Source organism: Lampetra planeri, chromosome 44 (assembly GCF_965212315.1).
Source record: "Lampetra planeri chromosome 44, kcLamPlan1.2.h2, whole genome shotgun sequence".
Lineage (NCBI taxonomy): Eukaryota > Metazoa > Chordata > Hyperoartia > Petromyzontiformes > Petromyzontidae > Lampetra > Lampetra planeri.
In genome coordinates, this window is record NC_136150.1 from 6,810,671 (window position 1) to 7,093,523 (window position 282,853).

Below are 282,853 nucleotides of genomic sequence, written 5' to 3' on the forward strand. Positions count from 1 at the left end.
GGGTGCCGTGTCGCCACCGCTCCAAAGTGCCGGGCTCAGTTCCCGAAAAGGTTCCCGGCAAGCGGAGTGAAACGTCGGAACATTGTTGCCGAACGACACGCCGCCGTACGAGCCGAGAACACGCCAGGAAAGCCGTGAGTGACTTCGACCTCAGCTGTATCAGCAAACGCGGCCGCCCGCGGTTTTGTTTGCTTTTTGGGAAAGGCTTTGCGCCGCTGAGATTTTTTCTCTGCGTGCCTGCTGTGAAGAACATCGAATGGACGCTTTGCCAAAGATGTACGCTACGCTGTCCGCGGACCGTCGTGACTTTGACGACTTTTGCACGGTCGAGAAACTGAATGGGGAAATTAAAAAATAAATCACGCGGAAAGAACTTCTCTCTGCCTGACTTGCGCATTGAGTGACACGAACATTGGAATTCGTTTAAAGAGAGGGGGAAAAACAACCTTAAGTAAAATAAACTGCTAAATGAAAGAAGCAAGGCTTCGGTATTGGAGCACCTGCCACAATATGAAGCAACATCCATTATTTCTCCCCAGAGAACTGTAAAAGTGGATGCCCTGAACGGTAAAACCTTCCCCCAGTTCATGACTAGTCACATTGCGTACAATTCCTGATGCTGGTTATGCCACTCGAATTATCAGCATTTATTGCTGCTTGTGGGGATGTTTTTCCTTTTCAGAGTACAATTTGGGTCTGGATTAGGTGAACAAGTATTTCCGACTATTACAGCCGGGCCAGACCTTAAAACGTCCAACAAGTTATGACATTTAGATTAAAATACCGTGTATAAAACTGAAGAGACAAGGCCATAATTCGACAATGCAAGCAAACCCCCGTCTATTATTACTACTTTGCTTATTTATCGAGGAAAGGCTCAACGAGCATCATGAGATTTTTCCAGGAGGGTCCTGCCAAGTTGTCGTCGTCAGTGGCAACGTCGCTGTATGCAACACCAGCTGAGTCATTTGCAGGTAATGTTTCAGTATTGGATGTTTAGACAATTCCAGTTTGAGTGTACGTTTTTGTTTCGTATGTTTTTTTGGGGTTTTGCGATGGGAGGAAATCGGAGAACCCGGAGGAATTCCGTGCAGAACAGGGGGAGAACGTACAAACACCCCAAAGAACGGCGACCGAGTCAAGAATCAAACCCGGAACTTTCTTGCTGCCAACTGCGCCACAATGCCACCTTCATAATATCAAGTGTTTACAATAATAAATAATAATAATACATGGGTGGCCCAAAATACATTTTAAAACCCCATGCGATTTGTTCAATATAAATATCATAACCCAGTGCGCCTTGACTTTTGGGCCACCCTGGATCATGAAAGGGAATTGATAAAGGTGCAGCCCTGAAAGTGCTCGCTCACGCCAGAGCTGGCAGGAAAGCCTCCACTAGAGGGAGGCTCTAGAGAGCCCCGCTACAGGGTATTTTGCCTACTCTTCCATGTTGGCCAGGAATCTGGGAAGAGGTGGGTGAACCCACACTTTAACCCACAAATACGTAACCTGCCATTCGACTACCGTGTAACCCATTGATGCTGCTGGCTGGACAGAGGTTGGATAAATTTAAGGAACTTTAAAAAAAATCCAAAAGGTAACCTGCACAGTATATTAAATGTAGAAACATGGCAATAGATGCAAACGCCGTTTAATATTCATCGTGTTAACGATGCAACAAAGGGCCTGTATATCTCAATATTACAATATTTGTATTGCATATGTGGAAAATACAACATGCCTGGAATGTAATACGTTATTATGATGCTTATATTCATCCTTTTAATATATTCATAAAATGCGGTATGCACACACGATAGTACATTTAGCGCATAATTAAGCTATCATTCCAAAATTACAGTGTACTAATGGAAATAAATTCGAAATTATATATATTTTATGTCCATTTATAATACAGTACTGTATATAAAAGCAATTACCTTTTTGTTTAGTGAGCGTTGCAATGTTTAATAAACATCGATATCACTCATTTCTAATATTGCATTCTTACGTGAAATGGATAGTTGTGTTATTTTAATTGCAATAACAAATTGTTGAACAAACTCAGCAACAACCCTGCGGGCCTTCACAGGAAAAAAAACATTAAAAAAATATAAAATTGACGACATTTTGGGCAATGCCCTTCTCTCCTCAACACAAATCAAATTTAAACAAAACTGGAGCCATACATGTTGTTTTTTACGCTTATTTAAATTGCCATCTTGCTTTGTTGATCATATAAGCACATTAAAATGTGTGGGTTACTTTAATGAGAACTATAGAAATACATAGCAGTCTGTGCACAAATTTAATATCTCAAAGGAACACTTTTTTTTTCCTGGAATCTTGCTTTTTTAATATACTGCCATAATTTTAGAATGGGGGGGGGGGGAGGGAATGAGCTGCCTATCAGCTCTTGCATTTTCCTTCAACTAATTTTCAATTCAGAAGGTGTTGATTCCTTATTACCGGGGCCTGTGTGTCAAGATCAGCCCTTATGAGAATTTCTGAGCGGTGTGCTTGCTGTCATTAATATGAATCCACTTTCCCAATAATGTGTATGTCATCGGGTCAGACGATGACAAAAGGTCATGCCCTCTAGTGCTCAGCAATCTCTGTAGATGAACCGATTTGGCTCCTTTAAGGTCACTAGATTACCTCGGAGCAATACAATGCAATGCAATTTTGACTTACCCTATATGATGCATGGGAGAAAATAATGGGATAATGACATAATTTAGGACATATTTTACCTTGCTGCTGATCATTTGGTAATTAAAATATACTTCAAATAAAGTCTCAACTTTAAACCGTGATAATATGTAATTTACTTCGTAACTACGGTGCCGCGATAACATAAAAGGTTGACCTTTTAAACGAGCACACGGAAGAAAATAAAATCGTGATGCTTATTTTTTAGCTTGGGGCATGAGCTCAGCCCAGAGGGTTTGTCTCACAGGTCAAAGATCAGGTCATGAAATGTGTCTGGCAGTGGCTTGGGTTGGTGCACACTTTGGCAATGTTTTATAGTTTCAGTTTTTTTCAGTTTCATTCATTAGGTATATCCCTGTGAGCCATGTGGCAACCGCAACAAACATAAACATGAACAAAGAACATCTTAAAGTGACGACGCGCAACAGAAACATCCAGGAAAAAACATAAAAATTTTCCATAAAAAAATCACCGTTTATCAAAGCTGTGTGCAAAAATCCCAGTGGGATGCAAGTCAAACAATAGCAACCATAAGACAATTTAGATTAAAGTTATCAGGCTAACTCCGTACTTCAACAAACACACATGGCTAAACCAAAACGTTTTCGAAATCACCAAAATAAAGCTATAAAAACAATGTAACCTGTGATCATAGGAACTGCTATTCAAATTTAACAATGAACGATATACAAAACATGTACGACCCATCTTTGCAGCCATAGCTGGCAACATGAGTCACTCCATAACAGCAAGAGTTTCAGCAGGAGTATCAAAAATTTTCAATGCACCTTTAAAGATCAGCACACAATAATCAAAACTCAAGATCATACTTTGCAGCGGACATTTGATTTCAGGCCACTCTGCATAGCAGTGGCAGCGGGGGGTGTACAGTTCCTCAAGAGTAGTTTTTAGTGCAGATCTCAGGTCATGATCCAAGTTGTAGTTTATTGGCGATAACATTCCAGACCCCTATTAGAGCGATCGGCAATGTGGTTAGTGCACCTCTCTATGGACCGGGTGATCTCAGTTCGCGATCAGAATCTTTTCTCCAGGATGAGGAATCTGATGAGCTATGAAGCTCTTTTACACGTATATCCAATATGGGCGGGTCAGAACGTTACAACAAACAATACAAAAACACGATCGGAGTGCAACCTCGAGAATAAGGTAAGCAAGTCACTAAACATTAAAAACATAAAAACATTAATTAATTATGTTTGTCCGATTTATCAAGTTTGGGCAAGGCAGAAAAAACAACAACAACAACAAGGCCCCAGACCACACCAAGATAACACTACAACATTGAACTACTGTATCAATACTACACGGGTAAGGATCAAAGTTTTCAAATCACATTTGCAAATGCGACTGCTGCGTTCAGCGCGAGTCTTTTGCTTCAGGGCATGTTTCGTAGGAAGATTTACGATGTTAAGGCAGCAGGACACAAGGTTGCTAAGGGAGCAGGACACACGGTTGTTAAGGGAGCAGGACACAAGGTTGTTAAGGGAGCATGACACAAGGTTGCTAAGGGAGCAGGACAAGGTTGCTAAGGGAGCAGGACACAAGGTTGCTAAGAGAGCAGGACACAAGGTTGTTAAGGGAGCAGGACACAAGGTTGCTAAGGGAGCAGGACACAAGGTTGCTAAGGGTGCAGGACACAAGGTTGCTAAGGGAGCAGGACACACGGTTGCTAAGGGAGCAGGACACAAGGTTGCTAAGGGAGCATGACACAAGGTTGTTAAGGGTGCAGGACACAAAGTTGCTAAGGGAGCAGGACACAAGGTTGCTAAGGGTGCAGGACACAAGGTTGCTAAGGGAGCAGGACACAAGGTTGCTAAGGGAGCAGGACACAAGGTTGCTAAGGGAGCATGACACAAGGTTGCTAAGGGTGCAGGACACAAGGTTGCTAAGGGAGCAGGACACAAGGTTGCTAAGAGAGCAGGACACAAGGTTGCTAAGGGAGCAGGACACAAGGTTGCTAAGGGAGCATGACACAAGGTTGCTAAGGAAGCAGGACACGAGGTTGCTAAGGGAGCAGGACACAAGGTTGATAAGGGAGCAGGACACAAGGTTGTTGCAATAACGTTGGTGCTTCAAGTTGTAAAACAACAACGAGCCAGGGACAACATCATTTGGCGGGGCGATGTCTGAACCGGTCCCGGGGCCTCCTCGCTTCCCAGGAATCGTGCGGAGTGGCGGGAGCGGGGGGGGATGGTGGGCAGCGGGTTGCAGAACGTTGCGAGAAGCTGAAAGTTGATAGCTGGAGGCAAAGCAGCGGTGTTGGTCGTAGAAGCTGTCCCCGTGAAAAGATAAGTATCACTGCAGCGAAATCGTTAATAGCTCGCACTCGACGTTCCCAATCTTTGCTGTTTCTCTCTCTGTCTGTGTGCTCAATCCACGCTTTCGCTCTCCCCTCTCTCTTTTTTCTTTTTTTTAAACTTTCTTTCAATTTATTTTCTTTTGTTTTTTTTTTATTTTTTACGATCAGTGGAAACAAGAAGATGCTCGGTGTAGTCGGCACTTTGCTTCGTTCATCATTTCGTAAAAAAATGTTTTTACTTTGCTTTATGTAAACCCCCCACCTCTCGCTCACTCTCTCGGTCACTCTCTCGCTCTCTCTTCTTGCCCTCCCCCCCCCGACCCTTCACTGGAATAAACTTCCAGAATTGGTGAACAAAACAAACGAAGAGACTGCATTGCGGTGTGACACGCGGGGTTATCACGTGCGGCTAGATCGGATTCGCCACGTTCATCATTATTTCGGCGTGTTTTTTCACGTCTGCGCGATGGCGTAGGTTCTAAACGCGTGCGATTTGTAACAACACACACGTGGGACGCAGGCGCGCGAGCAATTTGTGCCTTCTCAACTTTGTCCGTGTTCGGATTGCAATTGCCAGAGCTAGTGTGCTGGGGGGTTCTCCAGAACAACAATGTTACGATGAAATTGACCCCCCCCCCCCCCCCCAAGTGAAGAATGCAACAAAAGCAATCGGCATGCTATTACGTACTCCTCGCGCGTGTGTTCTGTGTTGTGAACTGCAAATCTAATGGAGCTAACTCGTGTAAATAAATAAAGTAGAGGACCCGAGTGTCTCCTATTCCAGCAGATGGCATACTTTGCTAGTGTTCGTGGATATTGTTCAGTGGCAAGGGGATCGAACCAACATTTATCCGTGGACAGCTCACCACCACCAGTCGTCGGCTATCCCCTCGGCTGTCCAATCTCCACGTGCTCTCTTGGTGGCCTTGTGCCCTGCGATGGAAATTCGACATTCTTAGCGTGACAGAACGTATATTCTAGATTTTAAGTTTTCGTGACTGCAAGGATCCATACTCTTTGTTTTTTTCGGTAAAGTCACGTAGGTAAAAAATAAAATAAATTAAAACGAAAACAACTGTCGCCCCCTGCATCACAAAGCTTCAGTTTGAACTCCAGGTTACCTCCCAGCCCGCACCCCGCCCCCACACTCGGCTTAACTTAGCTTTCGTATCTACTTCCGCCCCCTGCATCACAAAGCTTCAGTTTGAACTCCAGGATACCTCCCAGCCCACACCCCGCCCCCAAACTGACCATGCCCCCTCCCCACCCTCCTTCCCCCGCAACTATATAATTCCTCTTCACAGCTATCTCTTAAACACAGTTAAGCGGTTGTGCTTTCGCTACGTTGGCCCCATCTGAAGACGAACGCTTGTGTTGCGCCCGAAACGTCGTGATTTAATTTAGTTGTTTTCATTATTTTTATTTTTTTTATTTTTTTACCTAGGTGACTTTACCGAAAAAAACAAAGAGTATAGAAAGTATATTAATTGGATGACGTATTGTAATTTAGACGGACGACCAGGATCATACATTGACGACATAGAGAGGCAAGCAACAGCACATTGGTATTGCTTTTGACGATGTACATCTCTGAAGAGCTCCCTCTAGACGGTGATTTGACCTGCTCTTCTATGCTCGACCGATATCTTGGACGAGGTGGGAGTGTCCACCTTTTACCCAACCACACGCTACCTACTGATCAACTCAATGCCGTATTCGTTTAAACTGCTGAGTGGACAAAGGTGTGGAAGGATGTAATAAACTTGTACCGTTGCTTAAATTAAATACAGGACAAACAAATGTTGTTTTATACACTTTCTTATTGGTTCGCTATATACTGGTGCAAGAGATCATACTTCCAGCCACTATGTACACAACAAAAAAGTCGAAGTTGTTTTCTGCTCCAAGGAGTGTGGCGTGAACAATGCTCATATTCTGTTTACAAGAGATGAACATTCGCTCTGATTCCTGTTGGATTCAAGGGCTGAGGCTAAGCCCCCTACCGGGACTTGAACTATTCACCTTTTGATTGTGAGCCACGCGCTCAAACCACAGCACCGCCTGGCAAAAAACATCTACACCGCTGTCAATCTCCCAGTCACTTTATTGCTTGTGTCTGCAAAGTATAAACTCTGAAAGACCAAGCTTTACTGCGCTTGCAGAAGCCATAACCACGGCCGGTGTTCCATCTGTGTGTGGCTGATGCCATGTTGATTCGTGTTGAGCTATAGCCATTGGGTTACACAAGACAGCCTTCGCATCAGCTAACTCGGTGGATAAAAAATTACCCCCATGTACGTGCGGGTTTTCTCCACGCATCCATTTTCCTCACACATCATTCCGATAAAAAAATGTTTTACATAGAGAAATCATGCTTATTTACCTGGGAAAGCAAGTCTCGTGAATCGTTATCAGGAGGGTCCTGTCGTATATTCAAAGCAGGGGGACAAATAGAGTAATCTTCCAATTGAGTAATCTGCGGGATATTTGAAAAAGAAAATTGGACCATAACGCTGGCACACAATGCCCCAACTCTTGCGAATTATATCACAGGATCTTTAAAGTCCACTGTGAAGCAAACAGCACGTGCGTGGTATTTTTTTATGTGAATACACCCGCAGTATTAATCGGGGCGGCCTCTGAATTCGAACTGTGAACCTCTACAACAAGTGGCGGGGGGGGGCAGCAACTTCCTTAACTTATTTTTAGCAGAGGCCTGCTTGGGATTATTGGTATTTCCGTTTTGATACATTTTCTTGCACGTGGAAGGACAGCGGATTGGCCAGGAGACCAACAACAACAACATGCACCATTTGGGATTAATACCTTTAATATTTAACCACGTATCGATAGCTCAATTTTGATGTGCAATTTTATGAAGGGGACTTTGTGTTATCTTGGTGTGGTCTGGGACTGTTCTTGCTGTTGTTTTGCTGCTTTGTCCAAGCTTGTGGATTTGTAATAAAGGACTCGATCACTGGGTCTGTCTCCGTTGTCCTTTATTTGGGTTCTTACACTTGTCCCACACGGCCCTCGCTCAGAGCCTCTCTGCTTGGCAGCTCCACAGCTGCCTTCGCTCCCGTAGCCTCCTCGCCTCTGCAGCTCCGCTGCAGGTCCCCTGTGCAGTCCTCCGGCTGCCCTCACTGCAGCTCCACCGCTGCTCCTCGTTCCTCCGTGCTCGGTCACAGCTGGCTGACGGTGCCGAGTCTTATTCTGCGTGTGTGGCGATCTCGCCACTCTCCAACCTCCGCCCTGCGTGGCCTCACTCTAACTCTATCTCCCACACTCTCCCGTCTCTTCCGGTATCTCTCCCTTAAGACCTCACCCCTCTCTCACACGTGACCTAACTCCTCCCCCCCATGACGTCATATCCGCGAGGCCGTTTACGCCCGCATTACAGATTGGTGTACTTATGCAATTTTAACTTTTTACTTTTATCTATTTACGTATTTATTTTTTGTGATTTGCTTTCCTTTCCGGATCGTTTGTTGGACTGTTTGTTGCGTTTAACGTTCTGACCCGCCCCTCCTGGACATCTGTGAGAAAAGAGCTTCATAGCTCATCGGATTTCTCCATTCTGAAAAACAAAAATCTGATACCAACAAGCCACACCACAGATAGGGGTATAAAAGACAATCTTGATGTGAAGCTTGCGTCACTGCAGGGATCCATACTCTTTGGTTCTTTCGGTAAAGTCACGCAGGGTCTGTCCATAAATGACGTCACACGATTTTAGACGATTTTTGCCCCCCCCCCCCTCGTCACACATCGTCACAAATGTCCGACCCCCCCCCCCCCATCGAGGTGCGTGACGTCATTTATGGACGGTCCCATAGGTGACTTGCCCTTCTCCCTCCTATTGCCAACTCATCACCATGCCGGTGGACTGTCACTCACTTCAAATCCATCTCTGTGCGATCCATCCTTTAGGATGTTGGATTGTAGGCATGAGCCCCCATAATCATCACGATTAGAAATTACCTATCGACCGCCGGACAAAGGCATCATCCAAGCCACGATCAATTTATATTAATTTGTACTCTTTGGTTCTTTCGGTAAAGTCACGTAAGTGGACCCACTTCAGCAATTGTTTCTTGCTGTGGTTGTCCCACCTGATGACGGGCGCTTGTGTTGCGCCCGCAACGTCGTGATTTAATGTATATAATTTTATACCTACGTGACTTTACCGAAAGAACCAAAGAGTATGGATCTCTGCAGTCACGAAAACTTCAAATCTCGATTGTATTCATTTGTCTTTACTGCCACGTGCTTGATTGTGGAGACCCGTGGTGTAGCGGCTCGGGTGCCGCTTTACGAACCCGGCGACCCGGGTTCGATTCACGCTCACGGCCAACATCCGTGACGGTTATTTGAAACGATCCTGGGCCTCCCCGAGGTCGACTCAGCATCAAATGAGTCCCTGGTGCGATGTGTAAACATCGCCACTAGGGAGACAAAGACGGCCGGGCGTGGTGCTGGCCCACCCACCTCCTCGTGTGCCGTGCCGGCCTTCATAGGTGCTCGCTAACAGCACTTGCCCCTACAGTCTGTTAAGGCTACACGGGGGATCTTTGTCGTTGTGTGTGTGTGTGTGGTCAAATATCCACAGCTGCGCACAGCCTGCTAGGAACTTTCACGTTTTTCTGCGGTGACTTAGAGATACATTTAATTACGGAGGCATGTAAGCGTAACACAATTCTGTAAGTGAACCGCATCAATGCCGTAATGTTTACATTTTGAAAATATTTCTTTGGAGGGGCGGTGGGGGAAAACCTTTGGAAAGGTTGACGGCTTGCATTAGTTTTTGCCAAACATTGTTTTGGGAAACAAAACAAGGAACGCTTCTTTGCGGACTTCACAGGAATTAATACAAATATCCTACGCAACGTTCAACATCGCCACTCCTTTTCCACAATTGCGTCAGGTGGTGTTAAGCTCTATATTTTGTTATCTTTATCAAGAAGCTTTCGTTATTTTATCCTATGCAGAAGGACAATGAGTGCTTGGGTGAAGTTTTTTATTTAAATAATTTCTGATGTCTTCATTAGTAAAGTGACACTCAAACCAGAATTATTATTGCTGACACCGTGACGTCAGCAACCCCCTCCTCCCCCCCCCAGAGTGCCGGGCCCGGGGCAGTCGCCCCGATTCGTCATACTCTAGGAACGGCTCTGCTTTTTCAGCGAGTCAAACAACAAATAAAATAAAATCCAGATTGACAACTCTAAGCTTTTTGTGTGTCCATTATACGTGTGTGTGTGTCCTGTATTCATTATCAGACTGTGTCCTCTATTTCAGATGATTCGATGAGATTGTTTAATACTTTCACACGTTATCTTTAGGCCTTTATTTCGTGACGACAATTTTCAGAATATGTCCTTGCCTGCCTCCTCTGCTAATTCATATTCTGTTACTTTATGCTGTTCCATTTTTGAAAACATACATATTATATACAATTTCGAAATGACTAATCGTGTACACAATTTTCAGAATTGTGAAAAGTATACAATTAACAGGCAGGCGTCAGAAACCAATATGATTCGTAGCTGATATTTGGCTCGATTCGTGTGAGCCTAACATTTATTAGAGAAATGTTACAATTTGTGTTACGGTGGCTGTTTGACCATACTTCATCGAGACACATATCACTGTCTCGTGCAATGCCTTAAAATTATGTTGCATTTGGAGATTTTATATAGAGAGAGAAAAAAAATGGAAAAGGTAGCGATAAAGGTGCAGCCCCGCAATTACTTGTTCATTCCACTGCTGGCATTGGGGTCACCAACGGAGGACGCGCTCGAGAGCTCCTTCACATGGTATTTTGGTCACAACTCTTCCATGCTTGGCCATTACGGTTTCGGAAGAATGGGGCACTTACCCGCCTGTGCTCACCCACCCGTTTACAGTGGATCAGCAGGCATTGTGTGGTGGGATGGGGTGTGGGTACTCCAAAATTGTATTGTCTTATTAAGTAGCGCATCATAAGACGAATGCATTAAGCTACGATGAATAAATGCATCCGGTTAAAAGGCATGTAAGAGTGACATCGCTTGCTTGATTTGTCCTAATGGGTATTTCATTTCATGTGCTCCCTATGGAACATTGTAATGAGGTTTGCTTGATAAACACGTACAGACAATACATGCAAAATTGCATTCCAACTGATTCATTCAAAGAGGCTGCTGAGAAGTTAAATAATAATATTTTTTTTTTCAAATCAAAAACCGCACTTATTCGAAATGTCTGAAAGGCTATATTTTGTTCATTGCATGAAAAATGTAAAAAAATGTAAGTATTTTAATTAAATTCCTGAAAAATATTTTTTATAACATGTTTTCCAATTACTTAAATATTTAATCTATGCATTTCCACATTTTTTATGCATTTTGTTACATTTATGAACAATACCATGAAGGCACATTACTGCCTTTGTTATTTTATTAAGCTTAACGATACAAATCCTAAATAATAATAAAAACTGTATATATATGCCCTCAAAATACATTTCCACTACTAATTAACTTCAATGTTTGAATGCACAGTAACAAAATACTAAATTTCAACTTAATGTCAATGAGTTTACATTTTAAAATATTTAAATTGTGGAAAACACCGTTCATTATTTCCATCTTTACTTTGACTGTTCGTGCCTAGTGCATGATTTTTTTCCAATGTCTAACGGCGATTTGAACAATTTCACCCGGCAATAATTTATTTCCCTTGTCCAATTATGTCTTGGATTGGGGCCAATGAAATCACAGCACACGGGGGTCAGAACTAAAATGACAGATTCACAATGGGAATATATTGCGTGGCATTCTTGATGACTGGCACTGACAAACAAAATGGATTATGGGAAAATTGGAATGTCAATCAGCAAGGAATGAAATGCGTACATCACTCACGTGCCACTTTAGTTGTCAGACGTATTGATCCAAACCAAATGTAACTTAAACTGGTTCTTTAAGAAATAAGGTTTTAGCTTTTGACTCAAAGGATGAGAACACTGGCGTACATTTCTTGGTGAGGATAACTGGTATATATGTATGTAACTGATGAAAGCATACATTGATATGGACAATTATAATTATCAGTGTACTCGTTTAACAGTATATCTTATGTATCACAAGTTCCAGTATATAATACATTATTGCATTGGGTCGAGAATGGAGTTAATAGCGTATTACATTGTTTGACATGCTGATAATTATTAATGTTGATCACATCTGTATCTGCAACGACAAACACACACACCTTAGCGTGAGCCAACGTCAGCATTTGTGAATTCACCACACTAGAATTTGATTTGTAACATATGTTCGCACTGGGCTCATGTGTGGAATTAACCAAACGTGAGGTGGCACATGGTCAAATTAATTAGACGCGTAGTCGACAACATCACCAATTTTCAACGTAAATGGGTAACAGCTGCCAATTTTAACGCAATAGATGTACTCGTTTAAGATCGGCCGTTATCTAAATAATTGCGGTAATGAGTCATTAGCACGATCGTTTGCTTTTTTATTGTGTAATTATTAATTGTTGAAATTGAATGCTGCGGTTTACGTGTGCGGAAGAGTCAATTACAATGCATAAGATGTGATTAGATATCATTATCGTTGCTAAATTAGATATTATTGCGAGCAGTGTTCTTTCTGCCCGTTTTTTTAATATAAATGCTTAAATGCAATGGACTGAGCGTCACTTGTTGCTAAATGCCCTTCTGCAAATAAAACAAATGGAAATATCGGAAATGTTCTCACTTTGCAAATCTAAGCCGACATGACAATGGCACTTGTAGAGAATTGAAATAAAGCATTCTAGAATACAGTAATTTAAAGTCTATTTTCAGAGCGTGTGATTGCTTGTGTACTATGATGTAGGTGTGTATGTTGAACCTCTGTCGCACCGTATGTAGCTAACCGTGCTAATTTTAGGGGTGTGAGAATAGTGCATTTTTATTTTCATTATATATAGTTCGACTTGGCACAGACTACTATCACGCTTAAATCTCCTGCCACCGTGAGGTTATTCATTTATATAACAATTAATGTTATTCTGCAAGGTTACGTGTAATCACGAGGGTGTTTGGTTGTTGTTGATGTACTAAGTTATAATTATCATCACCAATTAGACACGTTGGTATGCTATGTCCATTTAGGCTTCTCTTGTATTTATCGTCGTTATTTTGTCACGATAAATTCATCGGATGTGCACATTTAATAGTAACAGCTGATAATGTTGCAGCTGATTTTCTTTTCGACGTTAATTCAACGAATCACAAGTCATCATTATTGTAGATTAAAACCGCCAACTATTCTATGAATTTTGATTTAAAGTTTTTGTGACTGCAGGGATTCATCTTCTTGGTTCTTTCGGTAAAGTCACGTAGAAGGGGATTATTTTATTACGTTTATTTTTATTATTTTATTATTTCCCTTCTACGTGACTTAACCGAAAGAACCAAGAAGAACTATTATATAGTGCATAGCGATGTGAGGTGAATTATTTATTAGTCGAGTTTTACTACTCGGCTACTGAAATTACCTGCTGCTGTTAGCTGAATGTTAATACGACAAAGAGGTCCCTTATTTAGGGTAAATAACAAAAAGCAAGGCTTTTCCTGCCTGATCGCAGATGGTAAAGATCCTGTGACGTGCTTCGCAAGACTACGCTGGTTTCATGGTGTAGTTAAGTGTCCATGAAAAGAGATCCACACAAAATGAACGTCAGTTCAACACGTGGTAGGCTTTTGTGACCAATATTATTCACTTTAGAGGTTTTATGGCGGTTAGATCGCGTAAATATATAAATGTTTCGTTAAACCCGCCACCACCCGGCACAGACAATTAGTAAGGTTTGTCACGTATACAGAACATGCCAATTCGTTACTCGTACGGCACACCGGTGTGTTGGAGAGTAAACCCACAACATATTCCATCACACAAGGATTGTGGTTTCTTTAAGGTGCGGTATATGTGTAATAAACGACTGGACCACGATGTCTGGCTCAGTGTCCTTTATTATTCGGTTCGTGCTGTACACCCACACGGCTGTCTTTACTCTGTAGCTTCTCCACGGTGCTGACTCCAATGTCGGCCCGATCCACAACAGCAGCTCCGCTGCTGTTTCTCTCACACAGCCCCCCTTGGCTGTACTCTCTGCTGCTCTTCTCCCTCCGCAGCTCTCACAGCTTCTTGCTCTCTCTCTCTCTCTCTCCGCAGCTCCTCCTGGCAGCCACACCGCTGCCTCTAACACGCAGCCCTCCTGGCTGTCTCCTCCCCAGCTGCACACCACTCCGCAGCTTCCTCTTATCTTCGGGGTTGGCTCCCGATCGCCGTCGGCGCCCCCCCTCTCCACACTTGCCCGCGTGGCCTCACTCTTTTCCGCTCACACCCCGACTACCTTCCCCTTCCGGTTTACCCGCTTAAAGCCCCGAACCTTACCCCCACGTCACATGACTCCACCCCCCGTGACGTCACCTCCGGAAGGTCGCTTACGCCCGCATTACATATGTATTGGAAAGCCGTTGAAAAGCGGCACGGCATGCGTGCCTTTGCTGCTTATCAGTAAACCACGATTATACACAGAGCACAATTGCCTGATATAGGTCATATTTGAATTAACGAAACTACTGACAGTCGACAGACGAAGCAATGTCACAGGAATATGCGCGCGAACATATTTCATCCGGTGTGGAATAATTGAGTAAAGGAAATAACATATTGTCCATAATTAGGCAACGTCTACTTTCCACACCCTGCCTGCATGCGAACTGAGTCTGCACATGCGGGTTCCCTTCATGAAATATGTCATAATTGGAACCCGTTACTATTTAAATGAGACGAACGCCAACGTGTATTCGTTTGCATGATGAAGGGGGGGGGGGGAAACAAGCTAACCATCAGCAGTTGCAATTTTATTCATAACTGAAACATTTTGCTAAGTTGACTTAGACTATGACACCTCCATGCAATGATTGACTTTGGAATAGATAAATGTTCTCTCGGGGTATTTAATGTCCGCTTATGAAGTGATATAGTGGAAACTGAGTGTATAGCGCGTTGAAATATAATGGCAACCAACGTATTCTGTGTAGCCATGAACGTCGTTATGTCTGCTAAATCGTAACGTGTATTCTGCAAGCCGGCCTCCCTTGATGTTACGTTATTTTTGCACTTTGTGTTGGGTCCATTCAGCCAGTTATCATGCTGATGCAGATTACCAAAGTGAACTCAGAACCGGCGAATGCAAGCGTGAGAATCCTGCTACCCCAAGGGTATTTTTTTGGCCGAATAATTGAACGTTGCAGGCGCCACAAAAACACAATGGGAATCCTCCACATGACTAAAAGTCACTGGCCAGCGAGCAATGAAATAAATTCACGACGAATTAACTTCACCAAATGCATTATCTGCGTCGCTAAATTGTCTCTGGCATTAAAGCGCACGAGCGCGTGTATGCAGGATCTTGTTAGCACACGGCTATGAATTTCTCAGAATAATTGCGCACAAAGAAAACACACACACACGCACAGTGGGTGCACAAAGGAGGAGAGCCCCGCATCGCCTTAAAGATCTATGGGACAAGCGCCGTTAGCGGGCACCAATTACATTATGTGAACACCTGTTACATTACGCGAGCATCTGTTACATTATGCGAACACCTGTTACATTACGCGAACACCTGTTGCATTATGCGAGCACCTGTTACATTATGCGAAGACCTGTTACATTATGCGAACACCTGTTACATTATGCGAACACCTGTTACATTATGTGAACACCTGTTGCATTATGCGAGCACCTGTTACATTATGCGAACACCTGTTACATTATGCGAACACCTGTTACATTATGTGAACACCTGTTACATTATGCGAACACCTGTTACATTATGTGAACATCTGTCACATTACGCGAACACCTGTTACATTATGCCAACACCTGTTATATTATGCGAACACCTGTTACATTATGCGAACACCTGTTACATTATGCGAACACCTGTTACATTATGCGAACACCTGTTACATTATGCGAGCACCTGTTACATTATGCAAACACGTGTTACATTATGCGAACACCTGTTACATTATGTGAACACCTGTTACATTATGTGAACACCTGTTATATCAAGCGAACACCTGCTACATTAAGCGAACACCTGCTACATTATGCGAACACCTGTTACATTATGCAAACACCTGTTACATTATGCGAGCACCTGTTACATTATGTGAGCACCTGTTACATTACGCGAGCACCTGTTGCATTACACGAACACCTATTACATTACGCGAACACCTGTTACATTATGCGAACACCTGTTACATTAAGGGAACACCTGCTACATTAAGCGAACACCTGCTACATTACGCGAACACCTGTTACATTATGCGAACACCTGTTAAATTATGCGAACACCTGTTACATTATGCGAACACCTGTTACATTATGCGAACACCTGTTACATTATGCGAACACCTGTTACATTATGCGAGCACTTGTTATATTATGCGAGCATATGTTACATTACACGAGCACCTGTTACATTACGAGAAAACCTGTTACATTATGCAAACACCTGTTACATTATGCACGACGTACGTGGTGATGGTTGGATGAGCACCACGATTGACTGCCATTGCCTCCTCAGTGCTGATGATTATACACAAGAACAGATGCTCATTTAAGGCTGAGTTAACCTAGGGGAGGACGACAACCGGTTCAGATGTCACTCACCACCGATGTAACCAATGAACCGGAAACAAACCCATGTCGTTGCAGCATCCATAAAGGTCAGTATGCGTAATATCAAAAACATTTATTGAAGGTCAGTCGGGGCAAAATAATGAAATAAAGAGAATACGTCAATAGCAGGATGCAGCGATTTCACAAAAATATTGAATTTGATATGAAAATAAACATTTCAATGTGCCCAAAGACTAACAGGTTCGATAAATGCACATTACCCGTCATAACCTACCACTGGGAGAACATGCCAGCAATTATATTGAGAGACACAAACTGGAAATGAGTTGATCAAAGATACGACAACCGATGGACGAGATCGGTGACAGAGTAGGAAGAGCTCAAGGGAGGGATCTCTCCCAAAAGACGTTCACCACCACAGAGATGGAGCTTTTGCAATCGGCTGATGTGCAACTTTTTCTTGCTGTGGTTTCCCCACCTGATGACGATTGCTTGTGTTGCAATCGAAACGTCGCGATTTATTTTATTTTATACCTACGTGACTTTACAGAAAGAACCAACGAGTATGGATTCCTGCGGTCACGAAAGCTTCAAATCTAGATTCTTTTTACTTTTTTAGTCATCCTCATCGCGTTTCCTGTCCAACCTCTGCCCGGCTCTTTGCGCCCCCAATATTCTGCACAGGGCCACCGCTTCTGGTGTCGGCGTTGCCAAATCACGAGGAGTAGCGTTGTGGTGCTTGCGGGCCTCCTCAGCAGATGATACCGTGGATTGCTTCTCCCGACAAACATCGTGGTCGGTTGTTGTGTCGAAGCCCCCGCATCTGCCGTGAGATAGATCGTGGCTTCACGGGACCTTGGGATGAAGTGCCGATGACTACAGGGAAGGGGGGTGGGGGGGGAAGAGTGCATTTATCCAGCAGTGGATAGAATATGGTTGGCTATAATGTCCTGACAAGATTTAGACACCTTTTAACATTTAAAAAGGCATGGCGTGTTGAAGCCGTGTTAAAAAAAATACCGGATGTTATTTGCAAACGAATGTCGTCAACAGGCAAAATCGATGCCTTTAAACGTGCTTACAACATGTGTCGCTCACGGCAGAACTGTGCTTATGTGAGGTGTGCTCATATGCAGATTCCACAGCATTAAGCAACATTTGAATACCGTGTTTGGGGGCGAGGGGAACATATGACCAATGCATCGTGATGAAAGTAAATGAACACATGTTGTATTTTGCACTTCCCGTCGATTAACGGTAATTGGATTTATGGGCGAAGCAGTCACACATTCTGCAGATGTTGCAGCCGATGTCTCTTGAAGTCAAAGGTCAACACGGCGGCAGTGGGAGGCCCTACCGCGTTCAAAGCTTGTTCGTCTGCTCGTCACGTGGTCAGCAGGCTTGTGACGTGTTACACGGTGTGACTTTTTTTTTAAATGTGCCGTTAAGTGTCAAGGGACGTGGATTGACACGTTTTTTTTCTTCTTCTTCCACAAAGCCATGCTGAGATCTAACGCCTTCTCATTAACCCCCGACACATTAGTCATGCACATATTGTATCCCACAGAGAAACGGATCGCTGTTGTTGCGTAGTATTTTAACCCGGCATTAGCAATTCCATCATGAGGTGAAAATCTTAACATGGTTATAAAGTAGTGTAGTCACGAATGTTCAGTAATGGTAGATGTCAGCTCTGCTCACTATTGGGCAATTCGTGACAGTATTCCCTCGTTATTCACGAGGGTTACGTTCCAAAGATGCTTGTGAAAATCAAATCTCTCGGGTAGTGATATTTAATTAATTACCTTAAAGAAATACGTAAATACGCCATCAAGTGCGTGAAAGTTATCACAATAACACACCACTGTATCTTATCACTTCATCTCATCACTTTATCTCGTCACTTTCTCTCTAATGAAGTCGTGCAGAGTTCAAGATGTGATTCGCAGAGAGTCAAAATCGCGCACAGCAAGTTCGCGAAAAACGAAGGCATCCTGGAATTCATGTTTATAGTTAATTCATTACAATCCTGAGAAATTACATTAGAAGCCCTTTGTCATTTCACTTATGGAAGAAAGCCTCTCAATCAATCCCTATGTTATACTGGTAGGAACCTCCTGGTTACACCAGCCCACAGGGAATTATTGTGTCCGTCGTGCAGGGAGGGGCTGGGTGGGGAGGGAGGGACTAGGTGGGGAGGGGAGGGTGGGGAGGGGCTGGGTCGGGAGGGTGGGGCTGGGTGGGGAGGGTGGGGAGGGGCTGGGTGGGGAGAGTGGGGCTGGGTGGGGGGTGGGAGGGGTGGGGCTGGGTGGGGAGGGGCTGGTCACCCCGTGGTGCCCTTATAAAACTCAACGTTTAACCTACTCACGCCGGATTGTGCCCGCCCTCACAGTCGGGCATATTTGCGGAATACACCACGCCGCCATTGACCCTGGCTATTGACCGAGCAACCCAACGTTCCTACCAGCTCCCCCCGCAGGACAATGTGTTATGTATGTTGGACTTCTTTCGCACACTACGTAGCCAACCGTGCTAATTGGAAGGTGCAATGTTGGTCACGTGGGTCGCATTATTACTTAACATTCTTCACCACACTGGTCAGTGTGGGTTGTTGAAGGGATGGGGGTGATATACGAACCGGTTCGAACCGGCTGGGGCCAGGAATCGAACTCGGGTCACACAGCGCTATCCACGGCGCCACCACTCCACCCCTGAAAACTACATATGTGAGCGTAAGCGTGGCTCATCCCTCCAGCTTTAGTTAAATTATTTAACGTCCTTGCATGTTAAGGCAGAGTAACATGAAAAAAGTGCCTGTTTAAAGGATTTGTTGTACCTAATGAGTGAGTTCCTGCGAAAGTTATGCTTTCAACGTGCACGAAGAATATTAAACATACAGCTGCAGCCGCAAGGATTATCGCGACCTCTTGCATTTAACAAAAAAAATGTCTTGGAAAATGTTGACATTTTTAATTTGTTATTCATAGTTTGATGTACAATACTTGAGTGTACTGTTGCATTTGTCTTGCCACAGCTATCAACTTGAAAAATGTCGCATAAACTATTCTGCAAACACTATTCAGCAAATAGTGTATGCTAGTCATAAAATGCTATTTTCATTTAATCTTAAATTAGACAAGACCATACGTTGAATTAAAATCATAATGAGGAGGTATATGGCTTGCAATGAACCATAGCTTTCCACAATATTGAATTCAAATCGCAATTTATCATTCAGAAATGCTGCGATTCTCTTGCGATGTACACCTGGGCTTGATAATAAGTGTGTTTTGCACTTCTACCATGACGAATGATTTTAAATGGACAAAAGCTCTCCACTTGCAGTCGCTCATCGCACTGCGGCGATGAGCGACGGTGTGGCGACCGTCTTCCACTCGCGTGCATCTCCTTCACGACCGTCAAAGACCTCGGGGTGCTGTCAAGATCGACACGAAGGGGTGGAGCCCTTCCGTGACAGACGCCTCAGGAGCATCGGCTGCATCTTCCGGCCAAACAAAATCTGCAACACGGAGGTGTACAAGTTCAAGTTAATTTATTAGGTATAGCCCTGTGAGCCATTCGGCTCTTGAATCGGGTGCAACCGCAACAAACAAAAAACAAAAACATGAGCAAGAAAACATCTTAAAGTGAATATGTGACTATGTGCAAACAAAAAATCCAAGAAAAGACAGCAAAATATTGCAGAAAAAACACCGTACACCAACGCTGTGTGCAAAAATCCCAGTGGGATGCAAGTCAAACAACAACAACAACCACCAGACCATCAGTCTTGCTCCGTACTAAAACAAACAAACATGGCCAAACCAGTACACTTTTCGAAATGACCAAAATAAAGCAATGAAACAGTGATCATAGGAACTGTGACGGAATTTTCACAATAAACGACAAACAACATGTACTACCAAAAACCCTGCAGCCATAAGAACAGGGGTCGTCCTAATTTCTCACAAGACATCGAGAGACGGCGACTCAGATGACGCGGCCGTGTTCTCAGAGCGGACCAGGGGAGCGTTTTCCAAAACTTGCTCCGAAGATGGAAACCACCGGGCAAAAGGAAAGCTGGGAGACCCGAGACCACGTGGGGCAACAACGTGAAGGACGAGCTGGTGGCAGCGATCCACCTCTCTTGGGGCGAAGCGTGGAGGGAACTCATTGCGGCCTCATGTCCCATAGGGGATGAAGAGGATTAACTCACAAAATACCTCGGTTGTTAGTTGTGCCATATTACTTCAGGGCACTGAACTCGTTCTCTCCAACACTGAGGCGGCTGTCGTTGTTTTGTTGCTGCTGTGCAAAATAGCCAGGGAACTGGCAAAATGGATCATTAAATGAACGATCGGGAGGAAACCGGAGCACCTGGGGAACGCCCGAGTGAGCGAGGGGGCAACACTCTATCCCGCACGGACGGAACAGATGGGCGTTCACAATTTTTCTCTACTGCCTCCTCCTGGCAAGCCAGGGTACGCCATTTCGCCCCCCCCCCTCACACACACACGGGACGGAGAGTTCCACGTAATTTTTTGCGTGATTCACCAACCCTTACTGCCTCCACGTTGCTGGGTTGCAGGGATACGTGGACCATTTTTTGTCGGGTAATTGGTGTCGTGAAAACGGGGCAGCGGAACTTTTAGTTCCATTCGCCATCACAGCTGTCGGAATCGTACTCACGGTCGTGTATTATTATTTAAAAAACTCGGCTGCTTTGACAAGGCTACCACGTGCGCAAGCAATCGGAATGTTTTTTTCTTTTCTTCCAACGGAGCTGTTGTTTCTCATACATGGCTATACTCAGTAAGTCCCTTTAAAATCCCCTGTAGGATTTAAAAAATAAAAAATAAATCTAAAAGGATTCCGTAAGAATTCCTTTCATGTCTGCAAATGTTTCAGGAAAGATATACATGGGACTTCCTTTAAAACATTTTTTATAGGATTTCCGCCGACTTTGTTGGTGGGATCCTTATATCATTAACAGGATTCGTGAAGAATAATTGCATATATCGTGCTAGTTCTTTGTTTGCATTATTCACTTCACACGATCTGATATAATGTGTTGAAAATGAAGACATGCATACACTGTGTGGTTTTGAAGAAAAAGATCAACAACAAAAAAACAGCAGGGTGCTAAAACCCAGATACAAAAAAAACACAATAATACCTCGTCTTTCCTTAGCAAAGAAAACCCCAAAACTTTTTGGAGTATTTTCCATATACATTTGTACAAGTTATGCTGAAAGCCGGTGGATGCTGTCCCTTAAACTGGCACATTTCATCTGATGAATGGCTCATAACACTCAACGATTCTCTCTCTCCCCCCCCGTCATCTCCTGTTAGCCTCCACATTTTACTTTTAAATGTCAATACGGAGGTTGTGAACATTCCTTTTCAAGCTGTGCTTGGGACTGAATACGAATCTCTGGAGAATTAGCGGATGTCACCCCCCTACTCCCACCCAGCACGTAATATTGGTGTTACCCTTTCGCTTTGAAGCTCTGCAAAAATATTCTTATCCAAACACTCACGTAACAAAACAAAAAAACTACACGAGCTTTAAGAAAGTCAGGTCCACTCAGCCCTATTCATGGCACTGCGTGCACGACAGCATTGCGACCTTCATTTTGGGCCGGATACGGTAAACATTAAATGCCAGCAGTATGCATTGTTCATTAATCACAATGGTGAATACATCACTAATTTAGAAAATGTTTCATCATATGCAACCCAATATTTAAGTTGTATTATTGTAATTTTTTGTTAACTAGTAGTCTGCACGTCCTTTGGATATGACCTTCTCTCCCTGAGAACGTTACGTCCTGCCAGCCAATCAGCCAGACAGCAAAACTTTTTGCGAATATAATATTTTACTTTTCTAGAAATACCCGAACATTAAAGTGAATATTTTCTAGAATAAAGGTATGATATCATTGATCTCCAAGGAAATAATAATTGACACAAATGGACATTCAAGAATGTATATTTTATGTGTACAGCATTTTTCAAAAAAATGCCAATATAGAGCAGTTGACCCTCTAACTGACCTTCCTATTCGCTTTGATTAGTGACACTGACAATGTCCTCTTGTTTATACATTTAATGATAACATTTTTTTTGTCTCTTTTGCTTTGTCTCTAAATCGATGCAAATTAAAGCAAATCTAATTTGCCTTTGGGTCAGATTGCCTTTTCGGCACAGGCAGTTCTCAGTTCGCTAATGGTGTTTCTACCCAATGTTCCATCACCTATTGAATCATAACAACCAACCAACAGGGCCAAATTGGTTTTCGGACAACTCATGGATTCAACAAATAATGTAATATTACTCTAATTTTCCGAGTCAAAATCTTCACTCAAAAGTGTGTGTGTGGGTAGTGGAAATTCCACATTCCTGTTTGAGAGGGCATTAAATTAGCAGGATGACCTTCACAATGGAGTGGTAGTTATTTAATATACCCCATATATATGATGGATTCATCTTACTACCTTTTGAGATTTGAATGTGTATACCGATTTACCATTGCATTGCATGGTTATATTGGATGGCAGCGTCTTGGGGAAGCGTCGTGAGAATTGTATTTTATTATGTTTTATTTTTATTATTTTATTATTTCCCTTCTACGTGACTTTACCGAAAGAACCAAGAAGACTGTTGGTGGTTTGTTATGCCGCTCGTATGCAACGGATAAATTGCAATGGACATTAGGACAGGAACAATTTCTCAATAGGTCTTCATCACGAGACAAAGGATTGCACATCTTGCTTTTCTGGAGGACATTCAAACACTTTCATGGCTTTCGGAGGACAATGGAACGTTTAACTTTATTGAGCATGAGGCTCACAACAATGCAAAGGATTCATCCGTGGAGAGCCTCACAGAGTGTCGAGATTGTTTTTTAGGAGGGTCATACATCAGGGTGTTTTGGCCACGTCCATGAATGAGTACACAGTCCTGTTCTCCTACTACGCCGCGTGTTTTAACAACGCGTATTGGATATAACGCGATGAATGTATTAGGGAACACAATTTTTATCACGCGGGTGTGAATTGGATATAACGCCGTCGAATGAACGCAAATGCGTCGCGCGTGTAGGACTAAGCGGTTCTACGGCTGCCTCGGCGTTGCATCCTCACACAAGGCGGGATGCTGCTGGATTCTTCTCGATGCTACTCACGGGCCTAAGTCTTTGTTTGGCTTGCGTACGCATCGCATGTGTTATCGCGGACTTTGCTTTACCCTATATATAAGACATTATTTAGTATAACGCGACTTTTCCACAACACGGTGTTCTTCAGGAATGCAACTACCGCGTTATATGGGTGAAGAGACTATTCAATAAGCGGGAGAACACCAGAGTATACGGAGAAAACGCCACACATCAATGGGGATAACACTCAACACTGCTGTTTAAGGTGCACCTCACAAGCCCTGGTAGACTCTGGAGGTCACCCATCCAAAATTAGTAACCAGGTTTAACTTGGCTTAGCTTTTGTGATCTGACGGGATGGGGCTAAATGTGGTCAACCACCACTAACTCTCCGTGTGTGTGTGCTGTATAGATTGTGCAGATTTAAAAAAAATCGCAAGAAGGATTGAGTTTCAAGTTTTTAGAAAGTAAAAATGTACTTTTCTTTAATATGTATGTTCCACAAAGGAGGGTTTTGTCCAAATCTAAACGGATTTGTGAGAAAATGTAATAATGCACAGGTGTTAGATATACCACCTGGCACATTTTCATAGGATATTGTCTATTCGAATTATTCACTTACAAAAACTTTATTGAGATGAAATAATTTAAAACATATATAATGAATAAGCATTACTAGTCATAAAATAGTTTTTTTTTAATTGCCACGATTAAATAATGAACAGAAGTAATAATCTTATTTAATTTTCGTAACAGCTGTTAAGAAGCAATATACTCACTATTTTAAAAATCCATACCTTTTAATATCTCACAATTAATTAATGATTGGAAAGATGGGGAGTTTAAAGTTAATGTGAAGCAATTTTCGGGGAGAAAATTAGCTCATAACAATGTGCTGCCAGGGAAATTATATCCAAATGTAGTGAGATAGAATGGGTTACTACGGCGCGTAGCGCCGGTTGCTGGAAAAGAAGAGATATTTGAGGATACAGCAGCCGGTCTGCCAGTAGGGCACGTGATAGGCCGGGGTAACGGATGTAGGGTCAAAGTGACAGAGGGGACACGTGGGGCAGAGCCCAGAACCTTCTGGTAGGTTCCAGAAGAGGGCGCGGCCGAGGGCGGAGCCAGGCCACGCTGTGAAGGATCAAAAAGGAGGCCCCGACGCTGAGTCGTGGCTGCTGCGGTTTGGGAATTGAGCCCGTCGTCCACGAAGTCTTCGTCCTCCTCGTCGGTGTTGGGACAGGCAGTGTGCCGGCTGTCCTGACCCATATATAGTTATTCCCCGTACTATGGAAAGTATCGAATAAACGTGTATGCCTCCGACTATTAGTGCCTCCGAAATAACTCACTACACATATATAACTCAGAAGCATGCAGTACTGTATTTATACTGTACTGTATTGTGAGGTTTAAAACAATACTGCGTGAGCCTTCGGTACTTTTTTTTCGCGATATAGATAATTTCACTCTCTTTTAATCCAGAGCAACTCTAAAAGGTAAACAGGCAAAGGTGCAGCCCTGCAATTGTTTTCTTAAGACCCCTCCATGTGAAAGGGCCTCCAACTTGAGATAATTCAATTCAGGTCTTCTAGAGGGTGTTTACCCTACTCTTTCATACCGGCTCGATATTTTGGCAGAGTTGAGAGTGACCACACTTTACCCCACCATGGGACCTGCCGGTCGACTGTGTAGCTCAATGTTACGTGTATGTATTCTGAATACTGTAGGAATACTGATATGGTACTTATCAAAAACAAACTGCGTGCTCTGTACAATTTGTCACTGCTCGTATTCGTAACTTGTTTTATATATAAGCGTAATTTCATCAACAGCTGTCTCATAAATACATCTTAATGGCTCTCATATTGTTATATATATGGGTTTTACAGGCTTGATTTTTACCGAGTGAATATTACATGGCGTTTACTTTCTGTGAAATTCCATCTTAAAAAAAAAACCCGTGAAACTTCAAATCAACTTGTCAGAGGAAAAAAAACCTTAATTTTTGCAAGATGCGTTTCATTTTAATAATTAACTTGTCAATCTTTTTGAATAATATACAGTATTGCAACAATATATTATTTCATTTCTGCCATGTGTTGCACGCACATTTTCCAGCTGGTCTAACTCAGGGTGAGATGCAGCTTGACAAGAATGAAACGAATATGGTTTCTCTTCAATTTACAAATCCAGTTTGTTTTCAATCGTATATAGTCATATATTGTCTTCATTTATCAGTAATGTACCTCTTTGTCAGAATTGAACAGCGTATTTTGGAATGAGTTGTCCCTGCCATGGAAATATGGAATTCCCACTGCTGCCTTAGGTTTACCAACAACAATGCAATAATAATAATTCCCTTTAATTAATAATTATCTGCAGATAGTCGATTGGCATGTCAAGTGGGTGTGGTTAAGTATGGATACAGAATCGGAATCTTTGTTTGGACCTCAGTAGGAATCCGATGAGCTATGAAGAAGATTATTTCACGGACGTTCAGTCCATGGGCGGAGTGCAAATTCGAGGAAAAGATTAGCAAATCACTAAATAATAAAATATCAATGCATAATTTATCTAAGTCCGGTGGATCAAGCTTGGGCAAGGCAGCCTGGAATAGAGTTGGACAAATAGCCTCTCTATAGGGGATTTCTAGAGGGGATCTCTAGAGGGATCTCTAGAGGGGTTCTCTAGAGGGGATCTCTATAGGGGATCTCTATAGGGGATCTCTAGAGGGATTCTCTAGAGGGGATCTCTATAGGGAATCTCTAGAGGGGATCTCTAGACGGGTTCTCTATAGGGGATTTCTATAGGGGATCTCTATCGGGGATCTCTATAGGGGATCTCTAGAGGGGATTTCTATAGGGGTTCTCTATAGGGGATATCTATAGGGGATCTCTATAGGGGTTCTCTAGAGGGGTTCTCTATAGGGGATCTCTAGATGGGATCTCTAGAGGGGTTCTCTATAGGGGATCTCTATAGGGCATCTCTATAGGGGATCTCTATAGGGGATCTCTAGAGGGGTTCTCTATAGGGGATCTCTAGGGGATCTCTATAGGGGATCTCTAGAAGGGTTCTCTAGAGGGGTTCTCTATAGGGGATCTCTATAGGGGTTCTCTATAGGAGATCTCTAGAGGGGATCTCTATAGGGGATCTCTATAGGGGATCTCTATTGGGGATCTCTATAGGGGATCTCTAGAAGGGTTCTCTAGGGGTGCCCTCTGGATCTTCCCCCAGTAGAGGCCCCTTCTGCCAGCAGTCTTGGAGGTTTGTTTCCTGATGGTTCGACATTGGAATATTTTTTTGCCAACGCCATCAACGCAGCAGTTGGCTCCACTAACTCGTTAAGAAGAGATTTAACTTTGCCTCGGGCACCCTCACTGAATTCCCACTGCGGTATTAACACTGCACAACAATTGTAACATATTTTTTTGACCAACATAATTTTTAATATATATTGGTCATATACGCAAGCTATAACTGAGCACTCCGCTGAGTTCGTGTCGCGGGTCTCTAAGTTCGACTTCCTCATCGTACGTTTCGCTCCGATGGTAGCAATGCTTGGCACGGTGGAAATGGAATCGTTCGACGTCCAAGTCCTTGCAATCTGCAGAGAGCTGTCCGATCGCTGGCAATGAAACCTAGGCACGAGCCTTCTCAAGCCACTCGAAAGTAACCATTACAGTCTAAAATAAACGCGTCCTTGTTTTGACCGAGTTGAGTGTTAAGCAATTAAACGTTTTAGCCTTTCCGTACATATTGCGCACGATTTCCAGCTGGTCTTCTTCCGTGGAGATTTTGTATTAACAAAAAAAAAGAAATTGGCAACAGCGGTCGAGAGAAAAATAAATGAGGGGCTGGTGCAGAAGCTAACTAATCAAAAAAATGCTTAATAGGGTCCGGGTTTCAAAAGTTGATTCAGTTGTGGAGCATCACACGGACAAAGTCCTACAGAGCCAGGATGCTGTCAGGAATTCTCCCGGAACATTCCTGTGGATGGGGGGGCATTTGGCGAGAGGTTTGAGGTGGAGGAGACGTGGAGGGGAGGGTGTGTTTAGGAAGACAGCTGTATGTTTTGGCACGCCGTTCTTTCCAGATGTTGTCTCAAAAAGGTCTCCATTGGGAGATCTGTTTTAAAGACAGAAATTTTAATTAAATAAGAGGATACCCCCCCCCCCATCCCACCACCACCCTCCCCAAAAAAGATTGGTACAAAGATCTTCGAAATTGTATAATGATAGCCTTAGCAGTAGTTTCGTCTGGGTGAAATGTAATGGTAACAACATTTTCAGACGTGATGTCTGGATGACGTAACTTCTAAGAGTCTTCTGCAAATTACCTTTAGTGTATTATTATTGCGGTTAAGCACCATGTAAAAATACATATACTTCTTGAGTCAAGATGACGATTGCTTGTGTTGCGATCGAAACGTCGTGACATTTTTATTATGTTTTATTCACTTTATTTTCATTTTTATTATTTTATTGTTATAATTTTTTATTCACTTTATATTTATTATTTCATTGTTATTATTTTTTCTGTCTACGTGACTTGACCGAAGGAACCATAGAATATGAATTCCTGCAGTCACGAACGTTTTAAGTAAAAATTTAACAGAAGGCGTCTTAGGCACGGCAATATTTGTATGTTGAGAGTCAGAGAGCTGCACTTTGCTGGAGAGAAAGATCAGTTGGTGCGGGCAGTGATTGTGCCAAAGTAAGATATAGCGGCGATTCTGTCGGTGTATAAGTTCCCCTTTCAACAAGCTGTGTTGCCTACTTCATTATATTTTCTCATTAATGGCTAATGAACTCCGAATTAAGATGGTGCAACACGAGTGCTGGAGTTTCTTCCAAGCCTTGCTTTATTCATTGAGAGTTCTGCACAAATCGTCGATTGAGACAGCACTGCAGGTGAAACTAGGGTAAAGGGCACCCATATGCAATCGTATACATTATACAGTAGACTCTCGATTATCCGTGATAGGGAGGATGGCCATGGATAATTAGAAATCGCGGATGATCCAAAAATATAACCATTTTCCACGGATTTCCATGCCAAAAACAAATGATCGACCGATCGATGCGCGTGCTCAGTGATGACACTTTCCTGCTACCGCGCAGAAGACTCGGCCCACTAAGTGGACAGCAGAGGCACGCCAATCAACATCAATCAAACTCCACCCACTGTTGTAAAGATATGCAACTACTGTACTGTAGAGGCGAACACGTGAATTTTGGAGTAACCGGAGCAACATATTTGGTCGGTTTAAGCACGTGACTTGTAAAAAACATTTCCAAGAATAACTATTTATAACTGTTTTTAGATTATTAATTTGGGCTTAAGGGAAAATCCATGAGTCATTAATGATTGTCAAAATCTCAGGTGCATGGTTCATTTGCAAATAGGATAAACCACATGCAGATAATGAAGAGTCGACTATATATATTAACAGCATAGTTGACAACAAAACACATCTCGATGTTTCGTCTTATAGACGAACCAGATTCACCCACAGCATTTGGCCATGTTAAGTCATTATTTTCTAAGTTGTCAGAACGTTTTGTACACACAGTGCCCTTGAAATAATCAGTGGGTTCTCATTTGTAATTACCTGTTTAATAATAGTGTGCACGGTGTGTTTACAAAGTGCACTAGAAATGTGAAGGTTTCTGAAGTCAGTATAACCATGTCGACCTTAACATTATTTCAAATTAAGCACAATGTAATATATACGGTATTAACACACATTTAGATGTCTATCCATCTGCAGACAAACCAGATTCACATCGACCAGCAGCATGTGTATGACTACTCAAACTCGTGGCAATCTATCATATACAAAGAGGGCACTTACCATTGACCTCCGTTAAGCCAGAAATATGTAGCAAACCTGAGTGCTGATGAGCCACAGAAGGGTGAAACCAGTCCATAGCTTGTGTATTTAACAACAAATATTGCTGGGTAACATTAGTCTGAAAGGTCAACACGCTTATAGATTAGATATGGTTAATCTGTCTCTGGATATACAGAATGGAAAGTTAATTTCAGTTTTTGATTTGTTGCAAAGAATAACTCACCATTGCACTCGTTACGGTTTTATGCGGGCTTTTATTTACCCACCCACCAAATTACTACATCGGTAGAGTTTTTCTTGAAAATTTAAAGAATTTGCTTTGCCGGTATTATAACTCCATTGTTGAATGAAGACCACACCACTCCGAGTAATTTTTGGTGGTAAAGGATGTACTGTATACTGTACTTAGTTTCCGATGTTATCTGGCAAGGTGAATCAGCGGTAGAGCGAGCTTACAATCGGAAGTTCGCGAGTTCCAATCCTTTTCGGGGGTTGACTCAGGCTCATCTTCTTGGTTCTTTCGGTAAAGTCACGTAGAAGGGAAGTAATAAAATAATAAAAATAAAACATAATAAAACAATTCTCTCTAGTGAGATTTGTGAGAATTGTTTTATTATGTTTTATTTTTATTATTTTATTACTTCCCTTCTACGTGACTTTACCGAAAGAACCAAGAAGATGAATCCCTGCAGTCACGAAAGCTTTAAATCGAAATTTGACTCAGGCTCATCATCACTCTGGGGGTCGATAAAATTGAGTGCCACTTTGTGGGGAAGTCAATCGTGGTATTTCCACGACCGGCTCCGGGTTGTAAACAGCAGATAAGCACATCATGTCAGTGCTCCGTTGAAAAGGGAAATCACTTTTTGCGTTGCTGATTTTTGGTTCGAAGAGTATCGTAATAAACGTGGCATGTGTACTTCCACCTGCACGCCACTGTCACAATGCAAGCGTGGCACATTCTTGTGACCGCGCGTTAATTCAAATCACCTTTAATGCCAGCTCTACTTAAAGCGTTCCATTGTTGAGGCCCCCACAGTGCGTTTTTTAAGTGGTTTTCAATGCACCAGAGGCCGCTGTATGGATTTAGGATTTTCTAAGGTCGTGACCCCCATTCTGACGCATGACATGCAGAGAGCAGCGGCTGTTTAAAGGTAGCTGAGGCATTCACAACTTCCACCATGCCCCATGGTGAAAGCAATGGTATCGTACCCGTTCTGCATATTCCAAAAGGCTCCGCAAGGATTCTATTGCACTATTATTTTAGTCTTTTGGGGGGATTTTTTCACTGTTTTTGCCGGTTCTGCTACTAGCCACCGAAAGATAAGCTGTATTCCATTTCTGGAAACCATATGCTGATAGAAGGCTGATATGACCCAGTAGGAAAGAGCTCCAAAAATTCGATGCCACCAGTTTGAATTGTCTTGCCATACATAGGCAATGAACTACAACTCCGTTCATTGATACTGAACTGGATATACGGAAATTCTGAATTGCAATAAAAGTGGCCTTTTTGTTTGCTGAAGTTATTTTCTTTCACTGTAATTCAGTGTTGTTTTTAGTTAATGACACTGACTGACCTGTAATGGAAAACGTTTAGTAAAACTCAAAGTGCTAACTCTTAGATTACTTTTAAGAGCTCAGGAGTCTGCAAATAAAACAAGTACTACAGTACTTATTGAAACGTACAACCCTTAGTCTATCTCTGACTGAGGGCCAGTTTACAGCTGGAGATTTCTTTGCCACAAACAAACTTTAGACAAATACGAATTTGGCGTACTATGTTCCTTTATACATTCAAATTACAGTCCAGACCTGCCTTTGATATAACAAGCAAATTCCTCGGACGAAGCTAAGACTAACACGTGTAAGAATGTCTAGTTTAATGTGGTGTACTGTGTTCCCTCGTTATTCACGAACTTGCTATCCGCGATAATGGCTATCCGCGAATCGCATCTGAAACTCTACACGACTACATCGAGAGAGAGAAAGAAAGTGATTAGATAAAGTGATGAGAGATAATTTGATGAAAGAAAACATGTTGAGAGATAAAGTGATTGCGATAAAGTGATGAGAGAGAATGTGATGAGATAAAGTGATGAGATAATGTTCACGTATTTAATATCCTATTTTTTAAAGGTAATTCATTAAAAAGATCGATTTTCGTAGGCCGATATCATTATCCGCTAAATTTGCTATTCACGGGAATCTCTGCCACGTGTACCTCGTGAATAACGAGGGAGTGCTGTACTATAGCGTATAGATTTGGTGAGGGAGAGGAAAGTAGAATTAACTATGGAATGCCCTCCCACCAGTGGTTAAACAGGCAAGGTCACTGGCCATGTTAGATCTTCTCTAAAGCCTCACCTGTTTCGCCTGGCCTACGCTCCCCTTGTATGAGCAATTAACTCTGGACTTTGTAGTATTTATATTTCCTAACTTTGTGTGTGGTGCACTGAGATCCCTGGATAAATTGCGGCTTCTAAATGTCAATTGTTATGATTAACATTGCCACGCTGAGCTATAAAATTGGCCACCTGAGTTGCTTCGTCCGGCTAGCGTCAGGCGAGACTGATATCATAAACTGTCCTGTGCCCTCCTCTCTGTCACCAACCCACACAGACCAGTCTGGTGAAGCACAGTCAAAGAACTTCCATGGATGACAGCCACGGTGTGTAGAGGCCTTCATTCAGCAGCTGGACTGTGAAAAAATAAGGAGTGAAAATTATTACTACTCTATCTTATATACGACTATATTGTCGAGGTGTAGTAATATTTACACTGGAGCTGCCATCGTCAGAGTTGCCGCAACGTGTTTATTTAACTGGGGCGTGAACCCAGGATCTTTAGAAACACCCCGTGGTTATCTAGACACCGGAATTAACCTTTTAAGTCGTCTACTTGCCCCCCCATTTCATCACCACCACTGTTGACATCTCAAAGAGAATGCTGGTTAAGATGCAGGTGCAGTCCCGCAATTACGGCACTGCTGGTAGAAGAATGCCAATGCAGCCGGTATGGACGTAATGTAACAAATCACACGTAGAATTATGAATGCAGTTAATGATGACGATGGATTTGCCCCATAAAGTCGTGTGACTGCACAGTAGGCTACGCGCACAAGTGGAGTAATCAATTCAGGGTACAGGGCACCTATTCAGATTCGGATGGTAGCTGTCCAGGGATTGAGCAGTGAGGTGTTGTATAACGTTGGGGACGATTGGTGTGCATCTGGTCAAAATTACAGATGCACGAATGCTTCTCGGAACACTTTGAAATAAAGAACTGCCGTTCCGCAAACCTTATGGTGTCCCTCGGTGGTGGAGTCACTCGACCCTCGAGAGGAGGGAGGGACACAATGCAGAGTATCCACTCATCGCCTCCAAACTCGTCTATTTTAATTTAACACGTAGGCTTTCGCGACCAATATTATTCATAATATAGGGTTTTGGGTCAGATCGCGTTATTTATAAATGTGTCGCAACCCTCCACCACCCGACACGGTCAAACAGTAAAAAATGTGTCATGTTTTCAAAGGACAAATTTAATTATCAGCGAAACGTCGTACTCAAATTTTAAAATACTGTTGATTCTCTCTTCAGCACACCGGTGGGCTAAAGAAGTCAATTATTTTGTCCTTTGAAAACGTGACACATTTTTTACTGATTGGCCGTGTCGGGTGGTGGAGGGTTACGACACATTTATAAATAACGCAATCGTCTATTTTAGTTGTCTTTATTAACCGGCCTGTCCCCTCGTTACGATCACAGGAGGAGAGGGATAGGGCGAGCCGGTTGCACCCACTCAAGTGAACTCAAGAGATTTGAAGTTTTCGTGGTTCTTTCGGTAAAGTCACGTAGGTAGAAAAGAAAATAAATGAAATCACGACGTTTCGATTGCAACACAAGCAATCATCATCAAGTGGGAAACCCACAGCAAGAATAATTGTTTGCTCAAGTGGGAGAGAGAGTTGCCGTGGTAAGAGGTTATACAGGTAAAACCCTAACTGCTTTGTAGTCTATCATATCTTCCAGGTACTACTACACCACGCAGCGCTCGCCCTCCCCCTCCCCCTACCCCACACCCCCACCCCTCCCTCTCCCCCCTTGCTCCTCCCCCTTTCTGACCTATATAACCTCTTACCACGACCCATATAAAGGGTGCTACGGCCTACTCTTCCACGCTTTGCCAGATGTTTTCGGGAGAGGCGGGAGTGTCGCCACACTTTGCCCCACCTCATGGGACCTGTCGATTTACTGACCGTGGCGGTTTACCCATTTATACCGTTGGCTGGAGAGAGACGAGGTGATGGGATTTAAGAAACCTGTCCCGCTGTTACATCTGCCGCATCTGTGGTTTGCGAGTTCAGCGTGGTTTTACTGGTCACAGCATCCCTTAAATAGGAGCACTGCTAATATAAGAGAAACACGGTATATATGTGATTGATTGAGCCTTCGTGGCAGTTGGTAATAGCAGTGCAACAGGAACATCTCACAACACAGCCTCATCACTTCAATGTTGTCACTAACAAAAGATATTGAGTTGAGAATGTTTAATTATCTCTACAGTACAGTATATATAATATACACACATCATAAGTGGAAACAAACGTTACCTGTGTGAATGGGGGAAAAATAGAACTACAGTACAGTACTCACGTTTAACCGGCCCTTGAAAAGGAAATTTATTTAATGACCGGGCACTATTTGTCAAAAGTCAAGCCAAGAATGGCATTTGCATGCTCATTAGTGCTGATGCCGAGTGCTATAGAGTCATAGAAATACAGGCACGGTGTCGGATATATGTGAAGAGATTATGTCCATTTCTGCAGTTATCAAAACCACTTTTATTTTTACACGATTTCTGTCAATGGCATTTCTGTGTAAAAAAATCTTACAAATTTGTGGCGATACTTTCTTGTAGATGTTATTCTGTTTTTTTCGTAAAGTTAAGTGAAGCATACACACACATGTACGTGTAGTCTTTGCTTGTGGTCTGAAATATATAAATGGCAGCTTGGCTGTGACGTGAAAGTATTTGATTTTGAAAATCGTAACCCTTAATTTTAATTCTACAAATTGAAAGAAAAACAAATCCATCCCCTATTACTATAATTACTTGGAGAGAAAAAATTTTTGGCACATTTTCTATAACCTAACATACAATTACATTTTAGGATGGCACGTGACCAGAATGCTGTACAAATGTTGAATTCAACGTTTTATCTTCATTGTACGAAGAACACACGAAGCCCTTAAACAGCCACCTCGTTGGGTTAACCACTGAACCCACTGCTGCACGAAGGGCCCCCGATGCCGTATCAGCTAGAAGGTTTATTTGACCATACTTCACCATGGTGGTCAGTTATGGTTGGTGAAGGTTGGGGCGGAGGTAGTGGGAGTGCAGCGGTAGGGGGGGCACGCGACTGATTCAGATGCCGCTGACCGCCAGTTGTTTTCGTGACTCGGATTCGAACTTAGTTCGTCGGATTCGTGGGTTAGCAGTGTTGCAATCCGCTGCGCGACCACTCCTCCCCATAGGCCTAATAGACAAAAGCTATTTTTTTTATGCAGGTGCAACAATGAGTACATTGGTTGGACTTAACTATAACAATATCTTCATTTTTTGCTGGACGCATACCGACGGTGTAATTTTAACCTTGCGCGCTTGTCGTAGACGAATTAATCTTGTGGTAAACGGGCGAGTGCTCGCTGCGAAATGCGCCTTCAGCTGGGCAAAAAACTACAACCGAGGCTCCTGTGCCGAGAGGGTGTGTGTCGCGCACATGTGCAGCTCACGGTACTGAAAGGCAAAAGGAGCACATACTTCGCGTGGCCCTTTTTTTCTCTCTCGATGGGATGTTTTGAAGGCCTTGCAAGGACGTATTGCGGCGTAAACCATTATATTTATTTAGAATCGGCAGTGCCAAATGTTTTTTTTGTTAAATACAAAGCTGCGCCAATCTAATGCTAGGCCTACGTGCATCTGTTCTGTTTACGCGTTAATTATGCAATGGGACCATATTGACGCGTACAAATTGCATGCGGTTGGCCTCGTTATCATTATTATCACATGTGGAGGGAGCTGTGGTTCAGCGGTTAGTGCACTCAGCCATCTGAGTTTGATTACTCACATCATTGGAAAGTGATATCTGAACTGGTGCTGGGCCGGCATGGTGAAGTATGGTCAAACACCCAGCACAGCCGACATCACAGGAAGAGTGCTTAGTCCAGCATTTGGATAGAAGTTATCCGACGGTGATGATGATGACGATGGTAACATTGTTGGTTTGTGTACAGATTTTGTCTATCATTTAGCTTTTTCACTTAAGAACCAAAAAGTAATGCAATTATGATTCATATGCCACAATTTAGCAAAAACAATAACCAAAAAAAAATTCCAGCTTGCACATTTGTTTTAGAGAGGGCGCGTGACTTCCAGAGTGGGCAAACACAACGGAGGGACCCACCACCCCAACACCGTCTGCAAAGTTGCAAAGATAAAGTTATCGAGTGAAGACCAGCGAATGTGTCGAGCAAGTAGTGCCATGTCTGTTTTACCGTGCTAAAGAGACGGAATCGAGGATTACACGACAACTCGTCGTTGCGCCAATCGCGCAAAATGTACGGCAACAAAGAGCTGGTAGCAGTAGCTCGAGGTAGCCGATTGTGCCAGCCAAGTCCCGCATCTCATTCGGCCAAATCATCTTGACAAACCTCCTTGTATTCATTCTATTCACATGTCGCCACTATTCTAGGTTGAATAGGCAGCCGTGTGAAACCCATGATTACGAATGAACAGCGCCCAACTTGCCGGAACCTATTTAACCGGTTCAAAAAGGGTTGAATGTGATGGCCTAGAAGCTGGACGCTTCAAGTACGGAGCACATATTTGGGTCTCTTCCCACTTGGCTTAACCCTATTCAACGCGTGCCAACATCTCTAAACATGCAACGTAAACTTTCCAACAGATTTTAGTATTCATTAAGCTTAAAACTAGCACTGTCTGCGTGCGTCTGCCAATTCAATGTGTGTTTTAACGCGACGCGGACGAAACACAAACACACACACACGCGCACACAATGTATCTCCCGGCGAATAGATATTAACATCGGGTTCTGGCAGCGAGCAGTCAACATATTGCCCCGGTGTCACGGTTAATTGTGTTACAGTGGCGTGCGTTGTCCCTTTAACGCGTGTCCCATTACCAGGCTGGCGGGCCAGTGCGCGGGGCACATCTGCACGGCGTTGGCATTTTGGAAGTCACATTATCCTCGAACAGATGCAGTGCCCGTCACGACTCGTGACCTTGGGATGATGGGAGAATGAGAGAGCCATGTTGGAACCTTATGTCACCCACCGCGGCGATGGCACCGAGCACGAACGCTTTATCCTTGGATGGTGCGCAGCCGAGACAATGAAGGATAAGGCCCCTTGCCTGTTAAATATAATAACGCTGCCGTGCAAGTTGGCAGCGACAACTGAACTGCTGCCTACAGACGGCATTGGACGACGGTGAAATGTTGCGGCTACGAGTAATAGCACTGGTCTGCGATTATTTTTTTTTAGACGTCGTCTGCTTCAGAGATGAAATGTGCTGTTTATTATGGATTTTGACGTGCTGAATTCAAACATGACAATTCAAACAACTGATTGGCCACTTTTCCCAAGATATTTAGGTTTTTTACATTTTACGTCTATGTATATTGTGTAGATAGTAGAGTTTTACTCGTAAATTGTATACTTGGGTTTGTTCATGTGTTTATGGTTGCTAAACAGCTTGGGTCTGCACTGCGATTATAATCGCGATGCAGACCCAAGCAGTTTTTTCCCCCCATCTGAAACAACAACAAGAACAGCATTCGAAATATGAAAATCTACAAAACACATTTGCCCCTGTTCGATGTTGATCTTTAACGCCGCGTTTAAACGTTCTCCGAACGCCGTCGTGCACTGGTCGGGCGAACGCTGAAATTAAATGCAGCAATGCCGCTGACCGAACGTCAGTTTGCAACGGAGCTCATAAAAACACCAAAGTGTGCACCTGCCTTCAGTATGCCAGGGATGTGCACGGGATCCACTGAGGGCACGAAGCCCTCGCCTCATCAAACGGAACATTGGCAAACTCTGCTTTCACAGTGCTTGCACAGGTGCCAATTCAAAGGGAGCGAATGTAAGGCCCGGACCGGATGGGTAGGGACAGTTCGGAGGGGCTAAACCCCACACATTCCCTCCCCCCTCCCCCACTTTATCACGAGCCTGAGAGAAAAGCATGAAAGAAACGCAGGCCAATATGCACCGAGATCGTTAGTAATGTCGTGACAAGTCAAGTCAGAAGGGCAGGCGTCTCCTGGTTCAAAGGAGTATTAGGGCAGTGTTCTTGTCTGTCTTCTGAGCCTGTGGTCGAAATTCCACATTCCCATGGTGAACGCGAGTCTCCCCATAATACTATTGACGTGAGGACATTGCCTTAGATATATACATATCAGATTACCTACTAAAAACAAAAGTGCTATTTTATTACGTGCAAAGATTAGGTGTTAATGGTAGCAGTTATTGTTTTCATCATCATCATCAGCCATGAACAATTCATTGCTGGATTAAGACCATCCAAAGCCGTGGCCATCTGAGCACCTTGCTTATGGGTCGAGTTCAATGCTCCATCGCCATGGTGGGCGTGCTGTAGGGTGTATACTCTCTTACAGTGCACCGCACTGCAATCCGAATGGGCAGAGTCAAACCCTGGCCTTGCAATACCATTACATTGGCAGTTACTTTCGTGGTGCAGACTCTTTGGTTCTTTCGGTAATGTCACGTAGGTAGAAAAATAAAATAAGTAAAAAAATAATATATCTATATATTATTTAGTGGCTTTACTGAAAGAACCAAAGAGTATGGATTCCTGCAGTCACGAAAGCTTCAAATCAAGATTTTCGTGGTGCAGTCTGGGTCTCCACCAGGTCCACTGAGACCAAAATTAATATCAAGTGTGGTGTGTCGACATCATAGTAAGGGAGACAAAAGTGGCCGGGTCTGGCGCCCTCCCCAACACTGCACTCCTGCGCTAGCCAGCATTAAGAGGCACCGTATTTACTGGACATTCTTTGCCATGGTAGTTTCACATTGCTGAGTGGCACTTGCGAACGATGGAACACACTGCAGTCGAAATACGTGAACGCAAATAGATAAGTCAACAAGCGATTACTACACGAATAGCCCAAAAAGGTGTTTTCGCAGCTTTGCGATGCGATTTTTTTTGTTAAACGTTTTGATGGCAAAGCTCTTTGTGCACGTGTGTCATTTCGAAAAGAAGGGTTGTGCATCGTTAGCCAAAAGTTTTCTGGAAAATCTTGAACCAAAAACACATTCCTGTGGAGGGAGCTGGTAGGAACGTTGGGTTGCTCGGTCAATGGCCAGGGTCAACGGCGACGTGGTGTATTCCGCAAATATGCCCGACTGTGAGGGCGGGCACAAGCCGGCGTGAGTAGGTTAAACGTTGAGTTTTATAAGGGTACCACGGGGTGACCAGCCACTTTCCACCCAGCCCCACCCCTCCCACCCCCCACCCAGCCCCACCCTCCCCACCCAGCCCCTCCCCACCCTCCCCACCCAGCCCCTCCAAACCGTCACCTCCCCACCCAGCCCCTCCCTGCACGACGGACGGACGGACACAATAATCCCCTGTGGGCTGGTGTAACCAGGAGGTTCCTACCAGTAAAAGGATTTGTAGTTGCGCATTGTGGATTTTGTTTGCTCTGATAGATGTTTGGTTATAATGTGGACCGGTTGGTCATTGTTGGATGCTCCCGTGGTGTTAATGGTTAGCAGACCGGACCTTCGATTCTCATCTCCCGGGTGCAGCGGTCGAAGCAATGGCGCGAGGTGCATAGCCAACGTTAGTTGTACAGGTGTAGACTTAAAAGTCACGTACTGCTGTGGATCGGTGCTGCCTTGAGAACAGAGTAAAATCTAGATCTTTTACAAAGTTAAAGTTACTGCAACCCAAAATCGTTGGCTTACGTTACATTCTATCCGACACGCATACATGTTCCCACATTTTGCAAGATTGATGGTCAGCATGGAAGAGTAGGCCAAACACACTCTAGAGGGGTTTTCTTGAGCTCCCCTTAGTGGAGAGCCTACGCATGAGTAGTGACAAAATCAAGAAAATGCAGGTCTGCACCTGCAATTTAACTACATTTTTAGCTGTAAATTGACGGTATTGGCAAAGTGCAATCAACATTCATTTGCTGCGATCGCTCACACCGAGGCCTTTAAAGTTCGTCCGTCCTATGATGTGCCCGTCTGAGATCCTATTTAGCGTTAAGAATGTGTTAGCCGAAAACGCAAATTCGACACTCTCTTTCAAAAGCAAAACACGGGATATGTAATTGTATTGTCTTCGTGTACGTTGAAAAGTTTACATTTCAATACCAAAGTGGCAACTCTTCAATGCCTAAATACTTTTTGTAAATTAAAGCAGATACTCCGCAATACACGTTTTTTTGGGTTATATTACGTAAATATATACATCTGTCGTGAAACCCGCCACTTACCCAACACTGCCAATTAGTAAGGTTTGTCAGGTAAACAGAACATCCCAATTATGGATGATATTGGTCGCGACAGCCTACCTGTTAAACGCAAGCAGATACTCTATTACAAAAAATATGATTACAATACCGTAGTCTCTTAGAGTGGCCGTCTAAGCAACTTGCATATGTAACAAAAACAAATGGAATTTAATATTGATATATAACGCTGCATAATCAATGTCCAGTCATACAATGTCCATACCGTACTTATTATAAATGTGGTATACGATATAATGGATTTTGCCTGCAGGCATATTTACTAAAATTATTAACTTCTGGGGAGTGTGAAAACTGTTTTCATTTGTCTTGAAAACTCCATTTGGGATTCATTAGAAACGTGTCACATTATCAGGGTGTCTCAGATTGTTCGTGTGAAAGAAGGGGGGAAATGTGATGTGTGTTAACTAAAAGTATGCTTTGGATTAGAAGTCCAATTGCATTACCACATCTGCACCGATATCCGAATGTGTTTTTGGTTGATTATTTTTTTTCTGGTTTATCAGATACGCGTTTGGATTTTTTGGGATAAATTAACTTTGCATTGCCCATTTTGGGAGCCTAAAATAACTCTGGCTGTAACTTACCGGCCCAGAATATTGGAACATTAATTCCGTGTAAAAAATGTTAACGCTGTGATATTGTTAAATAAATGGTAGTTTTAGTGCAAAATTATTTCCAATTAATGCGCATGCAATTTGTGAGTCTTAAAATATATATATATATACGGGATCCCGTGAATCTCTGCATCAATTTGAAAATGATAACATCTAATTGGGTGGGGAGAGGTGGTGTATTGGTCGGGCACTGTGCTACAAACCTTACGATTCCTGGCTTAGTGAGTTTGATTCATTGTCACGACTAACATCAGTGGCGAGTGATAGATCAACACTGGTCCTGGATCCACCCTCCCCCTCTCAGCAATACACACTGACCAGCGTGGGGAAGTATGGTTCACTATTTACACGGTATGGGGAGGCCTTCATCCAACAGTGGATTGCTGGATGAAGGCCTTCATCCAGGTGCCACGGTAGCGAGATGTTAACTACCTCACCTGGTATACAGGAGGTTGTGAGTTCGATCCCGACCCCAACGCCTGTATATTTGGAGTTTGGATGTTATCCTTGCGGTCACGTGGATTTTTCTCCGGGTCTTCCAGTTTTCCCTCCACGTTCAGAAACTACACGCGTTTAGAGTGTTTGGCTGCTAGAAATTTCTACGTGATGAGCCACTTCGTTGAGCTATCATTTTTGATAGCCATGTCGCTTCTGAAAAAGAGCTATATAGCTTAGTGTGCCTTGCCTGTTAAAATAAAAAATATAGTTTCGTTTATAGGATTGAAAAGGGCTGCATTTTATTAAGCTCATAAAATCGTTAACTTTTTTCATTTACATATTTTACGGCAGGCCGTATGGTTGATGATCGTTAGAAATATACACAATGTACAAAACGTTTCATGCATTTAAATCTATATTTAAAAGTGCATAGCTCTAGTGGCTTCCTAATAGCAGAGGGCAGAGCGTTCCAGACGGTCGCAGAAACGCATCTGAAAGCACGCGATGTGCTGACCGTCTTTGTTCTATAGCTAGCCAACAGCTGCTGCTGCGAGGATGACTGGAGTTTGCGTGATGGTTTATAAGAAATCAGCAAGGTATTGTGGTTCATTTGGTCATTTGTGGCAATCACTTTGTGTGTAATGAGTGCAACCTTATAAAATACACTCTGATGATATTTAAAAGTGATGCCTTGGAAATGAATGTAAAAATAAATGTCGCTTAGAATTATTATTTTTCAGAGAACTCAATTAAAGTCCCTGAGAAGGGCCAAAATACGTGACCCTTAAAACAAATCCATGAAACAACAAAGATTAGGATGTTTTCCAAGTAAATTCTTAGCTAAAATGTAAGCTTTATTCTTGGAATTCACAGTGATTAATTTGTTCCCCTAAAAAGAAATGTTGGCCCACGATTTACATGACTTCAATGGCCTATTGAATATCAAAGCGTCTGGTATTTCAGCTCCGTGAAAATATTTTGCAGCTGCCTTTGCGATGTTGGCGCTAATTGCCCGATTGTTTAATGTCTTTCGCGGGCAACCACAGACTACATAGTCCACCATCCAGTCGTGGCAATTCTGCGGAGAATGTCCACAGTTACTGCACAAGCCGTCGAAAATAACAGTAACCGAGGAACATAGGCAAGTTAAATATCACCTTTTCTAGTATTAATATTGAATTAATGCAAGTTAGTTGTTGAACTAATGGCATTGCTGTTAATGGGACCAGCATTACTGCACGGGTCCTCTTTCAAGTGACTTTCTGCTCGCGGTGGTTGTGTTGTCAATGTACAGCCCTTTGTCAACCCAACTGATGAATGAAGACACGTTTAACACGTGGTAGGCTTTCGCGACTAATTTTATTTGTAATAGAGGTGGACTTTTTTGGGGTTAGATCCCGTCAATATAAATGTGTTGTTCAACCCGACGCAGCCACTTTGTTGTGTTTACGTGGCAAACCTTACCAATTGGATGTGTCGACTGGTGGTGGGATTAACGACACATTTATATTTACACGATCTCACCCGAAAAAAAAATGTTTTGACTGAAGACCTGTCTACACCATGTATGTCATTGGGGTTTAATTGATTATACCCCGAGTTGCCACTTTTTTTGCACAAACCAAAACCCATGTATCTCAGTCAGCCTAAGTCTATCAAAACTGTGCCATATACTCCAATAAGTTCAACACAATGCCAGTACCAGATCTTGGCACAAACAAATAACTTCCTGCCACCCAAACACAGATACAAATTCACGATTGTCCAGGTAAGACCTGGACAGCTGGCAACCCGAGCCATACTTCGCCACGCTGGTGAGAGCAGGTTGGTGAGGGGAGGCACATGACCGGTTCGGACCTCACTCAACACTCGCGTTCGCTTTTTTAAAACATTATACAAGTAACTATCATTTTAAACATATAGACAAGAGAACCTTGCCCAATTGTGGCTTTATTGAACGCGTGTTATGGCTGTACACGGTTCACTGAACGAGATCTGATTTTCAGAACACTGGGGTGATGTTTCGGCTCTGTGCGGTTTGACGCGGCTAAGATGCCCATCCCTCCGAGTCGGGAGGTGTGAATGGATCGTCATCTCTGACTAAAATGAATAATAATAACAAACATCTTTGCATGTATGTATGTTGAACGTTTTTTGCACACACCATACGTATCCAACCGTGCAACATCGGCGATTGGCGAATTTTTTCATTACTTAAGTATGATTTATTACATTTCCACTGCACAGGAGTTGCCAGATGTTGCCTACCACCACTCCCACACACTTTCCGTGATCTGCGATGTTCCAACGGTTATCCAGAACCAACCAAAAAAACCGGAGCTTAACCTCGAGTGACCCGCATCTTTTGTGAAGAGTACAAGAAAAACACATGTGTTAGAGAACAAACAAGAATCCATGGCAAATTGATGTGAGCAGGGGAAGGCTCTGGCAGGAATGACATATGATGGCCAAACCTCGCGGCATTCTGCCATCAAAGAGTGGCGGAGGTACACACGCAGACGGGGTTGACCAAAGGGGAGATAAAGCTATGAAATGGTGGCTCACGTGGTGGGATTAAGGTGGACCGCATCTGCACAGGGCAACGCGGGCTCATTGCAGTCGTGGCTTGAGAGTGGACGCACCACAGGCACGGAGCGCACCATTGGGACGGATTGCGTTTTGTTGAAGGCTGGCCACATTAAATGGTCGTAAAAAAAACTCGACTGCGAGGCATCGCACGGAGAGTACTGCAGCTTCGGTTGCAGACGTGCCTTCGTTCATTGCGCCCATTAATTTAGCGTAACCCGATATTGATAATGATCTTGCGGCTTTATTAACCTTTTGACTCGCATGCTTTAAGTGCGGTTTCACCAGATTCAAGCCACCGATATGAGGGTAGTTGTGAATGCTTTCGAGTAAACCGTTGGAACAAGATCCACGGGTGTTACTTAGACAAATAACCGGACATTATGACCATGGCCTTAAAAACAAGTAATTAGTGTGGTCGCTTAAAATCCGAGTCGTAAATGAAGCTGAGCGTTTTTTGATGTATTCGACAAAATCTATTTTCAAAATAGTGTGCGATGTTGTTAATAATAACAACAATAATTGACATCTCTGTATCATTTCACTCCTGTGGTGTAATGGTAGGTACACTGGAGTTAGAATGACGGGTCGTCCGGTTTTCCCGTCCACATTTAGAATCAACATGCATTGAGAGAATATGGCTGCTATACATTACCACGCGATAAGCCACTTCATTGCGCTATCGTTCGTGGCCAGATAGCTTCTGAAAAAGAGCTGTATAGCTAAGTGTGTTCGACTTGGTAACATAAAAACTGATAGTTATTCGGTCGCCTGTTTGATCTCATGACGGGCAAGAATAGCTATTACCCACTGCTTCTGTCCACCCAGCAGTCTAAATGTGTACTTCACAGCCTATCTGTAGGGGGGGGGAAAGTCTGGTCAGGCCAGTGTGGGGTGCCACGATGGCGAAATGTTTACTCCCTCGCCTGGTATGCAGGAGTATTGTGGTTTCGATCCCTACCCTGACGTCTGTACATTTAGAGTTTGCGTGTCTCTCTCTCTCACCGCGGTCGCGTGTATTTTTTTTTCTTCGGGTCCTCCGGTTTTTCCCTCCACATTTAGAAACACGCGTTCAGAGTGTTTGGTTGCTATACATTCTTGCTTCGTTGAGCCATCATTTGTGGCCAGGTCGCTTCTGTGAGCCTTAACTGGGAAAAAAAAATAGCTGAGTCAGTTTCGTTAGATTAGTGAGTTTCCTTAGCACACATCCCCGCTGGAGGGGGCTCTCTATGGCTCCGCAGAGTCAAGGTCTTTCCACAAGCAGTGGCGTGAGCAAGACATTGGGGAGCGAAAGTTTCACCCCCTTTCCTGGCTGCTTCCTGTCACTGCTCTGACTCTCACTCGCCAGCGGTTGCTTCCAGGTTTCATCAGCGGGCGATGAAGCAAGGCCTAAATGCGTCCACTGCCTTCACGTGGGGATCTGTCTAAGGCACGTCAATAAAGTATCTTGTTTGCTGTACAGTTGCTCATCAAACCCAAAATGGGCACAAATCACATCTCGTCATGCAGAATCGCCACGACTGCTGCATGTCCTCTATTCCAACTCAGCCGCCGTCCAAAATCAACCTCTCAGCAGGAGCAACGGAGGCTGGAATTCAAATATCAACCGACGCGTCAGATATGTCACGATCACAAACACGTTCAGTCGTTTGTTCACACTGTCATAATTCACACACCTGGCACACTATTGCGGCTTTATTCTCTGATACGTTTCAATTGTTGTTACACACTCAAAAGACTGTGCAAGTTGTCCAAGGGATCTGCAATATTTTATCATGGAGAGTGTTTGCCTGCTATACATTTCCACGTGACAAGCCACTTCGTTGAGCTATCATTTAGGGGCTAGATCGCTTCTGAAAAAAGAGCTGTATCGTCAGTGGGCCTTACCCGGTAAAACAATAAAAACATTTCATATAATAGTAAAATCCGAAGAGAAATGGGTGGAAGTCATGACCCACTAACTAAACGACGTTCATGAAAGTCATACTCACTTAAGTATTTTAACTATTGTAATACATCATTATTATAAGTCTCTGTAGGCGTTGAAATACTTGGGTTACAATAACACGTAGGATACAGAATTATTAAAAGTTTATCTTCATGTATTGAAACACCGTCATATATTTTTCCTAACTAAATTTCTTTATTCAGTGTATTTTATTTGTTTTTTTCAAACATGTTTCTTGTCAAACCAAACACATAATGTTGTCAATCTAACGCTAAATTTACCATGAATATGTGTAATCAGCACCTGTTTTTGCAGCAATAGTAATCTAAGGTGCACAATAGAAAAGTGTGCCCTACAACAACCACAATCTAAATGTACATATAGCATCTTACATGCCACCGGTTACACTATTGTTACGTACGTATACGAATATAGGCAAAGTGATGTACTATGCAGTGTGCTGACGTTCCGCTTCACTCTGTTATTCATGTAAGTGGTTAAAGTGGAGCCCTGGAACTACTTTCTCATGCCACTGTTGGCAGAAGGGCCTCCACACCAGAGGGAGCTCTAGACATTCCCTCTAGACATTCCCTCTCGACATTCCCTCTAGAGATTCCCTCTAGAGCAGTGGTTCTTAACTCTTTTTTCTGCAGCCTTGCACCCTTTTCGGTTCTCAATCGTAAAAAAAAAGTACAATGTTAATAAATACATAGAGGGTTTCATGAAACAAAGTAGTAGTAATATTCTTGGTTCTTTCGGAAAAGTCACGTAGAAGGGAAATAATAAAATAAAATTATATATTGTTGTATATATTTTATTATTTCCCTTCTACGTGACTTTATCGAAAGAACCAAGAATATGAATCCCTGCAGTCACGAAAAGCTTTAAATCAAAATTTAAAGTAGTAGTAACTCGCGTGCTCGTGCTTAAATGTGTGTTTCGATTATTTACCTTAAAAAAAAAATCTGCTCATGTCTCGCCACAACCCAGAAATGGGGCATCTTGCACCCCAAGGGTGGTGCGTGCCCTCCAGCTTAAGAATCACTGTTCTGAAGGATGCTTAGGCCTACTCCTCCACACCGACCAGACGTCTTGGAAGACGTGGACGCACCCGCACTTTACCCTGTCGCGAATTCATGAGGACTGCTCGGTGGATAGAGGCGGGGAGGTTAAGAAAAAGCAAATTGTCTCAAGTCGAACCGGCGACCTCTGGATTTTCAGTCCAGTGCTAACATATTCTTAGGTTTTTTCGGTAAAGTCACGTAGGTAAAAAATTAAAATTAATAAAAGTAAAAAAAAATATTCAGGGCCTACCTTGGCTCCTCCCACCCTCAACCAGTATATATACAAGGACTATTTTCTTGGAATTTCTCTCACTTGATACAGCTATCGTGGTTCCACCTGAAGACGGAAGCTTGTGTTGCATCCGAAACGTCGTGATTTTTATTTTATTTTACTTTTATTAATTTTAATTTTTTACCTACGTGACTTTACCGAAAAAACCTAAGAATATGAATCCTTGCAGTCACGAAAGCTTCAAATCTAGAACCAGTGCTAACAGTTACACCACAACAGAATTCCTCTTATTCCACGAAGCGCCATTTACTAAAGTTGTACCCATCATTGTAAAAAAAAACATATCCTACTTACTAACAGGATATATATTAAAAAAATGATGCATCCTTTACATTGTGTTGAATGCATTCAGGATGCAGTGAAAACATTTGAGGTCAAATTATCCTACACATGAAGGATTACAAACAATTCAGAGATGGTGCTAATCGGCTGGCGACTGTGAAACCAATACAATTAATCACAGCACACAACGTAGCCTTTTCACAATTTATCTTTTGGAGAGCAGTTGGAAATGAACCATATTCAAATTAAAACGTGACAATTTGGATTTGATTATTTTCTTTGCTCTCCCAAACGTTTTAATGGCAATCCATTGCTACTGCACATCAATACTCTGACAACATCGCCAACTGCAAACCAATAGCAGTGCACAAAAAGCAGTGGACATTAATCGAGAATGCAAAGCAGGGAAATTGGACGCACGCTAATGGCACATCCAACCGCAATATAATTGTAGATGCTGGTTAGAGAGCACACGAACATTTAATAACTTGCATACGATATGTAAATCTGGGCAGTGTGACGTAACGTAACATTCCAAGTAGAATTGCATCTTGATTTGAAGCTGTCGTGACTGCAGGAATCCATACCCTTTGGTTCTTTGGGTAAAGTCACGAAGGTAGAAAAATTAAATAAATCACGACGTTTCGGGCGCTACACAAGCGTCCGTCATCAGTAGACCACGCTTGCGTTCCGCCCGAAACGTCGTGATTTATTTTATTTTATACCTACGTGACTTTACCGAAAGAACCAAAGAGCATAGAATTACATCGTTTAAAGTTGGCCAATGTGATGTACGTGAACAACTTCGCTTAATCGCCATCGTCGTTGCAAGCCATGGCCTACACGCTTCGAGAAGAAGACATTCCTACACCACCAACTTGCATAGCCTGTTGTGGATTCACTCTTCAACACACCGGTGGGCAAAAGTAGTGAACTATTTGTCTTTTGTCAACATGACACTTTTTTTTACTGATTGGCCGTGTCGGGTGGTGGAGGGTTACGACACATTTATAAATAGCGCGATCTAACCCAAAACGTTCATTGGCAGTGTTCAAACAAATACAAAGTCCCCCCGGATAGCCTGACCAGACTGTTGGGGCAAGTGCTGTTAGCGTGCACCCAATGAAGGCCGGCACGGCACACGAGGGGGTGGGATGGCCAACACCACGCCCGGCCGCCTTTGTCTCCCCAGTGGTGATGTTTACACACCGCACCAGGTACTCATTTGAGACTGAGTCGACTTACGGGGAGGCCCAGGACCGGTTCAAATATTCGTCACTGGGTGTTGGCCTTGAGCGGGAATCGAACTCGGGTCGCCAGTTGCGTAGCGCAGCGTAGCGCTAACCGCTACACCACCGCTCACCTCAACAGATACAATCACTGTTGGAGGGACACAACTGGAATAGGCCGAGTTATTGAAGGCACACCCAGATCAAAATGATGACATAAAGAGACAAGAGGATGGAGTGCTTTCAGTAAAATATATATGACAATGAAAAGAAACATACCATTGCATGTTAATTACCTCCTTTGACATGCAGAAAATAAATGCGTACGCTGGGAAATGAAACAACACTTGTACAATAGCAATGCGTACATCTTAATTTTCACGGTATAATTCAAGGCTGAAAAATATGACGAACTAATGGCATTGTCAACTGTAAAATAGATGGAAAGTATGCATTATATATTGGATATCATACAATGCTAGGCAAAATGACAAATACAAAATATAAGAAAAATCAATGTGCATGCACATCAGTACAGTAAGGTGTTAATTGTAAATCACATCCAATAAAAAACAATAACGCTGAATTTTTTTACTTAATTTTTTTTATTTACAGTATTTCATACAAATGTACAAAATTTATTATTCATGAGTTTAACAATGCTTTCCTTTTTTTGGTTTACTATAACACAAGTTATAACACTGACCACATGTTCAATACAAATTAAGTTCTGAGATACGAAGAAATCAGCTTATGAACGGATCTCAAGAACGTTAGCCCCGTTCGGAAGTCGAAGACTGCATGCACACTGAATCTGAGTTGCAAAGAACAAGCAGAGCGCACGTTATACGAATCCACGAAAAATAAAGATACTGGATGAATATGGAAAATAAGAGAACATGGAACGATTGAAGACGTCATAGAAAGCCATGGGGATATGAAAGCAGCCCTCGAAAAAACCCTCTTACCACCAAATGAAAACTAAGCTGTGTACTCAAATGCGAAGTTATATCAAGGGCTTAATTTCTCATGGAGTATTTCCCGGCGCTTACCAACTCCCAACCCCGCGACGAAAATATTTCCCCACACCTCGAGAAGAGCTCTGGCTGAACTGAATCTGGTTTATAACCAACACAAAGGTGGCACAGCGATATCGCGCGCACCTGAGTTCAGATGCTGGTTGGGCAGTTGACTCAACCCATTCGTCAGGATGCATACGAGAACCACGTTGCAGGGAAATCAATCGCGGTTGTCCGAAGAACATTACTCGGCCCCGCCATACGGAATGTGGAATGTCCACCGACCGGCCTGGATAAAGCGGGGAGGGGGAGGTGGGTTGCTTCAAACGCCCGACGAGCACGCATCGATGCTCGTCGTTTGATCGGGCTGAGCTGACGAAGAGCTCACTTCGAAACTTCGCCCACCGTATTCTTAGCGCGAGAGAGCAGCGCTGCAAGTAGGAGCGTGCGGGCAACACACGCTAAGTGTGCGGTGCGGGCAAGCCTCAATGCACGGCTCACCCCCCCCCACCCACTCCCCACCCTCTCGTGTGTCAAGCGGCAGGCGGTACCACGGCCGCCTGCTCCCACCCCCTGGCTCACTCACGAGCAAGCGGCCTCCAGAGGACACGCCGCAGTGGATGGAGGGGAGGAGTGGAGTTGAGACGTGGGTGGGTGGCTTCTTGTGTGAGTGGGTGGGGTGGGGTGGGTAAGGATTCGCGCAGCGAGCTCGGGAAGTTGCGAGTGCGAGTTGGCCGGGACACAACAACAACAACAAATCGTCAAACGGAGAAATCGCCGCCGCCGCCGCCGGACTCATCGGCACTTGCATAGGCAGACAAGACAGCCGCAGCAGCAGCAACAACAACAGCAGCAGCAGTAGCCCCGATACAGCCACCCACTCCTCCTCCTCCAATGCCGGCTGAAGAGCGCCCTCGGCCCGTCCGGCCGTGAGAAAAGTTGCGCAAACTCTTGCGGGCTGTCAAGTGTGAAGTTCCATCTTCGGCCCCCGTCGCCGCCGCCGCCGCCTCTTCTTCTTCGTCTTCGTCATCCTCCTCCGCTGGGGTAGAGGTGTCTCCCTCCCTCCCTCCTCCCTCCCTCCATCCTCCCTCTACTCATCCTCCCCGCTCGCCATGGCGAGGAGAGCGCGGGGAGACTGTGGCCAGCGCCGCGGAGTGCGTTGGACGATGGTGCCGCCGCTGCTGCTGTTGCTGCTGCTGGTGGTGCTGGTGACGATGGGGGTGGTGGTGGGGGTGGTGCACGCGTGCCCGGAGTCGTGCCGCTGCAGGGACGCGCACGCGGACTGCGCTGCTGGGGGGCTGCCGCTCTCAGTGACGAAGCTCATGCAGCAGCTCCCGGCGGGGACAGAGCACGTGTGAGTGGGGGGGGGGCAGGTTGGTGGGGGGGCAGGTTGGTGGTGGTGGGGGGGGGGCTGCCACACGTGTACACACACTTGCCATGTGGACTCTGGTAGCAGCATCATTCGTGTTGTATACTCTGCTGGAAAGATCCCAATCAGACTACTGTATGTGTGTGTTTACACTGCAGGAGAAATCCGATGAGCTATGAAGCTCTTTCTCACATGTCCAGTAGGGACGGGTCAAGGCGTTACAACAGCAAACAGTTCAAAAAGCACGAGAGGAGTGAAAAGTCTAGGAAAGGTAAACACACCACTTTTTTTAAAAGTGCATGAAACTATATTTTTTATCTTACCAGGTAAAGCTCACTGAACTATTCGCTTCTTCTTGCAAGAAGCGACTTGCCTACAGATGATAACTCAACCAAGTTGGGAGGGGTGGGGGGCAACTCTATCGTGGGGGGTTTATGGGGAGGTGGGAGGGGGGGGCTATGTACGCATGTTGATGTACATGATTACACACAGGTGCTTAGAAGGTGGGGGGGGTGTCCAAGGTGGTTGGATCTATGCTTGGCCAGTGTGGTCAATGCTCGCCACGATATCGATTAAGATGCGTCCCTACCTATACTGCGCTTGTGTGTCCACCGCTCCACGTGAACTCTGTAAAACACTATTGCTCACTCCACATTATGTTGACGGTTGGAGTACACCATAGTCTGGGGTCGAACGATTAATCGATTTCAAATCGAAACGCGCAATTTGAAACAATGCGATTAGCAATCGTAAAAGGCAGCGATTTTAAAAGTCCTATTACTTTGTTATTGGAATTGTTTTTTTTGTATTATTATTATAATTTTATTTAACTTAACAATTGTTCTATGCTTGATTGTTCCATTTCAATTAAAACCTTATAATAAATACATGTTGGAAGCAATTCATACCTTTTAAGTTCTCATCCATGCATTAGAATATATAGAGCAGTTAATATTTTGATGGTATCATGTGGTAATGCTCCATCACATGTTTTAAATCTATTACACACTGAATATTGAACTGAAGCTTGACTTAAACAAATTTAATCGCAAATCAAATCTCAATCGGAATATCTGTCAGAAAAATCGCTATTCGATATTTACCCCAAATCGTTCAGCCCTAGACTCTACTACAACATGCGCCTGCTCTTAAGAAGAGTACGTTGATACAGCACGTGTGCGCATATCATCATCATCATCGTTCGCTGTGATCTGTCTGCTTACCGATCCAGTGACCAGTGATACACACGTGGTGTGTTAAACGGTTGGGGCTATCCGTTGGCAGAAACACGACACCATATCAGTGGGGGGGCTCTTGTATATACCTCGGACAATTATTGAACGCGGATCAATGGAAATGCAATGCACGGGTGCATTGACTGACCAAAGTATACATACGCTTTCTAGTCCGACACTCTGCCACTGTATTAATTAGCAGAGGTGTGGACTCGAGTCATGTGACTTGGACTCGAGTCAGACTCGAGTCATGAATTTGATGACTTGCGACTCGACTTGGACTTGCATAACAATGACTTTGTCCCACCTATGAGATGTGGACTCGAGTCATGTGACTTGGACTCGAGTCAGACTCGAGTCATGAATTTGATGACTTGCGACTCGACTTGGACTTGCAAAACAATGACTTTGTCCCACCTCTGTTAATTAGTCGTACACAATGCCTGTCATGAGATCGTGAACGCGTGCACTACATATACCGCGTACACAAATCATGTTTGTGATTCGCATGCATAACTGCTCACATACGGAATTCACACCCACACACCTATTAAAATACAACAATATACTGTGCTATTCGGTGATTCTGCATCGGCGGTATAGTGCACTAGCACATATATAACAAAGCAAGCATAACACGAAGGCTTTCGCGACTAATATAGTAGCCATAAGCGGGGGGGTTTTGGGTCAGATCGCGTCAATATAAATGCGTCGTTAAACCCGCCACAAATTTGGCCGTCGCCTGATGATGCCGCTTGCAATCACTGGTGAAACGTCGTACTCGAATTGTAAATATCGTGGGTTTATTCTACAACACAACCGGTGTGCTGTACTCGTAACGAATTAGCGTGTTTGGTTTACGTGACAAACCGTGCTAATTGGCTGTGTCGGGTGGTGGCGGGTTTAACGACACATTTATATTTACACAATCTTGCCCCCCCCCAACACAACCTCTTATGGATAACCAATGTTTGTTTTGTGATCAAGGCATTTATCTGTTGAGTTAACTCGCAACTGACTTAGGAGCTGTAAGCAAGAGATGGTAACTTCTCACACTCGCTCGAGTTGGAGCCCACTTGGACTTGTTTTTATTAGCGGCATGCATTTTTAGATTTATACGAGTGCAGTGCACACACACACACACATAGTTTAACAATGCATAAACCTATTTTAGGTATCCACTGTATGTTGAACTTCTTTCACACCGTACGTAGCCAATCGCACAAATCATAGGTGCGGGGGAAGGACAACAAACTCGTAGCATTGATACATATTCACATTCATAACTTAAAATAGACATTTCTTATGACACAGTAATAGAATACACACATGATAATGTATATATATGTCTTTAATGTTACGCACACTCAGACAACAACAATACTTGATGAAGAAAATGCCCAGGGACTTCCTAATACTCTGACAAATTCACTCAAACACTTGTTATTAACGGAGCTTAAACACACACATTGGATACAGCACGGATTATTGAAGCCATCAGCTAGCAGCAATCGGAGCAACAAAGCAGCAATTCATATTATCACGTGGCAGCTGTTCGGGTGAGAGATGGGAACCCAGACTCATGATCGAGATAGGATATTAAAGTTATTGAAAGAATGTAATGCAGATATCGAGAAGGGCAAAAAAAACATCCATTTAGGCCCAGGAATCGGACATCTTTCGTCTTTAAAAGAGAAATTTCCAGCAGATGTCACACTTTAAGGAGTAAACTGCACGTTATGGACCAGATGATATACACACTGGATATATATATTCATCATTACTGAGGACGTCATCAGAGAAGTGGGGTTAACTGGTGAAACACAGCTCTCAGGCTGGTTTACAACATGTTTTACACGCCTGAAATGCCTCAAAATTACGGAACGATGTCACATTAATTCTTCTGTTCCAAAAAAAGTATTTCAAAACCAACACAGTATCAGCATAATAGTGCGACACACAAGCACGTGTTGTATGATTAGTACCATTAACGATAACTCACCATCAGATACCCATAATAGCATTCTTAATAGGAGTAATCAATGAGAGGTCATAGGATCATTGTAGTGCTTAAACAAGAAATTGTGTTTTTATTATTGATTGCAGGAATCAAAATAACATCTAAATAATTAATAACAGGAATACAAAGATACATCCCCATGTAGCCTTAATTAGACTATTGGGTCAAGTGCTATTTTGGAGCGCACATGAATGCCAGTGCTGATGTTTATACATTGCACCAGGTACTCATTTAAGACTGAGTTGACCTAGGGGAGGCCCAGGACCGGTTTAAAGATTTGCCACTGTTATTGGACAATGAGTGGGAATTGAACTCGGGTCTGCAGGTTCATAGCACTACGTTATAATCCAAGCCTAATGAAAAATAATCCGAAAATGCTTTTACTAATACATCACTACATTAGTAATAACTGTAAAGCATTGGGGAAAAAAACTAATTTGAGAAAGAGTAATATCTTATTAATACGATATTTGAAAACTTAAAAAAATGTGTAATAAATACGTAATTGAGCCAAAAGTATCAGTCATAGAGTATAATGAAGTCATAAATCACTTTATATGACGATCATAGTTCAAATATTTACTTTAATTCTAGTTAGCCTCTTAAGAACATTATAACAATAATATGGACGCAGTGCAGGCTAACGCATTATGAGATACCACGTTTGCTAAATTCGTTAATTTTTGCATTTACCGATAACCTAATGCAAAGAGCGCTCAAAACGGTTACCGGTTTGCCGCACGTACAGAAATATCTAGATCAATAAAACGCACACATGTACACATGTTTTAATCGAAGACGGAAGGGAGATGCAGCAGTGTTAACGGTCAAATAGCTCATCGAACTTACGATCCAGATGTCGCTGGTTCGATTCCATCTCCTGGCAACGACCTCCAAATGTATCTGTGAGAATGTATTATTGTACTTTACAATTTGTTTCTATTGTATGTACTCTCAGGGGTTCATGTAATAATAATAATTCATATTTATAATGCGAATTTCATCCAAGGATCCCAATGTTTGTTGAAGTTCTTTCGCACCGCGCCGTACGTAGCCAACCAAATGCAGCGGCCACTTGTACATTTAATCCATCGTTATGAAAGGGAATCCATACTTGAATCTAGACGTTGACCGTGGCACGTGACAATTCATAGAATCGCCAGAGGGGAGGAGGTGCAGATCGTTTGAAACCCTTAATCGGTGCACCCCGATCTCGCATCTACACGTGTGGCAAGCAAGGTCACGGCAGGTTGATTCGCTGATCAGGTACCTTGAGTGGGACAAAGACAAAGGTCCCCTGTATAGCCTTAACAGGCTGTTGGGACAAGTGCTGTTAGCGAGCACCTATGAAGGCCAGAACGGCACACGAGGAGGTGGGTGGCCAAGCACCACGCCCGGCCGCCTTTGTCTCTCCAGTGGCGATGTTTTTCCGCACCGCACCAGGTTCTCATTTGAGGCTGAGTCGACCTAGGGGAGTCCCATGACCGGTTCAGATAATCGTCACTGGTGTTTGCCGCGAGCGGGAATCGAACTCGGGTCGCTAACCGCTACACTACCGCTGGGACACACACACAGACGTGTGTTGTAAATCAAGCCTCTTTCTCAGTCTGCACTGTTTTCTCAGTTGGAGATGCATGGGTTGCCGGTGTTGCTATTGCTCCGTTTGCCGATTGCTCTAGAGCAGTGGTCCTTAACTTTGACTGCAGCCTGCACCCCCTTGGTTCTCAATCGTAAAACAAAAAAAGTAGCGTGTTAATACAGAGGGTTTGATGAAACAAAGTAGTTGTACTTACGTGCCCGTCCTTCATTTGTGTTTTCGATTATTTGCCTTCTAAAAAAATCTGGACATGTCTCGCACCCCCCAGGGGATGCGTGCACCCCAGGTTAAGAACAACTGGGATAGAGGCCTTTCCGTGTTTGGGCTCCCCGTTTGCTCTCTTTGCTGTGGACAGATCTTACAATTAAATGCCACGGCAGAGCCCATGGTTATGTTGCTGCACGCGTGTGCTGTGGCAAGCGTGAAGTTCGCCACCGAAACCTTTTTGAGAAACCACCTCCCCACGTGATGAAAAAAAAGGCACGCACGTACACAAGAGACAGTTCCCGTGGTGTCTTTCACCTCCCAAAGTGTGACCTTCATGCGATGGTCTTCTGGGTTTTATACGGGGCCATTTAGTAAAATGCGAACGTCCAACAACGATTGTGGCGATTATTTGTTAAAACGTCAGGTTTAAAAATAAATAACTAAATGCAGTTCTTGATTTGAAGCTTTCGTGACTGCAGGAATCCATACTCTTTGGTTCATTCGGTAAAGTCACTACGTGCAGTTTTCTTGTTCTTAATTACAAAGTATTAAAATGATGCTTAAGAAATTTAAAGCAAATGCACGAATAATAGTAATACGGCATATGTAAACAAATTAACAGATCTGTTAAGGGGCCTTTAACAGATGCACGAGTATGTCGGAGAAGATATCTTGAGCTTTAGCTTGCATTTAATAAGCGAGTTGGATAATTAAGTACGCTATCGACAGTGAGACGAAAGTTGTCCTCGACACAGTGAGAGATGACACTTTGCTGGTGCAAGTGGTATGCAATTGGGTTCCTGAGCACCATCGTGGAGAGGTAATTGGTTGTTTTTATTGATATAGCTATTATCAAGCTATTACTTATGTAGGTGGATCTACCAACGTGCAAATAACGTTGAAAAAAAATAGGCAGACGATGATTTCGTCGGCCAGGTGGCTCTGCTGTTGAGCAAGCTGCTCGCAACTGGGAAAGTTGCAAGGTCAAACCCCGGGTGGTGATCCACTCATTGAACATCCCTCCGGAGTGAATACAATCAGAACCACGCAGTGGGGAGGTGGACGGTGGTTGTCCTATGGATAGACTCACCCTCACTATAAGGTCGTGGAATGTCCATCACGGGACGAGCACGCTCTCAATGATCATTTGACTTAGGTAGTAGGTGGGGCGCTGTGGTGTTGAGATGTTAACTACCTCGCCTGGTTTACAGGTATACAGGATGTCGTGGGTTCGATCCCGACTCTGACGCCTGCTGTATATTTGGAGTTTGCATGTCTTCTGTATATTTGGAGTTTGCGTGTCTTTCTCACCCCGTGGTCGCGTGGATTTTTCTCCGGGTCCTCCGGTTTTTCCTCTCCACGTTTAGAATCAACATCACGCGTTTAGAGTATCTGGCTGCTATAAGTTTCCACATGAGCTGTCATTTGTGATAGCCAGGTCGCGTCTGAAAAAAAGAGCTCTATATAGTTCAGTGGGCCTTACCTGCTAAAATAAAATAAAACATGTTTGTTAGTTTTAATATGTGATTAGAGTCTTCAGAAATTGGTTAGCAGCTGAGCAAATCGTACGTGTGGGTAAGGAATGATAGTTTTAGACCAGTGGCGCAAAACAAGAGAATACAACTTGCATCGCATTGGACATTTGCTGTACAGTGCTCCGAGTCAGCTGGTCAGCGATGGGGGGGTGGGTACAATCGTCGTAGATGAGCTCAGACAGCCAAGTCGGAGTGAGGCCACGGAGGATATTGAAGACAATGGGGGGCTTAAGCAGGTGATGCACATTTGTATGGAAGGCCAGGTCTCGGGGATTGGTATAATCTGTGGGGTGCCTTTTGCAGCTCCGAATCAGGAATCCAACTGCAGTGTTTGTGGACCACTGAACTTTGGCAATCCATGGATTGAAGGAGATTTCGATTTTCGATCAAGCTAATTACATCACTGGGTTGGTGACATGAACCCAAGGCTCTTCAAGGGTCTCGCTTCGCGGCTTTCGACAATATCATTGGCAAAGTAAAGAGCACACGCCTCGTGATTATTTTCGATAAGCGGTGAACATCCAAAAAAGCCAACAATGATTTGTAATGCGTCATTACATTGATGTGTAATGCGTCATTACAAATAGTTTTGGGTGTGTGTGCTGCTCTTAAAACGCGGGTTACAAAACGTATGGTTTGACGTTGTTCACCGAGATATTTTTTTGTTCTCCGACATCTAGGAAAATGGCTCTTTTTAAATATTTTATATTAAGTTCACTTGCTTGCGCGCTTACGACTGTGCAAATATTTCGGTCGTTTTTTAACCCACTTCCCGTGATCCAATCGAGCTGACATTTTGCACACAGACTCGTTGTGCGTGACAATTTATTTTCGTGAAAATTGTTTTTAAAAAAATTCCACTTTTTAGGAATTTTTTTTTTCATATTTAATTTAAAATACCAATGTGATAAAAATGAAACTCTTACTCAAGAAAAACAGAAATGAATAATAAAATAAAACCGATGCCACGCATATAAAGGATTTATAGTGAAAAACTTTGTTTTTACGGGTTAATTTTTTGTTATTTCGGTTGCAGACCCCTTGGTTCCAGCAACTCGGATACACACGCACAAAATGTCGCGCATGACTCTCAGCCTGCATTGGCAGCGTACTGTGAGCTCCCACGACGGGGCTTAATACGCGACTCGTGTCTTTAAAGATTATACACCTTGGGAGTATTTTTGGCAATGTGGACTTGCAACCATTGTGTGTGTGCGCGCGCGCGTGTGTGTGTGCAGAACAATGGTTATTGTTTAAGGCAATCGTTTAATTGTCGACGCATTCTTATACTTATTTTATTTTCGTTACCGTCATCCCTTGCGGTCACAATTTGGCGTGAGTACACGTCAAGCGTTTGTGGATTTGGGTTCAGCAGGTAAATATAAAAGGTGGCCCTGTGTCTTGAGCTGCGGTTCTTAAACTTTACTGCAGCCTTGCACCCCTTTGGTGCTCAATCGTTAAAATGTGTTTGTTTATGTTAATAACTACATCGGGTTTGATGAAACAAAGTAAAGTTGTACTTACGTGCCCTTGCTTCATTTGTCTTTTAAATTATGTACCTTCTAAAGAAATCTAGGGGTTAATTAATTGGGGCGGGTGGGGGGAGGGTCATAAGACATCTGGACCACGCCGTATCGCAGAGTTTCCCGAACTCCAGTCCACGTGACCTACCACGTTTTGTCTTTCCGCATTTACCAATTTACCCCTCCCCGTTCAAATACAAACGAACCCGTTCCGCGCCGCCGCACGCGCCCGATGATTGTCAAACTCGTCCCACGTGTCGCGCCAATGCACTTCACGCTCGCTGCCCGCATGAATAGAGCCGCTTGGCATTGAGGATCGAGATTATTTTAGCGTGCATGTGGGCACACGTGCTGCGCTTTGTGCGCGTGTACACACGTGTTCCACGGAACGCAGACAGCCTTAATTGCCATAAACAGCTGGATAAGCCCAGACTCTTTGCGTGTGCTGCACTCTATTTAATTGTTTAGGCAATGAAGGGCCACAATACACAAGCACCAATTGGCTTTTAATTGTTGTGGCTTTTCCGAGGCTAATTAACTTGGATTAGCACCCAAAGATATCAAGTGTTTTTGCGCTTTAATTCTGTGGTTATTAAATGCTTGACCTGCTTGACCCGTCCACGTAACATCTGTGCCATGACAACCACGCCACAGTGTTTGAATGTTGTAACCTCGTGTAACTGGAGCTTAAAAAGAACCACTTCAGTATATATATATTTTTTCAGTGAAAGCAAGAGTTGTGTGGCTTTCAATTAGAGGGCATTGACTGACAAAATAAAGTAGTAACTCTTATGTCATTCACCAGATGTGTTTGGATACGCACCACAATGGCGACTCGATAACGATAAGATGTGACTTTTTACATCTAAATATTGTGCACAGCTTTAATGGTTACTCCACCTGGGAGAGCATGTGTGGGTGGTACACAATAATAATTATGGGTAAATCGGAGTTGGCTGGGTGATTCATGGATCTATTGCACATTACTGAGCCACCTTCGTTCAAGTCGCATTTTGACATCCTGGGCTCCCATCTCAGATGAAAGCCTTGTTCCCTTAGTGCAGTGACTTTAATAAGGCAGGTAGGTGAATTTACAGCATGCCTGTCGCGGTTTTGCAGAGCCTCTCCCATGGGGTTTCTGGTTGTGCCGTGTGTTGTTTCGACACGGTGTCCGACGTTTCGCTTCCAGAAATGTTTAGTTTTAATACATAGAAATTATGTACGTGTTGTACGGTATTCATATAGAATAGAAAGAGGGCTGTTGCAGATTTTCCTCGATATATACTTTCTGGGACATTGTGTTTGAGCCATTGCTTAGAGGAACAATTCATTGACTTTGTTGTTCTTGAACAACATTTGGCATTACTACACTAGACAGCCGCGGTTTTCTGGTACATCTATTAAACATAATCAACGTTTTTGGGTTTAGATCGCGTTATTTATAAATGTGTCTTAACCCTCCACCACCCGACACGGCCAATCAGTAAAAAAGTGTCACGTTGACAAAAGACAAATAGTTCACTGCTTTAGCCCACCGGTGTGTTGAAGCGTGAAACCACAACATTTACAATTTGAGGCGATTGCCCGATGATGCTGGATGCAATTACCAGCGAAACGTCGTACTCAAATTGTAAATGTTGTGGTTTCACGCTTCAACACACCGGTGGGCTAAAGCAGTGAACTATTTGTCTTTTGTCAACGTGACACTTTTTTACTGATTGGCCGCGTCGGGTGGTGGAGGGTTATGACACATTTATAAATAACGCGATCTAAACCCAAAAACGTTGATTATGAATAATATTGGTCGCGAAAGCATACGTGTTAAACTGATCTATTAAACACTCGCCGAGGCTGGCAGGCCGCACGAGAGGTGACGTGGCGAGCACCACGCCCGACCGCCTTTGTCTCCCCGGCGCTATGGTGCACGAATCGTTCCAGGTACTTGCTTGTGACCGATTCTACCTCGTGACGGCACAGGGACAGGTTTATACACCGCTGGCTGCTGCCATCAAGGGGTGGGGAATTGAACTCTGGTCGCCAGGGTTGGAGCGCAGCGTGTGAATCGCCGTGCCACCTTTCACCGCGGGTTCACATACACGCGCCACACAATTGGGCAAATATTGTTTGGTTCTTTCGGTAAAGTCACGTAGGTATAAAATGAATTAATCACGACGTTTCGGGTGCAACACAAGTGCCTGTCATCAGGACTGATTAATTATTTTGTTTTATACCCACGTGACTTTACCGAAAGAACTAAAGAGTATGGATTCCTGCAGTCACGAAAACTTCAAATCTGGATTGAATTGGGCAAATCTTGGCCCACGGATTTCTACATTTTAGGGAAATAATTTTGGTGATACTGCTGCTGCTGCTGCCGCTATGTTGGCTATGTGGTGCACAAGCACAAGTACCATCAAAAAATGCAACACGTTCTTCAGTGACGTTGCCTTCAATTAAATACAAAATAGTAAAGCAACGCTTTGGGAAATGGCCTTAGTTCACACCACAGAGATGCGCGAGCGGTAGAGTGGATAAGTTGGAGATGGAACTTTATATACTTTCGGGAGGCTGATAAGATTTACATGATTTACATTTTTTTTATCCCGATTAACTGTTTTTTTGCATAACCCATTGTGTGATGCTGCAGTCTATGTATACAGAGGCTCCCATATAAATTACCCGAATATTGCTTTCGCGCTTTTTACGCGTATGAGTTAAGCACCGCGTGGAGCTGAGTCATACCCTAATTGATTTTGTTGAATAAAAACTAAAGTTAATTGTAGTAATTCTAATTTGAATTTGGATTAAAGAGACTTGGGGTGCCACGTGAATGCATCGGCTCATCGTTGTTACAGTAGTTTGAGTCATATCACGTGGTGAATGCTAATCGTTGACCGTGCCATAGCTGCACGAGTGTGGCACGCTCTTGCTATGTTCTTGTTTAATGGTAAACCATGAAACGGGAGGATGAGGTTCAGAGGGTGCCTGGCGGAACCCATGTGGACTAGAGTTGTGTTTTATAATCGCCTTGCGTTAAGAATAAGAATCTTTATTTATAATGGAGGAATCCGATGCGCTCCTTTTCACAGATGTTCAGTGTGGACAGGTCAGGAAGTTACAACAAACAATACAAAAACAAAGTATAGGAAAGGTAAACACATCACTAAACTCCCCCCCCCCCCCCCCCCCTTAAAACGAAACGACTTTTTTTGTTATTGTATCTGGTAAAGGCCACTGAACTCTTGACTTATTTTTCAGAAGTGACGTGGCCATCACGTATTATAGCTCGGCGAAGTGGCTTCTCACGCGTGAAAAGGGGGGCTGTTATGCAGCAGTATTTCAAACACAACACACAGTTATTTATGCATTAAAAACAACCTTTCTGAATGATAGAAGTGGCAATTATGCCAGTTGGTTTTTTCCCCCAAAGGATATTATGTACACATACACATTTTTTCTGTTTTTATTCAAAACATTGTGATTTGACTGTATATTTTGAGAAAATGACTACTGCCAAAATTGCTTAATTCTGTAATAAACCCACTCGTCTTGTAAACCTAACAGAAGCTTGATTACAGAATATTCTTTGGCAGGAACGTTGGTGGGGGAAAAATAACTTAACTCCATCAACAACGGGTCAGTATCAGGTTTTGTTCAAACGGTACACTTAATTTCAGTTGGATACCAACAAGGTCCAAAAAGTTCTGGTCATGAAACTGGGTAAACCTTGGAGCGATATGTTACCTTCAGCTGAACGTTGAATGTACCCAGTTAAAAATATATATATATTTGAAATATCTTGAAAAAATAAAAATAAATCCCACGTAAGGCGCATATCCTGCACCATTTTGTGTATCGCAGTTGTCAAACGGTGCAGGTTGCATGTCCGAGCACTGTGTGTGTTTGCGAGCTGGCTTATCATAGGAGCTCGGTTCAATTCCAATCGCCCGCCTGTTCATTTTACGGGGAATTTCTAAAGCATGCCACCTGCTACACGGTGCTATGTAAAAAAAAAACTCCGTCTAAATGTTACCAGTGCCAAGGTCATTGTTACTGTATGTCAGTGTTACACAGCGGCTCAGAGCCCAAATGTAGAATTATCCGCAACTAAATTTCAAAAAGGCAAATAACCACCGCTAAAGAAGTGTTGCATAGTTATTTATCCTCGCATTACAAATTATAAAATGCTATTTCAATTGGCTTAGATTGTGAGAGCCAGGCGTCTCTCAGAGTCTCACTTTGTTTGATGAAGACATTTTTTATTGAACCCTACTCGTTTGCATACTCGGTCTTGTACACAGGTTACACATTCCTTGATGAAGCAATGAAACATAACAACATTCCCTTTAAAGGTTTGCAGAATTGTTGTTATAAACACACATCATCATCGTCATCAGCCACTGCTAGTTGAAGACCTGCCCAAACCGTCACTATCGCTAACGATTATGTCAAATGACAATCTACCCAACACCTGGGCACGAGCTGACTTCATTGCTCCATCTCCGAGGTGGATCTTGTCAGACAAGTTCCATCCCTTGGCTGTTGCCGCATCATTATCCTTGACCACCAGACACCATCCCTCTGAGCCCCGCGTATCCTGCGAGACGTTAACTACCTCGCCTGGTTATACGGGAAGTACCTGGGTTCGATCCCGACCCTGACGCCTGTATATTTTAATTTTGCATGTCTCTCTCACCCGTGGATGTGTGGATTTTTCTCCGGGTCCTCTGCGTTGTTCCCTCCATGTTTAAAATCGATGTGCGTTTAGAGTATTGGGCTGCTTTCAATTCCCACGTGATAAGCAACTTCGTTGAGCGATCATTCGTGGCCAGGTCGCTTCTGAAATGGAGCAACATAGCTCAGTAGGCCTTATCTGGTGAAATAAAAAAAAAGTTAGGTTTAGTTATATATTTTTCAAACAATATGAATTATGCCATGGACCTGTATAAATACTACAAACTGTGTGGATTTTTTTCAATCGAGAGAAAACAATAATCCAGGTTTCAGTGGTTCACAGGCGCTCTGGTTTGGTGAGCGAGAGTTAAAGTGCATAGGGGTGCGTTTACGCCCCTTTTATGGAGATGTTTAATGCAAACAGAGCTTGTTTCTGGACCTGTGGCAACATTTGGGGGGGGGGGAGGGGGTAGCTGCTAACACGGCGCGTGAGAGCCAGGCCTCTCTCAGAGTCTCACTTTGTTGTTTGAACCCGGAATGTCTCGTTGCACGTGAACTTGTATTTACAAAAGGCATGTGTGCTTACCTTACAAGAGACTAAAAAAATGTACAAGTCTGGTCTTTGACCCAACTCGGCCAGTTTTGTGCCGCCTTTTCTGACGTTTTATTTTAGACTTTATTCCTCGTGCATCTGTGTGGGTTTTTTTGCTCCATTCTGAAACCGCCCCCACCCCCCCCCACGATGAGGAATTATTAAAAAAAAGCCTCCGCTTTAATAAAAAAAAGCTACAAAAATGTTTGAATGTCACCGAAGATGTGATCTTATCTGCAGATGATACATGGCACATGAGTTATACACCCGTACTGTGACGTAGTGTGGTGTTGTGATTTAATGTTTCACGTCATTCATTTGGTAGTGAAACAGATTAGTTGCTGCTGCGTAGGTGGTGGTGTACAAGCACAAATATCAACAATAAAAAACGTCAAGATATTCATCAATAACACTGTGACCTCAAATAGAAAACACACACACGCACATATATAACAGATGCCGTTTGGGGAAATGGTCCTTCGTAGCACATTCATGTGGCAGTGTTATTGACCAATGTGTTTTTTGTTATTCATTAGTTGGTGAATTAGCTGACGTTAGTTCACGGACACAGTTTGCATTGCTTCATAGCTGCCGACCTCATTCATTTGCGCTGACCTTTTCAGCAAGGTACCTCTGTGGAGAGAACGCGTGCGTCAGTGGTAATGGAATCCACGCAATACAATGGAGATGTGAAATGGAAAAAGTGAATGTCGTCTGTTCAACTTCATTAAGCGCCAAGCCACCGGGGAGTTGCCGGGAGATGAGTGGGAACGATGCCAGGCCATCCACACGTGGATTTCGATAATCACGTGCTGATGAAAATCAAATCAGTGTTCCGTTACCAGTACGCCTATCGATGTGTTATTAATTTGCCGTTACTAAAGCATTTTGTTTAGCGGTGAAAGTTTCACGATGGAGCATATTTTATGCAGTTATCCCCTTTAAAAAAAATCGTTCCGTGAAATTTTCAGTGGAATCCACCATAGTAACATTGTCAATATGTGTTTTTTTTTTTAAACGCACTGATCTCGACACGAGGACTTTGTAACGTGAGTTTGCGGACCAAATTACCCTGAAAACGCCCAATCACATTGGGCACTGAAAGTCAAGCAGGGTTGAGCTTAGGGGCTGAAATGGGCGAGCCCAGTGGGGCTTAGCAGGTGAAACGGCCGTGCTGAGCGTCGTCTCTTCCACACCGCGAACACTCATTTATAATTGAATTGGCCAAACATCAAAAATTGTTGGACCCTCATCAACAAGAGCCCGGAGACAACTCGGCGACATTTTCCTTTGTTAAGTGATTGGCATTTTTCCACGTGACGTATTCGGGCTTTGCACTATCTTTTATTTCGTTGAAGACAAATGGTACAGAGATCACTGGAAATAGGCAACGGTATCCTTAAAATAAAATAGGTGATCATTTGTATGAAGTAGCTTATTTTTTTAGAATGTACTGTGCATTGTATTGATTCTAGATTTGAAGACAATTTCACCTGAAGACGGAAGCTTGTGTTGCCTCCGAAACGTCGTGATTTTTTTTTAAATTAATTTTAATTAGATTTTTTACCTACGTGACTTTACCGAAAGAACTAAGAGTATACATTGTATTGATGTTTAAACATTGTATATGATCGGACTATCGGCAATCCTACCTAATACCACACAGTAGCCATCAATGTCGGGCCACAGGCATCGCGAGAGTGGATATGAAGCGTGCCTATCTCTCGAGCATTGCTTTATTCGGATGCAGCAGCGGATCGGCGTTACGCAAAACCTTTTCCCGAAACAAAATTAATTGGATTTGAGTCTGCTATCGCAGTAACGCGGTGCAGCTCAAGGGAGATACTTATTGTTTCTTTGTCACGCACTCGCGTGAGTTTGGGGGGGGGGGGGCCCCTTGAGGCCTTCTTTGAATTTAAGACAGTTTCAAATGGGGCAGCGACATGTTCACGCTCAACTCTGACATTTTAAATGTGCGCTGCGATTTGATGGGAATGAAGAGCCTCATAGTTCCCACTGTGTGCCAGCTGCCTCCGTAGCCAGAATGAGCTCTCTTTTTGGCTCGAGTGGGTGAACTTTTATGGGGTTTTAACTCTCTGATTGATTAGGGTTGCTGCTTTACAAGATATGGTATAAATGTTGAACGTTTAAAAGTTAGAACGAGTGCTGCTTTAACAGTTGCTCACATTCGATCGCACATGTGCGCGTGATGAGTGGCAGTGTTGGCACGCTGTCCTGCGAACCTGATGTAACGAGTTCGATTGACGCTCACGGTCAACACCAGTGGTCATTATCTGAACCGGTTCTGGGTCTCCTCTAGGTCGACTCAGCAACGACGAGAAGCTGGTGCGGTGTGTAAACATCGCCACTCACCCCCTTGTGTGCTGTCGGCCTTCGTAGGTGCTACTCGATACCAGCACTGGCCTCAACAGACTGTTAAGGCTCTGCGGGGGATCTTTGTCTTGTGAGTGACAGCAGACAGACAGGACGTATATATTTCCACAATACTGTACTATTTATAACCGGGAGAAATGGCGTAGGTGCCCTGTTAGGAGTATTGCCGGCCTGATTGCAGTGTTGGAAAAAAGTTGCACCTCTGCCAACTTTATAACAACAACAAAATGTCAAATTGGGAAGATAAAAGTATTAGATTTGGTCTTCCTCCGAAAAACTATTGCGCACCTCCGATTGGCACGGTTGGCTATGTACGGTGCGAAAGAAGTTCAACATACACACTTCCATATGATGGAAAGTTACGAGTTTGGTGGTTGAGCGGTGGCACTGCAGTGTAGGGCACTGCACTATGAACACTGATAACCTCAGCTCCATTTCCGACCATGTCGATAGAACAATCTGAATTGGTTGTGCACTCCCCTTCGCCATTGCGCATGGACCGGCGTGGTGAAGTATGGTACAAAACCTCCACAACAGCATGGCGTGTGAAGGCCTTCGTCACGCTGTGATTAGACCAAGGCCTGTATTCTAATATTGTCGATATGAATTAGGACTATCTTTGCCATGTTGTATGCGTATGTATTTATGTTGAACTTCTTTCGCACCGTACACAAGACAACCGTGCTAAATCGGAGTTGCGAAATTGTTACATGTTATACTTATATATAATTGTAAGTTAACAGAAATACTGTATAATGTAATTAATGGCATGTTTTTTTTTTTACAATTTTCATTAGTATTTCCAAAAGTGAGTGGCACGATTTCAAGCCAGTGCATTGGCATGCTATTGAAACGATTTCAGTGCTGTGTAATGTCTGTTGGTCTAATGAAATGACACCAGTGGTACAGTACCTGGTGCCATTCCTACATAAATAAGATGGCTTTTGAAGGGAGCCCAGCTGGCATGGATGGGAGCACTAGGGATTTCTCACTGCCAACCTGTCTGGCATGAGTTCTTGGCAGGCTTGTCAGACCAAAAAACACAACTTGTCCCATCATTTTGAGGAAGTGCAAAGCCCTCCGTAATTGCGTATAGATACTGCATTTCATAAATACGTTTTGGCACTTGTACGATTGGACTCGATACGAACCCGCAGCATACAAAAGGGGGTGCCCCTTTTTTGAATTCGTACATTTTAACGAAAATTTACGAGTTCAGTTTGAAAACAAAATCACTCTGCCACCTTTGTTATTTTGAGCGTACCGGAGTAACATTTGCCTCTCGTTTCGTTTCTTTATCTTCCAACGAGTCAGAGTTTGTTAGTATCAATATTAGGGAAGCATGTGTTTGTCTTGAAAAATATTCAAACGGAATCTTGGAAAACTGATGGGTAGCTGTCAGGGGAGATAAAATATATCCATTTGAACGTCGGCTCAAAGCCACGAGCACAAATTCGTGCTGCCCCAACGGGCGAGTGAGCGAGCGTTCTGCCGTGAGATCGAACCGGCAAGTCTCCGGATTGCAGCCCCCCCCCTGAGAGTGGGTCAGACGATGGTGCCCCCCCTACCCCCGCAGCGCCGTGCCCTATCCTGAATTTAACTTGAACCGTCCCAGAGTTTGTCGAGGCCCTAAGGGGGCCATCCATTGAGTACGTACTCATTGGAGGGGGGAGTGGTTAACTCAAATGCGTACGCTTGCGTATGGGGGAGTTTACTGACAATTTACGTACGCATAGGAAACGGAGGGGGGGGGGGTGGATGGTGGTGAAGCCTCGATAATAATTTGTCTACATTGGCCTTCAAATGAGCCACAGTTGAGTTTCTTCAGCTGTCAGACAACAAGTCCTGCCGGGAGAAGTGGGACTGTGGGAGAGGTGTCACTCGTGTGCCACCGTTCCCCTGACTGCAGCTAGCACACAGCTCAGCAAAATATGTGGCCGAGGCACGCGAACGTAATTCTTTAATGCAGCCGGCGGTGGCCTATCTGTTTGCTTAAACACGTTAATATTATTAATCCTTGATCGTTTCTACGCGGATTAAACATCGGCCGTGCTATAGAATTCAGGGGTGGGGGGGGGGTGTAAAAAGTGCGCGTGTGTACAGGGAGGGGGTGGGGGGCTAGGGGGGGTCAAGTATTGACAGATTTTCCCGTAACGCACTAAATGGATGGCCCCTTTACGCGCGATGAAGTGTGCTGAGGTTGTTGTGCAGTGGTAGGCGACTTTCGCAATCCCCCCGCGCCACGTTCCATTCCGGGAAGGCGCTCACAGCTGCCCTGTGTGGCCGTCTCGCGGAGGCCAGCGCCGATAAATAGATATTCGACTGTATCTCGTGATACGTCCTGCTAAATATACACACACACACCACACGCGCGCATCGTGAAATGCGCCGCTCCACTTTCCAAGTAAAGCCGTCCCCCAGGGGAGCGTGTTACCCAGCAACGTCTGTGCACTTGCCCCTACAGTCTGTTAAGGCTATACGGGGGACCTTTGTCTTTGTGTGCGTCTGCGGGGAGCGGTGGCGTAGCGGTCAGCGCGCTGCGCTACGAACCTGGCGACCCGGGTTCGATTCCCGCTCGCGGCCAACACCCAGTGACGATTATCTGAACACGGTCCTGGGCCTCCCCTAGGTCAACTCAGCCTCAAATGAGTATCTGGTGCGGCGTGGAAACATCGTCACTAGTAGCTGGCCACCCACCCCCCTCGTGTGCCGTGCCGGCCTTTATAGGTGCTCGCTCACAGCACTTGCCCCAACAGTCGTCTGGTAAAGATATACGGGGATCTTTGTTTTCGTGTGTGTTTGTCCGCATGCGATGATGCACTCGGTCGTCCACAAATGCCAGTTATGCTCACAATTCGTGCGCAGGATCGCGTGTTTTCGCAGGTTGCACGATTGTGCATTTGCAGAAGCATGTTGCAAAAGTTGTACAAAGTACGCAGGCAGTTCAGTTAAATCGCGTGTGCATCGCATGCTATTGACACCTATGCTGAGAAAGCACATTTGTTTTTTGTACAGCAGGTGGGTGGCGGCTTTCGCCCGATTATTCATTTACTTAGTTAAACAAATAATTAATTTCTTGGACTTTTCTACGGCAGTCGTCAGCTGCCCCGCTGTCTGCCTGTGGCGGTGCTAACCACTAACATAATATCGCAATGTTTAACCAGCTTACGAATTCGACGAAGGCCAAAGTCAAGACCGGTCAGAGTTTCTCTCTGCTCAAACAAGCAATGCCTTCCCCTCGGTGGCCTCAAGCCAGTGGGTGAACATGTCGCGTTTCAATCGCGGGGACATGTCTCTCTACGTGATGACCACTGCACCCGCAACAAGGTGGTACTCACTTTATCAACCCTTCCGGGATGATCGGCTGAAACTATTGATCTGAACTTGTTAGCTCTTCCGATTGTAAGTGCACGGCACCGACCACAGGACCCGCCAGCAGGATTAATAAGCACATTCCTGGGGAGGGAGCTGGTAGGAACGTTGGGTTGCTCGGTCAATGGCCAGGGTCAACGGCGGCGTGGTGTATTCCGCAAATATGCCCGACTGTGAGGGCGGGCACAAGCCGGCGTGAGTAGGTTAAACGTTGAGTTTTATAAGGGCACCACGGGGTGACCAGCCCCTCCCCACCCAGCCCCACCCCTCCCACCCCCACCCAGCCCCACCCTCCCCACCCAGCCCCTCCCCACCCAGCCTCACCCAGACCCTCCCTGCACGACGGACACAATAATCCCCTGTGGGCTGGTGGAAGCAGTGGGTTCCTACCAGTATAATACACTTAGAAAGATCATGTTGAGAAGCAGCAGTCAAGAGGATAGGTGGTCCAGTGTGTCGTTTCACCGCTGGGCAAGACACATTGCAGGGTCCTCGGAGGCTAAGCACTCGCTGACACCGCTCTGCCATCCACTTAACGCAATTGACCCCTCGTTAGCCTGCGTAGGGCAAATGCTGATGATGCTGAGATAAATCCCGATTTTTTTGCATTTGCGGAATGACATTTCTAAGCATTTTTTAATAATGTTTCCCAAGCTAGAAACCCGAACATTCAAACAATCAAGTCAGCAATCAATGAAATATTTTGAGCACTGTTATCGTTGGATCTCGCCGAATTGTAAAAGTGCTCCATGAGGCTTACATTTTATTTTTAATTTAATCTTTGATCATTGTGGCGAGCAAAACCCAGTGGAGACAGTGAGTCGATTGCCATTATGCGTTTACTTTTTTCAATCCATGAATATCAAACTAACTTTTTTTTACTTTGACTAGGCCTATAAGGCCAATACATTCTGGTTATAATTAGTCTGCTTTTCGGAATGCAGGAGAAAAATAGTAAAAGAAATGCCCAAGAGCATTTGTACACTAATGAATCTCGACAAAAATGCGGTTAATTTGCATTTGCCAAGATTAAATTACTCGCTAAGCTTCGAGGTTAATACTGTATATAGTTACCTGGAAATTACGTGCTCACGTCTCTCCCCTTTCTCGACATTAGTACAACTTGGGCTGCGCTGTCTTCGCAAATAAAAAGATTAAGTCGAATTTTAATGAAGTATTTTTAAGGCGGTGGAGCGGTGGTGCGGTGGTTAGCGCGCTGCACTTTGAACCCTGAGTTTGGTTCCTAGCCACTGCTCACATCAGTGGCGAGTGGCAGCTTCTCCCCGCCTCAACATATTCTACTAACCAGCATGGTGAACTATATGATCACACGATGCAATGTTTTACGTTCAAGGCGTACGCAACATTCCACTTAGAATACATATTGACGGACTAGTGCTTAGTGGAATTTATTACGTTGACTTTACATAGGAAGACTCCACTCATCTGAGGAATAGGTTCTGTGAAATATCCACAGATTGTTACTGAGTTATGGATAATAGGACTCAGTCACGGATAATAGGAGTCATGGATAATAGGAGTCATGGATAATAGGATCAATGGATAAGTTGAGTTGTATGTTTGTTTTTTAAGAGTGGGTATAAAGAGACAAGCTCTTCCTCGCAGGTATTTATTTAATTGCCTAATAAAACTTTGACAAGGCCATGTTAATTGTAATGAAAATGTTAGTAGGTTGGATAACATTGCCAATTTCCAGCGTGTAAGGGGGGGCTGTTAACGGTGTGTTTCATAGCACGCAATATCCAATAAAGAACCGTATACGCCTGCCTTGACAACAACGCAACCTCGCTTGATCGCGCCACATTCTAAGTCTAAATACTCCGCGTGTAAAATGCAAGCGCAAAAAAAAATAACAGATGCTCTGCTTGAACGCTCGCCAGCATGCAGCTCGCTCGTTTAATCTGGCGACTTTTAAACCGAAATGAAAGAAGCAAAGGGGAAAATAAACTTCAACGCTAATTGCATTCCAGTGAAGGACAGTTTTTTTTTGGTGCGCTTGCTCTTCGATGCATTTCGGTGCCTTGCCTGCAGAGGAGGAGGAGGGCTGGATGAGTCGGTCTAACGAACGACACGCGATACGCTGCGTGTGGGCCCTGTTAGGCAGCTGTGCACTCGGTGAGGAGAGAGGTTCGGGGCTGTCCTCGGGGTGAAATCACGTCAACGTAGCCCTGAACCCAAGGCGTCCGCTCAAATGTCCCCGTTTTTTTTGCCGAAACGATAATCGTAACGCGCCTTCCGTATTCGAGGCGCAACACTTTTTTATTAATGTTTCACGAGCGTGGCACAAGTTCCCTTTTTATTATTGTTATTATTGTTGTACATTTGTTAAGGAACTTTTTAAAAATAATCGATGACCCCTTTTGCCCAAATGAGCAGTGTTGTGTTGTACTTATCCATTGACGATCTAGATAAAATTATAGAAATTACTCGTTCCTTTGGCGGTGACCGGTTTGTCTAAAGATAGGAGGCATGGATAACAGGAGTCAGTGTCGGCTTGTACCTGACCCGAGGTGTTTAGTCGGACATTGGACAGCCTCTTTGTCTGCCAGTCCGAGTCACCCTCGGGGAAGACAGTCGCGTAGCTAAATGGGGTTTTACTCGGGGAAAGAGATTCTGAATCGTCAAGCGAGCATAAACCACCATCACGCGAACTCCGGTCATCCTCGCAGCGGCGGATTTTGGCTCGACCATCGAACAGCGACGGTCACCGCGTCCCCACCTTTGAGGTGTGCTTCTGCGGCCGTCTGGAACGCTCTTCCGACATTAAGAAGCCACAGCGGGTGATCTAGATTGGAAACTCATTTCTTTAGAGCAGCTTTTTTTTGCGTTTAGTTTGTTGTCCTTCACCCGCACCTCCGACGAGCACGGTTGGCTAACGTATGGTGTGAAAGAAGTTCAACATAACGCATAGAAAGAGCATCACATCCTCCTTGTTGGCGTGAGGCCTGCGGTAAGCGCTGTGCAAAGTTCATATTTGTATACTAGCCAGCTGGTTGCAATGATCACAAGTGGCATGAAGTGATGCTTTATATTTTATTTTCCTTCCCAACCTAATTGAAACCAATTCCTCTGTATCTCTTGAGGGCACTCAGCCGATTGACGACTGCCGTTCGTTATTCCGAAGTATTCCGCGTAAGATGACCTTTCGTGGGCTTTTCATGAAAATTATTTAGGCACTTTTAACCGGCGGCGTGTCCAGCTATCCCTGAAATCCGCCTAGACTAAGAGCTGTTTTGACAATTTTAGAACAGGAATGGAGATACCAATGTGGAACCATTTGTTTCCTTGACAGTTGAAGGATGGCAGCTGTTTATCTGCAGTCTGCAATTGCCCGATTGGCTTTTGAGGAAAAAAAGTGGCAGGTGTCAAAAAAGGTATTCAGTTGAGGGATGTTCTTGTTTCTTCACTGAAACGACACTTTAATACGCGCCTGCGTATTGAGTCAATTTGAGCGTAACACTTTGCGTTCGTGTTTAACGAGTTGACGCAAGTTAACTTTTGTTGAATCGCACATTTTACTTGGGAAACTTTTAAGAGAAATCGGTGACCCTTTGCCCCAACGAGCAGTGTTGTGTTGTACTCATCCGTTGCCGAACCTTACGATAGAGGACAGATAGGATTGATTTTCACAAGTGTGCTGCATAATTACACTGTCATTTTTTTTATTCAGCCACGGTGCAATGATTACCGCAACGCATTTGAAATTCAGTTGAAACAGTGGGACAAGTTTATTCAATCTTCCCGCCTCTGTTCACTCATCAGGTCGCATGTGGTAGAGCAAAGTGTGGAGTCCTCCCACCTCTTCCAAGACGTCTGGCCAGTGTGGAAGAGTAGGCCAAGTACCCTCTAGCAAGGCTTTCTAGAGCTCCATCTGGTGGAGGCCCTTCCAACAGTCGCAGCAAAAAATTGCAGGGCTGCACTTTAATCTCATTGCAATGTAAATTCAAAAGAAATACAAATCACTGGAATACCGTATAACCTCATTTTTATCGTTTGATAATATAAGACGGGTAAACATCAAATAAATACGTCACACGGGAATATGCTTCATCGGCCGTAGCCCGCTTGCAGACGTTTTCGTCGTGACGTTGACTTTCGTTCTCGAGGTGCGTCGGCATTGTTTAAATCCCTCGGGACGAGGGGGGTGGGTGACGGTGGGCGGGAGCTGTTACGCCATTCCGCTTGGAGAGATAATATTAGAAAGTCCTTGGTTGCTTCCTCTCCCGTGGCCGGCTGGTAGCAGTGGGATGCCGCGCGTGATTTATCAGCGCGTTCATCGCACTCGACTTTCAACTGCGCCGGGCGCTAACGCTAACGCTAGCGGAGAAAGAGAGAGAGAGAGAAAAAAGGAAACGATCGATTCCGCGGGCGGGCCGCGAAGCGCCCGTTGCTCCGTAACGTTCGACAGGAACGGCGGGATCGATCCACGATGGAAAACGATACGACACGGTCACGGCGATAAAGGAGGGCCTCCCGACGGGTGACGGCTTCGCTCATCCTTGTAAGCGGCGGGGTAACGGGGCCCTCTGGAGCGAACGTTTTGAGCCAATCAGCCCGCTTCCGTTGGCGGGTGTCGCCTCTGTATGCGTGTGCGTGTGCGCGTTGAACTTCTTTCGCGCATCGTACGTAGCCAACCGTGCTAATCGGAGGTTGCTTTACCGCCGCGATGTAGGTTTGAGTTGCGAACGGGGAGGATCGATTTAAACGCCCCCGTGGCCTCGGCCGGCTATTCGTCCACGGGATCTTTTAAGTTTGACGATTGTCCCGATCCGTGGAGCTTGTCCAGCGCATGCTTTCTCACGTGCAGAGCGGTTCGAGAATTGCGTTCGTGGAACTTAATCGCATAGCGCCATCAAGTCTGGGATGCTGATGAGCAATCGCAGCGGCAGCCAACACAGCCACGTTGATGTTTTGCCGACGATCATCTTTTCGTGGGTATTTTTGCCAAATGATTCATTGCCCTTGACTTTGGAAACTGATTGAGCACCTAAGCTCACAGGTGGGATTTTTTTTCTTCGTTTCTCTTCACATCTAGAGACAATATCATTGTTTTACACCACGATCGAGCCAACGGAACGTTTGTTCGGAGCACCTGACTTGGCGATTCGATGGGTCGTATCAGAGCAGACCTCTGCGGAGTCTTTGCCTTGCGCGCCGGCGAAACAGCAGGGCCCTGAAGAAAGAGGCTCGCTGCACGATTCACGATGGACCTGCGAACGCTTTTGTAAAAAGAAAAAAAACGGCTGGAAATTCTCGGGCTGTGAATAATTTGTCGGGGAGCATACGCCATCTCCGTTTGTTCAATCGGATTTATGCCGCTGCCACGCCGTTTGTTTCCATGCTGGTGTGAAGCCGGGGGAGTCCGATGTCCCAAACGGCACGCGTCAATCGCGACCCGGCTTTCCTTGACCCGAACCCAATGGTCGCCGCGCCGTCACACGTCCGCGCTCGTTTCAACGCGGGTCCCGCGTCGATTGGTACGGCGGTGCTCGGAGGATGCGAAAAACTGAAAATGTTGACAAGTAAAAACAGTACAATAGAACAACACATATACTCCCCCCCCCCCCGCCTGCCTCTGATGAGTCCGGTTTGCCAGATATCATCCAAGCCCCTGGTAATGCGATCCAGAACGTCAGGATGTTGCAATGTAAGGAGAGGATGTGGAATAATTTTTTATTTATTATTAAAGAACACACACAACGCGTTTATTTTGTTTAACCGGCTGCGAACTCAAGAGAGCAGGATAGTCACATTTGCGAGAGCGTCTTGCCGATGATTGCTGGGCATCGTCCCAACTGAGTGATTTGTGGTTTCATTTGACAAGTTGGCTCCCTGATGCCGCCACACAGTGGCCTAACTCTTGCGAATGGCATCAGGGGATCTGGAGTATTATCACTGTGTAACACGATTTTTCTACTCTTTGGTTCTTTAGGTAAAGTCACGTAAGTATAAAATTAAAGAAAACACTTTTTAATAAAAACAATTTATTTTGGATTACTTTTTTTATTTAAAAATTTTATTTTAAAAAGTTATTTTATTTTATACCTACGTGACTTTACCGAAAGAACCAAAGAGTATGGAACATTGCAGTCACAAAAACTTAAGATCTAAACCCGATTTTTGTTCCTGGGTAGTAAATGTTATTTCCTAATTGCTTAGTTCAGAAAATGTATAATATTCCCCACAAACTTTGCTTCTGTGTCCAGGACTTTACGTGAAGGAATGACACAAATGCACACCACTTTTTCTCATTGAAAATAGGTACATTTCAAAATATCACTGTCCTGGTCACAAAAGCAATGTTTGTGGGAAATAATAGCCATTTTCTGTACTTTTGAGGCATAAGCAATTAGGAAATAACACTTACTACCCAGGAACAAAATAAAACAATTTTTTTGTTCCACAGTCTTCTGATTATGATGCAGCCATGTAATGTATGCATGTACATAGCCAACCATGCTAATTGAACATCCAAAAGCACTTCTAAATAAATCAGTTTGTCAATCTAGACGATGATTTAAAAGTGCATAGCTCCAGTGGCTTCCTAATATCGAACGGAAGAGCGTTCCAGACGGCCACAGGAGCCCATTTGCAACTCGCGGCGAACGGAGCGCTAACGCTAGGCCGTGTGCCTGCCAGGTAGTAAAAACATTGTAATGAAACTGGCATATCCAGGATTATGTAATTGTGTTATGTCATTTTTCCGGTTTGTTATTGTTCCCCTAAAAATCAACGTCTAGTTTTTTTTGTTGTACCTTCCAAATAAAACAAAAAGGCAAAATTAAAGGAGTCTTGGTCGCAGGGATATTGCGCCGTGCATTTCCAAAGTTGACTTCTTTAAAGGAAACTCGCCCGCCTCCCACGCGAACGAAACGTCTCCGTGGAGTTTAACTCCGCCGTGCCGCGGCCGACAATGTGCTCGAAGGCCTGCGAATAATTAAAGAGCCGTTAGCCGCCTGATAGATTAGATCGAGTTCCTGTGCGAATGGACTTTTGAGTGCATTTTTCCCAGGAAAGGTACAAGCACTTTGTGACTTGAAAGGTACAATCTGTTCCTCATACAACTGCCACACATGGCTACTATCACGTGGACCAAGCGTAGGGATTTTTTTGTTGTTGTGGGGCCGCGTTTTTTCATTTTTCATTTCTCGACGATCTTTGCCGTTATCCTCAGCTGCGCTCCGGCGTTAACGGCAAACACGCACTCCTGGCTGTCGTTCAACTAATTAGAACGTCCCCTTGGGGAAATCACAGTCCGTCCGCGTAGCACATTCAAGTTATCTACTAAAAGACTGACCTAGACATCCCCGCAGAGTTCTGAAAGAAGGGAAACCCAATCCCCGAGTCGCCATTAACAATGCATTATTATTTAAATATAGCAACGTTCATTCCATTTGTCAAATGTCGCCTCTGCAAGGTTATATACTCCGCGTCGGCAGTGAGTTGTTTCTCAGCGTGCGTGTTGCGTACTGCTGCTCTTACTCCACACAACGAGCGCAGCGTGTGTATGCAAGTGCACATCGTGTGTGTGTGTGCAACGGTGGCTTAGCGAGTGGTCCGTGCACATTTCAGCAATTCCAGCAGCGCAAGTTAAGATTCCTTCCTGGCCAAGCACACCCTTGTCCGTCACTATTATCATTATTAAAATCTGGACATTACACCGCTCTTAGGTTGACTCGGCCCAAACATGATCAACTGGTAAGGTTTTCGACCACCAGCACTGAGGATTTACACAAAGGCAGCCTGGCCTGAATGGACCTCCGTGTGCAGCTGTGACCTGAAATTGGCGGCAGGGCGTTGCAGCCGTAACACCCATGACTCACAGCAAGAAGGGCCTGGGTTCGACTCCTGACTCAGGCCCCTTTCTGCGTGTGCAGTTTGTATTCTCTCCCCCATGTTGTGCATGGGTATCCTCCGGGTTCTCTGCTTTCATCCCATAGGTAAAACATAATACTCGTGCAATGTTACTGGCATTGGCCAAGACATCCCAATTTATGAAAAATTACCCACAAATTACTCTCCAGTAATTGGTATCACAAGGAGCAACCATAGCCCCGCAAATGCAAATGCTTGGCAGGACCCTCCTGAAAAAGACAGTCCTGAGACTCGATGAGGCTTCCTTGGGTAAACAAGAGAAATGATAAATAGTCATGAAACGCTGCTCACTAAAAACGTCTGTGATGAAAAAAGAGCTCCATAGCTTATCGGATTTCTCCACAGACAAATACAGATTCTGATCAAGATTCCGAACGACACTTGCCACAGGCAGCCCCCCGTATGGAAGGGCTACACAGAGGATCTTTGTCTTCGCAGCGCGTGGATTTGTCGAGCAGTGTCACGGATACCTCGCTCTTTTTTCTCGCTCATGCATGATTAATTCTCTTCACAGAGATTTGAGCAACAATCAACTGGAGGACATTGATGCCAGCGCTATGATGAGCCGCCTGCTAAACCTGAAGGAAGTGTAAGTATTTGCTCCGTGTCCGCCGACAACTCGGCCATCGTGTGCGGTTCGCACGCACGTACAGCGTGGGGGGAAACGTTACAACGCGTGGCGCTTTCTCCCTGCGCGCACACGCCCTCGCGCATTGGCCTTCTCGCGAATGGTTGCTGTAGGAAAACGGCACGGAGAGCAATCGTGAATGTGAAATATTGTTAACGTAACAAAAAAAAGTCAAAATTCTGTTACCTTATTTTGCATTCATGCATCCGTACAATGCGTGGCTTTATTTTAAGTTACATAATTGTTAGCGCTTTAATTATGATTAATTTTGCGGTTTTTTTTTTCAGAATACATTGGAAAATCTTTACATTCGGACATTATGCTCAAGTGTTGGAACCATCGTCAATACTGATGTTTTCCCCACGTTAATTAAACACGAAGCTAGTGCCAAATAACGTCATACGGCCCGTGATGAATGTTGATTGCCCCAAACACACCCAAAATTAACGACACCTTTGTGAGTAGGTTCAACGTTGCTGTAGGAACAGCCGATTATTTTTTTTTTCTTCTTCTTTTTAAATCAAGGCGTGCAACATTTCAACGCAAATATGTATTTGGTAACCGAGGACTGTAAATCAGTGTTTGGTTGCAGGAATGTTGCATCTGTATGGCCTTATATATTGGCACGAATGTGCGCTATTTTATTTTTTAAATATTTTTTTTCATAAAAAAATATCAAAACAAATGTCACAAGTCTAAAATAATATCAATGCACCATTGCCTCCCACGCCTGCATGAAGGTTTTTCTTTTCTCTACACGGCTCTGAAATTCTGAAATCAATGTGCCAGCCGCCGGCCGGCCGGCGGGGCGAGTGTTATATTGACCAGTTGTTTGAAAAGAAGTTCGCAGGCTGCCCCGTAGCTGTAAAGCGTCGTTGGAGACCTGCCTGCCAACAACGAGCAAAACAATGGTGGGGTTTTTACCTTCGAAACGGTGGGAGGGGGGGGGGAGAAACAACGGAGGCTCTGTGTCACTGCCAGTGCCGATGTTTACCTCCGGTGGTGAATGCATTTTCGTATTGTGTACCTAATGGGGCATATTAATTATTGGTTGTCTGCCTAGTCTGCTTGAAAATGCCGTGCGAGCAGCTGAATGGGTTTAATGAATTGATCTTCTTAGGTTTTTTCGGTAAAGTCACGTAGAAAGTAAAATAAAATAAAAACAAAAATCACGACGTTTTGTTTTTATTTTATTTTACTTTCTACGTGACTTTACCGAAAAAACCTAAGAAGATGATTCCTTGCAGTCACGAAAGCTTCAAATCTAGAATTAATGAATTGACTTTTCAGCCTATGGTTATAGTAGTGTAGCGATGTGTTTATTCACGCTGCTTCTAACTCCCGCCTTTGTATTGCTTTTTTTCTTCTTTCTTAAATTCACTCGAGTATATTTCGCTTGTGCGGGTCAGAGTTGTGACAGGAGATTAATACATTTCCAAGTCGGGGCTCTTGCTGTGCCAGAAAGCAGCCTCCCCAAAAGATGGCTTAGGAAGTCATTTCAGTCGGCCTCTTTATCCACTCTCTATGTGCCTACGTTGAACTTCTTTTGCACCGTAAGTAGCCAACCGCGCTAATCGGAGGTGCGGGGGAAGGACAACAAACTAAACACAAACAGCTAGTTCCAAATAAATGAGTTTTCAATATCGATGATTTAAAAGTGCACAGCTCCAGTGGCTTCCTAATATCGGAAGGAGGAGCGTTCCAGACGGCCGCAGAAGCGCATCTGAAAGCGAGCGATTGCGTTGACCGTCTTTGTCCAGTGGCTAGCCAATAGCCGCTCCAAAGATGGCCGGAGTTTGCGTGCTGGTTTACGGAAAAATGTTCATCGCATGTAATTAAAACCAAACGTATACATTTTCAGAGCTAACATAAGCTGCGTTAAGTGAAAAAAAAAAAATCACATTTAATATAATGAGTTTTTTTTTTTGTCCAGTGATGGATCGACTTGGCCGAGACCTTAAATTCTCTACACTTGACAACTTGGTTTAATCTTCTTGGTTCTTTCGGTAAAGTCACATAGAAGGGAAGTAATAAAATAATAAAAATAAAACATAATAAAATAATTCTCACGACGTTTCGGCCACAACGAAAGCAGCCGTCCTCAGGTGAAAACCAGGTCTGTCGGGGCGACAGCGTCTTTACCGAAAGAACCAAGAAGATGAATCCCTGCAGTCACGAAAGCTTTAAATCGAAATTTAACTTGGTTTAATCACCGGGTGGCTGAATCCCAGATTCCGTCCCAGGATTTTGTGAGCGCTGGCTCAGTGCAACGGTCTAACCCTCTGAGCCGCCTTGTCCTTCCCACTGATTTTACACAAATCTATTCAGGGTTAAATCTCGGGATAGATTCGCAAAGCTTGACATCCACTTCAATCGTCAAGGCTTAATTGCAGCCTTCACCAGTCAAGTGTCCAATGCCATTGACCTGAGGCATTGCCTGTTGTCCCGGTCGAAGGATGAGGTTTTCATTACGGGTTCTTTTTTTTCCACATCGAGTAACTTGTCCGCCTCGAGTTAACTTGTGCTGCTCACGCACCACCCTTGCAGGAGGAACGAGAGGGAGAGAGAGTGAAGAAAAGAACACTCCACAAGCTACGCTTTTGTGCTGGCCACCAACCCAGACATGCCCTTGTCCCTGTTTGTCACGTGATACAATAATACGACCCTCATCTATATTGCATTCCTGCCATGTTACAACCCAAGCCACATTACAGCCTTGCTCGTGTGGGAGGCTGCGCACAGACTCGCGTCTTGATTCAATAAACCCGAACTCCTACTGCCGATGAATAGGATCACTGTGAATAGCCGCAGTAATGCACGCGACTGACTGCGTGTCCCGGATATCGATATAAGCACTGCATGTACGCACACCGGCGCTACCTCCAGGAACTGATACTATTTTTGTTGGAGAAGGTCAGAGGGCAGAGACCTTGAAGCTATTCGAGGCTTTCCCATATCGCAGGCACGCCACCTTGCCAAGCCATGCATGAGATTTTACTTTTTAGCGTTCAAAATTGAATAAGCTCTTATACATTTGACTTCGTCATCAAAAGGGAGTAGCCTCAAGCTCTGTTTAGGGTTTGAAATTAGTTGATTAATTCTCATTCGTGGTATATATTATCTGTGTTGTTTAACTTTTGACCACCGTATTTGTCATGATTGGACTTTACCTTTACCGTAATGATGATTGCTATTGGCTTTTATCATGGCTTGTCGGAATTCTTTCTATATTGTGAGCATAGACGTCTTTACTGCTACTATTATTCTTGTTTTTGACTGCATTTCTCTCAGATTTTATCTGTACTAGTGAGTCTAGTTTTTTTCTTTTCTTTTTAACATACAGCACTTGGATATATTTTGATATGAGAGGCGCTTTTTAAAATAAAGGTAATTGCTATTATTACACCATCACTTACCGAATAATTATCTCAAACACCGGGTGCTTTGGTGCCTCCATATATACTGTGTGGGAGGCACATGGTGCAATAAACGATGATCGCCATTGTCAGCGATCATCTGCCCATGGCGTTGCCATCCCTCAAGGCTTTACGATCCCACAATCCATATTGTACATCCTGCTCAAGCACGATGCCGGTCTCCTCGCTCCATCTCCACGCTGGACGTCAATCTTGGGTGCGTTGGTTTCTCCGTCAGTTTTGCATTCCTGCGCAATTACTCGGCCCGAATTCGAGTTTCAAGTAAAACATTTTATTTTGCTCGACCCCCAGGTGAGAAGTCGAGCAACCAAGGACAGCAGAGATTTCATACGCGGTCACAAAAATGGCAAAAAAAAAACAAAAAATCTAATAAAATTACAAACAGTGAAGTGAATCGGAACGAAAATTAAATATAAAAAATAACAATAGGTTGTCTATCCTTTCTTAACACCTGATGTATTGCCAGAAAGGGTAAAACCTATTCTTATTTTTCATACTTTGACGCTGTAAAAAATGCCAGCATCAAGGAAAAATAATTGGCACCGACCCTGTCCAGAGATGTGTCCTGCCCAAGTCAACATTATTATTTTTTATTATTATTTTTATTATTATATTTTAAACTTGTCAACATGGGTGTCTCTAATTGTGGCTTTGGTCCCTGACCTACAAGTGCCTCTGCTGAGTTATCAAAGCAGCTGCCACCAACGTTACCGTGGTGACGTTGCTCTGCCCGCGACGACTGAGGAAAAAGTTTTCTACTTTTGTAAAAACAAAACAAACAAATAAACATCCCCCCCCCCCAGAATGCGACTGTTATTGACCAAATACCTGGACATTACTCAATTGGGATTGCGCGCAGCAGCAGCAGCAGCAGCATCCGCCCCCTTACCACGAAAACTTGGCAGGACCCTCCTGAACAAAGAGGCTTGAGACTCGGTGAGCCTTTCCAGGGTTAACAAAGAAACGTAAAACAAAAGCGATGGTCATAGGCGGAGTTTGGGGGGTGGGGTCGGGGGGGGCAGAGGGGGTTCACTTTGTCCCTCACATTAGGAATCGTGGGTACATATAATACATTGATTTCTAATCTTCATTGTAAACTACTAAAACAAAAATAATAAATGTGTCCAGTTTGGGGGGGAGGGGGTGGCATTGCCCCCCGTGCCCCCCCCCCACTCCAAACTCCGCCAATGAAAACGGCCCTTTATTTTCTATCTCTCTATAAAACCTGCGGTGTGATGTCTAACGACGGAGCCTCTCCATCTTCCTCGATCTTCAGCTTCTCTCAAACGGGAACTCCGGTGCGACCGCTCGCCTCGTCCCTCCGCCTGATCCCTTTCCTTCCTCATCCATCTCTCCGTGCAATTCTCATTTCTTCAGAAATCAGTTTCGACTTCTCTCCAGCTTGTGACCCTCTTAGATATGTCCCACATACACCTCCTGCCTTCACACCTCGAATTCTTATGGATTCTTTGCTTCCCTATCGGCACATTTTTCAGCTCTAGACGTATCGCACCAGCGTTGTCTTTCCGTTCTTCCGTAACACCCACGTGTCAAACACATCTAGTTTTTGTTGCGGGCAAGCGAATTTAATTCAACCGCATCATGAGTCAACTCTATTCCACTCCGTGTCTGCCATGTGCATGCTGTACGTAATTAACCATTTCCATTTGTCATAGATTACAATATTATTCGTCGGTTAACATACAAACTTCAAACAAACAACTTGCACAGGTCTGGCTGGTTTGCACTGAGGCATACCACTTGACTGGCAGGTGACTGACAAATTGCAAACGTCACAACTTCAAGTGGCCCGTCAGTGGCCTACTCGTGACAATTATTCCTGCACGGATCACAAAGCGAAGGCCACTGTATGGGATATCAACATCTGTATGCAGCAACTGGTCCCTGTCATGGGAACGTGGAGTTTCCACTGCTAGCTCGTTGCCGCTGACGGTGACACTTTGACTTTAATAACTGCGCGAAGGATTCGTATCGTGAAACTATTTTTTAAAAAATGCACGTTTATACGCTTAAATCTTCGCACTTCACGGCGAGACTGCGTGATTTGAGTCCGTTTTGTTGGGTGATGCCGATGCTGATGCCGCCGCTGCTGCGTTGGCAATGGGTGCACAAGCACACGTAACAAAAAAACACACAAATATACACAATAGGCAACGTTTCAGGTAATGGCCCTTCTTCAGGTAATGGATTTATTTGCTTTGAAGAACGGTCATTGCCCCGAAACGTTGCCTGTCATACATATATATCTTTTTTTCCTTTTAAGGAAATGTTATTGATGAATGTGTTGAGTTTTATAATCCTCATCCATCCCCCTTTATTGTTATGTTCTCTGCGGTGATGTAGAGGCTCACGTGGTTGGTGCCCGTGACCCGGGAGGTACCAAATTCAATTCCCAGCCAAAGTGGGAATCCCATCTATTTAATAAGTGGGGGAGCGGTGGCATACTGATTCACAACGCTAAAACTAAAAAACTAAACTTTTTATTTTACCAGGTAAGGCCCACTGAGCTATATAGCTATTTTTTTCAGAAGCAACCTGGCTATCGCAAATGATAGCCAAACGAAGTGCCTTACCACATGGAAATTTATAGCAGCCAAATACTCTGAACGCATGTTGATTCTAAACCGGGGTACCCGGGACGAAAATCCACGCGACCACGGGGAGAACATGCAAACTCAAAATATTCAGGCGTCAGGGTCGGGATCGAACCCACGACCTCCTGTATACCAAGCGAGGTAGTTAACATTTCGCCACCGCAACGCCCCTAACATCACTGGCAACTGACCTCTGCTCCGGCCCTGCTCCTAACCCTATTTACCAACCTGTACTGACCAGCATGGTGAAGTATGGTCAAACAACCCCAATGGCTGACCCGACATTGATCCAGAAGTGCGTTGACCCAACCGAAGAGCTGTAACTAAAATAAATAAATGTGCTCCCAGTAAAAATGGGAATGTCCTTAAACCGGCTGGCTGACAGTTTGCTTGTGGTGGGGTGATGTGTGGGTTTCCACACCTATTCCAGTCTGTTTGGACAGTGGTAATATAGGCTAAGGGTCCCTTGAAAGGTAAAGGCCCCTTGACTGCGGGAGCCTCAAGTGCTGTTTGCAGGTCATACCTCTGCCTTTCACTTGTTTTACCTCAGTAAACGAGCAGCGTCTTTGTAGATAAGGGTTCGATTGCTTTATTGTGGCAATAGATCGACAGCAGTAGAACACTGTTTCCTAATTTTAGCCGGGGAGGCCGTGTCTAGTAATACTAATAATAATCTCAACGTGTAACACAGCACAGCGTTCGTTCATTCTCAAGGCGAGAGAATGATTCGGTGGTGTGAGGAGGAACCACTGCCAAAGGGTGGAAAGGCAGCAGCTGGGCAGTCAGCCGACGCCTCCGTTTAGCACGGTTGGCTACGTACGGTGCGAAAGAAGTTCAACATACATGCATACACACACTGCAATACATCCTCGCTGCCCCACCCTCAAGCTCTGTTGTCCTTTATACATTAAGGTGTTTCGGCCAATTTATGAGTGTTTGCCACCGATCAGCACGGTTGGCTACGTACGGTGCGAAAGAAGTTCCACATACACGCGTACATGTGGGAAGAAACTGGAGCAACGGGGGGGGGGGGATGGGAAACACCTATCTGTACTGTTGGTGGGTTTTTTAAATTGAACTTTGTGTGATGTCATTCTTTGCAATGCAATATTTGAACGTGTTTTTGTCCTGCTGTATGATGCGCGTTAATGTATCTCTCTCTTCTCCCGTGTCGTCTTTAGGAAAGTGGCTCACAATGAACTCACAGAAATAGCAAGCTTTGGAAAATCATCTGAAAACATCACCGTCTTATCCTTGTAAGTAAAGATAAGGTTTCGGAATGTAATTAAACAGTACAAACTTGCAGAATGGAATTTAATGCAGTAACAGCATTTGCAACTGTATCCCATTTTTAAGCCATGGATGCTACCCGTATGCTGTCAGATTTATCCATCTTCGAGACACATTCAACAAAAAATAAGCACGGATTTCTTTTGGGGGGTGATGGATTGCATTTTTTTCGCTGGCATATGTTAACTACCTCGCCTGGTGTGCAGAAAGTATTGAGTTCGATCCCGACCCTGACACCTGCTGCTGTATATTTGGAGTTTGGATGTTCTCCCCGTGGTCACGTGGATTTTTCTCCGGGTGCTCCTGTTATTTCCTTCCACATTTAGCTACACCGCGCGTTAAGAATATTTGCCCACTGTGCAATATCTCACAGTGGGCTTTACCTGGTGAAATACAAAATATTTAATAGTTTTTTGTAGGTACTTTAAATATTGTGATGTTTACTCGTGTGTGTGTTTACTTGTTGTCAATGGGAGTAAAAAATCTTTCCTATCGTTTATCTTGACGTGCCATTTTTGCGAGTTCCATGTTCATGGTATAATTACAAACAAAATTTTTGTGCAATGAAATTCGCGTTGTGCGCAATGTATGTGCGTTACACACACGCGCAGCTGCGTCACATCAATTGCAATTACTGTGTTGGTACCAACAGATCTCCCCTAGGTCAACTCAGGCAAAAGGGAATAATGAACTTTGTGTATTAATGCCGCCATTTAAAGAACGCAAAGGCAATGGACTATTTCCCCTTTCATGAGGCGTTAAGGATATAATCGGCCGCTCGCTAATAATCCTGGCCTCGCAGAAAAAAAGCTCACCACGTCAAACAAAGTGGACCTTTGTCTTTGCGTCTGAGCACGCGTGTTCCTGGGCCGCCTTTGCATGTGTGTGGTTTCCACATGGTTACACATGTCCGTGCGTGTATCAGCTGTGCATGCTTTCACATGTCTGTCAGTGTATGCATTGGCATGCGCAAGTGTCTACACACGAATGCGTGCGCGTGCGTTAAGGGGAGCGGTGGTGTAGCAGTTAGCGCGCTGCGCTATGAACCTGGCGACCCGGGTTCGATTCCCGCTCACGGCCAACACCGGTGACGATTATTTGAACCGGTCCTGGGCCTCCCCTAGGTCGACTCAGCCTCAATGAGTACCTGGTGCGGTGCGTAAACATCACCACTGGGGAGACAAAGGCGGTCGGGCGTGGTGCTGGCCACCCATCCCCCCGTGCCGGCCTTCATCGGTGCTCGCTAACAGCACTTGCCCCAACAGTCTGTTAAGGCTATATGGGGGATCTTTGTCTTTGTGTTCCGTGCTTGAGTACCCTTATGTGTATAAGTAAGTGCCTGCCAGATTGTAGCACTTAATCCACCAGCTTCACAAACATTCCCTACCTTTTTGTTGCTCCATCTCAGCTAATCTGCAACCTACATAGCTTAAGCAGCCCTGCTGTTTAACCGTGAATACCTCGTCGCAATCATCAGCACTCCTCTCTTCCTTTTATAGTAATTTCTTCTGAATACATCTTAGAATAGCATTCATGAGAATTCGTGATATCGGACGATTTTTTGCTGTTTTAAATATATATTGTGATTTGTTCCTATATAAATCCGTTGCCAAATAGATGTTTTCTTGCATGCACCGGCTAAATTGACCTTCGATGTCACTGTAACTCGCAGCTTCCACACGTGAAATCGCCATGCATGTGCAATAAGTAAAAATCCACTACAGCTTATTCCTTTGTGCCAGGCTTACCAGTGGAAAGCACGGACAACGATGGCATGCGATAGCCGTAGGCCACGTGATGAGATCCTAATCTTACGCCGTCACTATGACCACTGTGTAAGCAAATCGGAGGTGTTGTAACCTAGCTGTGCACTTGAGCGTGGTCGTTCTTAAGTCGTGAAGCAAACATGGCATTGTAAATAAATAATCACGTTTCTCCTTTAAAGAAACTCTGCCCGCCATGCCGAGCTTGTCATCTACCCGGCGGTTTGGACCTCGACATGGCGCGTGAGATCGGGTTAAAAAAAAAATTGACGTGCAAATCCTTTGGGTTGAATTCAGGGCCTTTTTTTTTCCTGTCAAGATATAAGCACGGACCCGCAAGATCTGTTTGGAACCTCTGCCGCATCGATCGGGTCAAAGAAACGTCTCGCGAGATAAGGGATGTACAGTATGATCACGTTGCAAACTTGACACTGTGAACATCTGTTCACCCATTGACCAAGAGTCTTGACTCTTTTAAGCTTTAACCGAAACGTCACTGCAACTGCTCCCTCACGCCACCGCAGGCAGAAGGGCCTCCACTCGAGGGAGCTCCACAGAATCTCTCTCTCGACGATAAGTCATTTTGGCCTACTCTTCCACTGTGGCCAGACATTTCGATAAAAAAAGGATCAATAGTGCCCACACTTTACCCTGCCACTTGCGACCGGCCAATCACCTTTAACTGTGGGGCGTTCCCATGAACACTGCTGGGTTAGACGTAGTCGGGCCAATTTGAAAAACCGTAGCTTATTGTTTTAAAACTGCCGACGCAGCGAGCCCATGTGTTACACCACGACGGGATCCCTTGAACTGTAACGATGAAGACAGAGTGAACATTGTTTAACCCCTCTTTGTTAATCGCAGTCCACATTTTCACAGGGGGTGGGCAGATATCAGAGAGTGGGCACTAACTTTGATGGGTAGCGAAAGAAAATGCGACAAATTCCGTTTGTTGTATTGCACTTCTGCGCTCCCACTTATATTCTACCCACCTCCAAGCTACACTGACCGGCATGCTGAAGTACGGTCATATCACCCGGGGGGGGGGGGGGTGGTGGTGGGCAGAGGCCCTCAATTTGCAGTGGACTGACAAAGGGCTGTACATGTGCACATTGATGTGACGGCGTGCATTTGGCAACTTGCGTGGTTTAAAATGCGTACCCTTATTGGTTTCAACGGAGTCCCCGGGGCGTCGTGTTGACTTTACGTTGAGCGTAGTTTGGGTTCATCGCCTCGTTTCACGAACTGTGGGAGAGGAAAAGTTTACAACCCTAATGGGTGGTGGGAATCCAACTTTCTCTTTGAATTGCGACGTGTGCTGGTGAATTCATTGTAATCTCTGTACACTGCTTAACAACATTTTATACGTAAAACCCCACCAGCCGTTTTCTGTACACGGCTGGATGAAAGTGCCTCCCATTCTTGAAGGCCAACAATGTCCTCTCGCCTCTTTTAACAACTGCAGTCATATTTGGCGGTCCGTGCGCTCCAATTTCATCACTCCCATGGCGCGCGAGCTGGCAGCCCTTCCAGAACTGCTGTAAAAGCTCATCGGCATAAAAGTTTCGGGTTTTGGATATGGATTCAAGGATTCTTTTGTGGGTTATTGTTGTCGTTTGCCAGTCCTGTGTTGTGGGATTGTGGCTTTTAAAAATCCCCTTTTGTTATGTCCACACAGCAGCCATTCACGTGCCAGGGACCACAGGCTGCCGTTTTCTGAACCGCCCGGGACGAAGCTATTTTTAATATTCTAAGTGGTGATGTTTATGAAAACAAACTTTGACAAAAAAACACACACACGCACAGCAATAAAAGCGAGGCTATCGGCTTCGTGCATTTGTTTAAAGTGGCCTCTTCATCGAACGTGCCATCATGTGTCTTTTCTCTCTCTCTCTCTCTGGGATCTATACGGGATAGCCAGCTTAGAAAACATAAAAAAAAGAATTAACTCCAAACTTGTTCTAAGTACTCGCAAGTATTTACCTTGCAGTGCATTATTTGTTCCGTCACTATGAGTGTTTGACCTTAAACACTGGCAGTGAGCAAATAAAGTTTAAATAATTACGGTGGCCTTAGTCATCATGGTGTGTGCCCAGTTTGGCCTCGGGCTCAAGGTAAGCCGAATATTCAGTACAAAGACATCTGATAATACATTTAGCTTTGGGTCACTTTGCAAAATCGGAAAGATAAACTCTTGTGCCCACAATGATCTTTCCCTAAAACCTGTCAAAAAACGAGTTAATTCCCGTCTAAAAAAGGATTTACAGGAACTGCTTTCATCTCTGTTTGTGGCTTTACAAACTAACAAAAAAGTAAAAAAAAAATTGTACATTTGTTTTGCCGATAACTCCAGCATCCTTTTTTGGTGTATTGCATTTTAGCACGTGGGCTTTCGCGACCAATAGTTTTTTTTGTTAGATCCTGTAGATATTTAAACCCACCACCACCCCACACAGCCAATTCGCAATGTTTTGCTTACGTGACAACCCTCACAATTGGCTGTGTCGGGTGGTGGCGGGTTTAACAAAACATTGATATTTATGCGATCTAACCCGACAAAAACCTCATGGATTGCATAGCATTGTCAAACACTGTAGAAATGACATCGACAATAGCTTTATTCATTCATAAGGTGTCTGGAAAGATTTAAATAAGTACATAATGTGCGTGCATATATGCTTTTGAACTTGATAGCATGTGCTGTTCTCTCGCTGGACATTGAAATCCACGCTGCAACACACTGCTTTAATTTTACTGATTCCAGCAAAGGCTTTGGGTGATTGAAATTGTATGCAGTGTAGTTGTCAGTAATAACATACACGTGCTTGTGTTTTTTCCTGATAAATCTGCTGTGCACGGTGGATATTTTAACTTGTGATTGTTTTTGTTTGCGTTTTTTGGGTGACGGCTTAATTACCATTCGGAACGTTCCAAATACAAACTTTGTGAAAACGTCTCCGGGGATCCGAAGCAGATGTGAAGAAATGTTAAATCATCTTCGCATGAATCTGTTCACATAAGAATGCACGAAAAAAAAAACTACCTTAGAGCTAATTGTTTGATTACACTGCTGGATGAAGGCTTACTCAGGCCCTGTCAGCCAATGTTCGTGCATACTTCACTTTGCCGGACAGTGCCGCTTTGTAACGAGATGGGAGGTCCAAGAACAGCTCCGATATTTGCTCGCCACTAATGCTACCCATTGTCGGAAATCGAACTCGGGTCGCCAGGTTTGTAGTGCAGAGCACGAACTACTGCGGCACCGCTCCACCCAAAGGCCAAACTTTTTACACACTCTTTGTTTTTTTTCGGTAAAATGACGTAGGTTCCTGAAGAAGGACGCTTGTGTTGCGCCCAAAACGTCGTGATTTAATTTGTTTTAATTTTTTACCTACGTGACTTTACCGAAAAAGCCACGAAAACTTCAAATCTAGGGCCAAACTTTTAATAACAACAATTAAATCCGAAAAGCGTGCGGGGTGCTGAGTACAATCCGGACTTCACGCTAAACGCCAATTACATTCGGCCAAAGTCACCGACTTAGCCGGTCGTATTTGTCGCACGACTGTCCTTACGTTATTCTGTTCTTACGCTATTCTCATGCATGCTCCTCTTGCGCATTGCATTACGGTCAGGAGCTGAAAGCCAACGACGCGATATGTAACGATAGCGTCAGCGTCTCAAACTGGCGCCTGGGACGGTGCAAAGGACATGCGGCCTTGTTCTTGTTTCTGGTGCTCTCAGATACAACTATTAACTATGAAATAAAAATAAAATATTTTACCAGTTACGTAGCTCTTTTTCAGAAGCGACCTGGCCACAAATGATAACGTAACGAAGCCTTGGCTTGTCGCGTGGAAATTTAGACCACTCGGAACTCTAAACGCACGTTGATTCTAATTGTGGAGGGATAAACCGGAGGACGCGTATAAAAATCCACACAACCCACTGGGGGGGGCGGGGGAGACACGCAAACCCCAAATCTACAGGCGTCAGAGTCGGGATTGAACCCACTACCTCCTTCATACATCTCCTAGCGGCCGTGGCGCCCGCGCTCACAACGTGCTCCGTACTCCCCAGCGTAGCCCACTCTGTTTGCACCACAGACAAACGATTGTTTTTTCAGCCGAAATCCACCCCCCCCCCCGTCCGTTTGATTTTTCGCCTTAAATAAATCTGTGCCAAGAGACCTCGCTTTGAAGGCGCTTCCCTAATCAGCACTAATTCCTCGCACGCAGTCCGATTTCCATTTCAGTTTGCGCCCTACATGTGTAAGCCACATGAGCTGCTTATAGCTATAAACACCATCAAAGTTGACTCCACGTGTGTGACATTTTTTATTTTTACGACTGATGTATGGTGCCAAGGGCTCAGCACCTCGCTCGTGGTTTATGCTCAAGGCTGCAGCAGCTACGCAAACTCAGGGGCAACCCTTTAAGAAAATTGGTAGCATTGACCGAGTAATAACGCTAATTGCTCCACTGGGAGAATTAGAAGTGGGGTACTTTACGATGCCTTGCCTGAATTGCTTCCTGTGTTTGTTCCATTCACTGTTCAGACTTCAGATCGCTTTACACTGTGCAGTTTGCACACTTTTACGCATGGTCTCCCAGTGTGGCGACGAGGTTCTTGCGTATCTGCGCTGTTCTTACGTATTCGCACGTCAAGGTATATTTCTGTAGAACGATCTGTTTTTTTTTATTGAGCTCTTGGCTCATAAAATTCAAACGATGCGTTTGTGAGGTGTGGATTTCAGGCAGTGATGGAAAGGGGCCAAGGTATTAAAAATAAGATGTGCTTCTTCTTCAGGAATGTAACAATGTGTCGGATGATCGATTACAATTGCCAATTTTTAACTATTAAACTTTTTTTTATTTTACTAGGTAAGGACCACTGAGCTAAAGAACAATTTTTCATAAGCGACCAGGCCACAAATGATAGCTCTGCGAAGTGGCTTATCACGTGGAAATGTATAGTAGCCAATAACTCTAAAAGCATGTTTCGCATTGGTGGAGGGAAATACCCGAGGACCTATAGAAACATCTACGTGTCCACGGGGAGAACATGCAAACTCCAAATATATAGCGGGCATCGCAAGTGTCGGGATCGAACCCAGGACATCCTATAGACCAGGCGAGGTAGTTAACATCTTGCCACCAACGGTGCCCTGCACGGATGCTCGCCACATCTGCATCAAATAGTGCGTGTTAGAAACGATTTTTTTAAACAGTTATTCAAATTGACAATGAACGAACGGTTACAAAAATAGACGACAGAACTGGAAATGATACAATTGGAGATGGTTAAAAACGACGCAAGAAAGAAAGGATCTGGAATTAAAATCGCGTCTGAGAGCATGATCTGTTGCTTGCTTTATGCTTTCGCGGACTTGATACCGAGTGTGGGAATTCGATGCAGCGGTAGTGTTAGTGGTTAGCGTGCTGCGCTACGAACCTGGCGACTTGGGTTTGATTCCCGCTCACGACCAACACCAGTGACGATTATCTGAACCGGTCCTGGGCCTCCCCTAGGTCGACTCAGCCTCAAATGAGTACCTGGTGCGGTGTGTAAACATCGCCACTAGGGAGACAAAGGCGGCCGGGCGTGGTGTTAGCCACCCACCCCCTCGTGTTTTGTGCTGGCCATCATAGGTGCTCGGTAACAGCACTTGCCCCTACAGTCTGTTTTGGCTATATGGGGGATCTTTGCAGCATATGTTGAACCTTTTTCGCGCCGTACATAGCCAACCGTATTAATTGGAGGTGTAATGTGCGTTTGTTTGCGTATATGATAGGCATTTTGATTGTAATTCGAAAGCATATATTCATTTAGAGATATGGGGGATTACTTTTTGAATTGCCGGTTTTCAAATTCTGCTCTGATTATAGTCATCAGTGATGGGCTCTAACTTCTGTCTCGAGCCGACTTCTTCTCAGCTCGCATCAGTGTCCTCGTCACACGCATGAAGACCAATAATTTGTCATAATAAGTGGCTGCCACCCCGCCATTACATTTCTTGTTAAACGATCATTTTTACCCCAACCAAAAACCATTCTTCTCATTTATTTCTTCCCCTTCTTCTCGAGTGCAGGTGCATACGTAAAAAAAAAACCCAGTCACAAAATAAGACTCAAGTAGAACGCTCTAAACCCACAGGATGTATTCTGCTTGGGGCGGAGCGTAGTGGGGGGGGGGTAAGGGGGGTGAGAGATGGCCTCAACTTGTTCTATTCTATCGTTTAATGTGAGTGAAAAAATTCTGCGAGTGAGATTGCAATATTTACATCGCTGCCTCGTCTTGCCTGCCTGCCGTTGCTTTGCCGAAGCGCAGTTGGCAAGTTTTCCTGAGCTGTGACCGCTTTCTTGGCAAATGGGGGCCTTGAAAGATTATTTGCGCGGGTTTTTTTCCTTCTTTTTCCAAGGGAGAGAGAGGGCTTTTATCGAGGAATAGCATTTTCTCACACTTTATAAGTCCGTGGTAATGCCGGGTGGGTATTCCCAGCTGTTTAGATAGATCGGGAGCATACGGAGCTAATTTGTGAAACGTTTGACATGAATGGACAATAATCCTCAATGGAAAGATGATTCACCTGTTTCATAAAGCGGGCATGTGGCTTCACTTCACGTTTTAAGATCTCGGTTTTAAGTATTTTAAAGCTCTTAATATCATGAATCTACGGTAAAAATAATAATAATCGCGGAGCTTTATGCGTGTGCAGATATATATGTATGGAAACACTGAAAGTTTAAAATCTCACAGCGCAGCTCACTTGCGCTATTGCCGATGTATAGAATCAGGCAAATGAATCAGTGTCATTTTTATAACTTGATAAGAACTCAATGAGATTCGCATCTCTTGCGATTGAGTTTTGGGTGATTATTCATTCGCCATTTCGCAAGCAGCCAAGCTTGTTTGAAAGTTTCAATTTCACTTAATCGTAAAAAAAAAAGGCAGTTTCAGTCGGCCGATTCATTCTTCTTCATTACTGAGCGTTTCACTTTTCCTTGTCAGTTTTTTTTCTTCGCTCCACCGATGGGAAAAGTACCTCCAACAAATGTGCAGATTTCACCCACAGTGAAAGCTTCACGCAAGCATCTTTTTACCGACTTTAATCTCGGGGCCTCTCACTGGATAATGCAAATTGGTGCATGATGAAGACTTAGCAACTATTTGTGATGGTCTACCAGCCTGTCCCTGTGCTCGGGCAATCAGTGAAGCTATTTCAGTGGGGGGGAATTTCAAATACGCAGCAACTTCTGTAAAGTTGAGATTAAAGACCATGTAAAATGATTGACAGTTACGGGCCAATTTGACCATGTTACATTGTCAGAATCACAAAGTAAAAATTTTCACAAATACATTTAAATCAGCAACCCTTTAATGCAAAGCAGAGAATGATAACAAAAAACTAATAAATATGAACTGTAAGTTCATTCTTAAAATGACTTGATCATTAAGCATATTGATCATGTAAACGCATGTTTGGGTAAATCGATATTTGTGCAAATCAATGATTATATTGGGACAAGCTTGACGAAAAGTGGTGGAGTCCGGTACTAAAATTTACGTTTCAATCGCAGCCCACGCGACTATGTTTTAGCATTTCACTGCGGTGGCGAGATGTTAACTCCCTCGCCTGGCATGCAGGAGGTTGTGAGTTCCATCCGAACCACAACACCTGCTGCTGTATATTTGGAGTTTGCGTGTCTCTCTCCTCGTGGTCGCGTGGATTTTACTCCGGGCCTTCCAGTTTTCCCCTCCACGTTTAGAATCAACGCGCATTTAGAGCATTTGGCTGCTGCTATAATTTTTCACGTGAGGAGCCACTTCATTGAGCTGTCACTTGTGGCCAGGTCGCTTCTGAAAAAGAGCTATATTGCTCAGTGGGCCTTACCTGATATGAAAAAATATATTAACCAGTAAATAGTTACGTGGCGTTTCATCCCAACTTTGTTTTTCGTCAACACGGTTCTTCGCTTTTAGCGGCGTATCTATTCATTGGCAAACATTTTTTTGTTATTATAATTAAAAAAATGATCATTATCATTGTGTAAACACATGTCATTGTGCGATCAGTAGTCGATTGTGTATGATGCTTCTCGTATGCTAACCTGCACCGTAGTTTATTGGGATGAGAACTTAAACTTTACGACGAGACATACACACGAGAATGGATTGTTGACTTGGATCGTTATCCCAAATTCTACTATTGTGAAGATTAAGAGGTCTATGATATGCAGTTATACCAGAAGATTATATCTACGTATTTCACACCGCGCATTTAGAGAGCATTTGCAATATTGTTATTGTAAGAGTAATTTTAATACTATATAAACTATGCATATATATTACCTATTGATTCAGCCCATCATTCATTCTGCTACCACTGTGCGGGGAAGTCGTCAATAGTGGTAGTACTATGGATAGACACGTCCCGTCATAGCAACGTGGTATTTACATTGCTGGCTCAGGGTCTCCAGTCAGGAAATGAGCAGAATCAGAATATGTATTTATACTGAAGGAATCCGATGGGCCATGAAGCTATTTATTCACAGATGTACACCCACCTCAATGTTCATTTCAGCATGAAATAACTTTGAGATGATTTTTGAGATACTTGAAACAAACACGAATGGAATTTTCTCGTTTTGTTTGAACCTCCCTTTTCGCACGTTGGGGGTGGTTAGAGTGCTGTGCTTTTGTGCCCAGCAATCTGGGCTCCATTACAGCCACCCCTTAAAAAGCCGACGTTCTCAACAACTTTAATTTGTCCGACGAGCAGCGGGAGAATGTTAAAAGGCCTGCCCAGCTGCGAGGTCCGGAGCTGTGATGCGAGCGCTCATTATTATGAGCGACCGCGTGCTCTCAGTCGCTGGGCAAAAATAAAAAAAATATAACAATTTTTGCCCTCTTTGCAGCGCGAGCCGGAAAATTACGAGGTGCTGAGATGGATAACGGACCACACGGTTTTAGTGAACTGCCTGGCGTACCACTTTGTTACCGTAAGCTCTCCGTTGACGCTTCATCTGTCATCGTAATCTACGGCACAGCGACGCGAGCCCAGCTCCAATGCAGCAAATGAGCAATCCGGAGGAGATCGGCTCGGAAACGGGTTTTCGGTCCACCTATTCGCGACGGACAGAAGTACCGCTTTGCCACTCGTTCTCTGACAGGCGTGAATGCGTGGCTGTGTTGGCAGACACCAGGCGCGTATTCACCTCGCCAGAGGTCCGACGAATGGTCACGATCCGATTAATTGGCGTCTAACTTTTTACCGTCTCGTGTTTTTTCAATTTATTTTCTGCCCGACCTCCCCCCGTTGTGTGTTTACAACATGCGATAGCGTGCCATTTCTGATGTATCAAATTGATGCATCGTTGCATACCTGGCAGGTACTACCTAGAGGTGCTCATGACAGTAGCTTCAAAATACTCTCGAAATTAGGCTCACTTAGGGAAATTGTCATCTGTTAACCCCTCTATAATGTGGGCAAAATTAAACGTACAACGTGGGCTCTGCTTTCAAGTATGCCGCGCCAAATCCGCGTCAGATACTGCTAAGTCAGTGGCCATATTTCACGTAAAGGTGGGGTCTGCCCGTGAATGATTACTTCTAATGCCAACGCAGACTGTCTCTGAGGCTACCATCACTTTGCTCCACCTTGAATGTTCTGGAGTCTGTTGCACCACTGAGAGGACAGACATATTCATCAAATTGTGATTTCAATTGCTCATACGCAATCGCAGTCATTGCATATGGATTAGGAGCCCATGGTATTGTAACCCGTGACTGTGAGGGAGTGGTGGTGGTGTCGTTGTTAGCAGGTGGTGCATCGGCTAGTTGCTGTTGTTAGCACACTTCACCGCTATCACGCCAACCCAGCTCACATCACCCCGGTGGGTTCCATTATGGTTTGGTTCCGGAGACATTGGTATCACATTATCACCGTCATCCATACGAAATTATTGAATCCTCCACACGTGAACTGGGCTCTATATGTGAATGTGCCCTGAACGTCACCGAAGTTCACTCAGCCCCAGTAAGTTTATGTCACGACGGTGGTCATGTACGGTGCCCTCCGCATCACCTCTTTGCGTGCCGTGTCGATCTTAGTCGGTGCTTGCCGAGAGCACGCTCGTGCCCCTTCATGCGACGTTCAGCTCACACACGCATTGCTCCTACGGTGAAATCACACGGAGTGAGCCCGATCCTCTCAGGCCTTAGAAGCTAAGCAGGATTGTTTTTTTGGAGCCTGGATATCGCACGGACGGGCGACCACCGGCCGGGAACAACAAGGTGCTGTTGGCCCCGTTGACGCAGCGAAAAATCCGTTGCCGTTTAGCTCTCCTCACACCTTTCCCCCACCGGCACTGTCCAGCGTGGTGAAGTATGGTCAAATAACCCTGACGGCCGACAGGGGTGTGGGGAGGTGCCCCGTTAGGTGGCGGATTGACAAACGGGTTGTACGACGCACGCACGCACGTGTGTGTATGTACGACGCACGAGTGAGTGAGTATGTTTGTAAATATTAATCCGAGTATATAATTTGTGGATGGCTTTTATAGATATATACAAAATATATATATATATTTCATGTCTGGGCTCTTGATTTACTTAACGATAAACAGTGCGCTCCGGGAGGCTCTCTGGAATGAGCAGCGTCGCTGAATCTCACCTTTTAGAAAAGCACGTGCGCGCATTTGAATTGCGTGGCTTTTATAAGCGGGGCGCCGCATTGTAAATTGTTACCGGCATGCTCGTGCAGCGTGTTTTGTGTGTTTATAAACCGCCTGTTTATTCAGCCTCTTGAGTGTTACGGGTGGCTCACATCTTGCGGGTCGAGCGCCAAAAGTTTATTCTCAAGCCAAACACGCCGGGGCTGTGTTCGGCTTTTGTACAACACTCGGGTAACCCACCTGTGAAGCCTCTTGTTCTATCAAAGTCCTTCTGCAACGACGAAAAAAAAAAGACCCCGGCGCTTTGTACATTCCCAAAAGGTTAAATCGGTCGTCTCCCCCCCCCCTATCCGCCGCGCCGTATTTGTTGTGACATGAGGGTTGTTTGTTTTTCGACTCTCTGTGAGCACGTGCATCAAACGATATTTTGGCCAAACGGAGGTGTTGCCATAGAACCAAAACATGTCAAACTCGGCAACGTGAACGTCCCAACAAAACGGAATCTGCACACAGTCACGAGCAGGGTGAATGAAAATGTGCAAGGCTAAATCTTACCATCTTTTAAATATATATTTCTTTACTTTTCGCTTCGTCCTGACTCCTTGTCCTCGTAGGATATTATGGGCAGAGATGAACAATTCTCTTCACCCTAGGCCAGACACAATTTATCTCTTTATATCAGTGGTTCTTAACCTGGGGTGCGAGATGCCCCTTTCTGCGGTGTGCGAGACACGGCCAGATTTCTTTTAGAAGGCAAATCATCGAAAACACAAATTAGGCACGGGCATGCAAGTGCAACTACTTTGTTTCATCAAACCTATATATTTATTTACATTATACTTTGTTTACGATTGAGAACAAAAGTGGTGCAAGGCTGCAGTCAAGGATAAGAACCTCTGCTTTGGAGCAAACACTATTTCTCCTTTTCCTTGTGTGTAATATACTGCCAGCTCTGCTCGTGTCTGCTGGTCGATTGATATGAAAATGCTGGTTTTATATTCCCCACTAAACATTTTTCAAAGTCTGCGTTGTACGAGTCGGAATCCAGGTTTTCCATTCCGTTGGCGTGATTCCTGTGTCTGTGTGTAGCGGTTTGCGCTACGAACCTAGCGACCCGAGTTAGATTCCCGCTCGCGGCCAACATCAGTGACGATTATCTGAACCGGTCCTGGGCCTCCCCTAGGTCGACTCAGCCTCAAATGAGTACCTGGTGCAATGTGTAAAAACATCGCCACTGGAGAGACAAACGCGGCCGGGCGTGGTGTTGGCCACCCACCCCCTCTTATGCCATGCTCGCTAACAGCACTTGCCCCAACGGTCTGCTAAGGTTATATGGGGATCTTTGTATTTATTTGTCGGTCTGCCTGCCTCTATGTGTCTGTAGACCCCTTCACTCCTTCCTTGGATAACTTCAAAACTCATTGATTGCCGCACAGGGTATCCACATGGGTTGTGTGGTGCAATGGCATATGTACGTATGTTGAACTTCTTTCGCACCGTACGTAGGCAACTGTGCTAATCGGAGGTGCGAGGGAAGGAACAAAGCATGCTACCCTGTGAATCAGGTCACATCAGATCGGGGTGCCTGGCCATGGCGAGTGATATCTGAACCGGTCCTGCACCCCCCCCCCATCCCTTCACGAACCCTGTACTGACCAGCGTGGTGAAGTATGGTCAGATAACCAACATAACCAATGTGGTGTTGGGGAGGCCTTCATCTAGCAGCGGATTGACAAAGAGCTGTAATTTGTTATAACATGTGTCATGTACTCTATTATTAAGTTGCTTAAACTCAATTTACATCGAGGTGCTTTGTTTATTGAAAGTAAATACATTGTTCTGCAACATTTTTACTGCCTTGACTTAACGGTTTTTTTTTACTCATGTCCTGTTAGTGAAATACAATATTTATTCCAGGGGTTTAACGATCTATTCATGAATCTTTTACTTGCAAATCCTAATGCTCGCAAAAATGCATCAAATTTCGCGTATTTCACGCAGATTATTTTCCCGTGTTACTTTTGGGATAATGCGGTAAAAAACTCTGCAAGCGAGAAAGGACAAACGAGATACAATACAAATGAGGCAGTAAAATCAAGACGTGGGAATAATTCATTTTCGACTTGACCCGTTGCCCCGAAAAATGATAATTCATCAAATAGCTTGAAGGGACAAACGGGACAATCTTTACAATCCTGACCTTTTGAAAAAAAAATAGATATTTTTTAAGTTTTATTGGTTTCCAGTGGTACTGCTGATGGGCCTTTGAGAAGTTTGATAGTTGCCTTTGGTATCCTCACCCCCCTTCGAGTTCATCGGTTGATGAACATTTTGTATACGGAGATGTTCGCAAGTACATTCTGAACGTATTGAGTACCTGCTTTAACTACAGCAGTGCATACCGACTGTGGTGATACCTACTATGACTACAGCAGTGGGACCTGCTTTCAGTACAGCAGTGCATAGTGACTTTGGTGGTACCTGGCACTTTTGATGAACGCATGCGGGTTTTGTTTACAGGGCAGTTCAGTACGTCACGCAAAAGTTGGGCGCGAGAGGTGGAAAAAAAAGGTTGCCTTGTATTTTTGGTATGGCCTAATCTGGTATGGCCTAATCTGGCATGGCCTTAAAAGACGATTTAATAATAAACAGATCGTCTGCCAACGAGTGTGCTGTTTTGGTGTGAGTTTCTTAACGCGTTTATACATTACCATCTTGGAAGAGTTGGCATTCCAAATAAAGTCAACTGCAGCACCTTCATATCTTCATGGCTTCTAAGTCTGCCAATGTATGTGTGTCGAACTTCCTTTGAACCGTACGTAGCCAATCGTGCTAATAATCCGAGGTGCAGGGGAAGGACAACAAACTAAACATAAAAGCAGTTCTAAAGAAATGAGTTAAGTGGTTCAATCCTTCTCTCATTCAAATGCACACGTTAGCAGAGATTAATTAATAAATAACAATGTCTTATCGGAGCATCTCCCGAGTTCAGAAACATGACGAATTCAAGATTAGTTTCATCGTGATTTCCATGCCAATTCAAGTGATCTTTTTGGGCTCTTTCGCCCGGTTTATGTAAATACAGAGGAGCTTAACCAAGTAATATTTCTCCTTGATAACATTACATCATTTGGAGGGAGCTGTGGTTCCAGTGATTTTTTTCATCACACTGCTCGATAAACCTGGTGACTTGAGTTTGGCATTCAGGCAAGCTAGAAGAGGAGACCCGTTAGGCTTGGCCAGCTTGGTGAAGATCTAGGTCTGGATTTGGCAACCTCCGGCTCTTTAAGGACTGCTTCGTGACATTATTTATCGAGGACCACCGTCTCTTTTTCACGTGCATTGCGGTGGCTTTTGAAATATTGAGTTTTTTTTACCGGATTCTCCGAAAAATGTGCTCTTGTTATTTTGATTTTCGACCCCTGGCCTAGGCAGTGCACGGAGCAACTGAGTGCTTAGGCCTTCGCATGCACGGGGCAGCCGCTTCTATAGCCAATGCTACGTGGTTGTAACACGGTGTCCTGGATGCACATGGGCGTGGATAAGAGACCCTGCCTGGGCCATCCTCCACTGGGCCATCCTCCACTGGGCCATCCAAGGGGCCTGACCTTTATGCTGAGTGTCACGCCGGGATCAGGGTGAAACCTGGTCAATTTTGCCCTCTAGGCATTCACGAGTGAATCTCAATGGAGATATCCCAGTCACTTATAATCAGCCTCGATGCCCTCTCCTCCCTCTTTCTTCTTCTTCTCCTACAGGGGTATCAGAGCTTAGGAAGACGACACCAGAGGGATGTAGAGTTTATTGAAATGTGCGGTTTAAACAGGTTTACATTGCACTGTAATCCATAATGTGTCTGTGCTGATGTCAAGCCCCTTTCATGTCCTCTGTGTTGTGTACCTGATATTGCTTTGTTCATTAAATACTTTTGAAAATAAAAATTAACATCAGCCTGGATGGCCCCCCAACTCTGGTTGGCTGGCCTCAAATTGGTGACGCTCATCCAGTGAACGAACGTTGATGCAACCTTGGCCCAGCGTTCCATGTAGCTAAGATAAGCCTCTAGCTGAAGCTTCGCGATGTTAAATTTGCAATAGAATCGTGATAGATCCCATCCTGTGCCACGAATAGTCCACGGCACAATCTCTGTAAGAGAACCTTTCAGTGAAGTGGATCCTTTTTTTACGTGGGATTCACCCACAGAAACAAAAAAACATTGCTCACTCAGGAATGGCCCAACTCTGGCAAATAATCGTTGGATATAAAAAAAAAGACAGACGGTTTGTATGCACCGCAGTAGATGATGTAGGATAACTTTGCGTTTGGAATATTTTTGTGTGAACCGTTCGTCTAGTACATCAGCATTGAAGGCACTGTGCGGTGTACATTCAAAATCATAATCTGTATTTATACCGGAGGAACCTGATGAAGTTATTTTTCACAGATGTCCACATTAAGCAGACGACGAACGTAAAGAGTTCACCACTAAGTTGACAGTGATGCATCTCAGTGTTTAGGCATTTTCAACTCGAAGGTGCCATTCAATGGTGCATGGAGAAAATGCGAATGTCGGGCAGCTGGCTAGAGTTGATTGAAACTCAGCCGTTTTGGTCTTCTTAAGCAGCCGTAATCAGATGATGAATGCAGCAGGCGTGCCACCCACACCTGCTGCTGCTGTATCCCACCCGACTCCAAAATCCCTCCTCGTGTGAAGCAAAACAACTCATAAAAAGAAGAGACGTAAAGACGCTTAATCACATAATCACCGCAACTAGCAAAATCTCACAACGAAAAAAATGGTTGGGCAGATACGCGGGTGCTCTGCGAGCGGGTTCGCTCGCAGAATCACGGGGGGTTTGAACTTGTTTGTTGTGGGCGAAGGCGCAGCCGGGGACATTGGACCCATGCCGAGCAGGTGGAATGGAAAGCGTTTTTTTTTGCGTGGCCTCAGGGCCGAGAGTGGATTTGGGCCCCCCCCCCCCGTGACCATTATTCAGTGTCGGTTACTGTAATGGCACTTGCCCGATGGCATTGTGGGTGTGTGTGGCTTTTGTGCTGTCACTGCCCTCATTGGGAAGACCTGTTAGCTGCTTGCTTAAGAGTCGTGGTGCACTTAACCGAATTTTCAAACGGTGTCACATTTTAAATGGGCTTGGCTCCGAAAATTTACGTTTCAAAAAGTTGCTGTTGCCATCCGAGATTGCTCGCCACCCCCCCCCTCCACCGCTTGTTATGCTCGACCAAATTTGCGGTGATAGTTGTGGAATTTTGTTCTGCGAATATTTATGTTGGCGGCATGGGCAGCATATTTGTTCGCCGTTAACTTCTGATAAGTGTGTGTGTTGCTGAATAGTTTTTTCTTTGCATGTATTATACAACAACAAAAATACTGACTTGGTACACATATTGCATTCTCTCTATGAAGTTTTATTTTAAACCCGACTTTGCAATGGCTGGCGTCTGATGAGGCTTATTGGTTGTAATTACCGGCGAAACGTCGTACTAGAATTGCAAATGTTGTGGGTTTACTCTCCAACACACCGGTGTGCTGTACTAGTAACGAATTGGCACGTTTGGTTTACGTGCCAAACCTTACTAATTGGCTGTGTCGGGTTGGTGGTGGGTTTAATGATGCATTTATATTTTACGCAATCTAACTTAAAAAAAAACTCTGACGGATAATATTGTTCGCGTAAGCCTACGCGTTAAACTGAATGTTTGCGTTGTTGTTTTTCATCCGTCTTGAAATGTAGGCGTAGAGTCGCGTGATTGTTGTTCAGGAAAATCACTGTACCGTTGGCCAAACACCCCCAATGGCATTACCTTCTTGGAAAATCGTATTCATGGTCCATTTGTTTCCACCCTGTGTAAATCAATAAACAACTACGTATCTGTGGGACATTGCCAGAAAGGGTAAAAGCCTATTCTTCTTTTGTCATCGAAACAACGAAGTATTTTCATTTAATAATAACAACAATAGAAATGCGACAGGGGCCTACAAAGTTAGATTTTTAAACGTCCAGCAGGACACACTGCACTCAACTGCCCTGTGTGCGTATGTGCGTGTGCGTGCATGCCTGTGCATGTGGGGAGCGGTGGCGCAGCAGTTAGCACGCTGCGCTTCAAACCCGGCAACCCGAGATCGATTCCCGCTCATGGCCAACATCGATCACGAATATCTCAACCGGTCCTGGCCCTCTCCGAGGTCGACTCGGCCTCAAATGAGTACCTGGTATGGTGTGTCAACATTCCCACTGGGGAGACAAAGGTGGCCGGGCGTGGTGCTGCCCACCATCACTCATGCGTGCCGTGCCGGCCTTCATCGGTGCTCTCGACCAGCACTTACCCCAACAGTCCGTTAAGGCTATACGGGGGATCTTTGTCTTTGTGTGTGTGTGTTAGGCCACCATCAAAGTACTTAAGTGACTACTTCCACTGCATTACAAAGGTTTGTCTGTGTGTAACCCGAGCACCGTCCCCTCTGACCCGACCCCAAGACAGCACAATCGGATCGCACGGATCCGCGCGGAGCGCCTCGAAGGCTTCCGCTCTCTGGAGACGCTGGACCTGAGCTTCAATCGCATCGCGGACATCGCCGGCTCCTCCTTTCCCATCGGCCTCCGTCTCGCCAAGCTGTAAGCTGATTCTCCCCCCCCACCCCCCGTATCCCTCTGCCAGAGCCGGAGCCCCACGGCTTGAGTTAGTGGAACACATTGCCTCGTTATATTCAACTATGTGGGTACGCTTTGTGCCTGCCATGGATAACATGGCATTTTGGCACGTTCACGACAATCGGGTGGGCGGGGGGGGGGGGAGATTTAGTCTTTCATTGTTCCCCCCCCCCAACTCACCCCAAACTCCCACCCCCCCAAACTCCCCCCCCCCCAACTCCCCCCCCCCCCCCCCCGGAGCTTGTCATGCATAGCAATGTCATGTTTAATATGCTGGGTTTTCTTCTTTTTATATTTCCCCAATGCAGATAACATGACATTGGCATGTTCTGTTTTAAGTATTGGTACTTTCTTATGTTTTTTTGTTATATTGGCATGTTGTTCCGTTTATATACGAGTGGCGTGTGATTCGTATTTTTGCCCTCCCATGGGTGTCTGCTGGACATTGTAAGAGTGCGCAAAAAACGTAGTGGCTGTAACGAGCCCACTTTCCCTTCGCCTCTTCGACTTAAACAACTTGTCGCAACCTAGTTTCTGTGATTCTCGATTTGAGCAAGGTTTTGTAGGAACGTGGGAACAGTGGCGGTGGGAGAGGGAGTTACAAAGTGGAGCTGTGGGAGAGGAAGAAGCAAAAAGAAAAGCGTTGTGCTCTGCAGCGTGGTGAACGGGTGGGCGGGCGGGCGAGTGGGTGTGCGTGTGTAGTTATGCATGCTGAACTTCTTTTGCACCGTATGCAGCCAACCGTGATAATCAGAGGTGTGGGGGCGAAGGACAACACATCTAAACACAAAAAGCAGTTGTAAAGAAACGAGTTTTAAATCTGGATTCAAAAGTGCGTAGCTGCAGTGGCTTCCGAATATCGGAAGGAAGAGCGTTCCAGACGGCCACAGAAGCGCACCTGAAAGCGCGCGACGCGGTGACCGCCTTTGTTCGATGTCGAGCCAAAGCCGCTGCTGCTGCGAGGATGACCGGAGTTCGCGTGGTGCTTTATACTCCTTGACGAGATCAGCGAGGTATCGTGGTTCACTTGTGGCAACCACTTTGTGTGTAATGAGTGCGACCGTACAACGTGTTCGTTCGGCAAACCGGAAGCCAATGCAGCTCGGCGAGCACTGGGCAGGCATGATCGGATCTTGTAAGTGCCCGTCACGTCACGTGGCAGGGGATTTTGTGCACGCTGCAGCTTGGTCATGGATTGGGATGGTGATGGTGAATCAAGAGCATGATGGGGTGCTTTTGGAGAACTATATTCGATGATGGAAAGCGGCAAACGCTTGTTAAAAATGAAAATTTTCAGTGAATGCACATCGCCTGCTGCGGATCGAGAACAATGACAGCTGACATTGAGGGTCGGGTTAAAGCTGAGAAGTACGCACGCGGGGACGGGAAGAGGCGTTGCACTGCGAGATGAACACGGTGAACGTGGATCGGGGGCTGAAAAGAAATAACATGAATGAGAGACGGTGGTGAAGTGGCATGAAATGGACATAGTGCGAGGGCGATCTATGAGGGTTTTCACCACAGAGTGAGAGGGTGATCACCACAGAGTGATCACCACAGAGGGTGAGGGTGATCACCACAGAGTGATCACCACAGAGTGTGAGGGTGATCACCGCAGAGTGAGAGGGTGATCACCACAGAGTGATCACCACAGAGTGTGAGGGTGATCACCACAGAGTGATCACCACAGAGTGTGAGGGTGATCACCGCAGAGTGAGAGGGTGATCACCACAGAGTGATCACCACAGAGTGAGAGGGTGATCACCGCAGAGTGAGAGGGTGATCACCACAGAGTGAGAGGGTGATCACCACAAAGTGATCACCACAGAGTGAGAGGGTGATCACCACAGAGTGAGAGGGTGATCACCACAGAGTGATCACCACAGAGTGTGAGGGTGATCACCACAGAGTGATCACCACAGAGTGTGAGGGTGATCACCGCAGAGTGAGAGGGTGATCACCACAGAGTGATCACCACAGAGTGAGAGGGTGATCACCACAGAGTGAGAGGGTGATCACCACAAAGTGATCACCACAGAGTGAGAGGGTGATCACCACAGAGTGAGAGGGTGATCACCACAGAGTGATCACCACAGAGGGTGATCACCGCAGGGAGGGAATGACGAGAGATCAGTTCAGCCACAGGACGGATTGTCACATCGCAGGCCCGCGAGAGATTGGCATGGCATGGAGGCAGCCTTTACCCTGCAGTGGATAGACCATGGCTGGCGGTGACCTCTACGGCCATCCCATTAGCGCAGTTGGTTACGTACGGTGCGAAAGAAGTTCAACGTACCGTACACACATACATTACGTCCGTCTCTTATAATATTTTGTTCAAGTGGATTCTCCTCATAGTTGTGCATGTGTATTGCACCAGTCATATACGCCGATTTTAATGGTGTTGACCATTAAGTTCATGATTGTGTCCACTGCACTCCTATGCGAGTGACTGAGATGTCGTGGTTACAACTCGCGAATGGGTCCCGGATTCAATTCTGTCCTCAGATATTCACAACATTACGTGAGCCGTAATAATTTGGTATAATATATACCCGCAAGTTTGGGGGCATGCGATAAGCGCTGTGGTGTTTTTTACAGGGGTGGGTAATTTTACATCAATTCCATTTTAAAAAGTCATAATTTGTCCATTTAATTTTTTATAGCGTTTCAGGATTTAAATTTCCTCTTCTGATAGGGAACCTTATTGGCGCCAAAAACGACTGCATGGGCAATTCTTGGCCAATAAAAGATCTAAGACAAAGATACCCCATATAGCCTTATTAGGCTGATGGGACAAGTTCTGTTAGTACTCATCGATAAAGGCAAGCATGGTGCATTGAGTGGTGGTGTGGCCAGAACCATACCTGGCCACTTTTGTCTCCCCAGCGTTATTTCCACAATGTATGAGGTGTTCATTTAAGGCTGAGTCGACCCGGCGGAGGCCCATAATTAATCTGTTCAGATATCCGTTACTGTTATCGGCCGTCAGTGGGAATCAAACTCAAGGTGCTGGGTTGAAGGGCGCAGTGCCCGAACGATAACACGACATCTCTGTATATATTAATGATCTCACACATGCACACATCTCTTAAGTTTAGTTATCCTTTTTATCTACAAAACCAGTCTGCTGATTGGACAGTGAACTTTGGTTTTGATGGGTCACTCAGAGCAACTCATATATTGCATGAATCAGTGCCTCTAATTTAAAATCTCCCTGAACGTCGAAAAGACATCGCACTCTTGCCACGGGGCAGATAATTCCAAATCTTGGAGCTGTAATAACCAATTCAGCCTTCGAATTTTTGCGAAAAATCATGTAAGTCATGAAACTTTAAAAAAAATCCAAATCACTGCAAATGCAGTGCGCATTTAATGAATGTGCTTTGTCTGCATGTGAAGCAAAGGCAGAAATGCAATAAACCAGGTTGCCATACGTTACGCGGGTGATTGGAGCGTTTCCAGTTAGCCAGTTTATTCGTGCCAATTAATCACGATCGATTTTCTTGCAATTATCTGCAACATTCACTTATGCAATAGTCCTTCATACGCCGCTTCGTCATTGGCAATTGTAAGTTATTGCTCGTTGTACATTTCAAAGACATCTGTATTCACTTGACATAATTGCGTGGTTTCTTTTAAGGACTCGTTCTATGACGTAAGGTAAAAACGAAATGTAACGGTTTGCTACAAAATATCTCGGGCAATTATTTACCATGAATATTACAATGCACACTTGCATATTTTCATTAGAAATAGCCTATCGTGTTGGCATAACTACGGTTGCGGCTTTTTCCATCGTCTATCGGATGGATGAGTCCGAATCCAAAATGACACTATGAACTGTAGACCATGCAAATATGTACGCATTCCTCTCCCGACCGTCTGCGGTCCAGAGAGCCATCCCGACTTGCGCACACCGGAGGAATTTGACGCTGTGCAATATCCAGCGAGCGTGAGGCTTTGCACCACTGTCCGAGCCGTTTGGCCCCTCTGGGGAGAAGTCTTTTTGCGACTTCAAGTTCAATGGAAAGTCGGGGTAGAGACTCGGCTGTGACCAAAACAGCATCTGCGAAGTAATTATTGGGTCACAAGCTCCCCCCCCCCCCGTGCCCCGTCCCCCCCATTTCCCAGTGGTGCCGCCCTCTTTTGAACGAGCCCGTTCTTCTGAGCCGAAGAGAAATTTTGAAAGAAAAAAAAATCCAATGCAGCTTTGCAATTTCACTACACCCACCCCCGCCATATCCCCCACCCACCCTCCTGCCTTCTCTTCCACGACCGCCTCTTGAAGCCCGTATCATGCCGGGTTGAAACGAACAGGCCATAGACTGTAAATTAAAGCCCACTCCAGCTCTCTCTTCCGTGGCAGCAGCAGCAGCAGAGACGGGCTTCTTGACAGGTTGCCGATTGTGGTGGGTGAGCCATACCTGAGTTCACATGGGGGGCCCCTCTGTGGACCGTAAACTGAGAGCCTGGACTGTTTTGACGAAAAACAAAGCGGTAATTGTGCCGCTGTGTGGCCTCGGGTGTTATTGAAGGAACTTCCACGGAAAGAAGCTCTCCAGGCTTTCTTTAATGAAAACTTGATACTTTTTTTTCTTTCTTTAATAACCAAAGTAATCCGCTGGCCATTTGATCGGTAGCTGCAGGCCGCTGTTTGGCACACTGGATGTATGGCTGTTGCTGTGTTTAAACACTTTCATCACTCTGCTCGTTGAGTTCTCGGTGTTTTGATCATCCGCCCCAGATTTGGGTCCCACCACAGCGTGTGACGAAACAATTAATTTGTTGTAGTTTCATTTTATTGATTTCGTCTGAAACGTAAGCAATGTATACCCGCTGTACGACTTATCCAAGAGAAATACGCTTTTTGTTTGCACCTCGTCAGTGTTTACAATGTTGCCTTGAAGCGATTTAAGTAGATTATTGGAAAATTCTGCACCAACGTTACATCCTTTTTCAGTTATTTTAAAGAGTAATATAAAGCTCGAACAACAATTAATTTGGGAGTGTTTAGGCTTGTGATAATATAATTATATTCTTAGGTTTTTTCGGTAAAGTCACGTGATGCAGCTAATCCGGCTGTGACGGTCCCACCTGATGACGGAGACTTGTGTTGCCTCCGAAACGTCGTGATTTTTATTTAATTTTTTTAATTTTGATGTTTTACCTACGTGACTTTACCGAAAAAACCTAAGAATATGAATCCTTGCAGTCACGAAAGCTTCAAATCTAGAAGAGATAATATAATTATTTGTTACGAATAATGTAGTATTTAAGATTGCTCTAATTCTGGGCTCTGACTAGCATTTCAGTTTGTAAAATAACTCATTATTTGAGTTCATTGTAACGGTTACTATTTTCTACAATGGCCTTTGGTATGTGTCGAGTTACTGTCGTTCGTGATGTGTAAAAATAAAACCCCACCTAATGCCTGCACACAAGTGGATTTAATGGCTCCATCTCCACGATGGCCATGATCGCGATGATGATTATTGTTGAATAAGAAAGTTATTTTTCACTTATACTTGCACGAATGGCTGTAGAAAACAATTAACTTTTCTGGTGGTTGTGACGTACGTGTTGTAAGGAAACCCATAGCCGTTGTTTCAAAGTATATTTTTACTTGTTTTGAGCACCTTACTTTGCACAATTTACTTTTCACCTGTTCCATTGAAATTAATTGGTTTCCATCCGACCACAAAAAAGATATAATTGACGTTGATGTGACAGGTAGGACAACACAACTTTGTTAACTTGAGAGACGTTGGCTATGTAAGACTTAAAGTTGCTTTTTTTGTTTGCAGATATCTCAATAATAACAGGATTAAGGTCTTGAGGCCTGCAAGTTTTGACACATTGGGTGCCACGCTTAAGATCCTAAAACTAAGCAATAATCGGATCACCGTTCTGACCACTAAACTCTTCCAGCTGCCTTCGCTCCAGCACCTGTGAGTATTTGATTTCAAAAACAATTGCACAATCCTTTCCACTCTTTCAAGTCGAATGTTTTTGCAGAAGTTTCCCCGGGATTTTGTCGAATTCAAGATTTACGGGATTTTTTTTTTGAGGCACACAAACACATACTCCGAACACTTTATTTGCTCAATTTTACTCTCGTAACGGATTTTTTTGCGTGGCTGAACAATCGCATCCACACTCGTTTCCTGTTACGGGTAACTCCAAATGCACGCTCAAAGAGTGTCTTTAACTGTACCATTCCTTCGGAGCGCATGGGGCGGTCATGTGATCTTTTGATCGTGGACGTGATGACATATGACCCACGTTTGTTAAAACACGGGGGTGACGCCAAACTGCCTGTACAAACACAGCTGCGAAACATTGAGAAATAAACGGGGAAAATTGACCATTGTGCTGCTCGCTCTGAGAGCATTGCAGGACTCCCAACAAAAGGACTGAGCACAGAGAGTCTAGGAAAGAGTCCCACTGCATTTGAGTCTTAGTGGTGCATCTGGTTACGGCCGCTGTGAAGGCAGGCACTGTAACCTTCATGCTCATGGACATTCTGTATTCTGTATCAAAATTCTTCGACTCGTTTTTGGAAAGTTATTTTCTGTATGCATTCAAAGTTTAAAACAATATTCCACGGTGATGGACCCTCCTTCGAATCGCATCGCAGCGATGGGGCCTCCAGCCAATCAAGCCCGTATTGTAAAACGCTGTCCAACACACGCAGGCGCGCGCGCACGGCACTATTTGAACGTGGCTGAGTGCTGATAAACGGCTGTGTTATTCTGCACGTGTATACGTGGCGTTCTTTTTTCCTCCTTCTTCTTTCTCTTTTACAGTGACCTGAGCCGAAACAGGCTGCAGAGGGTGGAGGGTTTGGCTTTCTCCGAGCTCGCGTCGCTCGAGTACCTACGGCTGCAGCGCAACAGCATTTCCTCCCTCATGGACGGCGCCTTCTGGGGTCTTCACAGGATACAAAAAATGTGTGCCTCTCATGCCAGCTCCCCACCACCACCCTCCCCCCTCCGTGTGTGACTCTTCACGAACCCCTACCCCCTCCCCCCCCCAATAAATCTTACAATCCTTTCCCATTGCCGGCCACAAGCACCGACAAGATTGAGATTTTCTTTTCTTTCCGGAATACCAGTCAGAATCGGAATCTTTATTTAGAGTGCAGGAGGGCGCCGAGGTGGTGAGATGTTAACGACCTCGCCTGGTCTATGGAAGTTTCTGGGTTCGATCCCGACCCTTACGCCTGTATATCTGGAGGATGCACGTTCTCCCTGTGGTCGTGTGGATTTTCTCCGGGTCCTCCGGTTTTCCCCTCCACATTTAGAAATCACGCGTTTAGAGTATTTGACTGCTATACATTTCCGCACGATGATAAGCCACTTTGTTGAGCTATTATTTGTGGTCAAGTCGCTTTTGAAAATAAAAAAAGAGCGAAATAGCTCAGTGGGCCTTACCTTAAAAAAAATGGTTAAAAATAGTCTTCATACTTTCAGAAATCGGAATACCTTTCTCGAGCCTGCAGGAGGAATCCAGTGAGCTACTTGAAGCTTTTTTTCTTTCACCGATGTCCAGTATGGGGCGGCTCAGTAACTTTTACAATGGCAAAGAAACGATAGGAGTGCAACATACAGACAATCGTAAGCAAATCACCAAATATATAAACAAATATAAAAATGTCTGATTTATCAAGCTTGGGCAAAGCAGCAAAGACAACAACAAAACAGTCCCAGACCTCGCCAAGATAACAAACAGTAGCCCCTCAATAAAATGGCACAATGACATTGAACTATCGCTACAAATCATATCTGCAACTGCTGTATAAAGCACTAAGAGTGATAGGGTCCTGCCAAGGGTGCATTGGTTAACACGCTGGGCTTGCGAATCCAGAGGTCGCCAGGTCGATTCCCGGCCACCGGCAGTTGAAACGCCGGGCACGTTCATTAAATCTACCCCCCCCGCCCGCTCTGTTCACCGAGCAGGTGAGGTGAAGTGTGGGTACTACCGCCTCCAGCGCGGAAGAATATTCCAAAGTCCACTGCAGAGCTGCTGTCTGGAGCTCCCTACAGCGGAGGCATTTCCATCAGCAGTGTCTTGGCTGCAACGTCACCAATTTGCCATTTAGTGAAGAGGAACGATGTGTTCCGACATGAATCGGGGATTTTTGTGTGATGGATATTGGGAGTGCTGCTTGTGTGCCATGTCCACTGAAGGCTTCTGGACCAAAGGGAATTAGTCATCAAAGTGGTCTGTGCATATTCTTAATGGCAGAGGGTGGTCACTGACCACACGCATATTGTATACTTTTTTAAGCCAACCGTGCTAATCGGAGGTGCGGTTTGTTGAACCACCGACTGATTGAGTTATGCACGGAATAGATGGAACTCATTTATATTAATATTTGGATTAACCATGTTTTTTTTATATGCACATCCTGTCATCAAAACATATTGCCAACCATCTCCTTATATAAACTTTCCTTACCCTTGTTCTTTTCAATTGAGAATAATAATAATAATACTGTTACAGTATACTATAACATCATTGGATTTAAGCTGGTACCGTAGTTAGGGCGCTCATTGCAAGTACGTATCCCATGGTGGGCTCAGTCAGAGCTTGACTTAGCCCATCATTCCTCTGCGGTTGATACAACGAGTACCCGTTTTGTTGTGAAAGTCAGCAGCAGTTGTACGACGGAAAGAGTGGCCCCCCTTCACAAGAATGTGGATCTTCACAATTTTGCCAGTAAAAAATATGATTTTTTTTTTTTACTGGCAAGTGAGGTTCCAATGGTGTAAATGCTTACCCCGAGCTCTCATACTCTGATGGTGCATTGTCTTTGAGTTGTGTGCCTTTTGGCGTCATCTGGTCCAACCCATGTGAGACTAGGCTCTAAGGAAAGCTGTCTCGGGTGTGGACCAATCAACTTCAAGGACAGTGCACATTATCAGAGTTATGTTTTTTGTTTGCATTATGACTGCTGGTATTGTGTTCTATGCAAACATGACTCCTTGTAAAAAAAGGTGTCAGTTTTGTTGCCAGATAGAAGGGTAAAAAACCAATTATCAATGTGGATCTTGTCTGCCGCTAATTTGATGGCCACCGACCAGATGCAAACATAAAAAAAAAATTGTCCGTAACAAGCAAACGGGGCGGACGTGTGGTGGAAAGTTTTGACGGCTGTGCTCCCGTGCCCTGCCTCCTGCAGTCAGTTACAGCACAACAAACTCAGGGAGGTGAGCACGGGGTGGCTGTACGGACTGCAGTCCCTCCGCCACCTGCATGTGAGCCGCAACGCCATCATCGCCATGGACTCGGAGGCGTGGAAGTTCTGTGAAAACCTCTGGGAGCTGTGAGCAAAGCAACGGCACCCTCCACTGATGCGCACCCATGGGTACACGGGTTACCGGGCAGTTGAGGGGGAGCGGTGGTGCAACGGTTCAGGCGTTGCGCTACGAACCCGGCGACCCGAGTTTGATTCCCGCTCACGGCCAACACCGGTGACGATTGTCTGAACCAGTCCTGGGCGGTGTGTAAACATCACCACTAGGGAGACAAAGGCGGCCGGGCGTGGTGTTTGCCACCCACCCCCTCGTGTGCCGTGTCGGCCTTCATAGGTGCTCGCTAACAGCACTTGCCCCAACAGTCTGTAAAGGCTATACGGGGGAACTTTTTTTTTCCTTTGCTGATGTTGCACTTCTTCCGCACCGTACGTAGCCAACCGTGCTAGTCGGAGGTGCCGCCTGACTGCCTTAGCTGCTGCCTTCCCCCCCCCGCCCCCCTTGTCTGTGGTTCCTCCTCACGCCACGGAATCATTCTCGTTTTAACAATGTGGGAGGCACTGCCGAGGCGCTACGGGTGAGCACACCGGGATTTCAATCCGCAAGGGTCCCCCGTGCAGCTCAGAAAAAAGAGCGCTTCGCAGGTCATAGGATTCGGCCAGCGTAAATGAACGTCCCGATTCTGATTCGGTTTAACCCGGCGAGGCCGTTGAAACTTTGGGCAAGTTTCAGAAATCCCCACCTCTGCCTACCCGGCCATTATGAATGGGTACACCACGGTTAGTGGATCGGCAGGCCGCGTTTGGTGGGGTCAAAGTGTACGTACTCCCGCTTCTGCCAAGATATCTGGCTGGCGTGGAAGAGTAGGCCTATTACCCTCTTAGAGGTGTTCTCTAAAGCTCCTCCTAAGTGGAAGCCCCTCGCGGCCAGCAGTGGAGTGAGCAAGTGGGCCTTGCCTGGTGAAATAAAAATAGCTTTTAGTTTTTACGTGATTAATGGGCTGCACCTTTATATTTTACCAAAGGGTTATCTGAACCATTATCCACCATTACTAGATTCGGTGTTACCTGAAGTTATTATGTTTCAACGTTGTGAGCCAAGAAAACCGAACAAAAAACAAAACTTCAAACATTTGCGGATTTACATCATTGCAGACTGCCGTTCGCATTCTCATACCGTCTTGTCCTTCGTGGGTAAATTCTTCTCAAGGGATCCCTGTTGCTGGGGAAATAACCGCAGTAGAGATCCGTACTCCTTCACTACGTCACGATGCGCGGTCCATTTGGGAAGGCCCCTATTGTCCAACATTAAATGATACACCCACATTCTCCCGCCATATCTTGCGGTGCTCACGATAACACCATAAACACTCATTTATTTGGAAATGCTTTTGGTGTTTAGTTTGCTCTCCGTCCCCACACCTCCGATTAGCACGGTTGGCTCCGTACGGTGCGAAAGAAATTCAACATGCATATACATTTTACACGTAGGCTTTCGCGACAAATATTATTCATAATATAGGTTTTTGGGTCAGATCGCGTTATTTATAAATGTGTCGTCACCCTGAGGCTGCTATATTTAAGAACGGAAGCAACAGGAGAGCTTCACCATTCTTGCCCGATGAAGCTGATTGTAATTATCAGCGAAACGTCGTACTCAAATTTAAAATGCTGTTGATCCTCTCTTCAGCACACCGGTGGGCTAAAGAAGTGAATTATTTTGTCCTTTGAAAACGTTACACATTTTTTACTGTTTGGCCGTGTCGGGTGGTGGAGGGTTACGACACATTTATAAATAACGCGATCTGACCCAAAAACCTATATTATGAATTCATATACATATTATACTCAAACAGCAAATTATGTTATTGCTCTTTCTAAAGGGCCGATGGCTATTATGCTCATAAGCGCTGCGCGTGTACATTGACTGTTGTTAAATGGCTCGAGAAACGTTATACTTTATCCTTGTGGGACCTGCTCACGGACATGGTAATGAGATCAGTTCGCTGTGGAAGACTCGTTTTTTTGTTTGACTCGGTGTGTGTGAACACAGCTACAGCAAGGAGTGCAACAGAAAGTGCCATTCTGCCGATGCCCTGAACACGTAGCAAATTGTCCCCACGTGAGGCATTCTCCAAGCATGTTTGAGAATGATGCATTAATCGTACATAAATATTTTACGCGAATGTTGATCATTGCATTTTTAAATAGGTTCATTCTGTTATGTGTATTATAGAGCGACATTTCCGTGGAAACAAACCAGGTTCCTGCTGTAAATTTTCAACAAACCCATGCTGTGAGCAAACCTCACGATGAACTATGCTGAATAATAATTGTAGCTTGTGCAAGGATGGATACAAAGTGGAAAACTTGAAAAGCATTTTCGGCCCAAGTATTTTGTCCGTGTCTTTTAAATATTCATCACAACAGCCTCCAATGCCATTTTCATCTCTGAAAAAGCCTTGGACGCCCGCAAGCGTGGCAAAGAATCATTCGCATAGTGTCCATTCCACAGTTCAAGGCAGAAGCCTTGTTTACTGCTGCTGCATTGGGAGTTGGCATAGGATTTCAGACTGTTTCGCATTAGGCTCAGAGGCCAGTTTGCTGCCTCTGAGCTTTACCCGGCTGACCATGCGTGACGTTTCTATTTATAAACAATGCGTATAAGTGTTCTAATTAAAACAAATATGAGACCATATACATTTATGAATAATTTCTTTCAGCACCTGATCTTGAGAGTTAGGGCGACTTAGCTTCGTGCTTGTGTCATCACTGAGCCAGCGCTGCTGGGATTCTGGGTGTAAATCCAGGGCTCCAACCGGGGAGTTATTCAGGTTTTCACGTGTGTAGCGATTTTGATGGTTTCAGCTCAGTGGATTCTGTACGAATAAAATGTGTCGCTGAACGTGCGACTATTAAGGAACTCCAAAAATGTATATTTAGTGAGCGGTGCAATTAATTTTCTCACCGACTGACACATGCTCATATTTAGCTATTCGTTCTTAGGAAACGTTGCAATTTTTTTTTATCCTGGACATCCGAAATGACTCCCACAAACAGCAACATTTAAAAAGGAATTTGTCTAATTTCCTGAGCAGAATCCTTCTGAAAATTAAAAATAAATTCATATTTTCTTATGCATCTATATTATTTTTACATTTCCCCCACACATGTTTAATCTCCATTGTGCTTTCGGCATGATGTCACGAGCTGTGTCGTGTCGTCATCAGCGCGGGTCTCTCGCAGAGTGGTGCATCCCTCAGGGAAGTGGATTACACAGAGCTACCTCTGGGGTCCCCTTCAAGTGACCACCTGGTCCAAATGGTAGAGGGCAGCACTTCTGAAAGAGAATATAACGACTCAAATGTGACTTTCCTGGCAACATTAAATTCTGTTAGTGGCAATCGCTGCGTATTTATGAAGTGTTCTGTGTGTAGACTGGTCTGGTGCTAGATTTTCTGCTCCATTTTTCTCTGCTTCTGCTGCTCCTTTAATCACCACATGTACAATCAGTCAATGAACTTGAATTATAACTTGTTCAAAGTCTTCTTTTGCAAAGGATACCTGAGGTACACATACATGAAACAGCGCAGTACAATTGTATTTAATTTCAGAAATAAATCAAAACACAATTGTGAACCAAAACAATGATGGACCAAAACAGAAAAGCTATAATCAGATAAATACAAAAACGGTGCAACGAATTACAAAAACCTGTAAGTTCATCTGAATTACTAAAACATAAAATGAAAATTTTTTTTTTTTTGCCCCTTCAATCACAGCCAACAGCCTCGTCATAATAAACGTGTTAAGCTCAAGAAATGGACGAGCCTAAAATGTATTTTGAAAATCATCCTCTAACCCCGAGAGCTGTAAACGGTGCCATGGTGGTGAAGATGCGTCTGCCTCCATTTTCATTCCAGGGACCTCTCTCACAACGGCCTGACGCGTCTCAACGAGGCCGCGTTCGTCGAGCTGGGCTCCCTGCAGAGCCTCTCGTTGGCTCACAACGCCATCAGCCACATCGTGGAGGGAGCCTTCCGCGGGCTGTCTTCCCTCCGTATCCTGTGAGCGCCCACCGGCACCCCAGCCGGCCACAAACAGGGTTACATTCAGCGTTGAGTTCAACACGGCAAGGCACAAGCACTAAAGGATTTTATTTTATTGCACGGGCTATGGTGTACCTTGCTTGGATCGCTCTGAGGTTGGAATGTTTAAGTGTTAATCTGAAGGTTCTGATACTGCTGTGTCGGTTTTCGTGGTTGTGCTGTATCACGCTCCACTGTGTTTGCCTGGCCGTCCCGCTGTGTTGTATCGCACGATCTTCGACGTCTTGCGCCACATTCCGACGATAGCTTACTCCGGCAAGCGAGAGGGCGACCCGCTCAATTCCGTCCCTGTGGAAGCTCTCTGCGCGTGTGGGGCGAATCGTCGGGCGAATCGTCCCGAACAAGACGCGGTAATGGGAAGCTAGAAGGTTCTGAATTTAACAGGCCTCTCACTGCACGGCATTGCCTTCATTAGCTCGATATGTTCATTTGGTGTCTGCGCAGCGGTGACTTTTTAGTATCATAATAAAGCCTACGCATTAATCTGGTCCAAATACCAGCCGGGTGTGGGGCCGTGCCAGTGGCAGATTGCAGAGACGCGGGTTGAACCCATTGACCCTCCGCATTCAATGTAATGAGTACCATGTCATGATAAGGCACCAGTGGCACCAGTAGTCGTCCTTTGGAGAGGTCGACGACCTGACCAAGTCAATGCGAAGTTTCCACCGTCGGCTCAGGCATGCCAGTAGATGTGATCCCCGGTGATCCTCGCAGTAACAAAGACGACCGCAGCGTCGTGCTGCACTTACAGATGTGCTTCTGCGGCCGTCCGGAACCTTCTTCCTTCCGATATTAGGAAGCTACTGGAGCTGTGCACTTTCAAATCTAGATTAAAAACTCATTTCTTTTGAACTGCTTTTTGTGCATAATAGAGGTTTTTTGGGTTAGATCGCGTAAATATATAAATGTGTCTGTAGTTAAAACCCGCCACCACCTGAAACAGCCAACTAGTAAGGGTTTTCACTTAAACAGAACATTCCAATTCGTCACTAGTACAGCACACCGGTGTGTTGGAGAGCCAAGCCACACCATTTAGAATCTGAGTACGACATTTCGCCAGTAAATTACAACTAGCTTCATCAGGCGACAGCCAGATTTGTGGAGAAGTCCACCTGTTTCGTTCCTTTTATCGAGGCGTAGATGTGGTGACCACCCTTCTGCGCTCTTGCACAATGTGGGTGGAGGGGATTACTGAGGCAACGTACATTATGCATGTGCATTATGCGAGGCCTTTGAACTTGTCCTTCCTGTCTATTGTGTTTATTAAAATAGCGCTACCAACGGTAATCCCTATTGAAGTACGCTGCCCTTTATAGGCATGCAGTTAAATAATGTGTTATTTGATTGTTCCCTTCCACGCAGCACAAAGGCGGTAGCTATCCGAATGGTCAAAGTTATTTTTAATTTCTTTCAGTTTCGGTAGATTCTCTAATTAGTCTTGGCCAGTTGTAGCTAGTTTTGCACAAAACTTCAACATTATCAAAATCAATTGAGTGTCCTTGTTGGCACGCGTGTTCTGCTACTGCTGACAGTTGTATTTGGGAGAACTAGCTACTACTGGCCAAGACTAATTAGATAATCTATCGAAATAGATTCTATAACTATAAAAATTACTGTGTCATTTTACTGTAAAAAAATGCTCATATATTAACAACAGTTGTGGGAAAGTAAGTACAGTAATGAGCTTTCAAAATGCTTTGCCTTCGCGCACTCTGCCTCCAGTACATTAGCACAAGTTTCTGTTTCGGTAAATTTTCTATAAATATATTTTACAGCAAAGCGCAAAATATGTTTGGGCCGACAGCTTTTTCCAAATCGTGATTTCCCCTTTGGCTCTCGTGCTGCACGCAAGAGGCGTTCCGTTTTTCTTCACGCCCACCGTGAAATCGCCTTCGAAAAGGCACCGACGACGCGCGGGGGAACGACGTGGGCACTTGTGACCGAACGCGACAGCAGAGTCAAGTGGGGGGGGGGGGGGGGGTGCAAATATTCCTTGAGCAAGACTGAATAATTCCCTGAGCGGGGGGCACTTGAAGGGATGTGACCTCGTCTGTGTGCGAAGTGTTCATGTGGTTAAGTGATTATCCAAGGGTTCGACGCACTCGGCTCAACACGATGCCGCTGCTCATCGGGATTGACTCTTGGCACCGTTCGCTCCGTTCAACTGCTCGCAGGGACTTGGGAGGCAACCAGATTTCCTGGACTGTGGAGGACATGCAAGGAGCATTCACGGGTCTCAGCGCCTTGAGCAAACTGTGAGTGTCGCGCAAATGTGAGCACGTGTGACCGACTGAGAGCAGCGGCAGTGGTTGCCAGGGATGGGCAAACCGTGGACTGGGTTTCATCCTCCTTTAGGACTCATCAGCATGGCGTAGTTACAAATGAGTACTGGTGACTATACTGTATTGATGAGTCCTACGAAACCGGCCTGCAGTTGTTTATCACGACAATATTGCTGCTGCAGTGTTGCTGTGGTGGCCCAAGAAAAGTGGACCACAATGCACTTCTTCAGGAAATGCCAATGTGTTTTTCATAATGCATGAAGGCCGTCTGCTTTCTACATATGTATGCTTGCTGCCTAACACAAGGTGCAATGGGGTTGCAGTGTGAAGTTTCTTTGAACAACTAATAACAAAACCCAAAGTCAAGCCTGTTGCTATACCCGTTACTAAAGGAACCCGTGCATCATATGAATACAATTTGGATTTACAATGCATCTAAATGGAATTGCATACACAAGAATGTGGAGGGGTGAGGCTGGGTGGGGCGGCACGTGCTGATAGTAGAATGACGATTGACAATGAGTTCTAAGGTTGTGGTGGAGGGAGGGTGGGGATTGATGAAGTGACATTGTCAACCAAGGGATGGGTGAGAATAGAAAGGTCTTTGAGCCGCGGGACCTCCGATTAGCACGGTCGGCTACATATGGTGTGAAACAAGTTCAACGTACGCACATAGATGCAGTGGGAGCGAGTCAGCAGTGTGGACTATTAGTTCAAAATCGTGCAGCAATTGAGAGGAGAAGGGGCAATCTCCCTTTGAGCATTGTCCGACTGGGTTGGTCAACAGAGTGCTTTGTTTGCTGATGTTGAGGCCACGTGGGGGTGGGTAGAGTGAGATGAAAGGGGCGGGTTAGAGGCGGGAGAGAGTCCACGGAAGATCGAGAAGATGACGATGATGATGATGACAGTGATCCTGTCCAATAGTTGAGATTTCTAGCCAGTGAAATTATCTGAGGTTCAGGATTAAGTTGACATGGGGCGAGTGTGGATAGCAGATGAGAAGTGTAATAAAGAGTTACAAACATGAAGATGATTATATTGTTATAGCCTAGCAATTAAATTACTCTTCGGGAATATACTTGTAGGCACTAACATATGAATGCACAGGTAACCACGTGTATAGCTAAATGAAGGGAGCACAAGTGAAAGTGCAAAATCGATCCAGGTACACTGGAACTCTCATACACGTGCACATGCGAGGCACGTTCACCTTGAGTAAACTGTGAGTGTTGTGCAAATGTGCGCAACTCAGAGCAGCAGCAGTGGACGGAGTGATTGGCAAACTGTGGAGCGGGTTTCATCCTCCTTTAGGACTCGGTGGCACAGTCGTTACAAATGAGCAAAATTGCAATCTCGATCCAGATACGCTGGAACTGTTATAACAACAACAACAACCGCCATTCGCCACTAAGTGAAGGAGACGTCACCACGTCGCCTGTGCCAGGCCAGGTGCACGTTGAGGCCACGTAAAGTGTCGAAGGCTCGCTGGCAGGAGGTCGCGGGGACAGACCCCGGTGCCATGGGTTGGCCGACTGAGATGACTGACTCTTATACACCACACAGACACACACAGACACATTTAACCTCCCCCCAGCCCCTCTCTACTCGATACCATAAACTCCATCTCCATCTTACCACTCGTAAAATAGTGCGACGGGGAGAAGGCATTGTTAAATGAAGGTCAATTGGAGCCTTGGATGTTGAGGTTTCTCATCACTGTGCACTCAAATGCCAATAAACTAGGAGGATCCCAGAATGCAACTTAACATCACCCGTTCCACGAAAGGTTGCAGTCCTCTTTGGCCCGGCTTTTTGGGGGCAGAAGAAAGTATTTCGGGAAATAAAGCTTTCCTTTCAGTCGCAGCCTCTCATTAAATATGGATGAGGTTGGAAAAGGGTAACTGGAGACAACCCGTGCATGACAGCACTTCAAGAGGGTGTCGGAGGTGTGAATCGCCGTGCTGGCATAATTCCGCACACAAAGAAACGACTTTGTCAATAAATGCGAAGAATGCAGCCCGCATTGCCGGGTGTGCGTAACACGCGTATCGTTTTTTTAACGGGCACAATTATAGCGTTGTTATTATCATTGTTTTGGAGGGTTTTTTTTATTTGTTTATGATGCATTTTATTTGATTCGCCATCTTTTTTTCCCATCTCTAAAATTGTTCGACGGTAATTTAGTCCGTCTCGGCCTCATTAATATGCATGTGGACGTTTCGTAATGTGAATACAGATGCCCCCTGTCTAGACGTGATGATAATACTTGGCAATTTGGCATTTGGGCGTATTTTAAATGAGTAGTCCAAACAAATCATTGGAAATATGTATAAGTCAGTAAGGTTACCAGCTGGTTTTTACCACCAGGTTTGTAAATATCCCCAAGTAAAGCATGAATCTGCATATTCCCTTTGTTCTGATTCTCTTGAGTATGTTTGTTAATTGTTTTTTTCGATTTAAAGCTTTCGTGACTGCAGGGATTCATATTCTTGGTTCTTTCGGTAAAGTCACGTAGAAGGGAAACAATAAAATAAAATAAATATTATTTCCCTTCTACGTGACTTTACTGAAAGAACCAAGAATATTCCATTGGAACCTCATTTGCCAGTAAAAATATGACAATTGGTTTTTTACCCTTCTATCTGGCAACAAAACTGACACCTTTTTTGTTTACATAGACCACATTACCTGCAGTCATAATGCAAACAAAAAACACAACTCTGATAATGTGCACTGTCCTTGAAGTTGATTGGTCCACACCCGAGACATATTTTTTACTGGCAAATGAGGTTCCAATGGTGTAAATGTTTACCCCGAGCTCTCATACTCTGATGGTGCATTGTCTTTGAGTTGTGCGCCTTTTGGCGTCATCTGGTCCAACCCATGTGAGACTAGGCTCTAAGGAAAACTGTCTCGGGTGTGGACCAATCAACTTCAAAGACAGTGCATACATTATCAGAGTTGTATTTTTTGTTTGCATTATGACTGCAGGTATTGTGGTCTATGTAAACATGACTGCTTGTAAAAAAAGTGTCAGTTTTGTTGCCAGATAGAAGGGTCAAAAAACAATTATCAACCAAGAATATTGTTTATTTGTTTAGTAGTTGAGTCACCCAGGCAATTGGACAGCACAGACTTAGCTATTTCTCGACCCATCACTCTACCAACAAATAATTACATTTATTTAAGAACGCACAATTAGTCAAGAACAAATGTACAATTAATAAGAAGAGTTGAAACTACTTTTTTTTTACAACTTGAAATCCTATCAATGATTCTAATGCTGTCTGGGACACTGTCCCATTATTGAACCAGGCCCGCTGTTTGAATCACCGGTTTTGAACCACATTGTCTCCCAAGGGGAATCAAGTCCCTGAATGCTGTCTATCGCGGTGCGGTGCACAAAGTAAAATGTCCCTTCACGTGATAGAAACGTTGGTGAAATCAAGAACCTCGGAAAATAAACGGGAAAGAGTTTCTACATGGCCTTGTAACATATTGCACGCAACTTAGCTCCCAGGCAGTCTACTATCTTCCATTAGCCGGCTGCAACAAGCCTTTGTTATTAATTGCAGTAGACATAAAACAACAACAACAACCGCCATTTGCCACTAAGTGGCCATGACGTCACTGCGGCGCCTGTGCCAGGCTATGTGCACTTTCGGGCCACGTGAAGTATCGAACCGAACGCCCGCTGGCAGGAGGTCACGGGACAGATCCAGATGCCACGGGTTGACTGACTGAGATGACTGGCCGATGCACCATCTGTGCCCCCCTACTATGCCAACGTGCTGTGTTTTACTGCGTGAATAGTCATAAACAAACACACACACGCAAGGATAAACGGTTGTAAATTACTTGTTTTTGCAGTTTGGTGTTCAAACCCATTTTTGTGAATACATTCTTCGCCAGAGCCATGTCACAGTCCCAAAGCCATGTGTTTTTGTAGTAACCACAAATCACGGAATGACGTGGATAATAATTCACAAATTATACGCTCTTGTTTGTTGCACCGCTGGACCGTGAGCAATGGCTAAGGCTTGCAGGAGACCTCCATCCAGCAGTGGATTGATGATGGATACTGCCGAGGAGCAATTTTACATAGTTGATGTCAAGGCTCATAGGCTGAGATACGGATGTGTTATTTTTGACAGAGTTCCGACTGAAGAGAAAGCAAGCGTAAATAATGGCAATTATTACGGGTTGCGATACATGTGCTTTCTTATATTCTTGGTTCTTTCGGTAAAGTCACGTAGAAGGAAAATAATAAAATAATAAAAATAAAACATAATAAAATTCTCACGACGTTTGAAACATTAGGATGCTGTCTTTCCGACAGCTCTGTTTCTTCACCTGAGGACGGCTGCTTGCGTTGTGGCCGAAACGTCGTGAGAATTTTATTTTATTATGTTTTATTTTTTATTATTTTATTATTTCCCTTCTAAGTGACTTTACCGAAAGAACCAAGAATATGAATCCCTGCAGTCACGAAAGCTTTAAATCGAAAAATGTGCTTTGTTATTCGACTTTTTTTTTGTTCTCAACAGAAGCCTGCATGGAAACCAGATAAAGTCGATTGCTAAAAAGGCCTTCGTGGGACTGGAGAAACTGGGACAGCTGTGAGTACCGTGTGGGTGGTGTACAACCACCCCTCTTTGGAACTTTTTTTTTATCGAGGCCTCCCTTTTAAAATGAATCATTGCATCGGCATGTGTATCTAAGAACACCTGCTCCGCAGTCGGTATTATAGGCATTAGTAATAATTCTGAAAAGTAATTGAAAAAAATTGGTACACCATGTGTTGCGAGCATGTGGGGAGCGGGCGGTGGTGTAGGGGTTCACGCTACGCTGCGCTTCGATTCCCGCTCACGGCCGACACCAGTGAAAATTATCTGAACCGGTCCTGGGCCTCCCCTAGTGTGGTGTGTAGTTAACATCGCCACTAGGGAGACAAAGGCGGCCGGGCGTGATGCTGGCCACCCACCCCCTCGTGTGCTGTGCCGGCTTTCATAGGTGCTCGCTAACAGCACTTGTCGCAACAGTCTCTTAAGGCTACACGGGGGATCTTTGTCTTTGTTATTGTGCACGTATTGGCAATGGTTGGGTAGTCATTAGTGAACTCCACACTAAGCTCTTGAAAACCTGGGTTTGATTCCCCAGCATGCAAGACTGCTGCTGGCAGTCGGTAATCTGGATTTGTCCTTGGTTTCTGTGCGGGACAATTGAGGCTGAAATTCGTTTTTTGCAGAATGGGTTGGCATTAACACCGGGGGAGACAAAGGCTGCCAACAACAGATATGGTCTGGGCCAAACCACACCAATGTGTGGTGTGGTTAGGCTAAATAGGAGTTCGCTAACAATTAATCCAAACACTCTGTCATGCTAGTCTGGAGATAATTGTCTTTAAAAAATATATGTTTTGCTACATATCATCAATTTGTTACTGAATTATATGCTTGGTTTCTGGGTTACTTAAGGGACTGTATTTGTGTACATACGGAATGGACTGCCTCATACTCGCTGCATCTCTCCGTATGCGTATCAAGCAAAACAATAAAACGGATGAATGCAAATTGATTAGTATTCCGATATTAATATGTGAATTCTGGCATATATGTACAAAGTGGATACTACTATTACATTCCTAACCTATAATTCCTTCTTGAAGCATATTAAAATAATTAAAAGCAGCTGTTTCTACATTTCACGAAAAACGTAATTTTAATTGATACAGACGCTGCATATTATGCTGGTTATTTTTATACCTTTTTTTGAATGAGCCAATTACATCTACAATGTTAGTATGTATTTTGTATTCCTCTGCTATGGGTACCGTGGTGGTGAGATGTTAATTCCCTCGCCTGGTACACAGGAGGTTGTGGGTTCGATCCTGACCTCTGACCTCTGTATATTTGGAGCTTGTGTGTCTCTTTCCCTGTGGTCGCGTGGATTTGTATCTGTGTCCTCCGGTTTTTCTCTCCACATTTAGAAACATTCATTAAGAGTATGTGGCAACTAAACATTTCCACGTGATAAGCCACTTCGTTGTGGCCAGATCACTTCTGACAAAGAGCTGCATAGCTCAGTGAGCTTTACTTGTTTTTCACTATAAATCCTCTTGTCCTCTGGCTTGAGATAGCTGCCACCTATGGGTCAGATGATTGCCTGCCACCATTAAGCAATTGGTAATTAAATATCATTTTTTTTTTCCTAAAAAGTGTAAAGTTATGGAAAAAAATTTTCACGAAAATAAATTGTCACGCACAACGAGTCTGTGTGCAAAATGTCAGCTCGATTGGATCACGGGAAGTGGGTTAAAAAACGACCGAAAGATTTGCACGGTCGTAAGCGCGCAAGCAAGTGAACTTAATATAAAGGATTTAATAAAAATTGTTTCGTTTTAATGGTTTCAGATTCTTATTTTTCTTCTTCCACATCTCGGAATATCTTTATTTTCCTTCAGAGACCTGATGGGCAATGCAATCGTGTCAATACAAGCCAACGCCTTCAACACCCTCAAGTTGCTTCATCAGATGTAAGTATACTCAGCAATACAGTTCGACGTCATATCTCGTTTAAGGTCAAAGCAAGCTCAAAGTGTTTTCTGCTTCAGAGGAGCGGCTGTGACAGTGCTCAACTCTGAGTCAGTGTCACACATTCCACATCTACCTAATGTGGGGCCCAGTCTCTATTCAAAGAACAGCCACTGTTGACTATCCAAAACATTCAGAATGATGGGGTAACACTACGTAACACAATTTTTGTTCCTGGGTAGTAAGTGTTATTTCGTAATTGCTTATGCCTAAAAAGTATAGAAAACGGCTATTATTCCCCACAAACTTTGCTTTTGTGACCAGGACAATGACATTTTTAAATTTACCTATTTTCAATGAGAAAACGGGCGAATTTATGTATTTTCGTTCACATAAAGTGAGAACAAAACAACATATGAATCAAACCTTTATTGATGCTAAAGTAATACAAAATTACTGCAAAAGATTTTTAAGTGAGTCGTTTTTCAAGATGTACGATGTAACTGTAAATCACTTTCACGAATCAGCCCCAAGTGTAGTCTCCATCATGTTCTCGTTATACTGTCCTTAGTAGCGGCATTCAAAGTCCAGTATATCTAGTTCCTCTGAGTACACTCCCATGTTCTCCTTGAATTGATCAAGATGAGCATCAAGGATATGGACTTTGAGGGACATCCTACAGCCCATTGTGCCGTAGTTCTTTACCAGAGTCTCAACCAGCTCCACATAGTTTTCGACCTTGTGATTGCCCAGGAAGCCACGAACCACTGCGACAAAGCTGTTCCAAGCCGCTTTCTCCTTACTAGTGAGCTTCTTGGGAAATTCATTGCACTCCAGGATCTTCTTTATCTGTGGTCCGACAAAGACACCGGCTTTGACCTTTGCCTCAGAGAGCTTAGGAAAGAAGTATTAAAGGTACTTGAAGGCTGCCGACTCCTTATCTACAGCTCTGACAAATGGTTTCATAAGGCCCACTTGACGTTGTTCCTCCCCACAGAGAACTCGGTCCGCTGTGGCCAGTCCCGCCTGTGGCAGTGCACCTTGGTGTCTAAATCTTTTGTAGACATTTTTGTATTACTTTAGTTTAAATACATGTTAATTTTGATTCATATGTTGTTGTTTTCTTACTTTATGTGAACGAAAAGACACAAATTCGCCCATTTTCTCATTGAAAATAAGTACATTTCAAAATATCACTGTCCTGGTCACAAAACAACGTTTGTGGGGAATAATAGCCATTTCCTATACTTTTGAGGCATAAGCAATTACGAATGACCACCTACTACCCAGGAACATGTTTTTTTATTGCAGTGTAATCCTGGCGTTGTAACCACAGTGCCACATTGCTGGAACTATGCGGGTTTAGTGGTGCTTGAAATGTAATTTGTTTTAAAAACTACATTCATAATTGTAAATGACCTCCATATTATTTCAATTAGCCTGCTTTTATGATAATTTAAAGGCGTTTTCCCACTTTCACTTAAATTGTTTTACGACACAGCACTATTTCAGTGTACGAAGTATGTGCACAGATTCCCATACAAAGACAAAGATCCCCCATGTAGCCTTACGAGACTCTTGGGGCAAGTGCCTTCATAGTGCAGGAGCCCTCTGAAAGTCGGCACGGCACACGAGGGGGATGGGTGGCCAGCACCACACCCGGCCGCAGATGTCTCCCCAGTGGCGATGTTTACACACTCATTTGAGGCCAAGTCGACCTAGAGGAGGCCCTGGACTGGTTCCGATAATTATTACTGGTGTTGACCGTGAGCGGGAATCGAACTCGGGCAAGCCGGGTTCGTGGCGCAGCGCGCAAACCGTGACACTACCACTCCCGACGTGCACACACACACACACACGGCATACCACACGCGCGCGAACACTTGCCCACACACGCGCACACACAACGGGCACATCTCCACGTACCCATAGTACTTTCTCGAAGGAGAAACTCGACAGAGTGAACTTGTTGATTGTTGTATTAGAAGCTCTGTCGTGACTTTATTGGCATTTGGCCTGAGCAGGATTTTTTTTTCTTCATCCCTGACCCAAAACCCCAGAAGGGAAAAGTGGTTTCATTCCGTGTGGTTTTTTTTCCCCCGTCTATGTCGTTGACGTTGCTACAAGTTGGCGAGTCTGATGAATGTGTATAAAAGCATACAAATATGTAACAAGTAAAAAAAAGCGTAATCTGGCTTCCAAATATTAGTTAAATAGTAATGCAGTGATAATAGTGGAAAGCTACATTAAAAGTAGGGCAGTGGTAATAATGAAACGTTACATTAAAAATAGGAGACTCTGTGCCGCCTTCAATGCATAGCCTATGCGCAAGGTCACAACCCGAATTTTTGCCAAATAACAAAAAAAAGAAGTCGAATGGGAATTGCGCTTTTGGGTTTCGGGCAGATTGCTAAAGGTGAAAAGCACGGTCCTGTGCTAAAGTGGTAATCCTTGTGTTACAACGGTCGCTCAGGCCCGGTTCATGAACCGGCCTTTTTCGTGCGTTATTGATCCTCCACAATCGAGAGTGTGTGTGTGTGTTCCCATTCTCCGGACTGCCATAAGCCACGTGAACTCTGGTCGGTCCTAGCGTCGTGCCACGGCTCTGGCGTGCTGTGGCATGAGCCCACGTTCCCTTCGCTCGCACGCTGTTGGATGGACTCGAGTATGAAGTGAGGGTGGTGTATCACACGGATTCATTATCGGCTCCGTCCGCCCCACCGCTGTGTGTACACGTACGTCCGCCGAACTTATTTTGCACCGTACGTAGCCAACCGTGCTCATCGGAGGTGTCGGCGTACTGCCCGTCTGCTGCCTATCCACCCTTTGGCTGTGGTTCCTCCTCATACCACTGAATCATTATCTCGCCTTGAGAATGAACGAATACTGTGCGTCCTCTTACTGGTTTGAGATTATCAGGGGTACGGGGGAAGGACAACAAACTAAACAACAACAACAAGCGGTTCTAATGTGCTCGCATTCACAGTTGGCGTTCATCTTTGTGAAAGGATTGTGTGTGTGTGTGTTTGTCTGCAAATACATGCAAATGTTTATCAATAGATAATTAGCTATGCTGGTTGAAGATGTGTCTATCATCTGGCTCTTAGAGTAACTGATCTAACGATAAAACTTATTGGGTTTTATCTTCCTGTGACCTGAAAAATCATCACGATTTGGCGAAATTTCAAGTATAATGTCGAATATAATTGCTTAATTTGGAGCTTTCGTGACTGCAGGAATTACTCTTGGTTCTTTCGGTAAAGTCACGTATAAAGATAAAATAATAAATTAAATAATAGCATACTATCGAAACGTCGTAGTATGCTATTATTTAATTTATTATTTTATCTTTATACGTGATTTTACCGAAAGAACCAAGAGGAATATAATTGCTATTTCCTTCCATTCTGACTTTGAAAAGCAAGAAGGTGAATATTCTAGTCGTTAAAATTCTTATTGAACTGGCTCCATTGGGTTGACAGGAAGGTTGCATCGACTAGACCAAGATGGTATAGTTGTGAAAATAAAGTAATCATTTTAATTATTAGAACTTACGTTATTTTCAACAACTTTTATTTTCCTCGTTCACTTCTCTGGATTGATTCTTGCAAAAGCCAAAGCTCATACAAAGTCAAAGGTTAGCGAGCACCTGTGAAGGCCGGAACGGCACACGAGGGGGTGGGTGGCCAGCAACACGCCCGGCCGCCTTTGTCTCCCTAGTGACGATGTTTACACACCGCACCAGGTACTCATTTGAGGCCAAGTCGACATAGGGGAGGCCCAAGACCAGTTCAGATAATCGTCACCGGTGTTGGCCGTGAGTGGGAATCGACCTCGGGCCGCTGGATTCGTAGCGCAGCGTAGCGCTAACATCTACACTACCGCTGCCTACAATAGACATCTAGACGCACGCAAACACGTGCACAAGTTACACACATACGCAGTATGGTCAAACAGCTTGTACATGCATGGCAGAATCAGTGTAACATTCTTTTGGGAAATTCAGTGCAGTGTAGCTTTTCCCCTCTTGTTTCCATGGCCAGCTCAAGGATCCACATTTCCCCCCAGCCGACATTCATAAGAGGTCTATGCTGCGTAGCTGCAGCAGCAGTATCACATGGTCCAGTATTTGTCAGTGTTTCCAACGTGCTGATGAGGCCAACTCACTTGGCCTCACAGTCGAGACGGGCCAGGTTTGTCTCTCCCCATCAAGGCGACTGCCGAAACCGCTCGTGGAAGTTTCTTCACTGAAACCACGCGGTGCTGTTTTCCACTTTTGAAGGAGCCAAACAAGTTATTTTCTGGTTCACCAAAAAAATAAACAAGTTGTGGTTTTGCTGCCCACGGTGTAATCGTTAGCACACCGTACTTGCCGTGCAGGGGTCGTCGGTTCAATTCGATGCCCGGGCACGTCAGTGGAATCGACGGTGCAGGTTTTTCTTAAATCCCCACCCCGGCCACTGCCTCTGACTCCACGGCTGGAGTGACTGGGTTCCACCACAGTTCGTCGATGGCCAGAACTTCGCGCGGCGGTGGCGGTGGTGGTGGTGTAAGATGTCGGTGCTTCCCATCGCTTCCAAGACATGTGTGGCCTGCGTAGCAGAGAGGGGCCAAATATCTAACCGAAGTATGTACGTTGAACTTCTTTCGCACCGTATGTGTAGCCAACCGTGCTCATTGGAGGAGCTTTCCAGAGATCCCGACAGCGGAGGTTTCTTCCACCAGCAGGGTCATAAGCAAGATATTTCAGGGCTGTACCATTTTTTTCTTTTTCTTTTACAAAAATAACACAGTTTTAAATTAAACTGTCCAACTATTATGAACAATTTCTTATTTTACCAGGTAAGGCCCACTGAGCTATATAACTCTTTTCCAGAAGCGACCTGGCCACAAATGATAGCTCAACGAAGTGGCCAAATACTCTAAACGCACGGTGATTCTAAATGTGGAGGAAAACCGGAGGACCCGGAGAAAAATCAACGCGACCATGGTGAAAACACGCAAACTAAACTCCAAATATACAGCCGCAGGCGTCAGGGTCGGGATCGAACCCACAACCTCCTTCATTCCAGGCGAGGTAGTTAACATATCCTAGCCACCGTGGTGATGATGATGAGAGACACGCAAACTAAACTCCAAATAAACAGCATCAGGCATCAGGGTCGGGATCGAACCCACGACCTCCTGCATACAAGGCGAGGTAGTTAACATCTCCTAGCTACCATGGCACCCCTTCAATGAAACCCGGGGGGTGGGGGGGTGGTCTTATAGCGGGGCGAAGCGACTCGCACACTTGCTGATCCGTTTGAGCACAAAGGCTAAAACAAACCCCGTCTGAAGAGGAGGCCCACACGCCCACGGCCATGTGACCCAGTCTCTCTCTTTCTCTCGTCTCCTGCGCCGCCGCCGCCTTAGGAAGCTGAACACCAGTGAGCTGCTCTGCGACTGCCAGCTCAAGTGGCTGCCGGGCTGGCTGACGGAGCGCGGCTTCGCGCAGTCGGTGGCCGTCGCCTGTGCCCACCCGGCGTGGCTCAAGGGGAGGAGCGTCCTCTCCGTCCGGCAGGAGAACTTCGTGTGCGGTGAGCGACTACGCACGCACGCCCACGTGCGTACGCACGTAGTGGCTGGGTACCAAATACAAAGATGCCCCGTATCGCCTGAACAAACAGACTGTTGGGGCAAGTGCTGTCAGCGAGCACCTATGAAGGCCGGAACGGTGCACGAGGGGGTAGGTGGCCAGTACGACGCCCGACCGCCTTTGTCTCCCCAGTGGCGATGTTTACACATCGCACCAGGTACTGATTTGAGGCTGAGTCGAGCTAGGGGAGGCCCAGGACCGGTTCAGATAATCGTCATTGGTGTTGGCCGTGAGCGGGAATCGATCTCGGGTAGCCAGGTTCGTAGTGCAGCGCGCTTACCGCTACACTGCCACCACAGGACACACGCACACACACGTACGCTCTCTGGGGCTGCGAGGTGGCCCTGTGGAAGAGGGTGCAGCAAGTCAGGTTGCTGAGCTATTCGAGGAGGGTTTTAACCTTCCCCTGTCAAGTTAACCTTTTCCCGTTCAGAGTCGCAGGGTGGGCGTCCCATTCACCTCTGAATCACGGAACGCACAAGCGGTTCAGCGTTAATTTTATTTAGAGGCGTAGTGCCGTTTAAAAAAAAAAAAGGCATTGTACTTATCGCAAAAACCGCACTGTGCACACACGCCCTCCCGCCATGGCCTTGTGGGAGCCTCGGTACCGATAGTTATTTTATTAGAGGTTTTCCTCCGGTTTCGTTTTGAGAACATTCACGTACGATGACATCATTGTACGTCATCCTACGTCATCGTACGTGTACGACATCGTACGTGTAAGTCCGATGACGTACATGTACGTCATCGGATCGGGAAAGGGTTTATATATGCAGCCAACGCTGGTAGAAGGGGCTTCCACTTGACGGGAAGCTCTGGAGAGCCCCCTCCCTGGTGTGTTCATTTGGCCGACTCTTCCACACTTACCAGACAATCTGTGCAAGGGGTGAGAGTACCCACACTTTCACCCATCCACATAGCGACCTGCCGACAGACTTGACCGATGCGTAGGTTGTGATTGGACGCTGAAATATTGCAAAGTAATTCATCAAATGTCTCAATGATACAGAACCGAGGCCCAGTCTCGGCTTTTCTCTCGCTGTTTTGTAAAGTAATTAATCTGCACTCCAAAGCATCAACACATTGTGTTTCTTGTGTGATACGTTTGACTTTTTGCGTTGCGTAGCAGCAGCAACTATAATTATAATAAAACTTCAACAGGAATGATAATTGAACATTTGATGCACATTTTCACGGCTGTGTATATGTGCGTGTATATAAATCTTTTTTTCACAAACAATAAATGCTTAAAAAATAAAAAGCAGTTTTGCTAACGGAAATAAATGCAGTTATCATACGTTACATATGCTAAGCGTGTGGGAATACAGACTGCTTTTTGAACCCTGCTGAACATTATAATGGCTTGTGGTTGGAGGGAAAGAGCAATATTAAAACTGGTATTCGGAAAACAGCTTTATCAGGCCTCCATGTTATGAAGTCCAGTCTCCAACTCTTATTATAATTATTATCATCAACCCTATCTCTCCAGTAACGTCACCTGTTCAATTTTTTTAATTTTAATGCCGCAGTGTTTTTGACGAATGATTCGAATTTATTTGTTATTTCCTATGGTAAGGAGGGCTTCCACTACTGTATGTGTGTATGTTGAGCTTCTTTCGCGCCGTACGTTAGCCAACCGTGCTAATTGGAGGTGCGCGGGGGAAGGACAACAAACTAATAAACACAAAAAAGCAGTTCTAAATAAATTAGCTTTCAATCTCGATAATTTAAAAGGGCATAGCTCCAGCGACTTCCAACTATCGGAGGAAATGGCATTCCAGACGGCCGCAGAAGCGCACCTGCAATGCGGTGACCGTCTTTGTTCGATGGCCGGCCAAAATCCGCTGCGACTGCGGAGATGACCGCATAAATGATGCAGCTCCCCTGCCCTTCAGAATCTGAGCTTGCACACTGACCTTGGGATAGGCTGCCACCGAATACTGTGTCTGGAATCAAACCCAGGGTCGCAGGCACGGACGCGCATCAACGCCCGGGCCTGACCGCCGCGCCAGCGCTCCCGTCATCCGTCATAATTCTTTAAGTCACCGTGTAAAAGCACGCATGACGTATCGCCTCCTATCTCGCGAGTCCAGCGTTGGCGCTTTCATGGAAAATGAGAACGGATGTGATTGACCCCTTCTCCAAGGGGCTTGGCGGCTACCCCCCCTCCCTCCCTCACCATCGCTCGGTGCCCGCAGCGATCGTTGCTGCTCCGTCCCCCGCGCGTGTGTGCGCCCTAACGATCCGGCGATGCTGTTGGCGCAAGTTTCACGAACGTGCGCCTGTGTGTGTGCTCTTCTTGAGCGGTTAGCGAAGGCGGTTGGTGCAGCTACCATTACGAACCTTCTCCACCGGAGTTCGATTCCCGTTCGCTGTCAACGCAAGTGTGATGTTTATCTAAACCGGTCGTGAGACTCCCCTAGATCGACTCGGCCTCAATTGAGTAGCTCGTGCGATGTGTGAACATTGGCACTAGGGAAACAAAGGCGGTCAAGAGTGGTACTGGCCATTCCCCCTTTTTCGTGTGCCGTGCCAGCCTTCGTAGGTGCTCGCTAACAGCACTTGCTCCAGCAAACTGTTGAGGCTTTCGAGGGATCTTTACGTTTGTTCTATTGGAGTTATTAAGAACCCTCTGTACAGAGGTCACATTTATATTCACAAAATGCCTGCATGGGTGGTGGTGGACCTGTACCCGTGTGTGTGGTGGTGGACCTGTACCCGTGTGGGTGGTGGACCTGTGCCCTGTGTACCCGTGTGCAGACGACTATCCCAAGCCGCACATGGTGGTGCACCCGGAAACTCGTGCAGCCGTGCGGGGCTCCAACGTCTCCTTCATGTGCTCGGCCGCCTCGAGCAGCGAGTCGCCCGTCACCTTCCTGTGGCGCAAGGACAACGCGCCGCTCGCAGAGGTACGTACGTACGGTGTGTATGTACGTACATGCATTGTGTTTGTATGCATGTATGTTGTGCATGTACGTATGTAGAACTTATTTCCCACCGTACGTAGCCAACCATGCCTATCTGAGGCACGAGACACAATAAACTAAACACAAAAGTAGTTAGGAAGAAATGTATTTTCAATCTAGATTTAAAAGTGCATTGCTCCAGTGGCTTCCCAATATCGTAAGGAAGAGCGTTCCAGATGGCCACAGCAGCCGCATCTGAAAACGCGCAATGCGGTGACCGTCTTTGTTCGATCGTTAGCCAAAAGCCACTGCTGCTTCAAGTGATGATGGTTCATGCCTGTTGACGAAATCAGCGAGGCATTGTGGTTAATTTGTGGCACCCACTTTTGTGCGTCATGAGCGCGACCTTCTCAACGTTTTCGTTCACCGCCGCCATCCGTCACCGCTCTAGGGTTTCCGCGATAAAAACAAAAAATATTTCACGATGAGGACGCGGGTATTGTATTTCGCGTTGTCGACGGTCGTCGCGTTGTCAGCTTCACGCCACTTTTATAAACTCATATTCCACTGGTTTATTTGCGTGGTCTACGCGCTTTGCTGTTCTTCTGTTGTGAGTGAAAATTACCAAAGGCATACAACTGTAGTTGCCGCGACATAAGCCTACCACAAGTCATGTAATCATGCACGTTCAATAACAACAACAACAACTGCCATTCGCCACTAATTGGCGGATGATGTCACCACGGCACTTGTGCCAGGATATGTGCACTGTAAGGCCACATTGCACATTCACAACCAGTAATACGCCCGTGCTGTCCGATGCACTTGAAGCAATTCAATTATCGGAAAATGCAATCAACTGCGGAAATGATGAGGTCACGCAACTATCATGCCGTCAATTCATCTGCAAAACATGTTGCTAAAGTGCCCATTTAAAGGGTAATAAACTATGTAGGACGTTTAATTTTGTCTTCTCTTATTACCTCATTAATATTTTGTCGGGAAGGAAAATATTTGAGATAACAAAAAAAATACGTGACAATGTTGAACAAAATCGATGTTTGCCGTGATACTTGGTATCCTGATACTGTGACATATCGGAGTTTCTCAGTATCACAGGAAATATGACCTTAAATCCATCCGTTTCTCAATGGAAGGACGTCACAAACGTTTTTGATGAAGACTCTGAAACCAATCGCTACGCAACTTGCCTCGCAGCATATCGATGGCAATGCTCGTATTTGTGTAACTATTTGGCAAGATTGGCGACGAAATCCTTTCAGCAAAGTATTTTTCATCATCATCATCATCAGCAGCAGCAGCGCCACCAGCCATGTTGGTTAAACTGTTAGTTCAGGATCTCCTCACGTTGTCACCAATCCCCATGGTCCCACCACGCCACGACACATTTTTTCCCCTCGCATCAGCCGATCTCATCTCTCCATCTCTCTATGCTGGTCAACCTCATGGGAGCGTTCCCCTTGACACTGTTGATGCCTTGCTCAGTTGCAGAGTGATTAGCAGCTATCAGTTACAGCAGGGTGGGTGTGAACTGGCCTGCCGAATCAGCGATTCCGTTTTTTTTTTTGCTCATCTGCGTCGTTCCACGTGCACATTTGTTGGTGCGTCCGAATCTCATAGCAGGCTCCTTAAACCTTTCCCATTGCGATGACGTACGTGTACGTCGTTGTAACGTATCATAGAGTGTGGTCGTGCCGCTCCAGTTCTCTGCGGTGAGTACAATGTCTTTAACAAACAAGGGCGCTACGCCTTTCTAAATGAAATTAACGCAAAAACGCTTGCGCGTTCTGAGATGCAGCGGTGAACGGGGACACCCACTCTGCAACTTGCAGACCTCTGGGAATGGGAACGGGTGAAGTTGTATAGCCAGGTTGTTTTAATCCTCACCAACAAGATACATTATTAACACGTGGAAATATCTCCTTCTGCATTATCACGCTTTCTGATAATGCACTGGATGCGCATGTCAACATCTGAGTAAGCATTTTTATTTTTTCAATGCACTCCACTTACGTTGACTTTTTTCCGCCGAAAAATGTCACAACACCATTCTCGTCACCTTTCTATGCGCCTGCTACGTTTGGTCTTCATACCGGCTCGTTAAAAGTTCGCGGAGATGCATCAACGTTATAAATCTGACATGTTATGGCATCTTGTGACAAGAGCTTGGGGGATCCTCGAGTAGATACGCTTTGCATTATTGAAACATGGCTTAAGGCTCAGAAATTCCGAGGCTCGAAATATTTGTCAAACTCCCGAGCGGGCGGAAAGTTTTCCGCATTTACTGTTTGCGCAGCAAACCGTGGCCAATGAATCTGTGTCACCGCTTTGGAAATTAAGCCCGGAACACCTGTGTTTATCGTTCTGAACTCGGCTGCCCTTCAAAATGAGACCATCGGCCTTGAGAGCTGTTGGCCTTGCGCAAGATCCAACTTGTTCGTATTCGAGTTGCACTGGAGAATTCCTAAAGTTGTAGACCGCCAGATGTTACAATTACGACGAGAAATATGTTGCGCATTATAAACAACAAATTCTGGCAAATGGCCGTCCTTCACCCGAAAAGATCAACGTTACTACCATTATGATAACACAAGTTTAATTTTCAGGCCCTTCGTCCGCCCACTGTTGTATGACCGCCTCGCCATGGCTGTATTGGTCATGGGGGTTTTAATTGACCATACTTCACCATGCTGGTCAGTTCCAGTTGGTGTAGGGGAGCCCAAGACCGGTGCACCAGATATTACTCTGCGCTGGTTGTTAAATACGGACGGCAATTGAGCTCAAATACTCTTGGTTCTTTCGGTAAAGTCACGTAGGTAGACCACAGCAAGAAAAACTTTCTTGCTGTGGTTGTCCCCCCCGATGACGATTGCTTGTGTTGCGATCGAAACGTCGTGATCTATTATTTTTCTACCTACGTCACTTTACCGAAAGAACCAAAGGGTTTGGATTCCTGCAGTCACGAAAGCTTCAAATCAAGATTGAATTGAGCTCAAGTTGCCGGATTCATAGTGCAGTGCGCGAACCACTGTACCTCCGCTCCAACCCACTACCCACATGCAGAGCATTTAAACGTTGTAATTAAGTTAATATAACATCCGCAAGATGTGTCTCATGGCTGAAGCAATTAAAGGAGGCGCGCAGAATGTACTTATAATTGATCATATTTACACAAATGTCGAAAGCACACGAAACTTTGTTCAGTTCAGTGTCGTTCATAACAGCCTCGATGCATTTTCGAGGGATGCTGAAATAACAAATGCAGTCAATTACTTTCGAGAATAAATGTATACACGCTAGTGCTTCTGGCGGTGGCATACGCAATCCATTTTTATTTTTTTTGTTAAATGTTCAATTGGCAAATGGGTTGTGCCGGCACGTACTTTCAGTGATGTATATGTCTATTTGAAGCCCATGCATTATTATCAAATGCATTTGAAGATATTACAAGCAAGTTTTAATTAACAGATTACTATCTGTGCATTCTTTGCGGCGTGACAGAGGAACCGCTCTTCGCTCTGCCGTGTGCTTAGGAAGGACTGAAGGATATGAAATCAGACTCCAGAGTCTTCATTTAGAGTGCAGGAGGAAGAATCTGATGAGCTATGAAGCTCTTTTTCACAGATGTCCCAGCATGGGGCAGGTTCAGCGAGCAGTAATCCACAAACAATACAAAAAAAAAAACGACAGGAGTGTAGAATAGAGGAAAAGGTAAGCATCAATTATATAAGAGTCCGATTTTTCAAGCTTGGGCAAGGCAGCAAAAACAGCAACAAAACAGTCCCAGACCACACCAAGACAAAGACGCCTGGCTAGGGCATTGGACTTATTGAGATCCCAATACACTCGTCAATGAAGAGCCGGAGCTGACACACGGCCGTTTTGCAGCTCATACATACATATTGCCATTGCAACTCCAAATACGTTGTCTCAAACCCTGACACACCCCCCCCCCCCCCCCCCCCCAAAACAACCTAATTTCACCAATAAGTCTTCCCACCAAACGTGCGTTTAAAAACTTCTCGTGCATTTGATCCGCCGAGATTATTTACCTGGAAATAAATGCACCGATTTGTGCTCCAACCCTGGTCCGTACACTCTCGTACGTTCCTTGAGTGCTAATCTCTTGAGTCGGCAGTGGGGCCCATTCGAGTGGCCTCAGACTAACGAAAAGCATCCGTCTCTAAGTCCCGACACCTTTGACCTCCCCTCGACAGTGAACATCCAAAAACATTTCCCTCCATCGTTTTAATGAGGGCTTCGTCGAGCAGAGGTGACATTTCAATATCGGTGGCTGTTTTCCGGAGGTCCCGGTTGTGTCATTGGAAGTTGGGACTTGAGCATCACGCGTTTTATTGTCGACAGGATATTGTCCTGGACCCGTATTTCGTGTCCTGATCTCATTTGGAAAAAGGTCTCCGATATAGTGCAATCAATTGATCGTAATCCACAGTCCATTGGAAATCCACTGCGTAATCACTCTGTGTCGGTCTTGGGGTTAAAGTTATTATTTGTGTAACGTACATGGACCGGTCAGTCCATTGCTGGATTAGGACACTCCCTACACCGTGCGTGTCGTGGGGGTTATACGACCACACTTCACTGTGCTGGTCAATGTTTAACTGGTGAAGGCGGGTAACGTAACTTCACGGAGTGTCACGTGTCTTTTTCTGGAGTGTCCTGCCAGGTTTCACAGTCGGGTTGGTGAAGGGTGTATGATTTGTCCAATATTTAATTTTTTTTAACGAATTATGCCAGCGGCACACACGGTATCTTTGACGATGAGCTGCGAAATAGACAGCTTTCCAACCGTGGACCTCTGCAAGATTCCGCGAACGTGATTCAGCTAGGCCGTGTCACCACCCTGTTATTTAGGCGGAGGCATTGTTGCTTCCGCTAAGAAACACAATAAGTCGAATATCGAACGTAAGAAACGATATTTTTCACGTCTTTATATAGCAGATTAATATAAAAAAAATCATATATTATTTTACAAGCAAACAAAGCCAACACTGAGTTTCAAGATTGCCAGGAGCGTGCTGCGCGACATGTTTGTCGAATTACTTGGCGGTGTTTTTAGCGTCAGAGCAAAACAATGAGTATCCGAATAAAACAAATGCACAAGTCTGATCATTACTGTACGGGTCCGATCAGCGTGGCAGTGTTGACCAAACAGGGCCTCTCCACACCTCGCTCTGGTGGCGTGAGCAATGAACCACAGGGACGCACCTTCAACTCGGTTGCCTCTTTATTAATTATTATACGAAACTAGAGTTGAAAATGGCAGCCTGCACGCGGCCGAATGCCACCGAATGCGGCAAACCGAACATCAATCGTCGGTCTCTCGGTCTCCAGAGCAACAACAAGCTTGACCACCTGCATGTGAAATTGCAGACGCGTGCCAACTGTGCCTTGATCATTCCCGGCCGTGCTCGTTATCGAGGACACAGGACGGCGGTCATCACTAAATTATTAAACAAAAGTTTTGGTCGCACTCCTCCCGTTGTTTTCCTTGGTTCCGCTGCTGCGTGATCCACCTCCTTGTCAACTGCGACACGGCATCTGTGGACCGCCAAATTAATCTAAACGGCTTAATTGGAACACAGCCAACATTTCCACGGACGTTACCGACTGAAAACGAAGCTAACATCCGCGTCGCTGTTGGCAGGTGGACGCGGAGGTGGAGCGCTTGGAACGGGCCCGTCCCGCGGAAGGCGGCCTAGGTGAGTTCACCTCCTACCTGCACCTGCGCGCCGTCGACTTCCACCACGAGGGCCGCTACCAGTGCATCATCTCCAACTCCTTCGGCTCCTCGTACTCTGGCAAGGCCCGGCTCACCGTGAGCGGTGAGTATTATGCGCGCGCGTTGCAGTTGTTGTTGTTGTTGTTTGTAAATAAATGTTTTTGTTGGGTTAGATCGCGTAAGTATAAATGTGTCGTATCCCTCCCGCCACCCGACACAGGCAGTAAGGTTTGTCGCGTAACACAAAACGCGTCAATTAGTTACTACTTCAGCCCACCGATGTGTTGGAGAGTAAATCCACAACATTTACAATTTGAGTAGTCTGACGTTTCGCTGGTAATTACATCCAGCATCATCGGGCGATTTGCCAGAATAGTGAAGCAATCCACCGACTTCCGGTCTTAAATAGAGCAAGATGACGTCATCGACGGAACCCAACGGCAGTGTTTAAACTGTTGTTGCCGTTCTTGGTCATCATCGTCGTTTGTTTCTTCTCGACCGAAGATGACGCTGCTGACTGTCTGGTCCTGCGGGGCCTGCCCAGAGAGTGGTGGTGGTGGTGGTCGCGGGGGGCGGCATGTGTTAAAGTGGCAACGTGCCCCGGGCGTCGCGCATAAGAATCGGCCAACAATAGGGCTGTGACATGTTGGCCCGGGCCCCTTCAGGCCCCTCGGGGTGTCTTGAAAACCTAGGGGGCCGATCCTGGTACAAGTCAGCTGCCGCTGGGGCGTTTCCCCTTGGCCAGAGCGCAGCAACAGCAGCAGCAGGCCACTGAGATGGTCGGGACGCGGCGTAACAGGCCTCCGACCTAAGCGCGCAGCACATTGCATCCACCGTGAAACGCTTCGGGTTTCGCGCTTCAACGAGCCGGTCTGCGCTGCCACTCCCGCGCCCGCCCGCTCGTGCGCGTGCGTGCAGTGCTCCCGTCGTTCACCAAGACCCCGGCGGACCTGAGCCTGCGCGTGGGCTCCACGGCGCGGCTCGAATGTGCCGCCGGGGGCCACCCCTCGCCGCAGATCTCGTGGCAGAAGGACGGCGGCACGGACTTCCCGGCAGCGCGCGAGCGGCGCATGCATGTCATGCCCACCGACGACGTCTTCTTCATCGTCGAGCTCAAGGCCGACGACGCGGGGACGTACAGCTGCATCGCGCAGAACGCCGCCGGAACCATGTCGGCCAACGCCAGCCTCTCCGTGCTTGGTACCGGCCATCCGTCTGTCCATTCGTTTGTCTGCTCGTTTGTCCGTCCGTTCGTTTTTCCGTTCGTTTGTCCGTTTGTTTGTTTGACCGTTCATTCGTTCGATTGTCAGTTTTCACACGTTCGTACTTTGTACGCAAACTCGCCGTGCATTGTTGTGGAGCGATAGGTAAACGCATGGGTGGGCAGCATATAAACACAAAAGTAGTCCATCAGCCAATTGGATTTTCAGGTAAATATTATCCAACAGCATTTGTTTAAGCAAACAAACTCTGGACCTTTTCAGCCACTTGACGTCTAGTCAGCAGAGTAAGGCTTGTAAAATGGTGATGGGTTACCAGATTTTTTCGTCAAGAGCACTACTTCTGAACAATGGGGCTCTGTGCAATGCAACAAAAAACAGCAATATTGTATTGAAGCTCATTATGCATTTTCTCTTTTGCACAAGGGAGAACATTTTTTTTGCAGTAGTTAGGCCAAAGCTGACCGGGTTGGCACTACAGCAGAGTGCTCGAATCACGTTGGTGAAGTTGCGAGGTCAATGCTTGGTTAAGGGGTTGATTCAGCCCAGCTGCTCCCTCGGGTTGTCTAAATAAGTACCACACTATGCAAAGTCACCAGTGAGCATCCCATGGACCCGCCGTGACGATGTAGAACGTCAATCACTGCCCCATGGTCGTCAGACAGAGAGAAGCACCGTCCCACAACTCTCATTCAAACGTTGGCTACATTTTCACTCTGACTGGCGACTTTAAAGTGACTTCCATATTTGCCTACGCGAAATAAACTCACCGCACTATTATTAACCTCTCTCTGCTCTCCGGTGGGAGCCTGGGGCTGGAAGCTATACTGAGATGTCAGCAACACCGGCTCGGTTCTCCAACCACCACGGGACGTTAACCCCCCCCCCTCCCCAAGCCACCCAGCCGTACCTCCGAGGCACGGCGACGCTTTTAATTATTCACCGCCGAATCGTGCCTCATTTTTCAAGGGCGAGATTCGGGGCCACGACGCTGTCGCTGACGGCCGAATCGCGACAGGTGTCAGCTCGCGCGCGCGCGCGCACATTGGCGGGTGGCGGTGGCGGTGGTGGCAGCGGCGATGGCCCCCGGCGGTAGCAGCAGCTGATCCGGCGGCGCGTTTCCTTTCGCGCAGAGACGCCTTGGCTGCTGAGGCCGGTGAAGGACCGTGCAGTGGCCGCGGGGGAGACGGCCGTGCTGCAGTGCATCGCCGGCGGGAGCCCCCCGCCTCGCCTCAACTGGACCAAGGACGACGCGCCGCTGCTGCTCACCGAGCGGCACTTCTTCGCCGCGAGCTACCAGCTCCTCGTCATCGTCAACTGCGGGCCCGAGGACACCGGAAGGTGAGATTTTCCCCTCGCTCCCAGGCATGTCAAGAGGAAAGGTGAGGCAAGCAGGCGGGCGGGCGGGTAGGCAGAGGGAGAGACCAGAGGTAGGCTGCAAGGCATACGGACAAGCTACTACTACTATACTACTATTTTTATATTACCAGGTAAGGCCCACTGAGCTATATATTTTCTTTTTTTCCGGAAGCGACCACAAATGATATCTCAACAAAGTGACTTATCACACCATGGAAATTTATAGTAGCCAAATGCTCTCAACGCATGTTGATTCTCAATGTGGAGACAAAAAATCCACGCGACCAGAGGGAGAAACATGAAAACTCCAAATATACAACAGCCGTCAGCATCGGGATCGAACCCATGACCTCCTTCATACCAGACGAGGTAGCTAACATTTTGCCACGGTGGCACCCAGACAGATAAGCAGAGAGGTAGTTAGGCAGAGGGGCAGACAAGCAGGCCAGTGGACAGGAAGGGAGAGAGGGGCAAACGGGGCGAGGAATACAGCGGGGAGGCAGACAAGCAGACAGGCAGCTAGGCAGACAGACTACTGAGAGGGAAAAGCAAATATGTGATATTGTCTTCAAGAAGAAAAAAAGCAGAGGGAGCAGCAAGAGATGCAGACAGTAGTCAATGTCTTCAACTCTCAGATGGCTTTTGGGTTTGCTGTTGGCAATCTTGAGCCGGTGGTTTTGTGACATTGCCGCATTCCTACGGTGGGATCAATATCCCTAAAGCACAATCACCGTTGACTTCCCACAAAGTATGAACCCAGAGTGATGACGATGATGATAGGCCGAGTGGGAATTCCACATTCCTGTGGCAGATCGCATTCTATCCTTGGGCTAACCGCATCCAACAACATTGTACACAAGCCGCACACTGTATACCATCTGTTCCATTTTCCATTTAGACATGTGCATGCACGTGTGCAATGCTTCCATAATTCATTATTTTAAAGTTTTTCTTATCTTTATTTATAAGCAGACATCTTGCCTTAATAGCCCTTTACTGAATTATAACTATAAGGAATATATTTGTTGCCGTACGCCTTCCCGGCTCTCACGAGTGTCCTGTTAATTCTATTCATTTCCAAAGGAACCCGGGACAGTGAGGGTGGAAATAACCCCCACCCATTAGACGGATTTTATTTTATCTTAACCCAGCAACTGTTTTTCCCTCGTAAAGTATGAAATAACCAAACCGCCACATTGTCAACATGATATTTTTCTTGGCACGAGGCAAGCTTCTGTTGCCAGTTTGCTAAAGTTTGTGTGAAATGTCCACCACCTATTTATTGGGGGGGGGGGGGGTGGGTGACTGAGTGACTCCGCTGAGATCCTGGGTTGGGTTCAACATTTCAGGCACCTGTGATTTATACTGGGTTCTCAATTACGACAAAAAAAACCATCATGTTACATTTGATTCTGCAGTAAATTTTTGGTCTAAATTCCTACTCTGAGAAATTAAGTGGGTGGCAAAAGTGTGTTTCCTTTTACTGCTTGGAGCGGACGTCGCTTCAAAGGGGGATGGTGGGTCTCAGAGGTAGCTCTGTGATATCCGCTTCCCTCAGCTGTTCCTCTAACACAAAGGGCGTTGCAATACATTCTGTTCTCCTACAACGCGGTAGTTGCGTTCTGGAAGAACACCGCATTATGGAAAAATTGCGTTATAATAAATAACATCGTTTAAAGCACAGTCCGCGATTACACACGAGATGCGTATGCAGGCTGAGCAAAGACTGAGGAGCTTGGGTAGTGCTCTAGAAGCATCCAGCAGCATCCCACCCTGTGCGATGCAACGTCTAGGCAGCCGCACGACCGCGTATCTCTACTCGCGCGACGCACTTCCGTTCGCTCGAACGAGTTTTCAAAAAAGATGTCTTCCCTAATATACTCATCGCGTTTCATGTCCAATTTGCGTGATGAAAGCACGTGGCGTTTTAGGAGAACAGGACTGTACTCTGCGACAATGTGGGTGGTCGGGCACCGGCAGGTACACGTGTGAGCTGTCCAACACGCTGGGCACGATGCGTGGCCACGCCTTCCTGAGCGTGCTGCCTCCCGGCGACTGCCCTCTGGCCGTCCCCGACGGCTCGGCGAGCGGCGGCGGCGGCTCGGCGCACGGCACCCTGGGCGGCGACGCCAGCGCCACGGTGGGCGTGGTGGTGATCGCCGTCGTGTGCTGCGTCGTGGGCACCTCCGTCGTGTGGGTGGCCATCATCTACCACACCCGGCGCAAGACCGAGGCCTTCGGCGTCAGCGGCTCGGGCAAGTCTGCGTGCGCGTGTGCGCGCGCCGCGATCGTGATCATTAACAGGCGAACCCTGACTTACGAACACCCGCACTTACAAACACCCGACTTATGAACACCCGACTTACGAACACCCGACTTATGAACACCCACACTTACGAACACCCACACTTATGAACACCCACACTTACGAACACCTACACTTACGAACACCCGACTTATGAACACCCGCACTTATCAATACCCAACCTACGAACACCCAACTTACGAACACCCGCTGATAAAGAGATCTGGACAGATGGAAATATCCGTTCATAGACAGAAGGGAAGAGGAAGGTCTTGAAACCTGGATTTTAAAAGAGAGTTGGAGTCAGCAGTGTGTCGGGTGACATCATCTCCATTGGACACAACAAGGAGCCAATGGTTTAAATTCCACATTCCCAAGATGGAGGCCAGCCGTAGTACAACCTACTGGTGACGTACTACAGTGGTATTGATTTTTCTCGACCCCAGAATGGTGATGCCTTGAATAGAACCCTCACCAGGGGTTTGAACTCGTCCATTTCCAAATTGGAGTCGAGCTTGTGTTGCAGAACCGTCCAAATTGTATGTATGGATATTTAACTTCTGTGCGTAGTCAACCGGGCTAATCGGAGGTGGGAGGAAGGACAACAAACTAAATACTTAAGGCAGTTCTGAAAAAATTAATTTTCTATTTTGTATCGTGATGTAGTTAATAGTATTGTAGTGTGTCATAGTGTAGTGTATATTAGTGGGGAGCGGTAATGTAGTGGATAACATGCTGCGCTATGAACCCGCTCACGGCCAACACCAGTGACGATTATCTAAACCGGTCCTGGGCCTCCCCTAGGTCGACTCAGCCTCAAAATGAGTACCTGGTGCGCTTTGTAAACATCGCCACTGGGAAGACAAAGGCGGTTGGGCGTGGTGCTGGCCATCCACCCCCTCGTGTACCATTCCGGCCTTCATCGGTGCTCGCTAACTGCACTTGCCCCTACAGTCTGTTAAGGCTATATGGGGGATCTTTGTCTTTGTATATTAGTGTATAGTGTAGTGTGTATTGTGGTGTATGTTGAACTTCTTTCGCACCGTACGTAGCCAACCGTACTAACCGGAGGTGCGGGGGAAGGATAACAATCTAAACACAAAAAGCAGATGAAATTAAGCTTCGAGATAACATATTTGCAAGTGGATAGTGCACGTAAAAATGTATTATGTTATCGTCATATTTCAGCTTCTCAACAGAAAGAAGCAAAAGAGAGCACCTGGGTGGCTTCTTGGCCCGTCAACTTTGAGAAAAATGGCCTCGTTAAAGTCCGGAAATTATAGAGTAGTAGTTGTGTCAATACTGTAGTTTGAAATCGAACAGAGACCCAGACCATTCACGACAAAGATGGACACCTTTGAAAGGTCCCGCATTCTCAGGTTTATTAAATCCAAATATGAATCCCACGTGCTCAACGATGACCTCTATACGATGTGCACATGCATTGGTCATCACGGCCAGAGGCTTTAGCAGGTGCCCGTTGCAGAATGTCAAGAAATTGGGACCTCTAAGGTCAATTTACTTAACAAACAAGGAACAAATAGGGTGGGTAATAGCTTACGTACACGGAGAAAGTTTGTGTGTTTTATTTGCGAAGGGCGTTTGGATCAGAACTTTGTGTTTGTATACCAAGCAATGCACTTCGTGAAATATTTAATGCCCATTTTCTTTGTTTGCGAAGAGTGCTTCATGTATAGACAATGACGCTCATTAAGATTAGAGTTGACTCGAGGTTATAGCTACAGGTAATGACTAAAATTGATGAAGATTTTTTTTCCTTTCCAGAAGAGTTTTTTTTTTACTTGAGATAAAACAATATAAATGTTGATTTTAATTGTGCACAGTGAAAGACACATCGTGTGCGTGACAAAAGGTCACGGGAACTTGACACGTAGCTTAAAGTACTGTTCACACTTTTTTTATTCTTAATTGTTTTTCATATCTATTTGCAGATGAGACATTTGTTTCCCCGGATGTACCAAGTTATCTGGCCTCTCAGGGAACGCTGTCAGAACACCACCATAAGCTCAATGGGCACTCCGAAATAAACAACACAAACCCACTCATGTCCAGCTCAACGAACAGAGGCCTGCTCCACCCAACCGCCACAAGAGGTTTGCCGCCCTCCATTCACCCATTCACTGTTTGTTTTCAATGCAATTCATCCGTGAATGCCTTCCCTGAGCATCATGGGACCCCGGGAACATGAAGCATGTTATTATTTGATGGATTGCTGCCGTGGCATAACGGTTAGCACACTGGACTTGCAATCCAAAGGTTGCTGGTTCAATTCCATCTCCTGGCATGACAATTTAATTACTAACTATTTTTATTTAATTGTATTAAGGCCCCCTGAGCTATATAGCTCTTTTTCAGAAGCGTCCTGGCTATCACAAATAATAGCTCAACGAAGTGGCTTACGTGGAAATCTATTGCAGCCAATTACTCTTAAACACACGTTGATTCTAAATGTGGAAGGAATAACCGGGAGACCCGGAGAAAAATCCACGCGACCACGGGGAGAGAGACATGCAAACGACAGGCGTCAGGGTTGGGATCGAGCCGACGTCCTCCTGTATACCAGGCGAGGTTGTTAATATCTCACCACCGTGGTGCTAAGTTAAAAATATGGTGCAAGTTTTTTTAATCTCCCCCGCCTCTGTCCACCGAGCAGTGTGTTCACTGCAGTTATATGGGTCACATGTGGTTAGATGACGTGGGGGTACTCTTACCTCTTTCAATATGTCTGGCCAGCGTAGAAGAGTAGGCCAAGTGCCCTCTAGAGGGGCTCTGTAAAGCTCCCTCTAGTGGAGGCCCTTCCTCTAGCAGTAGTGTGAGCAAGCAATTGCCGGGCTGCACCTTCTTACTTCATCACGCTGGTCAGTGTGGGTCGATGAATGGGTAAATGGAGATTGGATGGGTGGGGGGCGTGGTGCAGAACCGGTTAGGATATCACTCGTCACAACCATGGCTGGGAATCTAACTTTGGGTGGCCGGGTTCTTAGCACCGTACGCTAACCGCTGCGCCACTTGCTGCACCCCCCCCCCCCGAGAGACTGCATCTAACCGTTATGATGTGGCGTTGGCATTCTGGGCGCGGGCGACGTTTGTGTCCGTGCGGTATCATAGCGACCTCGCGAAAAAAACAAAAAATGCGCGTTTTTTTTTTGCACGGTTATTTGCAGAGGCACATTTTCAACCAAAAAAAATGTCTCGCCAAAAAAAAAACAACGCCCCCCTCCATACTGACCCCCCCCCCCACTCCCCACAATGAGCTTGTGGGCTCTATCCGTACAATTCCTAAGGCCTGCCCTCTGACATTCACTCGCTCCGCACCGTGACAAAACCACCTGGGTCAGCTCGCAGAGCGGTGAGAACCCGCGACCACGAGCAGCAACGCGGAAATAGGATTTGAGCAACAACAGAAAATGTGGGGGGGAGAGGGGGTTTATCGGCGCAGCCCTGCAATTTGCTTGCTCACGCCGCTGCTAATGGAAGGGCCGAGCTCATCCTGATGATTTGGAAAGGGGGATGGGAAGTGTCCACACTTCACCCCACCACGCAGCGGCCTGGCGATCAACTAAACCGCGTTATTGCCATTTATATTGCTGGGCGGACGGAGACAAGGGGATTTTAAACAACGACGTGGAATCAGAGTCGGAATATTTATTTTTACTGGAGGAATCAGATTTCCAGTAGGGGCGGGTAAGAACGTTACAACAGCAAACAGTACACGCACACGATAGTAGCGCAAACTACAATAAAGGTTAACAAATCACCTGAACACACAAAAGTTTAAATTGCGTTTAGAAATGAAGAACAAATAAGCACGATGTATGTTCACTGATTCACGGCCTCCCATTCACAGCCCACACTTACCCAGCATGGTACAACATCAGAATCAATATAATTATTTATACCGGAGGAATCCGATGAGCTATGAAGCTCTTTTTTAACAGATGTCCATTGGGGGCTGCTAAGAACGTCACAACAAATAATACAAATAAAACACGATAGGAGTGTAAAGTACAATGAAAGTAAACAAATCACCCAACACAGACAAATCAAACTAAACCATCCCCATCCTAATAATATGGGTTTTCTCCTTTTTTCTGGCAACAAAACTGAAACCTTTTTAGGAGGATTCATGTCTGCATTGACCACAATACTTGCAGTCGAAATGCAAACAAAAAACATACTATGATAATATATTGGCATTGTCCTTGAAACTGATTGGTCCGCACTCGAACAGAGGACGCCAAAATGCGTACAGCAGTACATCCTACCAGGCAAAGCCCACTAAGGTATTCACTTATTTTTCGAACTGGCGATCCGTATTGCAAGCCCATTGTGATAATCATGAAATAATGGCAGCATCCCAAGCAGCTACATCGATACATGGATGCCAGCGGTGAGTAAGCGAACGCTAACGAGGCATGCTGTACCCTCACATTAAATGTGGTTCATGTTCAAGCGACTTACAATTAAATGCCTGTGCTTTTCTTTCTCTCGACATTTTTTTGTGTTTTAAAACAAACCCAATCATCCTTGTCAGCAAATACGCGAGTCAATAATGCAGTTGTGACACGTCACGTTATAAATCAGCACTTGACTCCTTTGTCATTGCCATCAATCAACATCCTCAGTCTTCAATCATTAACCACAGCAGATAATATTATTGGACCTTAATGTGATAGAAAAAACGTATGAGCGTGTGGGCGCGTTGTGTAAATGTGTGGAGTGGTGGCGCAATGGTTAGCGTGCTGTGCGACTTTCCAGGCCACCCGAGTTCGATTCCCACTCAGGATTAATAAAAGTGGTGAATATTTGAACCCGTCCTGGGACCTCGCCTAGGTTGACTCAGCCTCAAATGAGTACCTGGTGCGGCGTGTAAACATCGTCACTAGGGAGACAAATGCGCCGGGCGTGGTGCTGGCAACCCACCCCCTCGTGTGCCGTGCCGACCTTCATAGGTGCTGCCCGCTAACAGCACTTGCCCCAACAGGACATTAGGGCTACACGGCGGATCTTTGTGTAAATGTCTGTGGAGTGTGGTGAATCTGGTAAACGTATTCATTGCATTTCACTATGTGATTATTAAATGTCTCCAAGCTGGTGAGGTTAATGGTGTTAATGAAACACACACGCCGTGCAGATCAAATGATAGTTTGTGTCACCAGTATGGGTATTTACAGATGAGGTGTATTTATGCGTACAAATTTAATTCGAGATTATATCTGGGTTTATTTATTTTTTGTCCTGCAGGCTTTCACCTCTCGCAGAATCAGATCATAGATCAAGGTTCACTAGTCACCCAGTAAGAAACCCGCAAATCCATGAAGGCGCATGTGCAACGCCGTAACTCAAGCCATTTCTACGCCATCCTTGATCCCATTGAGAATGGCGTGCCCTCCGAGGCCTTTGACGGCTCACAGGAGCCGCGTGTCACGTGATCTCATAGTAGTCCTCTGTTTGTCCGACAAAGCGTTATCCGAGTTTCAAGATTATTTTTTTTTCAAGGAAGGCCCTGCGTGTCCCGGGATGTCACAATCCCTCGTTTATTCTTGAGCGCTTTCGCCAACGGTCGGAAACAGCTGAAAACCCACACCCATGACGGAGCTGCACCGCTCAGAAATCCGTACAGATGTGGTCGGCAGCCTGCCTGCCGTACGGACGTAGCAGTCGTCTCCTCGCCAACGCCGCAGCTTGGCGGTTTCACGTCGCGCCGGCGTGACGATCCGATCCGAATCGGCTGCGGCAGTGTTCTTCACTCATTTTCAAAGGGGGCGGTCGAGGGGGGGCACTTTGGCCGATTAGACATCATCATTGTGTGAGGGCCGCCACACATTTGAAACCATTGGGGGTTTGAACGCACGATCGTGATAGGGGCGGTGTTTTCACTATTTGTGTATTACTTTTTGGTTCTTTCGGTCAAACGTCGTGATTTAGTTATTTTTATTTTATTTTCACCTACGTGACTTTACCGAAAGAACCAAAGAGTATGGATCCTTGCAGTCACGAAAACTTCAAATCTATAATTATTTCTGAATTGTCGGGCGGGGGTGGGGGGGGGGAGGGCGCTAAAGGCCTTGCAACGAAGAACACACTGTGCACCGTGGAAGTTCCCGATCTCGGGCGTGATCCGCCAACTCCACGAGCAGTTCCGGCTTGCAGGCGCGCCACGTCGCCGCCGACCGCGCCCGATTGTGCAAGCGCACGTTGAACGTCCCCCGTGCCGCACGTAGCCGACCGTGCTAATCGGAGGTGCGGGGGAAGGAAAACGAGCCCCAAAACAAAAAAAAACCCCTCCGCCACCTGCCCGAGATTTGAAACGCCGTCCGCTTGCGCGCGTACCCACCGAGTCGCGGAAAAGAAACCAATTTTTTTTTTATAATTAAACAAGTAAGCCCGGGAGGCTGCCATGAGCTCGCAGTGCTGCCCCCGCAGATTGCTCAGACAAGATCGCGTGCATCTCCATAATCATTACGGAATGCGCGCTCGAGGATCACGCCAGAGGCAACCCTGCGCAGATGTCTGTCGCAGAGGGCCCCTTCGGAAATATGCGCCGGCGCCGACCTGCGACCTCTGAGTGAGCGCGCTCGGCAGATGTGCGTCAGAAATTCATCTGCGCTCCATTCCGCGCTTGGCCCCAACTGTCTGCTAGCAGATGGTTGCGTTAGACCGTGACGGATCCCTGGCTTAAGAACCACCCCACTGTACCCATCTCGCCGAGCGGACAGCTCTCTTCTTCTTTCTTTTTTTTTTGGACGTCCCTTCATTTTCGCCTGCTACTGTGAGTGAGCCCCGTGCATTCTAGATGTGAAGCTTTCGTGACTGCAAGGATTCATATTCTTAGGTTTTTTCGGTAAAGTCACTGTGACGGTTCCACCTGAAGACGGAAGCTTGTGTTGCCTCCGAAACGTCGTGTTTTTTATTTATTTTATTTTTACTTTTATTCATTTAAATTTTTTACCTACGTGACTTTACCGGAAAAAACCTAAGAATATGAAGCCCCGTGCATGTATGTGCACGCGCGTGTCCATGCGCATAAGTAGTAGGGAGCTGTGGCGCAAAGGTTTTCGCGCATTGCTCTGTGAAGCCGGCAACCCGAGTTCGATTCCCGCTTAAGGCCAATAACGGTGGCGGATATTTGAACCTGTCCCTGGTCGACTCAGCCTTAAATGAGTACCTGGCGCCACGTGTAAGCTTCACCACTGGGGAGTTAAATGTGGCCTGGTGTGGTGTTGGCCACACCACCCCCTCGTGTGCCTTTGCCAGCCTTCATAGGTGCTCGCTAACAGCACTTTCCCCAACAGTCTGTTGAAAGTCTATACGGGGCATCTTTATCTTTGTAAATGTTGGTGGCGCAGTGAACCTGATGTCCTGGCTAAAATTTCCACCCATGGATAACATCGGTGGCAAGTGGGCCATGAACCCTGTGCTCATTCTTCCCCGAGTTGACTCGGCTTTAAAATGAGTACATTGCGCAGTCTATAAACACCATCATCGTCATCACCAGGGAGAGAAAAAGCTGCTGGGTGCAGTGCAGACCAAAGTACTACCTCGTGCACAGCCCTGCCATTACATTACCCTCAACCCCTTATCAGTGCCCGACCTTATAACAGACCAACTTAGATCCTGATAAATCTCAACGTTCATCCAACAAAGTCCCATCACAAGGGAGAAACACAAACAAATTGAATAGTTTTTTTGCTCCCGTTTGACAAAAAATAAATGTTGCCCGTATTGAAATGGCTGTACGCCGTATGGACCTGAAAACTAAATTTTCCTGGACATGAATATGGGTAAGCCGTATGGGTTGACAGTTCTGCCTTTAATAGATGCTCACTTAACAGCACTCGCTCCCATAATCTGCTAAAACGAGGCTATGTGGAAATTCCTTGATATTTGGTACATTTCGAACGCCAACAAATATTGTAGTTTCGTTTTATTTCCGTGTCGTGCGTGAACGGAATGCACAATCTGGGCGTCTGTGCCCTTGGAAAGTCTCCCTCGCATGGTATTGAAATGTCCGTCCAATCGTCGCAACGTCTTTCCACTCGGCGGATTTTTTTTTAAAACGGCTCATTGTAAAAGACGTTTGTTATGTTTATTTATTTCATCATGAATTCACACCATGTTTTAAACAACAACATTGATTGCATCCCATTTACCCCCTTTAATTGTATTTTAATAGGCTACTGTAATTTGTGAAATGAGGTGGACACAACTGTGAGATGAGTGACAACATTGCGAAATGTTGTCACTTAGTGGTGGTGGCGGGTTTAACAACAAATTTATATTTACCCGATCTAACTCAAAAACGTCTGTTATGCATAATACGGGTCGTGAAAGCCTCCTGCGTGTTAAATTAATATTGCGAAAGATCAGCTAAACACATATTAAGGACTACTTTTTTTAAAATTCCTATTCACTTCTTAGCCAGAGACACACGCAATTACTTGTTGTAGTTATTGAGCTATTGCTAACCCTTTGCAATTCGACTAAACAAGGATAATTAAGAACTTTTGGCATGTTAATTCAGCGCATTGTGAGACCTTGATCCTGAAATGTGCCATGCGAATGGAATGTTGTTTTCTTAATATCAACAAAGTTCAATTTTTACATGATTCCACATTCGTATTAATAACAAGAAGTGTCTTGACTTTAAGTTGTGACGTGCGGAAATTGAAATCGATAGCGCATTTAAATCGTTGCACAATTGCGATTCAAACATATTGCAGAAATGAGGATAGCGTACCACCCAGGAGCGTCATGTTGCGGTGCTGCCCAGAAAGATGTACGGATGTTCAACTTCTTTCGTGCTAATCGGAGGGGCGCAAACTTGTATTGGATATTTAAATTATCTTATGGAGAATTGTATAAGATATTTGTTAGAGATGCATCGAGCAGAAACCCAGCGCATGCAGGCACAAATACAAATTTGAATACGAATAATACTACTACTACTAACATTTCCAAGATAAATGTGCAGCCCTGAATTATTTAATCACGGTGCTTCTGGCGGAAGGGCCTGCATTATTACGAGCTCTAGGGAGCCTCTTTGAAGAGGGTGTTTTGGCCTACTCTTCCACGTTAAGCTCAGCCGTCTTTGAATGCCACCATCGTTCATGGATACTGCAGCAGGCACTCGATATTTACCGGAACAAACATTTTTCCCGACGATGCATCTTTGCCTGTCGAGAGGTTTCCAATTCTGCCAATGTGTTGCTGGGGGTTACATAAGCAACGACAAAGGCGACAGGAAAATATAGACCACTTCAGTGGAATACAATTTTCAAGCAACGATTGGCAAACTTGCGAAAGTCAGAAGCGCCGGTGGGTGTGGCACAGAGAGAGATAAGTGCAACGCTTTCTTGTTGTCTGGATCGGTGCGTACAGGTGGGAGAAAATACTTATGCCCAGGGTAGGAATTGATTTTGTCCAAGAATGTAATTTTGTCTGGAGCCCAGGTGTGCAGATAGGTTGGATCGGTAGGAGTGAGCGTGGCGGTACGTGACGCGAGTGTGGCGATTATGGTTTCTGAGCGGCATCAAAAGAATATAAATTAAATGCAAACAATATAATTGCATACAATAGAATAATGTACATACTGTAAACTTTGGGATGTACCGTAATGTAATGTTTAATGTACATATCCAAAACATTAACTGATGCACATATACAACACAGTATGGGTCATCAGCCATAATCTCTGTACACTGCTGGATGGAGGCCTCTGAAAAGCTACGACCACCTTATAATCGTGTGATGCAACACTGCGTCTTGCGTGTGCCGTAAGCAAGTGTGCAGATGAGGCTGGGAACCTAGGAGGGCTTTATATGAAAACCGCACGAAAAAAACGAACAATGTATATACAAAACAGATTTTTCAATCAATTAAACAAAGCATACTAATTACAATTAAACATGTTGAACTCAGTGTTCAAAAAACATGTTTGTTTTCGTGTGCACATGTGTATGTAGGTGTAAGTGTGTGTCTATGATGGGGAGTGGTAGTGTCTCGTTTAGCGCGCTGCGCTACGAACCCGGACACCATAGTTCGATTACCGCTCACGGCCAACAACTATGTCGACTCAGCCTCGAATGAGTACCTGGGTGCGGTGTGTAGTAAACATCGCCACTTGGGAGACAAAGGCGGCCAGGCGTGGTGCTGGGCACCCACCCCTTCATGTGCCACAGTGCCGGCCTTCATAGGTGCTCGCTAACAGCACTTGCCCCAACAGTTTGTTAAGGCCATATGGGGGATCTTTGTCTCTGTATGATGGTGGACTTTTTTAAAACATTGCTTCACGCAAAATATAAGACTGCATTCGTGCATTTGTGTGTGTCAGAGAGAGAGAGTGTTTCATTATGAATGGTGCTGGTCTATGAACACCGGATTGAAGAAAATGTTTTTGCAATATGTTTTACGATGGATAGCCCCCAAATATTTCACCGTTTTTGTGCTTGATGGCTTTGTGTGACAATGGTCGTAGTGGTGTTGATTAAGTTCTCACCCCCCCCCCCCCCCCGAAAAAAACTAGTTAAAATAAATGATAAATGTGTGTGTGGGCGTGTGTTTCCAATGCAGTGCAGACATATTTTCAGACTTGGCACTGTAAGGCATTGCAGACTGGACTGCATTCACACTCTTGGACTCTTATGCTACTAATTTAGTGGGGAAAAACGTCCAAAAATGTCTCTAATTACAGCTGGGCAACCAATTAAAAAAACATATTTTTCCGAGGTTAAGTGGATTAAGTGTTTTAACTGTTTATCAATTAAAATAATATTCCCTTGCGTGCGTGTGCGGTGATTGTGAGAAGCTGGACACAGTGAGAGAGAAAAAAAAGCACTTCAAAGGATTTTTGCTTTTTTGAAATGCTGTTCTTTTCCTAACAGGTGGTCAGACTGATTCAGTGCAGCTGTGCTCAGACTGCTTGGACAATACTGCGCCGTACGCCAACGAGAGGCACGGCCAAGTATGCGGTGCGGGCGTGGGAGAGGATGAACAGGAATCAGACCTTGATCAGGCACTTTCAGCCCAACCTCCGTGGACTACCGCTGGGGTCCTTCCGGTTGACGTGGCATCTGTTTCAGGTGGGTTTGTTCGTTAGTTAATATTCAAACGTCGCTTGCATGAGCTAGTGGCCTATGAGGGCACAATGTTCCCGGGGCATGCAGGAGTCCAATTGTTGACCTCCGCCTTGGTACGGTTGGCTACGTACGGTGCGAAAGAAGTTCAACGTACGTACACACAATTGGGTCGGTGTTTAGACAGTAAAGGACGAATTGGACACGAATACAGAGTACTATGTTTGCATGTAAAAAAAAAACTACGTTTTAGAAAAATGTAATTGACAGATGTTAACAATGAATTATGTACATTGATATACTTTCATGCATAGATGGTTCGTCCCACGGCTATACTCAATGCGTATCAAATTAGTTCATCAGAATATTTCTGTATACTGAAAGAATCCGATGGGCTATAAAGCAATTTTTCACAGATGTCCAATTGCCAAGTTTCGAGACATTGCAGCCCAGGGCATGTTTTCCGCACATCTATGAAGCACTGAGAGAGGATGACTCCCGAGTATGGATATCGCTTGGACCACTTGGCCACGTGGTCAATTATTATTATTAAAGCTCATCTCCTAGCATCAGCAGGCATAACAGCAAAAGCTGTAACAAACGTGGAGGCCAATTCGAGATGGCACACACTCTCCTACGTTCAACATCAGTTGCACAATAAAAAACAAAACTTTGGAGGTTTTGGACATGGACGCAGAGTTGAATTGACTTACTCGCCTCGTGCGAAATTCACGGGGACCGGCAGTGTGGAGGCCTCCTGCCACCACCCACCCTACGGCGGATTCATTGAGCCTTTAAATAGCTAAGGGCTCAGTTACTCCCCTTGTTTATAGTTACAAAAAGGCAGCCGGGCATGAGACTCTTTAGGGGCAGTGTCAGCTGCTGCACATCAGCCGCGGCGTTTCGTGAAAAGGTACAGGCACACCTGTCAACCCCTCCAACGAGATACAAAACTTCTCGCTCCGCCACTCTTTAAAAAAAAACACGGGGTTTGTTTTGTGTGTGTGTGTTAAAGTTTTCTGCATCTTGTCGTAACCTGCTGCGTCTTGTAACTTTTATCGCAGTTTTGTGTAGGCCCACCCACCCCCCTGGACACAGCCCAGATTTGCTTGTGCTCTGTTGGTGTTGTGTGCGCTGCGGTGTGGATTGTCCTGCTGTGTGTATGTCGAGTATTATTTATATTGTAAGCTACCCGCCGCCTCCTCGTGTGTGCCGTATGACAGCGCGGATTGGTTTTCCCCGACAACTTTATTTCCTAAGAGTTCGAACTTTGGCGGGTGGGAAAGGCTTCGCGATTCGATCGATCTATCTATTCCAAAAAAACAAAAGCCGAGTCGCCCGCGTTCACATTTTAAGAAGCTTGCAGCAACAACAAAAATGTAAGCCAGCGTTGACCTAATTCTGATAGCTCGTAATCTGTTTACATGGTAAAACAAAGGGTTTATGGGCTCTTTAAGCTTGCAAAAGAAACCGAAACGCTCAATTGAAGTCCACCTATCTGTAACATAAGAAGGATTACGAATGAGAGGAGGGGGTATCCATGGGACTTTTTTTTGCCAGCATGAGTTGTGTTATGATGTTATAACACCAAATCGATACTTTTTACTAGGCATCAGAGTCTGCATTGTCCACGCGTACTTGTGGCAGAACATGCAAACGAACACGCTCTGATAATACGCATTGGCTTTGAAGCTGATCGGCCTACACCAGAGACAGCCTTTGTTTATGGCCTAGTCTCACTGCCAGTGTCAGACCAGAGAACGCCGACAGGCGAACAGTACAAAGACATTTCGATTTAAAGCTTTCGTGACTGCAGGGATTCATCTTCTTGGTTCTTCTCGACAGACCTGTTCTCCACCTGAGGATGGCTGCTTGCGTTGTGACCGAAACGTCGTGAGAATTATTTTAGTATGGTTTGTTTTTATTATTTTATTATTTCCATTCTACGTGACTTTACCGAAAGAACCAAGAAGATGAGTACGAAGACAATGCACGTGTCAGAGCACTTACAGCTCGGGTGCAGCAGTTATATCTGCGGGACATTTTTTGCCATCCAGATCGCTGGGCTGTCCCGGAGCTTATTGGTTCACAAATCTCTTCCGGGACGTAAAATTAAAACAAAAAAATGGTTTTATTTACGAAACTAAACTTTTTATTTTACCAGGTAAGGCCCACTGAGCGATATAGCTCTTTTTCAGAGGCGGCCTGGTCACGAAACGAATAGCTCAACGAAGTGGCTTATCAATTTAGAGCAACCAATTACTCTAAACGCATGTTCCGAAATGTGGAGGGAAGAGCCGGAGGAACCGGATATAAATCCACGCGGCCACGGGAAGAGAAACATGCAAACTCCAAATATGTAGGCATGAGGGTCGTAATCGAACTCACGGCCTCCTGCATACCAGGCGAGATAGTTAACATCTCCCTACCGTGGCGCCCCCTCTCGATTGAAGAGTAGCCCCCCCCAGTGAATTGGCTTCCAACACGTGTCGTGGCAGTCAGCCGGGTCCAGAACTCCCACTACTGTTTGCGTAAAAGTATAAAATAATTTTTTTATTATTCTTTGGGTCTTTCGGGGAAGTCACGTAGATAGGTTCAAAGAAAATAACAAAGAATAAGAAACAACTACGACGTTTCGATCTTCCTGATGACGAACGCTTGTGTTGCGATCGAAACGTCGTAGTTTTTTGTTATTGTTTGTTATTTTCTTTGAACCTATCTACGTGACTTCACCGAAAGACCCAAAGAATATGAATTCCTGCAGTCACGAAAGCTTTAAGTCCAAAATGGTTAAGTTACTTTTAAAAAAGGTAATACACTGATACACTCGCCCGCCGATGTGCTGAATGTGCGCACCAAACAAGCAGGTGTTTGTGAGAATCCGAACGTTTCTTTCTACCGGAGGAATCCGCTCAGCTATAAAACTCGAGGAGAGAGTCGCTGTTGACGTGTCACAAAACCGCGCCCGTTTGTATCGGCCACCAAGAGACGAGCCAGCGTGCATAGTTTTTAGATGTATAGAAATGTAGATGATGCATAGAAACATAGATGATGTATAGACATGCCCTGAGCATGTTTTAAATATTTTGGTGGCAAGTAACAGACGCAGTGAACAAGTGGGGTTGTGTCAAAAGGAGCTACACCTTTGTCAAATAGACACCACAGCTCCATGCATGGGTGGGACACTACATCACACCATGTGGCCCTTGACCTCAGATAATGTTCGTGTGTGTGTGTGTATGTGTGAGTAGCGGTGGCATATTGATTAGCGCACTATGCTCTGAACCACTGCGGCCCGAGATCAATTCCCGGTCACGGATGACATCAGCGGCGAGTGATAGCTGAGCTGAACCCGGTTCCACTGTGCAAATATCAGCACTGGGGATATAAAGGCGACTGGGTGTGCTCCTGGCCACAGCATCTCCTCGTGCGACGTGCCGATCTTAACAGGTGCTCGCAAACAACACTTGCCTCCGAGAAAATCCGCTAAGGCCATGTGGCCTTAGCGGATGACTGGACGCTAGCCCCACCACCAACTCTTGTTTTGTGCCCCGTTTTAACCTTAAGAAGTGCTGGCTCATGGTGTGTTCCCCTTGTGTGGTGGTGTGTAGACAGGTGGCCAAGCATAGTGGTGCTGGCCACACCGCTTCGTGTGCTGTACCAGCCCTAGCCTCAACAGTTTGGATGGCTACACGTGGGGGCGGGCGGGTGGAAAGATGTTAACGACCTCGCCTAGTATGCAGGAGGCCGTGGGCTCGAGCTCGACTCTTAACGCCTTTTATATTTGGAGTTTGCGTGTCTCTCTTTCTTTATGTGGTCTTGTGGATTTTTCTCCGGGCCCTCCGGTTTTTCCCTCCACATTTAGAATCAACATGCGTTTACAGCAGTTGGCTGCTATACATTCCCACACGGTGGTAAGCCACTTCGTTCAGCTATCATTCTTTTGTCCACGTCGCTTCTGAAAAAGAGCCGTACAGCTCAGTGGGCCTTACCTGGTAAAAAAAAAAAAAATGCTTAGTATTAATAGTTTCGTATGTATTTATGTGTACAGCGACGGTTTGTTACTGCGAATTCTGGCTTGCTTAGCCTTCATCGACATTGCCCTGCTCAAGTAAGCTGGGTGAATGCGTGCCATTGCAGAAGCCAGCGGCCTGTGCATGCGGGACGCCTGCAGTCGCCAGGGCTCAACTGTGGCCGAAGAAGAGCGAGAAAAAAAGTGAGCCGGTCCACTTCCTGAACTCTGTCACTTTGGCCTCCAGCCCCGAGAGTCCATCGACTTTCCAGTCATTTGGGAAGACGTGCTGCACTTCCGAAGAGGGCCAATCGGAGCATTTACTCAATCACTGACACGTCGGACCTTTTCCCCGGTGGAGTGGAAGAAATCTGCGGAAGTACCAACAACCCCTTTCGGCAAAAATGTGTCATTTGGCTTCCTTTCCTGGTTCGTTCTCTGAAGTCTGAATGGGCGAAAAAGGGACGTATTTTAAAATGTACAGAGCCAGTGCTTTATACAGGGTTCAGTTATCACAATGGTGATGTTTGGGGATGAGTATAAATGTTTATTTTAACAACAGTGATAACCCCGAGATCACTTCATCTGCAATCTGACTCTCGATTTTCTCGTGCAACTCTTGGGAAACAGGTTTTAGTTGTCAAAGAACGTTTTATTATTTTAAATGTTCTGTTTTAAAAGATCGCGCTTACATTGCGACGCTTCGTTTCACCGACTTCCAAGTTGCTACGCAAAGAATGTGTGTGCTTTCGGTGACTCTTTGCGTTCACAGCAAAACACGTGATGCGTTTCACCAGCAACAAGGCGGGCACTTTAATTGCGAGATGTTGGCCATCCGTTCTCTTTGGCCCTCTTTGTTAAGTTAGGAGAACGGTGTTGTTGTGTTCAGGGGGGTTATTACCGCGCGCTTGCTAATATCCCGTTACCTGTCGTTTGCAATGGGAGTGTTACGCAGAATGGTCCGGGCATGTAACGACGTATCGGGTCGCTCGCGATATTTTTTGTGCGTTCGGGATGAGCGCGTTGAATTGCGCGCGCGAAGGTTTTGAAAACTTGGACGGTTTTTTGCTAGATCGCATTCAAATGAATACATAGGCAAATGTTACTTTTAACTGAAAAAATATATAAATAATGCGACCAAGATGGGCAATATTTTGACGGAAAAATGAAAACATCTCGAATTTAATCGTGACCCTGAATTGTGACGAGTGATCGTATCGCTGAGCGGTATGAATTGTTACGTGCCTAATCATAATATTAATGTGTTAGAGCCTGCCAACATCCTTGACAGTTTCTCATTTAGCACAACAACAACATTGGTACAACAAGAACACGTTTATTGTTATTGAATAGCAATTGTACATGTTTTCATTAGGAACATTCGATGTTTCATAGAGGCCTTCTGTAGGATAGGTATCCAGGGTAATTTGAGATTATGTTTCCGTGGAAAACTGTGCCCTTCGGAGATTGATTTCTCAACAACTGGTTTTCAAGAAATGCCACAACATAGATTCTCATGTTTACAAATTAAAGGATGTAATATATAAGTGCTAGACGCATTTCATAAGAATAGGAAGATGACTTATGGATGAATGTTTGGCGTTTGTGGTAGTGGTAGTGGTGGTATTTTTCGACTTGTCATACGACTGTACAGACTGTGGGTGACTGGCTTGGATTGATTGTCCATCCCTTGATTTTTATCCGCAGATATAAGAGTGAAATAACATTTCAGCAATAATACGTCAGCGCTGAATTTCCATATAAATTGCGTGGGCTTTGTTCAGAATAGCGTTCAGTGTGCGGACACAGGTTCATCCCATAAAGTTGATTCATTATGCTCTTGTACAAGTAGGAGCACATTTGCCTAAAAGTCTGGCAAAAAATCAAGCCTTTTTTTCACGTCTTTAATGCACTTAATACGCTTTCGTGCACTCATTATACTTAACCACGCGAAGCAATTTAATATTCAGTTATTTTGGGGCGGGGGGGGGATAGAAAGGCTGATGTGAAATATGTCAAAGTGCCAAATGCTCATAGATGCGTTCACCTGACCTGTTGACACCATTTGGCAAAAGTCACTATCACTTTCAAACTCGCGTCATTGCTCGCAAGCGAATCAATGGGAAGCATTTGAGGACACGTTTCCCACATCAGTGGGTGAAGAAATAAGAAGACCCCCGCCCCCAGTTGAAATTGAAAATCAAGTGGGCGGTTGATAAGACAGATAAATTATTTTGTTTGCTATTGTCTCTGGGGTATGCCAAGGTTGTGGTTTCGAGATGTGATGTTGCCTATATCGCCGTTTCCCAAACCAGCAGGTCATGTTACGGCTCGTACAGTTTCATTATTATTTCGTGTAAACTTAATTGAAAGCGCGCATTTATGTGAATTAACGTTGCGAGGGCTTTTCCAATTGGGAGTTTTTGGGAAAAGCTTATCATTGTTGTGTCCTGGCAAAGTGGATCCGTATAGATAAGATCACCCAAGTCTCAATTACTCTGTCAATTGCTAAGCGCTGTGCCAATACCCCAGGTTCTGGAATTAATGAACTGTGCACAAGGCCAGTTCAGCTCTTACCTCGTTTCAATGGCCTAGCCGTCCCGTGAGTTTCCTGCTCAAGTTTTAATTGCAGAATTTTATTCGGTTCCCAAAGAGGGCTCCCAGCGCGCGAAGCAAAACATCGGGACAGCCAGCGCAGCATAACCCGCGAACAAAACTCAGCACGGCTGTGAATGGCCCCTTAACCAACGCATCTCCGACGCTGCTCCGTACGCCAAAGAGCATTGCCCAGCGTGTGCCTCTGACCCTAGGCGCGTAGTAGCGTGCCTCGGCTTCATTCACAACCCACTGCCCCAGGCCGGGCACCTCGGGGCTTCTACTGACCGGGGGATTATGTCATCGAGGATTTGATTCTGGAATGCCAGAATCAACCACCTAGCCCCGTATCCCATGACAACCTAATTGTGGGTTTTGTTACATTTAAATTAATGATGTATACGGTTTTCGCATAGCCAGAGATCCCTGTGACTTTTATGTGTATCATTTTATGAGTACGTACTCGTATGTTCTGCATTATAGGTCGGTGCAGAATAGTGGTGGATTTGGTCGATTCCAATGGTGAGATTAGTTTCAGTTTAGATGTTGATCCAGCTTGGCCAGGATTGGGCACAACATAGCCCACTTTTCACCCAGGCAACTGGAGAGTAGCACAGACGAAGTGTTACTAACCTATCATTAAAGCTAGAAATGGCATATTTACATATCAACATGTAACGAACACCATACATTACGTAGCAACTAAGTGTAGAACGTAAAATTCCATCAATGGTTACAAATGGCATAGTCCAACGTTGGAATGACTCCTTCCAACGCTGTCAGAATCATTGTCCTCGATTAACTATCAGTGCGTTATGGAATCTGCAGCGGTGCCTCGCTGTTGTGAGCCACTTGCACGCGGACACAAACTGAACGATCACAACTCACAGGTTCAGTTCGTCAGCGACGTAATGCACTTTCACGCCGAACTGCAACCGTGTAAAAAAAAACATAATATCATCGTTGGACAATTCTATTAGCGTGCGACGTGATACACGGTAGAAACGAATGCATTTGTCAATAAATTAGAAATGGCAAACGTATCGAGATGCCATTGATGTGAATAGAAACAAAACAACGTCAATGCTTCGGCAAGTTCAGGAACAGCTTAATGTGTTTGTTTTCTATCGTAACTGATGTTACACGGTCATGGAATTGCCCACAATTATTGTTTTTTTTTCGTGCATTATTAGGAAGCATGGTCTTTTCCACACATTTTCTCACTTTTCTCTGCTATATCTCGACGAATGTGTTTGCCTCTGTGCCTCTCCGTGTGTGTGTGTACGCACGCGCACGAGCGTATGTTGTGAATGCTGCATTTTTTTCACAGGGAGTCCTGGTGCGTGTCTATTAAAAAGCGGAGACTTTGCTGTCAAGACACGCTTGTTTTAAACGAGGTCGGAATATCTTCTGCCAGATGCCCTCGGCTTTTTAATGCCGAACATTAGGGGCTATTGCGTTTCAATACGGCACGGTGAAGCTGGGCCCTGCCTCGTTTAAACATTCAGAATCTTTATTTAGTGGGCCTTAACCTGCAAATTTTTTTCATGGTTTATTGTTGATATACAATATGGCATATGAGTAGCAAACCGATCGTGGTAGGACACACTATGTCTATTGAGCAAAAAAAACATCCCTAACTCGGAGATGACGAGTTGGTTCATTTGCTCCTGCAGTGCCTGCGTTCGTGCAATGTACCAGCACTGCTGCGATGCCTGGTTTAAATCTCTTGAGAGCTCCCACCAGATATAAAATGTTTATAGCATGTAGGGGGGAAAAAGAGAGAGGTGCAGCCCTTTAATTTCTTGCTGATTCCACCATTCGCACCCACCAGAGGGTATTTTGGCCTAATCTTCCAAGCTGATCAGACTTCTTGAAAGGGGTAGGAGTAGCCAAACTTTATCCACATTTGCGCTGCTGAGTGGATAGAAGGGCAGGGGAAATTGAAGAACTTTCCCCTATTTGAACTTCCGTGCCGGGAGATCGAACCAGCAACCTTTTGGATCACCCGTCCAGACTGCTAACCATGTTGCGATGACTATACACTATGGGAACCTCATTTGCCAGTAAAAATATGATAATTGGTTCTTTACCCTTCTATCTGGCAACAAGACTGACACCTTTTTACAAGGAGTCATGTTTGAATAGACCGCATTATGACTGCAGGTATTGCGGTCTATTCAAACATGACTCCTTGTAAAAAGGTGTCAGTCTTGTTGCCAGATAGAAGGGTAAAGAACCAATTATCATGTTGCGATGAGTTCATGTTTGAAGCCTGCTCAAAAATGACGGCAGACCAAAACGACGTTTGTTCCTGCACATTCTTTGCTCTGATGGCCAAATTTCAGTGCCCGCGTTGCACAGTGACTTGACCAACGGGCACAGAATGAACCATTGTTGCGGGTGAAGATGATGCAGTCGTGCTTGTCTACGATACACCACTGAGGAGGCACGTCACGTGAAGCCGTGGCGTGTGTCACGTGACACGTAGCCTTGCTCACAGGTGGTTCTCGAATGGAAGAGGAAGGGGGGAGGGGACCTATTCACTCTGTGCCTCTGTGAGATAGCATTATTACACGGCAGTAATTAAAAACAAATGTCACATTTTTTGACAAGGTACAACAGACAGCTTTTTGCGCGCAACTGAGAACGTCACGTGTGAGTCACTCCCATGTGCGCAGGGCCTCTAAAAGCACGGCGTTTATGTCCCGATCTTACGGAAATGCATGTAAGTCAACGGTCGGGATTGCTGTACGTGACATGATTATATTGCAGATAGGACTTTGGCTTTTATTTTGGTTCACCCCCCCGCCTCCAACAGTAGCTTGATATACTTTGATTGTGAATGGAAATGAGAGGGGGGAAAATCACGAGAGTAATATAGTGAAAAGAAAACTTGTATTTGTTCAACGTGCTCATGAAAGGAAAGAAAAAAAGGGGCTATAGAGATAATTCTAGATTTTAGGTTTTCGTGACTGCAAGGATCCATACTCTTTGGTTCTTTCGGTAAAGTCACGTAGGTGGAAAAATAAAAAGAAAATCTAATTTTTTATTTTATTTTTAAAAATAAAATAAATTTTTTCATTTTATTTTATTTTTTTCGGTAAAGTCACGTAGGTGAAAAAATAAAAATAAAAACAAAATTAGTTTATTTGTATTATTTATAAAATATAAAATCTATTTTTTCACCTACGTGACTTTACCGAAAGAACCAAAGAGTAGGGCTTTAGTGAGCCACACCTTTTTGTGACCTTTTTTTACGTAAGGCTGTCCGAACGCGAATGGTAAGATAAGTTGTACTTTTCTTTTTACCGCAGATCCCTTGGCGTCACTAAGACTACCTTGGGCTACTTAATTCTGCCATTGCCGCGTTCCAGTTTGCATCAGGCCCATTAGTGTGCTCGCTGAACCATGCACCGGGAGGGAGGCAGGGGGGGGATCTGTTTACAGACACCACCTTGATAACAAAAAAATGTTTGCTTGTGGAGAACAAAAAGCACTCCAGTCGCATAATCATTTCAACGTTACGCAACATTTGTGTCTAAAATGCATGTCGCTGGTGAATTGGGTGTCCGGTGCTCAGAAGCGAATTACTCAAAATCCTCGAGAGAATCTAATTTGGCTTGTGGCTTAGAAGTGCCGTTTTTTTGGGAGGGGGAATGGTTAGGTGGTGTTGGTTGGTCGTGTACATTTTTGTAATGGGGAAAAAGCCGATACCAAATTTGTGTGCATCACAGAATCAACTCTTTTTTTTTTCATATTCCCGCGTGAGCAATGTAGCCTCCTTCGCTGCCGCTACAATAAATATTAGCGGACACATTGAGTCATGCAAAGATGTCGTTCGGCAAGTGCAAATAGCGGAACTTTTAAAATTGAGCGATGGTGGCGTGAGGATACGGTGAATGTGCATCGATGGATACATCGCTTCGGTGTACTTTATGCAGGTATTGTAAAGTAATGGAAGGGGTATAAATGCAAAGTGTTTCTCGTAAAAAGTAAAAAACACAGAAAGCACTTTCCAAATTGAACGTTGATTGCATTGAAAGTGATGCTTTAAAAGTAATGATGGTTGTAAAACCACGTGTATATTTGTGAATTGTGTATATAAGATGTGTGCAAGGTATTCTTTGGAGAGTATTATATATAATATACAGAAGAGTATAAAGTTAAAAGTGACTATGACTACTGCGCTTAAAGACGTTTTTGGGAAATGTTCGAGAGGTAGTGAGCAACCTTTGAGAACCACGGTGGCTAGGAGATGTTAACTACCTCGCCTGGTATACAGGAGGTCGTGGGTTCGATCCCGACCCTGACGCCTGCTGTATATTTGGAGTTTGTGGTGTCTCTCTCTCTCCCCGTGGTCGCGTGGATTTTTCTCCGGGCCCTCCTGTTTTTCCCTCCACATTTCGAATCAACATGCCTTCACAGTATTTGTCTGCTGTAAATTTACACGGCATAAGCCACTTCGTTGAGCTATCATTTGTGGCCAGTTATCTTCTGAAAATGAGCTATATAGCTCAGTGGGCCTTACCTGGTAAAATGAAAACAGTTTAGTTTAGAAAGGAGTTTTAAATGCGTGCACACAAGACGACATTTCTTTTTAACTTCACTCACGTTAACTTTGCTCTGTCAATGATGTTCGGTCGCAAAGGGTTGTTTCACCATACTTCGCCATGCTGGTCAGCGTGCAGAAGGAGGGCCCAGAATTGGTTCTGATATCACTCGCCACCGATGTTAACTGTGACATGGAATTTAACGCAGTTTATTTTTTTTAAGGTTCATAAGTCGGTGTGCTAACCACTGCGCACCACCATCACCAGTCCAGCTTGTAAACAGAATAATAAATGGAAATTATTTGCTCGGGAAAGAAGCCCTTTGAGTCTCAAGATGATTTTGCAGGAGGGCCCCCACATTGGGACGTTTGGCCAATGGCCATTCATTTGTTTAATTTGCGAGGAAAACAGGAGGCCGTAGAAAAGTCCGATTTTTTTTGGCAATTGGTTAAAAAAAAACGTCGAGTTATCCTTCGTTCAGCAAGCGTCCGCATCGGCGGTCCCTTCTTCTGGCCACTAAAACCTTTCGCCTGCAATTCACGGAGCAGTGCTGAGGTGGGGAACTCTTTTCTACAGAGTCGTGTTTTTCACGGTGTGTGTATTCCCAAAGCTAGTCCGTAATCTATGAAAACATTTGGAGCTGGCCCGGGAGGAAATTAGATTTACAGAAAACAAAACTAATAATTTCTATTGGAAAATATATTTCCTGTTGTTGTTGTTTCTCCCCGTAGTCAACATTCATTTACTCTTCCGTGTGTCTGCGCGTGCGTGTGTGAGGTGGTCAAGATCTTTTGAAGATGGTTTACAACCGGTTTTGCTCAGAACCCAAGCAAGTGACCTACATTTTCAGCACAGTAATCATTCGTTCACATTAACCCGTCAATATGAACGAGCCCGTTTGAGTTCATCAGAGGAACGTGGTTGGGGAGACCTCAACAAAAGCTGGACGTCATATTTGTAAAAAAAAAAAAGTTTGTCATTTTCCTTTTATCTCAGAATATCTTGACCAGTCCCCATGTACGTTGCACGGCCATGAAACATTGTTCTAAGCACTTGGTTCTTTGCAGATGGATTTTCACCATCATCCGTGTTAGCTTGTAAAGCGTAAATCGGCGGTGCCTTCTTGTAAACAAATACCCCTGCACATGCAGACCAGTTGTTGTTGTTGTTGTTTTCGTTAGATCTGACAATATGTTCGTCAGAGGTGTTCGGCTTCTTGACTTAAGAGTGCACAGGTAGGGCAATCGCGTGCGGTCTATGCAAGCAGCTACTTTGCGCGCTGTGGGAGCGTGTGCCTTGGAAGAAGGAGAAAACAGTGTAAAATAAATGCGTACGCGTGTATTTCATAGTTGAATATTATCTTTCGCTTTATTTATTAAATGCAATTTCTATAACGGTGTGCTTTTTGTAACGTTAATTTAAATAGAACTATAACAAATAAAAAAGGAAACGAGATAATGCTGTAAGACTGATTTTTGCGAATTGCTGCAACTGTGTGCGCACTTTCCACGCCACCGGGGGGGAAAAACAGATCACTTAACCTGGGAGCAGGCATTCTGTTCAGACTTACAGGAAACAAACCACCTCCGATTAGCACGGTTGGCAACGTACGGAGCGAAAGAAGTTCAGCGTACATACGTCGTCGGTGCCGGTGTCTAAAAAACTGCTTTTTAAATTTTATTTTGAACACATTTGCTGTGTACAGGCCCAACGGGCACAACACTTTCAGTTGCCAGCTACAAACATCACCACTTACACACAAAAAAAGTTCTAATAGCAGACAAAGAGTTAACATGTTTCTTGAACTGTACACGGTTGTCATATGTAGATTAATATAGCACCTTATTCAAGGGCACTCTACAACACTTCTAAAATTGTACATCAGATGATAGTGGTTGAAATAACGATTGGGGTTATTACACGCGGTGGTGACAAGAGAGGAGGCAGGAGGGGTTAGGATGGGGGTAGTGATAGGGGTTGTGGTTGTGATAGAGGCTGGGGCAATGATAGGGGTTGGCGTAGTGGTAGGGGTGGTGATAGGGGTAATGATAGGGGTTCGGGTAGTGATAGGGGTTGGGGTATGGGTAGTGACGGGGGTTGTGATAGGGGCTGGGGTAGTGAGAGGGGTTGGGGCTGGCCTGGTCGTAGCTGGGGCAGGGAGTAGCATTAGCAGAATAATGATGGGCTAGGGTAGAAGATTGTGTTTGTTTGAAGGGAGGATGATACTGGTAGAAACCTGGTTACACCAGCCAACAGGGGATTATTGTGTCCGTCCGTCCGTCGTGCATCCAAAAATGGGAAGGGTGGGGCTGGGTGGGGAGGGGCTGGGTGGGGAGGGGCTGGTTGGGGAGAGTGGGGAGGGTGGGGCTGGGTGGGGGGTGGGAGCGGTGGGGCTGGGTGGGGAGGGGCTGGTCACCCCGTGGTGCCCTTATAAAACTCAACGTTTAAACTACTCACACCGGCTTGTTCCCGCTCTCACAGTCGGCCATATTTGCGGAATACACCACGCCGCCGTTGACCCTGGCCATTGACCGAGCAACCAAACGTTCTTACCAGCTCCCTCCGCAGGAATGTGTTATACGAACTTTGGGGATGAGGAGGGGGAAGGAGGAACGCGAGAGTAAGATTTTAAGAAGTGTTTGTGGCCTAAAGTGCAGCGGTCTAACGCGGAATGGATGAGGCGAAACAGGCTGTCGGCCTCGTGTATTTTTTTTTAAATACTTCAAAAATCACCGGGCAACACATATTTATATAAATAAAATGTAACTGTCAATATTTAATTGCCACAATTTTAATTGCCTTTGTTTATACGGGGTTTGACAAACGTCCGCAAAGTCATTATCTTCACGTCCAGACTGAACGCCAAAAGCTGTGACATTGTCAGAATGAGCAATTAATTGGATGATTAATGCCCCTTTGCATGCATCTTTGCATTCATCCAATTAGCCAACTCTACGTGAGCACCCTGGTACAACAACCTGGCTGACAATGTAAGGATGTGCGGCGAATGTTCGCACGAGTGCTGCTACTCAGAGGTGTAAGAGTACGTCTGCATTTAACTTTCGCACACGACCCACTTCCAGGCTATCTACAAAAAGCCCTCAAGAGTTGCGTGTGGGAATGCGTTTCGCATATTGTAGTTTTTTTTTCTTTCTAAATAGCCATATGCGAGTTAGAATTCCCAGCGTCGTGGACAAGCGCGTATATTGTTAACATTCAGCAGTGGTGCATTATTGTGGAACATATGATGGATGTTGACTTACAGCTTTCGTGACTGCAGGAATTCATACTCTTTGGGTCTTTCGGTAAAGTCACGTAGATAGAAAAATAATAAAATAATGAAATCACGATGTTTCCATCGCAACACAAGCGATCGTTCACCTGAGGACGATTGCTTGTGTTGCGATCGAAACGTCGTGATTTTTTTATTTTTCTATTCGCGTGACTTTACCAAAAGACCCAAAGGGCATATTATGCATGCTCTGTTGACGTGCGTTGTCTGTAAATAAAAGATGCTGATGAATCGACGATGCGTGCCGCTGTTTAGAAATTCCCATAACTTCCTCGTAGCATGAATAAGAAGAACGGCGATGAACTTTTGCCGCGTTCATACGCGTGCTGTGTTTGTAATGGTTTCGAGGTGACGTTGCAGCCAGCCAGAGCACATCAGAATCGTTGTTTATCCTGGAGGAATCTGACGTACTATGAAGTTTTTTTTCACAGATGTCCGGTAAGGACGGATCAGCAAGTTACAACAAACAATACGCATCGTGTCGTAAAGCCACAACTGGTTTAAAAGCAAGGTCCACGTGCATATCGCGAATACAAGAAATGCACAGATATGTTCGAGAATACAAATATACCAACGTTGAATGTGCGTCCGTGGCCGTTATTCCTAAGCTGTACGGTGGTCCGTTGGCCAAATTAAAGGTGGCTTTGTAGTGCCAGTGGATTTTCGTCATTGTCATCATTAGCCCACGATGCTGATGAGCTGTGGAGAGGAAATAATAGACGAGGATTATTTTTGTTCTTGCTGACCTCTGCCAAGGCACTGACGACCCTCATCCTTCACGCGTCGCGTATATACAACGTGCACTGCTGCATTATGCTGACATTTTCCATTCTTGTACCTCTTCCTAGACAGTGTGGCCTCGATACACCATCGGTGAAAAATATTGTGTTTCTTGTCTCGTTCTTTTTTCTTTCCATGGAACACCAACTGTTGTTTTCATTGCCAGTGATGATGAGATCATGCGTTACCTTGGCAGCCATATTGCATGCGGCAAGCGCTTAGCGCATAAACGCCACCGTCTGTCAATGCATGTGGGGAGCGGTGGCGCAACGGTTGACGCGCTGCGCTACGAACCAGGTGACCCGAGTTCGATTCCCGCTCACGGCCAACACCAGTGACGATTATCTGAACCGGTCCTGGGTCGAGATGGCACCAGATGCTCAAATGAGTGACTGGGGCGGTGTGTAAACATCGCCACTAGGGAGACAAAGGCGTCCGGGCGTGGTGTTGGCCACCCACCCCCTCGTGTGCCGTGCTGGCCTTCCATAGGTGCTCGCTAAGATCCCTTGCCACAACACGATGTTAAGGCTATACGGTATCAGCTAATGTCTGCACAGCCTAGCAGCCTTTAACAGGAGTGTTTATGGGATACCAACAACATGGTAAGAGGGCTATAATTCGCAAGAGCAAGTCCCATAGATAGCAGAGGTGGACGGATGCATTGATTTGGCGATCAATATTGATCCCTAAGCTCATGATACACGAATAGAATGGCGCGTGTGTGTGTAAGAGTCAATGGTTTTTGGTTCGCTTATCTTGCATGCGATGGCTTCGTGTCACCTCTGCAGCCACTGGAGGCGCTTGTGAAATTTTAGATGCCGTAGTAATAAAAAACGATATCTACATACATTTATCCTCTTTGTCAATCCACTGCTGGATGAAGGCCTTTCCATGCCAGGCTGGTGAATGGGGGCTCTTTGACCACGCTTCACCGTGTTGATTCATGCGGGTTGGTAAAAGGGGGGCGGGAGTGGGCAGGAATGGTTGAAATCTCACTCACGACTGACAATAGCCTTGACCAAGATTCGAACTTGGGTGGTCTGGCTTATAGCACGAGGCGCTCTCCGCTGCACCGCCAGAATTCACTTTCATCCCACTCGTTCGTCATCATTGAGCACTCTCCTCGTCATTTAAATTTAACAAGGGAAAGGGACACGTAAAAAAAAAACTGGCATGGTAGCATCTGCCATTACTAAACTTTATTTGAAACACATTGTTCATAGCATCCAGAGAACAATGTATGAAAGTGAACGCCACCATTTTCCTACAAGCCCGAGGCAGCGCTCGATACGACGAGGATTGCTCTACAGCAGCGGTTCTTAACCTTTACTGCAGCCTTGCACCCCTTTGGTTCTCAATCGTAAGACATATATAATGTTAGTAAGTTACCTGGGTTTGATGAAACAAAGTAGTTGCACTTACGTGTCCGTGCTTTATTTGTGTTTTCGATGATTTACCTTCGAAAAAAATCTGTCCGTGTCTCGCAACCGCAGAAAGGGGCATCACGTACCCCCAGGGGGTGCGTGCACCCCAGGTTCAGAACCACTGATATGAAGGATACTATTTTCTTCACAGTAACAATGATGTAACATTTCGATTTAAAGCTTTCGTGACTGCAGGGATTCATCTTCTTGGTTCTTTCGGTGAAGTCACGTAGAAGGGAAATAATACAATAATAAAAATAAAACATAATACAATTATTCTCACGACGTTGTCTTTCCGACAGACCTGTTCTTCACCTGAGGACAGCTGCATGCGTTGTGGCCGAAACGTCGTGAGAATTATTTTATTATGTTTTATTTTTATTAATTTAATATTTCCCTTCTACGTGACTTTACCGAAAGAACCAAGAAATTGATGTAACATGTATACGGCCAAAAAAACCCTCACACTTGCCTTTCATGATTTGCCATCAGTAAAAAAGGGGCGCTGTAGTGGTGAGATGTTAACTACCTCGCCTGGTATGCAGGAGGGCGTGAATTCGATACCGACTCTGACGCTTGTATATTTGGAGTTTGCATGTTCACTCTCCCCGTGGTCGCGTGGATTTTTCTCCGGGTCCTCCGGTTTTTACCTCCACGTTTCGGAACATGCATATAGGGAATTGGGTTGCATTAAATTTCAGCATAATAAGTCACTTTATTGAGCTATTTATTTGTGGCCAAGTCGCTTCTAAATAAAGAGTTATGTAGCTCAGTGGGCCTTACATGATAACAAAAATACATATATATGCAGTGAAAATGATAGCTATACACTACGTACATCTGATATGGCACTCATAATAGAAGTGGGCTGATAAAATCCTACACTTGTGTTGGTTACTTGTAAATCTGTTTTCTTAAATTTCTCTTGTCCCATCCCGCATTCATTTACGGTCCAGATTTTTCACGCTCATCAGAATTATATTCTTGGTTATTTCGGTAAAGGCATGTAGAAGGGAAATAATAAAATAATAAAAATATATAAAAAATTCTTGCAAGAAAAATGTATTGCTGTGGATTTTACACCTGATGATGATTGCTTGTGTTGCAGTCGAAACGTCGTGAGATTTTCTTTTTATTATATTTTTATTATTTTATTATTTCTCTTCTACGTGACTTTATCGAAAGAACCAAGAATATAAATCCGTGCAGTCACGAAAGCTTTAAATCAAAACTCATCAAAATATGCTACGCTTTCGCGAGCGAGCAGCGTTTACCGCTCTAGCTTGGTCAGAATTCAGCGTCGGCAACCCCCTTAAGCTCGCGGGCACCGCAGTTTGTTGACCAGCGGGGGTGCGTTTCGTGACATCTCTCCGCAAGTGATAAATGTGGCGCGTTGTTCGATCAATGAAGAGAGCTCGCCGCGTGAAACTCTACGCTGCGATGTCGATTTATTCCTGAATCATCGACCACCCTGGTGAGCATGAGGCCAACGCAGTGGACTGCCCCGAGCGTGATTTTGGGGCAAGCTGTAAACGGTCGACAAGCACAATGTCGAAAACCGATCCGTAAAAAAAAAAATATGCAGTGTTTGTGAGGGCATTTATTACAAAATTATTATTGTAGAACGAGCGGCCTAGTTCTTGTCGTCGATGTTTGGAGGACCCACGATTGGAATGCACCTTTTGACTCCTTTGTTGATCAAGACAGCTGTTTCCCTGTATGTATATGTTTTAAAATGTGCAGTTGGAGCAATGATTGATTTTCTGCACTGCCTGTATATTGTTTCAAACCTTTAATTGGGACATTGCACTGTTTTCTTTTGTTTCTGCTCCATTGGCTTCGCTCGCGAGAGGATATGAGGGTCTGCCGGTTTTTTGAAATGACGCACCTGAGTAGAATATGAGTGGAAACAGAACCGCGCTCACGAAAGTAAAACAATCACAGAGATAAAGTCGGACGAGTTTGCAAAGGTGCAGCCCTGCAATTGCTCGCTCGCGTCACTGCCGCAAGAAGGGCACCCACTGGAGGGAGCTCTAGAGAGCCCCTCTGGAGGGTATTTGGCCTACTCTTCCCCGCTGTCAAAAACGTCATGAGAGAATTGGAAGGTATCCAAACGTCACCCCACATCATGTGGCCTGCCGATCAACTAACTGTGGTATTCATAATAAAGGTTTTTGGCTTCGATAGCGTTATTATAAGGGGACGTCCATAAATGACGTCACGCACCTAGGGGGGGTGGGGGGTCAGACATTTGTGATGGGGGGGGGGGGTGAGGAATGTGACGTCACATCAAAATGCGCAACTTTAAATAAATATAAACAACACGTTCTACTTAATTAAATAGACTTTTTGATACATGTTTTCTCCTACAACATTAGAGTGCAGCGGCACATTAAATACGCACTACAAGGACAATAGTTTAAAGCGATTTGAAGCATGTTTTATTTATTTGGGGGGGGGGGGGGGGGCAGAGCTTTGTGACGTCATATTTGAGGGGGCGTCTGACTTTTCGTGACGCCGTGTGACGAGGGGTGGAGGTCAAAAATCGTCCAAAATCGCGTGACGTCATTTATGGACGGCCCCTAAATGTGTGGCAACCCTCCACCATCCGACACGACCAATCAGTAAAAAATGTGTCACGTTAACAAAACGCCAATTTGTTACCTCTTCAGCCCACCGATGTGTTTGAAGAGTGGATACACGACATTTAGAATTTGAGACCTTTCGCTGGTAATGACATCCAGCATCTTCGGGCTGAATATGCTGGATGTAATTCCCAGCGAAACGTCGTACTCAAATTCGAAATGTGGTGTATTCCCTCTTCAAACACACCGGTGGGCTGAAGAAGTAACTAATTGGCGTTCTGTTAACGTGATAAAAATTTTTTACTGATTGGCCGTGTCGGGTGGTGGTGGGTTGCGACACATTGATAATAACGCGATCTAGCCCAAAAACCTTTATTATGAATAATACTGGTCGCGAAAGCCTGCTACGTGTTCAATCTAACTGCGGTATTCCTATGTATGCTGCTGGGTGGACAGTCAGAGGAGATTTATAAAAAAAAAAAATTCATCATTGTGTAAAGGAGAGCCGACACACGGTTGCAGGGGGTTCGTCTTTTATTCCTTTCCTCCCATCCACACCTGTCCCCAGCCGTCCCAATCTCGTTCCCGCCAACGACATCTTCTGCCCGCCCGTTCTCTCCCTTATATCTCTTCGCCTGCTCCTCCCCCTTCTCCTGTCACCGTCCCACTCCTCCTCCTATTGATGGGAATCCTTCCCCTTGTTGCAAGTGCCTCGCGCGAGATCACAACCGCACTGGCGACCGCTGGATGCTAGTCCAGTGTGCTGACCGTCACACCACGTCAGCATGCGGGCCAAGTAGAAACCAACCAAATTGACCATGTATGTACGCACGTATGTCTGTTGACCTCCTTTCGCACCAACCATGCTAATCGGAGGTGCGGTTCTAATCGGAGGCCATATTCCTGTCGAGCTGACTTAATCACTGCTGGGTATAGCACAGAATTGTTCAATATTTTATGCCACACTCTTTGGGTCTTTCGGTAAAGTCACGTAGATAGGGAAATAATGGATCACGACGTTTCGATCGCAACACAGGCAATCGTCTTCAGGTGAGAGAGAAGATGATAGCTCGTGTTACGATCGAAACGTCGTGATCTATTATTTTTCTATCTACGTGACTTTACCGAAAGACCCAGAGAGTATGGATTCCTGAAGTCACGGGAGCTTTAAATCAAGATTTATTTCATGCCATGAAATTTCTTTTTCGAAGTAAATTGTTTTCAGCATTTCGCAAAATGAACTAATTGTACGTGCAGTTTACTGTTAAGCTTCCCATGCAGTGACCTTCAGAATAATTTTATTTCAACTAATAACTGTCACACGAGCACATCGGCCGGTGCTCTTTACTTTACTCCCGGTGGGGATTTTTTTTGGGCAGATTGATGGCGATGCTCATAATCCGTGGTGAAGAGGGGAAGGTGATCTTTATAGATGGAGGCTGTGCGACTGCGATTTCGTCTGGACTTCACCATTCTCGCTAGAATTATCGCTAGAGGGGTGGGGGGTGGGGGTCGTGGAAAGGGAGCCCTCGCTTTCATAAATAGTTTGGTTGGTTTGATCATTGAGGATTTTATCCAACACGAGTTTGGTCGCGTTAATTTCCCTAAAGTGTTTTGCGATTGTGTATTCCTGCAGGAGTCAATGCAGAAGACTGAGTCTCCTTTCCAATGCGTGATGTTTGGATTTAATATTCCTAAGTCTGCTGACTTTTTTTTCCTTTCAAATTAACGAGCCTCTCAAGAAGGACGGCGACTGCCTTTGCACTAAATGAGGCCAACTTGTCGACAATGATCTGAGTTTATTAGGTGAGATATTGGTCCGGGGTGCTTTTAATGGTTCGTGGATGGTATGAGAGTGTATGTGTTGGGAAGCGGTAGTGTAGTGGTTAGCACGCTGCTCTGCAAACCCGGTCGCCTGAGTTAGATTCCCTCTCACGGCCAACATCAGTGACTATTATCTGAATCGGTCCTGGGCCTCCCCTAGGTCGACTCAGCCTTAAATCAGTACTTGTTGTGGTGTGTAAAACATCACCCCTGGAGAGACGAAGGCGGCTGGGCGTAGTGCTGGTCAATCACCCCCTCGTGTACCGTGCCAGCCTTCATAGGTGCTCGCTAACAGCACTTGCCCCAACAGTCTGTTAAGGCTGTATGGGGGATATTTGTCTTTCTGCTAAGCGCTATATAATTATTCGGGACAAGTGCTGTTAACAATGTATGTTGAACTTCATTTTCTTCGGGTCTTTCGGTAAAGTCACGTAGATAGGTTCAAAGAAAATAACAAAAAACTACGACGTTTCGATCGCAACACAAGCGGTCGTCATCAGGAAAAGGGGGGTGACGACCGCTTTTGTTGCGATCGAAACGTCGTAGATTTCTGTTGTTTTCTTTGAACCTGTCTACGTGACTTTACCGAAAGACCCAAAGAATATGAATTCCTGCAAGTTACGAAAGCTTCAAGTCAAGATTCATGTTGAACTTCTTTTGCACCGTACGTGACCAACCGTGCTATTCAGACTTTCGTGGAGGCGATGTGGTCAGAACCATTATACACTGCAACTAGATACGTAATTTCACACCGAGTTGGACCTAGGCATGACTCGGAGCAGGGTCAAATATCGCTTGCTGTTGACATGCGTAGCGAGGCATCAAACCCAGAGCTGCAGGATTGTGTCACGCAGCATGCAAGCCACGGCACCAGTCATCTTCATCTTCTTCTTCCGTACGGCTGCCGATGTAGATGCAGAGCAACGATTACGATTTCACATTCAGCTGGTCAAGCCAGACAACCGTGTCAGGAGTAGCCAGAGTGTATCATCATCCCTGTGATGTCTTCTTCGTATTTGTGGATCGGGGAATTGCGTCGTTATACGCTGTAGGGTCTGTTCTGGATAACCACAGTCGCACAATACTGGAGAGTTTATTACATTTCAAATTTGTGCATCAGGTATCCGCATCTGCTGCCATGGTTTGTGCAGCACATGCGGATTAGGGTGGACCGTGAGCTTTGTGGAAGTTAAAAACCAGGGATCTTCTGCGTCGGGTCTTTCACAGCACCATGTGACACAATTTAAATTGACGGCAATCGAAGGCAACATTGGCAACAGATGCCAGAAACTGGCCACGTTCTGTTATGTGTAGTTTGCAGAACAATATCTCGTGGTTAGCACGGTCTACTCACTACTTTTACAATGATCCGGTATCAATAAATAACTATTGTAAAAAGTTAAAACTGATGAGTGTTCCTTCCCACGAACGCTGCCGTGGGTGCAATGATTTGCACACTGGGACTTGCAATCCGAAGGTCACTGGTTCGTCTTCCCGGCACGGCAGTTGAAACATTGGTGAAGATTCTTCAATCTTAATTTTTGGAGCTTTCGTGACTGCAGGAATTATTCTTTGGTTCTTTCGGTTAAGTCACGTCTAAAGATAAAATAATAAATTAAAATAATAGCGACGTTTCGATTGCAACACAAGCAATCATCATCAGGCATAAGAGAAATAGCAACAAAAATCTAACTAGAAAACTATAGACAGACATACAAGCAGACAGACATCACAAGGACACAGAGAGAGGACACATATCGGCACAGAGAGAGGGGTCGTTTCTGTGACGGTCCCTTAAATATAGGGAGGGGGGGGGCGGGGACGGAGAGAGGGAGGGGGCAGAGAAAATTAGCATATCAATGAGTGGACGGCAACGTGTTGCTGCTGCGCAAGTAAGATGACGACGTAGCACGGCACGCAAGCTTGAAAATTAGGAGAAAGACACACTAAAATTAAATAACCTCGCAAAATATCGAAATGTGATGTAATGCAACACAGAGAGTCGGTCAACACACAATTAACGCATAGCCTGGTTGATTACGTATTTCAAAGATTACTAAGTTAGAATTTAAGTGTGAAAATTTCAGAGAGGACACAGGCAGAGAGAACAAATAGCCAGATAGAGAAAAAAGATAAGCTTAAAACTTCCCCGTAGAAGTGGTTCAATCTTAATTTTTGGAGCTTTCGTGACTGCAGGAATTATTCTTTGGTTCTTTCGGTTAAGTCACGTCTAAAGATAAAATAATAAATTTAAATAATAGCGACGTTTCGATTGCAACACAAGCAATCGTCATCAGGCATAAGAGAAATAGCAACAACAATCTAACTAGAAAACTATAGACAGACATACAGTATGAAAACGGGCTCACCACGGTGAGTCCATCGGCAGGTCGTGTCGTGGCGGTGTAGAGTGTGGGTGCTCACACCTCATCCAAGACGCCTGGCCAGTGTGGAAAAGTAGGCCAAAAAGAAAACCACTCGGCCAGTGGTTCTCTGGAGGCCCCTTCGAGTGGAGGGCCTCACCACGAACTGTAATGCGACCACGTGTTTGCAGGGCTGCGTCATTACCTTACCTTCTTGTGATCCTCAGCCTCGGAATGAGCACCTGTTCTGATGTTGGAATATTAGCCGTAAGTAGCAACAACGGTGGACCCGGGTGCGTTTCTCTTCCCAGAGCCTCCTTGTGTGATGTCGTCGGCATTGCTTCAAAGGGCTCGGACCTGTCTTGTCTTAAGATTTATTTTGCGACCAGCCAAAAGTTCAGTCCAAAGTTTTTTTTGTTTGTTTTCCAACGTCGTTCTTTAACCATCGGCAATAGCATGGTTATGCATTCATTGTCTACGTTTTTTTTGGATCAATGCGTGTGTAAGTGGGGGCCACATACAAGGGCATGTGTTAAAATAAAGACAAACTGATGAGATCAGCATAATAACCAGACGAGCATGTGGTGTTTTGAGTTATTCCTAGCGAAAATACACGTGGGACCACGTTTATGAGTTTCATTTCTTGGTCGACCCACACATTAGGTCCCAAATAGCCCTCGTGTTTCGACACGAATAACAATACAACCACGGTGGAACGTTTATCAAAATGTTACCACGTTTTTTCTCTGCATGAAAGGTGTAAATAAACAAATAAAGAAATAGTCTTGCATATGTTCCAAATAAAATAAAAACTGCACTCCTCGATTGAAAGTAACCTTTATTGGAACACTAACATTGGCTAGGATTTGGGATGTAGTGCTGAAATTTCAGTTTTCAGTTTTTTTCTTACCACTTTGATGTAAAAGCATTGAATAAGCATTGACCACAACCTTATTGGTGTGTGCTGAGACTGGCTAAACCTGCACTGCAGTTACTGTACGCGTCAGACTTATATAATAATGAAACCATTACCCCGCTGCAAGATGGAATTTTTTTCTTCTTCACGAAAGGCTACATTTTCCTTGTGCTGTGCTCAGTTTAAGCCTTTTTTTAACTCTAACATAGTTATAGATGATGTTCTTGTTCACGTAGTTAAGAAATGTTATTTGTGCAACATATCATTCATAACACGTTCGTTAATGGCATTGCTTTGTACTTTTAGCTACATTGGCCAATCAAGGCCCAATAGTTTTACTTCTTATTTGTAACGAGATGAATTGAAATAATTTCAACACAACTTAAGCAATCAAAGCATTTCCAACTAAGAATCCTGTAGATGTCGTCATCGGTTTATAATCATCATCGGGTAATTTTATGTCACGGTGAAAACGTAAGTACGCACACCCGTTCTGAAATGGCAACATCATAATCTGTAGTTGTTTTCACCAACTGCTCCCGTTCGCTCGCCAGATGTTGCTCAATTAAATGCCTTGTGCAAACTACTTCTGGCTTTGCTAATTCCCTGCAGCGTTTCAGTCTGCAAGCTGTTTCCACCCGCCCCCCCCCCCCACAGTGAGTGCTCTGCAATTAAACTTGTCAAGGGGAATAAAAAAAAGTTAAAGCCCTCTTCAGCTTGCCCGTTGCTAGTTCATCACGGGGAGGTCGGTTGAAATGCGGAGACCCCCTTTTCGGTAGCCTGGAGGCCTGTGCGTTTGGCGGGTCACACACGAGCGAATCTTTTTCTTCTTCGTACGTTGTGTACCAGTGGCATTAACGCACTGCGCGATGATCCAGGCGACCCCGGGTTGTAGTTTTTTTTTGTTCTCTGCTACAGCCAACGTCGGTGATGAGCGACAGCCGAGCCGGCCCGGGGATTCACATCATTCATCGACTCAAGCTGATACAGTGTGGTGAAGTATGGTCAGCAACCACCACCCCCCCCTCCCCCCCCGTGACTAACCCAGCATGGGGAGGCCTTCATCCGGCAGTGAATTTACATAAGGGCTGTAAATAATTATTCATGGTTCCATTAGTGATGTCTAATTGTCCACATCGGCTGTAATGAATGCAATCTTAAAAGTCACGTTCATGCAGTATGCAAATTTAAAGAGTTCACTCCAAAGAAACTGCTGCTACGGAAACTGTAAGCATTGTTGAAGTGTCTTGCAACTTTGATTTAGAATATGATTGATATTCGTTAAAATAAAATTACTTTAGACAGCAGCAATTATAGCCCATTGTGGCGCTGTTTCAATCGAGAAAAGAAATATGATTTTTTTTTGAGGCTCCATTATTGGACTGGCCTGGCTCAGGTTGGTTTTCCAGCCACGCCGCTAACTTTGGCAAACATCTCCGTGGAACATTCAATAGGATGGTTGTGGGGAGAGGGGGAAAAAAAGAAATACCCAACATTCTTCACTTAAAGGTCTTTGGAGGGCAGCCAAGAATGGCAGGCAGATTTCAAATTCTGACAAACTTTTCATCGCGCTGTGTGTGTGGTCAGTTGCAGAGTGACACCCGCAAAATGGCACAGACACTTTGACAAATGTGTAGGGCTTGGCTTTCGTTCAGGTTGAGATGTGCGTGCACAATACAAGCGATGAATGCGCGTTTGAAATGGAAAGGACAACAGCTTAGCTTGGATGGCGAGTAAGGCCCTTATTATAGGTGTCCACTGCAGTCACTATAACGGTGCAAACGTACATTCGGCCCCGCAAGTGCACAAGCAAAGAGCACAGCGGGATTTTGTTTATCGTTGTCATTTCTACGCGGTGGAGGTTTTTTTTGTGTTTTGCCCGTAGAAACGCAAGCGGATTGGTCGCGTACGTGCCGGCTCGCACCTCCGTCGCGATCACGACAAAGCGCTTCGTCGTTTTTGCCGCACTTCGGAGGCAACTGGTAAATCTCGTCTGAATGAGTGCCTGGTACGAGAGCACCTGGCATAAGAGATGTTGTCTATGCATCGTGCCCATGCGCGTTTTTTTGTAACTTTGAGTGTCGCATTGAAGTGTGACACTCCCCCACACCATGTCAGCCACTGGGGTTGTTTGATCGTGTACTTTACAGCTACTGGCCGGTGAAGTTTGGTGAAGTGGCAAGCCTGAACTGGTTCACACATCACTCGCCACTGATGTTAACGGTGGCCAGGAATACAACAACAAAAGTGCTAAATCCTTCGAATACCACAAGTGGCTTTTTTTTGTTGGGTATTTTTTCTACCCATCGTCTTTTCTCGCGATATGACCTGCCCACCGCCGTTTAGTTTTCTGAATGGTTGGTACGACGCCTTAAACTTGTGTCCACGTGTGCCACCTTTCCTATCTCTCAGCGCAATGACGAACGTGCGCCCCTCCGATGCGTCTCTGAATGAAAGTATTCAGTGATGCTGTTGCCGCTGCTGCTGCTGCTGCGTTGGTGATGGCGCACAAGCACAATTGACACCAAAAAATATACCTGTGGCCTTGAAAATTAAATGTATCTTCTTCCGAGCACATAGAGAGGACTACTCTCCCTCTCTGACCTCTCCATGCGCTGTGAAGAAGGGCCAATGCCTGAAACGTCGCCAAGTATATATTTTCATCATGAGACCTCCCTTGCCAGCTTCATTTTGAGGCAAAAAAAAGCTGTCTCTGGTGTGGACCAATCAGTTTCAAAGACAATGCATATACTACCAAACCATGTTTTTTGTTTGCACGTTCACCAAAAGTATATGTGGTTAATGCAGACATGATTCCTTGTAAAAGGTTTCTGTTTGGTGTTTTAACATCTTAACACCTGTTTTATTGTCAGAAATTGTAAAACCTATTCTTATATATTTTTTTACTTTAAAAGGCAGTGTAAATTGATGGATATGTTTCTTTTAACACTTTTCCGTTTTTTCACGAATGCCAAAGTTTCTGATCCATACATCACAGCAGGGAGCACGCATTCATTAAATACGTTTTTTAATGCTGCCGAGGACAAGCGCACGTTGGAAAGAGTTCAAGAATCCATACATACCCATCGGTTTTCTTTCTTGTTTAATGTAATAAACTAATTACATTTGGTCAAAGAACATTACGGAAAAATTTAATAAAGTAAAATATATATATAGTCAGGAAAGGCCGATGGACTGAATAATATTTGTATGTTGAAGAGGAAAGACGACCAGATATTTGTTTTTTACCATAATGTTGCATGAGCTTTATGCGTGATTGGAGAGTGACGTTTGACCCAGCAGATGGAGTTCGCTGGAAGATGCAGAGAATGAAAGTGAAGTTTGTGAAAATGGAGGTAAGCAATCTCACACAATTGTCCCCATATTATGACCGTGCATTGCATAGTAACATGTAAAGGTGCGGCCCTGCAATTATTTGGGCACTCCAATGCTGGCAGAAGAACCTCCACAAGAGGGAGCTCTGGAGAACCTATCTTAGTGAATGTTTCAACTATCAACTATTAAAACTACAAACTTTTTTTCATATTTTACTAGGTAAGGCCCACTAAGCTCTTTTTCAGAAGTCACTTGGCCACAAATGATAGCTTAACAAAAGTGGCTTATCATGCGGAAATTGATATCAGCCAAATACGATAAACGCATATTTCTAAATGTGGAGGGAAAACCCGGAGGATCCAAAGAAAATTCGACGTGACCACGGGGAGAACGTGCAGACTCCATTTATGCAGATGTCAGGATCGGGATCGCACCCACGACCTCCTTTACACCAGGCGAGGCGGTTAACATCTCGCCACCATGGCACCCTTTTGGACGATTCGCCCACGCCGGCCAAACAAATTGGAAGACGTGCCGATCGACTGACTGTGGTGAGCCCATTTATCCTGCTGGGCAGACAGAGGCGGCGGTATGGAGGGTTTAATAAACCTGCACCGTCGTTTCAAATTCAGCGCTTAGAGCCCCAGGCATCGACCTCTCCATTGGAAGTCCAGTGTGCGGACCGTTACGCAACGGCGTTAGATAGTAAATTGCATCGCGTGAATTTCCAATAATGAATGCAAATGGTTTTCTGCCCCTTGCCCGATTGTCACGTTTCACAAGCAAAGAGAACCAACTTCAGGCGGGTGGCGTTGTGGTAGAGCACTCAACTCACATGTGGGACAGTCACATTCAGAGATTAACTCAACCCGTCATTCTAGATTTGAAGCTTTCGTGACTGCAGGAATCCATACTCTTTGGTTGTTTCGGTAAAGTCACGTGGTTAGAAATAAAATAATTACCTACTGGACCTTACCGAAAGAACCATCATCCCACCAGGGTTGATTTAAAAAAGCACACCTTTGTGGAAAGCCTAGGCTTGGCCTGTAGATAAACTCGTCCCTGGCACGGGAACGTGGATGTATCCACCACTGACTCAGAGATGGCCATACAGTTCGTCAACGTTTAACGTTCGTTAAGATATCACCGTCCGAAGTTAAAGGCGGGTGACGGTTACATATGTGTTTTGGTAGCAAAGAAATGGACGTATTCACAAGACCCATTTCAACAATCGCCTACCCACGCATGTGAAGTCAGACAACTGGCACGGGGAGCAGCTTGAGCTAGCGTCTGAGCTATCGTTAAGCCGGGTTTAACGTTCCACCGAGCCAGCTGGCTACGATCAGCGCCCGCTTTCAAAATCACTGGGAGGATACAAAGGTAAAACGGGATTAAAGTCACCGCATGCTTTCCCCTTGGACGTAACCAGCAGCCCTTCTACCAGGATAGCTGGCACAGTTGGAAGGTAAAGTGGACGTTGGACAGTGCTCACCCTCTAGAATCAACAACACAAACAGCAGCAAGGCACGAGTGTCATCATGCTTCGCATGCCTGGATATGTGTTTGCTGTGGCGATCGACTAAATGTTTGTCTTATTTGTGGCCATCCCGAGAGGCAGCAGTGGAACAAAGAGACGAATGTACCGTGAACCGGTTTCGCCATTATTACAGCCACATTTTCACTTTTTTATTATTGAAAATTTTAAAACAAACAATGGCCTAAACAAATAATACGGCCACGCGTTTAGCTCCTTCGAGCTGGTCGCTGAGACAATGTTGACGGCGTTGTGGTGGCATCGTGTCATGCACGCAAGGCAAGAACAGCTTTTTTTTGGTTTAAGGACCTCCGATTGGCAACGGTTGTGTCCACGTGCGGTGCGAAAGGAGTCCAGCAAACGGTGCGTGATCGGAATTGGGGTCGGTGCCTTCCAAGCTGGTCGAAAGCGGCGCGCCCTTTTGTGCGTCGTCAAAATGTGTCCGTTGCCATCGTGCACGCGCATCCGCCTGCTGTTTGTCATGGGTTTTCTCATCATTTACAGAGAGTGTTCAATTGGAATTAGTGCTCATCGTTTGTGTTGGGGATCGGGGAGAACTCAGTCCATCCTAAGGAATGATCTCAGTCAATTCCCAGATTTGACTCGCCTCAGAGGCATGCTGGGCTTAGTTGACCACAGCGTGAATTTAAGCGATTGACTGCCAACTGCGACATGAGCGCTTTGACCACAATGCTCTCCGCGAGATATGAACAACAACAAGAAAGTGCGTGGCATTTCTGATTTTTATTGTAAATGAACAATTGTTTACATGATGTGATCCGGCGAGTATTCAGTAGCATTGGAACATTAATATATTAATATTAAGTAATGAATTTACTTTTCTGTTGTACTGAGGACAAAAGAAAATATTTTCGGTTTCATATATGAAAGCGTTTTTGTTGTTGGAACATACAAAGTTAATAATTCAATGTATTTTCTTGGTTGGCATTCTAGCCCTTTTTTTCATTGCATGAATTCAAATTTTTATTTCAGTAAAAAATAAAAACACTACAATATCTACTAACAATATGCATTTTACAACTCGTATTCACTGCACGGGAACATTTAACCAGATTGCATCATCAAAACCTCTTGTCCACAAACGTGTTTTGAGTCACAAAATTAAAAGCTATTGACATCTAAAACCTCATTATCGTCGTTGCACAATGGCAAACGGCACAGGCGCGTTTCACAGCCTCGGTTCGTGGCCGTAAGCTGTGTCCATTTTTAGGGGACATTCTCTACTGCAATGCGATGAGGTTTGGAGCAATATTGGCTCCTGTTCAAGTGCACAGGAGTGGCACCGACCAGTCAATGACCAACAGCAGGAGCTCATTCCAGATGCTGGGACACTGAATGGAACTGTTGATGGGTTTTTTTTTTAAGTCACAATGGTTTATGGTTAGGGCTATGCTTCATTTGACCTTTATTATTATTATTATTCTGTTATGATGGGGGGGGGGAGGGTTAGATTATAATTGGTGGCATTCACCAAGCTAATGGGCCTCACAGTGTAGGAGTGGAGATTCCACATGCACGCTTCTCAGAAGCTGTCTCTTCAGTGGCGAGCCCTGGTGACTATGCTGTGCCGATGAGTGATAAATAGGACAATAGCTGCCAACGGCTGTCAATCTCAGAATCACTGTTGTCCTTATTTCTTTACTCTCCAACACACCGGTGTGCTGAAGTAGTAACCAATCGGCACGTTTTTTTTACACGAAAAACCTTACTAATTGGCTGTGTCGGGTGGTGGCGGGTTTAACGACGTATTTATATTCATGCAATCTAACCCAAAACAATATTTATTATGGATATTGGTCGTGAAAGCCTACGTGTTAAACTGGTCTTATTGGCTCAAAGTTATTTTAATTGTGAGCTAAGACAAGATGACCACAAGGCACTTATTTGAGAGAACACCCATCCATGCTGTTTGTGAAAACATCGTGAAGTACACCATTTAACAAATGTCGGAGACTTTATATAACCGTGACAAACACCTCTCCCAACATCAAACCATTCCGATGTCTCATGTTCTATATGTGCACAGGCCCGAGTCCCAGATTGCGATGTTTAATGTAGCCAAATTATTATATCTGGGATGCTATAACAGCTGAGCAGTGCCAATAGACTTTCTCAGACAGGAGCAGTTTTTTTTTCTTCTTCAACACCATCAAATAAGAAAAAAAAATCAATATTTTATTTCTATTAATATTTGTATTTTTTATTTTTTTACCTACGTGACTTTACCGAAAAAACCTAAGAGTATGCATCCTTGCAGTCACGAAAGCTTCAAATCTAGAACCATCAAATAAGTTCACTTCAGTTAATTGGCTTTCTTGGGGTACACATTATCCTAATTATTTTCAACACGAACGTTTTAAATATTTTAGTTTTTTTCTCTCCCTTCATATTTATGGGTCTGCACTTAGCAGGGTACAGAGGCTGTCTTGTTTTTTTTTTCCAGGAGTGGACCCATTCATAGAGGCAGGTTGCAGTGCCCCGCACTCTATCGGTGATTCAAAATGCAGAGGAGACTTAGAATCTGTTTAAATATTGCAGTGTTCTGCAAAATGTCATTACTCGCTTGGCCACTTTTAGGGTACGCTCTGACCATCTGGCATCGAAAGCATTATTTATTTATTTATTTCCCCAATACAAATTTTTTTTTCTAGATAAATGTAACCAATATGCAACGTTTCAAATTGCTGCATTCATCTGGAGCGTTTTTGGCCCATGAAAATGAGCAGCCTGTTGAGATTTCAACCAGGAATTATTGCGTTCATAACAGACTGCTGCAAAATGTACCACAGCGCGGACATTAAATGGACTTTGTTCCTGTTGAATGGATTTACACTTTATTTTGTTTATATACAGGACATCTGAATGTCCCTGTGAAATCCTTTGGTGAGAGCGCATCTCCTTAACCGACTCCTCTCTCAATTCCTATTGTTACTTCTCTCAGCCGAGCTGATCTATTTCAGCAAAGCAGAAATAAAAAATAATTCGCGGCGATACGCGGCGACCTGATATCCAAGTTGAAAATAATGCAAACATAATTTTCAACTGAACGAATCACATTCGCACGGCTGGTCTGTGCTGGCGCACATTTTAAAAAAATAATAATCGCAAAATACCTCCCCAAAAATCTCACCTCTGCGTTTTCCCTGCAGCTCCGCTCTGGCAGCTCCCCATTTAGCGCTGCCCACTTCTTACGGATCGTGGATCCCAGCACGCGAAGTTGTTCTCAATCCGTCGCGGTGCGTCGCTGATCACGGGCGATGTCGTCAACTGCCAATAATCCTCAAGTTACAGAGACTCGCGGGAGGTTATCGGATCATTATTTTTTTTGGGGAGGATTTCTGCCATAAATGGTTTTAATAATTTGTTTTTTTATGGCTTTGGTTTATGACAGAATGGATGACTGCGTTCGTTTCCATGCAGTCAAATACCTGTTTTTTTTAATAGTTTATAACAGCCAGCGAATAATGGTTATGTATAATTTATCGTTTCTAGCAGCTGTTTAATATTAGGTTTTGTGACCAATGATAGAAAAACACCTTTACAAAATCCATCTTCCTTACATGGTAAGTAGGCCTCGAAGTTGATCATAATTAATTTCTATAAGAGCTTCTTGAAAAGTGCGTGCGGTTTTTGTTTATTTGCAGCACATGTTCTTTGCATGCTCTCCCTGTGGGCCGCGTGGATTTTTTTCCGGGTCCTCCAGTTTTTCCCTCCACATTTTGAAACGTGCGTTTTAGAGTATTTGGCTGCTTTAAATTTTCAAACGGTGATAAGCCAATCTTGATTTGAAGCTTTCGTGACTGCAGGAATCCATACTCTTTGGTTCTTTCAGTAACGTCACGTAGGTAGAAAAATAATAGATCACGACGTTTCGGTCGCCACACAAGCAACCGTCTTCAGGTGAGAAGGTGAGAAGACGGTGGCTTGTGTGGTGATCGAAACATCGTGATCTATTATTTTTCTACCTACGTGACGTTGCTGAAAGAACCAAAGAGTATGGTGATAAGCCACTTCGTTGAGCTATCATTTATGGTCAAGTCGCATCTGAAAAAGAGCTGTACATAGACTCAGTGGGCCTGACCTGGTAACATTAAAAAAAGTTTAGTTATAGCCAATCGATTTTCTGAGTACCCATCTCTACTGCTGGTTGCAGAGAGAAAGGAGGGACTTAAACTTTACCCATTGTTTCAACTGGCACGCTGAGTCACACCCCTGGATTGCAAGACTAGTGTGTGGTAACCGTGACACCACATCCGAATCATACAATAATAGCAATATATCAATGCACGTTAAAGTCTGAAGTGTTTTTGAACATATAAACAAACACTATAAACGCAATGCATCTCATTCGGTTCACCTGAGGGGTTAATGATTCATCAAGTCATCCCGTATAAAAATCGATTAATAGTCGCAATTCAATTCCCCACATTCTGGTGAATGTAGCATCCGCTCGTAGTAGCTGCAGGGGCCATGCGGACTCGTTACACAAAACAGCACCGACGAATTTAAAATCGCACACACAAGACAAAGTTCCCATATAGCCCTAACAGACCGTTGGGGCCAGTTCTGTTAGCGAGCACCAAATAAGGTCAGCACGGCACACGAGGGGGTGGGTGGCCAGCACCACGGCCGACTGCCTTTGTCTCCCCAGTGGCGATGATTTTACCCACCGCACGAGGTACTCATTTGAGGCTGAGTCAACCTAGGGGAGGCCCCAGGACCAATTCAGATAATCGTCACTGCTGGTGTTGTCCGTGAGCTGGAATCGAACTCGGGACGCCAGGTTCGTAGTGCAGTGCACTAACCGCTTCACCACCGCTCCCCATTCACACACAAACATACGCTGATCGTGGGGGTTAAACAAGCTACGATGAACCTACTTGTTCACTATGCGTCACATTAATCTTGTAAAAGAGTTCAAATGTGAGCGTATCATCGTGCTCGCTGTATTGAAGCATTCGTTTGCCCCACCTCCGATGATCGCACGGTGCGGAAGGAGTTCAGCGTACAGAATATTTTCAAAAACGCCGGATAATTGTGCACATTCTTGTTTTTAATGTGTTTAGTATTTTAAATTGGCTTAAATAAACATGCAAAATAGACAAGAATATATATATCCTACTTTAAAAAGTTACTGGATTTCCTGTAACATACTTACCACTCCAATCACGAAGACTCTGCGTGCGGTGATGTATATACGTGCAGTATTTTCATTGTTTAAGTGGTATGTAGTGTATAATGTACTGTATGTAATATTTAACACTGCAATGAAGCATAGCTACTTTGTTTTTTTGTCACGCTACATGGAGCAGTTTTGCCTTTTTTTTCGCAGGATTGGCCCGGGACCGCCGGATAACGTTGGAAGAAGCCGGATGATGGATTATCACCTGTACATACACTAAGGCCGTAGCGATGGAGTCAACATTGGGGGGGACCAAATCTTCCAGGGGGTCTGGGGTCCCCCTCCCCCCAGATAAAATATCAAAATTTGAAAACTAAATTCCTGCCTCAAATATAAAAAAGATGCGCTAACATATGGGATGGACTTTGATTTTTTTTTTAGCTTTTCTTGTTTCATTGTATTATATTGCTCTGTTTTTTTCTTTTTTAACTTTTCTTGTTTCATTTTATTACATTGCTCTGTTTTTTTCTTTTTTAACTTTTCTTGTTTCATTGTATTACATTGCTCTGTTTTTTCTTTTTTAACTTTTCTTGTTTCATTTTATTACATTGCTCTGTTTTTTTCTTTTTCTACCTTTTCTTCTTTCATTGTATGTAATGGCGGAGATTAGGGATTCATAAAGTACAACCATAACCACAATCATATAAACATAAATCTATGCATTGTTATTTTATTTACATAGCATCGCTATTATTATTTTTTTATAGCAATATATTGGGGGGGAGACATCTTGAGCATATTTGAATAATGGGGGGGGGTAGTGTCCCCCCCAATATATATTGTAATTACGGCCTTGACATACACACACACACGTCTGCATACCTGCCAACCCCTTATCAGTGCCGTACCTTATTACAGACCAATTCAGACCGTATCGGTCACCCCCGTGCCTTTACAAATCTCAGCGTTCATCCTACAAAGTCCCATCATAAGGGAGAAACGCAAATTAATTGACAATTTAATATTTTTTGGTGCCCGTATTGAAACGGCTGTGCGCCGTATGGACCTGAAATCTCAATTTGCCTGCACAAGAATACGGAGTAATACCGTATGGGTTGACAACTATGCGTCTGTGTTCAGACGAACACACTCATATTATGCAAGTGTTGTGATGGCAACCAGTAATCCTGGTTATGACGCACAATCTTAAGCACGTATTGGAAAAAAAGAAATTGCCACAGATATACAACACATCTCTCATAATCTCCTCATTAATGTCAAAGTTGTTTGCATTTTGTCACGCGATACTTTTCCACCGATGTCGCAATAAATGTTTGAAAACAAAAGAGTGCACGATTGAGAGACACAAACAATGGCGGAGCAAATGTTGCACGAAGTCATTTCAACTTCTTCGCCGGTCGAGGGAAGCGGTCACAGCTCCACTGCCAGCGGATGACGACACCCGCTCGTCGCGACGATGACGACAACGACGACACATTTTACTTTTTTTTTACCTGCGCCCAATTGTCGAACGGGATCGTTTTGTAACGAACATTGTGAATACGTCGTTGATTGTTCAGGAAAACACAAAGTGCTGCTGTTTGGTACGACGAGTAGTAACACGGCGCGTTTCACATTTTGTTTTGTGCCATTCAAATGGACTGTTACATGTAAACAAGTTGAATGTTATTTTACATAACCTTGAATAAAGCTACCTTTTTTGTGGTTCTACACCATTATTTACACTCAAAGATTTGTGGGTCCTCTCTTCCTAGGTCCTGCAGAGGGCTTTGGGAGCCTCAATTCGAACCTATGAAGCCTTCACCTAAGGTATGCAATAGTAACATCTAAACTACTGTAGTTAAGAAATGAATAGGCAATACGAGTAAAGAATTATGTTTATTTTAAAGACAACGTAGCCAACCGTGATAATCGGAGATGCAGGAGAAGGACAACCAACTAAAAACAAAATTTTCTTGCCATGCATTTCACACCTGATGATGATTGCTTGTGTTGCAGTCGAAACGTCGTGAGAATTTTATTGTTTTATATTTTTATTATTCTATTATTTCCCTTCTACGTGACTTTACCGAAAGAACCAAGAATATGACTCAAAACACTTCAAGCAGTCCTAAAGGAATGAGTTTTCAATCTAGATGACTTGAAAGCCCTTCCTAATATTGGAAGATATCATCACCGGTGGTTTGCAAACGAGAACTAAGAGCCCGACGCAGACCCGACTTGGATTCCTGGCTACGCTAACCGCAGTGGCGAGTGATACCCGATTCAGTCGTGGGCTCCCATATCCATCCACCCACAGGGGCACGCGTGGTGAAGGATGGTCGACAACCCCCGTGAACAACGTGGCTTGGGAAGACTTTAATCCACTGGTGGTTTGACAAAAGGCCTGTAAATTACTGTCAATGGTCATTTGCATTTCATTAAAATGAAAACAAGCAGTTTTACATTGTTGCAGCTGCATTAAGACACTACGCACGTTAAAATAGTGTATTGTAGTATAATGGCAATGTTCATATGTAAATATTAAATTTTGAAAACATTAAAAGTGTAACGTTACGAAAGAATACTCTTCCAGCTTTTATTTTTCTGTATGTTGTTCGTGACTATTTTGCATTGCATTTCTTTGATGTTTGAGTGAATTGTGTGTGCGTGTGCTTAAGCTTTTGACGAGGCTGACAAATTTAAAAAATCCCATTAAAACTATTCCTTTTGACATTCGGCAGAATTCTTATCGCCAGTCCTAGGCAATGTCTAGGCAATGGCAGACTCCGGGAATGTCCCAGTCAGTCCACTTCCACTTGCACAAGTAGTTGTGGTGAAGGATTTTTTTCTGTTTTTAATAAATATAATTGAACTTTCCGCGTGACAGAAAGCAGTGTAGTAATAATCCTGCTGGTTTTGGTCCCAAAAATACAACGATGACATTTCAGACGCCGCAAATTTCACATTTCTTTGTCCGCGGGGGGTCTGGGATGTTTCCGAAGTCGTTTTGTTGGTTGGCTCTGCAGAGAGTTCCTCGCGGATGCTTCGTCCGTTTTGCCGTTGTCGTCGATATGAACGTTAAGACGCCGCAAATTTCAAAAGTGTGCCGAATGGATTTGTGCGTTCATTTGATCGCTTTGATGGATAAATAAATAAATGAACCAACCCATGGTGGTGCTTTTTAATAATGTTGATGATATTGGCAACGCACGATGAATGAGACGACGTTTATGAATAACAAACAAATGAACATTGGACTAGAAGGTAGTTTTTTTATAGACTGCGACACATACACACGATGATCATAATGTTCATATCAGCGGAATTGTTTTAGCGTCAATTAATTAAGAACGATTGTTCCCACCTAACAACTGGTGCATTTTTATCCTTGGTGGTCACCGTTTAGTTCACGGCAAAACGGCACTGTAGTTTTATCATTTCCAGATGATTTCAATTTAAACCCCAAGCAGTGATATTGCACGTGAACATAACAGCGATGTTTGTTTTAATTTAAACTTACAAATGTACATTCATTGACATACATTTAATTTTACTCCGCAACCACAACTCATTGGGGAGTTTTAGAAAACACACAACATTCGCTTCTGAATACTTTAACCAAATTGCCTGCATGTGTACTGTTCCGTCGGTGGTGGCTATGCATGTCGCCTCTAATCCAGCACTGTGGAGGCGAAGGTTGGTGGATAACACAAATGTTGTGTCAAACTCTCGTTCGGTGGCCGTCGAGATGCCATATCGTGGCTCGCCAGTAGGAGGCGGTTTAGCAAATGCATCTGTTCGATCTGTAAGGGATAGAGTGTTGCTCCCTCGCACACGTGGGTTTTCTCTGGTAGCTCTGGTTTCCTCCCACGTAATTATGTTCATTAATTGCCCAATAACACTTTCATATATAGAGAACCGCAGAGCTTAGAGGGGGGATTTGGTGCCTGTACACCACGTGGCTGGCTTCCCACTTACCTGTGGTTCCTTGTGCCTCTGAGTCGTTCTCTCTCTTGGAGATTAAGTGAATAAACTGTGCGGAGATTCACAAGTTGTCATTATTGTTGGTGTTGCTGTTATTGTAAGGGATGCTGCTGTGGTGTCATGGTTAGCACACATCTGGAGGTCGCCAGTTAAATATCCCAGCATGGGGATCTAAACAATGTGCAAGTGTCTTCAATCCCACCTGCCTCTGTCCACCCATCAGTATACCAGAGTCAATTGGCAGGTCCAAGACATGTTTGGCAAGCTTGAAAGAGTAGGCCAAGCATACCCTCCAGAGGGGGGCTCTTGACATATTCCTTGAGTGGAGGCCCTTTGAGCAGCAGTAGTTGCAGAGCTGCACTTTTACACTCTCCTGTACATTATTGGGAATGTTCTACATCAAATCTTAAGAGCAAGATTTAATGTTTACATTCATGCAAACATTCTATAATTGATGTGCTGATATATATAATAAAGAGCTAAACACAATACAAATTAGCCCATGCCATTATTTCTCAAGCACAAATGGTGCCAAACACTTTGAAAAACATTTAACTGGTTCAATTTTCGATTTAAAGCTTTCGTGACTGCAGGGATTCATCTTCTTGGTTCTTTCGGTAAAGTCACGTAGAAGGGAAGTAATAAAATAATAAAAATAAAACATAATAAAATAATGAGAATTATTTCATTTTATTATGTTTTATTTTTATTATTTTATTACTTCCCTTCTACGTGACTTTACCGAAAGAACCAAGAAGATTTAACTGGTTCATCTAAGAATGTCCCAGTACCACGTGTAATTTGATCATTGCGTTCCCGAAAATGTTATATCTTTCATCGCTCTCACTGACACATCAGTGGAAAGTAAAGTGTAAAAAAAAGTACGAACACCGTAACTGTGACATTAACGAGATTATCAGAGATGTTTCTTTTCTAAATAATACTTTCATTTTTCCGTTGCGTGCTTCAAATTGTGCGTCATACCCAGGATTACTGGTTGCCATCGCGGCACTTACATAATATTGGTTGCAGTGTGTTCGTCTGATGTAGCTAACACAATGACGCACTCACATTTGAACACATTTGCTGATTTGTGTTATACATTGCGAATATTAGGTGTTTGTAAAGATCCATAAAATCATCAGCCTTTGTTGAACCTACGATATGCATCGAATCGCGTGTGAGAATTTTGTGTTTTTAAATTTGTTCAATGTCATGAGTTCACATGACCCATATTCGGCCGCGAGTGGAAGCTACATTCACCACAATAATATTCTTGAATTGAATTGCAAAAAAAAACATCGAATCACGACACCTCCAGTAGAACCTAATGAGATGCATTGTGTTGATAGTATTTGTTTTTAATGTTCAAATGCACTTTAGACTTCAGTGTGCATTGTTATATCGATAGCACGGTATGCTTCTGCCGTGATGTGACGGTTAGGGGCCGTACATAAATGACGTCACGCACCTGGGGGGGGGGGGTCAGACATTTGGGACGATGTGTGTATGCATGTTGAACTTATTTTGCAGCGTGCGCGGACAACCGTGCTAATCGGAGGTGTGGGGGAAAGGACAACAGACTAAACGCAACAAGCAGTTCTTCTAGATCTTGGTCAGATTCTGCAGCGCGAACCCAGAAGGGGGGGATCGGGGCTTGAGCCTGTGGCGAGGTCCATTGTTGAGGTCTCTGTTGAGGAGGTTATAGTAAAAAAAACTATGCGGGAGCTCCCACCTCTTCCAAGATGTCTCACCAGTGTTGGAGGAGTAGGCCAAATATCCTCTTAGAGGCATTCTGTGGAGTTTGCTCCAGTTGAGGCCCTTCCACCACCGGTGGTGTCAACGACCATTTGCAGAGGTGAACATTTACCCTTTTACGATATGAAAGCTTGGGGTTCCTAAAATAATTTTGGCATTGTTTTTGGCACTATTTAAATGTGCACATGTTTATTAAGCATTGTTCTGTCGAATGTTTCTTTCAGACCGACTAAGAAATGTCTTCTGGGTCTTTACTATTAATAAACCACCGAAGTCAACTTTCTGTTATTTAAAGCAAATTCGTTTCAGAAAATCTGCCAAGCATAAACGTGGCGTTTCAGGGATTTGTGCAAATCTGGCCCATGCACAAATACAACAGCGCATTTGTTAGCCAAAAAACTTTAGGCGGCTCTGGTTTTCAACCCATTTGCGTGAGGTGTAGGAACATCTTACGTTTATCCAAACACCACAAATCCAGGGTAGGCACAAGTCCTACATTTAAGCCTATTGGCATAATGCCAACAGTGCGTGGGCGTAATGTCAAAGGTGCATAATTATACACGTGGTGTAATACGAATGTACAACCCTTCATCAATCCACTACCGTATGAAGGCCTCTCCCACACCGTGTTGGTCACAATAAGTTGTCTGAGCATACTTCACTATACTGGTCAGTGCGGGCTGGTGAAAGGGGGGAGAGGAGTGCAGGACCGGCTCCGTTCTCACTGATGTTAGCCATGGCCAACAATTGAACTCGGGTCGGAGGGCTTGTAGCGTGGTGAGCGAACCACCGCGCGCCTGCCACGTGCTCCATTGGGACGGTTGGCTACGTACGGTGCGAAAGAAGTTCAACATACTTACGCAAACACGTTCAGAAACTCGCCCACGTCTACTCGCCTTCTCAATAGCCACCAGTGACTACTCCACATCTATTCCTCATTGCAATGGACTAATGACTAATGCTTCAAATGTTCTATATTCTCGTTTCTGACGCATTGTACGCTCCAAGCAATAGACACATTGACCCGTGGTGCAGGTCATGCGCCTCCTTATTTACAGGCTTTTTTGTTGGCATTTTACAGGGTTGGCCATTCTTTTTTCAATGGGTAATATGAAATGTTATTGCCCTTTGTTCAGTGCCCTGGTAATGGCTTCCCATGATAGTATTATCTTCAAACATGACAAAAAGCATTTACATTTTTACTTCTGTGTTTTGTACAACGATTCTAGTCTAGAATCTGGAGTTCTATTGGCGCACTTGATTGCTGTTCTTGCAGAAACATTTGCTCTTACCACTATGAGAATGGTGGTGCGGTGATTAATGCTCCCGGCAATGAGCACAGCTACGTCTGAGTTAGCATTGGTCGTGAGAGTTGCCTGCTATTGATACAGCAACGCACACAAAAGTCTAAATTGCGTTTAGAACAAATAAGCACGATGTATGTTCACTGATTCACGGCCTCCCATTCACAGCCCACACTTACCCAGCATGGTACAATATCAGAATCAATATAATTATTTATACTGGAGGAATCCGATGAGCTATGAAGCTCTTTTAACAGATGTCCATTGGGGGCTGGTAAGAACGTCACAAGAACAAACAATAACACATTTAAACACGATAGGAGTGTAAAGTACAATGAAATTCTAGATTTGAAGCTTTCGTGACTGCAAGGATTCATATTCTTAGGTTTTTTCGGTAAAGTCACGTAGGTAAAACATCAAAATTAATAAAAATAAAATAAAATAAAAATCACGACGTTTCGGAGGCAACACAAGTCTCCGTCATCAATCTGGCTGTGACGGTCCCACCTGATGACGGAGAATTGTGTTGCCTCCGAAACGTCGTGATTTTTATTTTATTTTATTTTTATTAATTTTTATGTTTTACCTACGTGACTTTACCGAAAAAACCTAAGAATAATAGTACAATTAAAGCAAAGAAATCGCCCAAACACAAACAAACCATCCCCATCCTACCAGGCAAAGCCCACTGAGTCTAAAGGTGTGGTACCAAAACAACCCACGTAACTGACATGGCATGGGGAGGCCTTCATCCAGCAGTGGATTTATAAAGACCTGTACATTATATTATCCTGTGTTATGCATGTTGGATCTTCTCCAAGTCACCCTTGGAAGAATGGCCTTGCTCTCTTATAGTTAAATAAATAAGCTGCTGCTACTGACGAAGTATTTGTTGAGCTTAATTGAATCTAACCCTGACCTTAATACCACCGTAATTTAACTGCAATATTGTCTTCTGTCTGGAACTGTGTGCTTCCTCGCCACAAAATCAATTCCTGTATATGGAATGTTAAGAGTTGCTGCCTTCTCCCCAGAGTTCATGTACCACTCGGTGACACGGGAGGTCTGCGTGACACACATCTACCGGACAATCTGTTACTCTTCACACGAATTGTACAATTCAGGAAGTTCATCGCAAGGAAGTTGCACAAGCGCTCGCCAAATTCACATCGAATGTGCCTACGAATTGAACGATGTTGCAGGATAATTGGTGCTTTGGTATAGCCTTTAGACTTTTGGATTTGGTTTCTGTTTTTGTTTCATAGGGAGATGTTATAAGTAGTCATTGCTTGTACTAATAACCATCAAGTAAACCACTACAGTCTGCACTCCTTCGACGGAGAAATAGCAAAACTACACGGACTCTCTTCTGAAGACTTCAACATTGACGTATATATTTGCCATATGCAAGAATAAAATGGCATGCGCAAGAAAAGCTGTATACAACTAGAATAAATAAATAAAATGGTTAAGATATAAAAACTACCTGTTGTTATAATAATAATAAAAACATGATTTCATATACATAAAGTGGAAAAAATAAATTTATTTTATTTATAAAAACAATTCAGTTCATATCTGAAAAATCCCCATTAGTTTGTGCGAAACATAATAAGTTGGCGTATTTTGGAACTTTTATGTATATACTGTCTCTTGCTATCAAGCGTACATCTTTCATTTAATCAAATATTCCTCATGCATTTTGTGGTCTATCAGTAATACAGAGAAATCTTTGTCGAGAAATTTGTCCGTGCAATTTTTAATTACGTTCGCCACGTACAGTAATTAGACTATTAACCTCAATTAACCCGGACAGTTCTTGAATAATTACAGGGATATGCAAGCCATCTATTGATTGTGGATTTCTTTAACCTTATGGCTTTCTTCCGGAAGTGCACATTAAGGCTGGCAATGAGTTATTGAGCTTGGTTGAGGTTCAAGTTAGCTGTAATATTTTTTTTCCTGTTTGTAATTAGCAGCTGGAATTTTGCGATGGGTTTTTTTTTTACCACTAATGTGTACCTACTGACGTCAATTTAACTTTCAACTTAGGCCCTCTAGACCAATACATCAATCCGTGCGTATCTAGCTTGTGCCGAAATTCTTGTGACGAAACCCCGACAGCCAGACAAGATTGTCACATTTACACGGATATGATTTATACCGAAAATAATGCATTTTTGTTATCCTTCCTCCTGCACCTACGATCATCACAGGTTGTCTCCGTACGGCGCGAACATACAATCAGATTCTGATGAATGAAGCAGTCGTTCCCTAGTCCGACATGAGACCACGTGGCTCTACCCAGGAGGACCTGGGGCAGGCCGACAGAGCCAGGCTGCCAAGGTGTGTTTTGTGCCAGCCCTGCTTTGTGTACTCACAGATTTGGGCAATCCTCTTGACATGCTTGGCCGGTTTTTTTTATGTGTTATTGGGCAGTCTTCAATATCAACACAATCAAAATTATCCCCCCCCTCCACACCACCCTCCTCCGTTACAGACGCACAGATTGACGGACAGAGAAAATGAATAAACACTCTCTTGCTTAGTTGAAAAGCGCTAATAAGCAATGGAAATTTTGTATAAAACATATAATACATGCAAGCTAATACACGGCTGAAACATTACTTTTTTGTTTAACATTTTAGAGTGTAATCTTGATTAATTAGATTTAATATTTAATAGTTATACAATACAAATAGTATTTTTTTACTCTGCGTTTCTATCGGCTTTCATTATTAGCCTCCAGATCAGTCACATTCATGAATGATAATAGAGGATGAATTACTGTGTCTTTGTATGATCAAATTGCACTTGTATTATTTCAGTCATTTCACGATACAATTTTACTAAATGAACACGCTACATGTAGGTTGTAACTGAATGTATCCTATTATTAGTGCTAATTCATCATCAGCAATGATCTAGCCAATGCTGAGGATGAAGGCCTCCCCAAGTTGTTACCATCTCTCGCGATTCTCTGCGGGTCTAACAATCCATCTGGAACCTGCAACAGGGAGCTGATTTCATCACTCCATCTCATTCGGCGATGTCCTTGCGGATTAATTCCATTTCCTTTTGTGCGGATAAATGGATGCAATTTGCGGGGATAAATCGTGGATTATACGATCCCAATCAATCAATATCGCAATGGATACTTTGTATTGGATCGTTCTCAGTGCTACTACAAACAAGCAATGGGAATTGCTCATCTCCAGTGGTGGAATTGGAAAACCCACTTTTTTTGCCTTCCCACAAGGTGGTACTCATTTTAATCACCGAGGGAGGGTATGATTGGCTCAGTCAATCAACAACCAGCATTTGAACTCCACAAATGGCTGGATTGTTGAGCCGAGCACTGGAGCCAGACTGCTGTTACTCGACAGCAAGGGAAAAAAATGTTCGATCGCGGAGCTCTGTTCAATGGACGTTTGGCTCAACTTATACGAATGTGAAATACTCAAAGGGAGCAACATACGCTGCATAATTTTCTTTAAAAAAGAAAATCTGCGGAAAGGGCAGCTTTTATTTATTTGTTTCTTTCACTGACGTGGCATCATTGCATGTTCCACCAACTTGGCCCCGGTTAATGAAGAAATGTTTTTTTTTCTGAGCAGATGGCCGGATCCCAACGGGGCGGGCAGGGGGGTGGGGGGAGTCTTATTGGCTATTGCGAAAGGAGATAACACCGAGGCCATTAATACGCAACGCAGCGAACGTGCAAAGCAGAAGTTTTAGAACTCGAGCCAGATGTCAACATCTGCGCGTTTTAGCGAATCGGTATCCGGACTTTGCGCCGACTTCCATTTTGCCTCCGGCGAAAAACAACGGCAGGGACCACATGCGCCGTTCTGCAGTTATGCGGTTAAATGTCTGTCGCGTAAACATTTGCGCGGAATAATAATAATAAAAAGAATACATTATTAATTCCGACACCCAAATGTTATTACACTCCGCAGTTATTTCCGCGCGTTATTTATTAATGCTGTCAGTTATCCTGTGAGAAACAGCTTATCCACGGCATAATCATCCTGGCAATAATTATGCCAGAGCGTGCCAGCCGGTAATTAACCTGAAACAAATCTATTATGGTCTCATCTATCTCTACTGCCGATAGAATAACAATGTACTTATCCGATACACGCGAGACTCAAGCATTATATTTCACAGTGCCTTTGGGTTTTGTGTGTGCTTTGATGTTTAAGGTAGGAAAAAGTAGGTGTGATTTTTGCATTGCAGTATTGCCATCACCGCAACATGAATGAATTATGTGTGTACATTATATATTCGCTCAATAGTGATCATTTAAAGCAGATGCGCCAGCCGAAGTAGTTTGGCCTCTTTTTTTAATTGCAATCATTTATTCTTTGAGCAGTCATCAATTCAGTTCATTGCTACAATAACTGTAGCCATTATGAGATTTAATGGTGAAATAAATGATTGTAATGAGAGATAATTCTGTCTCAGATAATTTGACACACTCCCTTAATCCAATAACATTACCGAGGAAATGTCCTTTTTGCTCTCTTATGGCCTAGAATATATATATTGAATGCAATAAAGATACGGAAGACTCTTGAACCCACACACAGTAACAGTGCATATATTGGTGTAGTAGCAGGGAAATAATAAAATAATAAAAATAAAACATAATAAAATCATTCTCACGACGTCTTTCAGACGCTGTCATTCCGACAGACCTGTTCTTCACCTGAGGACGGCTGCTTGCGTTGTGGCCGACACGTCGTGAGAATGATTTTATTATGTTTTATTTTCATTATTTTATTATTTCCCTTTTACGTGACTTTACCAAAAGAATCAAGAAGATGAATTCCTGCAGTCACGAAAGCTTTAACTCGAAATTTTAATCTTGGTGTAGGTTCAAACAACATCTTCAAGTGAACGAATGTATGAATGTGTTTTATGATGTTTGATTTCACCAGGAACTATGAAAAAATAAATAAGCATAAATGATAACTACATTCATCCCAATCACCCAGAATGTGCCCGATCTCATCTGCTCCTGAACCTGGGTAGTTGTTTGGATGACCAGACACTGACCAGCGTGGTCAAGTTTTAGGAAGACACTGGAGCTATGCACTTTGACATCAAGAGTTAAAACTCACTTCTTTAGAACTGCATTTTGTCTTTCGTTTGTTTCCTACTCCAGCACCTCTGATTAGCACGGCCTGCTACGTACGGTACGAAGGAAGTTCAACATGCGTATGTACAAGTATGCACTTGACCAACCATAGAAAATAAGTTGTCCTTGACCATGAAAGGCCACATCGAGTCGCAAGAGGGCTTCTATTGGAGGTCTCACTGTGGATGTTCCACCAATTCATCTTTAATTATTTTTTCATGGAGGGGGGGAGGGGGTGGCAACATGTGAAGGGTAAAACTCAAAATTCTAGTAGGTTAAATTTCGATTTAAAGCTTTCGTGACTGCAGGGATTCATCTTCTTGGTTCTTTCGGTAAAGTCACGTAGAAGGGAAGTAATAAAATAATAAAAATAAAACATAATAAAATAATTATATTTAAAGCTTTCGTGACTGCAGGGATTCATCTTCTTGGTTCTTTCGGTAAAGTCACGGAGAAGGGAAATAATAAAATAATAAAATAAATATATTTAAAGCTTTCGTGACTGCAGGGATTCATCTTATTGGTTCTTTCGGTAAAGTCACGTAGAAGGGAAGTAATAAAATAATGAAAATAAAACATCATAAAATTTCGATTTAAAGCTTTCGTGACTGCAGGGATTCATCTTCTTGGTTTTTTCGGTAAAGTCACGTAGAAGGGAAATAATAAAATAATAAAAATAAAACATAATAAAATAATTCTCACGACGTTTCGGCCACAACGCAAGCAGCCGTCCTCAGGTGAAGAAACAGGTCTGTCGAGAAGACAGCGTCTGAATGACGCTGAAGAAATAGTTCTGTCTTCTCGACAGACCTGTTTCTTCACCTGAGGACGGCTGCTTGCGTTGTGGCCGAAACGTCGTGAGAATTATTTTATTATGTTTAATTTTTATTATTTTATTACTTCCCGTCTACTTGATTCTAGTAGGTTATCTGAGTAACCTACTTCCTACACTGCACTTTGTTTCGTTTTGAAGCGTGTCTGATTCCCACATTTAATACCAATTGTGTTTTTGGCGTCACGTAATGTGCATCTCCCACAGGGCACAGTGCAACCCTTCATGCTGTGGAATGGCCCACGGAGGTGGACATCACAGAGCTGATTCTAAAATACCTTCAAAGTGACCTCTTGTCCACACGGTAGGACTTTCTCCACCACGCAGCTTCTGGGAGTAATGTTCATCAAACGACGGTCAATCCGATATTTTTAATTCTCATGACTGGAAATGATCCACAACTTAAGTGCAGAATAACATTTTGACGGTGTTTTATTTTGCATAGTCATTTTGTGACCCGGCTGAGACCATTAACTCACGACACCTGAGAGCCCAGTTCAATCACAGGCACTTGCCTGGATTGAAACCCAGTCACTTCACGAAGCCCTCTTTCTGAAGCCGGGTGTTTCACACCGCCAATCCGTTGGAGTATAAGTGTACGTGCCACATCTGGTGAATATACAGGGTGCTTCAAAAAAATGTGAACACTTCCGAGAATTTGCAACAACACCACGAGAAATGTGCCTCCGGGCTCTGGAGACCACCTGGAGAAGATTCCAGGCAACGTGTTGACAATGATAGCGAACAAGTGGAGACTCTGACTTTTTGAAGCTATTAACATACATTTGTTATCGTTATACAGTGTATTATTCGTTATTTTTCCATTTAAAACGATAGTCCTCTATACATGTTAACATTTACTTGATACAGCAAGCGTGCTGTGACGGTTCCATCTGAAGACGGAAGCTTGTGTTGCCTCCGAAACGTCGTGATTTTTATTTTATTTTTATTCTACTTTTATTAATTTTTAATTTTTACCTACGTGACTTTACCGAAAAAACCCAAGAATAGTTTTTTTGAAGCACCATGTACTTTTGATTTCTTTTGCCTGCCATTGTAAAAGCCGCACGCAATTTTATTTCAAGCCGATTTAAACATATTCAGTCGGCCCCATTGATAGACATATTGTCAACGCAGATGAACGTTGAATTCCTCACGTAACATCGGCTCGTGGAAAGAAATCGCGTCTTGATAAAAAAAATAAAAATCTATATCCAAAGGCTGATTCTTTTGTATTAAACTTCCCATGAAAACCCTAGAATGACAGCGATGTATTGCAAATGCCATTAGCAATTATTGACTGCCAATGGAATTGCATTGAGCACCGTAAACATCTTTCAGGATTAGGATATTGTAAGCGCAGCGCTGACTGAGCAGATAAGAGGGAAGTGCAGTGGCGCATGGACATGGTTTCAATAAACACCAAAACATCGACATTTCTCACAATTTTCATGGCCCATTCATCAGACTCCGAACAAATGAATCGTGTAAGCATTTGCATGCCTATTGTTCCATTTAGAATGCTACCTTTTCTCTCCTTTGCCGGCTGCTATTTATGGGCTTGCATTTCGTGTGATTCAGAGACATAATGCAACACTTTGGTGGCACAGAAGCTTAAACGTTAAATGCATGTATGTTGAACTCCTAGTAATAGGTTTTTTACCCATTTACCTGGTAACAAAACTGACACCTTTATACAAGGGATCATGTTTGCATTAACCACAACACCTGCGGTCAAAATGCAAACAAAAAGACAACTCTGATAATGTGTGCACTGTCCTTGAAATTGATTGGTCCAAACCCGAGACAGCTTTTCTTAGAGCCTAGTCTCACATGGTGTTGGACCAGATGACGCCAAAAGGCGCACAACTCAAAGACAACGCACCATCAGAGTATTGAGAGCTCGGGGTAAACATTTACATGATGAGACCTCCTTTGCCAGTAGCAAGATATAGTAATAGTTTTTTTTACCATTTTTGTTTGCATTTTGACCGCAAGTATTGTGGTCAATGCAAACATGATCCCTTGTGTAAAGGTGTCAGTTTTGTTGCCAGGTAAAAGGGTAAAAAACCTATTACTATATCTTACTACTGGCAAAGGAGGTCTCATAATATATGTTGAACTTCTTTCGCACTGAACGTAGCCAACCTTGCTAATCGGAGGTGCGGATGAAGAACAACAAACTAAACCTAAAAAGCAGTTCTAAAGACTCGTATTTTTTCATATCTAGATTATTTAAAAGTGCAGCATATAGCTCCCGTGATTTCCTGATATCGGAAGGAAGAGCGTTCCAGACGGGCGCAGAAGCGCATCTGAAAGTGCGCGATGCGGGTGACCACCTTCGTTCGACGAGCAGTCAAAAAGCCGCTGCTGCTTGCGAGGATGACCGGAGATCACGTGATGATGGATTATGCTCCTTGACGAGATCAGGAAGGTACTGTGGTTCGAAATGTGCAGCCCTGTAACCCCTATACAGGACATATCGACTTAAATGTCCACACTGGCCAGATGTCTCAAAAGAGGTTTAGTCCTTCTTAGGACTCCTCAACAGAGTCTCGTCACCAATGAAACCGGTCCACTGCACCACCGCATCACTGCTGCTCTCAGTTGGACACATTTTGCTCAAATTTGCTTTGATGTTGCCCGAAGAGAAAGAGCACCACATAGCAGTTTTGCAGCAATCGCTGATGGTTTTTGCATTATTGCACAAAAGGCTGACTGTTTTTGACACTTTTCTGTGTTTTTTGTTGTTGTTTTTTTTAAAACTTACCTCTGGTTTTGCAGTGTGCACTATCATTCTCATTGGGACATCTGTGAAAAAAACTCCTTCATAGCTCATCGGATTCCTCCTGCAGTATAAATACATATTCTGATTCCCATGAAGGGCTTTCATCATCATTTACGGATTTGATCGGTGTGATTTTTGTTGAAACAGCTTGATGTTAGCCTCAAGTGCTCCCTACATTTTACGCTGATAAAAATATGCGTGTGTATATATATAGCGTGTCATTGCTATTGGCCCTGGGGCAAGTGTATATGTAATATATACAATATGTAGCATGAGCATAATGCAAATGATTGCCGCAAGGCAGATCGGTGCAATGTTAATTTATGAACCCGGCCCATAAAGCATACGGAGCCCTCTTAATAGCTGCGCTGTGACATCTGCCGACCCGGCGGTGAGAGTAGCATATATATACGCTGCAGTTCGTCTCAAAGCGCATCGTTTGCAATGGGATCCAGTACGACTGTGAACTTGCGACAGCACAACCGGCTGAGGAATGCGGCCCCCAATTGTATACGTCATCTGAAGCCGAGGAAACGTGAACCTGAATAGTTATCGGATGGATGACTGCCTCACTTGCAAATAGGCTGCATCTGTGCTACATTGCGGGCAGCATAGGACATACAAAAAACGTGTTGCTGTACTGTACTTCTATGCTCCCGCATCTGTGCTTGCCTGCTCACACCAGCCAAGACTGGCCAAGTATGTTCAAATGACATCACACGACCTGCGGGGATGGACCAGGGGATGGACCAGAAGGGAGGTACCATTCAGAAAGTACGGATAACAGGGTGCATTAAGTCTGGATAACCCCACCTGCTGACCTGGAAGAGTGAGAACAACAGCGCAGTGTCCGCTTTCAATAGAGGGAGGGATCTCTTCTTGCGTTGGTGTGCGCACGATTGACCGGTGCACAGTGTGTCTGTTCTTGACCACGTTGTGAGCGCTGCAGGGCATTGAGGCAGTGCCTGTGCTAGTCGGAAGACACGCAAGCAAAAGGCGTTTAGGGTCCCAAACGGCTCAGCGTTTCCCCAGATTTATTGGACGCAAAAAAAAGAATTGCATCAAATATCAGGTCAAATGCAAATTCAATTCCTCACGACAAGTGAATGAAACATAGCAATTGATTTCTCTCATCCCCATTTGGTATGCAACTCTCTTCTGTCATCTCACTACATTTTTGTCTTTGTCCACGTTTCTCGCATCTCATTACGCCCCCATCTCTTGTCGATATCTCTTCTGTCATCCCACGAGGGTTTTTTTTAAAATAAAAATTGAGGGGTGCCCGGACGTAATTTCTGATTCGGGCGCCCAATGTGCCAGCCGCTCCAAGGGCGTCAAGGTGCAATACCCCAATGCAATTGTGCCCATGCCCGTTGCAAGTGTCTGTGTGCGCGCGCGCGCACGCGGTAGTGCAGCGGTTATGTATGTGACCGTTGTGTGGTGAACTTCTTTTGCACCGTACGTAGCCAACCGTGCTAATTGGAGGTGCGGGAAATGGACAACAAACTAAACGCACAACGGCGAGCCGACTTCGATTACCGCTCGCGACCAATAACAGCCGCGAATATTTGAGCCGGCGCTGGGCCTCCCTTAGGTCGACTCGGATTCAAATGAACACCCGGCGCGGTGTGTTTAAAAAAAAAGTCGCCACTGGGGGGAGACAAAGGCGGCCGGGCGCGATGCTGACCCACCCAAACACCCCCTCGGTGAGCCGCGACTACCTTCCTAGGTGCCACTCGCGATAACGGCCCTTGCCCCGACACTCCGTCAAAGGCCACACGAGGGGGGGGGAGATGGGATGGGGGATCTTTGACTTGCGCATGCTGGCCGCGTTTGTTAGTGCCACGTAGAGTGATCAAAAGGCGCCTTGCGGTGCCACCCACCCACCCACCGCTCGTGCCGAACGCGGCCGCGACAGAACCCTACACACACCCTCCCCACCGCGCGTTGTCCCGCAGCCGCCGCGATGGATGAATCGCGGCCCTCCCTCCCGCATCCCACGGAGGTGACAACCACAGATGGATGGCCGCTATCGGGGGGCCCCGTTGATGGAACCTGTCAAGAGCGCGGACACTTTGCAGGCATGAAGGATGGCTGGCAGTGTAGGGCGGCGAGCGAGCCGGGGTGGGTGGTCCTCGGTGTGGTTGGTGGGGGGGGAGAGACGGGGGAGATCAGACCTCGATGTGCACCTTCGCCTTACATGCAACGCCTCTCTCTCTCGATATCATTCTTTTAGCCCTTTCTATTTTGAAATAGACACGTCTCTTGCACGCCCGCCTGCCCGCCTGCCCGCCTGCTTGCCTGCCTGCCATGACCGTCTGTCTCTGTGTCTGAGAGCTCATTTTAAAGAAGAGACCTCCGACTTGCAGGGCAGCAAGGTGCCCGAATGGAAGAGTACAGCAAGTAGGATTCAAGCCATGCGTATGTTGTTGTATACCTAACGGTGCCTGGGCTCCACATTCATTAAGTGCACAATAATTAGCTTTTTTGGGGGGCTTAGATCGCGTAAATATAAATGCGTCGTTAAAGCCGCCGCCACCCGACACAGCCAATTAGTGAGGTTTGTCAGGTAAACAAAAAGTGCCGATTAGTTACTACTTCAGCACACCGGTGCGTTGGAGAGTAAACCCACAACGTTTACAATTCGAGTACGACGTTTCGCTAGTGATTACAAAAAAAAACCATCCTCATCTGGCAATTAACCAGAATGGTGACGAAGTCTACATATTCCAGTCTTAAATAGAGTTAAGCTGATGTCATCCCTGTGAGCCTATCACGTGCAAAGACCAGAGTCAGTCACGAACCAAAACTGTGCTGTGTTTTGCAGTTTACGCCTTACTTTCATTGGTTACTTTCGTCATCATGTTACGGCCACAATCATTCTCGCGCACCTGTGCATGAGCTGATCTCATCACTCAAATCTCGGCGGTGGTCGTCCTCTTGGGCATCTTTCATCCTTTGGTCCACCACTCTGTCACCAATCTCGTCCCATGTTACTTCCAGCCAGCATCTCGTTGTGCACGTTTCAGCTTTTGTTCAATTCACTTTGTCAGTGTCCACGCTTTCAATCCTTTGTCATAGCAGGTAATATATTCACTAATTGAACACGTTCTTATTATCACATTGGCATGTTTTGTTTTTCATGATCAAGTATACCGTTTTTTTTAAAAGCACTCATCCTACTCTCTTGCTTCTTTATTTAAAAAAGAAACATTTATACCAGTCCGCCTTGCACATTCTCTGATTCATAACATATATTTGGGTCAGGCCCGTTGTGATCTGACCAAAATTTTACGTCGTGACAGCGCTCAACAACTGACCTACGTCAAACAAGTGTCACGAGCACGCGTGTTTAACGCTCCAGTTGGTGATTGCTTTCGCTCACCGCGGGTAAGTCGAAGAACAATTCTCACTGAGTGAAAAAAATCCAGCAGATTTTCTCGTAGCAAAAAAAAAAATCACTCTGGGGTCTCACCAAATATCAATTCTGAATCGCGGTATTTGCTACAAAAACCTACAACCCTGAGTTGCCCACACCCCCCGTTGCGTTTCCCAATTGTTTCCCTCCTCAAAAATTATTTAATTTTTTCCTCTCGGCAGTGACTCCGATTTTTTCTCACGGTCATTTATCTTAAGCCCTCCTCTGCAGCTTTCTTCGTGATGTCCTTCGATCATTTCCTGCAGTTCATCGCCAATGTCGGTGAATCTGAGATCGTTGTTGCTGCCACCGTTTCCTCTTATTTCTCCAACCAGGCCGCGTTGGAGAGTCGCAGTCGGATATCCGAATACCTCGTGCGCCCTGGAGACCGAGGAGGTATCGTTGTAGCACAAAAAAAACCCAAAAAGGTCCAACGTGTGAATTAGTTACACCGCGCGCACACCTCCTGTACTCCGGAGTGTCAGGGGGTTAATTTTGGCGGATTAGCGACGGTTCGATATGTAACATTGCACCGCAGTTGTATGTGATTACTCTCACTCGTCTGTTTTCGTATCACACCTGCTCGCAATTGTTCCCGTAGTTTCCTTATTTTTTTATATTTCACAACACTTTCTTCTCTCTTTGTCCCATGCTCCCTCCCCCTCCACCCGCTTGCCTCTGATGTGCGATAATTTAGCACCACAGCAGAAGATTTAAACGACTTCTCCCTGTGTCGATCGCTTGCTCCATCTTACCCACTTGTTCTGCCTGCCGCGCCTGCGAATGAAGTGTCGAGCAAGGGGCTCTTGAGTGATGCTGCACGCGGCGAGAAAGGAATAGTGACGTGGGGTGGCCTTCACAAAAGAATGAGAAGAAAAAAAAACACGAATACAGCTTAATAATAATCACGATAACTGCCGCTTAAATGTCAATCAATACATAATACAAATCGCACAATATGATTAATCATCGTGAGCCCTCAATTTTACCTTACTGGTGACATTTTTGCCGCATGTTTATATTGAAATTGATTGAAAGATCGCGGGCAATCTGGACAATTATTTGTCATTTTCTAAATTGTCAATTTTACTGCAAATTGGTTTTATCTGTGCGTATAATTCCGAGCACCTGTGCTTTGTGTGTGTGTGTGGTGGGAATCTGTACTGTAGCGGTTAGTGCGCTGCATTAAAAACCCGCAGACTCGAGTTCGATTCCCGCTCATGGCCAACACCAGTAATGATTATCTATAACCGGTCGTGCGCCTCCCCTAGATCGACTCAGCCTCAAATGAGTCCCTGGTGTGGTGTGTAAAAAAATCGCCACTGGGAAGACAAAGGCGGCCGGGCTTGATGCTGGCCAACCCACCCCCTCATGTGCTGTTCTGACCTTCGTCGGTGCTACGCACTAACAGCACTTGCCCCAACAGTCTGTTAAGGCTATATGGGGGGGGATCTTTGTAATTGGTGGCTCAGATGGCAAAGCTATGCAGCTAATTGCCTGTCAACAATGCTGTGACCTAGATTTTGGTGGACTTAGGTTGTGGTCTGGTCTCAGTGATACATTTGATGAACGTTGCTTAGATGCGTGGACGATGCTTACGGACACATCTCCACCGACTCTGATCTTAGGTCGTAAGACGTTAGCACAACTTTTGTTTCCACGACGGAATTTTCAAACGTTAGTCTCACGGTATGCGTCTTCATCACTTCTCGTAATGGCTGAACAATTAAATAATGCCTGTCCGCCTCAAATGGGTATCTGGGTGCGGTGTGAAAACGTCGCCACTGGGGAGACAAAGGCGGTCGAGCGTGGTGATGGCCACCCACCCCCTCGTGGTACCGTTCCGCCCTTTCATAGGTGCTCGCTAACAGCACTTGACCTGACAGTTTCTTTTTAAACAGTCTGCATCAGCAGCAGACCATGCTTTCCCACCTGATGACGGACGCTTGTGTTGCGCCCGAAACGTCGTGATTTATTTTATTTTATACCTACGTCACTTTACCGAAAGAACCAAAGAGTATGGATTCCTGCAGTCACGAAAGCTTCAAATCAAGATTAGTCTCTTAAAGGCTACGTGGGGGATCTTTGTCTTTGTGTGTTGAATGAACCAAACGAGGGCCAATTGAGGTGGCAAATCTCATTTGCAATGGAGAACGAGCGTGGGGAAATTTGCATCTAAAAGAACGGAGGCATGCCAGTGAACACGAGTTCATAACGGAATGAATGAAATTTCAGTTTGCAGGGCAAGTGGAAAGGTTCTGCCCCCTTCTGTGTGGACCAGGTCACTGGACGGGATCTCGACAGTAGCTCCGTGGCATCCGCTTTCATTGGCGTGTTCTCAAACACGACGGTTTGCACTGCGCTGCGAGGAATCCGAATGGTTTATTTGACACGGACGGAAAAATGCCGGTCAAATTTGAGGCAAAGACACGACAATAAAAAAAGGAACGTAATTAAGGCAAACTTCAGTGAGTTCAATGTGAATCTTATGTACATAAATATCAAAAGCAGTGTTGGTATTTACAAAAGACACATCTCTTGACTCAGAATGGTAAACTAGTGTAAGATGGGGATGGCTGGCTGTCAGTATCGGGTACATAAAGCAAGCCAGTCGTAACGAAGATATGTTACTAAAATGCATCCCATGATTGTCGTGACCCAACATTTGTGCTTAAGTCCAAACAGTTTCAGCTTGGAAAAAGGGGTTCGCCTCATTACATATCGCTCAACAGCTCGCACTAATGGAAATATTTAAGCGCATCTAAGCAACCAACCCGCCGTGCCCTGCTAACTTGGAAAAAAATTTTTTTAAACGACGTGAAAATGCCTATGGCTGATTGAGCCCCCTCCAAAATAACCCGCTCCCAATGTCGGACAATGTTGATTGCAATGCAGTATTTTAGTTGCTACGTATAGCTGCCACGTATCGCTGGTTCACGGTGGCGAGATGTTAGCTACCTAACCTGGTATGCAGGAGGTCACGGGTTCGATCCTGACCCTGATGCCTGCTGCTGTATATTTGTAAATTGCGTGTCTCTCGCTTTCTCATCATCATCACGGTAGCTAGGAGATGTTAACTACCTCGCCTGGTATACAGGAGGTTGTGGGTTCGACCCCGACCCTGACACCTGCTGTATATTTGGAGTTTGTGGTGTCTCTCTCATCATCATTACATTGGCTAGATGTTAACTACCTCGCCTGGTATACAGGAGGTCGTGGGTTCGATCCCGACCCTGACGCCTGCTGTATATTTGGAGTTTGCGTGTCCCTCTCTCTCCCCGTGGTCGCGTGGATTTTTCTCCGGGCCCTCCGGGTTTTCCCCTCCACATTTAGAATCGACGCCACGCGTTCAGAGTATTCGGCTGCTGTACATTTCCACGTGATGATGATGATGATGAGCCACCTCGTTGATCTATCGTTTGTGGGCGAGTGATTTATGAAAAAGAGTTGTAGAGCTCAGTGGGCATTGCCTGGTAAAACAAAACATTGCGTTGTTAATGTGCAAGGTAAAGGTGCAGCCCTGCAAGTGTTCGCTCGATATTGCTGATGTGCACGGGGTAAATACCAAATTGGCATTTTTTTTTACCTTTCGGTCGAAATCCTTAACGTTCACCAGAAAACAGAACCGAGTTTCGTATGCTCGTTTATATTTTTAAAATAATAAATGTTTTTTTGTAAATAATTGCTAATTATATATAGTTGTATTATCCTCATTACATATAAGTGCGCACACCGTTTAGAAGTTGCAGTCGTGTGCGATCCATTCTTATTTCCTTCAGGTTATCCTGTCTCTGAGGCCTAATAGCTGTCAGATCATGGTCTCGCGGAAAACCGCACTCACCAATAGCTTAAAGAAGACCTGTGGTGCTCCCTCGGTATCATTCGTGATAGCCAGGTCGCTTCTGAAAAATAAGTGAACACCTCAGTGGGCTTTGCCTGGTACGATGGGGATGGTTTAGTTTCATTTGTATGTGTTTTTGGTAATTTGTTTACCTTTCTCGAACTTTGCACTCCTATCGTTGTACTCGTATTGATAGTTGTTGGAACGTTCTTACCCTCCCCAATGGGACATCTGTGAAAAATTGCTTTTAAGTTAATCGGATTCCTCCAGTAGAAATACTGATTTTGTAAGAGCGATTCGCTGGAGAAGCGATTATTTGCGATCGTTCAATGCTGAAAACGTCACCGTGCTGTCGGAGAGAGTTTGTGAGTGGAATCAAAGCCACCGTTGTCACGAGGCTCGACTGTGGTAGTACAGTTTGAATGTAGTTGCTGATAGATGATGAAATACGTTCATATACATTACATATGACTGCAGTTCAAGAAACCCTCAGTCACATTGTAGAAGAGTATAAATGTCTGGATGGTATTACAGTCCCGTGAACATTACAGATTGCCTTGCGTGGTATACGAGATAGTTTAGGCTTCTTCAGTCATGATAGATCAATAATCTTGAATGGCAAAGGTGAATCATGGGATTGTATGGTATTGTGTGAACATTTGATAGGGTTTATATAATTATTATATTTGTAAAAAATATATATTACAGATATTTGTCAATCGATTGCTTGAAGAAGCCCTCCTTTTGTGACATCCATTATAGTTTTTTTTTATCTTATTTAGTTTTTGTTATCATACTTCACCGTGCTGGTCAGTGTGGGTTGGTGAATGGGTGCGGAGTGCGGTGTCACAACGGGCACACACATCCACTCACCTGTGAAGTTTGCCATGCGTGGGAATCGAACACGAGTCGCCTGGTCATTTTGCGCGGTTTACAAACTCTGCACCGCTTACCCCTATCCAGTGTTGGTTGGTACGGGTGAAGGTGACCACCACAGTGGCTAAATGGGGGCTCTGACGGGTGCGAGGGGCTGGTAACCCCTCCACCTTCAATAAATTACCACTAAACCACGACTAAAACACATTCCTGCGGAGGGAGCTGATAGGAACGTTGGGTTGCTCGGTCAATGGCCAGGGTCAACGGCGGTGTGGTGTATTCCGCAAATATTCCCGACTGTGAGGGCGGGCTCAAGCCGGAATGAGTAGGTGAAACGTTGAATTTTATAAGGGCACCACGGGGTGATCAGCCCCTCCCCACCCAGCCCCACCCTCCCCACCCAGCCCCTCCCCACCCTCCCCTCCCCACCCAGCCCCTCCCCACCCTCCCCTCCCCACCCACCCAGCCCCTCCCTCCCCACCCAGCCCCTCCCTGCACGACGGACACAATAATCCCCTGTGGGCAGGTGTAATCAAGAGGTTCCTACCAGTTATATCTAACTAGGCCTGGCACAAGCATCGTGGTGACGTCACCAGCCACTTAGTGGCGAATGGCGGTTGTTGTTGGGTGAAGAGGCAGGAGGTACCCTGCGATTGCTTGCTCACACCACCGCTGACGAGAGGGCCCTCCGCTAAATGGCCTACTCTCCCACGCTGGCCAGACAACTTCTAATAGATGAGAGAATCCGCGCTGTACCCTACCCTATGAGAGCTACCGATCGACTGTGGTGGTGCCCATTTATACTGCTGGATGGACAGAGGTGAGGGGCGGGGGATTCAAGAATTGTGCCCAGTGTTTCAACTGTGAACTCTGGATTGCAAGTATGGTACAGTGTGCTAACCATTTGCACCACGACAGCGGTATTACTATTAGGGAATTGAAATTCAATTATCAGGTGATTCGTCTTGAGCCAAGCAACCAAGTCCATGATCTGCAGTGGAACTCAAGCGTGCGAGCCTCGGAGGCTCCTGGCAGATCAACGTAGAAATGTTGGTACCGTACAAATAATTAAATTAAATGTAACTTACTGCAAACATTTGAAGACTCAGCGTGTTGCGTGTGGACACAGGCAGAGCTTTTCACGGCAACTTTATACAAGGCGAAACGAGTCTTGCTTCCTCAAGTGTGAAATTACATGTCCTTTGTTACTGTTCAGGGACCCAACGGTGCATGAAGAATCGCAGCAAAAAATCAGTAAGAGTAACTTAAACGGCAGGGCTACAAGCAGCGTTCCACAACACGTCAGGATTAGCAAATGACCGAGAACAAAAACACACTTGGCCTAAAACAACAGGGCTGGGTGGAGTGACTGAGATGGATAAATGGGGCCAATTTTTCGTGGATTTATTCAGCTAAACCTAAACTATTTTTTATCTTATTTTGCAAGGTAAGGCCCACTTGAGCTATATGGTTCTTTTTCAGAAGCGACCTGGCCACAAGTGATCGCTCAACGATGTGGCTTATGTGGAAATGTATAGCAGCGAAATACTCTGAATGCACGTTGTTTCTAAATGTGGAGGGAAAAAGCGGAGGACCCGGATAAAAATCCACGCGACCACGGGGAGAACATGCAAACTCCACACAGGCTTCAGGGTTGGCATCGAACCAATGACCTCCTTCATTCCAGCCGAGGAAGTCAACATCTCGCTACTTGCTCCATAACTGGAAATCTCTCAGTGACAATCGAGCTCTGCCTAACATCATCAAAAGATAGCCAGGATGCTGTTGTGGTGGAGTCGTTGGCACACTGGCCTTACGAATCCAAATTTTTCCGGTCGATCTCTTGGCGAGGTAGTTTAAAACAATGGGCATGTTTCTTAAAACCCCCCCCACCCTCACACCCCCACACTTCTGTCCACCCAGCATTATAATAAATGGATACACCGCAGTTAGTTGATTGGAAGATCAATCATGGATACTGGGGTAATGTGTGGGTACTCCCATCCCTGCCGAGACATTCAGCCAGCATGGAAGAGAAGACAAAATACCCTCCAAAAGGGGCCGTTTAGAGTTCCCTTTTAGCGTGAGACCTCCCGTCCAGTGATATGACCAAGTAATTGCAGGGCTGATCTTCCAACTTTCTTATAAAATAAAGTAATATAATAATAAACTCATGCTTTTTTACCTGTTAATTACCTGCCTTCCTACATTCAACCATGGGCAACACCAGTGTCGGAGTTTGGTGCAAATTGAGTTCCCTCTTTGACGATATCCCTTGACTAATATGCACATCCAGTGACAATCACAATTAGGTAAATTTGCCAACGTTAATCAGTAATGGACAGGATTAAAGTGACACGTAACAGGCTCCTCTGGTGGCATACATATTCTGCAAATTGTCTGTGCCTGATTGGGATTGTGGAAGCAGAGTCACCCTGGAATATTATTTTAACAACATGGGGCTCAATAGTTTCTCACGCACAACATGGGTGGAAATTCATAATAAAGCTTTTTGGGTTAAATCGCGTAAGTATAAATTTGTTGAAGCCCTCCACCACCCGACACAGCCAATTAGTAAGGGATTTGTCACGTTAAATGATGACGTCGTCCAGCTCTATTTAAGACCGAAAGCAGGTGGATTGCTTCACTATTTTGGCAAATCGCCCGATGATGCTGGATGCAATTACCAGCGAAACGTCGTACTACTCAAATTGTAAATGTTGTGGATTTACTCTCCAACACACCGGTGGGCTGAAGTAGTAACTAATTGGCGGTTTGTTTACGCAACAAATCCGTTACTAATTGCTTGCGAAAGCCTACGTGTTAAATGGGTGGAAATTGTAATCTGAACCTGGGCTGGGCCTCTTCTAGGTTGGCTCAGCCTAAAATGAGTAACCAATGTGTAGAGGGACGCTGGGTACACTGTACTATGCTACTGACCTCACTGCCCGGTTGTTGTGACATATATATTGGTCTTCAAAGGTGCTCGCTAACAGCATATGTATGACATAATTTAGATTTTTTAAGAAAAGTCAATGGGCTTGGGCAAGACACATCATTGGAAGGGATGACGGCCGATGGTCAGCAATAGCGGAGTGACAACCAAAGGAAGGGAAGTCGTCAGCGAGGACATCCAGCGAGGGAAATGGAGCGATGAAACCGGCTTAGCGTGGGTGGATTATTTCGTCGCCTGATCGTGAGAGATGGCGGCGTCATGGGGGCAGTCTTCATCTAGCAGTTGATTGGCCATGGCTGATGAAGGACAACATCCGCTCTACGTTGGCTAAACAGAGGGCGTTTTTGTGTGAAAGTGCATCATACGGTAAATTGCAAGGGCACAATCAGGATTTGTTTATTGAAAAAGCACATGGGTGTACGTGGTGAAATGCCTCTTAACTGCCTTCACCACTTGAGGTTAATGAGTTTTTGGGCAAACTGGCCATCTGATCCCTTGCTTGGCATCCAATTTAAGAGAAGATAGAAGATGAATTAAAAAAATATCTCGATATGCCCGTAATATGACGTTGATTTACACTTGGGAGAGCAGCTGCTTTGCTGATGAAAATCTCCACGGTGGGTTAAAAGTGAAATGGTATGGATGCATGGAGACAAAGGGCACATTGCAATGTTTTTCAGTGTCATCTGCCATCATGCGGTGTCAAGAACCTTATTAAATATGGGGGGGGGGGCGGGGGGATGCATTTGAGAGACACCCAATAGCTGCTGCAATTACATTGTTAGCAACAAATAAAATGCCAGAATTTAATGTGACATTGACACCAAAGAACACACACACAGGAGTCAACATATTTGATGTTAATTTTCATCCCGAACATTATTTGACACTGCTCTGTGTGTGTTTTTGTGTGACAGCAGCGCTTAGAAATGTTTCAGCGGTGAGTGCGCTGCGCTGCAAACCTGGCAACTCGAGTTCCAGTACTGCTCACGGTCAACACCATTGACGATTATCCGGACCAGTTATGGGTGTCCCCTAGGTCGACTCAGCCTGGTTGCACACCACATCACCCCCTCATGTGCCGGGCCGGCCTTCATAGGTGCTCGCTAACAACAGCACTTGCCCCAAGGGTCTATTGAGGCTATATGGGGGGTCTTTGTCTCTGCCTGACACATGTTTGCTTGTGTGTGTTGGGGAGCGGTTGGCCTTGTCGTCCCCGCATTGCACGATGAACTAGGCTACCCACGTTCAATTCCCGGCTAAGGTTAACATCAGTGGCGTGTGATATATCAGCGGGTTTTGGACCTCCCCTAGATCGACTTAGCCTTAAATGGGAACCTGGTGCGGTGTGTAAACATCAGCACTGGGGAGATAAAGGTGACTGGGTGCTGGGGTTGGCCACACACCCCCTCGTCTGCCGCGCCAACTTTAATAGGTGCTCGCTAACAGCACTTGCCCCAACACTCTGTGCAGGCTAGGTGGGGGATCTTTGCCTTGTGTGACGGCCGGCCGTTGGTCTCACCACCATGCTATGTATCACGTTTTAGAGGTGCTCGCTAACATTGCTTTCCCCAATTGTCTGTATGAAGGATATTTATATGTGTAAATATATAGTGTGTGAATGTCTCTGTGTATTACATTTTTTTCAAGTTCCAAGTGAAGGTCAACCAAATAAAGTTTTGCTTGTTACATGAAAATGTTGAGGATTTGTGTGTGTGTGTGTATATAACATTCTCAAGTGATATTAACATTTCATTATCCATCATAAAAAATCGCATAGGGCTTCTACAAATTGATAGAAGGAGTAACATTTCAAGAGGCATTTGGGACATTTTTAAATCCCTTTATAACTAAAGCCAGCCGTAAAATTTCTATCATGTTAGAAATGCACTACTTTTACTCATAACGCTTTAATTTTCATTTAAAAAAACGCATTTAAAATAATATCTGATTCACAAGCTGATTTACAGCTTTTCATTTGTAGATAACAGACATTTACTTAAAATGTTATTTTGCACATGACGTTAAAATGTTGGTGATATGCTTTATTTCAGTAAAATACATGGGCGAAAAATGTTGCCATGAAATTATCAATAAAAATAAGTTCCGTGATACAATGCATCACTTAAATCATTATCCATGAAAGCTTGAGTAATTCTGTCTCATAATGCAGTAAAATCCATAACAGCTTTTAATTCATGACCTTAAACATTCTTGTAACTTTCGTACAAAAAAACATAATCAGTGACATTTTGAAGGCCACGCTGCCTATGTAGCATCGCCAAATAATTGCATAACCTTCCAGTTACAGTTGAAATACTGTAACATCTTTATTAAAACATCCCTAATTATAACAAATAATTATTTTACAACTGAAGATAATTTTAAAATGTTGTTTATCGCACTCTCCGACCCTTTGGTGAAAAGTATTGATCAGAGCTGTGAGCAATCCCAGATTATCAATTACTCCAGAATCACCAAGATGTCGAGGTGTCTCTCTAGAGGCTCCGTTGCAGCACAGAGTCAAGGTTTCCCCACCGCTGCTCGTGATGATGATGAGCTCAGGGCTGCAGCGATGCCCTAGAGAACACAACCAGACGGCCCGATTACCAAGGCAGCTCCCAGTCTGCTGTTGCCTAACGGCCCTTGTGCCACAAGTCATGGTGGGTGGAAGCAGACTCAAGGGCATAATGCATAGCTGGTGACCAATGATCATCGAATTATTTTGTCTGCTTAAAATATATTTACAAGTTTGGCGTAAATTTCAAGAAACGTAGAGTTATTATATTTAATTTAATAAATCACAAGAGGGTTATTTAATTTATTTTAATGTGTTCAAACTCACTACCGCTAACAGTAATGCACGCTTGAATTATGCTTCGAAATGAATTTAGGACGTTTTTTTCTTCCATTACAAGTGTCATCTTTGAACATTCGTCAATTGTTATTTTTGTCTCAATACATTCAGGGTTCTTGGCCGAGTCTTGTTAATGTCACCTGAAAAGGGAAGACTAAAAATAAATATTCGTAATGTTAATAGACAGGGTGGGAGCGGTGGGAGTGGTGGCACAGCGGATGCGACCCATGTGCAACAGTGAACCTTGGCTAATCAGAATTCGATTTCCAGCCACGGTCAACATCACTAAATCCGAACTGACCAGCACGGTGAAGTATGGTGTTCCAGATAGTATGAGGACCATTGATGAGATTTCGATTTAAAGCTTTCGTGACTGCAGGGATTTATCTTGGTTCTTTCGGTAAAGTCACGTAGAAGGGAAGTAATAAAATAATAAAAATAAAACATAATAAAATAATTCTCACGACGTTTCGGCCACAACGCAAGCAGCCGTCCTCAGGTGAAGAAACAGGTCTGTCGAGAAGACAGCGTCTGAATGACACGCCCCAGGCTTGGAGGGTCTATTTAAGCTAGGTTGGAGCGGGAAGGTGCGCCTTAACAAAATAATTTGCATATCAATAGGAATTTAGCATATTTATGGGAAATGCAGATATGGGATTAGTACTACTTGTGAAGTGCGTAGGACGTGGGAAGGGGGTTTAAAGTCATTATGCCCGTGCATTATGCAGGATTAGCAGAATCAAAGGGAGGGGGTAGGAGTAGCATTAATGAAGTGAAGGAATGTTAATAGTATGTAGCTGCAGTAACTTAACCACCACGTAAACAACTAAAGTATAACTGTGATTCTTACATTTTATTGTTTTTTAATGTTCGGTTAACACACTTAGTCTGTGCTCCCCAGTTGCCCGGGTGAAAACTCGGTTTGGTTTTGCCCAATCGTGGCCCAGCTGACTCAACAACTTAATAAACCGAACTAAAATATTAACGTAGAGAATAAACAATAAGAAAATGTTTCGTGGTGATGTTAACATTAAATGAGATCACACCGATTTGTCCTGACTTTTGGGGCCACCCTGTACACCGTTCCCCCCGTGGGATTTCGCGGTTGTGCTCCGTGGCTCTGCCACGCGTTCTCAGGCAGCGATGCTGGCGTGATGTCCGTCGTGTCACTTCAGGTCGCTGTGAGCCTTCTGAAGCTCGTTGACGAAGAAGTTCCCATGCGTGTGGAGTGAAAGAACTTAAGACATTCCAACTATTGCAACAATGTTTGTGTTACTAGGTATATAGCTATATAACTATTTTTCAGAAGCGATCTGGCTATCACAAATGATAGCTAAACGAAGTGGCTTATCATCACGTGGGGATTTATAGGAGTAGCCAAATACTCTAAACGCGTGGTGATGTTGATTCAAAATTGTGGAGGAAAAACCCGGAGGACCCAGAGAAACATCCACGCGACCGCGGGGAGAACGATACCGCAAACTCCAAATATACAAAAGGCATCGTCAGGGTCGGGATCGAACCCACGATCCCCTGCATACTAGGCCAGGTAATCGTTCCGAATAACAACAACAACAACATGCGATGCAACCTGAAAACACATCGGAGAGAGAGATATTTTTTGTTTGCCGAGGAAATTCTCACCGAGTCGAAATAATATTTTTCAGGAAGGTCCTTGCTTGGGACATGTGGCCAATGTCAGGAGAAAAGCCACGTTACAAAAGGGAATTGAGCTCATAATTTAAACAGATAGGTCAACAACCTACTTGCTGTACACCCTCCCTAAGGGTCACCGTGTTGTCCATGCTGTCCTAACTTAGGCCCTTCAACTGGCGAGAATTTACGCCTGCCTGTTTGTGATTTGTTGTTTTCGTTTGCAAATAAATAGCGTGAAGTTGTTTTAAAATTTTACCCTGTGAAAGGATCCTAAACAATTGGAACGTAATTAATTTTAGGAATTTTAACGAGCTACATCGTCGCACTATTCTATCAAGAAATATGCAAACAATGAGCTTTATTTAGCGTGGGTAAGGACTAATGAGAGAAATTAACCAACACGAAACAGCGTGGGTTCTCTTACCCGTGCATAATTCCCAAAGAAGAAAACCCATTAGCGCAAAATAAATAAATCATAATTGATGCTAGTTAGCGGTTCGTGGAACTTAATTGGCTCGCTATATCTTGACCGTAATATGCAATTCACAGCGTGTCAACGGCTGGATGGTCAAACAGGCAAGGAAGCTATGGGGAGAAAAAAATATTGGATCGTGGTAAGCCACGGGGATAAACACGTCTATTGAAGATAGGCAGATAGCTGCACGCATACATGAACGTGAGTTGTGTTTATGACTCCGTGACATAATAGTTTGCTTCGTGTTAACGTGAAAATTGTACAGTAATAGCTGTAAGGTCATTTGCCGCCAGATGTTTTTTTATCATCTTCTTATGTAAGGTCAAAGTGCATCCCAGTCATTTCTGATGCCACTACCTTCCGCGGAAGAGCTTCCACTTAGAAGGAGCTCTCTATAGAGAGCACCCTTAGAGTGGGTGTTTTTGGACTACTCTTACACGCAGGTCAAATGTCACGGAAGAGGTGGGAATACCCACACTTTACACCGCCACGCACGCCCTGCCGATCGACTTACCGCGGCGTCACCGTTACATATTTTGGGTGGACAGCGGCGGTGGGGAAATTAAGAAACAACAAGCCATCAGTTCAACTGCCCCGCCCACGGTGGGGGGGGGGGGAGACTGGAGCATAGCGACCTTGAGGATTGCGAGTCAGTCCAGCGCGCTTTACCCGCTGCGCCGCAGGCGTCCTTCCACATCATAAGCGTCTCCGATCTCGTCGCGTAAAATGGAGCGGGCGTTCGTCTTCCGTCGCGGACCGCGATCCCGATGGCGGACTTTCCACAGCGCTGTGGTGACGAACAAGAAAATGGCGCTGTGTCCGCGAACGCGCTTCAATAAATGGACTGTCCAAATTGCTGAAACTTTTTTCGCGCAGTGTTCCCAGCGAATGTCACAAGGTGCGTTTTGTTTACAACGGTGGCTTGTGTAACCGACAACGTCCTTGTGACCCGCAGCCTTCTCAATACATTGCCGCGTAATTAAATCACCGCATGCCAGCATGGATTTTTTTTTTCACACGGCGTGAACTGGATACACACACACACGCACACAAAATGTCACATTGTTGCAAATTGTGTCAATACCAATATTTGCAACCGTATTCATTTGCTTTTGCATTTTAAAATGGGAGTGCTAAAAAGCAAAACGAATGTCATTTAAACCGATAGCAACGAGGCCAATCGTAATGGGATAGTGTTTTTTTTCACCTCCCTCTTGGAATTCACATTCCACCCTGAGAGAAAAATGCTGAAACACAAGGACGCAGGGATTCATTGACCTTTTCTGCATCATTGTGGTTCCCCTTGTAACATCATTCCAGTGTCGTTGTGTTCTTAATAACGTTATTAAAAATAGAACCGCGCCCTTAAGCCCTTAAGGACGGAGTAGACGACAACGCCGCTGAGTGGCGATGCCTTTCTCTTCCCCTCCTTTGGCCATGAAATAAAACAGGATTGACACAAGCATCTTGTGGAGAATCTAAGTGTCTTTAAGGGGCGGGGGGTGGGCAGGACAGCAAGTAGCATTTGAACAATCAGCATAGGCATTTTTTTTTCTTACATAATAGAGGGTTTTTTGGTTAGATCGCGATCTCACCCAAACAACGATCTAACCCACACATGAGTGTGTGAACATAGATTCGTTTTTTAAGATGTAATTTTGTCAATTGAAGTCTCCTATTTGAGGTTGACCTGGGTAAAATAAATGCATCATAACAGAACAAAAAGTTCCTCTGGAAAAATGGTGAACGCAGAGTTAAACACATTCCTGCGGAGGGAGCTGGTAGGAACGTTGGGTTGCTCGGTCAATGGCCAGGGTCAACGGCGGCGTGGTGTATTCCGCAAATATGCCCGACTGTGAGGGCGGGAACAAGCCGGCGTGAGTAGGTTAAATGTTGAGTTTCATAAGGGCACCACGGGATGACCAGCCCCTCCCCACCCAGCCCCACCCCTCCCACCCCCCACCCTGCCCCACCCTCCCCACCCAGCCTCTCCCCACCCTCCCCACCCAGCCCCTCCCCACCCTCCCCACCCAGCCCCTCCCCACCCTCCCCACCCAGCCCCTCCCTCCCCACCCAGCAACTCCCCACCCTCCCCTCCCCACCCAGCCCCTCCCTCCCCACCCAGCCCCTCCCTGCACGACGGACGGACACAATAATCCCCTGTGGGCTGGTGTAACCAGGAGGTTCCTACCAGTAACATTCCATAAACACCAATCATTAAGTTCTAGTGTAAAATGAGAACTCAGTTCTTCATCATCAGCAGCCAAAATTAATCCACTGCTGGATGACGTCCTCCCCAAGAAGACATCACGTGCAATTAAATGCCATCGTCTCAAACGTCGTAACAGCAAAGAGGTTCCAAAGGGCAAAACACTAAAACACAGAGTTTAATATAATATCTAGCAATCGTAGCTGGGAGTTCAACGCGGTGCCTCTTGACCACCGATTCAGCTTAAGGGCCCCAGCAGTACCGCACATTTTCACATTTCACATAGAGCAATTAACTAGAAAGAGAATGTATTGAGGCAAAGGCAGTCTACGGTTTTATCCTGGTAATTTACCGCAGCGGTACAATTGACATCCCAGGGACACTTGATGCGCTGCTTAGATTACTTAGACAGATCTCTGATGGGCCAACATTGCAGCGACGCTACTGAAGAGAAAGGACATGACCGAATAATAGATTCAAGAAAATGAAGGCACAATTTGGATCTAGGTATGCCATGTTCCAGCATATTCTAATCTTCGAAAATAAGTCATGTCTTCTCACTGATAATAATCTTAAAATATGACTGCACATTTGGCGTGAAGTTAACAACACGTATAGACTATATTTAATTCGAGCATATTTGTGCCATTAAGCAGATGGGAAAGCATTGTAACCAATGAAAGAACGCTATAATTTTAAAATATTCAGGATGGATTTTGTCTAAGATCCCCAGTCATATCTTGTCATAATTTAAACATTAAATCCAGGTATTAAATGGATTTATCTGCCTGCATCTGACTTTTTTTTCTCCTTAACATTGTTATTTTAATAGAATGTTCTGCTCTCTGTGGGGATGGATAAAATTTGGTTAACGGCTTCCAGTACTTTACAATTTTCTCAACGCCTGCAGACTTGGAATCAGTTCGTGTTGTCGGCGCACAGCGTCAGGAAGAGACAGATCATTTCGAACATGTGTAAGTTTTGCCTAACATTTTCAAGTCGACAAATTGTCTTCGAATACAACTTTATTAGCCTCAAACGTCATACCGGATCGCATCAGTTAAAAATCACCGCCCCCCTCTCTATATTTAAGGCCCCGTCACAGAAACGACCTCTCTCTTTGTGCCGATATGTGTTCTCTCTCTGTGTGTTCTTGTGATGTCTGTCTGCTTGTATGTCTGTCTATAGTTTTCTAGTTAGATTTTTGTTGCTATTTCTTTTATGCCTGATGATGATTGCTTGTGTTGCAATCGAAACGTCGTAATATGCTATTATTTAATTTATTATTTTATCTTTAGACGTGACTTAACCGAAAGAACCAAAGAATAGTAGCACGTGGCCTCTTCAATTCGGCTGCGCGTCTTTGACGGTCAGCGAAACGTGGCTCTCTATCGTCAAGTGGTGTATGTGGTGTAATGGTTAACGCGGCTGCCTGTGGACTAGAAGGTTGTGGGTTCTCTCTCTTGTTTATGTTTGGCGCAGACAAAAGTTCAGAGCTGCGCGCTTCTGAGGTTTGCTCATCGGGGATTGTAATCTCAAAGGGACGCCGCGTGATTGATCCCCGCTCAATGCGGTAGAAACCTTTGGGCACAGATATGCGCGTGCCACTGTATCGTCCTCACAGAGTCACTCCGCGTGTACATTCAGCAATCCTGGACTGGCGAGTTGGTAGCGGTGGAGATCTGCGTGGGTCTTATGTATGTACGTTATTACTGAACTTCTTTCGCACCGTACGTAGCCAACCGTGCGGGCAATGATAACAAACTAAACGCAAAAAAAGTAGATGTGAAACTCTGCTACGAACCCGGCGAGCCGACTTCGATTCCCGCTCACGACCAATAAGAGTCGCGAATATTTGAACCGGTCCCGGGCCTCCCCTAGGTCGGCTCAGCCTAATTGGAGTTGCGGGGAATGTAATAACTATTCACGCCCTGATATAACATGATACAGCGATAGATCGTGCGAGGTAAAACCCATGAGAATCGTATCATCCTTTTGGAGAAAAAACCGATATCCTTTATTGTGATTATTGTGAACTACAATCTTGTTATTATCGTTGCTTATGCTACTTTTCATGAAATGATTTGTCTTTTTACAGAATATTACAGTAAGTATATAACAAAGGCAAGATTTAAGTGGTGACTGAATAGCGACCAGCCATTGCAATAGCGGCATGAAAAATGTTTACCGGAGTAACTGAAGGCGTGGTGGCTAAAGGATAAAATTATTCTCTAAGTTAATTTAGTTACGTCAAAAAGTTGCAATGATGGCACTTATGTTGAGTGAGCTGCACTTTAGGAACTTTTAAGTAATCTTAATTCATGCTGGAGGTACAGCAAAGCACAACAATAAAGTTACGAAAATATAATTACGACGTTACAGACAACTGCTATTGTGATAATCGTCATGCAATAAAATTCAATATTGTATCGCTAAAAAAATATCGGAGATACTCTGCTCATGACATGGGTGCACACACACCGAACCAATTTAACTGCTATATTAGTAGCAATCGTTCTAGATTATTTAAATAGCACCACATTTTGATAGTCATAATTTATTTGAAAGGACAATATTTAAAAACAAAAAGACGTCATGACAAAAACATGCACATAGTAACTTTTAAAACGATTACATTAGTATTTACTTGTCTTTTATATAATACATTTTCACGTGTGATTTGACTCCCCTGTGAGGATGACTCATAGAATTCAGAAATAGCAAAATGCGGATTACGGAAATGCTTCTTTATGAATCTGATACCCTTTGATGCCTTGAAACAAATCAACTCGAATGCAGCAGAACCTGTCAGATGTCAGGATCAAAAGCAGAGTTGAGTCTGAGTAGTGTTTGGATGGGGGACCATATGCATCTGCGCAGGTGCATGAGCTGTGTGGGAAGTTGAGGGCACAGCGGACAAACATTGTGTTTGTTTGTTGTGCACTTCCGGCAACCATCAACAACTCTGCACTGAGATTAAAGACGTTAATTCTAGATTTGAAGCTTTCGTGACTGCAAGGATTCATACTCTTAGTTTTTTCGGTAAAGTCACGTAGGTAAAAAATGAAATTAAAATTAATTAAAAAAATAAAATAATAAAAATCACGACGTTTCGGAGGCAACACAAGTCTCCGTCATCAGGTGGGACCGTCACAGCCAGATTTGCTGTATCAAGTGAGGCAAATCTGGCTGTGACGGTCCCACCTGATGACGAAGACTTGTGTTGCCTCCAAAACGTCGTGATTTTTATTATTTTATTTTTATTAATTTTAATTTATTTTTTTACCTACGTGACTTTACCGAAAAAACTAAGAGTATTAAATACGATATTTTCAGATGCTAAATGCCCAACTTGCTTGATGTGGACCACAAAACACGAGTCGCCCGAAGCATCGGTCAGCTTGTTGTGGACACCTCCGATGATTGGCATGGTTGGCTACGTACGGTGCGAAAGAAGTTCAACATACGTACGTACGTACATACACTTTGTACTGCGTTGTTTTTTTTTTACATTTGTGTTGGTCTGCGATGGATTTCGTGCTCCGTAATTATCTCAAACGCCTCCTTTGCTCTAGCGCCCGGAGATGTTACTCAATGGGAGGAATGGCATCAACAATAAATGATGATTACGATGATGATGGAATACGTTCACATAACCCTCACTGCCAGCATGGCGTAAGGAAGGTCTTCATCCAGCAGTAGATTTAAAAAACGGGCAATACACATCAACATATTTTCGATGTAGAGCATAAAGCCGTCATCATAAGCTACAGCTTCTGGTGTTAGGCTATTTGGATGAGCGGGGGTTAACCTAACACCTTAATGCCAGAGAGAAACGGTTATTTACATAGAAATAACGGCACTCTTTCACGCTGAGAGCCCGTTAGGCTGGAAAATGAAGAATCAATGATTCGCAAAATCCTGTGAGAGATTAACTCCTTTAGCCTCGTGGTTGTGAATCCATGGATGAAATGTAATTGCAAACAGGTAGTACCCAACGTGTCTTTCTTAATCCAATCTGCAACCTGACATTGGTGAAATAAGTGGTTTTGTTCCAAGCACCTTCATAAGAATGCTTATGACAAGCTCAGGCTATTTTATTTGTGTCCTTGAATCATTAGACAATACATATTAAGTCAGTTTCTTAATTGGAGAAGTGCTTGTGCGTTCGATGACGGGTTAATTGAAAGACACCGTTTCACATCAATTGCGCGTCTGAATTTGGCACATTTATTAAAGCTGTTCAGTTTTTGTTTTAATCGCGGGCAGTGGAGTTACTTTTCTCGAAATTAATTCGAGTCCATCTAAAAGACCGTTACAATATACGGAAATATTTTTTTTATGAAAAGCGTCATCCACTTTTGACTAACATTTCAAGCTTCGTGTAAGGCTATACGCTTCATTCCATTAAATCTAAAAAAAACTGTTCCGTGCACTTTATGGCTTTCAATAAAATTGACAATGTTTTATGGAGCTCCATTCATGGTTTTCAGTCAAGTGAGACTGAAGGATTTTTTTTACGTTTAAACGTATAACATACACGCATATAAGGTATATGAGAAGTGAAATTCAACATGTTAAAGAAGCGCTGCAAATGAACGGTTACAGTGATGCACAAATCAACAGAGCATTGAATACCAAAATCAAATCAAATAACAAGAGCATTGAAACTGCCCAAGTAATTAAAACGATCAAAATACCATACATTGCGGGAGAAACTGATAAGCTCGCCAGATGTTTGGAAAAACAAAACATCCGAGTCAGATTTGGCACGGTACATAAAATACATAAAATACGGAATTTAATATCTGGTACAAAAGATGTATTACCGAAGCTATCAACAGAAGGTTTGTACACGTGTGGTAAATGTTATGTTGGGCAAACAGGACGAATGATCAGCACGAGACTAAAAGAACATCAGAAAAATATTAAATTCTCCCAAATACAACTGTCAGAAGTGGAAGAACACGCGTGCCAACAAGGACACTCAATTGATTTTGATAATGTTGAAGTTTTGTGCAAAACTAGCTACTACTGGCCAAGACTAATTAGATAATCTATCGAAATTGAAAGTAATCAAAATAACTTTAACCGTTCGGAGAGCTACCGTCTTAGTGCTGCGTGGAAGCGAATCTTCAAATAATCCATTATTTAAATGCATGCCTACAAAGGGCAGCGTATTTCAATAGGGATTCCTGTTGGCAGGGCTATTTTAATAAACACAATAGACAGGAAGGACAAGTTCAAAGGGCTCGCATAATGCACATGCATAATATACGTTGCCTCAGTAACCCCCCCCCCCCCCACATTGTGCAAGAGCGCAGAAGCGTGGTCACCACATCTACGCCTCTATATAAGGAACGAAACAGGTGGACTTCTCCACAAATAGAGCTGTCGCCTGATGAAGCTAGTTGTAATTACTGTCGAAACGTCGTACTCAGATTGTAAATGTTGTGGCTTGGCTCTCCAACACACCGGTGTGCTGTACTAGTGACGAATTGGCCACGTTCTGTTTACGTGACAACCCTCACTAGTTGGCTGTGTCGGGTGGTGGCGGGTTTTAACGACACATTTATATATTTACGCGATCTAACCCAACAACATCTGTTATATATGAGCATGTCATGGTGATTTTTGAAGAATATATAATACTATAAAAAAAATTGAGACGGGTCAAATATTACATGAATTCAAAGTTGGCCGTTGAAATGTAATGCTATTTTAAGAACAATGTATCCATTGTTCTTCTTATCCATGACAATCAGTAACAACAATCAGTAAATGAAAATGCGACATTTGCCGATGTGTTCTTACACCCCATATTGTAGGAATATTACGTTACAATTTGAAATCATGTGTAGCAATCAAAGAAATAGGTCCACATGTTGGTCTTATTTAAAAATTCCATCATTAAATTGTTATTATACGATGATTAGTATTAGTCATGATGCTGCTGTTGCGTTGGCACTGGTGCATAAGCACAGCAAAACAAACGTCAACAACATTCACCAAGAACAATGTGGCCTTAAATATATATTAATAAAAAAAAATCGGCAACGTTTCACACAATGGCCCTTCTTCATGGCACACATGGGGTGCCGTAAACTTGTCCCTATTAGAAAAGTGTGTGTGTGTTTTTTTAAAGCCGCAGTGTTATTGACGACTGTGTTGAGTTTGATTAATTCATTATCATATGATGAGCTGAAAAGTATTGGTTACTGTCAGTGATTAACAGGGAAAGCATACGCTATTTCAAAGTTATTCGTATTTATTTGCGCTTACTTTTTATCCAGCATGTGACCCTTTTTATATCTAGTAGCAGCAGCATGTAATTTGTACATTGAATAGCTGTTGAAACGTGTGACCTCATTACCGCTATTTGTGCATAAAACAAAAACAACTACATTAGAAACACACAGAGGTGCGTGGTGGGCTATGAGATTGCCACACGTGGCCCATTACGGACAGATGGACAGACAACACCCTGCATCTTCACACTCGGCACCCCCGGCCGTGATGCGTGATGATGGAGCTACATATTTAATAACCTTGACACGGTGTGTGGACACGCCGCGCGGGTTGCTGTAGGGGGCAGCACGTGAACATAATGAAAGCTCACCAGGCATACATTTAAACAGACTATGCAGGCAAGACCCCCCACCACCCCCTATACTCACACCGCTGGCAGAATGGGACTCTTCCACTTCGGAAGCGAACGCTCAAGGGCCCTTTGGTCTACTCGTCCACGTGTTCGAAGAGGTGGCAGTAGCCACACCATTACCCAACCGCACGCGGACCGGCTTATCGACGAACTGCGGTGTTACTCGCTCGTACTCACTGCTGAGTGGACTGAGAGTGGGGAGGATTTTCAACTGGATTTGCAAGTAGTGCTGAGCAAGTGCGCTCACCATGAAGCCCACAGTGGCAGCTCCCCACACCGAGGTACTATCCTTGCGCACGATAGCAACAGCAGCAGTGTGTTCAGGGAGCTAAATGCCAATGTCGAGGTCTGTAGTTTTGCTGTCCCTCCTGGTCCGTTGAAGAAACGCAGACGACAGTGGTTTATCTTCTTCTTGGTTCTTTCGGTAAAGTTGCGTAGAAGGGAAATAATAAAATAATAAAAATAAAACATAATAAAATAATTCTCACGACGTTTCGGCCACAACGCAAGCAGCGTCCTCAGGTGAAGAACAGGACTGTCGGGAAGACAGCGTCTGAATGAAACACCCCAGGCTTGGAGCGTATATTTAAGCTGGGTTGGAGGGGGAAGAGCGCCTTGACAAAATAATTTGCATATCAAGAGGAATTTAGCATATTTATGGGAAATGCAGATATGGGATTAGTCACTACTTGTGAAATGTGTAGGAGGTGGGCGAGGGGTTTCAAAGTCAGTGGGTCACTTGATGGTCCATAGCTTGGGTTGCATTGCCACAGTCGCACAGCTGCGACTCGTATCTGAAATTTTTGTCCATTCTTGAATGAGATGTTACACACATCGGCCTGTTGATGTCCTGATGCCTCAACAACAGTGATCGTTTCCTTGGAAAACGTTGCTGTAATCATGTTCACATTGTTGAACGGGAAGTGTTAAAACGTTTCGGACGTATGAAACTTTTGCTAACAATGCAAATTAGTTGAAAATTGGCTTCGAAAGCCTCCCCCAATTAATGCCTTCAGACTTCTCTAGCTGGTTGACTTTTTCCATTGCCCTTTAGATGGAGGCGTGCGTGAATTGTACTGCATTTTTAATCGGCCACTATTTTGCCTTTAGAAGTCTTTTATTGTCACGGTGCTCACTAATGGCTTTCTGGCCGCCAAACGTGAGCTCCACAGGCACAAGAACACAATTAACTACACCCTTTAAAAGATGCTTGCTTTAAATTTCGATTTATAGCTTTCGTGACTGCAGGGATTCATATTCCGGTTCTTTCGGTAGTCACGTAAAAGGGAAGTAATTAAAAAAAAAAATTTATTATTATATTATTTTATTATGTTTTATTTTTTTTATTTTATTACTTCCCTTCTACGTGACTTTACCGAAAGAACCAGAAGAAAAAGATGCTTGCTTTATTTAAATATATGAACTAAACATGTTTTATTTTTTATTTTTTACCAGGTAAGCCCCAGTGAGCTATATGGCTCTTTTTCAAAAGTGACCTGGCCACAAATGATAGCTCAACGAAGTGGCTTATTACGTGGAAATGTATAACAGCCAAATACTCGAAACGCATGTTTCTAAATGTGGAGGGACAACCGGAGGACCCGGAGAAATATACACGTGACCACGGGGAGAACATGCAAACTCCAAATGTACAGCAGGCACCAGGGTCAGGATCGAACCCACAGTTCCTGCATCCCAGGCGAGGTAATTAACATCTCACCACCGTGGCACCCACATACAACTATCAGGCCATGCAATCGTCCTATTTACGTTTAATGAGACCAGGGCATGAACTTGATAGCAACAACAAATTTTAAACATTTATTTTTCTCGATCGTGCAACAGCCGCTTGTTGTTATTGAAGCGCGCTTTATCAATCGATGCAGACTATAAGCCTACGTTTCATGTAAAGCAATGAAATCAAACTCGTTTTCTTTTTTGTGGACGTGGCCATGACAATGAATACTGTTGCAGAAAATAGATACTGCATGTGTAGGGGGCACATTGGCTCAGACTACAAGGTCACTCATTATAAATCCCTTCAACATTTGCTTTTACCTCTTCTGTGCTTTGCGATGCTGTAAATTGATAAACGCCGTATCCGATTACAGAGTGAACAATGCTGGCTTATTGTTCACGTCAATGAACAAGCAAATCTGTTTTGGACAAACAGTGTGGGCCGTGCGGCACTTTATACAGCATTCCTTTCTGTTTTAGACATTCTCCAGATGATGGTAATCGTAATGCATTTTTGCGCTGGGAAAGATGAAAAACACATTCATTATTATTACGATTGTGCGGTTAATTGTGCTCTCTTATACTCGGATTTTGCTGTCTTTGTCAATAAAATAACAAGCCGGAGGGCTTCGTTTTCAGTGTGTCAACAAAGCGCTTGGGAGTCCGCTGTTAGTATTTAGTTTTGTTTCGTCGTAAGACGACATTTAGAGGCGCGTTTGATTTGTCGGTGGTTCTGATTGTGCTGCTGTCAGGTCACGGCACGGGATCAATCATACTGTGGGAAACAACTCTCCAAGCTTACTTATCCCTGTTGGAACAATTTAACGCCAATTTTGTACACATGCCCGTGGTTCACGACGGCTGATTTAGGGTGGCTCATACACCACGGGGACCCCTTTGAGAAACTCTTTCTTATGCACCTCGGGTTGTTTTTAGATGGGACAAAGTCATTGGCACTCAGCACCACCCTTCAAAATGCCCTCTTGCTGGCTCGACCTCTGAACATTTTAACTTTGCTCCAGGTACGTTTGCCATTGTGTCTATGCACAGTGGTAGTGCCGAGCCCTTTCAAGGCCCTAATTGGTACCGTTACCTGACTACAAACATCATGCGCTGTATAAGCTGCCCACTGCGTAATCACCGTCCATCACAGTTGGGTGAAATAATTAAGGAAAAATAAAATGGCCGATTTAAAAAATTAATTTTAAAAGCGTTGTTAATATTCTGCATTTTTAAACGTTTGTAAAATATATTCACGTATATTTGTCTCATTAACCTGGGGCCACTAGAGCTGCTCGCTCGCCCTCAACTTTTTGCTCGGCCAAGCGCCGCCACAGTTTGTGCACAGTGCGAGCGGCGCGAGTGAGGCCCTTGACTCCTCCGTGCAAGGTGACCCGATGATTAGCGCGCTCAGTGGGGTTGGGTGACGCTGAGAAGGAATATGCGATGGGTTATGAGGCTGCTCTCTTGGTGGGAGGGGGCTTGGTGGTGGTGGTGGTGGAGGGGGTGAAGGGTCATTATCGGAGAGGATGGCAAAAGGCTGAAATCCATTCTTAAGGGCCGTCTGTGTTAATGTATGCAGAGCAGGTTTGGTCGGTGTACAATTTTTCTTTCTCTCACTGTACATACACACACACACATTCGATTTCCTGATTAGGCAGCAGTGCCGGGCACGGACGCATCAGGGCACACGTACGGAGATTATGCCAACCGAGAATCGAGTGTGCGGGCGTTGCGCGCACGGCATTTCAACAATACACAATTTATGAATGCACAGCACAGTACTTTCTTCCAACACTTACGTGCAACAAAATGAACGGCGTGTCCAGTTGTACCATTACATGGAGGGAATGTGCTAGAGAGGACATCCGCCGTAGAGATGGAGTGATGAAATAAAGTCGTGTGATGGTGCTAGGTAGACCGTTTAATCCACAGGACCATCACAGGTGGCATTGTTTGGAGAGGCCTTCATCCAGAAGTGAAGTGACCACGCCTGATGATGATGATGATTAACATTTTTTTTGCTGATGCTGCACAAGCACGAATACTATGAAAACAAACGTAACACATGAATCAATAACACCGTGGCCTTAAAAAAAAAGACATAAATAGATTACATGTTGTGCAATGCCGCTTCTTCGATGCACGTGACCAATGCCTGAAACGTCACCTATTATATAGGTGACGTCCAACAGTGTATGTTGTATATGTCTTTAAGGCAGTGTTATTGACGAATGGCTGATGATGTTTGATGACGATATTAATATGGCATGAAATAACATTATCACTTTCAGTTTGTGTGTGTGGGTTGTTGTGTGTGTGTGGGGGGGGGATGGGGGTCCCGTTCAATTTAGATGTTTGTTCTTGTTGCGAGTCCTGAGCTAGGAACACGGGAATACAATGTGACGTGCCCTGGAGGAAGTTCACGATCGGCTGGTCATGCTACGTGCGGTGGAGACACTGGGAACGAGATGTTTGGGGCACTCCATCATGCGGACCGCAATGCCTCTTGGATTATTTCGATTTTTTTGGCCGCTATAAATCTCCACGTGATAAGCCACTTCTTTCATCTATCATTTGTGGCCAGATCGCTTCTGAAAAAGAAGTTAATAGCTCAGTGGGCCTTACCTCTAACACAAAAGTTTAGTTTTACTTGTATATTGTTTTAGTGATCTGTTTGCCGTTCTGACCCGCCCCTACTGGACACATGTGAAAAAGACCGTTATACAGATTATGATTCTGATGCCTAAAGGAAGGCATATGTGTCCCCATTTCTTGCGAAGCTGTAATAGATTCTTACCTGTCCCCACCACCTGCTTCCTTCTCTTGGCCGCCGTTCAATCGTACATTTTTTTGCAATCGGTTGTCAAGCATTCTTGCAATCTATCGTTAGAAAGTCCTCCTAAAATAGTGCACGGGATCGAGAACATTTGCAGACATTTGGGGGAATGTTTTACCTGTGTGTGTGTGTGTAACGTTGTAGTTCGACTAGGCCTCAAATGAGTATCTGGTGCGATGTGTAAACATCGTCACTAGGGAGACAAAGGCGGTCGGGCGTGGTGTTGGCCACCCACCCTCTCGTGTGCGGTGCCGGCCTTCATAGATGCTCGCTAACAGCACTTGCCCCAACAGTCTGTTAAGGCTAAATGGGGGATCTTTATCTTTGTAACGATGTATGTGATCTGAGGCGTGGGGAATGGCGGTGTGGTTGTAAGCGTGCTGTGCTACGAACCCGGCGACCCGAGTTTGATTCCGCACTCATGGTCACTAACACCAGTGACGTTCATCTGAATCAGCTTCACACGTCTACCTGGTGCGGTGTGAAAACATCGCCATTAGGGAGAAAAAGGGCGGCCGGACATGGTGTTGGCCATACCACCGCTCAAGGGCCGTACCGACCTTCATAGGTGTTTTCTAATTGCACTTTGCCCCAAAGGTCTGTTTACGCTATAAGGGGGGTCTTTGTCTTTTTGTTTGTGATTTGGAGTGGAGTTGTGTTTATTGTGCTGCGCTACGAAGCCTAAGTTCGATTGCCAGAAAAGGCAAACATCAGTGCATAGTGAAATGCAACGTTTCGCTGACAACTCTGGTGCAGTATTCCAAACCCCCAAGAATGTCATGGTGTGTTAAGGCCTTCATACACCGGTGGAATGACAAAGGACTGAAATGACAAGTACAGTATTAATATTATTCGTGATTGAACATTTTCACAGTGAAGACCTACCACGAAAGTGGATGTTATGACATCGACATTGCATCTGTATACTTTCCCAATGTGGTAATTTCATTGTGATGAATGCATGTGATTGAGATGGAGGTGTTATTTTTAAAATGACTTGATGTTATCCTGCTGGGAAATGTTATTCTCAACAATCATTATTTCATGGCAGTTATAAGTATGTCACAATTTATCTTTATTTTAATTACAAATTCCCACGAGGAGTGATTTAATGCACAAACAAATATTTATGTATTTGGTCATGAAATCCTACCATTAACATATTGCATTTATATAACATCACTATTACGTGAACATCATACTTTTATATCAGGCAACAATGTTACACAGTACTGGAATGGGGGGTGACCATTAGAAAATGGGGCTTATCACGTCTGAAGCTATGCGTGCTAAATTTCCTATTCTCAACACTTTCTGACAATCTCTTGGATTTTTTTGGTTCTTTCTCCCAGACAGATCATTTCAGCAGAGCGATTGTTTCATTAGAGCTTTCACTGATGGAAAATAGCCATGGCCATTTACAGTGCACGAGGAATCAAGACAGAGAGAGAGAGAAGATGTGAAAACCTCTGGGCTCTTCTTGGAAAAATGAAATCATAACCTGATGCGGCCAAATCCATCAGTCACGGAAATTAGCAGTTGTCGGGGAGAAACCCAACATTGCCTGTCAATGAATTCTCAACGAAGACGTCCAATAAAATGGCTATTTTCACAGATTGCCTGCACATTTGAATTCATCACTGTCCAGTTAAAGTTGTCTCTTTCGATACCTTAATGCGCCGTCGTGTTATGCTTTCATATTCCGCATTGCACATGTTGGTTAATTAAGACGAAGATGCTGGATTCAGTAATGATGCTGTGGATAATAATGTTAATCTAGGGCAGCGCAAACTTCTGTAAATGTTGCGGAGTCAATGGGCATGACCTTGGTATTCGTGTTCGAAATGTTTTGCTTATAAAAAAAACTTTGCTATTATAGGGCACAACTATCGTACGTCGGCATTTGGCAGTGCCCTTGCTCAATTACGCATCTAAAGAGCAGACGGTGGTGATTACTTTTTGTTGTTGTCCTGTACGTGTGCAGAGCCAAATAAAAACATGTTTGAAGACTTAAGCTGCGATAAAATGACAACTATATAAATTGTGGGCAGTGCTTAAACATGGGCTGGGTGAGGCCTAGCCAGGGAGGCAAACGCATTATTTCAAATATTCAATGTTACGGCAAAAAAACACATCATTATAGCCGACTGGAAATAGCACGCCCACCTCCTAGCCCCCATCACTGCAGGTATGGGTCGATAAATTGTCAAAAATAGCCGCTCGAGAACATCTGAGTGCAAAATTAAGGGGCAAAGGGAGAAGCATATCACGAAACTTGGAAACCCTTCACGGCTTCTCCTCGAGTGGGGATTGATTTTTGACATCTTTCATTCGGGCATTTAGGCCCATACCCCTCTTCACTCGCCCCCTCCCCTTCACCCCCACTCCTCCACCCTCCCCTTCACCCCCCACCCCTGTTCATTGCCCAGAGGATTATACGAGTTAAGCAAGTGGACGCCAGGAATGTAGAGTTTATTGAACCGCATGGCATAGTCAGGTTCAAATAAAAACAGAAAACGTCGGTAATAACCATCGTATAATTCGTATTTTGTCTATGCTGCTGGTGTCAATTCCCGTACGTCCCCTCTGTGTGCACCTGCATCGTTCGTTAAAATACATTGGGAGAAAAAAAATACATTGGCAGAATTACTGCGATCAGAACATGCGCATGTTCGTGATGATGCCAGAATTGGTCGGCCAGTTGATGCTTCAACTTCATCCAACATCACTTGGTGTGGTGCGATAGCTTTGCATGCCAAGTGAGTATATATGCTGAACTTCTTTCGCACCGTACGTAGCCAACCGTGGCTAATCGAAGGTGCGGGGGAGGACAAACTAAACACAAAAAGCAGTTCTAAAGCAATTAGTTTTCAATCTAGAATTAAAAGTGCATATCTGCAGTGGCTTCTTAATATCGGAAGGAAGAGCGTTCCAGATGGCCGCAGAAGCGCATCTGAAAGCGCGCGATGTTGTGACCGTCTTTGTTCGATGGTTATTTCAAAGCCGCTGCTGCTGCGTGGATGACCGGAGTTCGCGTGATGGTTTATGCTCCTTGACGAGATCAACGAGGTTTTGTGGTTAATTTGTGTCAGGCACTTCGTGTGTAATGACGAGGAATGAAGCACACATCGAGCCTCTGATATGGGGGCCTCCGAAAAGAAGCCTCAATGCCTCGCATATCCGAGGGCACACAAATCGGCCCATTGATTCACGATACGTGCCCCTGTACATGACATGCTCAGACATATCAACTAGGACACCACATTGCAGCAACCATTCACAATGATCTCAATTTCATTTTTCTCCTAAAAAATAACAACGACTTATTTACCCAGGAGAGCCACACTAAGCAATATTTTTTTTTCTTTCGGGAGGGCTCCTGCATCTGGATGTTTGGCCAAAACCAATGACATTGTGTGTGTGTGGTGTTTAGCAATGGGAGTGAATCATGAAACACAGAGGAAACCCATACAGAACAAGGGGGATAACGTACAAACTCCACTCAGAAAGGCACCCCTCACCACGAGTCAGGAATCGAACCCAGATTCGTCTTGCTGTGAGGCACAGAATGTTACCGGTGTCGCCTTAATGACACGGAATGGAAAAGTTTAGCGCCTCTAACATCCCGCCGTTGCCTGCCCTTTTCAATCTGCTGCCTGGCGGATGGCAACACGCTTGGCAGACGAAGCCAAATGGATCTGTTGTTGTCCCTCGACGCCGCTCGTTGAGACACAGAAACGGAGCAACCAAAACTTTGCGGCATACCGAAGGTGTTTCGCTGCTGCCGCTGTCATCTGTACATTTATGCACACGCAATCAGCGTGCGATTTTCATAATGAGCAAAGGGAAGTGTTATGGTCATATGAAGACGCTCATTCATTCTTTTTTTTCTTCCACCCCCCCCACCCACCCCGCCCCAATTTTATCTTTTTGGGGATTTTATAGCCAATTGCATCCCATCTGTGATATTGTAAAGGCGTTAAGCGAAGGTGCGTTTTTATAAACTCCCTGCGGAGTTGTGATGCATTATATCACCACCCCCCCCCCCCCCCATCGAGATTCAATGCATTATAACAAATCTTGGTGGCGATACCATCCAAGGATCGATTCTGTCCTTAACATTGTGGTGAATATAGCGGCCTCTTGTGGCTGGAGGGGTCACGTGAACTCATATTAAAGTCGGTATATAAACGCGCGGCATCCTTTTTTTTTCAATTGACCAGGGCATCCAATCACAATGCGGGTCGTGACACGTTACGTGACCATACTTCACCACGCCGGTCAGTGCAGGTTGGTGATGGTGGGGATCCATAGATATGGCAGCACAGAAGTACATTACAACATTGCATATTACTGTGCTAATCTCTGCTGCCCACAGCATAGCAGTCTTAATTGAAAACTCTTTTTGCTTTAGTTTGTTGTCCTTCTCCCGCACCTCCGCTCAGCACTGTTGGCTACGTACGGTGCGAAAGAAGTTCGACAACCGTACGTGCAAACCTCGCGGAATCCTATCACACCCTGGCATGCACGACGGGTGGGTCGCCTATCCAAGCACCATCCACGCTCAAATCTGCTGAACGGAGATTCTTACACGCGCAGTTAGACGCACGCTTCGCGAGCATGAGGACGGAGACGTCATTCGATGGCTCGGTGCTTCGTCACACCGCTTACACTGGGGGCAATGGGAGACCACGTCACAGTGCTCTACGTCACAAAGATACAACCCGGGAGCTCTACGTCACAGGGCTCCACGTCACAGAGATACAACCCAGGGGCTCTACGTCACAGAGATACACCCCAGGAAATGAAGACGAAGATCCCCCCCCTCCCGATGGCTTTTGTCTCCCCGGTGTTAATGCCAACCCATTCTACAAAATACTCAGTTCAGCCTCAGTTGCCCCGAGCAGAGACCCACCACGAATCCAGATAGGGGCCGTCCATAAATGACGTCACGCGATTTTGGACGAATTTTCACCCCCCCCCCCCCCGAGTCACACGGCGTCACAAAAAGTCAGACCCCCCTCTCAAATATGACGTCACAAAGCTCTGCCCCCCCTCCCCAAAAATAATACATGGTTTAAATCGCTTTAAACTATTGTCATTGTAGTGCGTATTTACTGTGGCGCTGCACTCTGATGTTGTAGGAGAAAACATAATTTATTAAAAATGTTCTTCAATTAAGTAGAACGTGTTGTCTATATTTATTTATAGTTGCGCATTTTGATGTGACGTCACATTTCTCAACCCTCCCCCCCCCCTTCGTCACACATCGTCACAAATGTCTGACCCCCCCCCCCCACTAGGTGCGTGACGTCATTTATGCACGGCCCCTAAACAAATACAAAGATCCCTTGTATAGCCTTAACAGACTGTTTGGGTAAAGTGCTGTTAGCGAGCACTTATTTATGCCTGCACGGTACACGAGGGGGTGGGTGGCCAGCACCACGCCCGGCCGCCTTTGTCTCCCCAGTACCGATGTCTACCACACACCGCACCAGATACTCATTTGCGGCTGAGTAGACCTAGGGGAGGCCCAGGACCGGTTCAGATTCTCGTCACCGGTGTTGGTGGACGTGAGCGAGAATCTAACTCGCGTGGGCTGGGTTCTTAGCGCCGTGTAGCGCTAATCGCTACACTACCAAGCCCCCCCCCAACACACACAACCCAGAACAGGCATCACGAAACGAACCACAGCCACAAGATGGCGCTCCTTCACGCATTGATGTCTTGAATCTATTATCGATCGTGCAGCACAGGGCGTACTCTTTGGTTCTTTCGATAAAGTCACGTCGTTAGAAATAAATTAAATTAAACAAATCACGACGTTTCGATTGCAACACAAGCGATCGTGATCAGGTGGGAAAACCACAGCAAAACCACACGCAAAAAACACACATTTCTTGCTGTGGTTTTCCCACCTCATGATGATTGCTTGTGTTGCAATCGAAACGTCGTGATTTGTTTTATTTTAATTTACTTCTAACTACGTGACTTCACCGAAAGAAACAACGAGTATGGATTCCTGCAGTCACGAAAGCTTCAAATCTAGATTGCACAGCACAAGGTTTGATCCATTTACAGATACCCCCACCTCCGATCCCTCACACTAATCTGGGTAAATGATAGGTGAGACGTAATTCAAAGCCTCTACACGTCCGCACACCAATCTCAATCTATATATATAAAATCGCAAATCTGTCTGTCTGTGTGTGTGTCTGTGTGTCGCCGGACCATACGCAGTTTCATTGGACGGCGGTTGCCCCTGGCAACGGGTAGCGACGCATTCGCTGCGGGGTGGACGCCATTTTTAATTCCCGTTAAAAATATGCGCACGCATTAACACGCGACTCTGAGGTAAATTCATCAAAGTTTCACGTCCTCTTCACTCCCCTCCCACACCAATGTGTGCAATTACTATTATAGGGTCGGTAGATAATAACATTATAGCGATTACACAGTATTATTGTAGCGCGGGGGGGGGGGGGGGACGGCACCCGTATCCAGCCTCAGACGGGTGGCCTATTTAGGCGAGGCCGGAGGAATCTGCACGGTACTAGGCCTCGACACCCCACCCGTGTCAAGCGACGACTTTGTGGTATAAACTCGATATACCCAGCGTTGCCCGGGGGGAAAATACATTTACAATCTTATGAAAACTTTCAAACATTACATACCAATGAAAAAACAACTGTGTAATTACTTTTAAACCCGACGCGCCAAGAATCCATTCTCTGAATCGTGCAAAGGAATCGAAGGTTGTAGATTCCTTTAGATTCGGACGATTCCCGTTTACTATAAGTTGGTTAAAGTCGATATAAACTGCTACGAACGGGAAATATCCGGCGTTGACCGGGGCAAAAATGTAATTTAAAACTCCTGAAAAAATAAAAAAATAAAACAATAATGAAAATGAAACTCTATCATTCAAAATGTAAACCCCCAACATGCCAGGAATCGATTCTTTGAATCGCACAAAGGACTAATCGAAGGTTGTAAATTACTTTAGGATCGCGCTTCCTGTTTATTATAAGTTGGTTATAGAGTTCATATAAACTGCTACGAATGGGAAATATCCGGCGTTGACTGGGGCAAAAATATAATGGTGAGGGCGGTTGTGAGTGGCGATTGTGAGTGGTGATTAGTGAGTGCTGAGGGGAGGTTGAGTGGTGAGGGTGAGTGGTGAGGGTGAGTGGTGAGGGTGAATGTTGAGGGTGAGTGGTGATTGGTGAGGGTGTGATTGGTGAGGATGAGTGGTGAGGGAGAGTGGTGAGGGAGAGTGGTGAGGGTGAATGGTGAGGGTGAGTGGTGAGGGTGAGTGTTGAGGGTGAGTGCTGAGTGGTGATTGGTGAGGGTGTGATTGGTGAGGATGAGTGGTGAGGGAGAGTGGTGAGGGAGAGTGGTGAGGGAGAGTGGTGAGGGTGAATGGTGAGGGTGAGTGCTGAGTGGTGAGGGTGTGTATATATGTAAGGTTATTAAGAAATTTATTTTTCACCCGGGCAACGCCGGGTACTACTGCTAGTGTACTTATAAAATATTGTAACGGCCTCCCCCTCTCTGCAAGGCACCATGACGGTGAAGATGTTAACTACCTCGCCTGGCTACAGGAGGTCGTGGGTTCGATCCCGACCCCTGATGCATATTTGGAGTTTGCGTGTCTCTCTCCCCGTGGTCGCCTGTATTTTTCTCCGGGTTTTCCCTCCACATTAGGAAACGTGCTTTTAGAGTATTTGGAAGCTACTATAAGTGTCCACGTCAGCAGCTTCATTTGGCTATCATTTGTGGTGAGGTCGCTTCTAAAAAAAGAGCAATATAGCTCAGTGGACTTTACCTGGAAAAAAAAAAGTGTTCGTGTTTTGGTTTAGTATGGAGACATCGTTTCCACAATATACACTGGTTGAGAGGAACGTTAGACATAGGGGGTAATTGTAAATCATTGGGAGGTATCTATAAATGGATCACGCTGTACCGTTCTGTATTTTCATCGGAGCTGAGCAGAGTTGAGGCTGAATGAAGCCGAATTCCAAATATATATACGATGGTTTGCTGACCGAGCTGAGACCATTATATCCATGCACATGAGAACCGAGTTTGATATGCGTTGGGAGCCTGGGATTTGAACCCAGCTTCTCCGAGGATTTGAGTGGCTGGCCTCAGCACTCACACTTAGGCGCAAGCAATGGCTTGCGCGTCAAACAGCCAGCCCCCTCCCATTAATTATCACTGAATTCACTGGCAACTAGAGATGTATATTATAATTTGATCTAAATTGGATTATATTACAATGTGTAGCTCTCATTGCATCAATTGGTGTTGGGTTGTTGTCTTAATTATATTTAGACGTTGGGTTTTCCTTCTAGATTTGAAGCTTTCGTGACTGCAAGGATTCATACTCTTAATTTTTTCGGTGAAGTCACGTAGGTAAAAAATTATGTAAATGTTGAAGGTGTGTTTTGGATGGTTTTTTTGGCGGAATATTAAAGAGGCACCTTAATGTAACGCATCGGTTGCTTTGCAGCCAATGTCACGACTCAAAATAGATGTTTGGGTGATGCGACGTAATGATCCGGCCGAATGTGTTGTTGAGAACCCTCCACCACCCAACGCAGCTAAATCAATTAAATGATTGTCATGTCGTGTACGCGCGTTTGACGCATAACGCGCTATAGCTTAAGCTCTCTCGCTGGTCAGTTGAAGAAGCAATTATCACAACCAAATGTATGAACGATTGTGTTTTTCATGCCTGTTTCTTTTTTTAATTACCCGTATCGTTTATTCCGTGTGTAATATGCACACCTGTTCATTATTTATTTCCTCATATTTATTTCAAATCTTTCTTGTGAATAAAGCACCTCACATGAATTAAATCTTACCTCTTACCTGTTTTTTCAACGATCTAGTTGAATGATATCACAGCATCGGCATTATCAGTCATGGGCATATCCACAACTGGATAAAGGCCGCCACAAACGTCTGCCATCTCCCGCGCTCACGTGATGTACGCAATCCACCTCGGAACTGCGCACACGATTATCTAATCATTCATCCTGCTATCCGTGGCTTTCTGCGGATAAGAGTGACCCGGAATTAGTGGGAAATGAATCCTATTGTCCGTATTTTTAATCTGGAGAACGACGTGGATAGTAGTGATTGATCGATGATTGAGTATTAATGTGCGTAAAATTATCCACCAAGAGCATCCTCCACATTGCTGTGAATAAGGCGGCCTCACTGTATACAGGCGCTAAGACATTATTAATGATTATTTAGCTGGGAAATTTGTCTAGCCTCGATATTTTATTTTCTGACAGCTATTTAGTTTATCATAAGGACATAAGTGATGATGGTGGTGGTGGTTGTGGTGACATCGACAGCATTGGCCATGATAACCTCCTGACCTTATATTGGGAATCAACCTATGACGTGTCCCTGTCCAAATACAAGGACACTCCTGATTTCTGAATGTCCGCAATTAAAACAGGTATGTTTAACACACTGTATATTACATATACGGTTTCAGTACACAATGAGTAAACTGTGTAACATTTGCTTCTGGTGCAGTGTATAACAACACTAATTAAAAATGATATTACAGCTGTATTGCTGGAAGGATCTTTTTGGCTTAGGTATAATGAATTAATTAATCTTACATATACTACAGTAGGTTAAGCAGATTGCCTTGTTTGAATGTAAACTAACAATTGATTTATATTTTGTATGCGTATACATTGCAATATCATAGCAAGCTTTTTCCCATTTTCATCTGTTACCTTGAAATATGGGCACATTCGTGTCAACTCACATGTCCGGGTAAACGGCAATACATTTAATTCATTTGATTTATATCAAGGCAATGCTGCTGTCATGGATATAGGAAGTCGTTAGTTTATACACTCTGACATTACCCCATTGTATTTTGAGTGAAGCTCCTATATTAAACGGGGCCTATTAGCAAATATTATCTGTGCCCCAGCAAATCCAAATAAACTCCTGTTATCTACTGTAATATGCAGATGGATCTTGCTATGCCGATAATGTTCAATTATTTGTCTTGGTTAATTTCCATTGGTTGTTATAATCGCTGTGTCTTTCGGCATATCTGAGATGTTTTTTTGCCTTTTTTCATTTTCATCTCCAGTCGAATTTTCAGAAAATTCTGCAAAAAGTTGGGCTCAAGATGAAGATTCACAAAAGTCACGTACAATGCGTTTACAAACATTTTTTTATCGGAGGGAGGTACACAGTTGGAAAATGAAGTAAAAAATGTACCTCAGGCATTTATTGAAAGTGGGCCAGGATAAAAATTATCCAAAGAGCAGGATGGAGTGCTTTGGGAAAACTTAATTTCATATATCTGGGTGCCATGGTGACGATCTAGATGTTAACTCCTTCGCATAGCATGCATGACGTCGTGGGTTTGATGAAAATTACTCCGAATAACCACCTGCATACGTGTGCAGTGTGCTAATACACAGACACGAGTAGGAGGCACCTATCTCTTTTATTCCGGCCTTCACAGCCTTAGGGGATAACCACACACCGGGTCGGGACAGCCAACACGCTGCCAGACCCACAGCTTGAAGAGGGCGAAGATCACGATGACGGCGGCATGACGAGTTCCACTGCAGATCGCAGCAGCCCCGACTGTGAGTCGGAGGTCGCCTTTTATCCTACCCAGCGTGGCCAGGCTCCGCCCTCGGCCACGCCCCCAGGTGGCTCCGTGCCTTGCCCACAAGTGCAACTCGTAGGACGGCCTGTTACCCCTCATTCTATTGTCTACCAACCTCCCAGCGGCACGCGCTCCAGTGACTCGTTCCACGTCACGACACGTGGATGAGGAGTCCCTACCCAGAAATGGCCGGAATACTCCTTCCACGATCATTTGAAACACAAACTCCTGTCGTTTGGATAAAATACATATTTCCAACACAAGTTGAGGTAATGTCTGCACTAATTCCCAAGAGAATTCCAGTCTGCAATCTGCCTCCCCCGTGGTGCGTCCTCTGCAATGACGCTTATCACAGCAACGTACAAGTGCATGGCTCCTGCGGCTTGCCATCGCGAGTCTACAACCGGTATGTGGTTCCTGCGGGATACCCTTTTTGTGACTTCTAACGCAGCATGCTCGGCCGTTACAAATGAGATTACCCTCAATACTCGGGGGTATTAGCGGTGGTATCGGTGAAACCATGCAATTAACCTGGGCCACCTAAGTTTCATTCCCCCGACCACAACTAATATCAGTGGCGAGTAATATCTGAACCTGTCCTGGAGATCTCTGCCCCCACTTCATCAACCCGCACTGCCAAGTGTGGTGACATTTGCTCAAACAGCCCCCGAATCTGAATAACACGAACACTCCGTCATCCAGCAGTGGCTTGACAAAGGTCTGTAAAGAATTCGTATTGCTCTTGTCGTCGTCGTTACTATCATTGTTAATGAATTTCAAACACATGTAATTGTAATACTTTGCTCACCTTCAACCCGGCTTTCGGCGCACAATCTGTTTGGGGAAGTGTTGCTGTGCGTCATGGGAGAATGTGCTGGAAGCAACGACCCTCGCTTGAAGGGCTCAGCAGCCACGCGGCGCTTACGTCTGTAAAACAACAACAACAGCAGCAACGATAATACTCAGTGTCGCCCGGCCTATCAACAGCAACTTCAACAGCAAGAGACTAACGGGGGTAGGGATAACAGCAACTGCAGTAATACGCAGATTTTGCCAGGTCTGGGGTTAAAGCAGAGCCAGTCCGCGTGAGTTCTGTTGCCAAACGCGCCCGGGGGCTGTTGCGACTGCCCTTGCCGCATTGTTCATTCCTTTCTTGCCACGCTCGCTCACATTGACGCCTCTCGCCCATTCACCTCAGCCTGCATCGTTCTTTTCATGATAGATTACATTATATAATGTATGCATTTTTTTATATATATATATAAGGGGGCCGTCCATAAATGACGTCACGCACCTAGGGGGGGGGTCAGACATTTGTGACGGTGTGTGACGATGCGGGGGGGGGTTGAGAAATGTGACGTCACATCAAAATGCGCAACTTTAAATAAATATAGACAATACGTTCTACTTAATAAAATATACTTTTTAATAAATGTTTTCTCCTACAACATCAGAGGGTAGCGCCACATTAAATACGCACTACAATGACAATAGTTTAAAGCGATTTGAAGCATGTTTTATTTAGTTTTTGGGGGGGGCAGAGCTTTGTGACGTCATATTTGAGGGGGGGGTCTGACTTTTTGTGACGCCGTGTGACGAAGGAGGGAGGGGGGGTCAAAAATCGTCAAAAATCGCGTGACGTCATTTATGGACGGCCTCAAAAGACAAAGTTCACCATCAAGAAAAAAGCTGTTAGGACAGGTGCCGTTAGCGCACACCGATGAAAGCCGGCATGGCACACGAGGGGCTGGGTGATGTGGCCAGCACCATGCCCGGCCGCGTTTGTCTTCCTCGTGGCGATGTTTACACATTGCACCAGGTACTCATTTGAGGCTCAGTCGACCTAGAGGAGGCCCAGGACTGGTTCAGACAATCTTCACCGGTGTTGGCCATGAGCGGGAATCAAACTCGGGTTGCCAAGTTCGTAGGGCAGCACGCTAACCACTGCAACTATCGCTCATATGTATATATATAAAGATCAAAGATCCCCCGTATAGCCTTAACAGACTGTAGGGGCAAGTGCTGTTAGTGAGCACCTATGAAGGCCAGAACGGTAGACGAGGGGGTGGGTGGCCAGCACCACGCCCGGCCGCCTTTGTCTCCCCAGTGGCGATGTTTACACACCACACCAGGTACTCATTTCAGGCTGAGTCGACCTAGGGGAGGCCCAGGACCGGTTCAGATAATCGTCACTGGTGTTGGCCGTGAGCGGGAATCGAACCCGGGTCGCTAGGTTCATAGCGCAGCGCGCTAACCGCTACACTATCGCTCCCCATACACACACACATCTATCATCTGATAAATTCGTCGGGCCCCACCATGAGAATGTGGAATTTCCACCACTTGCTCAGACAACCAATGCATACAAGTGGCACTCCATTACCCATTGCTATTGGGGAAACACCTTTGAGTTTGATATTCCAGAAGAGTGCCATCTCAATCTCTGAATCAATGTCTAACAACTGATCCCGGGCATTACCAATGCCCTTTGGTGTTCGTCCAGCCATTGCAGCCTTTGTGGGCATCGCTCACATCTACCAAGACATGTTTTACAATGTTTTGTTATGGTGGTTGAGTTTCGGAGGCTTGCAGAATAATAAAAAGTTCCCAAAATTTGCTCATGTAATGTGTGCGTGGAGAGGAGTGGGAACTGGTAGCGCAGTGTCATTAGTGGTGAGTGATATCTGAACCACCTCTACTGGCCCACCTCTAGGTTAGCTCAGCCTTAAATTAGTACTTGGTGCAGTGTGTGAACATCAGCACTGGGGAGACAAAAAAAATCCAGGCATGGACCTGGCCACATTATTCTGTCCGTAATAGGCGCTCACTCGCAATGCTTACTACAGCAGTCTGTTTAGGCTGTACAAAGAATAATGTATGTGTGTGTGTGCCTGTCACTAGTATGCATCTAAGCCAGTGACAATCTTGACATTCTATGAAATCTTCTGCACAAAAATATCAGATCACAAACTGGAACACGGCAATTTGAGTGTGTCTGTGCATAAAATCGTCAATGGCATTCCGTGCTGGGGTTATCCTAGGACGCGTAACATTTTTTGACGGTGTAGCGAAACTTCAGCATGTAATTGCATGCGCATATTGAGAATCATCATTATGGATTCAGCCTATTATTATTTAACCAACTTTTCCTAATGAGCACAGTCACACTTAAACCAACCTCATTCCGACAATGTTAATGTAATCCGGTTTCTCTTCTAAGCATCAGGCGGAAAGCCATTTTCCCAGTATTGTCCACAAAACAGTGTACGTGTATTTTAATTCTAGATTTGAAGCTTTCGTGACTGCAAGGATTCATAGTCTTAGGTTTTTTTGGTAAAGTCACGTAGGTAAAAAATGAAATTAAAATTGATAAAAGTAATAATATAAATAAATAAAATAATGTATTATTTTATTTTATTTCTATTATTAAAAGTACTAATAGAAATAAAATAAATAAAATAATTTTTATTTTATTTCTATTATTAAAAGTGCTAATAGAAATAAATAAAAAATACTTTATTATTTTATTTTATTTCTATTATTACTTTTATTAATTTTTATTTTATTTTTTACCTACGTGACTTTACCGAAAAAACCTAAGAGTGTGTATTTTCATATCCATTTCAAATTCCTGGCCATCTTCTGACTTAGCTCTCATGCCTTCTGTGCGCTGTAATAGGGTTGTGTTATAATGGCCCAGATGGCTCAGTCAATCAATCTCTCTTTTTGTTTCGCTATTGGCCTTTTCCTGAAAATCTTTCAATTTTTCACCTGTCTTAAAAAAAAAAAAATTTTATATATAAAAAGTTTCAGACGCTGTACCAAGATCCGAAGCACATTCGTTTTGTCTTTTCTGTTATCTTTTTTTTAAATGGTGGGAGATGTTTTGCTCATAGGTATAGTTTGCCAGTTTATTTCCAAAGAAAGGCTGCAGCCTCGCGGCTTTATAAACACTCATATAGTCCGTAATAAAAATCTGATAATTGTTTTTTGTAGACTCGCGATGGCAAATGATTTATTTGTATTGACTGACTAAACAATCAATTCAATAAAACACAGAAAAAAAGGCAAAGCAATGTTTTTTCTACATTACTAATGAAAGTGTTTAAATGTGTCCTTTGCCATCCTCTGTATATGACAACTAAGATTAGGTATTTGCATTGCCAACATGCAAGATTCACCCCAAAACCATAACCATGAGAATTTACACAATAGCACAAATGCCCACTTTATTTCAAGGCCAAAATTTGTGTTGTCTGAGTTGACATATTTATTCTAAAAGGGTCCTGCCACATCTCCCACACCTCTGATTAGCACGGTCGGCGACGTACGGTGCGAAAGAAGTTGAGCATACGTACATGCATACGAATTTGCGTTTTTATTTTAATTAATTATGATCTGTGTTTATTATATAAGTGTGAGGAAACCGGAGCACACAGAGAAAACCCCACACATACGGGAGGGGGCAATCCTCTATCCCCGGACAAATGGAAACGGGCGGCGATCAGTTTCCTCGCTTTCCTGCCTTCTCATGGCGAGCCAGGCTATAGTACCTCGAGGCCTATGGGAAAGGAGTTTCACAACATCCGTGGGTGCCGCGGTGGCTAGGAAATGTTAACAACCTCACTTGGTATACAGGAGGTCGTGGGTTCAAGCCCAACCCTGACGCCTGTTGTATATTTGGAGTTTGCGTGTCTCTCTCTCTCTCATCATCATCACGGTGGCTAGGAGATGTTAACTACCTCGCCCGGTGTACAGGAGGTCACGGGTTCGATCATGACTGATTCCTGCTGTATATTTGGAGTTTGCGTGTCTCTCTCTCATCATCATCACGGTGGCTAGGAGATGTTAACTACCTCGCCCAGTGTACAGGAGGTCGTGGGTTCGATTCTGGCTGATTCCTGCTGTATATTTGGAGTTTGCGTGTCTCTCTCCCCGTGGTCGCGTGGATTTTTCTCTGGGTCCTCCAGTTTTTCCCTCCACATTTAGAAACTGCGTGCGTCTAGAGTATTTTAATGCTGCTATTATTTTCCACGCGATGGTGAGCCACTTCGTTGAGCTATCATTTGTGGCCAGATCGCTTCTGAAAAAGAGCTACGTAGCTCATTGGGCTTTGCCTGGTACAAAAAGTTTTGTTTAAATAGTAAAAATCCATAATAGAGGTTTTTGGGTTAGATCGCGTAAATGTGAATGTGTCTTTAAACCCGCCACCACCCAACCCAACCAATTAGTAAGGGTTGTCACGTAAACAAAACATGGCAATGCGTTACTAGTACAGCACACCGGTGGGTTGGAGGGTTCAACGAAACATTTAAATTGAGGTGATCTAAACCAAAAACCTCTATTAAGGAGAATATTGGTCGTGAAAGCCTACGTGTTAAACAGTAAAAAAATTAACCCGTAAAACAAAGCTTTTCACTATAAATCCTTTATATGCGTGGCATCGGTTTTATTTTATTATTCATTTCTGTTTTTCTTGAGTAAGAGTTTCATTTTTATCACATTGGTATTTTAAATTAAATATTAAAAAAAAATTTGTCACGCACAACGAGTCTGTGTGCAAAATGTCAGCTCGATTGGATCACGAGAAGTGGGTTAAAAAACGACCGAAAGATTTGCACGGTCGTAAGCGCGCAAGCAAGCAAGCAAGTGAACTTAATATAAAGGATTTGAAAATCCACCAACCCTCACTGCCTCGACAGTGCTGGATTACAGGCCAAGTGTGACATCACCACCACCGCTCAGAATGACGTGGAAAAAAGGAATGGACGTTAAAATCAGTCTCGTTTTTTCAAACAAGTTTTCATCATTCATATGTATCTCTATAGCTGGAGCTTAAAAAATACTAAATGGGAAATATAGCGTAAACTGTATGGTTTTGTTTTATGTTATATGGGCTATTAATTTGCCCATGACACCTTTATATTTTGTTTATGCTTTTCAGCAGCAGTACAGCACCAAAGTATGCAGACAATGTGAGCTCAGTAGACAAATAAATGTATTCCACTGTATTCCCTAGCCATGAGCTATGAATAAAGAGGAAGCTGAGCGAGGAATGGGGAGGGTGAAGCATTGGAGACTGCAGATGTAAAGGGAAGGGACTGTATTCGGATAATTTCAAAATTAGTAACATTGAGAGTAGCTCAAATGTCCAGCACACCATGGCAAGCACCTCCCCAAAAGAACGTCGGCTTTATTTCTTTGATCCATGAGCCGCTGCGATGAGTGGCTTAATGTGCCCCCCCCCTTCGTGGAAAACATTCTCACAGCGCTGGTGCGACAGGGCGGTGTGGAAAAAAAACCTGCCATTCAAGTTTTCAAGCTTCAAGTTTCATTTATTAGGTATAGCCCTGTGAGCCATGCGGCTCTTGAGTCGGGTGCAACCGCAACAAACTAAATATGAACAAAGAACATCTTAAAGCGACGACGCGCAACAGAAACATCCTGGAAAAACCAGCAAATCTTCCAGAAAAAAAACACTGTATTACAACGCTGTGTGCAAAAATCCCAATATGATGCAAGTCAAACAATAACAACCATAACAATCAAACTGGGTACGCCGCCACCAAAACCCCGCTTTGTTATCTCGCCTTCGTGGCCAATTTTATTGCTTGCTTGCTTGCTTTCATCCTCGCAAGCAGCGGGCACGATCGCAGCCTAAATCAGGTCGCGTTGAGAGAGAGAGAGGCCCATGTCTCAGTGATGTCTTTTTGTCTTATCTTCTTCCCGACGTGCAGTAAACCAGACCTTTGTCAGCTGCCCTCTGACCTGGCCTTGTAACCCATCCTTGATGCTCCTCTCGTGTGCGAGCGGATAGGTACGAGGTATTTTGGTCAACGTATATTTGGAGTGAACATTGTAAACAATGTGCTTGTGTTTCCTCGGGAGAGAGGGAGATCATGTTCAGATTTGTATGCGAATAGGCAAACCATAAATGGACATGCGAAATAAAAGTAACTGTTTTTTTTTATTTGCACTGTGTACTATCTCCTTTGTAAATGATAATGTGAAGTTTTTGACCACATACTTTATTATATATATCGGTTCGTACGATCGGAAAGCGACAAATTGCATCGAATGTATATCAGAAAAATAGTTTGTATTACACAACATTTGTGTCACATCTGGACCACCTGGATCAGACGTTTGGATTTGACCGGATGCGTTCAGGAACCGTCCCACAGTGTCGTATTGTCGTCCTTCCCCCACACCTCCGATTAGCACGCTTGGCCACATATGGTGCGAAAGAAGTTAAACATACATCCGATAACCATTACACATCCTAAAATATACTAAATTTAATTCGCACTTAATCTAATATTGAAATGCGCTTAAATGCACCAACGTACGCACACGCACACATTACGCCAGGCAGAGGGAGACCATGTAAATGTATAATCGCTTAATAACAGTTTGAGAAAATAAGCAAAATTCCTTTTGCAAACAACGCGTTAATGTTTGTGTCAGCGGGAGTTCTCTGCCACAGCAAATTGGTACCTGTGGACAGTGGTGGAATAAAAGCATCATAAAACTAAGCAAAAGCGTAGGGTCCCAAGCGACTTAAAGGGCTGCAGAATCATGACAACATAGGGACCCTTAAAATATCAGCTAGAACTCAGATATTAATGTTCTAATAACAAAACTGTATTAACAATAAAAATGTTTACAACAATGCTGTATTAACAATTATTGTAATTTGTGTATTGCCTTAATTAAGGGGATGCAGTGGTGGCGAGATGTAATATCCCTCACCTGGTACGCAAGAGGCCGTGGGTTCGATCCCAGACCTTGATGATGCATCTTGCATATTTGGAGTCTCTCTCCACGTTGGTGGCTGGATTTTCCGAGTTCCCCCGGTTTTGCCATCCACGTTTAGAAACAACATGCGTTCAGATTATTTGTCTGCTGCTATAAATTCTAAATTCCCACACATGTGCGATGATAAGCCACTTTCATGAGCTATCATTTGTTGCCATGTCGCCTCTGAAAAAGAGCTAACAGATCAATGGGCTTTGCCTGATAAATAATATAGTAATAGTAAGTTAGTCGCAATTGTTTCAGACAACAGTGACATAATTCAGTCCAGCATATGGTAGCTTGTCCGGCATATGTTTTCAGTGCAACGTGACGCACCCAAAAATTATTTCTGCTTAGGGCCCTCAGTGGACTGGCACCACGGCCGCCGGTGCGTGACCTGGCGGGCTTCGTCGCTAAGGTAAAAAATTAAAATAAAATAAAAATCACGACGTTTAGGAGGCAACACAAGCTTCCGTCTTCAGGTGGAACCGTCACAGCACGATAGCTGTATCAAGTGCTGTGACGGTTCCACCTGAAGACGGAAGCTTGTGTTGCCTCCGAAACGTCGTGATTTTTATTGTATTTTTATTTTACTTTTATTAATTTTACTTTTTTACCTACGTGACTTTACCGAAAAAACCTAAGAATATGAATCCTTGCAGTCACGAAAGCTTCAAATCTAGAATTCGTCGCTAAGTTTGCCCACAACACTGTAGCGTTGAGTGACGGTGCCCTGGGACACGCTGCGTTGCGACGTGCATCCCCGCAGCCCAGGGAAGGAAGGATGTCTCTGCCTTCCATGAGAACACGGCTCAGTTAAAGCCAAGGGATGCTTCTGTTGCCGCTGCCGCTGCTGTTGCTGCCATGCCCATGCCTTGAGGGTGGCTTCTGAGGCAATCCGCAGACGTGCGGGTGGCTCTAACAAGCAGGTTTCTGTTATTGGGGTCATCGAAAGAAAAACACACAGACAGAGCCACTCCGTAATTAATTTAATTATTGATGATCATTAATAATAATACAGCCCGAGTCACAAGATGTTTTTTTTCTTTTCAGGATGCTCCTGCGTGGGGGAGATGCTGCTGTGGTGCTACATGGCGAGCACACTGGACTGCCAATGCAAGAGGTGTCCAATATCCTGAGGTGAAAAAAAGAGCTTAATAGCTCATATAATCCCTCCAATTATAAATAAACATTCTGATTCGGATAAATATTCGGAGACGGCAGTTGAAATAATAGGGCACGTTTCTTGAACCCCCTCCACCTCTCTCATTTCCACGCCGCCATTATGAATGGGTGCACCGTAGTCGATTGCCAGATCGTGTGTGGTTTGGTTAGAGAGTGGATGAGTAGGCCAAATAGCCTCTAGTCGGGGGGGGGGGTCTCTAGTGCTCCCCCTCTGATGAGTGCGGTTGGCTAGGTATGATGCGAAAGAAGTTAACATACGTACATATTGGGTTTTTATTTTCATTCATTACGAGCCGTGTTTATTATACAAGTGAGGTAAAACCGGAGCACCCAGAGAAAACCCGCACATACGCGAGGGGGCAACGCTCTATCCCCGGACAAATGGAATCAGGTGGCAGTCAGTACACTCGATTTCCTGCCTTCTCATGGCGAGCCAGGGTGCAGTAAGTACCTCGAGTGGAGGTCATCATTCTGTCAGCAGTGATGTAAGCAGGCAATTGTACTGGGGCGGCAGTTTTTCCACCTTTTTATTGCAATTTGGAATGATTGGAAAATTCCGTCAATAAGTGTTTGGCGTGTGGGAGGGGGCATTGCAGCACCTGGAGCAACGCACGCGGGTGAGGAGGTAACACTCCATACCGCCATCTCCAAGCCCCCGCGGAGTCCCACGCCCGCAAGTTACATGAACACCTTTCGAAATGCAATGATTGCAGTTGAAGCTGAATATTATTTAAAATGACGAGATTGTTTTTTTTTTACGTTATTCTTTACAGTAATTGTTATACGACCGCAAGCGCCTAGTGCTGGAACATCACTTCCCTTCGCATGTGAAACAATGTTGCCTACCGCATGTATTCCCTGTGGGAATTCACCATGTGTTCTCGCCTGAGGTTTCAATTTGTTACATTCTCTATAAACAAACATTTATTTACCTGGGGAAGCATCGCCGATTCTTATGACTTTCATTTATCTTTTTCTTATTCTTCTAAATATCCTATTTCCATCATTGTGTAGTGCCATAGATGGGCCATGCTTACCGGCAGTGGTAGATGAGGTCCATCTGCAAGGGTGCCCTGTACTGCCAAGGGGGGGGGGCTGCGGAGGATCTACAATCCCACACAACGCCACCCCTCGATGGGCAAAGGGGCATAAAAGGAGACCTCCCCAGCCGATCGGGACCAGTCGCAGCTCAAGACCCAAGACCAGCCAGCTTAGGACCCTGGACCCCCTCGCCCCGCTTGTCCTTGTAAGGGCCGGGACGCTGTGCGGGCCAGGGGTGGGACTCTGGGACTCCCGGCTCTACGTCCTTGTAAGGGCGAGTTCCCAGGAAGAGTCTAGACCCGCACCTTGGCTGGGTCGGGTCAGGTAGCCTCCCCTAGGGTAATTGTAGCCGGAGGACCCGAGAGCGTAGCCAGTATCAGGCACACTAGGTGTAGGCTGTGTCCCTAGGCTGTGTCCCTAGGCTGTGTCCCTAGGCTGTGTCCCTAGGCTGTGTCCCTAGGTTGTGTCCCTAGGCTGTGTCCCTAGGCTGTGTCCCTAGGCTGTGTCCCTAGGCTGTGTCCCTAGGCTGTGTCCCTAGGCTGTACCAGAGTATCAGGACTGTTAGAGTGTGGTATCGTAATAAAGAAGTTACCTCTAAAAGTGTCTCCGGAACCCACCACAATTGCACCATCACAACGCATCACACCAAATAAGGTGAAGAGGTTTGATCTTGTGTCATCTTCAGGTGACTCGACCTCGTTTCTGGAATCACTCGGGCCTCCCCATTGCCTCTAAATTCAATGCCGACCGTAGCAGCGTTTGCAGAAAAATTTACGAATAGGCATCGATGTCAAGGCTTGTAAATGGTTTGATGGACTGCATTAATGTTTCCCAACTGCCAACGCCAATTTGTTCGCTTATTTTTGGTTTAAATCACAGTCTGTGCGATGTTCTCAATTACCTCCACTTGCCTCATCTAATTCACTCTCATTTCCTCAAGTTACACCAAAGAACAGCTGCGGAATATAATTTTTTTACAGGACTCGTGAAAAATACTTCAAGCAGCCTTTAGAGGGGTTCATACTGTCCCGCGCAGTCTGCTAAGACGTTAATTATGACATGACAGTAACTCCGAAGTTGTTAAGTTGTAATTTCTGGAATTTAGCCAAATTCAAAACGATTGTTACATTGATGATTTGAAGCTTTCGTGACTGCAGGAATCCATACTCTTTGGTTTTTGCAGTAAAGTCATGTATGTATACAATACAATAAATCACGACGTTTCGGGCACAACACAAGCGTCCATCATCAGGTGGGAAAGAATTTTATGCCTACGTGACTTTACCGTAAAAAACAATACTTTTTCTTAAGACTTTTTCACAAGACATCTACGTTGAACCGGTGGCCTCTGGGTTGTGAACGCATAACGTATTGTTATACCACGGCAGCGCAACGCATTAAGTTCAAGAATTAAATAAATTGTCTTTTTTTTCTTCCTGTCGCGATTGTACATTTTGGTTCGCCAAATCAGCCTAAATGTAAAATGTGCGTACCTTTTGCACAATTTCAATAAAACTCCGATTCTCACGTAACATAACTCGGTAAACATAGAATATTGGCCCAACGTTGACATGTGGACCAATGTTGGCTAACGTTGGCACGACTTTCCATGTTAAATGGGCATGGCGGCACTGTGCTGGGCCCTACGCCACCAAATGTCCCTTTGGTCCACTCGCAAATTCCCTCTTCTTCGCGGTAAAAGTCGTACACATTGCGTAAGTGGATTGTGCATTTGTTTTAGTCGTAAAAGTGAAGGGTGTTATTATGTTAGCTGCGCTTTAACCCGTGTGCAGAGGAGAGAAATGCGCGGTGCGCACTGTTAAGCGGGTGCAACGGAGGGCAAACAGGTGGGCGCGTTGCAACGTGAGGTTTGCAACACGAGGTTTACAACATGAGGTTTACAACACGAGGTTTACAACATGAGGTTTGCACAGACAAACCGACAGTAGTTAAGGCGATAAGCGGGTGCAACTGAGGTCGAACAGGTGGGTATGCTGCGACCGGAGGTTGGCGCCTAGGAAACGGGAGATGGGGGGTGATGATAAGGGATTAATGGGACAAATGGTGCCGGCCTTGTGGCAGCTTAAGTAAAAGCACGTGAGGACTCGGGATGAGCAGGGGGATATAAGCGGGAGTGCGCGTGAGCGAGGGGAGTGGTTGCCGGCGAACCAAGAGTGAAGACATCTCGCCGCTGCTGCTCCATCCGTCAATGGGACCTCAACCCTCACGCCGTCGCCGGGTGGATGTTGGCTGAATCCCCCGCCCAGGACAGACGGGTGAGCGGGTCTGAGGGAGTGCAGGTGAGGGCAGCGGTGGAGATGTAGAGCTGCTGTGGGTGAAGACGCTGTGTGCAGATACGCTGAGTGTGGAGACGCTGAGAGACGCTGAGTGTGGAGACGCTGTGTGTGGAGTCGCTGTGTGTGGAGACGCTGTGTGTGGAGACGCTGTGTGTGGAGACGCTGTGTGCGGAGACGCTGTGTGTGGAGACGCTGTGTGCGGAGACACTGTGTGTGGAGATGCTGAGTGTGAAGACGCTGAGTGTGAAGACGCTGAGTGTGAAGACGCTGTGTACAGAATCGCTGAGAGCAAAGCTGCTGAGTGCAGGATAATTGAGGTGCAGAATAGATAAGAGCGGGGAGAAGTGAAGTATATGTGACCATACAGATAGTTATAGGGGTGCCTATAACTGGCACAAGAACAGATGAATAAAGTGTAAGCAGGTGACTTGTTACAACGTGTCGGTGTGAGTATTTTTTTAAGACACTACAGGTGTATGCCGTCGCAACGCGCATTAGCAATTCGGTTTAGCAGTTTGAGTGCGTGTTAAGAACATCGCCTTTAACACAAGAGAAAGCATTTTCGCGACACTGCATTTTCATAAATAGTATAGTGTGATCCATTCCATTTACCCGCTTCAAAATACGGTGTTTTTTCAGAGAAGCTATAATCTTCCCAAAGAGGAACTCAGTGCGATGGGAACACCGAGCCAAGCAGCGTCGCCTGTCACATGTGCCATTGAAACACGAGACCATTGCTTGCAATTTTGCAAATTACCGTGACGTGAGAAGAGCCGATTAAATTTTACTAACTGCACTTTCCGACATCATTGATTGTTTAGTGTATACTTCGTGCGACACCAGATGCGCTTCTTTTCGAACACCCAGTATTTACCCTCTAACCGGCCGCCCCATTATTGACGGAACCACCCCTCCAGTTTAATTGGTTTACCAGCACTTAACTCGGATCACTCAGTCACTTCATTGTCTCCACACCAGGTGTGCTTCCTTGCTTCAGTCAATGCAAATCCTAGTAAGACCCAGAGAGATCTGTCCTTAAAGAGCCCATTTGTACTCAAAATGGCCTACAGGAATATAATGACAACTCATCATCAAGGTTCTTTTTTTTATTATCGTAATAGCATATCATTACTTGAGTGTATCACCATGTATGACCGCGTACATTTTATGTACGCCCAGGCAGCCACACATTATGCAGTAAAACACTTGCACAAAGTGTTATTTGTTAAATTACATCCTAGATTGTTGAGCTCTACTAAAAGAAGCGGTACAGTTAGCCGCTGACAACAGTCATAATAACAGCCTGGTGTTCAGGATACTTTTAATAATGGATATAATCTCTGCTTAATATCCCGTGCAAAATGAAGGTGGGGGGAGGGGGGGGAGCAGAGGAAATCCCATTAACTGCTTCAAATCATATTAAGCAGAAACTTTAACCCACGTAATAATGATGCTGGGTTTTTTTACGAAAACTTGTTTCGTTGTTTGTGCTTTTTGTTTTGGTGACATTTCTGAATTTGTTTATTAATTTTTAAAAAAATTGCTTGGTAGTAGTGGGGTTTTCATTTGATTGGTAGTGGCCGTATACGAGATTTGGTCCTCATATATAATTAATGTACAGCGTTGTAGGATGCTATTAGCATGAATGACGCTATGTAAAATGAAAGTAGCATTACGTGTTATTAGATGTTCACGGTTGTATATGTGTGATTTACAATAAAATTCTACGTTTGAACACACTGCAAAAACGTTGGTGACACAAGGAATACACTGCATCCTTATTGTAATACATGCATATATATTTATCCTTTAATCGGTGATGTTTCATCTGCTATGACGTATTGATCAGAAGCATGAAGACGGATGCATGACATGGAACGAGAGCCCACGAGTGTACAGAGAAGAACTGCCTTTGTGTGTAGTTTATTGTCCTTCCCCCGCACCTACGATTAACACGGTTGGCTACGTACGGTGCGAAATAGTTCAAAATTCATACATACATAGGAGAACGGAGAGTCGTGTGCTCAGAATAGCAACGGGAGACAAACACGTGGAGCAAAAGGGATGAGAGAACTTGCCCAGATTAGGGGCACCTTGCTGGCCATCAAGAAAATAAAACGGGTTTTGGGAAGGACCCGTCAAAAGAAGGGACACTCAACGATGGCTGAAACGTCACAGAGTGATGGTTCCTTTGCCTCTCAGACTCATGGTGCTTACTCAATATCTGTTGCCTACAAATTAAATTTCAAGGCGCAAAAATTAAAACCAATAATTTGTGCTCAGTGAAAGAATTAGGATACGTACAGTATGTTGAATTTCTTTCGCACCGTACGTAGCCAACCGTGGTAATCGGAGGTGCGGTGGAAGGACAACTAACTAAACACAAAACGCAGGATGCATGTATGTTTATATTTTGTACGTTTCAAGTTTCATTTATTAGGTATAGCCCTGTGAGCCATTCGGCTCTTGAATCGGGTGCAACCGCAACAAACAAAAAACTAAAACATGAACAAGAAAACATCTTAAAGTGACTATGTGGCTAAGTGCAAACAGAAAATCCAGGAAAAAAAATGCAAAAATTCCAGAAAAAGCACCGTACACCAACGCTGTGTGCAAAAATCCCGGTGGGATGCAAGTCAAACAACAACAACCACAAGACAACTTAGATTAAGGCCGTCAGTCTAACTCCGTACTACAACCAACAAACATGGCCAAACCAAAAAACTTTTCGAAATCACCAAAATAAAGCCATAAAAGCAACGTACTTAAACAACAGACCTGTAGAAGCATCAACGCACCAACGGTATGCGACTTGAGCACTGCCTCACGCATGCTTGGTATGCACAACGCTGCACCATCTGCAGTGTACACACCACACGCTTATGCATAGTTAATGTGAAAGTTGAAATATTTAAATGTATCCAGGCATGTAATTTAACGCCGTTAGTTCATTTACGAAGGGATTTTACATCATTTGGCGAGAAGTCGATTTCTCGCCGCCAAAGTTGTCGTTTTAGGATTAACTACGTTTTTTTTCAGAGAAGAAAAATAAATCACACCTCAACTTTAAATTGACTGCTGGTTAAATAAACGGCATCAATGCAACTCTTTCTAAATGCAATCGTCTGTATATTTTTACACTTTGTAAAGCATTCTGAGAGGCAAACCGTTATCAGGAAATAAATAAATGTGTCGTTAAACCCACCAGCATCCAATACAGCCAATTAGTAAGGTTTGTCACATAAACAAAACATGGCAATTCGCTACTAGTTCAGCACAGAGTAAAACCACAATATTTACAATTTGAGTACGACGTTTCTCCAGTAATTACAACTAGCATCATCAGGCGGACAAGTCTGGCTGATGGCTTAGACGACGTACGTATAAATGTATCGTTAACATAGCATGATGCTGGGTGTAATTGCCAGCAAAGCACCATACTCGAATTGTAAATGTTGTGGATTTGCTCTCCAACACACCGGTGTGCTGAAGTAGTAACTAAATGTTTTGTTCACGTGACAAACCTTACGAATTGGCTGTGTTGGGTGGTGGCAGGTTTAACGACGCATATATATTTAAGCAATCTAACCCAAAAACCTATATTATGGATGACATTGATTGCAAAAGCCTCGTACGTGTTAAATTGGTCTAACGGCTCTTCGCGAGTTCGAATCGCCGCGCTCGACTCTCATTGGCGAGGGACTGTCACAGGGGGAGGAGCCGACGTAGGATTTGAGGGTGGAAAGCCACTCACATCGGATTGGTTGCCGGGGGGGGAGGGGGACTTGAATGATAATGAGAGGAATCGGTTGGGAGACCGTGATGGGAAATGAATGGCGATTGGTGGAGAGTCATGGAAAGTTCCAGAAAGGATGGGGAAGAGGATAAAAGAAGGGTTTAGAAGTGGGGCTCGAGATGAGCCTGAACGGGGTGACTCTCTGATGTGTGACAACGCGCTGCGCGGAAGACGCTAGGAAGAAAAAGTTCAACGACCCACCTGAGCTGGAGCTCCTTCACACACTGATGAGAAAGGACAAAAAAACAAATATAGGAATAGGATTTTACCCTTTCTGGCAATAAAACAGGAGGTGTTGAGATGTTCAAACACCAAATAGATACCGATTGTAAGACATCAAGTCTGCATTAACCACACGTACTTGTGGCAAAACATGCAAACAAACATGCTCTAATAATATCTGCATTGTCTTTGAAAGTCATTGTCCTACTACATTTATTGGGAAAAAGGTCCCATAGATCATTTGCACACTAACAACATAAGCAGTTGACATGCTGTTCATCTGAGTAAAAATCCTGGCCATAACAAACATAAGTGGCCACTGATGTCTGACCTGGTCCTGGGGCCCTGCCTTTAGTGACTCACGCTGACCAGCACGGTGAAGTATGGTCAAAGAAATCAACCCCCTGACCGACATGGCGTGGGGTGGTCTTCGTCCAGAAACAAATTGACAAAGAGCTATAAAGTATAATCGTGTGTTACTTAAGTCTAATTTAGAGATGCTGAGACAACGAAAAGCCCCCTCCTTTTGTGTTTATTGGTTTGGTAATATTCATATGGATATAGGACCTAATGATATCCACTATTAGCAAGTTGGATTTCATTTACTTGCCGATGGAAATTTAACATCTCTCTTTTATCACGTGATCGTGATATGTAGCCATGAGCAACAGCTACAACTAAATACTGTCACCATCAACGTAAGCGTGTGATTGGATACAGTCCTTTTTTAAATCCTTGATATTAAGGTTACTTGCTTGCTTGCGCGCTTACGACCGTGCAAATCTTGCGGTCGTTTTTTAACCCACTTCCCGTGATCCAATCGAGCTGACATTATGCACACAGACTCGTTGTGCGTGACAATTTATTTTCCATAACTTTACACTTTTTAGGATTTTTTTTTTTATATTTAATTACCAATTGCTTAATGGTGGCAGGCAATCATCTGACCCATAGGTGGCAGCCATCTCAAGCCAGAGGACGAGAGGACTCTAGCCGCCACGCATATAAAGGATTTATAGTGAAAAACTTTGTTTTTATGGGTTAATTTTTCTTGTTACATTTACCCGGATAGTTTTGGGGAATTGCATCCAAGAGATGGCACAGACGTGACAGGAGTGGGCATTGATACTGGAGCTGAGACACAGAAGTCCCATGACCACAGCATCCGATTAGTACGGTTGGCTACGTACGGTGGGAAAGAAGTTGAACATACATATATACATATGTAACGGATTCGATCGAGGCGCACACTAGAACTTGGAGGCAACACGTTTTATTAACTAACATCACATAAACTCTTAATACTAACGGGATAACGACATAGGGTGGTAATCCACTGTTCCTATACTTAACTATATACACTTGGGGGAGATGGATATTTACACTCTGGATGAGACAACTACTAAATCGGACCAGGACAGCCAACACGCTGCCTGGTCCACGTGCGCAACGCCCGGAGACCAAAGACCACGACCACGAAGGTTTCTTCCCCGCCAGGACCAACCTCGGTCCACCCCCCCCCCCCCGGGGCTCGCGCTTGGCCACGCCCCTTTTCCAGATCCTTCGTGAGGGTTCAGGACTCACATCACGTGTCCCTCTCACCCTCGTCCTCGTTACCACCTCATCCGGTCACATGGGCCCTCGTGTTTACCCAGCCTCTCCCCTGGTATAACCCATCAGGTGCCAGGGAGAGGCTCCGCCCATACAGTGCGACTCACACGGTACTGTCGCTACACTATAGTGCCGTTATCAATGACACTACACATACATGGGTAGGCTCTAATTTTGTCATGGTGATGGTGGAAAATTCCAAAGTTTGTGAATTGTAATCTCCTTCTCTGAGTTGTGTTTTACATGTCTAAACTAGCATACTGGGTGATAAGTGGATCTCTCGCAGGACAGTGCAAAAAAAAGCAATAAAACAAAGTTGTCCATCTTCGAGATTGACTGCGTTGCCAAAGATATTGGGAACACATGAGAAAAGAGATAAAAGAAAGAATGTCGATATCTCGAAGGAACTGAGGATAGGCAAACATTGAAGGCATTGTGGAGCAGTGACGCCCGTCATACTGAGCACATGCAATCTGGATAAGCAGTGAGAGGTTCCCACGTACACTATGGGCTCGTAGCACTGATGCGACAAGGGCACGAGGATGGCTGAGTAAGATGTGGGTGTACGACAGCGTAGAGGACAGAGCAGAGATTGGGGTTCACACTCACAGAGGTCAGATAAACAGACAGACTCACCAGGATCAGACTCATCAAGAGCAGAAAGACAGACTCACCAGAGGACAGATAGACAGACATACTCACCAGGATCAGGCAGACTCACCAGGGTCGAGCAGGTGGAGAGTCAGACTTGCCAAAGACAGAGATAGACTCATCAAGGACACAAATATAGATAGACTTACCAGTTACAGATAGATTAACCAGCGACACACTAGGGTGGAGGTTGATAATTATATTATAGATGGTCTACTGGCATGTGCCAAATCTTCGGGTTTTGCCTTCGGCATTGTGGGAAAAATCCATCTATCAGTGAGCATGCCCTCCTTACATAGGCATTGCATATATTTTCCCACACGCCTCATTTGCAGCCATTAAATATTTCATTGCACTTTTTTTTATCGTGGGCAGATCACAATGTGCTCTAGCCTTGGTTCTGTTGAGGTAATTTGAATGCGGCGTGCATATTCCCCACTAGAGGGTAGAGCCAGGCTTGCTTGCAAACAAGGTAGTGTACATTTATTTGTATACTAGCAGGAAGCACCCAGCATTGTCCGGGCGAAAAAGACACACTCACACACATCGACTCACACACGCACATAGAGCCACACACACATTCACTTACACGCAGACATATCGACGTACACACACATACAGCGACTCACACACACACATAGACTGACACACATGGACTTACACACATGGACTTACGCACACACACATCGACGCACACACACACATCGACTTACACACATACATCGACCCACACACACATCGACTTGCACACACAGACACACTGTGAGTCAAAAACACACATCGACCTCCACAACAACAACAACAACCGCCATTCGCCACTAAGTGGCAGTGACGTCACCACGACGCTTGTGCCAGGCCATGTGCACCTTGAGGCCACGTGAAGTGTCGAACGCCCGCTGGCAGGAGGTCACGGGGCAGACCCAGGTGCCACAGATCGACTGACTGAGATGACTGGCTGATGCACCACCTGTGCCCCCTACTGTGCCAACTTGCTGTGCTTTAGCCACCCGGTGCTCCGCTCCTTGTTGTGTCGCTCCTCCACCCTCTGTTGTTGTTGGAGGGCGACTGCCTCCAATTGCCCAGTAGCGTCCTTCACGAGCCTCCTCTATAAAGGCCGATCTTGACACCGCTGGTACCAGTCATCGGCAAGTCCATTCAGCTCCACGCCCTCCTGTACCACATCACCCCATCTTTTCTCTAGCCCATGATGCGCCCGTTTAGCCCCCTCTATCCGGCCAAACAAAAGTTGTTTAGGCACGCGGTGGCTGGGCATGCGGGCTACATGACCCAGCCAACGCAGCCTTGCCTGCCGGAGGAGCTCACCGATGGGACTTTGCCCAGATCTTTCAAGGATTTGTGAGCTCCTCACACAATCCAGTCTGGTTAAACCCAGGATGAATCATAGGCAAGCCAGCCTAAATGTTTCTGACCGGCAAAGATGCTCCATTAGGGGGGTCCACGTTTCGCAAGCGTAGAGAAGGGAGGGAATGACCGTGGCCAAGAAGACCTGAAGCTTCATGCGGAGCGACAGACCTGGAAGCTTCCACACAGCGTTACGCCACCGATGAAAAGACATTGCCGCTCGACTGATTCGGAGTGAGACCTCTGCTGTTAAGCCGGAGCCGGTCATGAGCACACTGCCCAGGTATGAGAAACTCTCCACTCTCTCCGCAACTGCCCCATAATCGATTGGGAGTTGTGGGGGTGGAGTGTCCAATGGTACAACATATCCAGGCAGGTGCTTAGTTTTGGTGGGGCTGATGGTAAGGCCCCACCTCTTAGTGGCACGCTCCAGTTTCACACACATATGGACTTACACACACACACATCGACTGACACATACACACATCGAATCACGTACACACAGCGACTTGCACACACACACATCGACTTATACACATGCACACGGGCGTACACACACACATTGACGCACACACAAACACTTCGACTTACATACACACATATATGGACTAACACACACATATCGACTAAGACACACACACATGGACTTCCAAACACACATGGACCCACGCACACACATCAACTTACACACACATCGACTCACACACATACATAGACTCACACACACATGGACCTACACACACACACATATGGACTTGCACACACAGACATATCGACTAACACACACCCATCGACTCACACACACATATATCGACGCACACACACATCGACTTACGCACACACAGAGACACATTGACTTATCGACTAACACACACATATCGACTTACACACTCACATATCGATGCACACACACACATAGACTCACACACACATGGAATTGCACACACATAAACATATGGACTTACGCACACACATATCGACTAATCACACGTATACTTACACACGCACATATCAACGTACAGACACACAGCGACTCACACACACATCAACTTACACACACACACATGGACTTAAACACACACATACATAGAGTCACACACACATGGACCTACACACGCACATATTTGGACTTACACAAACACACATATTGACAAACACACACACACATGGACTCACACACACATATCGATGTACACACACACACACATCAACTGACACACATCGACCAACACACATACACATCGACTAACACACACAAACATCGAATCACACACACACATCGACTGACACACACATCGACTTACACACACACATCGACGCAGACACGCACATGGACTCACACACACACAAGGACTTAGACACAATAACAGATTAATATTCACCAAGTAAATTTAGAAATATCAGTTGTCAGCACACAAACAAAAAAATAGTAATATTTCCAAGGTGATTATTCAAATAATATCTTTCTATGTACGTGAGTTTAGCGAAAGAAGCAAGAAATAGCAAGATTAGTTGTCTGCACACAAACATTATAAATGTAACATTTGCAAGGTGATTTTTGAAATCATACGTTTCTTCAACTTTTTTGTATAATAATAGTTTTCTATGTACGTGAGTTTAGCGAAAGAAGCAATAAAAAAATACTTAACATTGAGACACACACACTGTGTGTCTCTGTGTTGTCTCTCTCTCTGCTTGCGTGTCTGTCTCTGTGTCTCCGTGTCTGTGTCTTGTCTCTCTCTCAAATTTCACACTCAACTTGTAATTTAGCAATCTTTGGAAGAACGTAATAAACCGGGCTATGCGTTAATTGTGTGTTGACCGACTCTCTGTGTTGCATTACATTTCCAAATTTTACGAAGTTTGTTTTATTAAGTTTGTTTTCTCTGTGTGTGTGTGTCTCTCTAGTAATTCCTGCAGTCACAAAAGCTTCAAATCTCTCATTGACATGCTAATTTCTCTACCCCCCCCCCCCTCTCTCTCTGCCCCCCTCTCTCTCTATGTAAGGCCTCGACACAGAGGCGTTGTTTCTCTGTGTGTCTCTGTGTGTGTCTCTGTGTTGTCTCTCTCTGCTTGTGTGTCTGTCTACGTGTCTCAGTGTCTGTTTTGTCTCTCTCAAATTTAGCAATCTTTGGAAGAACGTAATCAACCAGGTAGGGTGTTGACTGTTATATTAGCCGACTCTCTTGCGTTGTATTGCATTATATTTCTAAATTAACTAGGTTTATTTTCTCATTCATTCGTACCTGATGATGATTGCTTGTGTTGCAATCGAAACGTCGTATTCTGTTATTTAATTTATTTTCTTTCTACGTGACTTTACCGAAAGAACCAACAAGTGTGTCGTTATTGTTTATTGCCATAAAGGGGGGGAAAACCCCATTATCATAATTTAATACTGGCAAAGGAGGTCTCGTGATAAACCACTGTTGTGTTCCCACGTCTCGTTTGGGCGGCAGTGTCCTTTTCAGCTGAAATATTGAACACCCCATTGCGGTCCATGTGCACATTGCCACTTTATGAGTTTCCACGTGCAAAAGTATGCGAAGTATTTCCATGGAATATTTCAAGTGGCAGCAGATTAAATCTATATTGTTTTAAGACTGATGTGATCAGGTGTGGCTCAGCGATCACAGTGCTGAGCTTGGGTTCAAAACCAGTGAATACCACAGGTTCTCAAGTGTAGTGAGTTTGCATCCTCAGCCTGGTCACCAATAACCGTACGAAAAAAAAGAAAACAGTCCAATCACAGCACGCGGCAGATGCCTGCGCAGCGCGACTCACGACCTCCTCTTGATACCAAGATCCAGGATGGTCACGTCTATGCGCCGCTTCTCGGTGGCAGCCCCAACAGTCTGGAACGATATCCCTCTGCACATTCGCAGCATCACCTCAATCGCCCCCTTCAAGAGAGACTTAAAGACTCACCTCTACAATCATGCTTTCGAGCGACTCTGAGCTTGGCTCCGCGCCTCTGAGTTGCGGCCAATACGTCTGCAAATTTGCGCGCGTTACAAATTGAACTATTATTATTATTCAATTTGATTCAGCACCTAATCTGGGTAAATCGCAGATTTGAGAATTAAAAATATTGTCTTCGTTGTCAAGTGACGAACATCACACTCGTAATTGCGGAGCAGGTGAGATAGTTATTTCCTCTGCTGATGTGACCCGAACCAGTTGAAATAATCTCAGAGGTAGCTCTGTCATATCCACTTCCTTCGGCATGTTCTCTAACATGAAGGGTCGCGTGGCTCTGCGAGAGTCATATAAACGGCGTGTTATCACAATATCGAAAGCGCAAGACTTGGTTACGTAAACACGAGTTGTTATATAGTCTTCTAAATATGATAGATACAGTATGTTCAGAATCTGTTTTGTTGATGCTATGTCCTCACGTGCTTATACAATGTCATCAGCAGCATGTTGCGTCTTATATTTAATAACACACAGGCATTCCATTCTACGATTAACATTTGAAACGCTGCTAATCCCAATGCGTTTCATCACTGCTATACGAACATTATTCATCCCGATGTATTGGCTGCCTTCATTTGGCACAAAAAAATCAAGCAGGCACATTTTATACATATGTATAGCGCTAGCTTCTTGCTGACAATACCAAAGAACAATGTTTGCGTTGGAATGTTGAGGCTGAGTACAAACTTGCCTTTCCAATGCGCCCCCCACCCTCCTCCTCCCACCACACGCCCCTCCACGCGCCTGGTTGTCAGTGTTATGAGAGTAAACAGCCCCCCCCACGCCCTCTGTTTTCACTTGAAACTGTTTAGCCCCCACCATAAACAAAGGGGGCAGTGAGTGAGTTGCCCTTTTTTCAGAGGTCGCCAGCCTTGGCTAAAAGGAAACGAGGCACGGGACCGGCCCGAGTCACGTGGTGGTGCGGGTCACGCGGCAAGACGGAGTGGGGGCGCGTGACTGATACACATTTAAAACTAAACTAAGCTTCTAAACTTTTTTAAAATTATTATACTAGTTCATAAAACGTTTCTTCTCCGGTCAACATTTTTCTATAAGTATAATAATGAACCTGATATGATTTTTTTTTTAAATTGTATCTACGATTAAACAGTAATTACTCCAAAAAGTGTTTTTCCGCAAAAAAAGACAAAAAATGTTGACGACTTGATTCAACTTGTTATATATAAAGACGTACCCATCGGAAACCAATCAGTTTGAAGATTCCGTTCTTTTATTAGAAAGAACAACATTTATTACTTTAATACTCCATGAGGGCAAGTGCCTATCGTTTACCGTTTTCGAATTATTCGATTTGAACATCTTAAAATGCATATTTTTTTCGTTAAACCCCCCTTCAATCTGATTTCTCTCAAAATAATTAAAAGACAAAACAATGGTTATCGCTTTAATTGTATTTGCTGTTTAACGCTCTATCAAACGAAAAAAAACGCAATATATTATTTTGAACGGTTTCTGAATGACACCACGCACAAACATGTTTTCGTGCCACATAGGTGGTCCTAAAAGCCACCTATGTACCAAATGTCAGCTTTCTACCTTGTGGGGAAGAACATTTTAGGTGTTTGTGACATACAGATTCAGGTCTTTATTTACATAGATTATTCAGCTACTGAACTATGTTTTTTTTTACTAGATAAGGACCACCGAGCAGCACTTCTCTTTGTGTCAGCGAATAAGCCAGGGGTTCTTTTCACACAGTGGGTCTTGTTGTCTGGAAAATATCCACTGAAGGGCAGAGAGCATTTGGCCAATAACACCCGCAGTGTCCAATTGCACATGCCCCCGGTGACGGCAATGATGGTTACATGTTGAAATGGAGCACGGTGTGATTACAGTAAAGCTGACGATCGTGGAGTTTCAAACCAAACGAGCAAGAGAAATTTGTATTTCTTTGGTGCAATGAAATCACGTTAAATGAATCATAGCGGGACATCTGTGTGGTGTTAAAGAGCTTCATGGCTCATCGGATTCCTCCAGTGTAAATACATTCTGGTGATGTTCGATCGCCTTCATTTGTGAACGTATCGCACAGATGCAAAATCGGCACACCGATCGGAGGCGGTCGTGAAACGGTGAAGTGTTTGGTCAAAGTCAAACAACCCCCATGCCCAACGGAGGGGGCGGAGGAGGGTGGCAATTAAAAAGTTGAACGAATTCTCATAAGCATCTGATTCTAGTTGGGTTACTTTTTTCTTTAAGGTTCGTGTCACAGCGTGGCGCGTTGTGATACGTGCCAACTACTACTACAAAACCAATCCATCACATACCCACGAGGTAAAAAAAAAAGCGTGCGATAACATACTGTCGGACTAAATCACAGCAAGCAAGCAGTGCCTGTTCCGTAGCCCAGACATACGCGTGTATGTGCTACACGCAAAGCCACACTTTTATAAACCGCTCAGATGACATTATAATCCGGAAAACGGTGCACACGCATACGCCGCTTTTGTTACTCGAATGAGATAAATCTTAACTGATTCGTTGTCTGCAAAAAAAATATATATCGCTTTTTAGTCTTGATTGTTCTCAGAGTCAAACAGTTACCATTACCTCCCCCCTGCTTGGTTTGCAGCTCAATTGGAACGTTGTGCGATACTTAAGAAATATCCTGACTGCACCTCGAGTTGTACCGTGAATAGTGTTTGTGACCTTTTTGCGATGGCTCTGCACTGCTGAAACAAAAAAAAATGACTTTTGACTTCAAACTTTCGTGACTGCAGGATTTCATATTATTTGGTTCTTTCGGTAAAGTCACGTATGTAGAAAAATTATAATAATAAAGTTAATAAAAAATAAAAAAAATATCATTTTTATATCTACGTGACTTTACCGAAAGAACCAAAGAATATAAAAAAAAACAGTGACTGTCCCGAAGTCAGTCCAATTCACCCCTTATCATGGCATTAGGCTGATTGAGATTGCATTGTATAAATGTATGCCCATACTGTATCTTTGACGACCATAGTAGTTGTTTTTCTTTACATCGATTTTGGTACAAGAACATGCATACTATTTTTGGAAAGTTTTTCCAACAGAAGATCGCACACAATGGACAACAAAAAGTAACAAAAACAAAGACAGGGCATGTCTGTAAATGGTACGTCTGCAGACAATTTAATGACACATTTCACGCTGAAGAAATGCTTCACCAAAATCAGCAAAACAAACTGCTAATAACGTATCTGCACACACATGGGTGACGGAGACATGTTAATCAGTAGTACCCTTCTAGCAATGAGGTTTGGCACAACGCTCATAGAGTCATGCGTCTGTCACCTCGAGCCAAAACCATTGCGGTGTTCCGTAGCAATGTGTTCCAAAGAAAAGTATCATTGGACTGGATCAATGCCTATAACAGCAGCCATATTCTGTAGAAATGTGTTATTGTCATAACTGTCCTGCAACAGGTAATGTATACAATTCTCCGGCCAACAGAACATGCAGTTGACCTGTCAAAATATTTTTTTTGGACAGCTTTTGTAATAAAAAAAAATATATATATTTTTTGGCACTTGACCTGGCATGCGATGTGGAATATGGCGTGTTGGTGGCCGAACAGAACTGATTGGAGCATAGCGTTTTGTTTAGCATTGCCATTCTAAGCTCTTGCCCAAAATATAATGAGGCCTTATGAATGCATTTTCTTCTCAGGATCACAAATCATCCCATACATTCTATAATAATTCCAGGCCGGTGGGCAAAATCACTTAACCGAAAAAGGTCACGTGACTGAAAACAAAGACACCCCATATAGCCTTAACAGACTGTTGGGGCAAGTGCTGTTAACGAGCACCTATGAAGGCCGGCACGGCACACGAGGTGGTGGGTGGCCAACACCACGCCCGGCCGCCTTTGTCTCCCTAGTTGCGATGTTTACACACCGCACTAGGTACTAATTTGAGGCTGAGTCGACCTAGGGGAGGCCCAGAACCGGTTCAGATAATTGTTACTGGTGTTGGCCGCCAGGTTCATAGCGCAGCACGCTAACCGCTACGCTACCGCTCCCATGCTCACCATCCACTAACAATTAAAAGCACCCCGGACCAATATCTCACCTGAAATACTCCGATCATGGAAATAACGTACTCCACAAATGATGTTGACGTATGGCAGAGGCTGGCGCTGCCAATGACTCCGCTGTGGTGAAACTCGCCAGCCAGACGTTTTGGCAGGGGTGGCCTCTCACACAAGTTTGATGGGTTTACTCAAAAATGAAGAGCACATGTCCCGCTCTATAAAAAATATAAACTGGGCTATGTGTCACCAGAATGGCCAGTCCATTGCTAATCTCGAAAGCTATATAGATTGTCAACTTATGTTGTTGTTTAACACAAACAAAAAATTATACCAGTGACTTACAAATAACCCTCAGACAAAATGAATGCAAAACAAATGTGCAAGCCGCACATTTTAAAGAAATCAAACATTTGTATTAATTCAAGGGCATGTAAAGGGCATTTTTGTTGTCAAACCAACACCCAGCACCAGTGAGATGTATTATGTATTGGATGCTTCTGTGTTTTGCTGATTTTACAACATTTTAAACACATTTTCCACAACACTATCATATTACAATACTTTTGAGGTCCGTCTCCCCCCCCCCCCACATAACACTATCAGATCACTTGCTGGATCGCACACACGCATGTGTGGGTGCAATGAGTGTTTTTTGGATGCACGAGTTGGAAAAATGTAAAATCCGTTTGACTGCAAAGTGTCCAGGAGATGGTGGAACAGCGAATGGGTTCGTCGAAGCGGTCATTGCGTACATTTTGGGTTTTCGTCCGCGAACTACAAGTTAAAACGGAACTTTTTTTAAAATTATACCAGGTAAGCTATATAGCTCTTTTTCAGAAGTGACCTGGTCATCGCATATGATAGCTAAACGAAGTGGCTTATCAACGTCACGTGGAAATGTATAGCAGCCAAATACTCTAAACACCTTTCCATATGTGGAGGGAAAAAACCGGAGGACCCGGAGGAAAAAAAAAACATGCAACCACAGGGAGAGAGACACGCAAACTCAAAATATACAGGCGTCAGGGTCGGGATCGTACCCATGACTTCCCGTAGACAAGGCGAGGTAGTTAACATCTCGCCTCCATGACGTCCTAACATTTAGCCCCAATATTCCGATGCAGACCTCCTATGAAGCAGTCTTAAGACTCGGCCTGGATTTCCTCGATAAAATATCCATCGTAATGCTCAAGGGAAGCCCATTGAAACTGAACAATTAACCTCACAGCGAATTCATGATTGTATTCTAATACTAACCTTTTGCCCGTCCTAGGACGAAGCTGTAATATTCACGTAAAGAAACGTCTGCGTAGAGTTATTTGTTTTAGTAACTTTGATTAAAGATACGTCAAATTTAAAGCGAATTTGCGTAAAAAAAATGTCGGGGGGGGGGGGCTCTTTTACAGTGACGTCACGTACGGATGTAGCAGTGTGCTGCGTAGATTAATTTTTGACCGTCACTTTGTGAAAAAAATATCTTTCCACTCGACCTTCTTTCGCGTGAGTGTAAAAAATCCACCCGCTCATGATTATTGTATTATTAATGACGGGGGGGGAGGGGGGGTGCGGCATGTGGAGTGACGTCACGTGCGTTACACACATTTCTGGGCTATTATAGTAGAAATTATTTATTACAATTACTTAATAAAACAATACCTACTATTATGGGACCTCCTTTGCCAGTACCAAAACATGATAATAGGTGTTTCCCCTTTTTTCTGGCAACAAAACCGGTGTTAAGATGTTGAAACACCAAACGGAAACCTTTTACAAGGAATCATGTCTGCATTAACCACAATGCATGTGGTCAGAATGCAAACAAAAAACACACTCTGATAATATATGCATTTTTGCGTTTGCATTCTGACCACAAGCATTGTGGTTAATGCAGACGTGATTCCTTGTAAAAGGTTTCAAGTTTGGTGTTTTAACATCTTAACACCTGTTTTGTTGTCAGAAAAAAAGGGGAAAACCCTATTATCACCTACTATTATGTTCTAATAACACCAACATGCTCTAATAACACAACAAAGTCAAATCGGTTCGTGACGCAAATGTAACATGTGCGAAATAAGATAAGGCCAAAAAATGTTCCACCTATGGGTTATATGGTTTTGAAATGGGGCTCGTGACAGCATGTCAGACAAGGTATTTGTCCTTCAGTCTGCCAGTCACAGCAGTTACCTGAGTGACTTTCATTGTACAGGGTTGAGTGAGGTCTCGTTCTAATTGAAACGAGCCGGTTAATAATCTTTGCATAGCCTATGATCCTTAACCGAGGTAATCAAGAGTTGTATGCTACCGTGCAGCCATTCGAAGGCAGTAGTAGGTGTATTAAAAGCTGGTGCCAGACTGTCCCATGGATAATGGTGATTTCTAAAGTGGGGGACCAACAATTAGGTGTCCCGTTATCCTGAATTTGCGGATAATCCCAATAATTGGAATACATTGGCGGTCAATTTCTCCTATTTGTGAAAACATGATGGGTAATTGGGTATGTTGACAACATTTTCAGAGTGCATGCTGGAAAAAATGGCCAGTCAATACCAGCGGATGACCCGCGCGTCTCTCTTTGTGTCTCTGCATGTCCCTCTGTATCTTAGTCTTTATCAGAGACACACACACCAACCGATACACAGGGAAAGTAACTCCGAAGTTGTTAATTTGTAATTTCTGGAATTTAGCCAAATTCAAAACGATTGTTACAATGATGATTTGAAGCTTTCGTGGCTGCAAGGATCCATACTCTTTGGTTCTTTCGGTAAAGTCACGTAGGTGAAAATAGAAAATAATAAATAATAAAATAATAATAACAAAAAATACAAATGCAAATAACTAAATTAAATCACGACGTTTCGGAAGCAACACAAGCCTCCGTCATCAGGTAGGACACCCACAGCAAGAAATAATTTGTAGTTATTTTCATTTTTATTACATTTTTATTGTTGGGTAACCATTAAATTAATTTGGGCAGTTTTTTTTTTAAATAGTGTAAGTCATTTGGAAGTAAACTAAAATTCAATTTATACTGGATCATCTTCATGAGTGTTATCATGACCCCATATTACAGTACAAACAGATGGGCAGAGCTAATGCAATAACGCGTTCAAGCTTAGTTGGAGAGTGTCAGCAAGGACATTCACCAAGGCACAAATAACGTCCTTTATGATTAGGAGTTGAAGTGGCAATCGAGATGGCACGTAATCGACGACACAACGGTAGCTTAGGGAGGCAACTCCCACATGGAGGGGAGATGATGACTGGAGATAATCTGGAGCGACACGTGGGCATTAAATAAACTACACAGGTCTACAGGAAGTCCTGTCAATGTGAAGCACCCTCCGTCAGCGATGGGAAAATACTGAAAATCGCTGTTTACGATATCAACAGGTGGCTTTGACAATGCCATCATGCTGAAAGTGCCGCATCAGCCAGGCCTATAATTTTTTTTTGAGGGGGGACCATATTTTACTGGACATCTGTTAAACGACTGGATATGTTTGAAAAAGAGCTTCATAGCTCATAGGATCCCTCCAGCATAAATACATGTTGTGATTGTTATTCCCTTGAAATCCGAATGCATTCTTTTCAAACTAAATATTATTTGGTGATACTGCATTGGCTTTTGTGCATAATCACAAATAGCACACGCTGCCTTACAAACAAAGCAAATAAATAATTGGTGACGGGTTGGGCAATGGAGCTTATTCATATAAGGGCCGTGTGCTATTAATAAGGGCCATTGCCTGAAACGTTGCCTATTTTTTTTCCTTTCAAGGCCACGGGTGTTATTAATTAATGCGTTGAGTTTATTTGCTATTATTGTAATCAGGTCACATGGCAAAGGTCTTCAGTCATGCCAGCCTTGTGCTTTGACACTGGTTGTGAGTCTTTCAGCCATCTGGCTGCATAATGCTTGGCTTATTTTGGAGTTAACCATGATAATCACTGTAACTAAAAAAAAAGTTTATGTTTGGCGTGAGGACAATGCTAAACAAAGCAAGGATTGTGAGGCCGTGTTTACAGACTTGCATCCTTTTGTCAAAACCTGTGTATGTGCGTACAGTATGTGGAACGTCTGTTGCACGTAGCCAACCGTGACGACTCTGCCGACGAGACATTACTACTGTGTGACAAAACTGGTCCAGAGTTTGCTTGCGCTGAATCAATGCTGCTGAAATTATTCACTCCTAGAAGCCCACGGAGTCGTTTAAAGAATACTCGCAATGTGTGGAGAGATGGATAGGTGAACGAGACATTGTCTGCTTTTCTATTTAAATATTGATACTCCTCACAGTGATACGAGTGATTCTTTTGAGTTTGGTATGATATGTAATTTTGCAAATAACTAGGAGCCAAATCTTAAAGAGAGCGACATTGCCTTTAACATCTGGCAGTTCGGCAGCATTGATTCAAGCACGCCTGGCTACTGATGAAACAATGTACTGTATGTTGAAATTGGTCCAACATGTGCTTGTGCTGAATCCATGCATCTGAAATGATTCACTCCCAGAAGGCCGTGGGGCTGATAGGTTGTGTAAAGAAAACCTGTATTTGTTTCATTTGGAGAGATAGGTATGTAAAAGAGACATCGCTTATCTACTTCATGAAACGGCAGTGTGTGGGCGTGCTTCCTATGAATGTAATAAACTTGAAAAAAATTGGAACAGAAATCATCCAACAGAGCACAGAAGACAGACGTTACGAGCAATGCAAACGAGACGGACAGTCAGTGCAGTACAAACAAGTAGACTATCGTCGAGACAGACAGTACAATTGAGATGCCATGAAAGGGGGCAATAACAAACGAGACAGGTCCCGCAATACTGAAAATACAAATGAGATAGAAACAGGAGTACTCATGGGGCAAGGCAGAAGAAACGAGCCACACACGAGATGAGACAGTGCAGATAGTGAACACTGCACAAACAGTACAGATGAGACGGTAAAAAAAGGCACTGACAGTAGGCCCAAGTCACTGCGTGGTACATTCACTCCACTTAGTTAATTACACTGTGTAACATTTTTTTTTGTTCCTGGGTAGTAAGTGGTATTTTCTAATTTCTTATGCCTCAAAAGTATAGAAAATGGCTATTATTCCCCGCAAACTTTGCTTTTGTGACCAGGACATTGATATTTAGAAATTTACATATTTTCCAGAACATTCCAGATAGATTCAGTGCTGAGTAAACTTGGAGTAACTTCTATAACATTCTAAAACTTTCGAGTAATATAAATAGTAGTATAAATCCAGGGGCCTTAAGCCCACCAGTTCAGTTTAGTTCCAGCTGCCTAAGTGGATACATATCTGCATTTTTCTGAAATGGCATCAAGAGTCTGCAAGCATCCGGCAGACGCATTTTGCTATGTCTGCGGCCAATTTATGAAGACAAGAGCGAAAAAGTACTCTGTGGAAGCATTTGCTAAAATGTGTGAGGCCTAGAAGGCATTTTTTGGCATGTCTGTAGGGGATCAAGAAAAAAACTCTGGAAGGTAAGATGGACAATTGTTGCTCAGAATTTTATGTTATAGAATTTGTAAAAAAAAAAAGTTAAATTGTTAAAGTTTTTCATTGTAAAATGTTCTACAATTTTCAATATTATTGAAAAAATATTTCATATATGAAAAATGTTGCAAGAATCTCTTACACATTAGTCATGGGTGAAGTAAATGCATTTTTGTAGGATGGAACAGAGGGGAAGAGAGAGCCATGAAGTTCGCTATCCCAAGAATTTGGCGGGAACCCAATGACCACTCAAGCAACTGCTACTTCTGCATGGTGGACCCTTTCAAACGTCGGACTGGCAAGAAATAACCTGCTATCACGTATCCGGACCTTCCTTCATCCATCGGCTCGGTGCCACACTGCCATGAGCTCCCCGTACCCACTCCTCTGGAGAGAGAGCAGCCGTCTTTAGAAGAGAGCACCAAGTCAGAGAGCGATGAAGATGTTGTAGATCCAGATGCCAATGTCAGGAGGTGGAGCTGAGGAGAGAAACCCACACTACTCCAACCAAAAATACCTCAACGACTTGATCAGAGATCTTGGTCTCACCGAGTCTAATGCCGAGCTTTTGACGTCTCGGCTAAAGCAGTGGAACTTGTTGGATGAAAGTGTGCAAGTCGCAGATCAGAGGAAGCGTCACCAACCGTTTTGCAGCTTCTTCACCCGTCAAGATGGGCTCTGTTTCTGCCACAATGTGACCAGTCTGTTCGAGGCAATCGGAATCGCCTGTAACCAGAATGAGTGGCGCCTCTTCATTGACAGCTCATCCAGCAGCCTCAAAGCCGTGCTGCTCCATAATGGTAACAAGTACCCGTCTCTTCCCCTGGCTCACTCGGTGCACCTCAAAGAGGATTACAGCAGCATCAAGATCTTGCTGGACGCCTTCAAGTATGATGCGTATGGCTAGGAGGTCACCGGAGACCTCAAAATGGTGGCATTCCTGATGGGTCTCCAAGGCGGTTTTACCAAGTTTCCCTGCTATCTTTGCCTTTGGGACAGCAGGGACACCAAGGCGCACTACCACAGGCGGGACTGGCCACAGTGGACCGAGTTCTCTGTGAGGAGGAGCAAAGTCAAGTGGGGGCCACTGGTGGACCCCCGGAAGGTGCTGATGTCACCACTGCACATCAAATTGGGCCTTATGAAACAATTTGTCAGAGCTGTAGATAAGGAGTCGGCAGCCTTCAAGTACCTTCAAGACTTCTTCCCTAAGCTGTCTGAGGCAAAGGTCCAAGCCGGTGTCTTCATCGGACCACAGATAAAGAAGATCCTGGAGTGCAATGAATTCCCCAAGGAGCTCACTAGTAAGGAGAAAGCGGCTTGGAACAGCTTTGTGGCAGTGGTTCGTGGCTTACTGGGCAATCACAAGGTCGAAAACTATGTGGAGCTGGTTGAGACTGGTGAAGAACTTCGGCACAATGGACTGTAGGATGTCCCTCAAAGTCCATATCCTTGACATCTTCATAAATTCAAGGAGAACATGGGGAGCGTACTCGGAGGAGCAAGGCGAGCGCTTCCACCAGGATATACTGGAATTTGAACGCCGCTACCAAGGACAGTATAACGAGAACGTGATGGGAGACTACATTTAGGGGCTGATTGGTGAAAGTCATTTACAGTATAATCGTAAATCTCGAAAAACGACTCACTTCTAAATCTTTTGTAGTCATTGTTGTATTACTTTAGTATACATACATGTTCATTTTGATTCATATGTTGTTCTTTCTGACTTTATGTGAACGAAAAGACACAAATTCGCCCGTTTTCTCATTCAAAATAGGTACATTTCAAAATATCACTGTCCTGATCACAAAAGCAAAGTTTGCGGGGAATAATAGCCATTTTATGTACTTTTTAGGCATAAGCAATTACGAAATAACACTTACTTACCCAGGAACAAAAATTGTGTTACGTAGTGTTCGGTAACCCTGCAATTGCTCGCTCACGCCACTGCTGCTGGAAGAGCCCTCCCACCTGAGGGAGCTTTAGAGGGTATGTGGTCTACTCTTCCACGGTAACCAGACGTCTTCAAAGAGATGTGGGAACAACCACACTTTCACCACCACGCGCAAGCAATGAGCTGCCCGTAGTGTAGCCATGTACCAGAGGTGGGACAAAGTCATTGTTATGCAAGTCCAAGTCGAGTCGCAAGTCATCAAATTCATGACTCGAGTCTGACTCGAGTCCAAGTCACATGACTCGAGTCCACATCTCA

The 282,853-nt window shown here is 44.6% G+C and overlaps 1 protein-coding gene across 1 annotated transcript; it reads left to right on the forward strand.

Moving 5' to 3' along the window:
- The first annotated feature begins 50,513 nt into the window (after positions 1–50,513).
- On the forward strand, positions 50,514–166,432 carry LOC144732885 (leucine-rich repeats and immunoglobulin-like domains protein 3). Its single transcript, XM_078614547.1, has 20 exons — positions 50,514–51,182; positions 78,757–78,831; positions 86,104–86,178; positions 105,149–105,286; positions 111,130–111,273; positions 112,132–112,275; positions 114,510–114,653; positions 118,505–118,648; positions 120,865–120,945; positions 125,520–125,591; positions 127,436–127,507; positions 132,921–133,084; positions 135,904–136,052; positions 141,739–141,916; positions 142,732–143,013; positions 144,167–144,374; positions 146,373–146,647; positions 148,650–148,811; positions 157,602–157,799; positions 161,934–166,432. Exons 1-20 carry the CDS (start codon positions 50,941–50,943, stop codon positions 162,011–162,013), a joined length of 3,027 nt encoding a protein of 1,008 aa, XP_078470673.1. The 5' UTR covers positions 50,514–50,940; the 3' UTR covers positions 162,014–166,432.
- Positions 166,433–282,853: the final 116,421 nt, after the last annotated feature.

Bases quoted from the DNA above. Each gene is read 5' to 3' on its own strand.
- LOC144732885 (XM_078614547.1), top strand. From the start codon at position 50,941: ATGGCGAGGAGAGCGCGGGGAGACTGTGGCCAGCGCCGCGGAGTGCGT. The intron at 78,832-86,103 runs GTAAGTATTTGC...TGTCGTCTTTAG, and splicing joins CTGCTAAACCTGAAGGAAGT to GAAAGTGGCTCACAATGAAC. The intron at 141,917-142,731 runs GTGAGTATTATG...GCGTGCGTGCAG, and splicing joins GGCCCGGCTCACCGTGAGCG to TGCTCCCGTCGTTCACCAAG.